The sequence below is a fragment of the Oryctolagus cuniculus genome, chromosome 15 (assembly GCF_964237555.1).
Source record: "Oryctolagus cuniculus chromosome 15, mOryCun1.1, whole genome shotgun sequence".
Taxonomy (NCBI): domain Eukaryota; kingdom Metazoa; phylum Chordata; class Mammalia; order Lagomorpha; family Leporidae; genus Oryctolagus; species Oryctolagus cuniculus.
Genome location: NC_091446.1, coordinates 80485607 through 80744788, shown reverse-complemented (window position 1 = coordinate 80744788; position 259182 = coordinate 80485607). Strand labels below are relative to the sequence as shown.

Here is a 259182-nt window from a genome sequence, read left to right as displayed (position 1 = left end):
CTGTCATCTGGAATAATAGAGTATTTTGATGACACGTTCCTAGCCCAGTTTTGTTGCTTTTGTTGTCAAATTTGTTCTCCAAATGCTGTCAGTGCTGTCTGAAATGTAAATCTACCACTCCCTGGCTAAGTCTGTGCCCCATCGTTATAGCCCTCTGTGCTGTGTGGCCCTTGCCTGGTTCACAAACCTACTTGTGCCTCACTCGTCACCAGCCTTTGTGTGACCACATCACTGCTTCTATTTCCCCAGATGTGCTCTGCTTGTCTTCCCCTCTGTATTTTTGTAGAGCATTCAGAATCCCTTCCTGCTGCGTCCTCAGAACCTTCTGCTCATTCCTTTAAGACCCCACTGGAGTCACGCATTTCCTGACATGTCCTCCCCTGCCCATCTTTATGTATAGTCTTACAGCAGTGCCTGCATGTAGTAAGTGCTGCGTAAATTTTGTCTATTAATATTCTTACCACATTGTATTTTGATCTCATTTTTTGAGTCCATTTCTGTAACATGGGTAGAATCCACAACTATAGAAATGTTGGCTGTGTAGTGTTCCATCAGTTTGCTCTATTGGGTTTCACTTGTTCCCTTATGGGACAGTTGTAAACTTGTAAACTTTCAGGTAGTATCTTGTTGATCTTTTCACACTTGGAATCATTTCTTCAGCATATATTCCTAGACGTGGAATAACTGAATCAGAATTGCAGATATTTTTGTGATTTTATACATATAGGCATATGTTTGTCTAGAAAGGTTGGTTGCTTTGTCTATTGAGTTGCTACATTTTTTCTCTAATCTTCTTAATCACAATGAAAACCCCCCTCCAATTTAATATCTGTAAAATAAGTGCTTCCAGTATTTTGTTTTTCTAAAACAAGTCAAATAGAGCATTTTTCAGATTACATGTGTGTTTGTGAGAACTATTTGTTGGAATCTTGACAGTGACCTTAGGTGTTTGAGCTAGCTTCTGGTAGAATTGCGATATAAAGCTTTTGTCATGTTTGCATAGGTTTTACAAGGCTTTAACTTTAATCAGAAAATTAATTGTATAGATGATGAAAATTTTATATAACAAATACATTTATGATTTCTTAGTAAGTTTGTTTGCTACAGAATTTAAACATATTCTAGATAAATCCTTGAAAATGGGTCTTTTGTGATCTGTAATCCATCTTTTGTCTAATTTATGAATTTTTAGAATTCTTAAACTCTTTCAGGTCTTTTTTTTAGTGATATAAAAACTGTCTTTCCCAATTATACTGTCCATAACATTTTAAAATATTTTCTGACATGTTAACACTTTTGTAGGATGTCTGTTTATGAACTTTTGTTTAGAGACTGCATTTTTTTAGGTTACTCCAAGTGTGTCTGGAGAAGATGACATAACTTTGCTTAGTAACTACACCATTGCCATTATTTGCTTGCATGTTTCTCTGCCTGGAAAGATGTGGTGTATCATCTATATATAAAAAATCTAATCCCTTGCTTAAACTACTTCCTATTCTGAATAAGTGAAGAGAAGTTCTGGATAAGTGAAGAGAAGTACTCAAAATGGGCTGCCTGTAGGGTAATGATACTTCACACTTGTAAAGGTGACCAGATTCCTGTTTAGCTTGACATAGGTTTCCATTTCACAGTATTGGGCATTTCTCGTTGATGAACTTGACAGACTATTTTTTTCTCTTTGACTCAGGCAGCGCTGTTCAGGAAAGTGGTTCATGGTCAACTCATCTCATTTATTACTCTTCAGGCATATTTATCTCTTTGCTGATTGCTGAACCAGCCATGAAATTCCACTGTGTCTTTAATTATACTATTTTCTCTGTCTGTTGTGCCCTTCATTTTCTCTGAGAGGCATCCTTTGAAATGTTAGCTAAAGTTACAGTTCTGTATGTGACAGATTGATTCTATGACCAGGATCCCAGTTTCCTCATGTGTAAAAGGAGATAATGGTGTATACCTCAAGTGACACAGTTAAGATCAAGTGCCTAAATACTTTCAAGTGCATAGTTTCTAACACCCAATAATTACTGAGTGAATGTTAGCCTTTACTTCTGTTGCTGTTCATCGTTTACATGTCAGACTCCATTAGACCATTAAATGATGATTTTGTTTTATTCTTTCTTTAGATTTATTTATTTGAAAGGCAGAGTTACAGAGAGAGAGAGAGGGAGAGACAGAGATAGAGAACTTCATCACATGGCTCACTCTCCAGATGGCTGCAATGGCTGGAACTGGGCCAGACTGAACTCAGAAGCCTGGAACTCCATCCAGGTCTTCTGTATGGTGCAAGGGCCCAAGCACTTGGTCCTTCCTCTGCTGTTTTCCTGGGCACATCATCGGGGAGCTGGATTGGAAGTGAAGCAGCGGAACTTGAACCAGCACCCATGTGGGATGCTGGCATTGCAGGGAGTGGCTTAAAACACTATACCACAACACCGGCCTCCTATGACATTCTTTTTAATAAAAGATTTTTCCCCTTAAATGAACAAATAGATCATTTTCTAGTCTTTGTCATTTATGTAGTGCTCTTTAATAAGGTATTTTAAATGCCTTATCTTAAATTTTTTTAATATTTCAGAATGAAGATTAATTAAATGAAATTAAACAACTTAAAGAAGAAAGAAAGAAAAAAGATGAAAAAATCCAACTATTAGAACATCAGCTTGTAAGTATGATAGTGTAATATATAAAATGGAGACTTTTCAAACTGGGAAATACATCCTTTTCATAAGACTGTGATCCAGAATTCAAGTTTGACTTTATTTTTGGCTCTCATACTTTCACTATTGCATTATTTGTAGATTATATGCATTCTAACAAAAGTATGTGCTGTAACCTTCATTCTAAATATTAAGTGTTCAGTGTTAAAAATTCTTTGTTGTTCTATTTTCAGTGGCATCTGTTTTGGGGATTTATAAATTTACCAAATATGTTCATTTACTAATACAGGGTAGACGACTTTGCTTTAGAGATAAGGTTAAAGAAACAAATCCTGGGAAGTTGAGAACAGGACATTTCCTTTCTCTGTGAGCAAAATGAGACTGAGTATTCAGGCTTAGGCATCGGGATAGCTATCAAATATTTATTCCCTGTGGGTGATGTTGAATGATCCCTTAGAGATTGTCTGAATCTTTGTACAATATTCAATGTTAATCCCATGTAAAAACAGTATATATACTGTCTTGAATTTAATTTAGTTTAGCTTGCAATAATTTAAAAAGCTAGGATAAAAAGAACGTAAATCAGAAAAATCATAACCATCAAGAAGATCTTTATTAGTCATCAAAAAATATCTTGGAACAATGAAACAATTCAGCCATATGAGGGGTTAATCTCACTTAGAACATAAAGTATATATGATACTCCCCTCTGAGCTGCTGAGGCCATGTAGTTATTTCAGCTATTATGATTAAGAATACAAAGAAAATGTGTGAGTCCAAGTGAAGAACATCTAATATTTCAGATTGAAGTCCTACTGATACAGAATTAAAAAGGGGAATAATAAGACCTAATGTTTATGTCTCAGTGGTAAAGACAAGGGAGCAGGTGTTTAGCCTAGCAGTTAAGACTCCTGCATCTTACACTAGAACACCATGATTCAGTTCTGGACTTAGTTTCCTGTCGGTATTTACCCTGGGAGGCAGCAGAGATGGGCTCAGTTAGGTTCCTGCCTCCTGTGTGGAAGACCCTCATTGTGTTCCCAGCTCCCGGATGTGGGTCCAGCCCATCCCCAGCCATTGCACACATTTGGGGAGTGAACCAGTAGATGGAAGCTTCCTCTATGTGTCCATTTTTCTATGTCTCTCTGCATCTCAAAAACAAAACAAAAAGCTATAAACTAAGAAATAATCCAGTTTTTAGGGAGAAAGTAAATATGTAAATTAGGAAATTAAGTTAGCTTCAACTTTGTCGCTCCCCCTCTTCGTGGAGGAATGACACAGGACCCTGCGTTGTTCTTTTGTCTGCTCGGCCCTCCCCGAGTTTGCTGCTGGTTCTTCCCGGGTTGGCTGCCGTCCCTTCCACCTCCGTGGAAGGGCGGTTCCCCCAGCCACTTTCCCCACTTCCGCAGGGGAGCGGCACACCACCGGCCGGCCCTCTCAGGGGCTGCACAGGTGTTCCCCTTAGATGTTCCTGGTGCATGTTGTCTCTCTCCTCCTTTATAGTCCTCTTCCGCCAATCCCAAGTCGGCTGCCCACACGCTGAGTACGCTGCTCTCCTCCAATCAGGAGCAGGATCAGCTCCTGGAGGTCATCACTCAAGTTGGCAAGAGGCAGCTGCGTAGAAGCTGTTTTCTCCTCTCCCAGCACCATATTGTGGGAGAGCAGATGCATAGAATAAGTCTTAATTACAGTAACTTAGTCTAGTCCGAGTTGCTCCCCACAAACTTTTGCAAAAAATGTATTACAGAGCACAAGAAATTGTTAGGTCTAGTACACTTCAAAAACAGGTCATAATCCTCGTAATTAATTTCCGGATAGTTCTATCTATATACAAAAGTACATTTTCAGTCCTTTAACATCTTAAAAAGTATGCCACATAGTTATCTGTCTAAAAATTACTTAATGCATTGCAAATACTTGAGAAAGAAATTGGAAAATAACACAAGAATAGGTAGCAAAGATTTAAATGAATAAGTGGTGTAATGAAATCATCTTTAGAGAAACTAAGTGGGCTAAACCTCTGAACCATTGATTGGAGAAAATTTACTGCTCATTATTTTATCTGATGCAATTATATATCATTTGAATATTGGAATTTAGAAATCTTTTAAGTTCTGAAATTAAAATAATTTTTACTTAAAAAATTTGAGTTGCTATTTTTGAGAATATATTTAGACTAAATTGTAAAAGTTTAAGGTAGCAGAAAAGGAGTAAACTGAAGGAAGTCAGAAGTATTGAATGTTTTATCATCTACAAAGGAACCCTTAGACATTCTTTTTAAAATTATAGTTAGATTAATTGTAATAAACCTTGTGACATAGTTTTTTCTTTTAAAGATTTATTAATTTATTTGAATGGCAGAGTTACAGAAAAGGGAGCAGGGAAAGAGAGAAAGAGAGAGAGAGAGAATCTTCCATCCACTTATTCACTCCCTAAATGGCTGCAACAGCCAGTGCTGCTCTATGCTGAAGCCAAGCCAGTTGCCAGGAACTTCATCTAGTTCTCCCATGTGGGTGCATGGGCCCAAGCACTTGGACCATCTTTCCAGGCATATTCCCAGGCATATCCCAGGGAGCTGGATAGGAAGTAGAGCAGTCAGGACAAGAACTGGTATCTACATGGGATGCCAGCATTGCAGGCGGAAGCTTTACCCCCTACACCACAACACTGGACCCTGTGGCATGCTTTAGAGTAACTACTAGTAGGTTGAAAGACTCTGTCTTGGAGGATACATGAAAAATTAGAGAAAACAGAAAAATGAGCTCATTTAAATAAACTGAAGGGGAATTGTGGCCTCACATGCACAGCAAACTTTGTGAAACTTGGCAGTTCCTGTTCTTGATTCTAGAGACTAATGTTGGTACAGTTTGTCTCCATAGATTTACAGGGCTGGAGAGGATTTACTGCTAGTCATTAACAGCAGTGACGCGCTGAAGCAGACATCTTATTAAATGAGTTTGAAGGAGAAACATGTCCTTTTTGCAGTAGGGCATTGGAAGTCATTCAGGAAGATTATAAAGGTATAATGTTTACCTCTGAAACTCTAGAAAATCACTTGTTCAAATCAGAAGAATTTAAAAGTTATAAACCATTGAAAGTAGAGATTTGTAATAGCATTTTTTTTTTATTTTTTGACAGGCAGAGTGGACAGTGAGAGACAGAGAGACAGAGAGAAAGGTCTACCTTCGCCATTGGTTCACCCTCCAATGGCTGCCGCAGCCAGCACTGCAGCCGGTGCACTGCGCTGATCTGATGGCAGGAGCCAGGTACTTATCCTGGTCTCCCATGGGGTGCAGGGCCCAAACACTTGGGCCATCCTCCACTGCACTCCCTGGCCACAGCAGGGAGCTGGCATAGAAGAGGGGCAACTGGGACAGAATCCGGCGCCCCGACTGGGACTAGAACCCGGTGTGCCGGCGCTGCAAGGTGGAGGATTAGCCTAGTGAGCCACAGCGTCGGCCGAAATGTAATAGCATTTTCACATGATCAAAAATAAAATTGCCCTTCTATTTAAGATTTCTTTCTTTACATCTTTAGGTTACTTTTTGTAAATGGGGGAAAAGGCACAAGAAAAGCCATTAACAGGAGTCAGATGACATTTCTTATCTCTAATAATTTTTTTAATGACTTTGGCAAATTCTGTTACCTCTTTAGTGCTTTATCCAGAATGCAAAGGTTTTCTTGATGATTTCAAAGTTTTCTCCTTCCAGTTCTATACTTCTATGCTTTCTTGTCATTTATAAGGTATACATTCTTTTTTTAAACTTTTATTTAATAAATATAAATTTCAAAAGTACAACCTTTGAATTTTTCCCCCCATAACCTCCCTCCCTCCCACAACCATCCTATCTCCCACTCCCTCTCCCTCTCCCACCCCATTCTTCATCAAGATCAACTTGGTACATACTAAGTAAACATTTCAACAGTTTGCACCCACACAGATACACAAAGTATAAAGTACTGTTTGACTAGTAATTTTACCATTAATTTGTTTAGTACAACACATTAAGGACAGAGATCCTACATGGGGACCAAATGTACAGTGACTCCCATTGTTGATTTAACAGCTGACACTCTTATTTACAATGTCTGTAATCACCGGAAGCTCTTGTCATGAGCTGCCAAAGCTATGGAAGCCTCTTGAGTTCACAAACTCCGACCTTATTTAGACAAGGCCATAATCAATGTGGAAGTTCTTTCCTCCCTTCAGAGAAAGGTACCTCCTTCTTTGATGGCCCATTGAGTAGTCTTGGTGGGAAAGGTATACATTCAACTGTAACCTATGTTTGCATGCAAACTTTTGGAAAAATAAAAAGTATAAAGTGTTGAATTCATGTTTATGTGATGCAAGCTGATATAAAATTATATTACAATGCTCTGAGAATTTAACTGAAAGGTAGAGAGGTTTGACTATTCAAATCTTATTCCAAAATGCTAAGGATTCTTATTTTCTCCTCAGAACACTAATTAAATAATAATTTAGATGTATTTGTACATTGAAACCAGCATAATTTTGTGAAATTACTAGTGTATAATTTTAATTATGGAGTCATAGAAAGTGAAACTCAGGTTAAATAGGCTAGAAGTATCTTTGAAAACCCATGCTAGACTTTGGTTCAAATCTTGCTTTTGAAACATAGCTGTGTTCTCTTAAGGAAGGTATATAATCTCTCTTGAGCCTTTTCTGTAAATGGAAATAATAAAAATACTGATGCTAGAGGGTTGTGGGAGTTAAATGAACCATGGCCTAATGCCTGGCCCAGGGGTGTGGGATAATTAGTAACTCTTACTTAATGGCTTGCTCCAAATGACCCAGCATAAATCAATGCATGTCTTAGAATGTTTTAAATCCCTAACTAAAAGTGACTTAAAATACAAGAACATTTGTAAACTAAAATAACAAAGTGTATAGGTCTCATCCACTTCCATGGTTACTTATTGGTCATTTGGTTAATGGTTGAAGTTCTAGGTTGGCTTTTCTAGAATCCTTGTGGCTTTCTCTTCCTTTGTAGAAAGTCTTTTTAGCTGTAGGTGTCACATTCTCACAGGGTAATACCCAAAGGTGGGTGCAGAACCCATTTTCCCTAGTAGATCCATTTAATACTTGTGTTTAAAATGGACATGCTATTTCTCAGAAATACCTCAGACTTTCCTCCTGTTTTATTAGCTACATTTGAGTTCCTTATCCCTTCCTAAGCATACATTGGTTCAGAGTAATCAAGATCTATTTCCTTGGAACAAGAGGAAAGACGTACTTCCTCAAAGAATACCATGTGAATACAATCTGTCAGCTATTACAGAAAGCAGGTGGAGAGGGAGTGATTTGGGCAGTTGGTTTACATCTATTGAAATGTTACTAAAAACTAGGCTTTTCCAATTATGGAAGATTCAAATGTCTAGTATAACTCAAATATTACTCTCCACATGTTAGCAAAAAGGATATTATCTCTGGAATTGTCATAATCAGGATGCAATAAGTCGTGAACCTGCATTCTGATCCGTGTTTTATACTTCTTCTCCTCTTTACATACCTCCCCTATATGTTACAAATTAAGTCCTAATACAATGAATTCCAAGAGACTTAGTTGACTTGCATTTGTAGTAGTGAGTTTGGTTTCAGCTTAAAGATGGAAACTGTGTAATGTAGAGATTTTTGTTTATAATTGGATTTTATTTTCCATAGGAGATTGGAATAATATGAGTACAATTATGAAAATTTTTAATATTGGTAAATATTTTTAAAATAGGAATGTGTAATTTCAACTTGATGTAGTAATCAAGGATTTCTTAGGTTTTTCTATGAGAAAGTGTATTTACCTTCAATGGGGTTGCTTAACAAATAATTTGGTTACATTTCAGCTTTACATAACAGTGAATTCTCATTTTCCATCTTTTCATTGTATTTGATGATTTGAAAGCACCAAAGTTTACACAGTATGTACACTGTGTGTTGTATAACTGAGTATACTTTGAGAGGCATCACATGTAGAGAATTCATTTGAGAATTGAGAGGGACAGATGGTCTTGTGGTCTTGTCAAAGGGTAGAGACGCTTCAAAAAATTATTGTCCAGTAAAGAGAACACATCATTTTTTTTTGACAGGCAGACTGGACAGTGAGATAGAGACAGAGAGAAAGGTCTTCCTTTTCCATTGGTTCATCCCTCAATGGCCGCTGCAGCTGGTGTGCTGCGCTGATCCGAAGCGAGGAGCCAGGTGCTTATCCTGGTCTCCCATGCGGGTGCAGGGCCTTCCCAGGCTACAGCAGAGAGCTGGACAGGAAGAGAAGCAACTGGGACAGAACCAGCACCCCCACTGAGACTAGAACCCAGTGTGCCAGCACCACAGGCTGAGGATTAACCTATTGAGCCGCAGCGCTGGCCAAGAGAACACATCATTAAAGAGACTTGGCAACATTGCACATATGAATAGGTAGTCTGACTTATGGATTGGTGGTATTTAGTAGCAAGTAGATTACCATCAAAAATGCATTCAAGGAGAGTGTACAATAATGACTACATAGCAACATAATCATTTAGAAAACTATAAAATTTGCATTTGTATTCTTTATATACTGTGTATCACTATATATATATACACATAATACTGTATATATTTTTAGCACATAAGTACACACTGTGTGAATTTTATGTAATATGCTTTTGAACAATTTAAGAGATTGCCGAGGGTAGTTGGACTGTTTGAAATTCTGCTCTCACTGGTTGACTCAAACCCAGTCCCTGAATAAGATGAGAGACTACTGAGTAAAGACTGATATTTGCTATAAAAGTTTAGAACCATTTTGTAATGTGTAACTTTTTTCTTGGTTTGTTTTTTTTTTTTACCCCCTAAGAGAGCCCCTAATGACTTTGTGTGTGTATGCAGAATGAAACCAATGTAAAAATGTGTGTTTTTGTTCAGGCAACTTGGTGTAACTGCCACCAAAAATCTAAAGAGGAAAAATGCACTTACACTGACAAATACACCCAGACTCCCTGGAGAAGAATTCCTGTGAGTAACAAATGCTCTCACCCTCCTCTCCTGTCATTTGCTATTGATGTTTTGTTCGCTCTTCTTACTCTTAATCACTAATAATTTTGAATCTGCTTATGGCTTTTAGTTTTGTTCTTAGGCAAGTTGTTGTTTTTCTAGTCTCTTAGATGTGAATGTGCTGCTTTCTAAAGCTTCACTTGTATGTCCTGCACAAGTGAATGTGCCTTTAATAATTTCCATTCTGCACACTGTAGCTCATTTTATTTGAATGTCTTCTCTCCTGTCATTGCATGTATCTATGAGAGTAATATTTGCAGAAGCCCTACAATAAACAGAAGTCCCATATGCAGCTGTTGCACCTCAACAACATACCACATTTTAAAAATATATTATGTTAAACTTGTTGAAGTGAAATGGACACTATGAGAAACAGTGACTTGATCAGCTCTTGTCCTGACGGTTGATGTACAATGTAATACTTTATCCATTTTAGTATTTTTTTTTGTTCTAGTACCATTGGTTGAACTCTGTAATTAACACACAATTATTCTTAGGTGTTTAAATTTTAACTGAAAAGTGATCCCTGTTAGGAATTTGGAAAACATTATGCTGAGTGAAATAAGCCAATACCAAAGGGACAAATACCACTTGTTCTCCCTGATAGGTGACAACTAACTGAGCACCAAAAAGGAAACCTGTTAAAGTGAAATGAACACTATGAGAAAGGGTGACTTGATCAGCCCTCACCCTGACTGTTGATGAGCAATTTAATGTTATCCCTCTTAGTATTTTTTGTTTGTTTGTTCTACTTAATACTTTTGGTTGAATACTGTAATCAATACACAATTCTTCTTAAGTGCTGAAACTTAACTGAAAAGTGATCGCTGTTAAATATAAGAGCAGGAATGAGAGGGAAGAGATGTGCAATTCGGGACATGCTCAAGCTGACTTACCTCAAACGGTAGATTAGAAACATACCATGGGATTCCAATTCAATCCCATCAAGGTGGCATGTACCAATGCCATCTCACTAATCCCAGTGATCAATTTCTGTTCACAATTGATCATAATGATAGGACTAAGAACCAAAGGGATCACAGAAACAAGAATAGTGTCTGCAAATACTAGCTGATAGAATCAAAAAGGGAGAGAACGATCCAACATGGGAAGTGAGATACACAGCAGACCCATAGAATGGCAGATGTCCTAAACAGCACTCTGGCCTCAGAATAGGCCCTTAAGGCATGCGGATCCAGCTGAAATGCCCATGAGAGTATTTCAGGCATGGAAAGCCAAGACACTCTGGGGGGAAAAAAAAACCTAAATGAAAGATCTCCATGAGTGAGATCCCAGTGGAAAGAATGGGTCATCAAAGAAGGAGGTACCTTTTCTCTGAAGGGAGGAGAGAACTTCCACTTTGACCATGGCCTTGTCTAAAAATGATCAGAGTCAGTGAGCTCAGAGGGCTTCCATAGCCTTGGCAGCTCATGACAAGAGCCTAGGGTGATTACTGAGGCCATAAACAAGAGTGTCAATTGGTTAAGTCAACAACAGGAGTCACTGTGCACTTACTCCTCATGTAGGATCTTTGTCCTTAGTGTGCTGTACATTGAGATTTAATGCTATAACTAGTACTCAAACAGTATTTTTCACTTTATGTTTCTGTATGGGAGCAAACTGTTGAAATCTTTACTTAATGTATGCTAAACTGATCTTCTGTATATAAAGAGAATTGAAAATGAATCTTGATGTGAATGGAAGGGGAGAGGGAGTGGGAAAGGGGAGGGTAGCAGGTGGGAGGGGCATTATGGGGGGGGAAGCCATTGTAATCCATAAACTGTACTTTGGAAATTTATATTCATTAAATAAAAGTTAAAAAAAATATATTATGTCAGCAAAGTTCTTTTTTTGCTGAAACTCTCAAAGTATGTTTTAATATTTAGTCAAATGAATGTTGACGGTATCAGGAAATAATGAATAGGAAGATATAGGCAGTAAAGATTATGGTTTAGAAATAGTTGGCCGGTGCCATGGCTCACTAGGCTAATCCTCCGCCTGTGGCGCTGGCACCCCAGGTTCTGTTGGGGTGCCAGATTTTGTCTCAGTTGCCCCTCTTCCAGTCCAGCTCTCTGCTGTGGCCCAGGAGTGCAGCAGAGGATGGCCCAGATCCTTTGGCCCTGCACCCGCATGGGAGACCAGGAGAAGCACCTGGCTCCTGCCTTCAGATTGGCACAGTGTGCCGCCCACAACACGCTAGCCATAGCAGCCACTTGTGGGGTGAACCAAGGGAAAAAGGAAGACCTTTCTCTGTCTCTCTCTCACTGTCTAATTCTGCCTATCCAATGTGTGTATATATATGTGTGTGTGTGTGTGTGTGTATGTACATATATATATATTTTTTTTTAAAAGAAATAGGGAATGATTTCTCCTAAAACATAGAGAGTCTCGTATTCCATACTTTCTTGGTGTTTTTCAAAAATGTTCTATAAAAATGATTTAGGACTAATGAATAACCTGACTGTCATTTAATCTGAGTTCTTCAGAACTTAGTTCGAGATGTGCTTAAGCCAGAGAATCATTGTATAGTCAGTCATCTCATTTTATTATATGGAGCCAGGTAATAGACGTCTATTTCTTGTTAAGAAAATGCCTACCAAGCCAGCCTTTTTCCCCACTTATATTTAGCAATGCATCCTAGCATCATACATGAAAAGGGAAATATAATGTTTAATGCAATCAGCAAACCAGTTTATAAAACTCAGCTACTAGCTTTCAAAATCTATGAGTTATTTTGTTTCATATCTATTAAGTATTTATTTGTATGCTCGGTACAAGGTAGGAATGTAAGAAATTATTCAACAGAAGTTCAGTGATCCTGTCTCATCCCCAATTTTTAGGCTCTTGAAGTAGAACTGGGCAGGGAACTATGCAGACAAACCAGAGTTCCATTCACAAGTACATTTAAAATGAAGTGGTAATGCATTGATTCGAAGTGCTGCAACTTGCAGAAGCTTCAAAGGGTGTGGAAGTCTAGTTGAAACAAGGAGCTGGAGGAGAAGGTGAAGCCAGTGTTTGAATACGTAGAAAGCAAAAGATGCCCACAGAGATGATGTAATATCAGATGTGGAAATGGATCTACTTGGAGATAGTTGCAAAGTAAAAGATTGTGACTCTTGTTTCTGTATCAGGAGTGGGAAACGTTTTTCTGCCAAGGCCTATTTGGATATTGATAGCATCATTTGTGGGCCATACAATATGATCAACTTAAACTCAGGCTGCTACAGATTTGTGAATTTCAAGTTCTGCCTACAGCTGCCTTGGCAGGGCCAGACCAAATGATTCTGCTTGCTTTATGTGGCCCATGGGTCAGATGTTCCCCACTCCTGTTCCCAGATGGAGATTTGGGCTTTCTGTGTTTCTCTTTTTTCCCCACACAATAGTTTGCACCTTTGGCTGTGTTGCCAAGTATGTGGCTGAGAAGTTCCATTTTGCCATTCTCCGTGGAAGTCTTTATAACCCTCTGTGATTCCTTCAGCCTCATTATTCTGGAAACTGGGTATTAGTCTACCTCTTCCCTAGCCAAAAGTGACTGGTTTAAAACAACCCTAATACCTATGAAATATAATCATCGTGGGTGAAATATTTGATCATGGGTGAAATAAAGATAATTTCTCCAGCCCACCACCCATAAATTAAAAGAAGAAGGGAAGAAGCAGACAGAGTGAGAACAGAGGAAGAACACACAGCAGGCTCATGAACTACCACTCTGCTAACATCTGATAGGTCCAGGAGGACAAAATCGGTAGGAGTGTTCGGGGCCAGCGCTATGGCACAGTGGGTTAACACCCTGGCCTGAAGCACAGCATCCGATATGAGTGCTGGTTTGAGATCCAACTGCTCCACTTCTGATCCAGCACCCTGCTGATGGTGAAAAACAGCGTGCATGGAAGACGCCCATGGAACCAGAGGTGGCCATTCACCAAATTAGGATCACCCTGACCAGCCGCAACGTCAAGTCCCTGGAGAAGGTGTGTGCTGACTTGATCAGAGGAGCAAAGGAGAAGAAAAGCACCAGTTCAGATGCCTACCAAGACACTGCAGGCTGGTGCCGCGGCTCAATAGGCTAATCCTCCACCTAGCGGCACTGGCACACTGGGTTCTAGTCCCAGTCGGGGCGCCAGATTCTTTCCCGGTTGCCCCTCTTCCAGGCCAGCTCTCTGCTGTGGCCCGGGAAGGCAGTGGAGGATGGCCCAAGTGCTTGGGCCCTGCACCCCATGGGAGACCAGCACCTGGCTCCTGCTTTCGGATCAGTGCAGTGCACCAGCCGCAGCGTGCCAGCCATGGCGGCCATTGGAGGGTGAACCAACAGCAAAGGAAGACCTTTCTCTCTGTCTCTCTCTCTCACTATCCACTCTGCCTGTGGAAAAAAAAAAGACACTGCAAATCACTACAAGAAAAACCTCTTGTGGTCAAGGTTCTAAGATATGGGACTGGTTCCAATATGCTTGTGTCTTTCCAGAGAATGCGGGACAGCCCATTTGGGTACCAGCCAAAAACATCAAGCCTGCAACTGACAGCCAACCAGAACCAGCTGAACAAGACTGAGAGTCCGCCTTGTTAGTGGATGCACCTGCCCTATCATGCTACCCTGAGAAACTGCCCATAGCCACATCCATTACTGTTTTATACCCACTAGTTCTGGTCAGCCACTCAAACGGCCCACAGCTTGTGTGCAGTCATGCCATCCTGATTACCATTGTTCCTCATTCCTACCCCCATCTAAGCAAGTACTCCTGTGGTCTCCCATTTTGAGCACTGGTCAATGACGAGTAAGATCCCCTGGGGGACAACCTAAGACAGGAACAGCCGCTTATGGAGTCCACATGGAAATGGAGTCAATAATGGTATGGCCAAGAATCATGCCTCCCGTTGCTCAAAAATAAACAAAAAGGGGGAAATGTGGTGGAATGAGAAGGCCATGAAAAGATGGCCACTGACAACAGAAACTGCCTGGCAACAGACTGTGATTGGATGGCTTTGGAAACTGGCTGGCAATGGGGTGTGATTGGTTAGGGCGTAGACCACCCCTTGACCAGATTGGCTGCCTTGGCTATATAAGCTACTGTAGTATCTGAAATAAACGAGTCTGCAGGCTGCTTGCCTCAGGCCTGCTTTCACCCAACTCCCAGGGTCTGTGTGGTGACTCCGCACCTCTTGCCCCCACCATGCTCCTCCTCCCAGAAATGAATCCACAGCAACAATGGTGGGTGAAATATTTGATCATGGGTGAAATAAAGAATTTATCCAGCCTGCCACCCATAACAAACTCAGACTTCAGCTTTCCATGTTATCTGTTACTATAGGAACCACCTCGCTAAATGCTTTGAGGCAATAATATCCAGGGAAAGTAAATGGCATATTAAAATTTCTGTAATTAGTAGCTCAGCTAGCATTTTAAATTTAGGACTTCTGACAGCTAGTCCCAGATCCCCTTCTGCAAAAGCATCCTGAAAAGCTTCCAGGATGAGAGGTTTGCAGATTGAAACGGGAAGACTTTCCATGTAAAGGAACAGGACCAATAAAGAACAAGTAGGAATATACAGATGGGCAATAGTAATTATCTGATAGTGGCTGGAACACAGATGTGCATTTAGGGAGAGTGGAAGTTAGTGTTAAAGCTAGTTGTTGTTGTTGTTGTTTTTAAGATTTATTTATTTGAAAGGCGGAGTTACAGAAAGCCAGAGGCAGAAAGAGAGAGAGAGAGAAAGTGAAAGTCTTCCATTCCACTGGTTCACTCCCCAGTTGGCCACAACAGCTGGAGCTGAGCCAACCTGAAGCCAAGAGCCAGGAGCCAGGAGCTTCTTCCAGGTCTTCCATGCAGGTGCAAGGGCCCAAAGACTTGAACCATCTTCCACTGCTTTCCCAGGCCATAGCCGAGAGCTGGATCAGAAGTGGAGTAGCCGGGACTCAAACTGGTGCCCATATGGGATGCTGACATTGCAGTCAGTGGCTTTACCTGCTATGCCACAGTGTTAGCCCCTAAAGCTAGTTTTTAAAAACATTTATCTTATTTATTTGAAAAGTAGGGTTACAGAGAAAGAGACATAAATTTTCCATGTATGGTTCACTCTCCAAATGGCTGTAATGATTGGGACTGAGCCAGGCCAAAGCCAGGAGACAGGAGCTTCTTTTGGGTCTCCCACATGAGTGCAGATCCTCTGTTGCTTTCCCAGGTTCATTCACAGAGAGCTGGATCAGAAGTGGAGCAGCCAGGACTCAAATCAGTGCCCATGTGGAATGCTAGTGTCATAGATGGTAGCTTTACCAGCTGCCTTAGAGTGCTGGCCCCTAAAGCTAATTTTAAGGTAGAATTCAGATGTTTAATCCAGGATTTACTGGAAACTTTGTTTTGCTGAGTTGTATTGAGTTAAATAAATTGTTATATATTTAATTATTTAAATGGTAATTATTAAATATTGGGCATATTCTCTGATTTTTTCTTCTGTTCCTTGGGCTTTTGGGATCAGTGGGATTAATTTTAATAACATCATTTTCAAAATGACTTACTATATTTACAATGATTTTCTTTTCCCATTAAAAAGTTACTCTTTAAAAAATATTATTTTTAGCAGTATTCTTTGTTAGCAGAAACCCAACATACCTTAAATATGCTCACGATGAGGGGAATGTGGAGATGCAATGTCATTCTTTATTGCCAATATTTAGTAATTTATGGGATTAAAACATGTTACAGTGAAAGTCCTGAAGTATAGTTTGTGTAAAATGTTGAATTTTGAAACTCTAGCTTAAGCCATGGAGAAAGTTGAAAATTATTATCTCAGTCTTGGTTGTCACATTTCTTATACTATACTGAAAAATTTGAGAGGCTGAGTTACAGAGAAAGAGAGAACGACAGAGAGAGAGGTCTTCCATCTGCTGGTTCACTCCCCAGTGGCCACATCCAAAGCCAGGAGCCAGGAGCTTCTTGCAGGTCTCCCACATGGTGCAGGAGCCCAAGCACTTAGGCATCCTTCTGCTACTTTCCCAGGCCATCAGCAGGGAGCGGGATCAGAAGTGGAACAGCTGGGACAAACCAGCACCCATATGGGATGCCGACGCCACAGGGGGAAGCTTAACCTACTACTCCACAGCACTGGCCCTTAAATGTCTTTGTTGACACTGTCTCAGTCACATATTGTAGAATCTTCCTCAGAGATTTGTGGGGTGTATTTGAGCATTTCCTCTGAACAGCTTGTGGACACAAAAAATTCAGTTTGCGATGGAAGATAGTGAAAAATGGTGGAAAAGAGTTATTCCCTATAACATTTGTTGGCAGCCATTTAAGAGGTGGAGAGACATACTGAGAAAGAAAATAAGACTTGGCAGTCAGAGCCTGCCAGTGGAAGCAGAGTGGTCTACCAACAGCCAGAGGATGGTATACTGAGCCCAGTGTAGATTTGCATAGATTTGTCCTTCCTTCTGTCCTTTTAAACACAGATAACCAGGGTAGGCATTAGGCCTGGCATTTAAAACACTGGTTATGATGCCTGTATCTCATATCAAACTACCTAGGCTTGATATACATAGATCCAGACCCAGCTTCTGGTCATTTCCTGCTAACACAGACCCTGGGAAGACAGTGGTGGTAGTAGTTCAAGTAGTTGGGTTCCTACCATCCATATGGCAGACCTGGATTGAATTCCAGACTCTTAACCCTCCCCTTCCTTCCCATCATTGTGGGCATTTGGAGAGTGAACCAGTTCATAGGAGCTCTTTCTGTTTGTTTCTGACTCTGCCTCTTGAATAAATAATTTACCAAATTCTAAAATACATGAATAATCAGGTTAACTGCAAACTTACCAGATAAAATCGCCTCCGCCCTGTTATCAGATTGTTCATCAGTGTTGTTTTTAGACTGGTTACTGTTTAATGATTAATACTTTATCACTGATCTAATAGGAAAGCATCACTTTGATAATTTTATGGCTAAACAAGAAATTCTTAAATATGCAACAAATATTCATTCATTCATCTATCTAGCAAATATTTAATACCCACTATGTGCAGGATACCAGGCAAGACAAAAATGAATAAAACCTGGAACGTGCCTGTGAGAAGCTCATGGGCTCTGGTTGTCTCTGTAAGCAGCCCCAAATAGACGTTTAAGATTCTTATTAAAGATGACTACCAGGCCTTTGCACATCAGCTCATTTGACCTTGACACATAACCATGTACTCTGAGAGTTCTCAGGTGTGTTGAAGGTGTGTGTTCAACTAAAGTAAGACTTGAGGTTGTCGAGTCCAGCCAGAGGTACCTGGCTCTTTAAGTCTGGGGATGGAATCTGAAGTCTCAGTCACCAGCCCCTGCACAGGCTGCGAGGGTAGCGCACTGAGAGCTCTGTTCATTGGTGACTGCAGGGAGTTCACTGAAACCCTCCAGTGTGTGTGTGTGTGTGTGTGTGTGTGTGTGTGTGTGTTAGGGGGGCTTTCTTTTGCCTTCTGGTCTTGTGGGCTGCTGGGCAACTTCTCCAGAGGCATTTGTTTCATTTTGAATGAATGTAGGACAGTACTTCATCTTGTCTGTCCCACCTTCAAACCTCTTTCAGTCCTCTCCTGTTTTCTGTACCCAGTATCCTAATTTTAGAACCTTAAAGTTTATCTCTTGAGCTGTTAGCATTAGCTGCTACCTGGCTGTGCTGCTTCAGAAGCTCATCGTCTCTGGGCACATTCCTCACTGACTACCCCAGGGTGTTCATTCTAAAACACATTGTATGTTACAGTTTCTCCAGTAACGTAAAATTCACCAGTGTCAGCCATAAGTTAATGGCCATCAATCCCTCAATGAGCTGATCCTGTTTTCCTACCAACACTGGGTTCTCCAAATTCAGTCTGACAATTGAAGTGACTCGAATAAGCTGTTTATTATTACTATTATTATCATTAGCCTCTGTGCCTAGCATGTGCTGGCCTGCTACCCAGAAGGTCTTCATCTACTTGGCAAACTCCACCTCACCCTGCTAAAGTAATCTTTGATATTCCTTTCTATTAGCCTTATTGGTCTTGGGAATTTGAGATTTTTTCCTCTTTATATTTAGTATTCATTCTAAAGATGTGTAAGGACTTCTTTTTCTTTTTTATGGCCTTTGAAGCAGTAGTAGATGTCGACATGATGAATTGTTAGCATCTTCGCCTTTAAATTAGCACAGATGAGTGCTTGGAGTTTGGGGAAATTATAATTTAACAGCCATTAAAACACACATCTGTTCTGCTTGATATCGAGAGCTTAAGAAGCAGCTTGTCCAGCTTGCCAGCAGGTAGCGGCACTCCAGTCCTCAGTGGCTAACCACTTCCACATAGTCTTCCACGTATGCACAGCAAGTGATTTCCTTGGTTCTTGCATTACAGTCATTTTTTTATTCTTAAAAGAGATGTTTTGCTTCACGGTACAGGAATCGATTTTCTAAACCAAGTTCTCAAATAACAAACCAAGATATTTATTTGGGGATAGGAAAATTACACCATTAAAAAGATAAAAGTACAAAGCAACATTATTTATTTAGTAAATAAAAGCCACTGATTTATTTAATGTAATTAAGACAAAGTTTAGGCTTTTATTTGCCTGACTATTCAGTTGAACTCCTCTCTGTTAAAATACTCAACACTTTATTATTCTTGGTCATTTCTCTCACTCTTTAATATTTGAAATGAAGGCTTCTTACACTTATATGATCAGTGTGTCTTTCTGACTCTGCTGTGTTTCCAGTTATTTCTCAGATGAGCAGTGGTCAGCTGAGTAATGTGAGCACTCAGAAGAGTGCAGATGGGTCATTCAGCGCAGGTCACAGTGAGCCTTTCTGGTGGTTTGGTTAATCAATTCTTTACTATCTGAATTGGAAAATCATACCTTTTTATGCTTTAAGCTGCTAGCACATTTACACCTTTTTTTTTCCTTGATAGAGATAGACATTAGGGAAAAACACAATTTTAAAATTTTGCTGATATATTTATTTTTAAAGATTACTTATTTAAAAGGCAAGACTAAGAGGTGGGGGGGGAGAGAGAGAAAGAGAGAGAGAGAGAGATCTTCATCCGCTGGTTCACTCCCCAAATGACTGCAACAGCCAGGTCTGGGCCATACCAAAGCCAGGAGGCAGAAAGTCCATCTGGGTCTCCCAGCTCGGAGGCAGAAGCCCAGGCACTTGAACTACCATCCATTGCCTTCCCAGGCACATTCTCAGGGAGCTGGATCAGGCTCCAGCAGATGCTCTGATACAGGATGCTGGCATCAAGTGGCAGCTTAATCCTCTGCACCACAGTGCTCATCTCTGTCACTGGTATTTTTAGACTTTTAACTTGAGACAAGAATTTCTTACTCTCTTTGAAGGTGAAAAGGGGAAACAAATCCCCACTCAATCAGCTATTTGCTGCCACTCTTCTCCCTGATTACTTTTTCCCTCTGGTAGATTTTGGTTTCCTTGATATGGTCCTGCCCTATTTTCCCACTAATCCTCCTAAGGTTTGTGATCACTTTGGTGTGATCTTTTTCTGGGAACCCCAAGGAGCATCTGTTGAATCAATTATGTGATGATTTTAGTACTCTCTTCTTTTATTCATTGATTTATCATAAAATGCCCAGGGACTTTAGAAGTCTTGGACAATTAGCTTAAAAAGAACAACTAGATGATTTGTTTATTTTAAACATATCTTTGCATAATTTTCAGTTGTGATTGTCTTTAAAAAAAACATTTATTTGAAAAGTAGAGTAGGCAAAAAGAGAGAGAGAGGTCTTCCATCTGCTGCTTCACTCCCCCAAATGGCTGCAACAGCTGGAGCTGAGCTGATCCAAAGATAAGAGCCAGGAGCTTGTTCCAGGGCTCCCACATGGGTGCAGGAGCCCAAGCACTGTGCCATCTTCTGCTTTTCTCCTAGGCCATAGCAGAGAGCTGGATCGGAAGTGGAGGTACTAGGACTAGAACTGGCACCCATATAGGTTGCCAGCACTGCAGGTGGCATCTTTACTCGCTGCACCACAGTGCCGACTCCCTTGATTTTTTTTTTTTGTATCAATTCAGCTCATGCCATCATGACCAACCATCCTTTCATAAGTCAGCGAGTCTGCTCAGTCACTCCCAGCCCTTTCACGTTCTAACTCTTGACTAGGAAGACATCATCCAGTGCTGATCAAGGAGATGAAAGAAGTAAAAAAACACAAAGGATGCGGCATAAATCGAGCTGCTCTTTATGTTAAAGAAATTCAAGACACTGTAAAGATTTATTTGTAGATTAGCATAGTAAAAAAAGTTACTTATGAAAAATGGTTCTTTAACATTCACATTTCTTTGTTGTACTCTTTGACATTTTAGGCCACATTATTTAATAGACTCTCTCTCTCTCTCTCTCTCTCCCTCTCTCCCTCTCTCTCTCTCTATTTCTCTCTCACACACACACAAACACACACACAAATATTTGTGCCAACTAACCCCAGATGGAGTTGTATGTGCTACCCTGTTTGTTTTCATTGTTTGGCCCACTGAAAGATAACTTTTAAGATTCATATATACATTTTAAAGATTTTATTTATTTATTTGAGAGGTAGAGTTATAGACAATGAGAGGGAGAGAAAGGTTTTATATCTGCTGGTTCTCTCCCCAGATGGCTGCAATGACTGTAGCTGAGCTGATCCAAAGCCAGGAGTCAGGAACTTCTTCTAGGTTTTCCATGTGGGCGCAGGGGGCCCAACCACTTGGGCCATCTTCCACTGCTTTCCCAGGCCTCTAGCAGAGAGCTGGATTGGAAGGCAAGCAGCCAGGACATGAACCAGCACCATATGGGATGCTGGCACTGCAGGCAGAGGCTTAGCCTAGCATGCTACAGTGCTGGCCCCAAAATTCTTTTTTTTTTTTTTGACTGGATGTCCAGCAGTAATGGAAATCATGTATTTTTTTTTTTTTTTGACAGGCAGAGTGGACAGTGAGAGAGAGACAGAGAGAAAGGTCTTCCTTTGCCGTTGGTTCACCCTCCAATGTCTGCCATGGCCAGCGTGCTGCAGCAGGCGCACTGCGCTGATCCGATGGCAGGAGCCAGGTACTTATCCTGGTCTCCCATGGGGTGCAGGGCCCAAGTACCTGGGCCATCCTCCACTGCACTCCCTGGCCACAGCAGAGAGCTGGCCTGGAAGAGGGGCAACCGGGACAGAATCTGGCGCCCTGACCGGGACTAGAACCCGGTGTGCCGGTGCCGCAAGGTGGAGGATTAGCCTAGTGAGCCACGGCACCGGCGAAATCATGTATTTTTCCTGGTATTTGTGGAATGGACCCACACAGTGAACTTCATAGGAGTACATGTGAGGCACACTGGCCCCAAGGACTCTTCTGTCTTAGGTTTCTTTCTGTGCTTTTGTTCCTGCTAGAGGCAAGTTCACATTTGTTTGACTCTTGGTTGTCATTCAGAGCTGCTCATGTTCATTTTACTACATGGATCTTCCCTCTTGAGTGTGGTGCACACTGTGCACGTGTCAGCCGTGCTGGCGATGACACAGAGCAGATAAGCCTTGGAGTATTTGTCCTCCGACTTCTCCACGAGAATGGTAAAGGTAGGCTAGCGTGTGCCAAGTGTATTGGCCTCTTTCTGGAGCATCACATAAACCGAGAATATAAAGCATGTTTCTCTGCTGGAATTTTAATTTCTCACACACAGGAATTCTTCGCCACTGCCCCTTTGTGTGTGTTCACATTGCTACTGGGTAAATTTTGGAGAGTGAGCTATGTCTTGAAATTGTAACATATGTTAGTGCAGGAGTTTGATTCAGTGTTGAACTCCATAGGCTTATGGATTCATGTAGCTTTTTAAAGGTTCCACAGCATGTATCATGAATTAAGTCTTTATTATAATATTTATGTTTATTGACTTTCTGCCAATATCTGAAGACTGGAATAATGGACTTGAAATATTTGCCCAAAACTTGGATGGGGTGTAAATATCCCATACATAGGGATTTAAAACTTATTTTCTGTAGCAAAACAAGTGAAAATATTTTAAGAATAATTATAAATTTAAAAATTATGCATTTGAGAAAGCTAGACTTCATAATGGTTTAGTTCTTCTGGGTTTCCTAGGTTTCCCATTTTGGTTGGTGTACATTTAATTGAGAATTTCTTGAAGAGTAGAGTTGGGAAGGAGAACAGAATTCAAGATAGGAGTTGTGTTTTATTAAATGGTGTTTCAAAAGCACTATGCTTATTTATTCCATTGTGCTGCAGAAGGCAGCTGTGGGACCTCCAGGCAACCATGTGCACGAACTTAACCATCCTGCAGGCCGCTTGTCAGACAGTGTAGTGAGCGTGTCTTCCTGTCCTTCACATCATACCATGTTTAGGCTGTACCTCTGCAGCTGCTTCAATCAGCATGAATAGTTTTTAGACAGATCACTGTATATGACCAATTTTTGTTTTGCTCCGGGGACCAAAAATGTACTGGAAAGAATGAAGCCAAGAAAGTGACTCATTCAAATTTCTAGGGTTTCCTTTGTGATGCGTGTCTTTAAGATGGCAGACTTGGCTGTCCCTTTGTGAGAGAGGAATAGCAGCAAGTGCTTGAGTGGGAATTTCAAAGGAAGTGTGTGCTGCCATTGGACGCAGTCTTCCCTTACCTGTCTGAGCACCAGACATCCAGTGACTGTGCTGTTCGGTAGATAGAAATCATTGTTAGATTTGGTAAAAAGTGCTCAGCGCCGCAGTAGGCTCTCAGCCTTGCGCAGCAGCGCTTCCACAGGAGAGGCCCTGCAGTGCAGCGGGTCCCTCACATAGTGCAGATGAGTCCTCCCTCGGACATAGCAGCTAATACTTCCTTGTCCACGGAGGGGGCCACAATGGCTGCAGCTAAGAGTGGGCACATGGGTGGTCTTCCATTTCAATGGAGAAAGAAAGGTGACCCCATATTGCATATAGGATACTATCGTTCTTGATTTCACCAAAGTAAAACAGTCTAATGAATTAGTAGATTTTTGGTTGATTTAGAAGTTGATATGGACTCTTAATGAGTTTAAATTTCAAATTTGTTTTTAACTCCCTAGGCTGAGGGAAATGTCTTTATTGTCCATTACATAACCATCTGTTGACTCCAGTCATTGATTTATTCTGATGTCTTTCCTGCTCTTTTTTCCTTCCTGAAGAACTTACAGACATGTTAAGCCTGTCAGTTTAACTTCTCTGTACCTTTGTTGAGCCTTAATCTCAGCAGAAGATAGGCTCATCAATATTATTATGAAGCATAATGTATCTAAGAGAAAAATATCTGAATTGCTTGCACACAACATGAAGTATTGGCCTGCAGTTTCCTTTAAAAACTGAGTATCCTGCTGATCTGCTCCTTAGTCAGTGTTAAGTGAGAGGTGGAAGCGAGGCCCTGGCTCTGCTGAGGAGTCGGAGCTCACCGCAGATCTGCGTCTGCAAATCAGCGCTGCGCCAAATGCGTCTCCACAGGAACTTGGGTCACTTATTGTCTTAGCTTTGTGATCATGGTGAAGATGTTGACATGAGGGTTTTCAGTCTGGAGGGGGACGTTTTCTGGGGTTGGTTGAGTTTCCTGTTTGTGGAAGAGAAAGTTTAGTGATGTATGCAAAGTGATGTATTTGACTGTTCATGGTATGCATATCAAATTTTTTAAGGAAAGCTTGGCCTAAGGAGTTGATCGTTACAGTTGCACATGATTTAAGGCATTAACAAAGGATTACAGAGTTACATCATTCAGAATGTTCATAGTAATTGGGACCACCTAGCATTGTTTTTCTTTTGGAGTCGTGTTTTTATTTGTGCAATATTTTTAGACATATAGGCTACTGTTCATTGTATTTATATAGATATTAGGGAAATTTCTAGATATTTTAACAAGTAAAAATCTGAAAATGAAGGAAAATACCAAATCTGCACTTTAAATGAGCTTAATTGCTTACAGTTGTGCCTGAAATATCAAAATGCCTCCTACTGGGTGAGGCTTTATTGGAATGGATTTCCTGTAACTGTGCTATTTGAAGATATCAGTACAGCCTTTCACCGAATTATGTCCCCAGCACGGCACTTTTCCCATAAAAGCCCCACGTTTTCTTTGAATGTTCCAATGTCCCCTTTGTATTTGACTCGTTTTACTCAGTGCATCAGAGAACCTGGTCCCCCCACACAGTCACTTCCAAATACCCAGGTGCACTCTTGGTTTCTGGGCAGAGCCAGCCTGCTGGTTCCTGGTCCCCGGGGTCCCAGGGATGTCCTTGGGAGCCACCAGACAGGTTTGCAGTGCTGGTCAGTCAGGCTGCAGCACCGTGCCTCTTTCCTCTTCATCTCACACAGTAGTCACTGTGTTGCTAACTCTGTTACGGTTATATTACGTTTGCGTGCTTAGGCACACATTTGAAAATTAATCATAGCTAGATTCCAGATACCTGATGTCTCTCCTTGGGGATGATGGCCTTGCTGATGCTTGAACTGTGTTTTCTAATGATCTTTCCATATTGCCCTTTAAGTTTTCTGCTGCATCAACTCAGAAGGATACATTTGGATAAATGATTTTGATGGTGGGTGCCAATCTACAAGTATGTGACTAATTAGGTATATTTAATCTTGTTGGGGAAAAGCCACCCACTTTCTCCTTGGTGTAAAGCATTGCCATAACACTAATACTGACCCTAAGAATTTTCTCTGCTAATGGCCTGGGAAAGCAGCAGAAGATGGCCCAAGTGCTTGGGCCCCTGCACTCACATGCAAGACTTTGATGAAACTCCTTGCTCCTGGCTTTGGCCTGGCCCCGCCTTGGCTGTTGTGGCCAACTGGGGAATGAACTAGCTGATGAGTGATCTCTGTGTGTGTGTCTCTCCCTCTCTCTCTCTGCAGCTCTGACTTTCAAGTAAAATAAACAAATATTTTTCAAAAAAAGAAAAAAGTATTCATGGATTTCAGGATTTCTCACTCCAGAATAAACTTCTCTTCAATTCCCATTGTCCACAAACTTTGTGAAGCCCCTTTACATGAAACTCCACTGCTGCAGACATGCTCCGCCTTCACACTGTCAGGCAGCAGCCAGGGTGATCAGGGCCGCGTGGCGCAGCCTGGGCCGCTGCCCCCTTCCTTGCTCACTCGCTGGTTCAGCGGCATGCAGAGCGCTGCAGGTCCTCGGGGGTTGCTGTCAGGCGTCCCTGGCAAGTGTGGGCTGACCCCTTCTCCATGCACCCTCAGCCCCAAGCTTGCAGGTCCCCTTGGGAGGGATGCGGGAGGGTGTCACAGTGCATCCTTGTGGCGCTGTCCTTGGTTCTTCTGAAAGTAGAGCCGGACCCCCTTGCAGTGCAGTGACTCCATGTGTGTGAAGAGCGCAGTGCTGGGAGCTGGGCGAGGTGCCAGGAATCTCCTTTGTAGTGGTCACTAGGCTGTTTTGTCTTTGTTTATTGGTCAAGCAAACAGATCAAGTAAGGCTTTGGTAGTCTGCCAATCTCTTTCAGCTCTGGGGACCCCAAGAACATTTGACCACTGAGAACTATCCCCATGGGACAAATCATTGTGATGAAATTGCTTAGACTCGCTGCTCCCCACTGCAACTGCCCCTCCCTCATCTCTGAGGGTGAGAGCCCCTGCTTCATTTATTCCTTTCTGGTGTTGCTCTGTGTTCCTTTAATTGTGAACCCTGAGCCAACACAGCAGCATCACCAAGGAACTGGTGAGAAGTGTGAATTCTCAGACTCTGTGGGCACCTCCTGAGTCAGAGACTCTGGGTCAGGGAGAGCCCTCAAGGGGGTGCAGATGCACACTGAAGGCTGAGACACTGCTGTGCCTGTCAGCCTCCAGCATCAGGGAGCCCACTTCAGAGGTGGCAGTCACTTTTGTCACTCCAGTCAGCCCAGGGGAGCCACCACAGTGCGCGGATGAAGTTGCAGGCCAGGTGCAGCTAGTCCAGTGTGTTTCTCCAGTCCTCATCAGACAGCTGTCTGTGCCCCCGGGGAGGCAGATTCAGGGTATGGCTGAGCAAGTCACACCTGAGAAATCCACTCTTTCATTCCTGTCTCCCTGATGTTTGAGTCATTTTCTCCAAGGAAGTGATCACAAGGAAATCCTGGCACTTCCACTTGATTTCACATGGGCCAGGGCTGAGTGCAGGTTTCAAGTAAGCCACCCCAGAAGCTTGAGTGGAACCACTGACCCAGAGCATTGGTTAGAGCATCCATAGGATAAATTAATTTGGAATCACAATTATCTATGTTTCTTCCTCTCTGGGCTAATTTCCTTATAATCTCTTTCCATAACAGCAATCTCTAGGGTATTTACCGATAAAAATTGACAAACCAGGGAAACTACTCTAGCTCAGGGTGTTAGAGTCTTTTTAATGTCATGTTTATACTCAGACATTTGTGTTCTGCTGGGATCTGATGCTAGTTAGGGGTCTTCAAGCAAGAAGGAGTAGTGGGGGGGAGAGAGAGAGAGAGAGAGAGAGAGAGAAGAAATGCTTGTGTGTATTAGTTTTGCTGCAAATACAGTGTTTTGTCAGGGAAAGGAAAGCAGGACTTCTGTTAGAATAGGAGGGGGCTTTTCCAGCCCAGGGAAGAAGAACATTTATGTCTGAAGATGTGTTGACTCTCTGGGATGTGTCAAAGGGAGAAGATCTGTAGCAGCCCTGTGGTCTGCTCCATGAGTGGGGGCAGCCTCTTTTCCTGGCTCGCATGGAGTGGGTGGGAGATTGGTGCTGCAGCGAGCTTTTGCAGAGAGGAATGGGCTTCTCTGAGCGCCCACGCTCTGGGCTGCATACAGACACCCTGTTCAACCAGCACAGCTGGGATGCAAGTTTGGGTCAGACCTAGCAGAGTTCCGTCCTCCTGGGAAAGGCTACACCGCTTGTGCAGTCTGGCACCTGTTTCCAGAAGGTGCTGATGCTGAGCTGTGCCAGGGTGAGGCTTGGAGGAGCACCCTTCCTGTTCTCTTTACAGGGCCAACCAGTATACAGCTGCGCTGAAATCGGAAAATCTGGAACAGATCAAAAATCGGAACTAAGCTTTTTTTTTTTTTTTCAAATGCAGAACGAAGCGACTGAACTTGGCAGACATAGTGAGAATAGAGAGGTTTCTCATTGGAAGAGGAAATGGCTTCTGAGTGATGTGGGAGGAGCAAAGGGGGGAGCTGCACCTGTTTGGGAGTTTCTGCCATCTTTTTTCCGTCTCTGGCAGGGCTGCTGCTGGTGTTGACTTCAGCTTCCTGCCCACAGAGGTGGTGATGTGTCGGGATCCCCAGGCCTCGGAGGATCCCAGGTGGGGGCTCAGCAGTGCCAGTTACCCAACTACCCTCTTGGTTGGGGTAGGGGCCAAGGCAGTCACTCAGTGACCAGAGCTGTCCATCCCCTCCTCATGCAGAAGAGGCCCTGTTGGTGTTTGCTTTCCCCGGCTGCCCCAACATCTGCTTGGGGATGGTGGCATTCCCCTGGTGAAGCTCACAGATGCCTCGGGAGGGTATGTGAGGGGGCCTGGCTGTGAGTGATGGAGCCTGGCTAATTGGCAGAGCAGCCCGTGTCACCTGTTGATGTCATGATTTAAACAGTCTTCACATACACTCGGCTCTGTGCAGTCTCACTACACCAACTTAGTTCAGGCTGGAAGTTGAGCAAAAAGTTTAACATACCTTAGGATTTTTTGGGTGCAAGCAATGGAAACTTAACTGAGAGAGAGAGAGAGAGAGAGAGAGAGAGAGAGAGAGAATGAATCAATCAATCATGTTTTCCCTCCTCATGGAATGCAAACTTAAGGCTAGGGTTGGGCTTCAGGAGTGGAAGGGGAGCCTGGGGCACTGCAGAGCCCCATCCAGTCCTTGCTGGTGACCTCTCTGCTCTCTTTCTTCTGCACCATTTGCCTCATTTCCTGCAGAATAGCTCCTCTATGCTCTAGTTAGTCTGGCAAATCAGACCTGTAGCTAGCAGGTCACAGCCCAGTGCCCCCAGGAAGTGGAATTAACTTTCTCTGGTTCCTAGTGCCTGGCGCTGGGGCATGGGACCCACTGGTGGCTCAGGTCAGGTTCTCTGGCAGGGCTGGGTCAGCAGAGGGAGGGCCTGGGATATCCAGGTGATGTGAGAGTTTCCATTTCTGCACCTGGGCAGAATTAATAGGTAACTAATGTCTGGGACAATGCCCCAGGGGACTTTCTGCCCTCACTCTCTCTTGCTCCCTACACGACTCTCCAAGGGCTCCTCTGCTTCTTCACCCAACTGGCCTCATTTGCAGAAAAGAGGTTTCCTACCCCCTCAGTACTAGCAGCAGAGGAGGCTAAGCATCTTACCTCCTCTGGCCAGGGACCCCCACCGCTCTCCTTTTGTGTTTGCTCTTTGGCTCAGGCTTTGCACAAAATGCTCTTTTCTCCCACCTATTCTGTGCTCAATTTGCAGACACCCAGCTCAGACACACCTGCTCAGGCACAGCCCACCCCGAGGACAGGAGCTGCCTCCGCCCTCTGCCACCTGTTGTCCCACCTGACAAGGTCCAGATGGCTCCAGAGTGCCGCCTGGTGTCCAGGTGTCTCTCTCCTGCAGCGGAACTTGCTGAGCCCCCACAGGAGCTGATGGGCTGTGCCCCTTGGGAAATGACCACTGACTTTGTGGGAGGACAAATGTAGGAGCTATGGTGTCGCTGGTGGTCCTGGGTGACAACAGGGGATGAGGAGAGGAAGGGACAGTCCTGCTTTCCCACACTCTGGGTCCCATCCTCTGGGACCCCTGCACTCAGGCCAATAGGGGCTGTGGGGGGATTTTTGGTGCCTCCAGTGGGCTCCTTTCAGGCCACCTGGCCATTCGGAGGCTGTGCTGCTGAGTGCCGCAGACCGGCTGGGGCGGGGAGGCTCGGACTCAGGCTGCTGCGGTGCTGTGTCCTGGGGAATTCAGGTGAAAGGAGAGGGAAGAACTGCAGGGCAGGGGCAGCAGACCCAGCTGCCCACGCGGGTCATTGGGTTTTTCCTGGAGCTCGCTCCTCCCACCCCCAGGTGCCTGACAGGCTCTGTGGAATGGGAACATGGCCACCCTGGAGCCTCACGCCCTTTGAAGTGCACATGAAATGGGCAGCGGTGCGGGGTGCAAGCCAAAGCTGGGCTTTCAGTGTTTTTGCCCTTCTTTGCAAAGCGATGCATGGCTTTTATAGAAAATTGTGAGATACAGAAAAGTCAAAAGAAGAACAAAACAGGCAAGCAGTAGCCCATCATCCAGAAATAACCATGGCTAGCAGTTGGTGACTTTCCTTTCTGGCTTTTTCTCCACGGACTTCTTTTTTTCTCATTTCTGATCATGTGCTATGCATGTTAAAACTCTGCCTTTTATTATTTGTTTTACACACATACATTTAATTCTATGGCCATAAAATATGATTTTAAGGGCTCCATAATCTTTTATTTCAAAGGAGCTACTGTTGGCTGAATGTTAACTGATTGGGATTTTTCAGGGTGTCAGTGCCGCCACCACACTCAGGCCTTGAAGAATGGGGAGGTGACCAGGACCCACTGGGTCAGGCACGGTGTGCAGCAGGGATGTGGAGAGAATGGCTGAGGTCCTGCAGCCACAGGCCATGTCCTGGTGGTGACCCTGAATGAGACCAGCCAGGAGAGCTGACAGAGGAAAGAGCACAAGTCTGAGTTGCAGGCAGAGGTAGGTTTGCATTCTGTCTGTCACTGTTACTGGATGTTACCCACACCTTCTGGGCCTCAGTATTCTCATCTGAAATATGGGCTGATAAATAAGAGCCTCCAAGCACTGCACTGAAAACATCAAGTAAGGCACCATGGAACAGATAGCATAGACGGTGTAAAAAGTAAATATACGGGGCCGGCACTGTGGCACAGCCCATATGGGCACCGGTTCAAGTCCAGGCTATTCCACTTCCGATCCAGCTCTCTGCTATGGCCTGGGAAAGCAGTAGAAGATGGCCCAACTCCTTGGGCCCCTGCACCTGCATGGGAGACCCGGAAGAAGCTTCTGGTTCCTGGCTTCAGATCAGCACAGCTCTGGCCATTGTGGCCAACTGGGGAGTGAACCAGCGGATGGAAGACCTCTCTCTGTCTCTACCTCTCTCTGCCTCTCCTCTCTCTGTGTAACTCTGACTTTCAAATAAATAAATAAATCTTAAAAAAAAGAGTAAATATACATGAAATGTGTAATATGTGCTATAGGATATAATTTTATCCTATATTCTATAGAATATGGGAAACATGATATTAGGAAGTGGCAGAATATGAAGGCATCTTAGCAAGTTGGCAGAAAAATGAAATTAAAAGATAAGTATAGGGCTGGCATTTTGGCTGCTCCACTTCCAATCCAGCTCCCTGCTAATGGCTTGGGAAGGGCAGCGGAGGATGGCCCAGGGGCTTGGAACCCTGCTACCTACATGGGAGACCTGGAGGAAGTTCCTGGTTCCTGGCTTCATGACCTGGCTCAGCCTTGTCCTTTGTGGTCATCTGGGGAGTGAGCTAGTGGATGGAAGAGCTCTCTATGTAACTCTTTCAAAGAAGTAAATAAATATTTTTTTTAAAAAAAGTCAGTCTAGGGGCAACATTTGGCCCACACCCTGTATGGGAGTGCCTGAGTGCAATTCTCAGCTCCAGCTCCCAAGTCTGGCTTCCTGCCAATGCAGACCCTGGGAGGCAGCAGGTGTTGGCTCAACCAATTGGATTCCTGCCATCTACAAAGGAGATCCAGATTGAGTTTGCGGCTCCCAGCTTCAGCCCCAGCCCCAGCCCAGCCCTGAGCATTGCAGAGAACATTTTGGGAATGAACCAGAAGATGAATGATCCCTCCCACCCTCCCTTCCTTCCTTCCTTCATCTCTCAGGCTCTCAAATAAAATAAGGGAAAAATAATCAGTTCATTTTAGTGCAATACATTTTGAAATCCATGCATCATCTTTTATAACAGACATTTTCTGTGAACTTTTGGAAGATTTGTCGTATGCTTGGATTTCAATTTTTTTGTATTCAAATTATCTTTTTTAAAAAACTCTTATTTAGTAAATATAAATTTCCAAAGTACAGTTTATGGATTATAATGGCTTCCCCCATCCCATAACTTCCCTCCCACCTGTACCCCTCCCATCTCCTGCTCCCTCTCCCATTCCATTCACATCAAGATTCATTTTCAAATTGCCTTTTAACTCCACTTCCATGAGCAGTTTGGAGACCCCTCCCACTGAAGGCCTTGGAATAGCACCTGGCATGGGAAATACTTGCTACTCCTTGCTAGGCCATGGGGGGGCTCCTGCTGGACTTGGTGAATGGCTGCGGGCTGGGCTGGGCTGGCAGCAGCACTGTTCAGTGGAGCAGACACAGAGAGGAGAGTCAGAGGGCCCCAGCAGTGAGCGTGGCAGAGCCTCATGTGCAGAGCTCAGTCAAGCCCCCAGCAGCCTCCATGAGCAGGAAGGGGTCTGGGGGTTTCCCGGTGTCCTTACCCCTGCCTTCCAGTTCATCTCCTACTAGGCCCTCTACAGACTGGACCTGTGTTTTGCTATGGGCTCTCTGAAAGGCTGGGAAAGCACTGGCACACGTATTTTCTTCTGTCTAATGGCAGAGGGGCAGGGTTGCCCTGGTGCATGCTGGAGGGACTGTCCACACAAATAAACACTCACCAGTGTTCTCCCTATGGAATGAGGGCACTCGGGGTCAGCGAGGCTCCAGCACAGAGCTGGGTTTCCAGGCTCCTCATTTGCCCAGCACCAACTTCCTGCAGTGGGGACTGTGGAGAAGATTGGTCTGAACCAGGGCTGTGTCCGCCGTTCCTGGTGTGTCCCTGGCCAGTTCACTTACCTTTCTGTCAAATGGGTGCAACCCCACGTAGGTGGCAAGGTTTTTGTGTTGACCAAATAAAAATAAAATATCTTGGACAATCATTTTCTCTCCTGCTTCTTACTGTCTCTGTCCAAGAGATACATTGTTGCCCCATAACCCTTAGGCTGTCACATAAGCACACATGTGCACAAAATGCATCTGCAAGCATGTCCCACACATGGTCACACATATCAAAGCCCGTGTGCACACACACAGGCACGCAAGGTACTCAGTGCACGGATGCCCAGACATGCACACACACGGGTACTTCACAGAGTTGGTGGGAAAATGAAATCAAAAGACAAGTTTGCTTTGGTGTAAAAAGTTTTTGAAGTCCCTGCAGTGCTTTCTTAGTATGCACTTTTCATGAACCTTTTGAGGACTTCTTGTATGCATGGGTTTCAATTTTTTTTGCACGAAAACAAACTTATCTTTTAACTTATTTTCCATGAACTTTTTGAAGTCCCTTCAGCACATGTGTGCACATCCATAGCCATGTTCACAGACACACATGCAAAGACACAAGCTTGCACACACAGGCAAACACACATGCATGCATGTGCACACCCACATACAAACTCACACATGCATGCCCACACACACGCACACACGCACCTCCATTGGCCTACTCAGCTCCCTAATCACGCCATGTGTTTTCTCACTTGTGAGCTTTGGAAGCCTCTCTCTCCCCCCTTCTTCACCCCATAAACCCTTTCTCCTCCTGCAGGACCCAAGTCAAATGTCACATCGTCCGTGGGGCATTTCCTGATGTCCCAGGCAGACCTGCTGCTTCTCCATGTCCCCAGGAAACCATAAGTGGACTGGGGGATTTGTCTTACTCCACTTTGATCTCTCTTTTTTTATAAAAATATTTATTTTATTTATTTGAAGAGTAACAGAGAGAGGTAGAGACAGAGAGGTCAGTCTTCCATCCACTGTTTCACTCCCCAGAAAGCTGCAATGGCTGCAGCTGTGCCCATCCAGAGCCAGGAGCTTCCTCTGGGTCTCCCAAGTGTATGCAGGGGCCTAAGGACTTGGGCCATCTTCTACTGGTTTCCCAGGCCATAGCACAGAGCTGGATCGGAAGTGGAGCAGCCAGGACTAGAACCGGCACCCAAAGGGAATGCCAGTACCACATGCAGAGGCTTAACCTATTAGGCCACAGTTCTGGCCCCTCTCTTTACACTCTTAAAATTTACTGGCGCCCACCAAAAGTTTTGTTTATGTGAGTTCTAACTGTTAATATTTACCACGTTAGAAATTAGAGTAGAGGCATTTCCTGTGTATTTATTTATGAACTCATTAAAAATAAAATAAGCCCATTACTTCTCCCTACAAGCCTTTTTAATAACTATTTTCTCATGCAAAAATTTCATAAGCATGGCATTGCTTTAGGTTTTTGCTCCTTCCCCTAATGCCTGGCTGGCGGAGGACAGCAGGGCTCTCCCCTCTGCCTCTGTAATCATAGCAGCAGATTTGATAGGATAAAGCATTCACCTGCACTGTCAATGCTCAGCTCTATTCTGCACCAAGTCACTCCCGGAAAACCCACTGCATGCTCAAGTGCTAGCGAGCATGATGGAGCCAGGTTGTCCCTGAGTGATGTGATGAGAGAGTTGTGAGTTCACAGGTCCCCGTGTGAGAGGCGGTGGATGAAATCACGCAGGAGTCTTGGTGTTGGATTATTTCTCCCTCCATGGAGCCTGACAGCCACCTTAGCCTTGACCTTGACCCTCCAACACTGTGGGCTCATTGTTCTCTGAGGGGCTGATGAAGCTGCAGGCCCTTGCTGTGCTGTGAGGCCCCCAAGGACTGCAGGGTGAATGTCCTCCCAGCCTTGTCCTGCTCGCACTGTTCTGGTTACTTCCTCTTAAATACATCTGGATCACGTGATGCCCAGCAACTGAGCAAAGCTGGTATCCTTGGTCTGGCATTCGAGGCTCTCTGCCTTTCCAATAGCGTCCACTTCTCACCTTCTCTGGGCCCCCCCCCCACTCTGGGCTCTCCCCAAACCAACCATGCACACCCTTCTCTTGTGCTGGAGGTCCCAGGCTAAGCCCTCCTCTCTGTACTGAGTCTGCTGTACAAGGCCTGGGAATGTGGACTTGCGTGTTACCACCTTGCCTTTGGGACAACTCCCAAGCATTCTTTGGATTTTGGACCCCACAGCACTTCTCATCCTTGGGCTGCAGGACCCTGCCTCCTCTTTCCCACCACAGCCATTAAACACATCCAGAGTGGTGTTTTGCCCATCTTGCACAGTAATTATGCAATGCTTGTTAATGCCCCCAGTATCACACCTGAGTATTAGCTGACTGGTGTGAGCCTGTGCTGGGAGCCACTGCCCCCGGCAGAGCTGGTTCTGCACTGCCCTGTGATGCTCAGGGCAGGTGGAATTGCAGACCACAAGATGTCAGTGTTGTCTCAGCTACAGAGGAGTGGCCAGGGCCGTGGCTCCCATGCCTTGCCTTGCCTGGTCCTAGCAGAGCTGAGTGCTGCCGGGAGCTGATGGGGTTAGACAAACATTCTCCAGCTGCTGTCACTCAGGAGGGAAGAGAACCATAGGGTGAGGGTGGAACTGCATCAAGAGGGAGGCACCTGTAGGGGCTGAGCCGGTGCATGGTCTCAGGCTGCACTCCATGTGACAGATGGACTAACCAAGTTGGAACAGGTACAGAAAGGCCACTTATCCTGCCAGACGTCCAGCTGAAAGCACCGTGGGGTCAGCAAGGGCCATTCAGTGGATTTGGCAGAGCCAAATTTAGACAAAATGTATGTGTCCACGCATAGTCTTTTGTCCAAGCTGTAAGCTAGCATCCAGCAGAGTAGGAGACACTGAATACTTTCCTCTGTTGTCTCAGGTGCCCATGGGAAACCGCAGGGGCTTGGTCTGTCCCGGCTCTGCACCTCCGTGGTGGCCGGAAAGCTGAGGGGTGTCCCAGGCTTGTCCCAGCCTCCAAGCCTCATACTCCACATTTCCCCTGGCTGAGCTGCCTCAAGGAACACTGAGCCACCTGCTTCCCAGGTGCAGCTTCTGCCCTGTGATCTGTGTCTGCTGCAAGGCTGCCTACAGGTGTTTCTTCTCACCCTACACGGGAGACCCAGATGGAGCTCCTGGCTCCTGGCTTCTGCCTGCTCCAGCCTCGGAATTGTGGGCATCTGGGGAGTGAATCAGCAGATGGAAGATCTCTCTGTCTCCACCTCTCTCTGTAACTCTGCCTTTGAAATAAATGAATCTTTTTTAAAAAGTTAAAATTGCTTTGAAAGAGGTTTTAAATTTTGAATGGCAAAAATCAATGCCCAATAAATCTAATTTTCCTCAAAATTTTTTTTAGGCAAAACTTTTGCTGGCCTGGATGCCGTCCGTGGACCTCTTCCCTTCTATTCCAGATCCTAACGTGATATTTCCCAGAAGGCCCCTCACCTCAAGGTCTCACAGGTGCTGTGATTTTGTGTGGATCCTGTTGAAAACACCATTTCTGCAATAAAGTCTGGGGTGATTGTGTTATTTAAGATCTTCTAAAGGCATCACAGATGACTTATCAATTTTTTTTAAATTAAAATTAAGAAGAGAAAGAAATCTCTGCAATTATTTGTAATTCACCAGATGTGAGGACGCGGGGGCTGCTGAAGCAAGAGCCTCAGTGGGAGATGCTGGGGAAGGTTTTCAGTGCAGAATCGATGAGGCATAGGACAGTCGTGAAAAGGTGAATCAGGATCTGAAGCAGCCCTTTCCTCTGAGTCAGTTACACAGAAGCAGGGGAAGCATCCGAGATTTCACTGAACCGTGCGGCTAAGGCTGGGACTGGCAGTGAGGAGGGTGGGGACAGCAGAGGCAGAGGGACAGGGGTCCAGTGCCCATTGTCCCGGGGACTGGGCCAGGCACGCCAGAGTCACGGCTGTTCCCCTGTGCTTGAAATGTGAACACACGGACTTACCTCTGTGGCTGCGGCCCTAAGCTCTTCCCACCTAGCTGGGTAGACCCCCAGAGATGAGCCCAGGAGGCTCGCGTGGTGTTGGAGTACAGCCCACAGCACCACAGTGGTACTCACGTGTCACCCCCTCACCTGCCAGGGCTTTCTCAGAACCGGAGCAGTTGTCATGTGTCTATAAAGGTCCACAGGGACAGGGACGGGACAACCAGTGATGTCACACTGGGCAGAGCATGGCCACTCAGAGAGCTTAAGTCCCACAGGGTCACATGGCTGGTAGGTGTAGCAGCAGAGCCGGGAGTTGAACCCGCAGGGTATGGCTCTGGAGACTGTGCCCCTGACTCTGTGCTATACTGAGTGGTGACGGCACCATCGTCTCTGTGGGTGTGCACCTGGATCCTGAGGAGTGAAGATTTTCCAAGGAGGAAATATCAGGGTTTTTCTTTCTGCCGGGCATGCAGTGCCCAGGAGGAGCTGGGTTACACCCTTCACAGGGGAAGGGCCAGGTGTTTGCCTGAGCCTCTGTACATGCCCATGGGGCCCACCCTCATCCATCCTTTATGGCTCTATTTCTGGTTGGGCCCACAAAACCTAGAGAGGACACTGTGTGTTACAGAGATGTGTGGGCGTGTGGGTGCGTGCATGCGTGTGTGCGTGTGCATCTGTGACTGGGGGTTGTTGGCAGAGGCTCCCTGATAGCTGACATTTAGCTTAGCAGACAGAGATGAGCAGGAGACAACCTCCAGCATAAATTTGGGTCCAGGTGGTGAGGCCAGAGGGTGGGACTGGGAAAGGACATGTCGTGCCATCAAATGGAGCAAATCTTTCAGAATTGCTAGACAGTGAAATAGTCGCGTGTGAAGAGTTCAGGGTCACAGCCTCACATTCAGAGTCAAAGACTGGCGAAAAGCATGCAAGGAGGCAGCAGTGGAACCAGAGAGCCAGGGCGGAGGAGGGTCTGCCAGCCTAAGCATGCCGGCAGTGATGCGCTGCTGGAGTGAGTGTGCAGATCCACACAGCCGAACCCTCCATCCTCTTTTCATCTGGGATAAATTCTTCCTACCAGATAAAAGTCGTTTACAACGTGTCAGTATGCTAAAGGTAACATCTACCTTGACAAAGCCCCACTCTTCCTCGGTCGTCAGCCGTGAGTCCAGTGAAATAGCTTTTCCCTTGAAGGGAAAAAGGTCTTGAGGCAGGCTTGCTAGACAGTGAGCTAGCGTGATACTGAGAGACACTAGAAGCTTTAGTTGACTGTATAATAGATTCAAGTTTACAAATCATCTCATTTATATTTCCAGTTATTTTATGGGGTTTCTTTGTTTTGTGCTCCTTTCTCGGCTTTGTAACTGACAAATTTTTTAAAAAAGATTTATTTGAAAGGCAGAATTGCAGACACACACACACACACAGAGAGAGAGAGAGAGAGAGAGAGAGAGAGAGAGATCTTCCATCCACTGGTTCACTCCTCAAATGGCTGCAGCATCCAAGGCTGGGCCAGGCCACAGATAGGAAACAGGAGCTTCATCTAGGTCTCCCATATGGGTGCGAGGGGCCCAATCACTCGGGGCATCTCCTGCTGCCTTCCCCGGGCACATTAGCAGGAAGCTGGATCACAAGTGGAGCAGCCAGGATATAAACTAGAGCCCATAAGGATGCTGGTATCACAGGCAGTGGCCTAATCCTCTATGCCACAACACCAGCCCAGTAGAATTTTTCTTAAGAGATTTGAAGGCAGGGTTTAGCCTGATGCAGCAGATTAAATGATGTTTCAGAGACCTGCATCCCACATTCTAGCACTGTTTCAAGCTCTGGCTACTCCTCTTTTATCCAGCTCCCTGCTAATACATCTGAAAAAGCAACAGAAGATGGCCCAAGTACTTGGGACTCTGTACCCATGTGGGAGACCCTGATGGAGTTCCTGTCTCCTGGCTTTGGCCTGGCCCAGCCCTAGCTGTTATGGCCATTTGGAGAATAAGCCAGTGGATGGAAGATATTCTCAATATCTCTCTCTCTCTCTCTCTCTCTCTTTCACTGTCTTTCTGTGTGTATGTCTCTCTGCCCTTCAAAATACAATAAGTGTTTAAAAAGAAGAGACTTACTGAGAAAATGGTCTATATCCAAGATCTTAAGTGGACTTAAATTTTTAGCAATATTTTCATTTTTTTCCCTGTATGTTAATGTTGTCAAATTTTCTCACTTAATCTTAGATCAGTGTTGTTCATTTATGCCTTTATATTTCTAAGTATGTATACATGGATTTTTAAAAAATGTAATTCTCTATTAAAAAACCCTCTGCCTCTCATTCTCTGTCTTCTCTATTTTTAACGTTGTGCAGGTGTGCTCGCTTTCTCTGCTTGTATTTCCTATCTTACATTTTGACTTCTGCGTGGAATTTTCCAGGCAGGAGGGTTGACACTTCTCCACCCTGCCTTTATCAGCTTCTAGCCTGTTGTGATGCATCACAGTTTACCTGCTCCCGGCTACGTCGATGTGAAGATAATGTTCTGGCTTTAACAAAACTCATTCCTCCCAACCCTAACCCTGCTGTTTCATGGGGTGCAAGGCAGGAAACTGCATCAATGCAGCCACAGAGAGAACAGGGGCTGCTGGGGGAGTAAAAGGGAGCAGGAGTAGTCAGGGGTTACACCAGGTGTGAAAGCCTTCCATTATCTCTGTTCAGGTAAGGACACACCGCAAGTAAGGTGTGTCCAGAAGGGCCATTGGCAGCAGATAGAAAGCCGGTGGGCTCTTCTGCCCCTGGTAGAGAGCAGAGGGTTGCCCTTCCTGGAAGACAGCTGGGTGTCTCCAGCAAGGGTTTCAAAGATTCCTCAGCTTCAGAGAGACACATTGTTTTCCCATACAGAAGGAAGGTCCAGGGTCAGCGAAATGGTGCAGTGGCTAAGCCTCAGCCTGTGACACAGAGGCACAGGGTTGAGTCCTGCCGGCTCCACTTCTGATTCACCTTCCAGCTAACGCACCTGGGAAAGCGGCAAAAATGTCCCAAGTGCTTGGGCCCCTATACCCATGTGGGAGGCCTGGATGGAGCTCCAGGCTCCTGACTTCAGCCTGGCCCAGCCCTGGCTGTTGTGCCATTTGTGTAGTGACCCAATGGCTGGAAGATCTCTTTCTGTCTCTCCCTGTCTGTAACGCTGCATTTCAAATAAATAAATAAAATAAATAAGTAAATAAATAAATCTTTTTCTTTAAAAGTAAGATATCCCAAAATCGATGACTTCCTTTCATCCAAGCAGGTATTTTTAAAGAAAGAAACACATTTAATCTGTCTGTTTAAGGCAAAGGTAATCATTTAACAAGTGAGAAACTGCTTTCTGACAAAAAGCTGTGCTAAGGAAGAGTGCATTTTGGAAACAGATGTCTGAAATGTTTCATTGTTACATGATTTTTCATTTTAAAAACTGTTCCAAAGAACACTGTTATTTTTGAGCTTCTTTAGCTTAAAAAAAATCAAAACACATTATCTTCCAATTACTTATCAATCACTGATTGACAACTGGGATATGGAAATTTGCTAACAGAATTTCAGCACAAAAGCCTTTGCATGGTGAGCTCAGAATGTGCACCCAGCCACACGTCTCTCCCCTGCGTGCGGGCTGCAGGGGTTTCTGGGGTCTTGCTGGATACAAAGAGGCACTAAAGCTACATTCTGACCTCTCCTGGGGTTGGACCTGGCTTTCAGAGTGGTGTCATGAGGTTTGTAAAATGCAGCACAGAACTGGGCCCCACTGCTGTCTCATGGCTGTTCTCACCAAAAGGCAAGGTCAGGGACAAGTGACCCGGGCAGGGAGGGGTCTGAGCTTGGCCTTCTGTTGTCTTTCCTTGGCCCTCCCCCTGGCTGCTCCTTGGACAGTTTGAAGACTAAGACTTGAGAGCTTCATTTCTTTAACTCTTCTATTTTGTCTTTTACAGATGTTAAGTGGTGCAGAATGTAACAGAATGTAATGTCACATTTTTGAAAGTCTCTTTTATTCCCAACAGATTTTGCTTCATTCTATTTGAGGCTATGTTATTTGGTGTATAAACTTTCTTCCTGACTATCAGCACATCCTTATAGAATGTACTGCCACCAAAGGCAGGATAATTGTCTTCATTCAGGTTTCCCATTTGTGTTGCCTCGGAATGTACATTGGTGGCAATCGAGCAGGTTGGGAATTTATGTCTGGATTCATGCTGGTGTAGAAATAGAAGCATCACACCTCTGATCCTGCTGGCTGGGGGACCCCGGGGCCAGTCCTAGCCTTTCTGTGTCACTTTGTTGTACAGTTTTGAAAACAGCTTGAAACTACACTTTCGAGGCAGAGAGCAAGTGGTCTTCTTGGTTTAGGATGGTAATTTAGTGATTTATACTTGTCAGGTTCATTCAACCTAATTTTTTTCATTTTGTTTTTGCTTTGCCAAAAGTCTTCCCACTATTTCTTTGCTACATGTACTGTCTTATTTCATTCTGTCTTTCCCTTGTCATGATTTACAGATTCAAAATGCCTTTTGAATTCTACAACTGAAAGGATTTAAGTGAAAATGCCTCATTGGGAGGTAGGCCTTGTAGTGCGGCTGGTTTGGCTGCTCCCTGGGAAGCCTGCATCTCATATGGTAGTGCCTGGGATCCAGTCTGACCTCTGCTTTCCTTTTGGCTTCCTGCTAATATGAGTAGGGGGGCCACAGAGGATGGTCCAAATACTTGAGTCCTGGCTCCTGACTTCGTCCTGGCCCAGCTCTGACTGTTACAGGCATTTAGGGAGTGAGCCAATAAATGGAAATCAATCTCTCTCTCCCTCTCTCTCACTCTTCCTCTCTCTCTGTCACTTTAATTAAATAAATAAAAACTTAAAAAAAAAAACCCTTACTATAGTTTCCTTTAATCATCAGCATGAAAAATTAAATATAAGAACACACATTTTCTTTCCCTTAAGTTTCATATTCTTCAAAAAAATTTTATGATATCATGTTTTATTCATTTTTACCTCCTGGTTTTTTTCTCAAGATTTATTTATTTATTTGAAAGAGTAAAAGAGAAGCAGAGGCAGAGAGAATGAGAGAGAGGTCTTCTATTCACTGGTTCACTCCTGAAATGGCTGGAGCTTAGCTATCTGAAGCCAGGAGCCAGGAGCTTCTTCTGGGTCTCCCACACAGGTGCAGGAGCCCAAGCACTTGGGACATTTTCTGCTGCTTTCCCAGGTCACAGCAGAGAGCTAGATTGGAAGAGGGGCAGCCAAGTCTTGAACCTGCACCCATATGGGATGCTGGCACTGCAGGCAGCAGCTTTACCCTCTACACCATAGCACCATCCCCCATCCTGTTTAATAATAGATTTTGGTATTTCTTAGAACCATATTTACAACAAGTTTTTGAAGATTTATTTATTTGAAAGGGAGAGAGAGAGAGAGAGAGCAAGCAAGCTCCCTTCTGCTGGGTCATTCCCCAAATGGCTGCACAGTCAGGAATGAGCCCGGCTGAAGCCAGGAGCCTGGAGCACCGTTGGATCTCCCATGTGGTCTGCAGGGACCCAAACATTTAAGCCATCTTCTGCTGTCTTCTTAGGTGCCCTGGCAGGGTGCTGGATCAGAAGCGGAGCAGCCAGGACTCAAAGCAACACTCTGATATGGGATGCTGACGTCACAAGTGGTGACTTGTCCCACAGCGCCACAACTCTGAGCTCTACAACAAATATTTAGACCAATCTGTACTTACAGAATCTCATTATTCACTACCACATTTCCTGGTTTCCTTTGTCTCTGGATCAGCTCCAGTGCATTTAAGTCTGGTGTTCTGCCAGGGAGACACTGGTCATCCAGGGAAAGTCTGCATTTCCCCTCCTCCCACCCCCACTTCCACTCCCACCCCATGCTGTTTGTCCCCTGATTCATGCATACAGGATTCTCTTTATTCTTGTTAATGTTTAGACTTGCCAGAAGAGTTCCTTGTTGCTCCTTTTCATGAATATTGTTTGCCTGTTGGAGAGCACTCTGTCTCTCTGATGACTGCTTATCTGCCCTGTGCCCCCACCCCTCAGGTGCAGTGCCCCCAACCCTGTGCCCTTCATTCCACAGCCATCAGCAGTTGCTGTGTGTTTATAGCTTTGTTCTTCTCAGCATTGAGAGACAAGCTCTTGAGCTTTTCTTCCTCCTCACTGATTTTCTCCTCTGCAATTTGTTAACACTTTTCTTCTCTTAACCAGGTCCCTGTCCCTGTGTCTCTTGGTTTGCAGACCCTGTGTTTCTCTTAATTTAAGTGAGAAGCTGAAGCCTGCAGTTTATGAATATATTTTTCCTGCTACCCTTGAAGTAACACCTTGACAGTAGAGACTCTGTTTTTGAGCACCCGAGACTCCATCTTGAGAAAGCACCCCCTCCACTGTGATATTCTGGTCTGAAACTATTATCTAAAACTAGACAATGACAGTACTCAGGCAATAACAGTTCACTGCATCCCACTTGGCAGAGCATAGAAACTCCCTAGTATGATTGCTTAAGCTTAAAACAAATAGGATGCACCTGGATTAATGTTAACATTGTAATTTGTCTGTTGTCAAGGTTGTAATTGATACTTCCCAAAGGCCTTAGGTCAGCTTGACCCTAGTAACCATGCATTCCCCCTCCCCCAACCTTGTGGTTTTTGCCTTTATAAACCCTGTTTCTTTGAGCTTTGGGGTCAAGAGTTCTTTGGGGCATGATCTCGGGCAATAAAGGACTCCAAAGTTGATCAGTGTGTGATGCTCCTGTGTTTGCAATCACTCAGGTGGGACAACCTGCACACCGATGCTTCCTTCTCTCTTTGGGTGGCCGTGTTTCTTGCTTGCCTCTCTTCAGAAGCTGAGGCTCCAGGTGCTCCTTCCTTCCGCACCCCAGAAGCCATGCTCATCATCTGCTGGATCCTTTAAGCCCATCCCATGTCTATTGCTGCCGTCTTGTAGCACAGGTGGACAGTTGAACACCAGACCCACTGAGACCTCTGGCTTACATGGCTGGGAATCAGCATCGCTGGATTCAGTTGCATGGGGAAAGGAAGCCTGCTGCTCCTTGTCTCAGTGTGACTGCCCCTCCAGCCTGCACAGCCAGCACAGCCAACACAGGGTGCAGTGAGGGTGCGTGGGAGAGGGCATGGCCCTTCCTCTTCCTCTGGCTGGTGGACAGTCTCTGCCCATCAGATGCCCTGAGTTATCATGTCACTCCCTGCATCTTTAGGAACGGCTAGTAAACAGGTGGAGAGCCTCAGACGTCTGGAGCTGCCTGTTGGCATAATCTGTTCGGCATTGCAGAGAGGAATGGTAAGCATTGCAAGAGCCTAATACGGCTGCCTCAGGGGAGAGCTTGCAAAGAGCCTCCTAGTGCCATGTGGAAGCTGTAGTTACTTAGGCACTGACTCAGGTAATAACCTGGAAAAAAATGAAGTTGAATTTCTACCTCTCTCTTTAAACCAAAAAAAAAAAAATTCTCGATATATTGAATACTAAAATCTTTTACAAATGAAAAAATCAAAGAACCAAAAGTAAACATGAAGACACCTTTTCAATCTTAAAGTAGAAAAGGCATTTGAAAGGATTTCACAGAATCCAGCAGTCATAAAGAGAAAAGATGGATAAATGTGACTGATGATTTTTTCATGGATAAAGGTACCATTAACAAAGTGTCTCAGTCTGTTTGTTGTTGCTATTAAAAAATTCCTGAAGCTGAGAAATGTATAATGAGAAGTTTTTTGGCTCGTCGTGTTGGAAGCTGAAAGGGCAGGATCAGGTGGCCCCATCTGTTCAGCCTCTGGTGTGGGGCTCACGGCAGATGGCATCAGAGTGGTGGCAGCAGGTGCAGAAGAGAGACCCAGCCAGCTGGGAAGACTGAGGGATTCAAGGCCCTGGCTTGCTCTCTTGATAACAAGCCCTCTCTGGGGAACTAACCAGGTGCCACCAGAACTACATTCCTCACTTCTGAGGGTGAGGCTCCCAGTGATGTGATGACCTTGCACTGGGACCCCCATAGATAAAAGTTCCACTGCCTGGCAGTGTGATCCCATTGGAGAGGAACTTCCGGCTTGTGAATGCTTTTTGTAAAAAAAAAAAAAATTGTTTATTTGAAAGGCAGAATGACAGAGAGAGGGAGAGATAGAGATGTTCTAACTGCTGTTTCATGCTCCAAACAGCTGTAAACAGCAGGGGCCCAGAACTCCATTTTGGTTTCCTATGTGGGTGGAAAGAGCCCAAGGATTTGGGCTACCTTCCATTGCTTTCTCAGGCACATTAACAGGGAGTTGGACCTGAAGTAGAGCAGCCAGGACTTGAACCAGGCACTTTGCTAGGGGATGTGTGTTTCCCAAGTGGTGACATAAGTACTGTGCCCAAAGCCTGCTCCATTCACTCTGCCTTAGAAGTTTCAATTATGGGAATTTGTCCTAGGCATATCCCCATGAAAAGCATAACATCATTTACTACAGCCCTGGTTACTCTAGTAAAAGAATTCAAGCTATGTAAAAGTTCGTCCATTGGGATCTTATCAAGTAAAATACAGTAAAGAAAATAATACACAGAAATACCAAGGAGTCACTTCTTTTATTTTTTAAAGATTTACTTACTTATTTGAGAGGCAGAGTTATAGAGAGGGAGAGACAAAGAGAGAGAGGTCTCCCATCTGTTCATTCACTGCATGGTCGAAACAGCTGGAGCTGCGCTGATCCAATGCCAGGAGCCAGGAGCTTCTTCCCAGTCTCCTCTGTGGGTGCAGGGGCCCAAGGACTTGGGCCATCTTCTACTGCTTTCCCAGGCCATAGCAGAGAGCTGGATCAGAAGTGGAGTAGCCAGGACTCGCACCATATGAGGCGCCAGCTCCTCAGGCAGAAGCTTAGCCTACTGTGCCACAGTGCCAGCCCCCATGGAATCATTTCAAAATGAGAGGCAGTCTACCCACACAGAGAGAAAACACTCTCATGCTGTATTCAGGGGAAGAGCAAGGAGTGGCACAGTCTATACAGAAGGAGGGCTACATAACCAGGTCACTGTGCATCTACGGCCACCTCTGGAGGGAGCAGCAAGAGACTGGGGAATGTGGCTTCAATTTTTTTTTTACTTATTTTTTAAAGATATATTTATTTGAAAGGCAGAGTTAGAGAGAAAAGGATAGAAAGAGATCTATCTGCTAGCTCACAGGTGGTGGCTTAATCTGCTATGCCATGTAGCTCCCGAATTTTTATTTTAAATTTTATTGAAATGCAGAGAGGCAGAGAGGCAGAGAGAGAGAGAGAGAGAGAGAGGTCCTATCTATTAGTTTACTCCTCAAATGCCCACAGCAGCCAGGGATGGGTCAGGCTGAAAACCAGGATCCCATAACTCAATCCAGGTCTCCCAACTAGTGGAGCAATTGCCGGCTGCCTTCCAAGAAGCTAGAATTGAGAATGGAGCTGGGACTCGGACCCAGATGTTCTGATCTGGGATGCGGGTATCCCAAGTGGCATCCTAGCCATGGTGCTGGACGCCAACCCCAGTATCAGTGCTTTAAATGCAGAGTGGGGGAGGGGAAGAGTCACTTTTTACCACCCACCCCTCTGTGCTCTGTTTTCTAAGACAGTCATATATATGTATCAGCTATTCAAAAAGAGAAAAACACGATACATATATGCACTGAAGGGTGTCACTCATTTAAGTTATTGTGGCTGGTAAGGAAAAAAAATCACATTTTTCTTTGAAAGAAATAAAATATTTAGCTTGTTTTTAAAAATAGAGGAGTCATAAACCTGTTGTCAAGAGATGGAATCATTTTATTTCCATCAGCTGAATTATCATGGCAATATTGGACACGGCATCTCATGGTGGAGACAAATGCAGAGTCAGCACTGATCTTTCCAGTTCCGTCTAGGTTTTCCTGCAGAGACAGTGCTGTCTGGTCAGAGCTCCCGAATCACCATCCTCAGTCTGCACTGCCGACGTCACCTCCGTTGATCCACCAGCCCCCTTTTCTCAGGGAGCATGGTTGAAAATGAGGTTTTCCTTAAAACGCTCTAATCTCTTTCCTTGTTAATTCTCCACCCCCTGCCTGACTCTGTTCCCTCTTCCCTGTACCCCAGGCAGCTGTCCCAGCCAGCCCTGCTGACCTTGTCGCCCATGTCCCTGGCCACACCTGCTTCTGTTCAGCTCCTGCAATGCCACATGTATGGGTGGTTGGCTCAGCAACACCCACTGACGCCTTGGTGGGGGGAGTGGCTGAGCTCTGGGTGGCATTTGAGAGCTTCACACTCTTGACCTCAGCTTTGTTTCACCCCTGCCCCCCTGCCCTATGCACCCACATCCTCTGGGTTTTGAGGGAAGAACCTGGCTGGAGCCTGCTTATGCAAAACAGGGCTGTATTGGAAGGATCCCTGGGGAGGCTTGGCTGTAGTGGCCTCAGGAACCCTCGGGAGAGGCTGGGCGCCCACCTCTGGTTCCTGTTCTTCCCTGGGCACCAGCTCCCTGCGTTCCTTTCTTTGGCTCTGTTCTCCACGATGGACATGGACAGTGCCTGAGCTTTCTGCCTGCGATCTCAGCCACTAAAAATGAATGGGCTTCTAAGACCCCAGTTCCAGGGAAGAGTCTCAATGGCCCAGAGTGGTCTAGGTAGGAGGGATCAGGCAAGAACACGGCAGCTCCCCCTACAGATGCCTGGATACAGGTGTGGACGTGCAGTTCCCAGCAGCTCCATGGACGCTGTCCCCTGCAGTCCCTGTGTGCTGGGGACAATGTGCACTCCTGGTGGAGGGGATTTGGGGGAAGGAGGTGGATTGGGAGACATGAACAGAGAGGAATGAGGTTCTCGCAGGAAGAATCCAGTGCACCAGGGCCCTGGGGGCTTCTCCAGCATGTCCTCCACACGAGGTCGTGGTTTCTGCTGGAGTTGCCCCTGGCTCCCGGAAGTTGGGCCGCTGAGGGAAGGAGTTCCTTCTCTGCCTTCATGGGAGAGACTGCATGCTGGAAATGCTGCCTGCTGCCAGTTTAGCCTTTGCCAGCCCCCCTTCAGCCTCGGTGAAGTGCCTGCCCAGGAGAGCGTTGCCTGTCCCTGCTGAGAAGCTGCTGGGTGAGTAAAGTGACTACACTTTTGAGGGTAGAAGCATTGCAGGAGCAGGACGCTGCCATACCCGGTTCTGCTCCAAAGCAGAGGTGGGGGGGGGTTGGTGCTGAGGGACAGCTGGCATCGGCTTCAGAAGGGCTCTTCTGATTCCTGACAGGGCTGGTTCTGAAGGGAGGTCCAGGGTTGTGTGGTGAGACCATTGCAATTCACGGTAGTCCTGACAGCTGGGGTCTGCAGAACTGGGGTAGGGCAGGAACAGCTGAGGCCACCCTCAGGGAGTCTCAGCTCCTCTGGCCTCCAGGGGGCTCCCTGCTCTTCTGGCCTCTGGCCTCTCTGTTTTCCTATGAAGGCCAGATGCCTGGGAAGGGGCTTTGAGAGCCCGCTGGGGTTCAGGCCATGGGCTGCAGCCCCCCTGTCTTGGCTGGAGACTGTGTGTCCCCAGGAACTAGTGCTCAGGGTAATTTGAGTCCCCAGTTTGCATAACCAATAGGGCCATTCTGGCACCCTGCACCCCCTTCCCTATTGCAACCACTCCCAGTGAGTGATGCCCGAGGCCCCAGACACAGTCCCAAGTGCCACCCAGCTCACTTCCCTTCTGGATGCTTTGAAGCAGCCACTGAGCCATTAGTTCCATCTGACCTATAACGTACGCCCAGAACCCACCCTGTTGCAGGTGCGCCTCTGATTCTCTCTTCTAGGGCAGTGCCAGATCCTCTGCTCACCCACCTTCAGCGTCCATTTCTCCCCATCGACCACTCTGCTGAGGGCCACAGAGTTCATCATTGGGCCACACGGGACTTCCCTCCTAGGAATCCTCGCACTGCCTCTGCACCGGGGTGGGGAGGGGTGGAGGCAACAGAGCACATCTCCCGGTGGCTGCAGGGGCTGCAGGCCTCTCGGGGCTTCCATGTGCCTGTGGAAGTCTGGGCATCACGTGACCTGGGTCTGGACCTGACCATCTTTGGGTCTGAGGCTGGGGGTGGGGTGGCCTACTGCCCGACTGACCAGATGTTGGTAGATAGGCAGGAGGCACATTTGATAGAATCCAATGGATTCGCGACGGAGGTGAGTGGGACTTGCTCTCTGCATGAGCTGTGACATGGGGAAGGTCACGCCAGGTGGGTGGCACTGGTCTCCCACGCCAGGTTCCATGAGTGATGTGGCTGAGCTCTCAGTGGGCCCCTGTGTGCAGAGCATGTATACAGTCGTCTCATTCCTCCCGCTCTGCTGGGCATCAGTGTCGAATGGGCCTTGGTGTGAGTCTGTGTCTGGACACGAGTTCAAGACTAGGTGTCAGATCAGCTGGTATCAGGTGGGGCAGGGAGGCGGGCTCTGAGAGCCCAAGAGATGCGGGGGCTGGGAGCAGGCCAGGGAGACCTTTAGACTTGGGCTCCCTGGAGGACACATGGATGCCAGGCTGGGGGAGGAGCATCCTTTCTGAAGGCAGGGGAGGCAAGGTGGGGGCTGTCCTTCCCCAACCGTCCCTAGTCCCTGTGCTCTGCACAAGTCATCCTCCTGGGACCCGACCACCAGGTGCCCGCCCACCTGTCTGTGTGGCTGTCCCCCCTCTGACCACGGGGACAGCCCTCAGGGCAGCAGTTCCCGTGGGCTCCCCTGTGCTGGCTCACATGTGTGTGTGTGTCTTACAGATTGGATATGGATGCCCTGAGGTCCGGCAGGGCCCAGGAGCGAGCAGCGATCATCATGCAGTATGAGAAGGTATAGGCCAGGGTGCTGGGAGAGGAGGTAGGACCCTGCCTCAAGTACTGTGCTTGTGAGAGCCAGACCCCACCTCCCTGGGGACACAGCGGGAGGGTGGCTCAGCTTCCCCCAGTGACTGAGACCCGGACTTCTCACCTGGGTCCCCTCTCCCCTGCAGGGTCCCAGTTTCAGCTGGGAGAAGAGGACGACGAGAATGGAGTCCACATCCCAGACAAACTTGGATTCCTGTGGTGAGTCCTCTGCACCCCGATCCACCCAGGGGAGGGACCAGGGTCAGAAACCCCACCATTAGGTAGCACACCTGCCCCCAGGCCCCCTCCTTGATCCAAGCTGTTGTCACAGTGCAGGCACTGGGCAGCGTGTGGCCAGAGCTGATGACCCAGTGAGTGAATCCAAACTGCAGGCAGAGACAGAGCTGGACATGGGGCAAGCACAGGGCACTCTGCCTCTGAGGCCTCTGTTCATGCTAAGTAGAGGGGGTGGCTTGAGGGTCCTGCCCTGCTCCTAGGGGACACAACCGGGTCATCAGCATTCCAGAGCTGTGTCCACAGGGATGGGGCACCAGCCTAGCATCTGGCGGTTGTCCAGGAGGTACCTGGGTCTCAGGGGCCAAGCTAAAGGCTTTTTAAGGCCTGGCCTGAGGGACGGCCAAGGGTGTGACCTCAAGGCTCTGAACCTGCCTGCAGGCTTCCCCAGTACAGACCAGGGCAGAGGGGTTTGCAGCTGAGGGCCCAGCCCCCGGGTCTATGCTGGGAGGAGTGGGCCTGGGGCAGGAGGGAGACTTGGAGACTGTTCCCACAGATATCAGAGAGAGAGGCCCCGTGGCTGGAGGGTGGGTTCTGGTGACCTAGAGGGCTGGAGCCGTCTCGGGCCATCTCTGACGCAACTCAGAAGCCCACTTTAGCTCGGGGATAGGGGTTTCTGCCTCCATGTTGTGCCCGAACCTGGAGAAAAAGCAGGAGCTGAGTGGTGGAGAGATGGCCACAGTCCGGGTTGACAGAGGAGGGTGAGGTGGGAAGCAGGCACCTCAGGCAGCCAGTAATGTGGGGGAGGGTGGATGGGGGGACCCTGGGGGTGTGGTGGTCCCAGGTGCCTTAAGCCCCAGCTGCACACTCACAGCACTGGCAGCAAGGGCTCCTCCCTGGCCCTGGGCTCCCTGTGCTCACGGTCACAGCCCCTGCTGGGTGTCTGCCTGTAGCATGGCTGCCCCCACCATGCCCTTCTCTGTGCCCTAGGCTGGACCTCAGCAGGGTGAGGAGGACACGGGTCCTGTCCCAGCCTTGCTGGGGAAGTGGACCATGCATGGTTCAGTGCCCATTCTCATGGTGTTGTCTCTCTTGCCTTTCAGTAAGCAGAAGCCGCCCAGGCATGGATGCCTGGCAGTGCAATGGGTAAGCTGACCTTGGCCATGGACTCTTCATCTAGGAGGCAGAACTAGCAGGCCTGTGGGTATGGGCAGTGGTCAGTGGAGTGCCATATGGTCCTCCAGGGACAGCAGTTCCCAGGAGATCTGTTGAGGCCCACATGTCCCAATGCAGGCCTGCAGCTCTGGGTCCCTGCCTGTGGGCCACTGTGATGCTTGTCCTGTGGGCAGAGCCCAAGCCCCTGAGGCTCCCCTAGTTGGAAGGTCTGGGTGCTGTGGTCTGCCCCTTTGCTGGCTCCTCCCAGCTGAGTTGTCCACAGGCTCCTGAGCTGCACCTGTGTCCTCTCTCAGAGGACACTGCTGGGCTCACACCATCCTGTCTCCATTCCCAGCGTAAACATCAGGAGGGCCGCCGACTGCAAAAATGGAACAAGATGCTGCGAAATTTCACCAAGTACTGCAGCAGCAAGAAGGTGCCTGGACCTGAGGGCCCCTGGGGACCACTGGGGGTGGAGTTGGGATGCACGGTACCCATCACTGTGCCTCTCAGACACAACTGTCCTGCCCTGAAAGGACACAGGTCATCTCAGCACCACGCCCATGCACCCAGGACACTGTCACAGTAGAAGATCCAAAGTCTCCCCTGGGGCCACTCCCAGATGCAGGGCAGGCACAGTTCCTGGTGCCCTGTAGGGGCAGTTAGTGCACGACAGAGCCTGCACTGAGGCCTTGGCCCTCCTCTCACTGTTGGGTCAGGAGGCCCAGGTCCAGGCAGATCTGGGGACACAGCACAGAGCCCAGGGCTCCCCTTCCTGCTGTCTCACCCTGCGCTCCCCTCCGACAGAGGGCCTGGGGCGGGTCTCACCAGAGCCTCCTCTCTCCTGTAGTTCCATCGGAGAATTGAGAAAGGCATCCCCGCCCAGGTGCGCGGCAAGGTGTGGGCCATGATGCTCTCCGTGGATACCAGGAAGGCCCAGAACCCTGGCAAATTCGAGGTATGGCTCTGCGTGCAACTGACGCAGCCCGACCTGCTCGGGCCTGGTCAGGAGCCCGAGGCTCCCACGTGGTTAACAAGTAATGCCAAGGAAGAGTGGTCATTTGGTTGGGGCCCCCACCCGGCCCTCCCCTCTGCCTCATCCACATCTCCCCAGAGGCCTCCTCCATGTCTCCCAACACACAAATGGGCCTGGACACAAGGATCCGGTCAGGGCCACAGCCCTTATCCCTGTGGTCCTGCCTTGCCTCTAGGCCCAGGACTGCCCAGTGCCATTGTGCTGGGTCCTGAATGGATAGAGAATGCCTGGAATGAGGTGGAAGTCCTGTGTGCTAGGGCCCTCAGCTGGCTCTGTCCCAAACAGCCCTCCCCACACCTGACACTGCTTGTGCGTTTGTTATGCTCGCCAGGCCCTGCCTTCACCTGGGCCTTCTCATGCCTGGCCTGGCCTCAGCTCACCCAGCCCCCACCAGGCCTGCTGGTTCCATCGGTCAGAGTCAGCTCTCAACTGCTTCTGGGAATGAGGGCTAATCCATCAGAGGGCTGGCCCCAGGCTGTCACCTCCCTGGCTGACATCAGGGAGCAAGGAGCAACTGAGCCGCCAGCCCCGCCCTCGCCCAAGTCTTCAAGTGGGGGCTGCCCCTGGGGCCAGCTCCAAATCCAAGAAGGGTGTCCACTCTCTTGATGGAGCTGGGGCTCTCCTGCAGGGGGCAGCCCTGAAGGCTGGTCAGGGTGAGGCTGACTCCTGTCCTGTGGGGCCTGAGAGCCCAGTGAGGAGGCTCGGAGGCCTGATTCAGTCTCTTCTGCTCTGGGAAGGCAGAGGTAGCACAGAAGGACATTGGCAGAGTCCCTGGCCTCAGGCTGACTGTAGCAGGTCCTCAGTGGCCCCTCTGCTGGGCACAGGGGTGGCGTGGACACTAAGGCGAGTGGGGAACCCATGACCCTCCCTGGATCAGGGGAATGAGCTGCTCCCAGGGGGAACTCTCCCTGCCAACCAGAAGGGCTGATGTGGCTTTGGGGTGCTTGTGTGGCAGTGGGGGTTGGCTCGTCCTGAGGCCGGCCCCTCCCCCTCAGCCATGCCCTGCAGGAGATGAAGGAACGGGCCAGGTTGTGCTCAGATCAAGTCCAACAGATCAATGAAGAGGTGGCATGCACATTCAGAAGTCACGTGATGGTCTGAGAGAGATACAGAGCCAAGTGAGGCCTCTGGGCTTGCAGGGGCCCCGGGGGAGGGAGGTGCAAGGTTCATGGGACACATGGGGGCCTGGGAGAGACGTGGACCCAAACCTAAAGCATAATTGCTCTAGAACAGAAAAAAATGGATCCATGGCCTTCTATTTATACTGAACAGTTTGCTTTCCTAAAGACACTTTGGTGGGAATGAAATCAAATGGAACACAAGGGGAGACAGTATTTACAAAATACAGAAAATGAAGTTTGTAAATCTCAATAATAAGAAAGCAAATGAGGGTTCCCTGCCCTGACATGGGCCAAGGCTCAGGAGGGCCCCTGCATGACGGCACACACAATTCTCCTGCTCAACAATGAACACAAGCTTAGCACCTAAACCACAACGGGGCACCAGCGCACAGCTGTGAGAATGGGGGAACTAAGACCACTGAGGATGCCGGGTGCTGGGGACAATGTGAGGTGAGTGCCACTCTGGTTCATTGCAGGAACAGAGCACAGTGGCCCAGGCCCTCGGAGGCACCCAGGGCCATTTCTTACAATGAGAAACACACACCTTCCACACGAACCCCCAGCACACAGGCACATGTACACAACCACCAGAACAGCTGAGCACACAGAAAACCCTCACGCAAGATTCAGGGTTGTGTTCACAGTCACTGGACACAGGACTAGCCTGCATGATGCTCAGTGGGGACACAGATAAGCAACCCGTGTCACAGCTGAATCCTAGAATGGGATTCAGTGAGAGGCAGGACGAGGCTCAGCCCTGGGCTCACCTGGATGCATCTCAGGTGCATCCTGCTAAGAGAGGAAACGTCCCTATAAGATTACACGTGCTGTGATCCACTCACAGGACGTCTGCAAGAGGCCAAATCCGGGACACACAACAGGGCAGTGGTGGCCACGGGCTGGGGGAGGTGGGGAGTTTGGCCACTGAGGCTCATGGGGAACACATAGGTGACAGGAGCTGCTCGCTACCAGGCTGAACGTGCATGGGAGGCTGACTCTCCACGGCTTAGACCCACGGGACTGCACCTCCCACAGTGGGACGCTCACCTCTGCAATGAACACCCACCTGGGGAAACGAAACTGCATGTGACTGCACCCTGTGAAGTGTGTGTGTCCCTGTAGGCAGCGCTCACCCACACGGTGGACCACACGCAGGTGCCCTGACAACGTCACTGCTCATGAGCAGAGTATCACGGGCCCTGCGTGTGGCTGTCAGGCTCTGTTAGGCAGAGCCACACTGAGAGCCTCGGCAGCACAGGACGCACAGCCTCTGTCCTCTCTCTTCCAGACAACGCTCCTTATTTGAGGTGCTCCTCGCATACTCGATGTACAACCCCGTGAGTATTCTGCGATAACATTCCAAGGTCATATCCAGAGCTGTCCATGCAGGGCACCCTTGGTCACAGAGATCCTAGCTGGGTTGAGGGGGCCTCTCTAATCCACAAGGCAGAGACTGAGGGGTAGAGTTCAAGCTCATGGCCTCCTTGGCCCCAACCTCAAGTTCTGGGGGCAGAACGGAAGCCTTCTCCTGGGCTGGGCTCTGTTCTGGCCCAGGCAGGCCTTACTATGGTGCTTCTTCCTCACATCTGCAGTGGGGCCCAGCAGGGCACCTGTGCAGCAGAGAGCTCCAGAGGCCATCACGGGTGTGCAGTCTGCACTCCCCCACAACATTCTTCCCCTTTCTGACATCTGGGGTGGGGCTCATACCTCTTCTTAACCCTGCACAGCCTGCGCTCAGACCCTGCAGGATTCTCTCCAGGAACTTTGAGAGCTGGCGTGTGCTCCAGTCCCTGAGATCCTCATACTCAAGGGGCAGCAGTGGGGCCTGGTAGTAACGCTCAGCCCTCCCAGGAGAGGTCACCCTTACCACTTGAGATCATCCCAGCCAGGGAGGTCCCTCTGATGTGTTTTGTGTTCTTCCAGGAATTGGGCTACAGCCAGGGCCTAAGCCACGTGGCAGCCCTGCTGCTGATGTGGCTGAGTGAAGAGGATGCTTTCTGGGCCCTAGTCCAGCTCATGGGGGACAGCCAGCACGCGATGCATGGTGGGTGATGGGTGTGGTGGGTGTGGTCCGTGCAAGTGCAGGGATGGGCATGCAGACAAGTGACTGGGACATTGTCCCTCACTGGCTGCTGCGTGCATAGGGCGGTCTCCCTCAGAATACTTCCTTAGAAGCCATGGCCGGCAGAGGGCCCAATACCAAGCCATACCCCTCACTTCCCATCACACAAAGGTCCTGTGCCTTGTCTTTGACAAATGACCTTTAGGTCTCTACTGGCCTTACTGCTTCAATCTCTACTCAGACTCCCACCCACTGAGCCACACCCTTGCAGAAGAAGCATCCATTCTAGGGTGACCCCTCCTCACCCTGAGTGTCCAGATGGCCCTGAGGCACCCAGTTTCACTGCAGTCTGCCCAGAGGTCACCTTAGCCTGCCCTGGGCTGTCAGCTGTACCCCCCTTCCCCTGATACTCCCCTGCCTGTTAGAGCCTCCCCTGACCCTCTGTGTTCAGAAAGACCCCACCCCAAGCCTTTGGCTTTCCAACCTTCCTGAGAAGACACTCTGAATGAGGGCTGGTGGGTTGCTATTACACAGATTTCTACACACCAGACTCCCCAAAACTGGAGCGATTCCAGCAACACCTCGGAGATATCATGCATCGCGTGCTCCTCTCCCTGGAGAAACACCTGGTAAGTAAACATCTCCTTTCTCCCCTCGGGGGCTCTGTGCTCAGGGAGGGGAGGACAGAGAGGGGTCCTGACTGCTTCCTGGGCCAGGGGAGGCTATGTCCTCACCAAGGCTTTCCTTGGTTACTGGGGTCCACGGAAGCTTGGGTGCTGGTTTGATTTCCAGCACTTGGTCCCCCAGAGTTTGTGTAGATTGAAGGGAGACGCTGTCCCCAGGGCAGAGTGGACTGAGGGACCTGTGTTTCCTCAAGAACCTGCATGGCTATGAGAGGGGATGCACCTGCTGCTGGGCTTCCTGTACCCAAGGGCTCTGCCACAGGGCGCAGATTAGAGCGAGTTAGGCCTGGGCCCTGGGCCCTGAGCCTCCTCTGCCTTTGCCTCTTCTCAGGAGAAGGAGGGGGTGTGCCTCGAGGACTACACCACCCACTGGTACATCCAGTGCTTCCTGGATGGGGTAAGTGCCCCAGGGACCCCTTGACCAGGGAAGCTCCTTCCCCAGTACCTGGCTCTCTTGACCTGGTGGCCTCTGACTCTGAGCTCCCCCAGCCCCAACAGACACAGGAGGGAGCCTGCTGTGCAGACCAGGCAGGCCCTGTCCTGCTGAGGGTGGTCCAAGTTGAGGCTGAGCCTCAGGGACAGCAAGGAGGGGACAGGTCCCACCAGGACCCATCCTGAGAGCCTGGCAAAGGCCAGAGCCCTACAGTGAGAGGCAAGAGATCCATAGACCTTGGGTGGCACAGGCTAGTTTCTGCACAGCCCAAGGGCTGAACCATCTACCAGGTTCATGGGAGTCTGGGATCCCAGTGTGGCTTCCAAAGTGTGCAGAGCAGTCTGGGTGGCACCAGGGTCCTGGATAGGCCTTGGTGCTCTTTCTCTCTGGGCTTCTAGGACACAGCTAGGATGCCCTGTGACACCACACACCCACCCACTGTGGGCCCTGCTGAGGCCCTGATGTGCGGGGTCCTCCAATGCCTCTGTCCCCCAGGTGCCGTTCCCCCTGGCACTTCGGATGTGGGACATCTACATCCTTGAGGGCGCACACATACTCACCATCATGGCATACACCATCCTCAAGGTCCATCGAAGTAAGTCCTCAGGGCCATCAGAGGCCATGGTGCTGGGGATGGAGGACTTGGGGGGTTCTCATGCTTGGCCTGGGTGAGCAGAACCTGGGGGAGGGACGAGTTTTCTGAGTTCTTGGCCGACTTAGGGGGCTCTGAGAATCCCGTTTCATCCCCAACAGCAAAAACTCAAAGTCCACAGGGAGAAGTGGCCAAGGTCATTGCCCAGGAAAAGTGTCCCCTGGTCAGTCCCCTCTAGTGCTTGATACTCATGGGTGTCCAAGGGGGTCTGCAGACCATGTCTGGTGCAGGCACAGGGATGGAGCAGCCACCATGGCTGCACCATCCCTATGGCGCCTCCCAGCCTGACACCCACCCCCATGTCTAGAGCCCATGGTGAAGATGTCCCAGGACCATATCCAGGAGTTCCTGCATGTGCTCCTTCCCCAGTGCCTGGCTCTCTTAACCTGGTGGCCTGTGACTCTGAGCAGGGCTGAGCTCCCCCAGCCCCAGCAGACACAGGAAGGAGCCTGCTGTGCAGACCAGGCAGGCCCTGTCCTGCTGAGGGTGGTCCAAGCTGAGGCTGAGCCTCAGGGCCAGCAAGTGGGGGACAGGGCCAGGGTCAGGGGTTGCAGCAGGAACAAGGATTGGAGCAGCCATGGTGGCTACACCATCCCTAGGGCTCCTCCTAGCCTGATGCCCACCCCCATGTCTAGAGTGCCTGATGAAGATGTCCAGGGACCACAACCAGGAGTTCCTGCAGGTGACCCTGAAGCAGGCCTGGTCACTGAGCGAGGATGCAGTCATCAGGCAGCTGCGGGCCTCCATGCGTGAGCTGGGGAAGCTCCAGTGCCTCCTGCCTCCCGAAGGTGAGTCCAGCACACAGCCCTGTCCCATTCTCCATTGGGGGAGTCAGTAGTGGGAGTGCCAGGCCTTGGCAGCCCCACCCAGGGACTCACCTCTTCCTAGTCCTCCTTGTCCTCCCCGGGCTCAGCAGTTCTGCTTTCAGGAGCTTCTGACAGCATGGCCTGGCGGGGCCTCGGGCAGCTTCCCTGGATCCTCCTGCAGGGTGTTCCAGCAGGCACTGGATCCTCTTCAGCCATCTGAGGACCCCTGGAAGGCCCAGGTGTCCTTAGCCCAGTTGTGGGGGCCGAGTCCACTCCTGTGAGCAGGGTGGGCGTAGAGGCAGGCGCTGCAGGCCCCCATGGCAGAACCCAAGTGCAGCTGAGTGTATGCTCTGCAGTCCTAGCCTCAGGCCAACAGAAGTCAGCAGAACCCGGAGCAGCGCTGGCCTCTGGGCTCTGGTGGGGAGGGGTCTCCGTGCTCGTCCCCTGCTGCTACTGCCACCAAGGACCTGAGATCATGGGTCCCCATGCAGAGCAGAGATGGGTTTGTCCCAGCTCTAGGGGCTGGCAGTGGGGGCCCAGGGGCAGGTTGTTCAGGCACTGGGGAGGCCCCACTGTGCTTCCAGGTGCTGCTTCCCCTGGGTGCTAGTGGGACAGAAGCGTTGACAGCCCAATCTCACCGGGAAAGGGACAGTGGCCCAGGGGCAGAGGACACAGGGCACCACTGCCACCTCTTTAGAAACTGCATTCCCTGTCCCCGAGGGCCTGAACCAGACTCCATGTCTGCCCCACAACCCCAGCTCTCACCCCCATCATCTTAGGCTCAGTTCCCTTCCTACAATTCAGGAGGGACTCAGATGCGGGTAACTCAGCCAATGCACTGTTAGGGCCCAGGATTTCAGGTGGGGTAGGTGATGGGGTCCTGCATTGGTGCCTGCAGTCCGCAGAGATGAGAGAGTGAGGAGGGGGGCTCAAGGCCTGTCCAGTCTGTGCGCTTTGGGGGAAGAACCAGAGGTGTCCCTGTCATTCCCATGGCCCAGGCTGCATGCACCATTCCTTCTGTGGCCAGCAGGCTGGAGGTATCCTGAGCATCACACCGAGCGATGGGGACCCCAAGGGTCAGGGCAGGGCAGGCACCCTGCAGGCCAGATGGTGGCTGTACAGAAGCAAAACCCATCTGTTCTTCCAGCAAAACCAACCGAAGATGGCAGCCCGGCCCTGCAGGTGCCGCCTGGCTCTCAGGAGCGCACTCCCCCACCAGTGTCCCTCAAGACCATCGTTGAGGAGAGCAAAGGCTGCCACCCTGCTGCTGCAGCTCCCCAGGAGCCAGTGGGGGCTTCAGTTTCTGTCCCCGGGGAGACCGGTCCTCTCGCATCTCCCGTCCAGCCCGAAACCAAGCAACACGCCAAGAAGGAGGGCAGTCGTGGCGAGAGCACCACCCAGCCCCATGGCCAGGGCTCCTCCACGGGGGCCTCAGGGTCAGGGGGCACCACCCACCTCTCGGGCCCACAGTGCTCCTGGCTGGATGAGCAGGCCCCCTCCGGCGCTGGACTTCCCTGACCAAACTCAACATGACCTTCCAAGATGACGACTCCGACTCTGACAACGAGGAGTACTACAACGGCCTGGAGGAGCAGGAAGAGGAGGAAGAGGAGGAGGAAGAGGAGGAGGAAGAGGAGGAAGACCGGGCTGCCGAGTGCCCTGTGTCGCCCTGGCCAAAGCTGCTGCGGGACCTGGGATTCATCTTGCCTGAAACGATTTTTGAAGAGGACAAGGAGGGAGGCTGTGAAGAGGGCGCCTCCCCGGAGCCCTCGTCCCCAGCCCTGTCTGTGAAGTCCTCAGAGTGTCTGCATGGCCTGGGCCTCTTGGCCCCACAGAGCTTGCAGAGCAGGGGAGACCTGTCCCAATGGGGGGGCCTCCCAAATCTCAGCCCGCCTGTCAAAGGTGCTGATTCCTGGCCCCTGGAGCTGGGTGGCCAGCAGGGTCTCAGGGCCCCTCCTTCACCTGCCTCAGAGCCCCTGGATCCCGGGCCCATGCAGGCTGTACCAGCCCTGGAAGCAGGGCTGAAGATGCCCTCCCTTCATGGGAGCCCATGCACTCTGGGGATAGTCATGGGTGGGAGCCTGCAGGAGCCAGCCCTGCGCTGGGAGACCAGGCCTGTGTGCCCTCCCTGGCTCAAGGCCTCCTTGCTGCCCACTCCATGGAGGAGCTGGATGTGTGTGGGCACCTGGAGGGGAAGAACAGCCCACCAGGTGTCCAGCTCAGACGGGCCAGAAGCCTAAATTGTCTAAGCACAGCGGCCTCCCCGATGGACAAGGCTCCTCTCTGGAGCTCCTCTCCCCCTACCTGAGGCCTCACCCTAGCTGAACTCAGCCAGAAGCCTAGCTTCTCTATGCCCATTGACCTCCCTGATTGACAAGGCTCCTCTCTGGAGCTCCTCTCCCCCTCCCTGAGCGGCCTCACCCTAGTTCATCTCAGCCAAGGAGCCAGTCCACTGCCACAGTTGCTATGGGCACCCTCAGAGCAGATGCGGTAGGACACAGACCCAGGCACCTGTGGGCTGCCACATACCCCTCCCTCCTTCGTGAGGGAACCCGGGAATTTCTGCCCCTTGTTGATTGTATATTAAATTGTTTATTTCAGAATGTATTTGATTTTGTGACCCCTGGAGCCGAGCTGCCACACAGGGTCCCTGAGTCCCTTGCAAGGGGCTGGAGGTGCCACAGCCTCCAGATGCAATGAGAGACCCTGCTCAGGGTGTTCCATCTGTTCCTGAGATTGACCTGTGCCCAGCGTGGACCAGGGAAGGACCAGAGGAGCAGGAATGGCTGGGTATATGTGGCCTTTGGGACAGTTCAGGAGTGTGGGTCCAGCCAAGGGACCAGGCCCATGATCACCTCTGTGCACTGTCCTGGGTGTGTGGGCACCAGGTTCCCACTCTTCTTCCTTCTCTGCCTTCCATCCTCCCTGCCCCATCTCACAATCCAGCATCTCATGGCCTGAGCCTGCGAGAGGACCCCAGGGCACTTCTGACCACAGACCAGGATGCCAGTGGGTGGAGGCAGCCCCAGAATGTCCAGCTAGTCCTGGTGGCACACCTGGCTGGCCAGATGCCCACATGCCCTCTGGCAGCTCAGGCCTCCTGGGCTGCTGTCACAGTGGGTTCAGCTTCTCCAGGTCATGCTGTCACTAGGGGTCATTAGCATGGAGAATATGTCCCCTGATGTTGGGAGAAGAGACTCCTGGCTCAGAGGCTCCTGGTCTGGAGGCTCCACAGGGAAGGAGTCTGCAACCCTGCCTTGGGCAGAGAGAGCATCCCAGTTCTCCAAGGGTCCCAGACACTTGTAGCCTCTTCCTCAACCCACACGACCTCCAAAAGGCGACTAGGCCCTGTTCATCAGAAGCCACCTGGGTCATCCCAATGGGGCAGGTTAGGCCATAGCCATTTTCCCCTGGGTCTGGAAGGCCTAGGATTCTCTAGCTGTTGAGTCTGGTTTGGAGTTGACCACTCTGTACTCCATTCTTGAATGAGCCATGGCTGTGTCAGTGGCAGGACCCCAAGGGCTCAGAATCGCTGGTCCCCACAGGGTGCTTTTTGCAGAATCACACTGAGGCCAGAATCTGACGAGATAGAGGGTGACAAGTGGCTACTGTGCTGATGACTCATCTCTCCAGGGTGGGGAGCCACAGCCATGGGCCAGTCCTGAGCCTGCTTCCTGTTCTCCAGTGCTCAAGGCTGGTCCTCTTGTTCCTGGGAACCATAAGGCCATATTTTGGAGTCTTCACCTTCTTCTTCTGCTCCTTATCTGGGGGAAGATGTGAGCCCGATGATGAGCTTGCAGGCAAGGTTGCTACAGGGCAGGCAAAGTGGATGGGAAGGCCTCTGTCCAGGTCAAGCCTGTGCTGTGCTCCCTGCTCTGCCCTGGCTTCCTGGGTGGACCGCAGTGTACTCAGCGATGTGCAGGCAGTCCACCTGTCCAGGCACATGCCCTAAACATTGTTACTAATGGGAACGCACACCTAGAGACTTTCCTGGTGCCTATGGCCTCGAACCATCCTCCCCTGGCCATCCATGTGCAGGGTGACCTGCAGGCATGCATCTCCATTGAAAGCCACCTGCCTTTGGTGACAGTCCTTTGCCCTCTCCTGGAATGGAGATTTCACTAACCTGGTGCTCTTTCTTAAGAAGACTTTCTCCATTGTATCACTTTGCTTTCTTGTCAAAGATCTGATAACTGTATTCGTGAAGGTCTCTTCCGGGGTTACCATTCTGACTCTCACCAGTCCCACATTGCCATGATTGGCTGTCTCATAAGTTAGTGAAGCTGTGACACGTCAGTCCTCCAGTGTGTTCATCTTCAATTATGGGCAGTGGGATCTTCGGGGTATCTTCTTCCCCACATACATTTTAAAATCAGTTTGCTAATTGTAAAACATCTTGATAGGATTTTTTTTGAAGATTTATTTATTTTAAAGAGTTACACAGAGAAGGTGAGGAAGAGAGAGAGAGATAGAAAGAGAGAGAGAGGTCTTCCATCTGCTGACTCACTCTCCAATTGCCCACAACAGCTGGAACTGTGCTGATCTGAAGCCAGGAGCCCCAACCTTCATCCGATTCTCTCATACAGACGGTAGGGGCCCAAGCACTTGGGCCACCATCTACTGCTTTCCCAGGCCGTAGTAGAGAGATAGATTGGAAGAGGAGTAGCCGGGACTCAAGGCAGGATCTATATGGAATGTCAGCACCCGCTACGCCACAGCGCTGGAAACGTTGATAGGATTTGGATTAAGACTGTGTTGGTCTATCAAGTGAAGAAATACAGATATCTTGGCTAGATTAAGTCTTCCAATTCATAACCATAGAATTTGTCTCCAAATGTTTAGTTCTTCCTTGAGATATTTTTTAGGAGCTTTGTGGTGATCCTCATAGAGATTTTACATATTTTGTTGGAAGTATACCCAGATGTTTCATTTGTTTTGCTACAGAACATTTTTTTTTAATTTCCATGCATAGTTTTCTCATTAGATTCATTTTCCAAGAGCCCTCATATGTTAGTGTAGTACTTTTCGTATGTGCTGCTCTACACATCTCTAGTTCTGACTTGGTCTTGCTCATGCACTTGCTGCTCTTTTTCTCCACACACACACCCACACACACACACACACACACACACACACCCTCTTTCCTTCCTCTAGATTCACCATGGTGCCTCCCTGCATTGTAAGTAAAACAAAACAAAACAAAAGTGTCCTAGAAGGCTCTGGTATGCTTCCTAGGACACTACCCCAGTACAAAGGAGGAGAGGTGTCTCATTACTGCAATGAGTGGCTAGCTTTGGGGTGAACACACAAGAGTTCCATATGGCCTCCACTGACAACAAGCCAGGTCTCTCTAAAGACAAGTGAAGATGAAAAATCTAAGTTCCCTATTGGGCCTTGACACCATCCCAAGGAGGGTGCTGCTGTTCGTTTCTGAATTAAGAAGCTCGAAGTGTAGGCTCCACACTTGGCCTTGTCTGGTGTGATAGGACTAACTGGGGTCTTTATGTGCAATCCAATGATTGCTGATTAAGTGATTTCTGTCTTGCTCGGCTGTGCTTTTCTTGATTCTTTGACAAGAGAAAGCAGGCTTTGGTTATGGCTTATTTTGTCTACACTCGTTGGGACTTCTGAAATGCTGGCTTCTTGAGGTCTCAGTCTGAAATATGTAAGAACAAAGGAAACCCAGGAAATTCACCACTGTGTTATTTCTTGGGTGCTAAAGTCCCTAGTTGGTCTGCCTTCATTTCTATACCTTTCAGTATTCTTATCCTTGTTTTCTAAATAATAGCCAATTTTTTCAGTAATCATTAGTGGGAGTAATAAAGAAAGAAATACCTATTCCACATTCCAGAATCAGGAGCTCTAAAAAGATATTTTTTAAAAAAACATATACTACTTGATTACTTACTGAGGAGCTGACTCTACTTTTGCTTGGGTAGGAGAAAATATGCATGATATAGCTTCAGATACAAGTTATGGTATCTCCCCAGCATGCAGTCCATCAGAGGAACTGGCCTTTAAGAGACTGCTCACTCTAGTGACAAAGTTAGATGGTTCCTTTTCAGTGTTAGCAAAGCTGACTTTAAAAAAATCTTATATCACTCAGCATATGACATTTGTCCCTTTGGGACTGGCTTAATTCACTCAGCATAATGTTTTCCAGATTCCTCCATCTTGTTGCAAATGACTGGGTTTCGTTGTTTTTGACTGCTGTACAGTATTCTATAGAGTACATGTCCCATAATTTCTTTATCCAGTCTACTGTTGATGGGCATTTGGGTTGGTTCCAGGTCTTAGCTATTGTGAATTGAGCTGCAATAAACATTAATGTGCAGACAGCTTGTTTGTTTGCCAATTTCATTTCCTTTGAGTAAATTCCAAGGAGTGGGATGGCTGGGTTGAATGGTAGGGTTATATTCAGGTTTCTGAGGAATCTCCAGACTGACTTCCGTAGTGGCTTAACCAATGTACATTCCTACCAACATTGGGTTAGTGTCCCTTTTTCCCCACATCCTCTCCAGCATCTATTGTTGGTAGATTTCTGAATGTGAGCCATTCTAACCGGGGTAGGTGAAACCTCATTGTGGTTTTGATTTGCATTTCCCTGATTGCTAGTGATCTTGAACATTTTTTCATGTGTCTGTTGGCCATTTGGATTTCCTCTTTTGAAAAATGTCTATTGAGGTCCTTGGCCCATCTCTTAAGTGGGTTGTTTGTTTTGATGTTGTGGAGTTTCTTGATTTCTTTGTAGATTCTGGTTATCAACCCTTTATCTGTTGCATAGTTTGCGAATATTTTTTCCCATTCTGTCGGTTGCCTCTTCACTTTCCTGACTGTTTCTTTTGAAGTACAGAAACTTCTCAATTTGATGCAATCTCAAATGTTAATTTTGGCTTTGACTGTCTGTGCTTCTGGGGTATTTTCTAGGAAGTCTTTGCCAGTACCTATATCTTGCAGAGTTTCTCCAATGCTCTCTAATAACATTACACTGAGTGAATTAAGCCAGTCCCAAAGGGACAAATATCATATGTTCTCCCTGATCGGCGACAACTAACTGAGCACCAAAGGGGAAACCTGTTGAAGTGAAATGGACACTGAGAAACAGTGACTTGATCAGCTCTTGTCCTGACTGTTGATGTACAATGTAATACTTTATCCTTTTCAGTATTTTCTCTTTGTTTTGTTCTAGTACTATTGGTTGAACTCTGTATTAACACACAATTATTCTTAGGTGTTTAAATTTTAACTGAAAAGTGATCCTTGCTAAACATAAGAGTGGGAATAAGAGAGGGAGGAGATGTACAATTTGGGACATGCTTAATCGGACTTGCCCCAAATGGTGGAGTTAGAATCATGCCAGGGTATCCCCATACAATCCCATCAAGGTGGCATGTACCAATGCCATCTCACTAGTCCAAGTAATCAATTTCAGTTCACAATTGATCATAATGATAGGCCTAAGAGTCAAAGGGATCACACCAACAAGACTAGTGTCTGCTAATACTAGCTGATAGAATCAAAAAGGGAGAGAACGATCCATCATGGGAAGCGGGATACACAGTAGACTCATAGAATGGCAGATGTCCTAAATAGCACTCTGGCTTCAGAATCAGCCCTTAAGGCATTTGGATATGGCTGAAGAGCCCATGAGAGTATTTTAGGCATGGAAAGCCAAGACACCCTGGGGGGGGGGGAGAAGAAGAAGAAGAAGAAGGCCTAAATGGAAGATCTCTGTGAGTGAGATCCCAGTGGAAAGAATGGGGTCATCAAAGAAGGAGGAGGTACCTTTCTCTGAAGGGAGGAGAGAACTTCCACTTTGACTATCACCCTGTCCGAATAAGATCAAAGTCGGCAAACTCAAAAGGCTTCCATAGCCTTGGCAACTCATGATTAGAGCCTAGGGAGATTACTGACGCCATAAACAAGAGTGTCAAATTGTTAAGTCAACAACAGGAGTCACTGTGTACTTACTTCTCATGTGGGATCTGTCCTTAATGTGTTGTCCAATGTGAAGTAATGCGCTAACTAGTACTGAAACAGTATTTTACACTTTGTGTTTCTGTGTGGGTGCAAACTGATGAAATCTTTACTTAATATATACTAAATTGATCTTCTGTATGTAAAGATAATTGAAAATGAATCTTGTTGTGAATGGAATGGGAGAGGGAGCGGGAGATGGGAGGGATGTGAGTGGGAGGGAAATTATGGGGGGGAAGCCATTGTAATCCATTAACTGTACTTTTAAAATTTATATTTACTAAATAAAAAAATATAAAAAAAAACTTTTATCAGTGATTCATGAACCTTCATTTTAACTTTCCAACCTCCCCACAAATGCTCCCAGGGTTGACTTGAGATGAGTTGGCTTAGTGGCTCTTGTCCCTACAGTAAATACCTAGGCTGTGACAGTCTCCTGCATCAACCTACCTGCCCCACCACCACCACACACACACCTCTGAACAACCCTTCCTCTCTGAGGACTGCACACATCTCTCCTATAATGTTCTCATTTTCTAAAAGAACACATTGGAGCATTTTGATCTTAGTTCCTTCATGAACTCGCTTCCATGATACCTGACATTTTCACAGGAAACTGGTCCCAGTCCCCAGGGAAAAGAAAGCTTGTTTGGTAGGAGACTGCAATGACCTTGCTGTCTCCTTCTCCATTCCCTTAACTCATTGCTTCTGATGTTTCAAACTCCAGTGAATGATGAGTCAGCCACAGTTACATACATATTAACTTGGGTAACCCTACAGCAGAAATAGCACCAAAATGAGTTACTAATTCTGGTGAGTCGATAAGTAGAAAGAAAGGTAGGGAGTGGAGTGGGTGGATGTGAGGGCAGATGCTTTAAAGGGAAGACTGTGACTGCAGGTGACTCTCAGAGAATTCTAGAAAGGTGACCTGATGAACAGAGAAATTGCTTCAATTTATGTTAGAGGACATTTCATTTCTAAACCAACATGCTTGCACAAAGTGACTTTCCATCTTGACATGAGCACAGACAATAGTTGGAAAGGCAGATTTCAGGGGAATGTGATTTAATTGTTCATCCGATTAGGCCAGCCTCCAAAATGTCATTTGCTGCTCTCTTCTGCCAACTGGACCTAGTTTCACACTAATAGGACTTTAATATCAGGGCCCAGGAAGATTGGCACCTTCCGAGATCCAAAGTGGCTCAAAGGGGATTTTCTCCTTGACACTTGAACTTCATCAGTTAACCTGCCTCTCTGTAGTTCTGCAACACAGGCATCACATGATGTATTTATTTTCCTGCTTCTTGCACCCTCAGCCTCAGAGAAAATCAACCAAATAAACAAAGAGTTGAGCTGCATTTTAACAGCATTTCCAGAGAGATCTTTCAAAGTTTATTTGATACTGGCTATGTTTATAATGTCACCTGTTATTTTCTTTCTCCTGTTTAGTTCCCTGGTAGCCTTAGATTTAAATATCAGGTGAGGGACTTAACATCCACCTCTGCTCCTCATGCATAAATCACAGCCACAAAACCCTTCATCCTTCTGTTCACCCCACCTTGTAATGAGCTAAGAATGGGAAGGAGATGCAGCCTTCAGAGCCTGTCATGCTGTGACACATGAGCAGAAAATGCCATGTAGAGAGAGGCTGGGTTCTGTTCACAATAAACATTAATACAAAAGGAATACAAAGCCACAGTCTCGTGTCCTGTCTGCAAAGCATGCCTTTGTTTAATGTGTCTTTTTCATTAGGCTTCCTGAGCAAAGCAAGCTAGGACATTTAAAGTCAAGTTCATGCAAATGTTTAAGCAATGTGGCTAGGGGTCCCTGTCATGGAGACATTGACCAAGCTGTTGTTACCAAGTATTCCCCGTTCACTGGGGCAGCAGATATGACTTCGGGCTTCTGCAAAGAGCAATTCAGATGCGTCTTCCTCCATTGGAAAGCACAGAATCCAAGACTAAGTCATAGTGCTGGCATTAAAAGAAAATAAAATAAAATTCAAACACATTATACATAAACAGAAGACTGAACTTAGGTAGAAAATGTCCAAGCCCCAAACATGCTTTGAGTAGAGTCAATAAAAATCTCACAGAGCATGCAAAATAAGGGGTCTTCATAAAAATTAAGTAGAAGGAGCTTGAGCAGAATTTGTAGACATAAAAATCAGGTTAGGTTTTCATGCTTGTCTTGATCAGTTCAAGGAAAATTCATGGAGGGGTTATTATTTCTGGATTTGCTTTTAAGCATTTTAATAACATGAAAGGCATGTTTAGGATAAGTTGCCATTTCAGATAAGCATTAAGTAAATTCACTGATGTAACTAACCTGGGGTGGATTGTAGTTTTAGAGACATGGGGGGTTAGGTAAAGATCCGACTGTGGATTGTAAACATGCTGGACTCAATAGAGACCCAGAAAACTCAGCAAAAGTATTGGCAAAAGAAAAGAACCTGCTTACATGGTTCTCACGAGAGGTTTCAGAGAGACAGCTCACCTTGCACATGCCATTCAAAACCACCAAGTTTGACCAGAACCTATCCTAAATGGAAGGGACAGACAGGAAGCAAGTCCCTGGTGGATTGAGTTATTCCTGTTTTAACAGTCAAACCAGACTGGCTTAGAAGGCCAACAACAAGTTCTTGGACCCTGAAAATTTAGGGAGAAAGTGTTTGGACAACACTGAAATCATTCACAATCAGTCATCCTCTGGAACAACATGGTAAAGTAAGAAAACCTGGAGTCTGGGGACCAGAGTGTAACCTCAGCTCTGTGGACTACCAGCTATGTATCCTTGGGAAAACCAATCAATGCCCATGAATCTCAGTATCAAAACCCAGAAAATGTGGGGCTTATTCTATATTAGCATTTCCTAAACTGTGTTCTGTGTGTAGTAGTAGATTGTACTCCAAGATGGCCATGGCACTTCCTTGTACCACTCTCAGTGACCCTCTGCAATGCAACTTCGGCCTCCCACCAAGAGGAACAGCAGTGTTCACATCCCTGGAGTCCAGCCTGGCCTTGTGACTTGTTTTACCTGATATTATGCAGAAGTGCTGTTGTCCAACTTTCAGGAGTTAGGCCTTTGGCTGCCTAATGGTTCTGTTGTTGGCCCTACTGAAACACTGTCTTGAGCACACCTTTGTAAGAAAGCCATCTGGAAACAAGAAATCACATGAGAGAAGTGGCACCCCAGACAGCACCAACTGGGACAGCATCTTCCACCTTCCAGCACAGGAAATACATGGCATTTTGAAATACACATCTTCACTGTTATCTGAAACCACTAAATGTGGAGGCAATCTCTTGTGCAGCATTAGAGAACTCAAAGGGTGCTCAGTAAAGTATGTGGTTTTATTGTCAAGTAACGTTGGGTGAAGACTGGCTAAACAATTGTAAATAAGTTTCTCAAACTATGGAGTTGCATAGCTTTTAACATTCTAATGTGGACTTAAAACTCCAAAGCATGGGAAGGATTTGAATGTCATGTCTGCCAGACTTCTTTTGATCATAGGATATTATTTTCCCTAGAAAACTGCTTAATCATTGTGGATCACAATGTGGGAAATACTGATGTGTTAGAATTCCAAAGGCCCTGCCAGTCCTAGCATTCCAGAAGTCTGCAAATGGAGCAGAGTATTTTGGTCACTATTTCTTCTTGATTATCTTGATGACAAGCAAATTCACTCCATGGTTGGTTGCTATGAATTTCATTATTCACTTCCACTGAAAGTGTTTTTTACTCAAGTATAAGTAGTTTGCAGCACTTATTGTGTAGTATCAAATCTATACTTCCATTTCACACACATGTTCTTCTTTAATCTGCAGAGTTATGTGGACTGAATACTATTATGACCACTGCAATATTATGTCCACAGGCAAGTGGATGAGGGAGAAGCTTGGCATCTGGACCCTGGATATACATCTGTGCAGATTCAGAAACACAGCTATGGAGAACCGACTCCAGAACCCATGTCCTCAATAAACACACTGCACTTGACACTGTTCTTCTCTTGCTCACAGAAAGTGATGAGGTAATAAATTTAGTGTTGGCCAAGCCTGAATCCCAAGTCTTCCCTCCTAGGAAATGTTTCAGGTAGTCAAATGGGGAAAGGATCATGTTGGGTTAACCTTCAAGAGAGAATTAAAAATGTACCAACATGTACCAAAGACCTATTTTAAACCAATTACTGTGATAAGATTTTTAAACTATTATTTATTCAAAAGGCACAGTGAAAGGGGGGGGGAGAGGGAGGGGCAGAGAGGGAGGGGGAGAGAGGGAGGGAGAAAGGGAAGGAGAGGGAGAGAGAGAATTGAGATTTTCTATTCATTGGTTCACTCTCCAAAGGTCCACAAGAGCTGAGCCTGGGACAGGCCAAATCAAGGAGCTAGGAATCCATCCAGGTCTCCCACATAGCTGGGAAGGACTCAAGTCCTTGAATCATCAATTATCTCCCAGGCACATTAGCAGGAAGCTGGATTGGGTGCTGAAACAGGATTCCATCCCAGGTACTCTAATGTAGGAGGCAGCTTAACCCATTGAGCCAAACACTGGCTCTGTGGCAGGATCTGAACACACCCCATGGCATCTGATGTTCAAGCAGCCATCTGGGGTAGGTAAGATCATCTCTATCTTATGACTGATGCTCAGAGGAAAATGGCTCCCAGGTAGAAGGAAAAGTCTGATACCAACATCAGTATATAATGTTTCCATTCTGTTTCTGCCTAATTCAGACCATGCTGTTGTTATTCAAATAATGGGTTTACAAAGATGGAATCCCCCCCAAATAGCTGCATGCATAATATTTCACCAGCATGGAGGAACTCTGAAGTGTGTGGAAGATAAAAGGGCACACTCAGGAAGATGGAATTAGTGAAATAGGCTGGTCCAGCAGGAAAGGAAACCTGGTGGAGCAACTGAACAGTGCATTAACAAAACCAGACTCAGAAAAGCCTCCTTTTGTGGGGAATAGAGGGGTCTTGTTCCCTGAATCTAGTAAGCAAGGTAGAACCTGTGACAATCTCCCACCTTGTCTTGGTAAGACCAGGGAGAGTCAAGAGACTTTGAAGAAAAAAAACCCTTTGCAATAAGCCTCTAAAGGCTGCCTCTAACTTGATTTTGGACAGAGGACAGCTCCCCTGCTCAGTCCATATGTAGGACCCACAGGGGCACCTGGAAGTGTAACCTCTGCAAGAAGCCCACAGGGGCCGGCATAGCAGGTAAAGCTGCCACCTGCAGTGCTGACATCCCATATGGGTGCCGTTTCGAGTCCCAGCTGCTCCACTTCTGATCAAGCTCTCTGCTACGGCCTGGGAAAGCAGTAGAAGACGGTCCCAGTGCTTGGGCCATCTTAATTAGTAATGAGCTGAATAAATCCAGATATAATCACACAGCAGAATACTACATAGATGGCTAAAGTATTGAGGTTAGTTAGCATCAGGGCAAAGCACACAAATGAGGCTCAATATAAACAGAGTGGAGGGACCAGCAGAATTCCTTGTTGATCAGCAAGCTCTGGAAATTCTGTGTTCCTGGGGCCAGCACTGTGGCATAGCGAGTGTTGCAGTGCCAGCATCCCATATGGGTGCCAGTTTGAGTCCCAGCTGCTCCACTTCTGATCCAGCTCTCTGCTATGGCCTGGGAAAGCAGTAGAAGACACCCCAAGCCCTTGGGCCCCTGCACCCATGAGGGAGACCCAGAGGAGGCTCCTGGCTCCTGGCTTTGGATTGGCCCAACTCTGGCCTTTGTGGCCATTTGGTGAGTGAACCAGTGGAGGGAAGACCTCTCTGTCTCTTTGCCTCTCTCGCCTCTGCCTCTCTGTAACTCTTTCCAATAAATAAATAAATCTTAAAAAAAAAAAAACAACAACAACAAAAAAAAACAAAAAACGAAGTGCACACTGTATCCTGGGTTTTCCCCTGTGGTACATAGGTCCTTCCTATGCTCTTTTGTCCAAGTGGGGAGTATATGGGGACTGGGATCAAGTAGGTGGACATCTAGATTCTGCCATTATCTGTCATCAAGTAATTATAATCCTACCTTCCACGTGAGGAAATAGAAGGTTTTGAGAGATCACTAGCATGAAACCAGTGAGAGATCACACCAAGCGTGTGTGACCTTGCCCCATGCCCTGGCTGCAGCCTGGGAAGCTGCTTGAGAAGAACAGACTGTAGGTTATCATTGCGGTCTTGAGATACCTACTGGGTCCTTCTGTGTGGGGACACCACCATGAGTGCCCTGGGCAGGACGCAGAATAAATCAGTGTTGCCCCTGCCCTCCAGGAGCTCCTGATCTAAGGAGAGAGACTCCAAGAGGGAAAAAAAGCCAACTCTCAGAAGGGGCATAATAAAAGCTTATTGCAGAGATTTATGAGCAGGAAAGACAATAAGTTCCTGGTCTCCTGGGAGGCATAGAAGAAAGTTTTATTGTGAAGGCTGCTCTCTGAAGGAAGGGCAATTTCAAGAAATAGCAATGTGTAGGCCTTCCAAGCCCAGGACAATGTGAGCAATGGCAGCGGGGGGCCTGGAGGACACACACAGGGTAAGTGAGTATTTGGGACTCACTGCCACAGAGGAGAGGAGCGTGGAGAGAAGCTGCGACTAGAGAGAGGAATTTCATCTGAAGACAATGTAAGCCAATGACAGAAGGGCCAGTTCTCCAAGGAAGTCTTGGAGCACATTCTCTGCTTGGCACAGGGACCTCCCTGCACCACCGGGAGGCCCAGCATGTCCCTGGACTAGGGTCTGTGGGGTCCTCCCTGGTGTCCACACATAGGAGGGGCAGAGCAGGCAGAGAACTAGAGCCTTGGGGTTCAGGCAGGCACACAGCCCCTGTTTCTCATTGTATCTCGGTGTCTTTCCCTGATTTTTAGGTCTATGTGGCTACACCTGAGTGACAGACTCCAAGTCCTGGAGTGAGCCTTTCACAGCCCATGGTCCACCACAGCTGGGAAGTGGTGCTGCAGCTCAGCCTATTGATTAGAGATGTAGAGCAGACTTGTTGGGGAGCTCGACAGGGTATAAAACAACGTGAGGAACCCAGAGGGGCTCTGAGGCCATGGCTCTGGTAAAGCAGAGGGTCTGAGAGAGGGAGAGCCCCTGCCATGGGAGACTGTGCCACAAGGGATCCCAACCATCAAGCAGTGGCCAGCCAAGGTCATTGCCTGCAAGGGGATGCTGAGCTCTGCCTCACAACAGTTCAGGGCCCGGCACCTGTAATCTGCCCCAGCCTGCTTCCACGTCAGAATGGAAAGTTCAAGTTGTGTTTCACATCTAAAAGATTAAAATGAATTTCTGGGCAGGCATGGCTGTCTGTTTAGAGACTCCTCACTGTGAACAGGTGAGCTAGATTCATTCCTAGTGGGCCTGTGGCAGACAGAAGGACCAGACACCCCAAGTTTGTGCCCTGGTATTGACTCCCTGCTCTGAATATTTGGCCAAGCCCCCTTGTCCTGTTGAGTTTCACTGCACTCCCCATCCTGCTGACCCAGTAGAAGGGCAAGCCTGAGTCTGCATCTCTCTGATAGAAGCAGACTTTGTGGGATCAAGTCTCCACCTCTTCTTGCCACCTTTCCCCACACTCTAGGGATCCTGCTATTATGCTCATAACAACTGCATCATACTCTGCTCAACAACTACAACCCATGGCAGCACAGTGCCTTCTTGGTGTTTGTAGGCAATACAGTTTAAGCTGCAGTCAATTTCAGTGGGCTCTGGCTTGTCTTAGGTTTCACCCTGCTCTTGGCCCCATGAGATCCTGCACATTCTTCCACCCCTCAGTCGAGACGTTGGTAAGCAGTGTGACCTTGAGTAAGTCAACAAATTGCTGTCTCAGGTTCTTTGTCTGCAATGTGGAAACACATTACAACCCAATCAGAGCTGAGATGCCTGACATAACACTGCACCTAAAAACAATGTTGTCCTTGAGGTTGGCATTCTGGCACAGTGGGTTAACCCAGGGTTAAACTGCTACTTGCGATGCCCATTTCACATATTAGAGGGCCTAAGATCAAGCCCCACTCTGATCCAGCTTCCTGCTAATGTACACCCTAGAAAGCGGCAGGTGATAGCTTAAGTAATTGAACACCTGCAACCCAAGTAGGAAACCTGGATGGAGTGCCTGGTTCCTGGCTTTGGCTTGGCCCATCCCAGCCCTGGAGGTTGCATGTATTTGAGAAGTGAACCAGAGAATGGATAATCTTTCCACTACCCCACCCTTCCCCTTTTATTTTTATCCCCATTACTCTGCTTTTGAAAAAAAAATAAACATTATTTTAAATGCTGTCTTCAGATAATGAAAAATAAAATGGAGAACCGCCCCTCTGATCAAAAGTTGTAGGTTACAGTGAAACCATAAGGACCACTTGTTTCTTCTCATGATTGATCTCCCTACAAAACGCTTCACTTGACGGCTCTCAGCTGTGACCCACTTTCGAGACTGTGCTATTCTAAATGAGGAGCCACCTGAGGCAGCTTGCCCAATCCCAGCTAGAGAAAGAAGGTTTGTTTCCCACCAGGCTTTCCCCCTTCCTAGGGCAGTTTGTCCCTGGAGTGGAAAACTGCTAGAGGTAAGGATGACAGCTGTGCTCCCAAACATAGCTGTCTGAATAATTTAGGCCACCAGGTGCCCCTCCCATGGATCCCCAGAACACTGGGCACTGGCCTCATCAGAGGACTTCCCCTACTGCCGAAGATTCTTTTGGAGCACATCCCCACAAAATTGCGGCCTCGAAGAAGGCAGGAAGCAAGTTATTCTCACCCAAGAGAGCATCTGGCACAGGGGAAGGACTCAAAGAGCGCTCACAGACACGGATGCCTGGCTGACTCAAAGAATCCAAGGGAGTTCATAGGCAAGAGACTCAAAAATATCTGGAGGGCAGAGTATCCAGAAATGCAGAAACAGTTTCTGCTCTCTTTGGGAAGTGCTGCTTGGAGTTCAGAGCAGGCAAGTTTTCTCACTATGTTATACACAAGAAACACAGACACCTTCTTCTTGCCCTATTACAGTGCTTCAGGGGCAACATGGGTCTGGCCCAAACATCTCCAGCTCCAGCTCTGACTCCACTTCCTTCCCTGGTGTGACCCTAAGATATTTTAACCTCAGTCTCATTCCTGTATTCCTGCAACCTTGTAGGGTTAGAATATTGAGTTGAGACCTCATGTGCCAGATGAGAACAGGGACAGACCACAAGTAGGACTGAGACAAGCACACACATAGTCTTTCTCCATCTGCCTGCGTTAATTTTTAATAAGGCAAACAATGAATGTTTGTGCTTCCTTCCTAAAATATTTTGACTAGCGATTTCTTGAGTGGGAAGGATTTAACCAGGCTGTCTTCAAAACAGTGAGCAAAGAAAACAAAGTGAAACATGCTAATTTCAAGAAGATTATAAATTACAGCATGGTTGACATCAAGCAATTTGGGAAAATATTAAAAGTGTGGGAGAGGATGGGGAAAGAGCTTCCCACATGTGCCCCATTGAGCACACACCCTCCCACCTAGGATGTGGCTATTTGACAATCAGGGGTGCTGTTGTATCTTGCAGTATAAGCAGTGTTTCAACAACAGCTTTACACAAGTAGACCATGCAGGCCCCAAGTCACAGAGCCCTGGACACATCAGGTCTCAATCGCACCTCTTTCTTCACCTGCTAGACCAAACAGAATTCCATCTTCCACAACTGTCTTCACACCCAATGAGTCCTCTTTCTTCTTCCCAGTTCATTTCAGTCTTTTCTTTTTACTTCACTGCACAAGGTGAAGCCTGAGAGAATCTGGAGGCCCCATTGGGTCCTAATGGCTGAAGGGAACATTCTGCTTTTGCTGCTCCTGTCCTCCATCCTTGAGCTGCAAGGGCCTTGCTTAGCCCTGCAGAGCATTGTCAGGGCCTAAACACAGTCCAGGCTCTCCATAAGCAAGGGAGGCTGCTGCATCGTGAAGTTCACTTGCTCTATGTTTGAAGGTTCCAGCTAGCATATCTGTATGCAAAGATTCTGATCTCACCATAACCAATGTTCCCAACCACTCTGAGAACTGAACTATTGAACTACAAATTCCTGGCACTGCCCAGCTGTGAGCTCCCCACATCCCTAAGAAAACTAATGTGAAAGTTTCCACGCACTTTCTGGGAAACTCTGACTTCCCCACTTGCCTGTGAAAGCAGCCTGCTCACCAACGAATCCTACATCAACTCCCTCCTGTCCCTGCACACTCCTCACTCACGTACTGCAGCATCCTGGGGCCATACCTTGTATTTAAGTCCTCACCACTGAGTCTGCTGCGGCCCAGCTCCAGGTGGCCAGAGCAGGACTATTATTAGGATGAAGACCACTGCCATCTGCAAGCCCCTCTGCTAGGCATGGATTCTTACCCATGGGGGACTTTGTGACAAGCAGGGCTGATTTCTGCCCTTTCCAAGCCTGGTTTTATTGACAAATGCACTAAACTTGGCTTGAAACAAAATGTTTTTTAGCTCTGTCCTAAACAGGCTGATCCACAGACAAAGCACTGCCTCTCCCTTTGCTTTCTCTCCACCACTCCAGGCATGATTTGTTCATGATCCTTGGTTGACCTTTTTATTTCAGTGGAGGACGGAGACAAAAATACTTTTTAAAAATTAAAATACAAAGACAAATCTCCCCACTGCATTCATGCAAACAAATGGTTACAGCTGAGGATGAAGTCTGTGACCAACGGACAGGCACAGCCTCTGCTCCCCCCAGCATGATTTTAGGGGATTCCTCCAGCCAGGCTAACTGGGGGCTATAGGCACTTCTTTGTTCTGCTGAAGAGGGAGAAGGAAATAGAAGAAAGAACAGTTGAGACTGGCACAGACCAAGGTTAGACCCTTGTCCTGAATTCTGGGTTTGTTTTGTAGTATTTGTGTGTTTGAAAGGCAGAATACTAGAAAGAGAGGGTGGGGGTGGAGAGAGAGAGAGAGAGAGATCTTCCATCTGCTGGTTCACTCTTTAAATGGCTACAACAGCCAGTGCTAAGCCAGGCTGAAGCCAGGAGCCAGGAATTCCATCCAGATCTCCCACTTGGGTGGCAGAGACCCATGTTACTTGGGCTATAATCTACTGCTTCCCAAGGATCAGTAGGGAACTAGATTAGAGGTGTAGTAGCCTGGACTTCCACTGGCACTCTGATATAGGATGTGGGCATCCCCAGTGGTGGCTTAACCCACTGGGATGCAAAACCTACCCCTAATTTCTGGGGTTTAGGGAGTCCCTTCACCTAAAAGATTCTGTTTCCCCTTTAGTCCCACCTTTCCTTTTTAGTTTTTTTCTGGGTAATTTAAATGTTGGTTTTTGCCTCAGTATTGTAGCAGGCACAGTCAAAATTGAGCTAGATCATAAATATTTTTAGTGCAAAGAACATGGTTCTCTGTGTGTCCTCAGTGCCTAACCCAGGGTCTGGTACACAGCAGGTGTGTTCAATCAACAAATAATGAACTAATCAATCAACCAATCATCCTACTGACACAAAGAGGTTCAATATAAAAAACATAAACAGCAAAACAAACTTGTTATAATACTAATCATGAATAGATTCAAACACACACACACACACACACACACACACACACACACTCAGAGTTCTAGGTGTGGGAAACATGTAACAGTGTTTCAGGTCCTGAAGCAACTTCTAGGGAGCCTGCAGGCTTCTTTCTCAGCATATTCTAAACATATTCTAAACCAGTTCCCAGCATTTAAAGCCAAGTGAACATCATTTTCCTATTTGCCAAGTTGTTAAAACATGTTTGCTTCTGATGTGCTGGCTCAGTGATTACTCGAACCTTCCACTCTATTTCTCACCATAAAAGGTTCTTCTGTGGATTAAATGAATTATTGCAGGAAAAAATGCATAGAATAGGATCTGCACACAGTAAACTCTTAGAGAATGGTTAGCTATTATGATTTTCTGACTTCTGAGCAGTGGTAGAATTAGCAAGATGATGTGACTATTTCTCCGTTCTAAATTCCCATCAAATTAGTCTTGAAACTTGGTAGCTTTGGGATCCGCATGGAAGGAAGTCCTATACTTCCAGGAATGGAAAGTTCCTACCTGTACTTGCTGGGAAGAAAGTCCTTGTCAAGGTCACTGCTGGTGCCTAAAGGTCCACCAATGAGGATCAGACCTGCCTCAACCTTTAACCCCCATGCCCTGAATCTATAAAAGGAGCTCTCCCAATCTCTGACACGTGACTTCCCCAGCCCCCAGCTCTGTTGCTCTGTTGGGGCTGGGGAACCTCGCCTGGGAGCAGAACCCCAATAAAAGCCTGTGAATTAATTGATTCGTCTGTCTGGGAAGATTTGTTACGTGCTGGACACCTTACAAAACTCTACCCAAATGTCACTTCTCAGCAATAGGTGTGACTAAAACTGGTGCCAATAACTTTACAATATTCTGATCTACAAATTCTCCAAGTCAGAGAAACCAAATTAAGACGCACCTCTCCTTCACACGCTAGCTCAGCTCCACTGCATCCATGATCATCTCACCAGCTCCCATGTCAGAAATAAACTCTCCAAGCCTAGGACTAAAGGAAAGCCAGCCCTTGCAGGTAGCCTTGCCCTGACTGGTGGTCCTGGGACCCGACTCCATTCAACACTGCACAGGGAGGAAACAGATCTGAGCACTGTGCTTTCACACCCACTCTCTTGCCCTGCCCAGTTCCCTAGAAGGTAGGTGTCTGATGAGAAAAGGGCATGTGAACAGACTCAAGATGCATAACCCAGAGAGAAGTCCCTATCAGGAACCCTGCATCCCTTCAGCTACTATGCAAGCAGCTCTATTCAAGACCTCCAAGGAGTGAAATCTTTGGTTTGCATTGTTATGCTTAAGCACAGAAAGAGCATTAACCCTCAAGGAGCCCTCAGCCACTTAAAGTGGAAAAGCACACTTTGGTTCTGGACTCTGGACTCATTTACAGATGAATGGGAACTGGGGGTAGGGGTGAAGAACTTTCCCACTCCCTACCCAGTCTTTCCTGATCTCCAGATTATCTGCAGAACTCTGCTCTCCTTGGGTCCTGGAAACTCAAGACCATCCCAATCCATTTAGCAATCCTGTCCATGCCATGTTCCATGAAATGTGGGCTTTATGATTGTAGCTGAGAAAGAATAAAAGATAGAAGCATAGCAAGGGACAGAGAGTTATTCAGATTTGTTAGTAAGGCAGCTTGCCAATGTAAACATAGAATTAGCTACCTAGAAATTCATTCATTTAAAATTTAAATGTAAACTCAAAAAAATAAAACAAAACCTGATTTAAACAACTCCTAGTGGGAAGGCTTGACTGTAGCCTACAGGAGTAATGAATGAGAGGGCATGAGAATGCAGTAGCACATGGGACAGTTTTGTTTAAAAAAAAAAAAAAAAGCAGCAATGCCCAAAACCTTGGTGATAGCTGTGTACTCATTTCCTAGGGTTCCCCAAACAAAGTCCCACAGACCACGGGCTGGAGCATCAGGGGTGTAATGTGCACTATCCCAGCTCTGGAGGCTCAGAGGTGGAGAGCAAGGTGTCTGCAGGGCTGGTTCCTGGAGAGCTGTGAGGGGAACTTGTTCTTTGCCCCTCTCCTAGCTCGGGCAGCCTCAGGTGCTCCCCATCTGCAGACCGTGTCGTCCTGTGTCTTTGTCTCATCCTCCCCTGTATGTGTCTGCCTCCATATCCAAAAATCCCCCTTTTCTAAAGATGCCAGTCCAGTTGGATTAGAGCCCACTCTGGCATTATCTTAATTATATCATCTAACCAGACCCCACCACAAAGAAGGTTGCATTCACAGCCACTCCAGGTTAAAACATCAACAACCTCGAGGCGGCCACAGTTCAATCCTTAAAAAACTGAAATGTTTCATTCCTAGTCTTCATTCCAAATAATTTCCACAAATGAATAGTGCCTAGGGCACATTTAGGTCTACAGAAACTCACTGGGGGTGGGTGTTTGGCTAGGGGTAAGCATACCTGGGGTTCCAATTACATACCCGTGGTGGATTCCCAGGCCCCAGCGCCTGACTCCAGCTTCCTATAAATAGAGACCCTGGGAAGCAGTAGTGATGGCTTAAATAATTGTGTATCCTGCCACCCATGGGGAACCAGGATTGAGTTCTTGGCTCCTGACTTTAACTCTTGCCCAGCACCTTGTGGACATTTAGGGAGTCAACCAGCTGATGGAAGATTTCTCTTTTTCTATGTGCCTCTCAAAAAAATAAATAAATAAATAAAAATCTAATAAACCAAATGTTGCACATTGAACAAAATTTTGTGGATTTTTTTTTTTCAGAGCAGAGTCTTCCAATATGTAGGGCAATTCAGAAACTACAACAATTTTTCCAGGTACTATCAGTATTAGCTTCCTAAGGCTGCTGTAAGAAATCAGCATATATTTGGTAGCTTAATGCAGCAGCAATGTATTATCTTACAATTCTAGAGACCAGAAGTCTGAACTGAGTCTCACTGGATTGAAGTCAAGGTGCTGGTGAGGCTACACGCTCCCTAATGCCTTTTGCTGCTCCTCCTAAGGGTCACATATATTTCTTGGTTTGGGCCCTAACTTCCACCTTCAAAATGCACCACTCCAATCTCTGCTTCTAGCATGGCATTGTTTTCTCCTCATCTATTGTAGAGTTTCCTTCCACCTTTCTCTTCCAAAGACCCACCAGGAACATTCAGGACAATCTGCCCAACACCAGACCCTTAATTCAATCACATGTGTGAATTTCCCTCTTCCATGTAAGACTGCCTTCACAGGTTCCAACTATTAGGGCCTGATCATCTTTGGAGACCATTCCTCAGATTTCAATATCATATATCCTACATCAAATCAAAGTTCAATTTATTTTCAGAAAGGAAAACCTTGCCCTTAACAGAGCATTAGTTGAGGGCTGGCATTATGGTATAATGGGATAAGCCACCACTTGCGACATGGGCATCCCATATCAGAGTGCCAGTTCATGACCCAGCTGCTCCACTTCCAATCCAGCATCCGACTAATGCCCCTGGGAAGGCAGTAGAAGATGGCCCAAGTGTTTGGGTACCTGCTGTGATGTCAGACCCAGATGAAGCTCTGTTTCTGGGTTCCTGGCTCTGGCCTGGTATAGCCCCTGCCATTGTAGCCATTTAGGGAGTGAATCGGTGGATGGAAGATCTCTTTCTCTGGCTCTCCCGATCTCCATTGCACTCTTTCAAATAAAGAAAATAAATCTTACAAAGTAAAATAAAACCAGAGCATTAGCTTGCTAGATATTTCCCCAAATTTCTTCCCAGTTTTCTTCTCATAGATTCTTCTATTTAACATCTTATCAAGGAGGAGTCTGATTTCAAGCACAGCGATGTCCAACTGAGACATGTAAACAGTAGGAAGGTGTTGCTATGGATTCCTTCTGAGAGGAGGAGTGTGGTGGGGGCAAGAGATATGGAGTCACCACACAGACCCCCGGAGTTGGGTGAAAGCAGGCCAGAGGTGAGCAGCCCGCAGACTCATTTATTTCAGTTGGTACAGCAGCTTAAATAGCCAAGCCAGCCAATCCAGTCAAGGGGTGGTTTATGCCCTAACCAATCACAACCTGTTGCCAGGCAGTATCTGAAACCATCCAATCACAGCTTGTTGCCAGGCAGGCTCTGTTGCCATGTGGTTTCCAAAGCCATCCAATCACAGCCTGTTACCAGGCAGGCTCCCTTGCCAGGTGGATTTCAAAGCCATTCCTGAGTAACTGACACTCACTTGCCAGCGGCCATCTTGGCATGACCTTCTCACCTTCTCATTGCACTACATTTCCCCCTTTTCGTTTATTTTTGAGCAACGGGAGGCATGATTCTTGGCCATGCCATTGTTGACCCCGTTTCCATGTGGTCTCCATACGCAGCTGTGCCTGTCTTAGGTTGTCCCCCAGGGGATCTTACCCGTCATTGACTAACCAGCGCTCAAAATGGGAGACCACAGGAGTGCTTGCTCAGAAGGGGTAGGAATGAGGAACAGTGGTAATCAGGAATGGCATGACCACATGCAGGCTGTGGGCCATTTGAGTGGCTGACCAGAGCTAGTGGGGTACAAAGCAGTAATGGATGTGGCTATGGGCAGTTCCTCAGGGTAGGATGATTGGGGAGGTGCGTCCGCTAACAAGGCGGGCTCTCAGTCTTGTTCAGCTGGTTCTGGTTGACTGTCAGTTGCAGGCTTGATGTTTCTGGCTGGGACCCAAATGGGCTGTCCCGCATTTTCTGGAAAGACACAAGCATATCCTCGGCCCTTGGTTAGCAGAAGACTTTCTACAGGTGTTGGAATCCAGGGTCTGAATTCTGCATCTGCTCCTAAATTAACAGCAAACATGCAGGTGGGATGGGGTCTAGTGGCTGCCCTGAGAGCCTGGGGTGCCTGAGGACTGCCGCAAACATGGGGATTCTCACTGAGTGCGGATGGGATGACCTCATGTGGGTTATTACCTCGAGGTCATCTGTGTTCATCCTACAGGTATTTGGGGGATGGCTGACCAGGCATTGCTGTGTTGTCTGCAATTTCACTGTCATTTCACTGTTGCAGCTCTCTCTCCCCAAATCATCAACTGTTGCCTGTGAGGCAGAGGCCTGGAGTGATAGGCTCTGATCACTCACAGATTTCTGATCACTCAAGCATTTAGGCTGTCTTCCACTGCTTTCCCAGGCTATCAGCAGAGAGCTGTATCAGAAGAGGAACAGCTGGGACATGAATGGGCACCCATATGGAATGCTGGCACAGCAGGCAGAGGCTTAGCCCAATACACCACAGTGCGGGCCCCTGCATGAAGTTTTTGAAGTGCCCTCATATGTTTGCTACTTAGGAGAAAATGTGTTTTTATCTTAAAACTCAAGTGCTCTTTTTTTCCTTATCAACTGAGAGATGATGGTGTATGATGCATTGTCTTTTTTTTAAGATTTATTTATTTACTTGAAGGGCAGAGTTAGACAGAGAGACAGAGAGAGGGGGGTCTTCCATCCACTTGTTCATTCCCCAAATGGCCGCAAAGGCCGGAGCTGGGGCAGTTGGAAGCCAGGACCCAGGAGCTTCATCCAGGTCTCCCACGTGGGTGGCAGGGGTCCAAGCACTTGGGGCATCTTTTGCTGCTTTCCCAGGCATGTTAACAGGGAAATCAATTGGAAGTGGAGCAGCCAGGACTCAAACTGGTACCCATGTGGGATGCTGGCACTGCAGGAGGTGCTGCTACACCACAGCACAGATCATGCTACACTTTGAAATAAGAGAAACAAGAACTCCAGTATGCCTTGGATTTTACTTTTAAATAACTAGTTTTTAAATATGTATTACAACAGATCTACAGAAAGCAAAAGAACTGATTTCTCAACCACAGTTCACTGGATGAGCTTTCCCTTTTCCAGCCTAGGCAGCAGGGAGTGAAGAAGAGCCTGCCTGTTTCATCCGGTGACGTGGCTCAATAGGCTAATCCTCTGCCTTGCGGCACTGACACACCAGGTTCTAGTCCAAGTCGGGGCACTGGATTCTGTCCCAGTTGCCCCTCTTCCAGGCCAGCTCTCTGCTGTGGCCCGAGAGTGCAGTGGAGGATGGCCCAAGTGTTTGGGCCCTGCATCCCATGGGAAACCAGAAGCAGCTGGCTCCTGGCTTTCAGATCAGCAGTGGTGCACTGGACGCAGCGTGCCAGTTGCGCCGGCCATTGAAGGGTGAACCAACAGCAAAGGGAAGACCTTTCTCTCTGTCTCTCTCTCTCTCTCTCACTGTCTAACTCTGCCTGTCAAAAAAAAAAAAAAAAAAAAAGAGAGAGAGAACCTGCTTGTTTCTCTGGAGAAAGTGAAGGCTCTGAAGCTATCTTCCCGTACCCCTTCCAACTCAGAAAACCAAGGATAAAACAGCTTCGTCTGCTTGCAATGGTCTAACAAAATGCCTGAGGGTAGGTGATTCACAAAAGATAGAAATTCACTCCTCCCAGTGCTGGAGCGTGGGGAGCACCTGTGAGGGCAGCACAGGTTTGGTGTGTCCAGTGAGGGCTGCCGCGGGCTTGCAGGATGATGCCTCACTGCTGTGCCCTCAGCGGAGGGAAAGGCAGCACCCACTCCCTCCACCCCGGCAGTCCATCATCTGTGAGGGCCTCACTGTCAGGACTTAACCACACCCTAAGGGCCCACCTCTTCACACTACAACATCGGCAATTAACTTCCAACATGGGAACCATGAGGGGAACTTGTGTGTAGGGGGTGTGCACATTCAGGACAGAGCAGGGGCCTTTGGTTTTCTGCCAGGAACAAGGGACCAATAAGACAGAAAGAAGATGAATTATCATGAAAAATAGTCATTTTCCTTTAGATGCTTCAAAAAGAACTAACTTGGTATCACTCATTGTTCTACACACTTGAGGATCAGAGGTAATCAGGAAAAATGTCCTGGAATTGAAAGAAGAAATCTGCAAAGTTGCATTGAATAAAAAATAAGGGAACAATAGTGACACATTTCACAACAGAAATATTTACTGTTCTATAGAATGTAATCATTCCCTGATCGACTCATGCCCTTCTTGTGCTTCCAATTTAATCACAAAATGCTTTTGAACTCCTTCCCCATGTGTTCTGGATTCTTATCCCACCTGTCTTTCAAGTTTTATCTTTAAAATTCATATTCACTCATTCTTATGCTTCCCCCCCGAATTTGGGATAATTACTCAAGCTTGTGGAATCAGCCAGCTGACTACCAAACATTGTGATAACAAACAATCCTGACATTTCAGTGCTTCTAATAAGAAAGGATTCTATTTCCCTTGTGCTATGTGGGCATCAGCTGCCCCAGGTTACTTGTAGATAGGCCCTGGGCTGAATGAGCAGCCCCATATGGTTTTCCATGGCTGTCTTCAGAGAGAAGCGAAGAGAAGAGAGTGGGGCCCAACAGGTGGTCAAAGTCCCGGTTCAGCATCATACTCATTAAGTCCACTCACTCACTTTTTGCTGACCAAAGTACATCAAGTGCCTGTCTGTGACAGAGAGGCATTCGTCAGACAGGCAAAGTATTATCAAGTTACATAAGTAATCTGCAGAGGGCCTGTGGGGAGAGGAATGAGGATATTTGGCATAGGAGTAACAAAACATTAGGCTAGATATGTAGTTCTATCCTTTGTGTGTTGTTTCTTGTTTGGTTTGGTTATGTAATACCCACTACTTCTGCTGAAATTTTAATTTAGTTTAGTGATCATTGTTTTATCAGTGGGATTTTTGTTGTTGTTCTCAAATATTTTTAATCTTTAAAATTTACTAATGTATTTTTTTCAATTTCTGTTTTCTTGAGTTCACTTTTCTCATTGTTTATACTGTTCGCTGGACAAATGAATTGTCAAAGATCTTGTGGTACTAAGAGACACACGTGAGAACATTTATGTCATGGTTTAATGGATTTGCTCTGTAGTCCATGTTCATGTGTGTGAGGTAGGGTAGAATCCTTCCCCTAAACTCCTAGAGGGCTTTCCTTCCTACTCACCAACCCTTCCCTACTGTCACATGCTCCCTTGATCACTGAATTTCTTACATATTTTGTGCTTTATTGACTGTGTGCATTTATCCCTATTACAAGAGTAGGGTCTTTTCAGTAGGACATTGGAAGAAGGATAAAAACACGAGCTTTGTTTGGTCTCATGATCATTTTAGAGAGTTAATGAAATGGGTATTTAATCCAAGAAGCTAAGACATAATTCTTAAACCAAATCAAACTGAGAAAAACATCATAACTGATATATAGAGTACTTTTTCTTTTACAAAGTCAGTAAAATCAAGCAAGTTTGATACAGGAAAAATGAAAATACACTCTTCTGGAACAATAAACATATTTTCAGATAGAGGGGAAATTTTTAATTTAATATTTAAAATATTTAATAACATTTCAAAAGACTGAAAGCATTTCAACTTGTTTTACTAGATGAGCCCAACCCCTGAAAATAAAATTTGACAAAGAGAACTCTCAGAAATAATCTATGTACCGATCTTTCCACTAAAAATAAAGGATACATGAAATGATTAAAATCAGAGGCTTAGAAATTAATTGGAACTACATTAAAATTCTTGCTCTATTGCAAAGAAATATTTTATGACTCGGACACTTAACTGTTCTAAATCATTTTCCTGAAGTAAAGTAATGACACATACCTTAAGAATAATGTTAAAGGTAAAAATTATGTAAGTACATTTTAAGATATTTTATGCATTCAGCTTATGTCTGATCATGCTTATTCATGCATGAGGAGGAGGAGAAAGAAGAGGAGGAGTAAAATGTTGAAATGGCTGTAAATTGTAACATCATAAACCAAGTCTGATAAAATTGAATCCTGTGGCATAATATAAAACAGAGTCAAAAAATAATAAAGACTTTATCTGGAAATTCAACAATAATTTAATAGAAATATACATTATTTAACTCATCACATAAGAGGAAGAAAAATGCATGAATCTCTTAGTAGATTCTGGGAAAGTAAAAGGTAAATGTCATTGAAGAAAATCAGAATCCATAGAAAATATTGTTCATATTTTGAAGCATGCTAATAAATCAAGAAGGAAAAAGGAACCCTAACATCACCAGAATGTTTTTTTGTCCTAGAACCTCTAGCTATGCCTCAAAGGGGAAAAATGTATAATTAGAAGCTAAAATGACCCAAATTATCATGATTTGCAAGTATGAATGCTTACTAGGAATTAATCGAGATGTCTATCAACTGATGACTGGATAAAGAAACTGTTGTACATATACACTAGGAAATACTACTCAGCCATAAAAAGGATGATATCCTGCCTTTTGTAACAAAGTGGATGCAACTGGAAACCATTATACTTAGTGAAATAAGCCAGTCCCAAAAGGACAAATATCGTATTTTACCAGATCTGTGTACATTTGTGTACCAAAAATGTAATGTGTAGCAGTGAAACTGACATTTTAAGATTCGATAATTGTTTACATCCCTTGTCTCTACTGTTGAGGAACAGCGTTTGTGTAATTCGTATTTTCGTTGAACTATTCACTTATCAAAAATATATCATTATAAAAATTAAGAGAGGAAATAAGAAAAGAAGGAGGAAGAAGGGTGGGAGCATGCGTGGGAAGTACCACTGTGTTCCTAAATCTGTATCCATGAAATACATGAAATGTGTTTACCTTAACATTTTTTTAATTTAAAAAAGAGATAAAAATTAAAAATAGCATGTTAAAATGTATGACGACAATTAAGGATCATTTTAGGTTACAAAAGTAATCTTTACAAAAGAAAAAGCTTTTATATCAATACTCACAAACTGGTGCTATTAAGAATAAAGTTATTTTGATATTATGCAACAAATAGCATGGCCTAATATAAATTTAACAAGACTTACCTGAAAGAAATGACACATGTCTAACGAATGTAATATTAGGACCTCACATGTTCCTGAAGGAAAGACACAATTGCAAAAATGTCATTTTCTCCTACATTAATCTATAAATTCATCAACAACATTGAAATGGGGATATTGATTTGTACTGGAATCACATTTATTTGTATGAAAATAGAAGAAATGTTCACAAAGAGTAATGAAAGAACACATATTTCAGGCCACATTAAAAGCCTCAATGATTTAACCCAAGTAATCAGGGTGCACACACTGAAAATGGGGCAAAGAACATGAGCTCAGATTTCTAAAGCAGACAAAATGAAACATAGTCTACGATACAGGCAAATCTCATATGTATAAACAATGTATTATTTATTATAATTGGTGACAGGAAAACTGGCTAAATTTGGACAAAATGAAACTGGATTCTGATTAACCATTCAACACAATGGGGTGGGGGCGGGGCCACAGAGAGGCTCTGATGGTGCCTTTCATCTGGACGCTGTATTTTTGTGTTCCTGAATGATATCTTCACTGTAGTGAAGGGACCGAAGGAGCTAGGGAATTACGGAGTGCTTCTGCACGATGCTGCCCTGCTGATCGCCCTCATTTTCAGCATGTCTCCACTGCAGACCTAGATTCATCCAATGGAAGAATGTTCCATTTATCACACAGTTTCTTCCTTCCCTGTTTTGGGGGGTTTGTACTGATGCACCCCACAGTTGTGTGCAGCTATTATAGTTTGGCCCTGATGATGACTGCCAGTCAGTGCTGTCAGTCATATCCCTATTGCCTGCACTGGGATGTGAGCTGGTGGAGATGATACCTTCTCCGTGGTAAACTATCTCAGGGCAGGGCACCTGAGATACTCCTTTTTAACACTAAAGAGTCAGTCAGAACCTCAATAACTGTTGAATGAAGAAACTGTCCCTCCAGATTTGAAGAGCTAGGGGTAGAGTTGGCATTCCCAGGAGGATCGAGAAGCCAGAGCACAAGTGGGAGCTTCTGTGAAGCACAGAGGACTCCCCATCTGCCATCCTCATGGCCTGTGCTGAGAAGGAGGCTGGCACTGTGATCTGCCTGTTTGAGTAGCAGCACCACGGCCTTAATTTCAAAGGTGCTGTCCCCAGCAAAGTGCCAATGAGAACATTTTTTTTTTCAGTGTAAACAGACACACCTTTATTTCAATAAAATTAATCAATTAAATGCCCCCCAAAATTAGGTTCTGATCTCTAGCTTCCATCTAAATGATTCCAGAGAAATTCAAGATTCAAATAATGGAAATACAATTTTAAGATAACTTGAAAAACTGTAATCTAGGGATAAGAACATTCTGAGCTTGGCATGTAAAGGACAGGTAAGAGTCACATGAAAAACTCGTGAAATTAAAATACATATGAAAAATAATCTAATACATAGCAATAACTAATATGTGCTATTAAATTGCTTATATATAATTATTAATGCAATATTAATAGTATACACAGCAAACCAAACAGAATCTCAGTTAAAAAAGAAGAAAAAAATATAGGAAATCCCCTAGGAGACCAATGTCAATGGCTTATAAACAAAACACATCAAAGTTATCAGCAAATTAAGAAATACAATTTAGAAAAAATAGCAATATAAATAGTTAAATGTTGTTAAACATTGTACCTTTTGATCCAAAAAAAAGCAAAGCTAAAAATAACAATAATCAATGTCATCAATGTCATTCAGAATCGGTTACTCCTAGCCAGAGGCAAAGTTAGCATAACCTTTTTAGGAGTGATCTGATAATGAGTAGATTTTAAACAGAAAGTTCTAAGACTGCCTATCCTTTATTTTTATTATTTTTGTTTGTTTTGACAGGCAGTTAGAGAGAGAGACAGAGAGAAATGTCTTCCTTCCGTTGGTTCACCCCCCAAATGGCTGCTACGGCCGGCACACTGCACCAATCCAAAGCCAGAAGCCCATGTGGGTGCAGGGCGCAAGGACTTGGGCCATCCTCCACTGCACTCCCGGGGCCACAGCAGAGAGCTGGACTGGAAGAGGAGCAACCGAGACAGAATCCAGCGCCTCAACTGGGACTAGAACACGGGGTATCAGCACCACAGGCAGAGGATTAGCCTAGTGAGCTGCGGTACCGACCTATTTTTATTCTTTAAAGATTATTTTTTTTAAAAATTATTTGAAAGGCAGAGAGAGAGAGAGAGAGAGACATCTTGTATCCACTGGTTCACTCCTCAAATGGCCACAGAAGCGAAGTGTGTGCCAGGCTATATCAGGAGACAGGAACTCTATGCAGATCTCTCACATGGCTGGTGGGGGGCCCAAACACCCAGGCCATCTTCGCCTTCTTCTGATGCCTCCCTTGGCACATTAGCAGGAAGCTGGATGAGGCAGAGTAGCCAGGACTCAATCCAACATTCCAGTGTGTGATGCCAGTAGTGGCTTACCCCACTGCATCACAACACCAGCCCCTTGACTATCCTTTAACTCTGCAAGTTCATTTCTAAAATTTATACTGAAAGTATAATTGAAAAAATTTATGAAGATATATTTTCAAGACTCACTGTAAAATTTAGCAAATAACAAAATAATAGATCTAAACTAATTAATAAATACCTGACTACATCAAACACTATGATACCATGGAATGCTAGCTTGCATTAAAAATAATGATGCAGAGCTCATTTTGTAGAAAAATGCACTGGATTTTTTAAAAAATTGGGTGCTCTTTCAGTAAGCATGTATATATTAATTTTAGAATCATAATAGTGGAATTTAGCTATGTACTTTTTCCTAATTTTGGTAAAAACACATGAAAACAGAGTGTAACTTTCTGAAATCATTCTGAGGGCAAAATAGTGTATATTTATTAAAAGCCTTAAAGCTGCCCAAACTTAAAAGGGTAATTATACTTGTAAGAAATTATCTTAAAGGAACTCTGCTCCGCGTGAGAACAGGGCTGTTTCTGTAAAGCCCCCTCCTTTACAGGGGACAGCTTGTCCTTCATGTCACCACCAGCCTCTAAGGGACAGGGGCCTAGGGATCAAACGTGTTCTAGGCTGCCCTACATGGTATTGTTAATATAAAGGATGGGTCATTTGGAGGCTGAGCAGCTAGGGACACAAGAGTCCCTAATACAAGGATCCGTGGGTGCTCTGGGTCCCCTCATCTACTGCATGTCCTCTCCACAGAGAAATGCAAAGGGCATATGGCCCCTGGCTGACTTCACAGGGTTGTCTGGTGCTGGGGATACCCAAACACCTGGTTAACTCATGCTGTATTGTACCCAGCTTGGGGACAAGAGCAATCACCTCACAAGAATGAACATATATATACCTTTTATAAGTATATATACAGGCTTATACATATGTGTGTGTATGTATGTGTACATATCTTTTACTCAAATCAGAAATACTACGATCTAATTGCCAAGTGTTTGCAGCCTTCCTTTTCCGGTTCCACAGAGAGAGTTGGAGGGTCCTCTGTGGAAAGTGAAGCTGCTAATGAAGGCAGAAGACAGGGTGGGGAACAAGCATGGGATGCATGATTGGGACACTGACCTGTGTCATAACCAGTATTATTTCATCTTCACAAGAAACCTTCCATAGATAGTAGATGCTGTGTTTCCACTTGAGTCTTAAAGGTGTCAGGACCTCTGGCCAGTCACACACTCTGTAAGGAATCCTAGATCCAGTATTTCAAACTCAGGCTGTTCAAACTCTTCATCCATTCCCCACACTGAAAACACATAAAGGTCAAAAATGGATTACCTGTATTGCAATCCATGAAGAAAATTTTTTAAATTATTAAATCTCATTTAATAATTTTATTATTAAATTATTAAAATGTTAGTAGTTATTAGTTTAGTAATTATTAAAATATTAGTTTAGTAATTATTAAAAATAATAGATTAGAAGATAATTGTACAGGAAATGTCACAACTTATAAAGCAGAAATAAAAATGAGGTCAGTTCAGGGGAGGGCATTGTGGCACAGCAGGTTCAGCCACCACTTGAGAGATCAGCAACTGATTATTAGAGTGCTTATTAGAGTCCTGGCTACCCACTTCTGATCCATCCCCCTGCAAACACACCTTGGAAGCAGCAGATGATTGTTCAAATTCCTGCCGCTAATACGGGAGACCAGGATAGGTTACTGGTTTCTGGCTTCAGCCTGGCCCATGCCCAGAAGTTGCAAGCACTTAAGGAGTGAACCAGTGGATTTATTTCTCTCTCATTTTCTGCCTTTCAAATAAATAAATAGTTGTTCAAGATAGTTCTGGTACACATGCAATGGAAAAATACTGGAAATGTATTATAAAAGCTAACAGTGGGCCGGCGCTGTGGCTCACTAGGCTAATCCTCCGCCTGTAGCACCAGTTCTCCATGTTCTTGTCCCTGTTGGGGTGCCGGATTCTGTCCCAGTTGTTCCTCTTCCAGTCCAGCTCTCTGCTATGGCCCGGGAGTGCAGTGGAGGATGGCCCAAGTGCTTGCGCCCTGCACCCGCATGGGAGACCAGGAGGAAGCACCTGGCTCCTGGCTTCGTATCAGCACAGCACGCCAGCTGTGGTGGCCATTTGGGAAGTGAACCAATGGAAGGCAGACTGTTCTCTGTCTCTCACTGTCTAACTCTGCCTGTCCAAAAAAAAAAAAAAAAGAAAGAAAAAAAGTTAACGGTGGTGGAATTATAAGTAAATTTTTTCTCTGTATTTTTATTTTTTAAAGGTAGATGGAGGCTAAGCCCTTATTTTTTTATATATTTCATTTTTATTTGAAAGGTAGAGAGACAGACGGAGAGAACTTTCATCACTGGTTCAGTCCTCATAAGCATGCAACAGCAGGGGCCGGGTCAAGCTAAAGCTAGGAGCCTAGAACTCAATTCAGGACTCCCACATGGGTAGCAGGGACCCAAGCACTTCAGCCATCACCGATTCCTCCCATTAATGCCTACTGTGCACTAGTGGGAAGACAGAATCAGAAGCGGAATGGGCACTCCACCCAGGCCTTCGTATAGGGGACGAGGGCTCTGGAACAGCGAGCGTCTCAAGTGCCACATCAAACGCCCATCCTCTTTGTGTTTTTAAATTTCCACAATACCTATTAATATTTGTGCAACTGGGAAACAATAATAAAAGAAGCTCCCACATGTGCTTCTGTGTGAGCTACCATAAAGACGTCAGCACAAGGCCAGGGAGGGAATTAGAACTCTTCCTTTGGGGTGCGTCTTTTAACGTGTTAGATCTGGAGATAACCGAGCTGCTAGAGGAACAGTGGAATTACTGGAAGTGACATCTGCAAGGGACCTCACCGATCACTGCACTCAGCCTTGGCATTTTGCAGATGGGGACAGGGAGAGCAGAGGAATCCGAGAAGACAGTGAGCATCCTTGACCCAGGCACTCATCGCCTTCTTAACAGGATGGAGCATGGACATTCATTCCTCCAAAAGTTTCCTGTCACTAGGCCCTGAATAAAAGTCAACGTCTTATAAACAGCAGCTCTTTAGCCTCTGCCCTGACCACAGAATTGAACAAGCTTAGAAAACAAGGCGGGTTTTGCAGCATTCACTTTTCCTTTGCAAACCACTGGGATGAAAAACCAAAGTCCCAGCCCTCATCCGCTCCATCGAGGCTGTCTTGTTCTTGCTTCCCTCAGCTGAGAAGGACAAGGCTTCTCAGAAGGCATTTTCTCTGTCATGTGTGTTCTGATTATGAAAACATGACGCCGGCGCCGTGGCTCAATAGGCTAATCCTCCACCTTGCGGCGCCGGCACACCGGGTTCTAGTCCCGGTCGGGGCGCCGGATTCTGTCCCGGTTGCCCCTCTTCCAGGCCAGCTCTCTGCTATGGCCAGGGAGTGCAGTGGAGGATGGCCCAGGTGCTTGGGCCCTGCACCCCATGGGAGACCAGGAAAAGCACCTGGATCCTGGCTCCTGCCATCGGATCAGCACGGTGCGCCGGCTGCAGCGGTGGCCATTGGAGGGTGAACCAACGGCAAAGGAAGACCTTTCTCTCTCTGTCTCTCTCTCTCACTGTCCACTCTGCCTGTCAAAAAAAAAAAAAAAAAAAAAAAAAAAAAGAAAACATGACATCATAAGTGTATGAAATGTGGAAAATAACATAGAAAATCCGAACCATGTGTTATGCTACTGCTCCATGACAAGGATGGCTAACACTTTACAGGCAGATCCAGACTTCTCCCTTTTATGCCAGACACACCCAGGTAAGATTCTGCAGGCACAGAATTTCGATTATTTTAAGATTTATTTATTTGAAAGGCAGAATTAGAGGTGGAGGGGGGGACAAAAAGAGATCTTCCATCTGTTGGTTCACTCCCCAAATGGCTGCAACAGCAGAGGCTGGGCCAGGCTGACACAGGAGCCTGGAACTCCATCTGGGTCTCCCATGTGGGTGGCAGGAGCCCCAGTGCTTTGGCCACTCAACACTGCTTTTCCAGGCACATTAGCAGGGAGCTAGATCAGAAGAACAGCCAAATTTGAACCAGTGCTCATATAGGATGCCACAGGTAGCAGTTGAACCCAATACAGCTCAGGCTTCTAATGTTATTCAAAACATCCATGGCCAACCTTCTTGGGAATGGGAATACCCAGTGCCCTGAAGGTGCTCAGCTCTTGGCCAATGAATTGTTAGCAGACGCCCTGCAAACAACAGCTTGAGATGTGCTGGCCTGGGTGGGGTCCCCCTCTCCCATGTGTGCTATTTCCCTAAGAAAACTTTCCCTCCAGTGGCTGCTCCCTGGGCCACAGTGGAATACACCTGAGGTGCCCCAGGTCACATACACACCTGAGGTAAGAGGCAGGTTCATTCACTCCAGCAGACTGGTATCTGGGAGAGAATAAATGGTGCTGCTCTAAGCCAATCTGGGTTGATAAACAGGACTCTCACCTGTGCACCCCCACCATGTCAAGAGGTTTTCCTCTCAGAATCCCCTTGACTTGCTTTGGGTGGTCGGTGCAAGGCTCAGCAGGTGTTGCTCTTCCTGCTACCAGGGAGGAACAGGGATAAAGATCTGCATCCAGTAGTCAGTCCCTCTGTGTTCCCCAGGGCCTGTGGCAGTCCAAGGAAAGTTGAATTCTTTCTGTCTGGCATTTTTTTTTTTTTTGGACAGGCAGAGTGGACAGTGAGAGAGAGAGACAGAGAGAAAGTTCTTCCTTTTTACGTTGGTTCATCACCCAATGGTCGCTGCGGCTGGCGCACCGTGCTGATCCCAGAAAGCTGTACCTCCCAGCATGCCTGCCCTTCTGTGACCCTTTCCTCTGAAAACTAATGGGTTCATCTGACTCTGTCATAAGTGACAGAATGCTAGCTTAAAATCCAGGCCTTTTGAATGCTTGGGATATGCCCTCTTTTTTTTTTTTTTTAAAGATTTATTTATTTGAAAGAGTTACCCAGAGAGAGAAGGAAAGGCAGAGAGAGAGAGAGGTCTTCCATCTGTTGGTTCACTCCCTAATTGGCCACAACCGCCAGAGCTGTGCCAATCCAAAGCCAGGAGCCAGAAGCCAGGAGCATCTTCCAGGTGTCTCACATGGGTGCAGGGGCCCAGGCACTTGGGCCATCTTCTACTACTTTCTCAGACCATAGCAGAGAGCTGGATTGGAAGTGGAGCAGCCGGGACTTGAACTGGCATCCATATGGGCCCAGGACACACCCTCTTAAAACAGAGCTTAGGGCCCAGGGTTGTGGCTCATGGGTTCAGCCTGCAACACCAGAATCTCATGTCAAACTTCTGTTTTGAGTCCCAGTTGCTCCACTTCCAATCCAGTTCACTCCGTTGTACCTGGAAAAGCAGTGGTATATAGCTCAAGTGCTTAGGCCCATCCCACCCATATGGGAGACACAGATGGAGTTCTGGGCTCCTGGCTTTAGCATGGACTAGCCCCAGCCTGTTGTAGACATTTGGGGAATGAACCAGTGAATGAATGAATGATCTCTCTCTTTCTCTCTCTCTCTCTCTCTCTCTCTCTCTGTCACTCTGTCTATAAAATAAATAAATCTTAACCCAAAATAATCAGCTTCCATGATTACAGATGCCACCTGAAGGCACTCAGGTTAATAGCTTAACTGAGCTCCCAGAAAACCACCCACATCAACTCCCTGCCCTGTGAGAGCACAAGGCTGCACGTCCAACCCAGCTGAGTTTTCTTAGTCCATCAGTGGACTGCAACATGACGGACTCCAGGCACTGACCACTGAGTGAGCCCAGGCACCCCACATACTGTGAATGCTCATAATAAATGTGTGTTTTAAGCTGCTGCGTTTCAGAGCGGCTTGGTACATATCATTAGATAACTGGAGCAGGCCTTCCTGGAGGCTGTAACAAGTGGCCAACTTCAACATCCTAATTTTCTCCAAGACCCCTAATGCTACAGCTTGAAAGATAAGTGGTCTGAATATCAAAAACCAACAGGGGGCAATTGAGCAGTTAACGCACTGCAGCATAACCAGTAGTGTTAATCCTGCTGCTGGCAGTGGAGGCTTTCCTCTCATTACCCCTCTCCACACATAAGCTCAGTCAATAACACATCAGTGTCCAGCACTGTCAACCTCTGCTCCCTGGAACCAGCTTCTGCATGTGGTTTCGTTCAGTTGGAAGGCAAAGAAACCTGTCTCACAAGGGTTGAAGTCATACAGAAAAATCCACTGATTCATGTAACTTACAAGAGCAGAATTAGGTATTTCTGGCTGCAGGAAGAACTTGATACTGGACATGCAAGACAGCACCTTTGGTTCCTCTCCATCTGTGCACACCTCAGTGCCACATGGTGGCCTCCCACTACCTTCAGACTTCCACTTAGGTCTTCAGCAGTTACAAGTTTCACAAAGCAGAACATGTGTCCCTTGTTTTAAATCTGAACCACAGCACTTCACCTCTGTGACCTTGGGCAAGTACTTAACTTCTCTGGTTCAAATTTTTTTCTTTAAAATGAGAACAGTAATGACCTCTACCCTACAGGGTTGTTTTCCTAAGTGAGGCAATATATATAAAGAACATGTGTACATATATATTTATTTATATATAGCATAATTCTACAAGAGTCACTGTTGTTTTTTGTAATCACAGTAATAGTAGTACCAGCAATGGATGCAATAGTGGATTTAACAATAGCAATGTTCTCTACTACTATTCAAGCACAGCAAAGAGAGTCCATGCCCCAGCTTTCTCTGGGATTCCTGAGCTCCCTACACAGTCCATGAACACAGAACAGGGACCTGAGGTAGGGAGTACTGATTGGCTCCAGGTGTTCGGAGCCCACAGCTGAAGCTGGTGTAGGGTGATTCCTGCAAGGCTGGGAAATGAGGGGCTCTCTCTCTCCGAAAGGGGATGGACTCCAGGAAGGCAACTGAGATTCCCTAAGAAGTGAAATTCTCAGTGCTCAGAAGTCCCCGGTGTCCTGCTGTGCTGAGCTGGGGACACCTCCCCAGCTGTCTCTGAACTCCACTCAGGTGAAAAAGCTACAAAGGTCTGACTAGGAACAAGAGATTTTCTCATGATGAGTATGTGTGACAGCTGTCAAAGTTCCAGGTTGAGTCTGTCAGTCCTCTCAGAGTTGAGAGATCCTGGGAGGGAGTTTACCCCAACCTTGAAGCTAGCAGGATCCAATCCTTGAACTCCAGCTATATTTAAGTGGCTGAACCTAGCACAATCTAGCACATGGCATTTCAGAACCAATCAGTACTGGCTCAAGAATGTGGGTGGAAGAACTGAAAGGGAGAGGAAGAACCCCTATTAATTGTAAAATTTGATTTATTTATTTGAGAGAGAATCAGAGAGTGAGGGAGGGAGAGAAAGAAAGTTTCCATTGGCTAGTTCACTCCCCAAAGGCCCACAAAAGCCAGGGCTGAGCCAGACTGGAGCCAGAACTCAGAAGCCTGGGACTCAGCCCAGATCTCCCACAAAGGTGCAGGGAACCAACTAGTTGAGCCATCATCTGCTGTCTCTCCACCCACCTCAACCCACAAGGTCTGCAGTGAGCTGGAACTGCTTGTTAAGAGTCAGAAATCAAACCCAAGTACTTTGACATGGGATGCAGGCATCTTTACTGGTATCTTAACCAGAGTCTTAACTGCTAAAGCCAAATACCCACCTCTCCCCCTGCCCCCATTATTTTCGTGGCTATGAAGTTATTATACAAATCTACTGAGAGTCTTGTTACCATATAAGAGATCCTGCCTAAGAATGGAAAAGCAAACAAGAAAGAAAATGGAGTGAGAAAGTAGACATGGAGAGAAACTAAGCGCTGAAGACCTCACTTAATCCTGTATATCTAGCTTTTTTTTTTTTTTTGAGTATTCAGCTTTAGGTGTCAAAATTTGCTTTTGCTTAAGTTGTCTTGCATTCAGATTATATACTTTTTAAAGATTTATGTATTTGAAAAGTGGAGTGACAGAGAGGGAGAGACATACAGAGAAAGACATCATCCACCTGTTGGGTTCATTCCCCAAATGGTCCCAATAGCCAGGGCTGGGCCAGGCCAAAGTCATGAGCCAGGAACTCCCATGTGGGTGGCCTGGCCCCAAGTCCCAGAGCAGCTGGGACTCAAACTGGGGCTCCTACATGGGATGCTGGTGTTGCAGACAGTGGTTTAATCCATTGTGCCACAACATTGGCCCAGGATTATATTTTTCTTAGCAAAAAGAGTTCTAATTTATTGTGATTTGTCAACAATATTTTGAAAGATTTTCTTGAAGTTTTCAAGAATTAAGATTCCCAAATGTGTCAGTCATTTGCCTACTGTTTCTCAGCCCTGGAACCACTCCCCACCCACCTCCCTGTGCTGTGTGATTCTAGAACAGGTAGTTCAAAAACTACATTGCCCAGAATCCCTTGTCACTCCTTCCTGTTAGTTTTGGGCCAACACTGAGTCATGGGAAGGACACTAGAAATAGGTAAAGGAAAGAAAGGACTCTTCCTGCTTCCAGTTCTGGCACCTGGAGCAGAGCTGTGGCTGTTACTCCAGCATCTTTTAGCACTCTCAGCTCACCATCAGAGGCGCCATCAGCAGCGGCAGGTTCCCCCTTAGTGGCCGAAGCACTGACATGGGGATGCCCCGGCAGCAGGCAACCCCCTGCACAGCTCAAGTGGTGATGCTGCGGGTAACAGCAAAGTCCTCGTGACTTCTCCTTCAGATCTCTGTGTCTAGACTCATGAGATAAATCAATGCTTTTTCATTAAACCACTGGGGGGAGGACAGGCATGTTCTACAGCACTATTGTGGTAGTAATTCCTTGTTAACAACCTACTACACCAAAACCATTCCTGTCCACAGGGTCCCAGTGGGAACTGGACAGCTTAATGATCTCCAATGAGGTCATGAATGCTGACACATACATGGTTCACCTGAAACCAACCAGGCAGTTATGCCTGGGTGACCAGTCCCCAACCTGCAAATTCTCTGAGGTACTTCCCCAAGGAGACACATGGTTGTCTTCAAACAAAGATACACTTATCTTGATATCACTATTACTCCATCCCCACCCCAGCTAACTAGAAATACTTTGGCTTGACCTATTTTGCCATATGTAGAACAAGAATAGTACCATATGTAGCTATTGTTACTATGTTAATTCCAGTCTTACCTACTGTTCTACTTATTTACTGCTACACAACAACCCCCTCAAAGTTCAGTGGCACAGAACATCATTTTATTATTCTCTCAGATTCAGTGGGTCAGAAATCTGGGTTGGGCAGATCAAGGATGGTTCATACCCACTCCACAAGGTTTAGGTGCCCAGCCAGTAAGACTTGAATGCATGGACTTGTTACAAATGGCTTGGCTAGATTTATCTCAAAGGTGTAGAAGGTGGGCTCAGGGTACCTAAATGTGACCTCTCCATTACAACACCGTAAGGTAGTCAGACTTAGCACACAGAGGCTCAGGGTTCCAGGGGTGAGAATTCCAGAAAACCAGGCAGAAGCTGCTTGGCTCCCTTGATCTAGCCTCAGAAGTCACACAGCATCCCTTGTGCCCTGCTCTCTTGGTGAAGTAGTCACAAACCCATCCACATTCAACAGGATGGGACATAGTGTTGGAAAACTGTCAAAGAATATGCAGCCCTATTGTGAAACCCAACATCCACAACATCCAGTACTCACTCGGAAAACGGTGTACAACTGAAGTTCTTCCTCCTTTCTTAAAAGGCATGTGTCTCCTGTATCATCAATACCGCAAAACTCCTGCACTAGCTGTGGCCCCAGGAGTCATGAGCATAACCTACGGAAGACAAAGAACTCTTTGATTCCCCCATTCGTGGGTAGTTTATCACCCTCTGAAAATGCAGTCGTAGGCAATGTAACTGTCAAGCCTGTATGTGAACTCACAAATGTTTAAGATAGCTAAGATGATTCTCCACATGGTATGTATCATCTTTTAAAATCTGTTTTGGGCTTAGTTCCTTACATGCCCCACATGAAACCCATCTCACAGTATGGAGCAAGGTCATCCAGATGAGATGGATGGAATGAGGCCTCTGAAAATAATCAACCATTAACACTAATTGAGAGACACTGGTCCTCAGGGTGTGTGTGTGTGTGTGTGTGTGTGAGTGTGCAGCTATTATGACCAACAATGAGGCCTTCGGGCCTTTTGTCACCTACAGAAATCACCCATCAGTTTTAGAAAAAGGTCCACAGATGAACCTCTGAAGCAGCTGGGTATTCCTGCTAAAGAGACTGCTTGGGTCCAGACAGATATGTCTTTCATCATGTCCACAGTCACACTGGAGAATGAAATGAACATCAAACTCCCCTAAACTCACACACTGAATGTGCAAATAAGAAGAATCCCAGCACCAGCTATCTAGCTCTGCTTCCATCACAAATGGAAGCCATAAATGGGTTCTGCAATAAGAGAGGCTGTGGGTTGTCACCAAGTGGCCCCATCCACAGATAAAGGAATGTGGGCTAGTGAAGGCTGTCCCCAGGCACAAAGGGCTTGCACATAAAGGCTGAGGCATGCTGGAATACCTGCTGACTATAGCCCTGTTCCTATTAACCTGAGCTCATAATACTATTGACCATCTCAATTCTCACAGGCTTCAAGCCCTCTGACATGGTCATTGTAAAATCTGCAGTATCTTTTGATACTGACTTTTCCTCTAAAATTCAGTTACTTTCACACCACATGACCATTGCTGTGGATGCCCTTCCAGAACACTGTGCTCTGCAGCTTCCCATGACAGCCACCTTGGTCCAAACTCCTTGCTTCCTACCCTTCCTTAGCATCCATTGTCAACCATGATCTTCTGCATGTCCCTCTGCCCAGGACAGCTGAGCTCCAGGGGTCCAGTCCCCAGATATGGCAACATTACTACTCCCCACCCTAAACAGGTACAACCACCTGTTTCTGGATTAACCCCGCACGGACCCTGAATATACACTCACTCCACTGCCCGCAAATAGAGGACAAGTTACAGCCCAAGCTGGGTCATCTTCCTTCCTCACCTCTCTGCAGGTACTGTCACTCCTGCCCTTGTCTAGACTAATCCTGCACATCCTGCCTCAAAGACAAGTCCCTTATGTTTACAGTCTGTCGAGGACCTGCCAATACAGTGAAGAGGTGTCAGAGTTCACCTACAATGAGAATCAATCTCTCAAAGAGAAGCAAAGCAGAGGGAGCATCAAAGGGTGAGGCTCAGTTCGAAAGCTCTTCAGAGCTAAAGGAAGATCAAACGATGGAGTTGACGCTGCTGGCAGAGGTGGCATGGGATGACTGGTGCAAAGAGATTTTGCAACAAAAACTGAATGCCAGCCTCCTTCTTTACTGTGAAATCCTCAATACAACAAAATGAGCTTCTTTTGGGGCCAAAAACAGTGGATCTCAAACCTTAAAGTGCCTCAGAATTTCACTGGGATCCACTCCCAGGGTTTCTGATTCAACAGGTCTGGGGTACAGACTGAGATCTCCATCTCTTGCAAGTTCCCATGTGACGCTGATGTTGTTGGTCCTGGGAACACGTTTTGAGAATATTGTATAGAGGCTTGACCTCTGAAGAAAGGGGACTTGGTCTCTAGAGAAAGGGGAGACTGTGGGTTAAGAGGAGGAAACTGCATAGAATTCTCCTGAGAAGAGGTCACGGTGCCCTGAAACACTGTTGGATGCAAAAGAGAAACCCATCTTCCATGGCACCTGCTTGTGGGAAAAGGACTGGAGGTGGGGTAATTTCCCCTCAAGCCATCTAGCCAAGGGAGACACCTGAAGACCCTGAGAACTCAGATACTGGTGCAAAGTGCTTGGCCATCTTCAGTTTCCAAAGCAGGAATAGTGGCTCAGCAGCTTTGCTCAGAAGGCATAGGACAAAGGGCTTTGCATTTTTCCCAGGCCCAGTGAAACGGCATTGAGTTCACATTAGTACCATTTGCCCTGGAGTCAAGGTCAGATGCTGCATTCTGTGTGGCTCCCCTGTGTATTTTCACAGCAATACGAAGCACTTCTTTAAGGCTGGTATTCCAGCAGGCTGCTCCTTTTCTTCCTCTAAGATAAGGGAGGGATGCCTTGTGGATGATCGTGGATACTAAAGCACACAGCTAGTTCCTTCCCAACAGTGACTCTTTAGTGTAACAAAATGAGCTTTCCTACAACCAGCCACAGCCTTGCCCCCAGCCTCCTGTGCCTTAATGGACACAAAGCCCAGCGGGAGAGGCGCAGTTACAAAGACAATGGAAGTTGATGCTCAGAGAAATATTAGTTACAGTGAAAACAAGCCTGGCAATTTTCCCTGAAAGCAAGCAAGCCTGGCCATCTGAAGTATATGTGTAAGGGGCTGGTGGTTGGAATTATATAAAGTATACAGTGCAGGATGATATTGGGAGGTTCAATGAAGAAAAAGTTCCTTGATAAAAATGGAGGCACCAACCTCTCTTTCCTAGTGTCTTAGAATCTCAGATTGCTTTCTGTGCTTGATTATTTAAAAGATAACAGTTGGGGCCGGCACTGTGGTATACCTGGTAAAGCCGCTGCCTGCGGTGTTGGCATCCCATATGGATGCAAGTTCGAGTCCCAGCTGCTCCATTTCCAATCCAGCTCTCTGCTACGGCCTGAGAAAACAGTAGAAGATGGCCCAATTCCTTGGGCCCCTGTACCTGCCTGGGAAACTGGAAAGAAGCACCTGGCTCCTGGCTTCAAATCAGTGCAGCTCTGGCTGCTGTGGCCAACTGGGGAGAAAATCAGCAGAGAGAAGACCTCTATCTCTGCCTCTCCTTCTCTAACTCTGACTTTCAAATAAATAAATAAATAAATAAACAAATAAAAGATAACTGCTGAATAGCCCATTTCAGGCAATTAGCTTTTAAAAAGGTTTACATATTTGAAAGGCAGAGTGACAGCATGAGAAAGAGTTAACAGCGTCAGCAAGAGTGAGAGCAAGATCTTCCATCTGCTGTCTCACTCCTCAAATGGCCAGGCTGAAGCTGGGAGCATGGAACTCCATCCAAGTCTCCAACATGGATGGCGGAGGACTCGAGTACTTGAGTCATCATTCTCTGACTTCCCAGGCGTGAAAGCAGGGAGCTGAATTGGAAGCAGAGTAGCTGGAATGCAAATGAATATTCCAATATGAGATGTCCACATTACAATCATTAAACCACTGGCCACAATGCTGGCCCAGTTCTATTTTTACCACACATCTTCAAAGTTCTGTAACGGATGCTCCTAATACAGAAATGAAAGCAAGTGGTTCCTGCCCTCGAGTGTCACTTGTCCATCACTCAGATATGGACTGTCCTGCAGTCCAGCTTTCATGGTTGAGAGGACAGTGTTACATCCAAGAGCACAGGCTGAGATGTCACAAACACCAGGTGTAAACCCATAACTCTGCAGATCCCTTGGCTATGAACGATGTGATTGGTGTCACCAGATCACATTTACCCCTCCTTTGAAATAGGAGTAATAATTCCTCCCTACAGGCTGTTAAAGAATCGATGACAAAACGCTTGCGCAGCACTGAACTCCAGGAAGAAAACAAAGGGCCTTTTCTTTCTTGGCTCCTGTCCCTCAGGTGCCTGCCTGAGATGACAACTGAAACAGGGAGACAAGCAGCTGCAGGCCCTAGCTCCCACCTAGCTGCTTCCAAACAACCAACCTGAGTGCAATATTAAAGGGCTTAAGGGTTTCACTGACAAGGAAGCATGGATGCTGCACCAGTCTGAATTCTGAGTCTAGATCTGCTTTGAGAGCAGCAACCTGAGTGCAATATTAAAGGGCTTAAGGGTTTCACTGACAAGGAAGCATGGATGCTGCACCAGTCTGAATTCTGAGTCTAGATTGCTTTGAGAATTGTGTCCCCATTTCTCCCTTCTGGCCAGGACTCTGTTTTATCCCTCTCCCCTATGTCCACGATCCCCCATCCATTTTCCACTTGGTCACATGTGCTCTATGGACCTACTGGCCTACTCTTTCTCTTTTCCTTTCTTTTCAGATGAACCCTGCTCCTGTGGCCCCAGTAATGACTTGTGATTCACTCATTCACCTGTGACTTCTTGTTTGCCTCTTAATCTAATTAAACATATCCCAAGACACTTGAACAACTTGTTTGATCTCAGCCACAGAATAAAACAAGACCGGAGAGTGCTCTTGACTCTGATCAAATGAAACAGGGACATTCAGGTGATGGGGTGCACGGGTGAGCTCAAGGTAACACAGACCTCTGTGACTCCTTTCGTGTCTTGGTCCCAATCCCCATTCTAGAAAACAATGCCATCAATATAAACCTAGCTTACAAGGCATGGCTGCTCTATCTTTCCAAGGACACCTTCAAGTTTAAAATAGGCATTAGGGTGCACTTGCCAAGAAAAGCCCCAGGACTATGGCAGCCCGTGCAGACTGAGAGGCCATGCACCAGGTATGGGGCCTAGGAGGGATGTAGGAGCTTGAGTTGGGGCTAAAGCCGGGGGTGTGGGCTGGAACCACTAGGGTGAGTGTGCTGTGTGGCAAGGAAGGGGAAGGTGGGATCCACGTGGCTGGCCAAGGGAGGAAGCAGAGGTGCAGGGCTCCTTCGGTAAGTAAAGGGAGTAGAAGTGGACCCTCAGGTGATGTGGCAGGATTGGGGAGCAGAGATGCCTGGATGTGGATGGGGCTTACAGAAGGGAGGGGACCAGAGAAGCCATTTGGGAAGCAGACCCAAAAATAGGTACAAGGGCCTACTGCGAATGGGGGCAGGGAAGGGGGCTGAGGAGGTAGAAAAGAAGGGAAACAGAGATGCCAGTCATATATTGAAAGGGGGATGCCGAGGTACAATTTGGCAAAGGTAGCCCAGGTGTCCTGGTATGTGTAACGTGGACTAGGAGAGGACAGAGAGAAGTAAAGATCAGTGCCTCATAACAGAGCAGGCAGCAGGACACAGGGGCCCTGGTGTGCTGAGAGGGAAGGTGTCTGAGGCATCCCAAAGATCTGCAAGAGGGGTTCCATAGTGTAGGAGGATGGAGAGGCCTACAGGTGTGGAGGGAATTGGGTTAGTGGGGTTCTGGGGAAATCCCAGGGGTGAAGTTGACAGGCAGAGATGTCTGCAGAAAAGGGATGCTTTCCAGGTGGTGTCTGGAGAATCCCCCAGGCTCAGGCATGGCCCAAGGGGAGGAGCCAGGCAGTCCCCAGTGTGGGACAGGGAGGCTGAGAAGATAAAAGAAGGAAACTGACTTGGAAACTGATTGCTGTTGGTGCACAGAGGATAGGGAAGTGAAGAGGGAGGACATCACTCAGGCTCTGAGCAGGCCAGGTGGAGGACTCAGGGGCAAGGGCAGGTTGCCCCCAGTCTTGCTGAGTTCTGTGGGAGGTGGCCCAGGAGCATCTTTACGGAATCTGCAGACCTGGTCTGGAGTCAGTTTTCATTTTGGAGGTAAGATCAGTCGAAGGCCTAGAAAGGGGGCCGGCACTGTGGTGCAGTAGATTAACACCCTGGCCTGGGGTGCCAGCATCCCATATGGGCACCAGTTCTAGTCTTGGCTGCTCCTCTTCTGATCCGGCTCTCTGCTGTGGCCTGGGAAAGCAGTGGAGGATGGCCCAAGTCCTTGAGCCCCTGCACCTGCCTGGGAGAGCTGGAGGAGCTTCCTGGCTTTGGATCAGCACAGCTCCAGCCATTGCAGCCAATTGGGGAGTGGACCGTCAGATGGAGGACCTCTCTCTCTCTCTCTGCCTCTCCTCTCTCTGTGTAACTCTTTCAAATAAATAAATAAATAAATCTTAAAAAAATAAAGCCTAGAAAGGGGTAACAAGCAGTGAGAAAAAGGGAAGGAAGTGGTGATTTTAACTTCTTTCCCTCCACAGTTGTCACTTAAGATGCCACCATGGTCCCCCTACCTTGGCCCTCCTCTCCAAAGGTCATGCCTACTGCCCCCCCAAGGCCTCTACTTACACTCCTCCCTCCACCACAAGCTTCGTCAGTGCCAGCCGAGTCCTCTACATGTGCACTGTGCAGCTGAGGGATTCCCAGCCTCACTAGAGCTACAGCTACCTGAGTGCACCAGTGTCTTTGCCAGTCCTCTGCAGCTGCAGAGCCGCCATGCATTACACTAAGCCCTTCATATGCAGCACCTGCAACAAGGCCTTGCGGTGCTCTAGCCACCTGTAGCAGCACCAGGCTACACCTGTGCCCAGTTGCTGCTCACCTGCCAGCTCCACCTGCCCTGCCTGCACAGCTTCTGGGTCATCAGGGGAACTGCCACAGCTTGCACCACCTCCACTGAGACAGGGCTATGCTGCCCTGCCCCTCTCTGGGCCACCTCTACATACACTCCCTGGCTCCCCGGAGGGCTCAGTTTCCCTGTCTATTCCAAAGGAAAAGCATCATCCTCATCCCTACCTCACCCCTTTCCAGCTATTGACATAGACTGGAGGCACTGCCCCTCTCTGGCCCTGGGGGCCAGACCAGTCCAGCTGTGCTCTGTGAGCCTCTGCATCTGATGGGACCTCTTGAGTCTAATTTTTCTCCTCTGAGGTGAATTGTGGCTGTCCATGTGGAAGAGATGACAGGGCAGGGGTACTGTCCAATTCATTTCTGTATGTCTCTGTTCTGCTCACGACCACCTATTCTTTGTCCAATAAACCTTCTGTACTCTGAGCACTAGTTTGTATAGTGTGAATTTTACATTCTGATACAACAGGTATCTGGACAGCTCCAAGATGTGCACCACTCCTAAAATACGCCTTGAATTAGAAAGACTTGATCCGGTTGACACCAGCTTCCAAGCTACTCAGACCAAGGGCTGAGTGAAAATCTCTTCCACACAGAGCCTGCAGGTCTGGGTACCTCAAAAGAGAGTGGAAGTGGTCCTGGAAAAGTTCTGGGGACCATGGACCTCTGAAAATGGGATTTCTTTTTTCAGAAGATTCTACTGAGAGATGTCAGTATCATAGAAATTTGAATGTCTGGAAACAAGAGCCAAGGAACAAAGCTGGGAAATCTACCAGTAGGACGTTGCAAAACTCCAGGCAAAAGATGATGGTGGTTAAGTCAAAGGTGGCATTAGCGAAGAGAAGGAAAATCTATGGAAAATGCTGCTGTTTTGATGACAGAACCAAAGGAACTTGTTGATGAGCTAGAAATGTTAGCAAAGAGCTAAATAAATGAAGAAGCCATGTCCTGAGTATCTGGCATAATGCAATTGTTTTTCATTGAGATTAGGAAGTTTGGAGAGACAGGGAAGAATTTAGGAGTTCCATTTTAGAAGTATTACTTTTGAATGACACATTAAGTACCCAAACAGAGAGTTGCAGTGGACAGCTGGATAACAACATTCAAGTGTGGAGTTCAGAAGGGGGTCTGAATTGGAGATAAAAATGCCTGGGGTACCCGAGTATAGATAGTATTTTAAGCCATGGCTTTAGGTGTGCTGATGAAGGCCCGAGTTCTGCCAGAAGAGTGAACACAGCCTGTTATGTCATTTCATCTGCCTGGAATTCTCAACACTGAGACCCAGCTCATGCACAGGAGCCAGCTCTTCCAGGTGTGGCAGGACATCCAAACCTTTCTCTTCCTGGCACACAGGCAAATATCTACTTATCCTTTTGTATCCAGGAGGGGTTTATGATCAGCTCTGGCCATTGGAATTAGGTAGAAAATGATGTGTGCCCCTTCTAGGCCCAGCCTCCAGAATACTGTGTTTTACCTTTAAAAACTGTGTTTCTTTATCTGGTCTCCATCAGATGTCAGAACTAGCAAAATGAATGCAACATCAATCCGCAAATAAAGTTCACTGTCAAAACATCCAGATTGGTGATGTGTATTTTAGTTACCTAAACACAATAGGTTTCAGCCCTTGCCATTGACCAAATTCCCTCATTGTTTTCTAGGAGTGAGATTGTGAGATAGGAAACCCTCTTAGTCCTCAGCTGTTATTACAGTCTCCACTGTCTCCAGCCTCCTTGGAGCTGTTCAGAGTCAATAATGGGCCCAGGGAAGCGACAGAAGGCTCTGTTCCTCCAGGTTTAGGATGATAATTGGGGTGAAAGGCCTTAGCCCACACTGTACAGAACACTCATCCTAGTTCACAGAGCCACAGGAGACAAACACAGCTCACATCAGACCTTGAAGGCTATGCTAAGAACTTGAAGTTTGACTGTAAGCAATATGGGAAGTCATTCATGACTTTCAGCACTAAAATTGCACCGTACAACTTTTGACTTCTAAAAACACACCCTAGAGGCTGTGTTGAGAACAGACCAGTTGTGATGGAGGATTAGATATTAATGGTGATTTGGTCCAGAGAGTTGGCAGTGAAGACTGGGAGAAGTGTCTGGATTCTAGGTATATTTATGTAAGGCAAAAAAAATTTCCTGTTATGTTTCATGTAGATCTCAGATCTCACTTTCTCCTTGCAGTTAGCCCATTGACCAAATGTAACTTCCTTGAAGTGTTCCCCACTCTATCTGAAGTGGCCCTCTTACACTTGTCACTCTCCATCCTCTCCTGCTTTATTTTTCTTTTTAGTCTCAGGCACATGAAATGATATGTGTCCTTGCTAATCTATTCATTGCCATCTGTACAGAGTGAACAGTCTTCCTGAGGCATGGATTAGTCGTTGCCCTCGGCATATCCCCAGAGCCTAGAATAGTGCCTGACCCACAGTTGACCTCAAATATTACTTAACAAAATGAATGAGCCAATACAATCAGTCTTGTGGGGCCCATGAGTCTTGTTCTTAACACATCAAGCAGTAAACACAAGGCCCACCACTGCAGTGTATTTGCTATGATGCACAGACATCACCTTAGTGGCAAAGCAAAGAAGTGATCTGGCCTCAAGTCACACCTTACTGCCTAGAGTCCGAGTATCTCTGGAAGGCCAGAATCTAAATATCATAGCAGTACAGGACCATTACCATCCAAGGCACCAGCATTTGGACAAGGATCCCAGATTATCTTCCCCTTTAATACTCTTATAAACTAGTCCTCCTTTTCTAGTCTCATTCTGGTACAGGCTCATCCCTGCAAGGGCAAGAGCTGGCCAAATTCCCAGCAACTCAATCATCTCACTGCTCAATTCTTCCTCAGGAAGTGCTGTTCAAATGTTTGCCCTGGACCATCTAACAGCAGCATATGCTGAGGCCCTTAGCATCTTCTCAGATAAAACCAAGTCCCCCTCAAGTAGCTACATGTGCGTTAACTCCAGGCACTATGACATACAGCAGCTCTCTAGGACTTATTCCTCTTGCAAAATTGAAACCATTATGCCTGTTAAACAACAATGCCCCATTTCTGTCTCTTGTCCTTACCACAATAAAACAAATAAAAGGGGGCAGTGGTGCAGGAGGAAACTTTCAGAAGTGATGGACAAGGTTATCACCTTGATGAAGTAGTAGTAGCAGTCATGGGCGTCTTTCTAAACTCAGCAGCTTGTGCACATTCAGTATGGGCAGATTTTTGTGGGCTAATTACACCTAATAGTGTATATTATGTATAATGTAAATCAATGTATTTTTTCAAAAAAGTAATCATAATCTTTAATAAAAAAAGAAAACAACAGAAAAAATGGACCAAAGAATCTCACTTACAGAGATGATCTGACTGGACAGGATCACCTGCCTCCACAGCAGGGCCAGAGCCATGCAGAGTGGGCTGGAGCCACTTACTGAATGGACTGGGGCTTGGAGGCCATGCCAATGTGCACTCCCTGCTACTGCTGCCGAGTCTGGCATCTGCACCCCTGAGGTTCCACAAATGACCTTATCCCAAGTCCTCAAGTTAGCACACCCAAGCAGCCCAAACCAAAGGCAGTGTTTAGAAGGAATTGGTAGCCGGCACCATGGCTCACTTGGCTTATCCTCCACCTGTGGCACAGACACCCAGGGTTCTAGTCCCGGTTGGGGCACCAGATTCTGTCCCGGTTGCTCCTCTTCAGTCCAGCTCTCTGCTGTGGCCCGGGAAGGCAGTGGAGGATGGCCCAAGTGCTTGGGCCCTGCACCCACATGGGAGACCAGGAAGAAGCAAGTGGCTTCGGGCTTCAGATTGGGGCAGTGCGCCTGCTGAAGTGGCCATTTAGGGGGTGACCCAACAGAAGGAATATCTTTCTGACTCTCTCTCTCTCACTAACTCTTCCTGTCAAAAAAAAAAAAAAAAAAAAAAAGAAGAAGGAATTGGTTTCATTATGGTATAGCTTACTTTTTTAAAATTGAAAAAGGTGACACAAGGATAAAGGAACTGCTCTGCAAACTACCCAGATCCAACTACCCTACACTAACAGATGCTTTTCCTCTTCCCACCTTCATACATATTGTCCATGGTTGTAACCTTAGGAACCTCTGAAATTTTTGCCTTCCATTATGCTCAATATTCTACCATAACCTTGTTTTTCTGTCTTAAAGTCATTAAAATACCATATTAATGGTTTTATGAAGTGGCATCATGTCAGAGTAATATAATGTTTAAACAATTCTCCTACTGTTGAGTAGTTAAGTTGATCTCTTAAAAACATTCTTGTTGTAATCATTGTTATAGAGAGTGCTTACAATGTTCCACACATTTTTAAGTTACTCTCTATTTGTTAACTCATTTGATCCTCACCACAATTCTCAATTTAGGCCCCATCATGATTATCCACATGAAGAAACTGGGACACAGTTTAGTCACATCATTTGCCCAAGGTCACCAGGTAGTTGAGAGACTTGTCAATGAGCAAGTCCAAGAGCAGACCTGTCAGTGCACACACTAACTAACCACACCCTTCTTTTGCTGCAACAAAATTATCTGTGCAAATGTGGAGTTTTTATCCTGGAAAACACTGCCATAAATTCATAAAGTTTGAAACTGTTGGGTCAAGAAAAATGTGAAGACCTTTATGTCTCTCACTAAATATTTCCACAACGTTGTTGAAAGGAGTTCTTCCCATTTCAAGTCTTACCAGTCATGAATAATCATGTCAATAGGACCATATACCAGCCAACTTCAAGTTCCATTATCATAATATTTCACTTTGCTTAGCATCTACAAAATGACTTCTACAGGTAGTGCACATTAGCGATTCTTTGAATACTAAAAATGATGGACACCTTCCAATCAATCCTTGGCTAATTGTAGATGCTCTTTTTTGTTCACATCCCTTACACAGTAAAACACTGCATTCTTGAGAGTGCATGTGCATTTGAATAAGCTCTTCATCTTTTCTCCTTGTTAGACTTGACACAAACAAGTCATTTTCCTCTTGATTTTGTTATGTTCTACTATACAGAAGTTTGCTCTTTGTTTGCTTTTAAAGTCTAGATATCTATTAGATTCTGCTGTGTTCACTGCATGATGGTGGTTGCATGGAAATTTAGTCAAGATTCTTTTAGGTCTTTGATAGTCAAGATTTTTTTTAGGAAAATAAGGATGACAATATTATGTATGCCATATGATAGATGACAGGAAAAATGAGGGCCCAAAACCCTCAGTTAGAGACAGTAGATCATCATGTTATCTGTTACCATGGACAGATTTTTTTTTTTTTTGTATTTTACATCTTATTGATCATGGTTGGAGTGAAAAAAAAAAAAAAACATTGATTTTAAGAATTCTATTGAAAAAAACCTATCAACTATGAAGATAGTATTTAGAACACCCTACAACAGAGAAACAAGTTTATGACAGGATATTCTGTAAAATGGAAGACTAAAAATTTTGAGGTCACTACAATCACAACCATGCATACTGATTTTTAAATACACAGATATATTATTTTTATCATGCAACTGTTCTACATTTTGAACTACAATAATAGTGCTTGAATTGATTGCTTTAGATTTTCTAAGTACCCATGTAACCAGAAAATCATCAATTGTTTTATTTTACTATTTACATCTCATTTCTTTTTTCATGTCTTATTACAAGAAATTTAAAAACACTGTTAGCAGCTTGGGGGAATCCAAGCAGATAGAAGCTTAATTTCTGTCCAATAAGTGCCATGGATGGTATTTGGAGAAATTTTCTCCCCAGGCATTTGCACTCCTTACACTTTCCATGGCCTTCAATCAGCAGCATCATTGCTTCATTGAGAAAAATGGTACCAAATTAAAGCCTCTAAACAGAGGCTTATGGATTTCAAAAGCCCAAGTTTTGAAGATCCCAGACTCTAATATTTGTGCTATAAACAAAAGATTTGTGCTATTCATGAAAAAACCCTCACCCCAGACTATATTAAGATTCTCCAGTCGTAGTGATGGACAGGTAGCCTGGTGGTTGAGGCATCAGTCAAGATGCCCACATCCCACCCTGCAGTACCAGGGTTTGAGTCTGAGCTCTGCTCCTGATTTCAGCTTCCTGCTAATGAGCATCCTAGAAAGCCTCAAGGTGGCACAAGTAGTTGGGTCCCTGTTACTCAGGTGAGAGACCCAGATGGAGTTCCAGCTCCCAGCTTCCACCCAGTAATGCGTGTTTTAGGCATTTGGGGAGTGAATCAGCAGACAGGACTGATGTATTTCTCCATCTCTCCTTGCCTCTCAAAAAAAAAAAAACAAAACAAAAAAAAACTAAACTTCATTTTAGAGGAATGGCTCTCCAGACAGGACAAAGCAAAGAATCAATTAAGTCACTTTATGGGGCTGACCCTTGGAGAGGGAAATGACAACAACTCAAGATTGGGTAGTGAGATCTAAGAGCACATTACCAAGCAGAGATGAGGGACTCACCAAAGCCTTCAATTTCTCTGACTTGGCCCTACCATTCCTTCTCCCAGATGCTGCAGGGGCAGGCTCCTGTTCAGTGATGCTCTGTGTGCTCCCAGGTACCCATCTGCAGCCTCAGGCGCTGTGCAGGGAAACCTCTCCTCAGTATTGCCTTAGCCTGGGTCAACTTCCCAGGGGCGAAGTGTTAAGCCCTCCAGTGCTGGAGTCCTGGTGACTGAGGGCTAGTGGAAGCTGCTGGTCACCTCTAGCTCTGCGCTCCTTCTCCCAGGTCCTCAATCTACCACCAGCATCTGGGGGCGGGGGACACTATTTCCCCAAAGACATTGCCAAAAGAGGATTTGTCTAGTATTTTTAGATCCTATGCATTTGCAAGCTCTCCTCCAGCAATTCTGTAAAAACAATACTCACTAGAATCAAAGTCTTTGGTGTTTCTTTACAAAAACTTCCAATCCCACGTTTGAGGAGGGTTGGGTTCCAGGAGAGGGTGAAGAGGAAGAGGCTCTCTAGTGGCCATCATAGTCAGATGGTGTCTGGCTGGGCCCCTCTGTCAGCTGGTAGATCATTAGATCCACATACTCTGTGCTCTGGGTGCACAGAGACAGTGACAGCAATGGGGACAGATCTGGGCACAGGGCTTCATTGGAATTCCTCCCACGCCAGCCCCAAACAAGCTGCCCTTTACTGCCTGAGGTTTTCAGACGATGCAGGTGGTGAAGGATTAAACAGTGAATAACTATTTATTATTCCAAACTATTTATTATTCCATAACTATTATTCCAGGGACCTCTGAGGGCTGGAATGGCTCCCTGGCTCCCCAGGCCTCAGCGATGCCTGTGGGTCCAGGCAGTGGGTATGCCTGTGGTTTGGGGTTTGTTCTGCCTTCATTGTGAACTGAACCTCCAACAATCACTGTGCCCCGGGTGGTTGCTATTGATTTATGCTGGCTGTGAAACAACTGACTGAGGCAGCAGAGTGAATGTAAACTCAGTGGCATGTATTTCTGCCATGAGGAACAGAACTCCACGTGTGGACTTGGCAGGCACCCAATTAAGTACTTGATGACGATGAGCTGATTCGCTTTTCAGATTTTTGAGGCTTATGGGCTCTCTGAACCCCTGGATTTGCCTTTGTTCCTGCCCAGTGCTAATTACAGAGCTCTGTTAAGAGGCCTCAAAGGGCAGTCCCTCCCTCAGCCCACCTTCTCTTCTGATCTCCAGGGCTTTCTTACATTTTGCCTCTGCCAGAATTATGTGTTTTCTTCACTAATTTCCCCACCCTACCCAAAAATGCACCAAAGAAGAGAAGGAAAATCTGTGTCCTTGTATTTTCCCACACCACCACCTCTGGTTGCTGTGTGTATCACACAGTTCTCTCATTGTCAGTTTGCCTTCCACATCTCATCCACCAAGCAATCCTCCATGGCCTTCAAGTCTCAGGATAGGGGCCACTTGCCTGCCCGTGAGGTCACCACATGTTCTCCCCAGATGCCCTACACCATGCTCCACCCAAATCCCTTTATCATGCCCATAGTAATACAGAGTGCCATTATTTCATACCTAAGAAACACCTTCCCCACTAGGAGCCACCCAAAGGGCAAATCAAGGACTATTTATCCTTTAATCCACACACACGGAAAGCAGAAAAGGCATCAGTTCCATCACACCATGGTTAAATGCAAAAAAATGAATTTCAGAATCAGAAAGACTTGCCCAACAATGGCCAGTTCCCAATTCTCTGTTGAAATTGCCTCACTGATACTCCAATTCTGAAATTAATATATTCTGAAATAATTATCCTAATTGCCCAGCATGTAAAACATTTGGAGCGGAAAACACTGTTACAGTGAAACCTGATATCTAAATAACACTTGGTGAGGCATGTGACATGATGCAGGGGTTTGTGGCCAGGAAGTGACTTCCCCCCTTCCCGAGGGTTCATGCCTTTTAAATAACAAAGAGTCCTATTTTTGATTCTTTTCCAAATGGCAAAGACGTGCCCTCATTCTAAATCTACTCAGACACTGGGGAAGTTTATTACAATTGATAAAGGTCCAGCACAATATTTTTTGAGCTTTTTGGGCACAGACCTGACATTTTGTATCCTAACCCAGCAAGAGTGAAAAAAAGCTTTCATAAAACATACCTAATACCCATATTACTCATAAAGTCTTCTTTTCACAATTTTTATTAATTGATTTATTTTCATTTTATTTGAAAGGCAAAGAAACAGACAGAGCTCCTATCCATTGGTTCACTCTCCAAATGCCCTCCAAAATTGGAGCTGGGCCAGACAGAAGCCGGAATTCTATCTCCCCTGGGTGGCAAGGACTCAAAACACTTAAGCCATCACTTGCTGCCTCTCAGTGTGCAAATCAGTACAAAACTGGAATCAAGGGCAGAGCCAGGACTTGACCCCAGCCTAATATGGGATGCAGCCATCTCAAGTAGTTCTAAACTGTTGTGATAAGCATAGCATGCCAAATACCCCTCATGATGCCTCCTGATATGCTCCTTCCAGTTCACTCTATTCTCTAGCTATTTATTTATGAGAGAGAGAGAGAGAGAGAGAGAGAGAGAGAGAGAGCACTCCAATCTTTGAGTTCACTCCTCAATTGTTTCCAATGACCAGACCCTGGGAGGCAGCATTGGTAGGAAGCTGAAGTCAGGAATCGGAGTTGGCTATTGAACCCAGGAATTCAGGATATAACTTCTATGCCAAACATCCATCTATATTTCTTTTTTTTTTTTTTAAAGAAAGGCAGAGTGATTGGGTGAATGAATGACAGAAAGTGGGAGGGGGAGACCTTCCATCTGTTGGTTCACTCCCAAATGGCCACAATGCCCAGGGCCGAGCCAGAACAAAGCCAATAGCCAGAAACTCTATCTGAGTCTCCCACATGGGTAGCAGGGCAGCAGGGGTCCAAGCACTTGGGCCATCTTCCCTTGCTTTCCCAGGTGCAACAGCAGGGAGCTAGATCAGAAGTGAAGTAGCTGGGACTCAAACTAATGCTCACATTGGATGCTGGCATCATAGGCTGCAGCTTAACCTGCTGTGCCACAGCAGTGGGCCCCATATTTCATTTTTTAAAGGAATACTGATTGTGAATCCCAAAAGGGCATCTACTTCAGTTGCACCAATATGAATTGCATAGGACATACTGTGGCTGTGTGAGATGTTATCCCTGGAGAAGGTGAAAGTACACAAGAGCTATCCATTATGATTCTACAGTGCATTGTTGTCCTAAATTGAAAATAAGAACATCTAAAACAAAAAAGAATGCTGCGAATGCTGAATTTATGGTACACTAATGAGTTCCCTAATGATGTTCTAAGCATTGTTCCCTCAAAGTGAGTTCATGTAAATCTACTTACTTATCCATGAATAATCAGTTTCTAAAAATTACATAAGTAATATATAAGGAATAAAATTATAAATACCCTAGGAAGACAAACACAAAAAATTATATGAAAAAATAACTCTAAGACATTGCTCAAATTTAAAAAACATTCTTGAAATAGAGAAGCTTAATACATACTGTCTTAAGTATTTGAATAAGGCATGGGCTTAATTTTATTCTTATAAAACTGACTGGTTTTGAGGGGAACTTGCTGACATGATTCCAAAGTTCACCAGGGCAAATAGAGTGGAGATGATTCTTAACGAAGGTCTCTGAGCAGAGACATGAAGGAGAAACAAGGATGTGCCAGAGCCATGCACACAGCTTGTGACAGCATGTGGTTAAAATGTCAGGGATTCTGTAATCTGGTTGAGGTCACATTGGTAGCTCATAGCAAAGGGAAATGAAATCCTCCTAGGTGACTCTATAGACAGGAAATTATAGAAAAGTACCTCAGAAAATTCAGAGGAACAAATAAATAATTGTCAAAACTTTAAAAATATATGATAAAAATATTACCAATTTTAATTTAATATTTGGTTTTAGAGTATGTATTAAACTTCAAATTAATAAACATAGATAAAAAACATAGATAACATACTTAAAAATGTGCATATTTGGGGCCTATACTGTGATGCAGTGGGTTAGGTCACTGCCTGTAATGCTGCCATACCATATAGATACAGATTCAAGTCCCAATTGCCCCACTTCCAATGTGGGAGACCCCAATGAAATTCTAGGCTCCTAGCTTCAGCCTGGCTCAGCCTCAGCCATTGCAGCCATTTGGTGAGTTAATCAGTAGATGGAAAATCTTTCTCTCTTGCTCACCCTCGCTCTGGCTCTCTGTCTCTGTAATTCTGCCTTTCAAATAAACAAATCTAAAAAAATGTACAGATTCTATATATGGTCCTACTTTCTGTGTTACTATACCCCCTTAAACTATCTTTAGAAATTTAGAAAAATATTTGCAACAGATAGAAGAAAATGATATTATAATCATATATAGAGTCCACAGCCCACTAGTAGCTCACAGAACCAATAGTGTTCCTCCCCTTCCTTCCTTTCACCAAGTCACCTGGCAGAACTGCAATCACAGATGAACCTAGCACTTTCTCCATGCCTGTACGTAGCCAAGCAAAATGAATGAAATCCACACTGCAGGCAAGTTAACATCCCTATGAATACATGATCACCAACCACAGTTTAGCGATGGCAGCACAGTAGAGCTTTTTATACAGGGAATTTCCACAAAAAGCCAATTTCAGAGGCAGCTTGCTGGCTCAGCAGAAATCCTAAATCACAAACCCATGCTGATTGGTTAGTGTGTTAGGGCATTGCCAGTTGCAAGATATTAAAGGCTGATGAATACCAATGTTAGCTGCTTGTCCATGTCTATTACAACTTCTTATGGATTTAACTTTAGCATAGGAGCACAATCCTCTCTCAGTCTCCTGACCCTGCTTTAGAAAGCTTTAGCCTTGGGTATGTCATTTTCTTTCACACTTCCCCATTTTGATCAAGATTTCTCCCCAGAAAGCATCACTGTTCAACCAGCACATCTGAGTTGTCATCACAGGGGTGGACTTGGCTCAGAGAGGATCTCATGGTTTTAAGAAGTGTAGAGCTAGACAGGGCCACAGTCAAGTAACAGGGAGGTTTTGAGAAGAGAGCTCTCAAGTCTGCTTAGGTCCCAACAAAAGTTGCCTTCTCTGAATCGTCAGCTTGATTGACCATTATATGACCTTGGTGAAACTGTTATTTCTAAGCGGATTTGAGTAAGGAGTGACAGGAGTAGCTTAAGTATTCCAATAAACACAGTGAGTAACAAAAGTAGAAGACCAGATGTTAGCTACATTCTGACTTTAGAAGGCAGTTAGCTGAAGAGCTCAGAAAGTCAAACATCTTGGGGCCTGTGCTGTGGTGCAGTGGGTTAATGCCATGGCCTGAAGCACCAGCATCCCATATGGGTGCTGGTTCTAGTCCCAGCTGCTCCTCTTCCGATCCAGCTCCCTGCTGTGGTCTGGGAAAGCAGTAGAAGATGGCCCAAGTCTTTGGGCCCCTGCACCTGCATGGGAGACCTGGAAGAAGCTCCTGGCTGCTGGCTTAAGATTGCAGCCATCTCGGGAGTGAACCATCGAATGGAAAACCTTTCTCTCTCTCTCTCTTTCTCTCGGCCTCTCCTCTTTGTGTACCTCTGACTTTCAAATAAGTAAATAAAATCTTTAAAAAAAAATTAAAAAAAGAAAGTCAAACATCTTAATAGTGGTTCTACTTAGCTAATCAGCACATGCACAGACTCTTTCCAACTCTGTGTCTACTTTGTCAGAAATATTTATCCAAATTTAACAGGAGATATTGGCTTCAGTGCAAACATTTGCTCACTCTGCCAAGATATAATTCAGCATAACTATAGTGTGAGGGACTAGAAGGCAAAAACCAAGACTGTAGTGAAGGCAACACACAAAAGGCCAACTCCATCAGGAGATCAATCAGACACTGGTCTGGAGGTCTGAGGTGAGCAGTCACCACTTTGCAGTCATCTGCTTCACTTCTCGGTCAGTTTGGCTTCAAGTTTCTGGGTTCCAGCAGGGACTAGGAGCTTTCTACACATGAGCAACATTCATTCAAGAATCAAAACCTTTTAGTTTGGCAGCACAGGGGTTGGTGAGGAGGACCTGATATGTACTTTCTATCACAATGGGTGGAAATCTTAGAAATGCTTATTCTAATAGACACAATCACCAAATGGAAGGGCAGGATGTTTGGTTTCTTTATCTCCCATGAGCTCACTGTGAAAAGACTGTTTTACCAAGGAGTGGTTCCCTGGAACCACTTACCAAGGAGTTATTCCCTGGAAATACTAGAGAATGTCTCTTTTAATCAAGTGGCTATCAAAAGCAAAGCAGGTTAATGCATCCGCCATCCAGTTATAATGTCAAAAAGTGACAACTTATATTTTACAAAAGGTACAGTCCTTAGATTCAATAGAATCAGAAGCAGTGCTTTTGGTGGGCAATTTTAATGAATCCATAAATTTTGCCACTTGAATTTCGACGATGCTATTTATTCTGCCAATCTGGAAGAACAGGGATTATCGTTGCAATGTAAGTGTTGTAATATGTACCAAACACTGCACATTTGTTGTATCACCTGGCCAGTGAAGTGAGTTCTTCAGCGACTGTGTAACTCAGAAGGAATGCTCCATGTAGAAGTAATCTGTTCTAATGACAGTTTTGCTGAGGCAATGGCACACCAGGAAGGGAATGCTTCTACCCAATGGGAAACATATAACTCATAAAAAGAACATTTTACAACCTTGAGAGGGAGGCAGCTGGACAGAAATCCTTTGCCAAACCTAAAAGGGCCCATTAGGCAGGTCAAAATGACCTGAACTGTATTGATTGTCTTGTCTAGTTCAATTATGGACAAATAGTCCAAGAAAGCTATGCCTTTCTGACAGCCTCTGAAATGTTTCCCTTCCAATACTGTTTCATAAAACTTACTAGTCCATTATTTGCCCAATGAGTCATCTGATGTGTCATTTTTGGTAGGGCTTTATTCACAGATTCTGGTAATATTGGTTTATTATAGGAACTACACCATAAATTTGTGGTCGGGCAAATGCAAACATTAACCACATAAATCCATACATTTTCAAAAATATTTATCTACTTATTTGAAAGAGTTATAGAGAGGGAGGGAGAAACACAGAGAGAGAGATCATCCATTTGCTGGTTCACTCGTTAGGTGGCCTCAATGGCCAGGCAGGGCCAGGCTGAAGCCAGGAGCTTCACCTGGGTCTCCCACATGGAGAGACACTACAGCCATCTTCCACTGCTTTTTTCAGGCACATTAGCAGGGAGTTGGATCAGAAGTGGAGCAGCCAGGACATGTATTGGCACCCACATGGGATACTGATGTCACACGCTGCAGCTTTATCCACTATTCCACAATGCTGGCCCATAAAATTTTTATGTGGTGATCAAGACTGGGCATGTTTAACATCATTTAAACATTGGGGAAGGGATGATCAATAATACCTACAAGATTTCAACCATACTGGAACTCAAGGCAGATGTTTTTGCTGTATCAGCCAATTTGTATCTGTAGCTTCATCAGATTCCAGTTTTTAGTGCCCAGAAATTTGATTATGGCTAAAGCAGAGAGCAGCTGAATGGGATTTAATAAATTATCAACAAATGTACCATTTTTAATTTACTTTCCACTAGAGAGCACAAATTCTGTTTCCAAAGCATGTCAACACCATGAACATGCCCAAAGGCATAACTGCTATGTTGTCAATATTTAGTTTACCTTTCAAGTTCTAGTTAGGCATAGAGTTCTGCTTTTTGGGCTCAAGTAGACATTGGCAGCAGGGTTGCTTCAACTACTCCAAAAAGGTAGGTGCTAATAGCACATTCAGGGTAATATTTCCTTCATTATCTGCCATTTATGATCCACCAATAAACCACAAAAATTATGTGTTTGATATAGGAGGTTCATGTAAATAAACTCTAGGCTTTTGTAGCCAGTTAGACAGTCATAAGGCACCTTATCAGGTACAGAAAAGATGGTTGTTGGAATAAGCTTACCACAGCAGGAAAGAATAATAGGTCTTCTAATAGTTCCATTAAAATGAATATTAAAAAAGTCACAGATTCCAAAATTGTTTTACCAAAAAAAAATTATCATTTAATTCCATCTTCCATGAGCATTTCAAAGTATGCTCACATGAGAAGGTGAACAAGATCTCATAGGAAGTGAATTTGCTTGCAGAAAGCTGTTGCATTTGACAAGAGTTGAATAAAGCTCCTACAGCTTCAGAAAGTGCATAGTTAGTGAGAGCCCATGACTACCTTTCTGTGGACGTAGTTAAAGCCACTGTGGCTGATGCAGCTCTTAGGCAGGTAAAGGAGTCCCTCAGCTACTGAATCTGATGGCTGACTGTAATACTTAAGGGAGCCTGCGTTGATCTCCATGTTTCTGAGTAAGGAGCCCCAGTGCATTTCTTTCTCTTTGATGCACAAAAAGGAAGAAAAGGAAATGATACTAGGAGTGTCCAACAGCAGGAGAACATGAAAGTCCTTTTAACTAACAGAAGACTATACAGGCATTCTCTCCACAGTCCAGGGGACATGGTTTGTTTGCTTTCAGAGAGGTGTTTAAGGGATAAACTTTCAAAGAAAACATGGGTATCCCATTTCCACAGTATCATGCAGGGCCCAAAAACCCTTGTAATCATCTCTTGGTCTGAGATTGAGAATAGTTTACTATGCCTTTAAGTGTATGAGGATCCAAATGAAGTTCTTGGTTTGATATCCAGTGTCCTAAATATTCCGGGGTATATAGGAGTTTTTTGCTGAAAACTTTGTGGTTTTTGTCTGGGAGAAGTTTAAGGGAAGGAATGCTATCATGTTCACAGACTTCTTCAGAAGAGGAATAAAGAGCTCACCAATGTACTACAGGAGAGAGTCAGTCCCAAGGGAAAGAAGCATCTGTCCAACCTGCCTTCAGCATCTGTGAGGGGCTTTCAGTATATCCTCAAGGCACTACCATCCAGGTGTACTCACAGTGTTGCTCTTCCCACGTAGAGGTAAATAAAAATTGCCTCTTGGACTTCACAGCACACACTACATGGTCTATCACTGAAAAATGCATTCAATGGGATACAAAGCATGGGATTTGGAATGATGAGGTGTCATGGAATGCCAATAGTATTGATGACTTTGAGGTATGTACAAATCTCCACCCTCATCCATTTGGTTTCACTACAGGAAGGCCAGAAGAGCTAGAGGGGTTGGTGCAAGATCCTTGGATTTTTCTTATTCTTCTATAATTTCTTATTCTTCTTATAATTCCTGTAAGAATTTCAGGGTTTAGTGGAAATTCTCTAAGAAAGGAGCTCATTTGGTCAATTTGAATCTTTGTCAATGCAGTCAAATGGACTTGTTCAGTGTCCATTGTGGACTGAACCCAGAGTTCCTCAAGAACCTCTCTGAAAAAATAGCCAAACCCTCAGCATTTTCATTCTTTAGGTTAAGGATAAAAATGGCCAACGGTGCAGAAAAAATGTTCAGCGTTGTCAGTTAAAAGTGGAGGGTAAGTCAATTCCAAGAATTATCTCTCCTTCAAGGAAAATGAAATGATAGCCTGCTATCTTTCCAAGTCTCTTCTAAGTAAGTGAACTGGTGCTGAGGAAAGAACTAAAAAGGAATGACTGGCTGGCGCTGTGGCTCAATAGGCTAATCCTCCAGCTGTGGCGCCGGCACACCGGGTTCTAGTCCCAGTCAGGGCACCGGATTCTGTCCCAGTTGCCTCTCTTCCAGGCCAGCTCTCTGCTGTGGCCCGGGAGGGCAGTGGAGGATGGCCCAAGTCCTTGGGTCCTGCACCCGCATGGGAGACCAGGAGAAGCACCTGGCTCCTGGCTTCGGATCAGCATGGTGCACCGGCCACAGTGCGCCAGCTGCAGCAGCCATTAGAGAGTGAACCAATGGTAAAGGAAGACCGTTCTCTCTTCTCTCTCTGTCACTGCCCATTCTGCCTGTCAAAAAATAAAAAAAAAAAAATTAAAAAAATTTAAAAAAAGGAATGACTGTCCTCCCGGAGAGGATCTAATTGAAAAAGCAAAAGTAAGGATTTAAACACTGCTGAAGGTGTATTAGAAACTCCCCCTAGCCCTCCAAGAAAAGGGCTGCTTGAGATGTGTGCGGTTCAGCACAGAGAATGCTGCTCTGGTGTCAGAGAGCACACCAAGAATCTCCTCTCTGATCATTGGGGAGGTTCACACAAAAGATGAAGGGGAAAGATCAGAATTCTGATCCTCTGTTTCCAAGGTCAGACGAGATTCGGAGCATTCAGGGTGGTATGGCCATACACAATCCTCTGTTTCCTTAGAGACCCTTGGTCCATAGAGGACATGAAAAATTGTTTCTCATGGGGTTGTTTGGCACATTTTAATTGTACACAAATTCTCTCCCCTCTCCATGCTTTCTGTAGTAGTAGAAGACCCCTAGAAGACTGGTTTTATGATGTCAGATTGCCATGTTCTGTTAAGAGGGGTAGAAAGTGGTGGAAGCTCTATTTTCCTTGCTTTAAGGTTACTTAGTTCATAAGGTTAATTAAAAGGGAGGTGAGCACTGTTTCCCTATTAAGTAGAGGCTGTCTAAGTATAATGGCAAGATCTTCAACTAAGCCACTTACAAACATAAAACTCAAAGACATTTTGGTAGCTATCACATTTGAAGGAGGCATTCAGAGTTTTCCTTATAAACTATTCCACCTTTCTTTAGGGTGCAGGCTTGGATCTTTTCTAGCCTGCTGGTTTAGTGAATGCTTAAGAATGATTTTTGGTAACTTCTTGTTTTTTTTTTTTTTTTTTTTTTTTTTTTTTTTTTTATTTTCCTGGTGGGTAACATATTGCACTGGAGGTTCCTTAGAGGAATGTTCCAACCTACTTTGCCATCCAGTGTTGTGCCTGACCTTAGTCAGTGAGGATATGTATTAATTGAGAAAGGTCACACAAACAAGTTCCTAAGTTTGTATAACAATTTGAAATTCTTCAATCAATTTACAAAGATCTTCATTAAGCTTGGAGAACTCACAGCTATAGCCCTAGCTCAGACTTTGTTCAGGGTATACAGGAAATATTTGAGAGAATACCCTGGTTATTCAAATGGAGCTTGAAAGGGTGAGTCTGAACATGTTTTGTAGGAACAGGGAAATCAGTATGAGCTTCAGGGTCCTAAGAGTAGAAGGGAAGCCCAGCAAGTGTGGGATTGGGAGGCAGAGGAGGAGAAGGAGTGGGGGAGCAAGAGTTGGGGGAAGAAGCCTGAGCCTTGATGACTCTTCTTTCTCTTTTAATTTTTTATTAGCCACAGTGAGTTCAGAGACTATGTTTTTGGAGAGAAGCAATCTTCAAGACCTGAATTTATTTGGACATCTCTAAATGTCAACTAAACTCTGCACCCCATTCAGGTCATTTTGTGTTAGAACTAGTATTCTAATTTAGTTGGGAGAAAACCAAGTTTTGGTATCTCAAAAGAATTTCAATTCTGTCCATTGTAATTGTAAAATATCTTTTGGATAGATTGTCCACTGTTCCACATAAGTAAAGGTAGTGAGAGCCATGCTTTTTGAACATATAGCCAGATGGAGTCTCAGAAGGGGGGCAATGTTTACAAAGTTTAGAATGATACTTACAGTAATCATGCTGTCCAAGAGGCAAACTCCTAACAAACTGGAAAACCCTGTAACAAACTATGAAAACTTCCATAGTTTAAAAGTCATGTTCAACAGAAGGCTTCCTTCTTCCTTCACCTTCCAGAAACAATCAACTGCCCATCCTACTTCCTGAAGATAACATTCCATTCTTCCTCTCTGTGAGTCTGCAACTACCTATCCCTCCATGGATACAGCTCAAGAGCCAACCCTGTCAGTTCTCTCCAAGCCATTCACCACAAATCCTAGCCACAACTGTCTCTGAAACAGTCATCTGTTAATGCTAATCCCAGACCCAAAACCCTGAAGCTGCTTCCTCCTATTCTTAGGATAAGGCTCACATTCTCCCTACCCCTCAGCCAAGTCTTGTCAGATTCCCTCTGTATCTCCCACAATGGCTATCTCATAGCTCCTCCAGAAAGTCATGCTCTTGTCCTCTCTAAACATTCACACATCTCACTCCCACTGCCTGGGACTCCCTTCCTGGTACCTGCCCTTTGCTCAGGTACTCCTGCTATCCTCTATAAACAACAGATGAAACTTTACCCTCTTAAGAGAAGCCTTCCTGATAGCTCCAGACTATGTCAGTTTTCCTCCTTAATCTCTCATGACAGCACTTACTTCTCCCTGACAGCATGCATCATACTTAGAATGCAGTGAAGGAGTTGTGTTTCTTTCCTGTGTGTATCAGCCCAGGAGGTAAGAGTTCCACAGGAGCAGAGACTGATTCTATCATGTCTCCCCTTTATCTCAGAGCCCAGCATAATGTCTAGCACACAGCACGCTCAATTAAATGTGTTGTGTAAATTAATACCCTTCAACTTATAAAATGCAGGAGGAATCTTTTTTGTGTGTTTGTTTTTTGTTTTCTTTCTTTCTTTCTTTCTTTCTTTTTTTTTTTTTTGACAGGCAGAGTTAGACGGTGAAAGAGAGAGAGACAGAGAGACAGAGAGAAAGGTCTTCCTTTTGCCATTGGTTCACCCTCCAATGGCCGCCGGCACACCGCACTGATCTGAAGGCAGGAGCCAGGTGCCTATCCTGTTCTCCCATGGGGTGCAGGGCCCAGTGACTTGGGCCATCCTCCACTGCACTCCCTGGCCACAGCAGAGAGCTGGCCTGGAAGAGGGGCAGCCGGGACAGAATCCGGTGCCCCGACCAGGACTAGAATCCTGTGTGCCGGCGCTGCTAGGCGGAGGATTAGCCTAGTGAGCCACGGCGCCGGTGCCTACAGTGATTTTTAACTTTAGAACACCATTTCCTAGATCTGTTTACTGCAAAAGCCTAGAAATAAAGATAGACTCAGCAGCCATGAGCACCTTCTCTTCCAGGTTGTACTCTCTAAACACTGTGTCCCTCTGAAAAGAACCATGCAGAGCAGGAATCACGCAATATGTGCTAAACAGCTCTTTCTACCTGAACGCAAAGAATGCATCAACCCCCTGAGGGACTCCCTGAAGATGGCGGTGACACATTGAGTAAGTTCCCCACACACACAAACAGCACAGGCAATACAACGCGCTGACTCACCGGTTGACTCTGGAGGATACTGGGTAACTGATTCACTATTTTGAAGCTGGCAAGTAATGAGAAATAATCAAACACTGTTCCTGCCTCTCCTATAGAAAACACATACCCGGGTAAGAGACAGCTGATGAGGGAAAATTTCTTTTCTAGGAAGGTCCATGCTAGTAAAGGAGAAGGGAGAACATAATTACAAACACCATCCTAATGGACTAACAGATCTAGGCAATGGTCATCACCAGCATCATAAAAGGACAGTCAACTTCACCGTATGCACTGGGTGACAGAAGAGCAAACAACCGGCTTCTTGTTAAAACATCATAACTGAGTCTGATGGTGCCTGTAGATCCACAAAAACTTACAGCAAATGCAGAGCACAGAGGGTCCTGCGATCAGTAGGATCCAGGCTGTGGAAAACTCCATGCAATAAATGACACAATGTCTTCAACAAGCAACTGCACAGGGGAAATAGAAGAAATAGAGCATGTATAGATTAAAACAGGGGTCAACAAACCATGGTCAATGAGCCACATCCAGCCACCATACCATTTCTGTAAATGAGGCTTCACTGGCGCACAGCCATGTCAATTCATGTATCTATTATCTATAGCTGCTTTCATGGTAAAATGTCAGACTTGAGTAGTTGTGACAGAGTATCTGGCCTTCAAAGACAGAAATATTAATTATCCAGCCATTTACAGAAAATACCTTCCAATCTATTGATTAAGAGAGATTTAAGAGACATATGAAATAACTGTAATAGATGGACTTCATTTGGATCATGACTCAAAGAATATGAAAACTAGAAATAAAGCAGTCAAATAAAAAGGGATGAGAAAGAAATTGTTAGAAGGTTATTTAAGATGGGTGAGCATTTGATTTGACACAGCGGTTAAGACAACACTTGGGACACCCACATCCAGTACTAGAGTGCCTGGGGTCACATCCTGGCTCCACTCCCAATTCCAGTTTCCTGCTAATACACACCCTGGAAGACAGCAGGTAGTGGCTCTAGTATTTGGGTCCCTGCTATTCACATGGGAGACCCAGGTTGAGTTCCCAGCTCCTGCTTTGGCCTGGCTCAGTCCTGGCTGTTGCAGGCATCTGGTGTGTGAACTAGTAGAGAGCAGATCTATCTCTCTCTCTGAATCAATCAATCTCTTTCTCTCTCTCTCTCTCTCAGCTCTGGCTGTTGTGGGCATTTGGGGTATGAACTAGTAAAGAAAAGCTACATGTCTCTCTTCCTCCTTTCCTCCCTCCCTTTCTTCCTTTAAATAAAATTTAAAACAATTCTTTTAAAAAGGGCTACTTGAGAGAGTTTGAATAGTAGGGAAGTCCAGGATGTGTTAGGCAATAAAATTGAAAGATAACTCAGGGAGTCCGTGGTCACAGTGTAGCTGCTGCTGGGAAGCTAAAAGGAAGACAGAACTACACTATCCCAGCAGCTATGGTGAACAGACACCGTGAGTCACCATGGTGAGAGCACTGTCAGGGGAGCAACAGAAATAGAGCCCTAGGTGTGCAAGCACCACGTGGCCAAGCACTACACCACCCCTGTCAGATTCTCAGTGGCTGCAAGGAGATGGAGGATCCTGCAGCTGGATATAGAAGCTGACCTATAAACACCAAGGAATCTTGAAGCCAATGCAGCTGGTACCTAGCATGGAACCTTGCATGTAACAGATTGTTGAACTCAACTGGAAAGCTCAAGAAACTTGGGACTTCTGTCCAGATCAGAGGACAGACATCTTATTGGACACCATCTGGACAAAGGCTTCATACAATGACATCTCTCAAACCTTGTGGCCTTCCAGCTCACATAGAGGGGCCATCTTCACATCAGCCTCTTTCTCTCTAGAGGAGTCCTGTCTGCTCTTTAAATGCTACTGGGGTCACCCCAACCTCCACCCTGAGCCACCAGGGCAGAACTTCAGCCCAGTAGGATCCCATAACTTCTGTGCACAGCAATCTGCCTCCACGTGGCTCTGCTGTGATGCTGGGATCACCTGCCAATGCCTATAGTGGGCTTCCTTCTGCCAGTAGCTACTGTGTCACTTTGTCTGATTTCCATGATTCCTTTGAGCTCTCTCCTAAGAGAAACCATGTTTAATTCAGAAGGGCTATCATCACCTTGATGAATGGAAAAGAGTACTAATGAAGGAATAAGATGAATGGAATGAAGTAATAAAATCAAAATGACTGAATCCCCTTAGCATGGTCTTACTCCAGAGCCCTTAGGTAAGCTCCTGGATCGGGGTAGGAGCACTGGGCCAGCACTGGACAGGAGGAAACGGAAAGGTTACTGAAGGTAGAGTCTTCTGGACTAGGTTTGCCCTTGGAGCAGTGGGGCCTGGAGAGCAAAACCATTGGTTTCCCTCTACGGCCTACACCTCTGGGGCAAAGCAGTGGCTAAGACCAGGGTTCAAACCCACATTTGAGCCACATAACTACACACATTTCTATGCCTCTGTGGATTGCTTTGAGAAAACACTGATAAAGGAAAGCACTTGGTGTCTCATAGGGACACAAGAAATATTTTCACACTGCTCTCTTGGGTTTCTCTTCCTAAACAAAAGCTGCTGAATCTACCTCAGCAAATACACACACGCCAATTCATTCAAGTGGTACACCCAATGTGAACCACATTCAAATCTCATTCATAGATATCCCCATTCTGACCATGCAAAGAGGGCTTAGGAGAAAGGACAACTCCAGAATCAGATCACCAAGAATTATCTGCATGTGCCTTAAAAGCTGAATGGGGGGTATTTTTTTTCTTGTCCCAGAAATTCTTGATTCATGTCTTTTGTAAATGTATATATATAAAATACATATAAATTATATAATAGTTATTTGAGAAGTAAAGAGAGTGAGAAAGACAAATAGAACTCCCATCTATTGGTTCACTCCCCAAATACCCACAATGGCCTATGGCTGAGGTCAGGAACCTGGAACTGAATCCAGGTTTTCTCCATGGGTGGCAGGAATATAATCACTCAGGCCATCACTGTGGCCTCTTAGGGTCTGCATTAGCAGGAAGCTGGAGACAGGGGCAGGGCTGGGCATTAAACCCAGGTATTCCAATAGGGAATGTGATGTGAGAATCTTAACCATTAGGCCAAATGTGTACTCCTTGACTCAATTTTCAAATATGAATCATCATCTCCTATAGTAATCTGAATGGGCCAACCTTCCAGGGGAGTAGTCAGAGATGACCCAAGGAATGAACGTTTAATCAACACACTACGAAACCAGAAATGTCTTCACCTTGCAGTGTGTTGGAGTGTGAGGTCTGGGTATCAAAATCAAATTGTGTTCTTTAATTTGCCAGGGGGAAAAATGCCAAAGAAGTTCTGATAGTCACGGAGACATGACGAGATTCTCTATATCAGTTTCATGCCAGCATTCTCCTGGGCCTGGGACACACCCAAACCCCAGATCCGTGTGAAGCGTTTGGTAAACACATCCAGAGATATGGAGCGTGTTCAGACCACTGTGGGGAAGGTACTTTTGAACTTCACAATGTCACAGAAATTTATGATCATATACAAATTTAAAAATAAAACTTCCTCTTTAATATTCCTTCTTTAAAATCAAAACCACAAGTGCCAAGAGTGGATATTTAGCCTTGCAGTTAAGACTCGGGGACCACATCGGAGAACATGGGCTCAATCACTGGCCCCAGCTCCAGACTCCAGCCATCTGCTAATGTAGACCTTGGAAGGTAACTTTTTTTTTAACTTTTACTTAATAAATATAAATTTCCAAAGTACAGTTTTTGGATTACAATGGCATCCCCCCCTCATAACTTCCCTCCCACCTGCAACCCTCCCATCTCCCACTCCCTCTCCAATTCCATTCACATCAAGATTCATTTTCAATTATCTTTATATACAGAAGATCAATTTAGTATATATTAAGTAAAGATTTCAACAGTTTGCACCCACACAGAAACACAAAGTGTAAAATACTGTTTCAGTACTACTTATAGCATTAATTCACATTGAACAACACATTAAGGACAGAGATTCTACATGAGGAGTAAGTGCACAGTGACTCCTGTTGTTCACTTAGCAAATTGAGACTCTTGTTTATGGCAAAAGTAATCACCCTAGGCTCTTGTCATGAGTTGCCAAGGCTATGGAAGCCTTTTGAGTTTGCCGACTCCGATCTTATTTAAAGGAGGTCATAGTCAAAGTGGAAGTTCTCTCCTCCCTTCAGAGAAAGGTACCTCCTTCTTTGATGGCCCATTCTTCCCACTGGGATCTCACTCACAGAGATCTTTCATTTAGGTTTTTTTTTTTTTTTTTTTTTTTTTTTTTTTTTTTTTTTGGAAAGGCAACTTTGATGGCTCAAGTGATTGGGTTCCTGCCACCCACATGGAGACCTGAACTGTGTTCCCAGCTCCCGACTTCAGCCCCAGCCCAGCACCAGTCATGTCACTGTGGACATTTGGGGAAGTCAGCCAGCAGATGGGAGCATATCCTCACCCCCGCCTCTCGATAAATGAGTTAAAAAATTAAAAACACTCCTTCTTGTAACGGCCCACCTATTGCCCAATCTCTGCATCTTCTCTATTCTTTTTTTTTTTTGTTTTGACAGATAGAGTTGGACAGTGAGAGAGAGAAAGAGAGAGAGTTATAGACAGTGAGAGAGAAAGAGAAAGGTCTTCCTCCGTTGGTTCACTCCCCTAATAATTACCGCTATGGCCGGCGCTGCACTGATCTGAAGCCAGGAGCCAGGTGCTTCCTCGCGGTCTCCCATGTGGGTACAGGGGCCCAAGCACTTGGACCATCCTCCACTGCCCTCCTGGGCCACAGCAGAGAGCTGGACTGGAAGAGCAGCAACTGGGTCTAGAAACCAGAGCCCTGACCGGGACTAGAACCCAGGATGCTGGCGCCGCAGGCTGAGGATTAGCCAAGTGAGCCATGGCGCTGGTCTATCTATTCTTAATATTAGAAATTACTTCACTCTCCTTCACCGGAAGATGAGGCCACACAGCAGATTCCAAACTTCCCTGGTACAAGGGAGGTGTGTGGTGTTGATGTCAGTCCAACTTTAATCCTGACGCTGTGTCCAGATTCTGTGTCCAGAATCCTGGGTTCAGATGGAATTTCACCAGGTCAGAAAAAAAGACTAGACCATGTCCTCTCTGTTTCTTTTTTTTTTTAAGATTTATTTTATTTATTTGAAAGACAGAGTTACAGAGAGAGGGTAGAGACAGAGAGAGAGGTCTTCCATCTGCTGGTTCACTCCCCAGATGGCCGCAACAGCCAGAGCTGTGCCAATCCAAAGCCAGGAGCCAGGAGCTTCCTCCGGGTCTCCCATGTGGATGCAGAGTCCCAAGGACTTGGGCTATCTTCTATTGCTATCCCAGGCCATAGCAGAAAGCTGGATCAGAGTGGAGCAGCCAGGACTTGAACCGGCACCCATATAGGATGCCGGCGCTCAGGCCGGGGCTTTAACCCACTGCACCACAGGGCTGGCCCGTCCTCTCTGTTTCTATATCCTTTATTTCTATCTTGCTACTTGGGATCCAATCAGTTCTTAAGCAACCCTTTCAAATTTTCAAATAAAGAGCTGCGATCAGCCTTGGGTTACTCCCTAGGACAAGCTGACAAGTCTGTTCTCTTACATCCTGTACTTGAACAACTGCCCAGTGTTCATGATTTATTAAAAATGTTTACATAATGTTTTCAGTTCAACTAACATTTGACCTCCTTTAGTACATTATGCAAGAGGCACTTGACCAGGCACTATCGTTTTCCGTATTTTTTTCACCAAAATTACTTTGAAATATTAGCCTTGTGGCACAAATAAGAAATTCCAGATGCAATTCTGGCCGTCTTTCGCCATCTCATTCTCTGCTGCAGCCTGCAGTCATGTCACATGGACCCAGGTTTCTCAGAAAAGCTCTGTGTGAGGCAGCGTCTCTCTGTTTCACTGGAGAACACCGGAGCACTCCACAGAAGACACCGAGCCCATTTTTTCTCAATGGCCCCTCTGGTTGTGTGATGATTCCTGTTGACGCCAGCTGGTTTTGCTCCAAGTCAGATATTCCTCTGATACTTCCATACTATGATCTCTTCACTTTTTGGAGAAACTCATTTTTATTCATCTTTAAGGACACTGGAGTTTGTCTTCAAATAATTGTTCATGAAATTAGACACAGAAAGTCAGCCCTCCATTTCTGTGAGTTCCACACCCATGGACTTAAACAATCACAGACTCAAAATATTCAAGAAAGCAACCACACCTGGGGGCAGTCGTTTGGCACAGCAGTTAAGACACCCACACTCCCCATCAGAGCGAATGGGTTCCATGCTTGACTCCAGCTCCTGACTCCAGCAGCCCATCAACGCAGACCCTGAGTGGCAGCAGTGATGGCTCATGTGCTTGGGTTTCCACCACCCAAGTGGAGACCAGGATTGAATTCAGGGCTCCTGGCCTCTGCCTAATCCTGGCCATTGTCAGCAGTTGGAGAGTGCGGCAATGGATGGGATCTCTCTGTGTCTCTCAGCCTTTCAATAATTAAGCTTTAAAAATAGTCACGACTGTACCGAACATGTACAAAATTTTCACCTTCTTATTAGTCCCTAAATAATACAGTATACAACTATTTACATAGAATTTACACAGTGCTGAGGGTTATAAGTAATCTAGCAAGATTTAAAGTATAAGATCATGTGCATGATTTATATGAGTATCTGCCAATTTGGCTATCTTCCAAGGATCTTGGGACCAATCCCCTATGGCTATCAAGAGACAACTGTGTATACAGAAGTTTTCTGAAATCTTTCACATCTGAAAATGTCTGCTGTTTGCTACCAATACACAACTGTACTTAGTTTGAAGTTATTAGATAAAGAAACATTCTTTAATCAATCATCTTTAGACACTACTTTATGGTATTTCAGATTTTTAATGATGTAGATAGAATCAGGGTAGACTGAGACTTGTTTCTTGGTTGGAATCTACTGTTATTTTCTGTCGAGATACTAAAAGCGGTGTGTGTATGTGTGTGTGTCTCACTTAGAAGTGGACCTACTGGGGCCAGTGCTGTGGTGTAACAGGTAAAGCCTCTGCCTGCAGTGCTGGTATCCCATATGGCTACCAGTTCGAGTCCCAGCTGCTCCACTTCCAATCCAGATCTATGCTAATGCATCTGGGAAAGTGGAAAATGGCCCAAGTCCTTGGACCCCCTGCACCCATGTGGGAAACCAGGAATAAGCTCCTGGTTCCAGATCAGAGCAGCTCCAGCAGTTGTAGCCTTTTGGGAAGTGAACCAGGGGATTGAAAACCTCTCTCTCTGCCTCTGCCTCTCTGTAACTTTGTCTTTCAAATAAATGACTAAATCTTGAAAAAAAAAAAAAACTTAATGGTACAAATATAAAGCCAGACATATAGACCAATGTAATAGGAAATACACTGACTAGAAATTGAAATAAATGAATAGAAATAGAAAGTCCATAAATAAATCCTTATATAAATATATGGTTGAATGTTAAGACCATTCAGTGGGAAAAATAGCATTCTTTCAACAAATGGCATCGGGGATACTGCAGTCTACATGCAAAAGAATTTAACTGGATCTTCACAGCCACAAATTGACTGCATGTAGGATTCATGCTGAATGAATAAGATTTTAGCTACATGTGCCACAAAACCAAAAAGAAATAGGAAACATTTTGGCAATTCCTTAAGAAACTAGAAATAAACCTGCCAAATGATCCAGCAGTCCTACTACTGAGTAAATATCCCAAAGACATGACATCACTGTATCAGAGAGAGCAAACCTGCACCACCACATTCACTGCAGTGTTATTTACAACAGCCAAGATATGGAATCAACCAGTATTCTTTACCCATAAGAAAGTATGAAATCCTGTCATTCACAGAAAAAAAAATGAATGGAGCTGGAGGATATTATGTTAAGTAAAATAAGCCACATACATAAAGACAAATATTACATGTTCTTCCTCATAGCCGCAAGCTGAAAAACTCAATTTGAGCCTAGAGTTAGAGCCTGGGGTGGGGAAACAGAGGGGACTAGATCAGTTCTAAGTCAGAGTTAGACAAAAAGAGTAAGCTCCTGGTGCTGCACAGCACGATGGGGTAGCTGCAGGTCACAACAACCTATCATACAGTTTCTAAGCAAATAAAGGAGAGAGGCTTCAAGACGCTAATCATGAATTAATGACAAAGAGAGGGAAATGCCAATCACCCTGATCTGATCAATACATACTGTATACATGTGCTGAAATGCCATATTGTGCCTCATAAATACGTACAATTATTGCTAATAAAATATTTTGATGTTTACATTTAAATAAGTGAAAATACACTGTTGCCGAAAACATACAAAGGTTTAAAAGGTAGCTCTATGAGATGATGGTGTTAATGTTTCACTATGGCAGCTCTTTTTCTATCTATATGTGTTCCAACACATCATATTGTATGCCAATAATATACACACTAAAAATTATTTTTAGAAAATTCATCAAAGATCTAAATATAAGAGCTAACTTTATTTTTTTTTAAATGTTTAGAAAAAAACACAAGGAGAAAGCTTCATTACTTAGGATTTGGCAATTATTTCTTAGGTATGATACCCACCAAAAGCACATGCAAATAAAATAAAAATAAACTAGTTGGATTTCATCAAAACTAAAAGCTTTTAGGAATCATACATTATCAACAATGTGAAAGACAACACAGAATGATTGAAATAGCTGAAAATCTTATGCTCTGTAAGTGATTGATATCCAGAATGTACAAAGAACTATGCCTCAATAGTTTAAAAACGAAAAACCCAGTTTAAAAATTGACAAAATATTTGAACAGATGGTTCTTCAAAGAAGATATACAGGCAGTATAAACACATAACTAAACTAACCAACACCCTACTCATTACAGAAAACTAAACAAACCATAATAAGATACCACTTCAACCCATTTGGATGGCTATTATAAAAGCATGCGAACAAACAAAACAGAAAGTAACAAGTGGTTGGTGAGGATGTGGAGATATTGGAAACCTGTATATTCCCAGTGGGAATGTAAAATGTTGATAAAACAATACATCCTCAAAAAAATTAAACACAGAATTGTCAGACAACCCATTAATTCCAGTTCTGGACAAACATGGGGCTGAAACAAGCATGTACCCCTTGATGTTAGTCACAGCATTACCCACAGCAACCAAAAGGTGGCAGCATCCTAAGGGCCTACAACAGATGGAGACCCATGCGGTATATACATGGAAATCTGGTCTAGCCTTAAAAAGTGTCTCTCCCTCTTGGTAATTCTGTCTTAAAGAAAAAAAAAAAATGTACAACCATGTGAATACACACTTAGCACGACTGAACTATAATTTTAAAAACTGTTAAGATGGGAATCAGTGCTGCAGCACAGTGGGTTAAGCTGCTGTCTGCTGCACCAGCATCCCATATGAGTGCTGGTTCAAGTCCTGGCTGCTCCACTTCCAACTCAGCTCCCCGCTGTGGCCTGGGAAAGCAGTGGAACATGGCCTGAGTGCTTGGGCCCCTACATTCATGGGGGAAACCCGGAAGCAGCTCCTGGCTTCGGATCAGCCCAGCTCCAGCCGTTCACTGTGGAGCGAACCAGTGGATAGAAGATGGATTCTCTTTCTAACTCCACCTTTCAAATAATTACAAATAAATCTTAAAATTGTTAGGATGGTAAATTTTATGTTTACCATAATAAAAAAACAAAATACTTCTTAAAAAGAGTGAAAATCTGACATATGTGCCAATAGCGCTGAATCCTGAAAACATTATGCTAAGTGAGTAAGCCAGACACAAAAGAACAACTATTGTAATGATTCCACTTAGATGAGGTACCTGGATTACTCAAATTCATAAAGACAAACTAGAATGCACTTTGCCAGGGGCTGAAAGGGAGTGGGGCACGGGGAGTTATTATTAACAGGGACAGGTCTTCTGTTGGAGAATATGAAAACACTTCGGAGATGGATGGTGGCAATGGTTGCTTAACACTGTGAACGTAGTTAATGCCACTGCACTATGTGCTTGAAAATGGTTACAACGGTAAACTTTATGCTGCACATGGTATACCACAAAAAAAGAAAAAATAAAAATCAATGCCAACGTTAACTAACTCAGAGATTTAACAGAAGCTGAAAGCAGAGGCCAGAGGATGACAGAACGCTCCCATCAAAGTTGGCAGCAGCTGGAACTGAGCGAGGCTGCCAGATGTGGGTGTACATCAGGACTCCCTTAGCATCCTGGGCTCGCTACAGTCCCACCTCTCCCCCCCCCCCCACTCTTCATTCAACTGACTTCCCGCCTAGACCCTGGAGCTATTCCAGTGAGGGGCCCCTGATAGAAAAATGCAAGGTTGAGGCAGTCCTGTCAGGCTCTCGGACCACCTGGCGTCAGCCTCCTTGCAGGGACTGCCGGTCAATGCTGCTATGTTTTAAACTGTGGCCAAACCCAGGATAAGAGTGAGGAGGCAGATGGCAGAGGCAGGATACATGGTATTCCCAGCTGTTTTCACGTGGTCACATCCTGAGGCTGAGCTTGGGTAGGAGCTTTTCAAATAGTTTGCTTTGCTTTGTGTTTGGTGGAAATTCCCGTCAGATAGTGCCTGCTATTAGAAGCTGCTGTCTTGGCCGGCTCACTTGGCTAATCCTCCACCTGCGGTGCCAGCACCCCGGGTTCTAGTCCCATTTGGGGCACCAGATTCTGTCCCGGTTGCTCCTCTTCCAGTCTAGCTGTCTGCTGTGGCCTGGAAGGCAGTGGAGGATGGCCCAGGTGCCTGGGCCCTGCATCCGCATGGGAGACCAGGAGGAAGCACCTAAGTCTGCGTGTCAAAAAAACAAAAAAAAAAAAAAAAAAGAAGAAAAAGAAGCTGCTGTCTTTGCATGTGTGTGTGTGTCTGTGTAGCTCTGAGTTTTTCTGATTTTTCCTTGCAAATTTTAGCCCATTTTTCCCAACAACTGAGAGCATCTGAATCCTAATTTTGCCACCCAAATGCCTTCTATATGGCCTAGTTTTATGACATAAGTAATATCAATAAGTAGTCTTTTTAGATCTTTACTGAATTTTGTGAGAGGGTCTTGAGCAGGACAGGAAGGAGTATTACATAGGAGCAGCTTCCCAGAAGCCTCTCTCCGCATGGACATGTTATTAATAAACAGCCTTTGCTAGCATAGGTCACCAGTTACGATGCCACTAATTTCAGTCTGAGCCCACTCCTATTTCTCCACATTGTCAAGAAGGACCATCTCAAATGGTCCCATTTGTCTATTATGTTTCTCTTCTTCACCAGTCTTTCAAAGACAGAGCTTTAAAGATAAAAGTAGGGACTGGCTTTGTGGTATAGCAGGTTAAGTCACCACCTGCAACACCAGCATCCTCTATCAGAGCACTGGTTGGAGCCCTGCATTGCTTCTCATCCAGCTCTCTGCTAATGGGCCTGGGAAGGCAGTGGGAGATGGCCCAAGTAGCTGGGCCCCAGCCACCCAGGTGGAGAAAAGGATACAGGTCCAGGTTCCTGTATGTGCCTGGCCCAGCCCCAGCTCTTTCAGTCATTTGTGGAGTGAATCAACGGATGGAAGATCTCTTTCTCCACCTCTCCTTGTCAATCTGCCTTTCAAATAAGTAAAATAAATCTTAAAATATGTAATAACTCACAGCACTCCTTCTGTGCCCAGGGCATCATGGGTAAGCCTGGAGAGGGTCAGCAGTTGTGTGTGGCTTTGGCTGACAGACTTTAGGGCAGTGTATAAAGTTCAGACTCCAGAGTTAAGGGAAGCAAGATAGTGAGTCACACCAGGAAAGGCACATTTTATCCTTTCACCCTGTGTTTTAGAGGCTAGAAGGATGCCGTGGTAGTAACAATGAAAATCTTTTGTAAGTTTAACATCTTTTTCAAACATCATAACAATCAACAACTTGAGATCTGCAAGGAAGTATGAAGGATGCATGGAGTCACATCATCAGAGCTGTCTCCAGCTGGATTCTTGATTTGTAAAACAATAGCATCCCAGGGCCCTTACCAAAAAACTGGCCTAAATGTAGTCCAGAGAGCTGGACCACAGTTCCACCATGCTGGCCTCTTTGCCACTCACTCCGTTGCCTGGCAGCCCTGATGCTTCCACAGACCTGGCGGCTGTGCAAGTGACCAGGACATGAGGAAACACTTTGCTCCCCATCCTGGCAGAGGTGAACAGAGAAAGGGAGCAGATCTTGTGGGAATGTTTCAGCTGAGACAACAGCTGACAGCCACTTCTACAAGTGTCAGAGACCCACAGTGCTGGCGCTGTTCCCAGACCAGGGAAGCTGAGAGCGCCTACTCAGATTAGGACACTGATGGGATGGCCAACTGGAGCAATCACTAGAGAGCAGTCACAGTCCTGCAGGGAGTGTATTGGCAGAGAGATGCCTGGGCCCATCGGGATGGCTGATGGCTGCCACAGGCCAGACAGGTTCATCTAGAGTGAAGCAGTAGCCAGGCAGTGCTCCCTGGTCCCCACAAGGGGAAATGGTAGAAGCAAGCACATGACTCACATCTGTCTGTGTGCATCTGTGTGTGTGTGTGTGTGTGTGTGTATTCAAGCTGGACAAAGTGTGGATCAGAACTGAGAGTACACTACTGGCTACTTAGATCAGGCCAATTCAGGCAGAAATAGATGACACACCCAAATTAGAACAGTTCAAAGACAGCTTAACAAAGGGACCACTGAAAGGGGGTGAGTAGGATACCAGGGGCCCACAGCAGGAAGCCCATTACCTTGAGTAAAGCAGAGAGTCATCACCTGCCTCAAAGGAGTGAGAGCAAAGATCAGTTACTGCAGCCCAGAGGCAGAGAGGATGCCCTTCACAGGGTCTCTGTCAGAGCTCAGACCACCGGCTGAGGAACACAGGCCCTCCTGGCAGCCCTGCAGGGAGGCAGCCAGGAATACAGGCTCCTGCTAACTCCACCAGTGCTTCTCATGGGCCCCAATCAGAGGTGGACCTTCTGGCCAAGAGCAAAATGGACAAGAGCAGAGAAAGGATCCTGGGAAGGAAAGGAAAGGCAGCCCAGAGCTGGAGGATGACTCCTATCCAGCAAATACAGATACAGAGGGAAGCAGAGGAAATGAGCTTGTGCTGACAGCTTTCTCCTAAATTCTGAACACCACAAGGTCAGCTTCACAGAATTCCTGGAAATTTGTACCACACACTTTAAGATACTGTACACATTTTATTTATGTTAATCCTCACAGACATCCTATGATACAAATATTACTTGTAGCACATTACAATGAGGAACTAAAAGTCAGAGATGCCAACAAAGTGAGTAGTGTGAAAACAGATCTAAGTTGAATCTCTTGGATTCCAAGGTCTCTCCTCTGCACCATGTTCTAAGCTGCCGGCTGGAAAAGAAGACAAAAATTCATGTCATGGCAGGTATGGTATTTTTTAGCATAGCGGGTTAACCTGCTGCTTGGGACGCTCTCGTCCCATATCAAGAAAAAGACTCCCCGGCTTGAGTCCTGGCTACTCTGTGCTTCCAATCCAGCTCCCTGCTAGTGTATCTGGGAGGCAGTGGATGAAGCCCCAAATACACAGAGAGATCCAAGGAAAGTCCTGGCTCATGGTTTCGACCTGGCCTAACCCTGACTGTTGTGGGCATTTGGGATGGAAGTATCCCTGTATCTCTCCCTCTCTTTTACTTTGTCAAGTAAATAAATAAATATTTAAAAATAATGTCAAAATTGGCCATCGGGGTAAGATGTGTGGCCCCTTTTAATCAAATGGACACTAAGCACTCTGCTCAGATGCAGGGAGGTGACCTGGGCCAGCGAACTGGTCGTCAACAATTCTGGCTGCAGAAGGGCCCAGCAGGAACTTGAAACTGTAAATGGTTGGGTAGGTGGAGACTGCTGGTGTCACTCTTGGATGCACTACCTTTAAAACAAACATTTCTAGGCTACTTTCTAGACATAAGAGAACTTACTCTTGCATGCTGGTTTGCTTTTTATTTGAATTCACCCAGATTAATACACATGGAAATAACTGGAATTTAGATGCTCTCACAGCCCTCAATAATTCAACACACATTTGCTGAAAGCCTCTGTGTGGCAGACACTGTGGTAGCTCCTGGAGACACAGTGGTTTAAAGATAAGGTCTTAAAACACAAATGTTAGAGCTCACCTATTAAACAAGTGAAAAAAACCAATGCAAGTATTAATATGAAAATAAACAGTAAGAAATTACAGAGTGCAGCAGCAAAACAAGCAGGCTACTGTACACAGGCAACAAGGAAAGACCACTGCAAAGAAGTCACATTCAATCTCAGATGTGAAAGATGACAGGAGCCGGCCATGCCTGCTGCCCTGGCCAGAGAGCAGTGCGCAGGAAGAACGGTGTCAGGTGTGGGGAACCGGCACAGTCCAGGTCAGGCAGTCACAGAGGTCTTTTTTGTCCTGTGAATGGAAATTTTTGAAGGATGGAAGATTAACATGATAATTTATATTTTTTAAAGATCACTTAGGCTATTATGCCAGGAATCAAGGAAATGAGTAACAAAAGGAAGAGATGTTGAAAGGTGATTACTGTGGCCCATGTGAGAAGCAATCATGCCATGGCTATGGCCAAGGCCATGGGTAAAAAGGAGAGATCTGAGTGCAAACCTCAAAAATGTTGATGGGTTGGATAAACAGTGGGGTGAATATAAAGGAGGAAACCAAGAAGTATGTCCATGTGTTTTGCTTGCACAACTACATGACTGGTGATGAGGTTCACTGAGAAGAGAAAGGGAAACAAGTTCTGAATTGCAAGAACTCCATTTTGCAAGGAGTGAGTCTGCAATTGCTTTGGGGGCATCCAAGTTACTTTGATGGATATACAAGTGTGGAGCTCAAGGGAAAGCCAGGGAAACACATTTGGGAGTTTTATGATATACTCACAAAAAGCTTGAGAGTGGATGTAATGCCAGAGAGTACAGACAGGAAAAAGAATAGACTAAGGAAGAAGCCCTGAGGCACTCCAATACTTGAAGCCCGAAGACAGGTACAGAGTGATAGTTATTAAGCTACAGCCTCACACCCACCCTCTGCTATTTGGCTTTGTGATGCTGAAGTTAGAATCCTGGAAACAAAATGGTCTCTTTCTTGGCCAGCTGTTTCCTTTCAGTTTCCATCAATGGGGGCTCTGGAAGGAAACTGGAAAGCTGAAGGCAAGAAAGGAGCACTCTCCTTGTACTTCCCACTGGCAGGTGCAGCCTCAGAAGCACCAGGAGGCGCCTCGCCTTGATAACCAACAGTACTTCCTAGAAATGGGCCCTGCTCTGTCAGGGGTCTCCTTGAGCTGCCAAACAGCATCCATGTTTCTCAAGACTGAGCCTGGACTGCACGAATCCTCTCCAAGATTCCACTTCTGCACACCGTCATCTTCCATGCATTTCCCATCGTTAGCTGGTATCAGGTTCTGTTGTTGTGTTCCCATTTTGCTTTCTTAAATGCCTGTGTAACAGCTTCCATTAAGTCCTCTCTACTGAAAAACCTGGTGTGTTTCTGTTGTCCATGTCTCATAAAGGAAGCCAAAAAAACATTCTGAGATGGTAAACAAACAGAAAACCCATGTGAGTGTTTTTGAGAAGAGCCAAACTGATGTTTTCCTTAATATGCTCCACCACAGTAACTGTTTTATCATCTATACGTATCTCAAAATTACATTGGATATTACATTAAATATACCTAAGAAAACTTATCAAGAAACAAACAAACAAAAAAAAGAAAATGTCCCAGGAAATCAAATTAAAATTAAATTAAAAAGCAAGAAAACTGGATTTAACTAAATGTGGACTGCTGAAAGCCTGGACTCTAAGTATTTCATGGATTTATTTTCTAGGTAAAGGCAAGGACATTACCCTCTGACTCATTCTAGCTGCCTTAGGAATTGCAATCACACAAAGTTTTACATTAGCTTTGTAGCAGTTTTTTTGTGTTTCTGATACAGAAAAACAGATTTGACTGAATCATCCATTTTAAGTATGCTACCTTCAAATATTTAAATAACTTAGCATATGTAAGATATAAAACACAGCATTTAAATACCCAGGATCTCACTATGCCAATTAAGAAATAGATATTTCCCATTATTATCTCTAATCACATCCTTCTGCCCCCCCACCAACAAATAACCACATCCTCACATTCTGGTATTTTTTTATTTATCATTCCTTTGCTTTTCTCTATAGCTTTAATGCATAAGCACTGGTTGAATATTTTCTTATTTTTTAATTTATAAAGCCCTGTTCAACATGATTTCTTCTGAACCTTTTGTCCCTTCTTCCTTTGGGATTCATTGGGGCAATACACTCATTTCTCAGTGTTGTATTATAGTATTTCTTCGTCGGGTCATCACACTATTTTCCATCTTCCTCTCAGTTGAATTTCTTGGCAGTTTTCTGAAACTGCACACAATGCAGCTGTGCAGTAATTCAATATGTATTTTGTGGTATTAACATGTTTGGGTGTATGTTCACGTTATTGGCCATGTGTGTTTCCTTTTGGTGATATGGCTATTTATGTCTTTGGTTCATTGTTTTACTCTACAGACTTCTTTTACCAATTCTCTTGAATTGGGGGTTCTTTGTATGTTCTGCACACTAACATCTTTCTAGTTGTTCCCAGCTTCTCTTCAAGCTTGTCATCTAGGGCTCGTTAGGGTCTCCTGAGGTTCAGGTCTCTAAATTTTACTGCAGGCAAGTTAATCAGGTTCACAGTCTGTTTTTTTTATATCTTGATTAATAAATACTTCCCTAATTCAAAGTCACAGAAATATTTTACCATTTTTTACGAGAATTTTAAAATGATTTCTTTTCTAGTTAAAGTGTGTAATCCACCTAGAATTAATTTTAGTGAACTGAAAAATATAATAGTCTAACTTCATTTTCCACATAAAAGCAACCATCCCAACACAACAGTTTTAAGTACCTATCTGAAAGTCTGTACTGCTGGCTCCCTCATAGTTCAAGTTCTTCTGTTTTGGACTCTAAGTTCTATTCTATTGGTTTAGTTGTCTCTCTCATAAATAATAATATAGTTTATTATTAGTTTATTAAGGTATGATATCTAGTTGTGCATTTTCTATCCATTTTTTTCCTTCTTCTTGGCTCTATCCGACATTGTCCTCAACAAATTTTAGCTTCCCCTTGTCAGATTCCAAGAAAAACTGCTAGCATTCCTCAAATCAAAAAGTCTGTGAGTCCTGGGCTGGCGCCGCAGCTCACTAGACTAATCCTCCGCCTAACGGTGCCAGCACACCAGGTTCTAGTCCCAATCGGGGCGCCGGGTTCTGTCCCGGTTGCCCCTCTTCCAGGCCAGCTCTCTCCTGTGGCCAGGGAGTGCAGTGGAGGATGGCCCAGGTGCTTGGGCCCTGCACCCCATGGGAGACCAGGAAAAGCACCTGGCTCCTGGCTCCTGCCATCGGATCAGCGCGGTGCGCCGGCCGCGGCGGCCATTGGAGGGTGAACCAACGGCAAAGGAAGACCTTTCTCTCTGTCTCTCTCTCTCACTGTCCACTCTGCCTGTCAAAAAATAAAAAAAATAAAAATAAAAAAAAATTTTTTAAAAAAAGTCTGTGAGTCCTATGGGGAAGAACTAACATTTTAAAAGTATTGTAGCTCTCTATGAACATTTGTTATATTTCTCCATTAATTCAAATGACCTTTAATATTATTCCATAAAATTTCATATTTTTAAAAGACTTAATCATGTATTTGAAAGGCAAAGTGGTGGGAGATATCTTTCATCTACTGGTTCACTCCCTAAATGGCCACACTGGCTGGAGCTAGGCTAATCTGAAGTCAGGAGCTTCCTCTGGGTCTCCCATGTAGGTGCAGGGCCATCTTCTGCTACTTTCCCAGCTGCAACGGCAGGAAACTGGACTAGAACTGGAGCAACCCGGACTGGAACCAGCACCCACATGGGATGCTGCAGCCACAGGTGGTAGCTTCACTTGCTACACCACAGCACCAGCCCCAGAATTTTATATTTTTTCAATAGGGACATTAAGTTTATTACAGGTATTCCTTAGTTCATTACATTTTTGTTAGCACTTCGTTAAATCCATTTTTAAAAATAATGACATTTTTCTATTTCTTGCTGCTAGCATACAGAGGTACCATTAGGGTCTAAGGCCCACATTAGCCTAATGGTTAAGACACCAGTTAAGACACCTGCATCCCTTATCAGAGTCTCTGGGATTATGTCTGGTTCCACTCCTGCTTCCAGCTTCCTGCTAATGTGACCATGAGAAGCAGCAAGTAATGGCTCAAGTAGCTGGGTCCCTGACAGCCACGTGGTTTCTGGCTCCTAGCTTCAGTCTGGCCCAGTCCCACCTGTTGGGGACATTTGGGGAACTCTCTCACTTTCTCTCTTTTTTTATTATTAATTATTTGACAGAGTTGAGAGACGGAGAGAGAGGTCTTCCCTTCATTGGTTCACCCCCCAAATGGCCTCTATGGCCGGAGCTACGCCGATTCGAAGCCAGGAGCCAGGTGCCTCCTCCTGGTCTCCCATGTGGGTGCAGGGCCCAAGCACCTGGGCCATCCTCCACTGCTTTCCCAGGCCACAGCAGAGAGCTAGACTGGAAGAGGAGCAACCTGGACTAGAACCCTGCACCCATTGGGATGCCGGCGCTGCAGGTGGAACATTAACCAAGTGAGCCAAGGTGCCGGACCCTCTCTGCCTCTTACATACTAAAAGTAAAGTACAATTTATTTTCAGATTTAGAATTTGTGTAGCAGAATTTGAATTCATTCTTGTTTATAAGTATCTGCTTATGGAATATTAGGGTAGGCTATCCAGGGGTCTCCAAAGATTTCATGGAAACATGAAAAAAAAAAAAAAACTACATGGATTTCGAAAATTTTTTGCACCAAAATAAACTTATCTTTTAACTCCATTTTTCCATGAACTTTTTGCAGTTTCCACATATTTGTGTTTATACCACATGTGAATAACGACAGTTTTCTTCTGCCTCCATAAATTCTACTTGTCTTGCCTGGCTACACTGCACAGGACCTCCCCGTGAAGAACACTGCTCCTTACCTGGTGTCCGAGCCTAAAGAGACTGGTTCTAGGTTTCCACCACTGAACAGGTCACACAAGGTTACTTGCTGACTAGTGCCCTCTATCAGATTCAGGATGTTTCCTGCCAGTACCAATCTTCTCAGTTTTACTACTGACCACCTGCAAGTACTCTGGACAGAGCCTCTGCATCTGTGGACATGCTTTCATCCAAGTCCTCTAAACACGGTGAAGACAAACAAGAGGCATTCTAACACGAACATACCCATGTGTTCCTGGGATAACTCCTATCAGACGTGACACACGGCCATTTTCATAGAGTACGAACCCATTTGACAGATACCTTAAGATTTCTGCATGTATGTTCATGAGTCAGACTGGCTTGTAATTTTATTGCTCTTACAGTTTTCATGTAGATTTTTTTTTTTTTTTGACAGAGTGAGAGAGAGAGAGACAGAGAGAAAGGTCTTCCCTTCGTTTCGTTGGTTCTCCCAAAATGGCAGCCATGGCCGAGCTATGCTGATCTGAAGCCAGGAGTCAGGTGCTTCCTCCTGGTCTCCCATGAGGGTACAGGGGCCCAAGCACTTGGGCCATCCTCCACTGCCCTCCCGGGCCACAGCAGAGAGCTGGACTGGAAGAGGAGCAGCCGGGACTAGAACCCAGCACCCATATGGGACGCCAGTGCTGCAGGCGGGAGATTAACCAAGTGAGCCAAGGTGCCAGCCCCGATTTATTATTATTCTTACAAAATAAAGTTTTGTTTTCTGGTAGGATTTGTACACGCTTATCCTATGAGAATTGTCTATTACTTTAACTTTTGATAGAATTCGAATGCAAAATTATCTTGACTTTTTTGATGATGTTGGTTGTTTTAATTTTTATGTAATTGGGAGATTTTGGTTTAACTTTGTGGATTTTTGTTTCTTTTTGGCTCAGTTTTGATGAACCATATTTTTTGATAATCTTGAATTTCAAATTTACAGGCAAGTACCATTTATATATTATTGTATTAGTTTTTAATTTCTGTTGTATATTTATGTATGTCCTCTTTATTCTTAATACCTTTCTCTAATTATTATTCAATCTTTCTGAATAGTTTTCAAATGATCTTTTCAAAAAACCAACTCTGCATTTTATTTCTTTTCAGTTCTTTTTGTCTTTAGTTTGACATTCACTTTCAAATTTCCTAAATTAGATTCTCAGTTTACAGATTTTCCCATTTTCTTTATCCTTTCCACTTAAACTTCCCTTGAATTACCACTTCTCTGCATCACACAAATTTCAGGAGTGGTTTTATTATGTTTCCCTAAACATTTTCTAATATTCATTATGGCTTCATCTTTGACATACAAATTATTTAGTAATGTGTTTTTAGATTTCTGAACATGTGGGGCATTTTAAGTAAAAAGTGTTCTGTTGGATCCTAACATTGTTAGAAAATATAATCTGTGTATATGTATAACCATTCTGTTATATTTTGGAAGCTTACTTAAATCCTACTACATGGACAATTTTGATAATTACTACTTATGTGTTCTAAAAAATGTGTATTTTCCAATTACTGAGGGTCCCATTAGACTAAGATGGTTAATTGAATTGTCAGAAACTTTTGTATTCTTATTATCTTTGCCCATTTTTTGCCTGACCTCCTATCACCAGGTTACACAACTCCAGGGGAATTATTTGTCAGCTGCAGGAATACACAGAGCAGTATATCACCCATAAATTGTGTGTAAAAAAAAAATGCAGATTCCTGTCCCACCTCCATTCTGATTCAGCATCTCTGGGGTAAGGCCCATGAATCTTGTTTCTTTAAAAGGCCCATGTGATTATGATCAATCAAAATCAAATAACACAGGTTTACTGTGTGTTGGATTTCATCCTACTGATGTGTTACACAGTACATTTGCCAATACATTAAGGGGCAGCCTTCTGTGCAACGGACAAGAGATCATGAAAAAGTTCAAGACAATTGTGCACAAGTGGGATTCATGAGCCCTTGTGCAGCTTCCTAATAACGTCAGCCAAAGGAAATCCAGCCAAGAACAACCACAGCGGACAACACCGAGGCCTGGGTCCTCCAAAGAGGAGCAGATTCTCTCCATCTAGGATGCCATATTGCTCTCATTAGATATCTACAGGGAAACACGGGACACTTGTGTTTATAGGGAAAATGGGGCTATCAGAAAGATTTCCTCCACAAGTATTTAGGAGACGAGCTGAGCCTAAGTGACCTGGGCGAGGCATGAGGCCCAGCAGCACTGAAATCACCGGAGAGCTTGCAAGATATGCAAAATCTCTGGTTCAGAAGCCTAGGGTGGGGCCTAAGTCTAGGTTTTTAATAAGATTCCCACACAATGGGTGTGTTTATTCAAATTTGAGATGCACTTTAGAAACACATACAAGTTTGTATTTCTAACAAGCTGCATGATGATGCAGCTGCTGCTAGTACAAGACCACACCTTGTATAGTCAGGGAAAGTAAACAGAGGAAGGAAACCTTTAAAAAAACTTTAGGATGCCCACTGCCTGCTACTGGAACCAAGGCTTAGGAGTGTTTGGAACAAAGAGAACACCCCTCCCTCTCCACATGCACATTTAACATGAAATGGAAGGGGACTGAACAGTCTTTGTCACCCGACACAAGGATTCAAATACCAAAGGGAAGGCCACTGGAGACAATCAGAACTTCCACCTTCCTTGTTTCCTCTGTGCAAGACAGTCTGCCCCTGCCAGTATGACTCAAACTCCAATTCTCTACACATTTCCACGGGCAGGCTGTGGCCTCCAGCCCCCTGCTGCTTCGCAGTGCTGTCGCTGGATTGTCTCTGACCTTAGGCAACCACAGCTGGGGAAGGAACACATGGAGAACGTATTACCTATTGAAATAAATGGTCTATTTTCCATTTCTTTATCAAGACTGAGAAGTGGGGCCAGCACTGTGGTGTAGTAGGTTAAGTATCCACTTGCCCTATTTCTGATCCAGCTCCCTGTTGATGGTCTGGGAAAGCAGTGGAAGATGGCCCATGTGCTTGGGCCCCTCCACCTGACTGGGAAACCCAGAAGAAACTCCTGTCTTCGGGTCAGCTCAGCTCAGCTCCAGCCATTGTGGCCATTTGGGGAATGAACCAGTGGATGGAAGACCTCTCTGTCTGTAACTCTGCCTCTGAAGTAAATAAATCTTAAAAATAAAATGAAATAAAATAAAATAAAGTAAAAAAGGATTGAGATGTTCACCCGCAGCCAAGAATGACCTAGAAAACATTTCTGCCTGGCTGATCCTAGGTCAGCCCACTGAGGCCATGTTTCCGGAAGTGAGGCTGGGATGGAGGCCAGGCAGCACTCGGCTTGGCCCTTCCTGGGACAGGGGAAGAGCACACATGATTCATGGTGATCATCTTGCCCAGCCTTTGCCAAAGCTGCTTTGCCACTCCTGATGCACGCAAAGCTCTTCTCTCATGGATTCTTCTGGGAAAGATCTGAAGACAGCAGCCCTGAGCTTCTGAATGTTTAAAATTGTTTTGCTGTGCTGACACTTTGAGGACAGCGTGTCTGGACACAGTTTTCGGCCACTACTTTTGTTTCTTGAAATTGTTTTTCCTTTTGTTTCTTGAAAATGTTGTTCCTCCTTGTTCTTGTTTTGCAGACTGCTGGTAAGCAATCAGACACCAACCTGACTCTCTCTTTTCTTTGCTGCCTGGATGGTCTTCTAGGCCTGCACACCCAGATGACACTATCTTTCTCTACTATTAACATTTAAAAGTTTCACCAGGAGATATCTCAAAGTTTGAATCAAGATATTCTTTAGTATCTGCAAGTGCTTATTTAGTAGTACTTGACTCCTGCTGGAATGTTTGTGTTATGGCTCTTGGTTTTCAATGTAGAGAAATATTATTAGCCTGACATTGATTCCTACTTTCTATTTACCATTTGTACTTGTTTTGGGTGAATTCTACATTTCATTGTATTTTATTTTAAAAATGTCTCCTACTGGGCCAGCTCTGTGGCCCAGTAAGCCTCCGCCTGTGGTACAGGCATCCCATGTGAGCACTGGTTTGTGTCCTGGCTGCTGCTCTTCTGATCCAGCCCTGTGCTGTGTCCTGGGAAAGCAGTAGACAGCCCATGTGCTTGGGCCCCAGTACCCATGTGGGAGACCCAGAAAAAGACCCTGGCTCCTGGCTTCACATTGGCCCAGCTTTAGCCACTGCAGCCATTTGGGGAGGGAACCAGCTGGTGGAAGATCTTTCTGTCTGTCTCTCCGTCTGTCTGTATCTCTACCTCTCAAATAAATAAATAAAATCTTTTAAAAAATTAAGATTTAAAAAAAAGTCTTCTACTTTTCCAGATCAGCCACTGGTCCCCTTCTACATCTGGACAGTCCATGAGTTTCCACAATTCCAGAGCATCCTTGTCTCTTAATACACAGTAAGATTTCTCTCTTCTAATTCAGACATCCTGGAGTCTGTGTAGCACTGTTAACTTCCTCCACCTGCCGCCTTCTCACCACTAACCCACCCAGAACCGCCGTACCCTTCCACCCCCTTCCCTTCCACAGAAACAGGGCCTTCTCACAACAGCCTCTCCGGTCCTGACACTTTCAAATGTGTCCATTTAAATTCTTCAGTAAGCAATGCTCCAGCATATGAGGACTCCAGACCCAATTCTGTATTTTTCCTGCAGGGTGAAACCTTGTCTCTAGAGGTCATCTTACCAGCATCCACCACTCCTGGGCCCTCAGTACCCTGCTCTCTCTCACCAGTTTCTACCCAATTGTCCAGATTGATATGGACTCCCAGAGCAAGCTCCATTCTGGGTATTTATTTGCTCATTTTCATTTAATTCTCTCTCTGAATTGTGCTTTTTAAATGACTCATGAATCAAACAAGAAATCAAAATGGGAAATTATCATTTTGAACTGAACAACAATGAAAACAAAGTATTTCGAATTATAACTATTACAGGAAACAGTATGGTGGTATCTAAAGACATTAAAAATAAATCTGCCAAAAAAAACCAAAACACCATGTTCTAGTTCCAGTTGCTCCTCTTCCAGTCCAGCTCTCTGCTGTGGCCTGGGAAGGCAGTGGAGGATGGCCCAAGTGCTTGGACCCTGCACCCGCAAGGACTGGTGCAGCGCTGGCCGCAGAGGCCATATGGGGAGTGAACAAATGGAAGGAAGACCTTTCTCTCTGTCTCTCTCTCTCTTACTGTCTATAACTCTACCTGTCAAATAAATAAATAAAAATAAATGCCCTATGACCGGCAATCCCTGCTCTTGGTATAGACTCAAAGGAACAGAAGTCACTTCATAAAGTTATCTATATGCCCATGTTCAGTACTGCACTGTTCACAATAGCCAAGGTGCAAAGACAACCTATGTGTCATCAGCAGACAAAAGGACAAAGAAACACACATACACACACACACAAATACCATTCAGCCACAGAAAAGAAGATACAAAATAGGTGAGTTTAAAGGACATCATGCTAAGTGAAATGAGCTAGACACACTAAGGACCACAGGATCTCAGTTAAAGACACGTGCAATATAAATAACTATCCAAATTCAAGTATGCAAAAATAGGAAGCAAAACAATGGTCACCAAGGGGAAGAGTTACCAAGGGGTGGGGGTGGGGGTGGGGGGTAGAGAGATGAAGGTCAGAAGACACAAAGCAGCCAACCCAGGATGGACAATTCTAGAGAGCTAATGCACAGCATGAGGACATACCAGTCACCTTCACATTATGACAAGGAAATACCTGACACAGGCCACATGATAAAGAGGTGATGGAGGTGCAGGGTCGAAGGGTCCCATTTGGTGATGCCTTCCTGCAGTCAGTCCCAAGGCCACCAGGGGAAGCACGGGGCAAGGGACAGGGAGCACGTAGCTCTGTGTCTGACCTCCTCTCCAGGTAAAGCCACCGGGACCACAGACCGGGTGCCCTGCCCCAGTGAGCTCCGCTGATCCAACAATCTCTTCGAGGCCTCACCACCAGACACCACAGTCAGGCTGAGTTTCCACCCTTCTAATACTGTACAGTGGGACTGAATTTCAATACGTGAAGCCTTGGAGACACTCAAACTACATTCAAATCCTAGCCAGGACTACAGGTAACAAAACTGTCCTGTATTGGGGATTCATGTTAAATGAATGGATTTTAATGCTCTTGCCAGTAAAACAAAAAACACAGGTAACCACAAGACAGAATGGATATTTTAATCTGCTTCACCAGAGCAACCTTTTCATTATCAACTGCATCCCATATCATGTTGTATACCTTAAAAATACACAATAACAATCATTTTTATAAAAATTTGTGGGTTCAGTTAAAGCAGTATTGAGGGGTAGTGTATCATTAAATGCTGACTTTTTTCAGAAAAAGAAAGTTCTTAATTCAATGACAAATTCTATGTTAAAAAAAACTAGAAAAATAAAAATAAATCAAAAGCAAAGAAATAAAATGATGAAACTTAAGGTGAAAATCAATGAATAGTGAAGAACAATAGAGGAAAAACCTACAAACATCCCTAAGAAAGTCAATAAAATGGATAATCCTCTGGTGATACTGGCCTGGGAATACATAGGGGAAGGAGACACAAATCACCAATTTCAATATAGGGAACGGTGACATCACTCAAACCCTGCACACTCCTACATTAAAGGGATAATAACAGAATATTTTAACATGCTAACATCTAGGAAACCTAGTCAGATGAGAGAAAGTCCTTGAAAGACACAACTACCAAAGCTCACAAAAGAAATATGTATTTTGCAAAACCATATATTTATTAAAGAAACTCAATGTATAGGAAAATTAAAAATCCTTCACACACAAAAAAATTCCAAGAACTGATGAGTCATGAATTTTATCAAAAACTCAAAGAAGAAATTATAACAGTTTTACATAACCTATTCCAGAAAATTAAAGGAAATACTGCCTAGCACTTTCTACAAGGTCAGCATTACTTTGACATCAAAACCACATAGAGATATTAAAAGGAAAACAAAAGCTGAAGACCAATCACCTTAATAAATGCATATTCAAAATTATTAACAAAAATTTAAGCAAAGTACATACAATGATAGGCAAAAAGGGGCTGGTGCTGTGGCACAGTGGGTTAAAGCCACTGCTTGAAGTGCCAGCATTTCAATTCTATTTTGAGTCCAAGCTGCTCCATTTCCAATCCATCCTACTACTGATGCACCTTGGAAGACATCAAAAGATGATCCAAGAACTTGGAATCCTGCCACTCATATGTGAGACACAGAGTTCCTAGCTCCTGGCTTCAGCGTGACACAGTCCTGGCTATTGTGGACACTGGGGGAGTAAAGCAGTGGATGGAAGATCTCTCTCTCTTTCTGGTTCACTCCTTGCCTTCCACATTAATTTTTTAAAATGTCATACAAGAAAACATGTTATCACAAAATGAAGTTTATCCCAAGAATACAAGATATATACACACACACACACACACATATATATATATATATATATGATCACTGTTATTCATGACATAACAGACTTTAAAAAATCACTCAATACATACAGAAAAAGCATTTGAGAAGAATCAGCATTTAGGGGCCAGCACTGTGGCATAGTAGGTTAAACTTCTGTCTGCAGCACCAGCATCCTATGGATGCTGGTTCATGTCCTGGCTGCTCCTCTTCTGATTCAGCTCCCTGCTAGTGGTCTGGGAAAGCACTAGAGGATGGCCCAAGTGCTTGGGCCCCTGCCACCCATGTGGGAGACCCAGAAGAAGCTCTTGGCTCCTGGCTTTGGATCAGCCCAGCTTCAGCCCATGCGACCATTTGGGGAGTGAACTAGCAGATGGAAGACCTTTCTTTCTCTCACTCTCTCTGTAACTCTACATCTCAAATAAATTTAAATAAAATTAAAAATAAAAAAAAATCAGCATTCAACCCTAATAAAACTCTCAGCAAAGTAGAAGAGAAATGTTTTCAATATGAGCAGGAAATATACTAAAAACCTGAAGGTACTATCATTCTTGTCGTTGAAAATAAAGAACTGTGTCTAAAATCAGGAGAAAAGTAAGGATGTCCACTTTCCCCATAGTGCTAAGATTTCTAGCTGATGCTATAGGCAATTAAGGAAATGAAAAGCAACCAAAGCAGAAGAGAACAACTATTTTCAGATCACTTCCCGGTATACAGGAGGCTCTAGGTAGTTCAGTAGATCAAGAAAACGACATTAACAACATCTTGAGGTAGATTCTGTCTTTATTAGCCAGAGATGTTATGGTTCATGTAGGAAATTCTATGGAATCTACACAGAAGCACCTGTAACTAATAAGTAAGTTAAATAGCACTGCAGGATAAAAAGTTAGTTTACAAAAATCAAGAGCATTATTATGTCTTAGCAACAATCAACTGGAAACTGAAATTAAGACACAATATACAATATCATAAAAATGAGATTTTTGGAGAAATTCAGCAAGATCTCTATAAAATCCATGCACTGCAAACTAAAAAAAAATTAAAATCTAAGTATCTCAGAGATAATACTATGCCTTGGAATGGAATATTCCATATTCTTCAAATGTCAATTAGTGCTAAGTGAATTTATAGATTCAATGTACTTCCAATCAAAATCTCAGCAAGCTATTTAAAAATAGAAATTGACAAACTGTTCTAAAATTCATATGGAAATAGAAAGGACACAGATTACTCTCCCAAAAAACTAAACTATAAGAGAACAAAATTAGACAAATAAGTCAGCTGAACATAATAATGAGTCTAGAAATAGACCTATACATATATAATTAACTGATTTTTGACAAAGATGAAGAACAATTGGAATATTTGAACGTGTGTGTGGAAAATGAGGGCAAAAGAGATTAAACCCAAACCTCCCACCTTATACTAAAATTAACTCAAAATTTATCAAACCAAAATGTAGAACCAAAACTGCAAAAATTCTAAACAAAAATATGCAGAAAACGTTTGTGACCTTGAGTTAGGCAAAGATTTCTTTGCCTACAAACAAAAACTACAACCTAAAATATAAATAAAAGTGATAAATTAGGTTTCTTTAAAATTAGGAACTTCTATTTTCCAAAGACATTATGATAATTAAAAGACAAACCAGATAGGGAAAAAATAGTTGAAAATATATATCTGATAAACAACTTATAAACAAAACACATAAAGAACTCTAAAATAACTAAGAGAAGATAATACAGACAATGTAAACAGGCCAGATAGTTGAAGGAGTATTTTACCAAATAGATTCATGGATCGAAAGTAAGTGCATATCCATTAGAGATCACCCATTAACCCAACATCAATAGTCATCAGGGAATGGAAAATCAAAACCCCAGTAAGATTCCACTGTATAACCTATTAGAAGTTCTAAAAGTAAAAGATTGTTGGCAAGGAGGCAGGACAGCCAGAAATATCAATGGCACAAATATTTTGTAAAATAAGTGGCCAGTTTCATAAAAAATTAATCACACACCTACCATTCCACTTTAAGGCATTCACCCAAGAGAAATAAAAGCTTATGACCACACAAGGACTTGTGTGTTAATATGAATAGTAGCTTTGTTTGAGGTAGGCAACAACTGAAGTAACACAAATGTGCAATCGGATAAAGAAATCGCTATATGTCCACATGATGTGATGGTACTCAAGAATAAAAATGGAGAAAATCATACTGATTAGAGTAGATGAAAGAAACCATACCAGGGGCCGGTGCTGTGGTGCAGTAGGTTAATGCCCCGCCTGCAGTGTCAGCATCCCATATAGGCACCCGTTCAAGTCTCGGCTGCTCCACTTCTGACCCAGCTCTCTGTTGTGGCCTGGGAAGGCAATGGAGGATGGCCCAATTCCTTGGGCCCCTGCACCCATGTGGGAGACCTGAGGAAGCTCCTGGCTTCTGGCTTCGGATCAGCACAGCTCTGGCCATTGCGGCCATTTGGGGAGTGAACTAGTGGACAGAAGACCTTTCTCTCTGTCTTACCTTCTCACTGTCTGTAACTCTTTCAAATAAATAAATAAAAAATCTTTTAGAAAAAAAAAAGAAACGAAACCATACCAAAAATAGTTCATACTTCCTGATTCCGCTGACGTTAAATTCCAAAAGATGAAAATAAATTTACAACAACAGAAAGCAGATCCTTAGAGGGTCAGAGATGTGGTAGGCGGAGTTACAAGCAAGCACCTCTGGGACTGATGGACATGATTTTTTTTGACTGTGAAATGCTTCCTGGGTGACACCTATATGCCACATATTAACTTGTCCACTTCACAGGTGTGCAATTGATTGAACATCAAGAATGCCTCAGTAAAGTTGATAAGCTTAAAGATGTAATATGCCTCAGTATGATGGAGTGAACATGAATAAGACGTAACAGGATATAGCGCTATAGGCAAATCTGTACCCATAATGAGTTAGTAGGAGCATAAAAAAATATGACTGGATAACACAAGGATAGACATTGGAAATTTGGCCTTATTGAACTAAGCACTCCATCCACTCCCAGTCCTTGAAGTAAGACTGTATCTTAGGAAACGGCACTGTGAACAGCCACCACATATTCACACCCCCACTCACCTATAAAAAGTCCTAATTTTGTTGGCAAAGGATACAGACTTCAAAAGCAGCATGGCAGTGCCCCCAGACAGAACAGTCAGAGCCTTTCCCCATGGGCTCTTCCCTTGTTCTTGGGGCCCAACCTTCCTACTCAGCCAAAGCATAAGGAAGCCAATTCTGGCTATCACCACTTTATGGCTGACATATTGATATTGCCAATCTGTGCAAACACACACTGAGAAAATGTTCCTTGCACCTGAACCCAATTACGCAAGGCTTTGGATGTCCAAGGCTCAACCTCATAACAGGCAGCGAGAGGAGGGAGAGGCCCCCAGCACTGGCCTTCCTCTCCAGCCCTCACCCCACTTCCAGGATTCTCAGGAACCCAGAGTAGCCATCCTGGGCTGTAAGGAAGCCTCATGGCTTAGCAGCACAGTCATCAGTGCTATGGGGTCGGGTTCTTTTTCAGAGAAGTCATAACGTCTTCTCTGGAAAAACAATAATCATTCTAGTCTTCCAAAATAAATCCATAACCTGTAAAAAACAAAGAGAAGCAATAGTGTGTGCAATATAAGGGAAAAGATGATTCACTAACATACTTCAAAAGGCTAGTAAAAATTAGGAAAAAAAGATCTTGGTGCAAAAAGAATTTTTAAATCCTTGTGTTTTTTCACAATATGAACTTTCCATAAACTTTTTGAAGACCCCTTATATTCATGGGTTTCACAATTTTTTTCACCAAAATAAACTTACCTTTTGTGTTCCACAAACGTTTTAAAGTACCCTCATATAAACAATATTGTTTATTGATACTACTCTTGAAATTAACACAGAATTCAATGATAAATATGCCTAGAGATAATCAGAACAGGCTTTTGGCAAATTTTGCACAGCAAATAACTCCCCACAATATCCCTGGCTTGTGGGACAGCAGCAATGCCTCTCACTCTGTTGGAAGAACCTGCTGACTCACAGAGGATGAACTGGTTCTTGGCACAGCTGTGCACTATTTCTAATGGAAAAATGCTTGACAAATATTTGTGTTCTATTAGAAGAGACAGTTGTTTTAGCAAATGACTCTTTCATTAGACACAATATGGATTGAAAAGGTGTCTAGGGTTTAGCACTGTGGAGCTCAAAAGTACACGGCTTTTTCTTCCTTAAGAAAATTACAATATATAATAATAAAATTGCCTCTCTTTGATCAAGAAATATATGAGGAAAAAATAGTCAACTTCCCTTTCAAGCAGAGAATTAGCTTCTCTAATAGAAGAAATATAAAGAGTCTGAAGTACTTTGCTCAGGCCCTATGGAGTAAATTGTTTTTTCTTTGCTGATAAGAAAAGCTGAGAATTCAGAATATTCATGATCCAGGAAGCTACACAAAAACCTGTCCATAAACTCATCAGGTTGAGAAAACATGATACAACAAAATCACTTTTTAGTCTTGCATAAATGACAAATTCCCTAAGTTGTGTTTTGCTGTCATTCAGTATGAAGAGATAAGTATTTTCTTGTCAATTTCACTAATTAAGACTGTTCCATCTACAATACAATCTTTGTCTCCCTGTCTTGAGAGGATTGCTAGGAACCACAAAAATGTTTTTATGGGAAAACCAGAGTGAGGGAACAGGAAGGGCTTGTTCTTTTATTCTCCTCTTTTTATTTACATTGCAAAGCCATCAGCAATGCATTTTTCTGTCTTTCATTACTCCCAGAAGATACAAAGAGCTAAAGCTTAGAGGATAGCTATCAAAACCAATTGTCCTCCTGTTGCCAAAGAGTTCAAAATAATTAAAGGCATCTGAACAGTGCCAAAACATGAATGAATTGGAAAGCACTTCCTGTTTTAAAGTACCCCCCCCATGGAGTGCCCCCTAAGTATGCTGCAACATGCAAGAATTTATTCACTTTGTTTTAGGCTCAGAGAGAAGAAGGGTGGGGTTCATGTTATCTCTTGATCTTGACTCACTGTTGAAGAAAACAGAGATCTGATCATTTTGGCCTCCCCCAACTCACCCATGCCCAGTGCACATCTTTTTATTACTCCCCAGGAAGAAATGGACAAGATGCACGATTTTGCGTTCCCAGGAGAAGGATGCTCACACAAGTCTCCAACAGGAAAGCAGCTTTCTTGTGGCACTGATAATGTCAGGGAGATGACTGCTGTGGCATCAGGTGGCACTCAGCTGACATAGCTCAGTGACAGAGTCAGCTATCTCAAACAGACTGAACCGGCACGTCAGGCTGCCACTGCTTCTGTTTCATGTGGAGAATGAGACACCCAGGAATTCCTGGGTGCCTGTAACTGCAAGGCTAAATGCTCTTTCCACAAACTTTCTGAAGTCCCCTTATATAAAGGAATTGTACTGGAGCAGCTTTTGTGCAGTAAGTCACCTGCTTAGAGAGGAAAATCCCCCAGCTGGTCATTTCCCCAGTCTCAGCCCTGACTCCCTCCCCCGCGACCCTGTCACTATGTCACAGCATGTCCCTCACCAAATCCACTCAACTAAGCCACCACATGCACAGGAACTGTCTCACTTCTATTCCTCTCACCATTCCTAGTGCTACAAACTGTCAGTGAGTGCTTTGTCAAATTAAACAGAACGGGGCCTTTGATTATATGAGTGCATTGGGGGAGGGAATCTGCATTACTTAAATAACCATGAATGCATAAAGTACACTTTGCTAGGCTGGATATCATTACTGAGGGGCCCCATAGAAGAAATCAGTGTAGGGCAGCAATGCTCCTGAAGCAGCCACTTCTCCAAAAGTTCCTTCAGCATCACCCGCTCCACGGTAGCATGCAGTGTTGGTTTCACCTGATAATCTAATGACATTTGCAGCCCCAAACCTGGGAATGATGACATCCACACGCCTGAACCAAGCTTCTGCTGAGTCAACATGCAGGAGTCATGACAGGGCCATGCTGCTTCAGGCTTAAAGCCTGACTCATTCTCCACTCCATCCAAAGTCTCACTTTAACTTTGATAAACACAGCCCAAAACACCAGGAGTACCGCATGGACAGTTCCCTGATAACCAAGCTACCAGCCTCAATAACCAAAGAGGAGCACCACTGGTCTCCGAAGAGACAGAGAGACAGGTTGTAAATATCATTTATATGGAACAGAAGGAGCTGTCTTTACTCCAACCCTAGTGAAATCCACTGAAAATTGTTTAAGCAAATGGCTGAATTCTGATTTAGTGACAGGTATATAATCCCTGAGTTCTAACAAAGGCAAAGAGGAGACGAGGCCACAGTAAAGAAAAATATCACTTGGGTTTCCCCCAACTAATAGGATCATTTAAAAATGAAATGGAGAATAAAAACACTGTGATATTGGTGGATTATGATGAGAAATGAGTTGAAGAAAATAAGTGCTTTAAGTCCTCCAATTCTCTAAATAACACTAGAAGCCAGGGAGTCGCACGTGCTCAAGCTTATCTGCAACAGATCTGGGAAATGCTGGTGAGATTACTAACAGCAATTTCACAATGACATGATGGGGCCCCAAAAGCAATTCTGAAGACAGTCTCCCTGCAGAGATAGCAGACTCAGAAGCAATCCAGGATCCTTTGAGGGTCCACTCGAGGTTAGAGCTACATTTGTTTTTAAGGAATGGGGATTTTAAAACTTTACAGAACAGTATGTTTGCGTGAATCCATGATCAAGTGAACTACTAGTCCCCTGCAGTGAGAGTTTCTGATGCTATGGCCCAGCAAAGGGCTATTGATCACCATGGAAGACTGCGGTGTACCTCCCCTTGTGATTCACACATGATAGTGACAAGGTTCAAGACAAAGGGGTCACAGACACACAGGTCAGTCTCCAGTGCTTTGAAATATGACAGTTCAAACAGAGCACAGAAGAAGCAAGAAAAGAAGTCAGAAGATTATTTCCAACTCCCTTGTGGGAAAATGGGCATTTTCTAGGCATTCTTTCAATCTCCTATCTCCTTTTCATGTACCACCAACTGCTACATCAGCTAGTCAGGAATATACAAAGGTACCTCAAAACGTGCATAGGGGGGTGAGTGTTTGGGCTAAGGATTAAGACGCCCACGTCCCATATCATAACACTCAGGTTCTATACTTATCTCTGGCTCTCAACTTCCAGCTTCCTGATAACGCAAACCCTGGGAGACAGTAGCTAACAGCCTAAATAATCAGGACCCTGCCATTAACATGAGAGACCTGGATTAAAGTCTTAGGTTCCTGGGGCAGGCGCCATGGTGCACAGGTTAATCCTCCACCTGAGGTGCCAGCATCCCATATGGGCACAGGTTCTAGTCCTGGCTGCTCCTCTTGAAATCCAGCTCTTTGCTGTGGCCTGGGAAAGCAGTGGAGGATGGCCCAAGTCTTTGGGCCCCTGCACCCATGTGGGAGACCAGGAGGAAGCACCTGGCTCCTGGCTTCAGATCAGTGCAGCTCCAGCCATTGTGGCCACCTGGGGAGTGAACCAGCAGCCAGAAGACTTTTCTCTCTGTCTCTCCATTTCACTGTCTGTAACTCTATCTCTCAAATAAATAAAATCTTTTTAAAAATATTCTTAGGTCCCAGTTTCTGCCCAAGCCCAGCCCCAACTGTTGCAGGCATTTGAAGAATAAAGCAGTAGGTAGGACCCTCCTAACCCTGTGTACTTGAGGGGGGAGGGAAAGAGAGAGGCTGTCTCTCTGCTTCTCAAATAATTTTTAAAGTTCACTGAAAATGGAATTAAAAGGCAGGTTTATTTTTTTGTCCAAAAATAAAAAAAGAAATCCTTGCATGGTTTTAATTTTTTTCATACCAAAACAAATTCATCTTTAAATTCCATGTTTCTGGCCAGCGCCACTGCTCACTAGGCTAATCCTCTGCCTGTGGCACCAGTACCCTGGGTTCTAGTCCCGGCTAGGGCGCTGGATTCTGTCCTGGTTGCTCCTCTTCCAGTCCAGCTCTCTGCTCTTGCCCAGGAAGGCAGTGGAGGATGGCCCAAGTCCTTGGGCCCTGCACCCACATGGGAGACCAGGAGGAAGCACCTGGCTCCTGGCTTCGGATCGATGCAGCACCGGCAGTAGCGGCCATTTAGGGGGTGAACCAACAGAAGGAAGACCTTTCTCTCTCTCTCTCTCTTTCTCACTGTATAACTCTGCCTGTCAAAAAAAAAATCCATTTTTCTAGAACTTCCTTTTTTCCATTGGTTTACCCCTCCAATGGCCAATGGCTGCTGCAGCCGGCACGCTGTGGCCGGCACACCACACTGATCCAAAGCCAGGAGCCAGGTGCTTCTCCTGGTCTCCCATACGGGTGCAGGGCCCAAGCACTTGGGCCACAGCAGAGAGCTGGCCTGGAAGAGGAGCAACTGGGACAGAATCCGGCACCCCAACTGGGATTAGAATCCAGGGTGCCGGCACTGCAGGCAGAGCCTATTGAGCCACAGCGCCGGCCGAAAAGCTGTATATTTTTAAAGATATACACCAAAAAAAAATAGGTATAAAGTGACAGGATACCTGGCATTTACTTAAAGACATCAGCCAGAAAACTCTTAACCAGGAGGGAGGACACAGTAAGCAGAGGTGCCCAAATCTTGTAATTGTTGGACTTCAGTAATGGTTATGCAGGAGTTCATTTACTTTTCACTTTTTAAATATACAAGTTTTCTTTCAACGACTGCCTATGTATGCAACAAGGCTCGGGAAGTTTCATCTCTCCTTTAGAAGCGAAGGGAGGCCGGTGCCGCGACTCACTTGGCTAATCCTCTGCCTGCAGCACCAGCACCCCGGGTTGCCAGATTCTGTCCCGGTTGCTCCTCTTCCAGTCCAGCTCTCTGCTGTGGCCCAGGAGTGCAGTGGAGGATGGCCCATGTGGTTGGGCCCTGCACTCACAGGGGAGACCAGGAGGAAGCTCCTGGCTCCTGGCTTCAGACTGGCACAGCACGCCGGCCATAGCAGCCATTTGGGGGGGGGGGGTGAACCAATGGAAAGCAAGACCTTTCTCTCTTTCTCTCTCTCTCTCTCTCACTGTCTAACTCTGCCTGTCAAAAAAAATAAAAATAAAAAAGAAGTGAAGGGATCAGAAATGCACGTAGGCAGTATACCCTTGTGAAATGCTTGTGCAAAGTTTAACAGCCTGAATGCATGGAAGTTTTCAAGACAGATTTCATCCCAGGCAGTTAGCATGTGCTGAAGGAGCCCATGCACAAACGTGAGGTTTCCATGGAGCATGTATGCCCAACACTGGGCTAGTGACACAGGCCAGGCAAGAGACTGTGGTCAGGGACACGAGGAAACCACTGCAGACACAGCTCCCGCTAGGCGCATCATCACCTACACTGGCATTTCAAAGGCTCTTCTGAATCCATGGGGCTCAAAATGAGAAACACCTTTTTGTGATCTAGTGTGGGAGACTAGGACGTGCTCCAGGGTGGAGCAAGGAGAGCACACTTCTGTGCCCCAAGAGCAGAGAGCTCTGTGTACCTCCCGAGCACCGTGCCCAGCGACCTTCCTGACATCCAGGGAAGAGGCTCACACTGTGCACTCTCACGGTGCTCCGCAGGCCCCATCTGTGATATGTACATGGCCACCCTTCCTGTCACATGGTGAGCTCTCAGCTGGCACAGTCCTTATCATCACTTGTCCATCACTGATACCCACCACTGGCACCCTTTCCCTTCAACCTGACTCTTGCCGAGTTGTGGAGGATGAAGGAGTACTTGCTCAGTAACTAGCTGTGCCATCTCATGTCATCCTCACGACAGCCATAGCTTTCACTCTTCCAGTTTTACAAAGAAAGGCATGAGGCAGGCTTAAGCCAGGAATTCCATCCTGGTCAACCATGCAGCAGAAAGACAGAGAGATGGATTGAGAGGGGAGCATCTAGAATTCCAAACAGCACTCCAAAATGGAATACAGGTGTCCCAAGCAGTGGCGTACCCTGCTTTGCCAGAATGCCCACCCTCATTCTGTAGGTTTTTGAAGTGTATTTTGCAGTTCTGAATTTAGGTGTATACACAAATTTGCTAGGTTTTAAAGCAATGGCTGCCTAATCATTAAGTAATCTTCCTGTTTGTCTCTGATAATTTTCCTTGTTCTGAATTCCATTTATCTGAAATTAGTGTAGTACCTCCAGCTTTCTTTCAATTAGTTTTAACATATCTTTTGCTATCGCTTTATTTGAACTTGTCTGAATCAGTATATTTAGTGAATGTCCAAAAGACAAGATGTAGCCGAACATTGTTATTATACTCACTTTGTCAATCTTTATCTTTTAATGAATATATTTAAACGATTCACATTTAAGCCTTTAAATAAGAAGATGGTTTTCATCCTATTTCACAATGGTTACTGTTCCTCTTCCCTGTCATAGCTAATAAATGATGTTTCTAAGCCCTCTACTGTGAAAAGTTGGTGGGATTCCTCAAGATAAAGCAAAGTATTGGATCCCTAAGTCCATGTTGCCTGGGAGTTTCCCATTCATGGTAGGAATGGCCTCCAGCCACTGGGTAAAATTGCCTTCACACAAAGTTACCCTCTAAGTGCTTCAGCCAGGGCTCTGTTCCAGATAAGCAGGTCCCAGCTGTGATTCCAGCTTTACAACCTTTGATGATTCCTGGGTGCTCATTGCATTGTAACTGCAACTCCTTAGTGTGCCCAGAGAAGCTGTTGATATTTGTTTTGTTTAGCTTATTATTGTTGTAATGAGGAGAGTAATGACTTTCAAGTCTTTTCATTTCGGAAATGATACTTTGACTATGACATTGTCTAAATAAGATCGGCGTTGGAGCCTCGGGTGATTACTGATGCCATAAATAAGAGTGTCAATTGTTAAATCGACAACAGGAGTCACTGTGCATCTACTCCCCATGTAGGATCTCTGTCCTTAATGTGTTGTACTATGTGAATTAGCGGTTTAACTAATACTCAAACAGTACTTTACACTTTGTGTTTCTGTGTGGGTGCAAACTGTTGAAAACCTTACTTAGCATATACTAAATTGATCTTCTGTATATAAAGATAATTAAAAATGAATTTTGATGTAAATGGGAAGGGAGAGGGAGCGGGAGATGGGATGGTTGCGGGTGGGAGGGAGGTTATGGGGAGAAAAAGCTGCTATAATCCAAAAGCTGCACTTTGGAAATTTATATTTATTAAATAAAAGTTAAAAAAATAAAAAAAATAAAAAAAATACAAAGAGTGGGAATAAGAGAGGTAAGAGATGTGCAATTCGGGACATGCTCAAGCTGACTTACCTCAAACGGTAGACTTAGAAACATATCAGGGGGTTCCAATTCAATCCCATCAAGGGGGCATGTACCAATGCCATCTCACTAGTCCCAGTGATCAATTTCTGTTCACAATTGATCATAATGATAGGACTAAGAACCAAAGGGATCACATAAACAAGAATAGTGTCTGCAAATACTAGCTGATAGAATCAAAAAGGGAGAGAACGATCCTACATGGGAAGTGAGATACACAACAGACTCATAGAATGGCAGATGCCCTAAACAGCACTCTGGCCTCAGAATCAGCCCTTAAGGCATGCGGATCCAGCTGAAAAGCCCATGAGAGTATTTCAGGCATGGAAAGCCAAGACACTCTGGCAAAAAAAAAAAAAAAAAAAAAAACCTAAATGAAAGATCTCCACGAGTGAGATCCCAGTGGAAAGAACAGGTCATCAAAGAAGGAGGTACCTTTCTCTGAAGGGAGGAGAGAACTTCCACTTTGACCATGGCCTTGTCTAAAAATGATCAGAGTCAGTGAACTCAGAGGGCTTCCATAGCCTTGGCAACTCATGACAAGAGCCTAGGGTGATTACTGAGGCCATAAAAAAGAGTGTCAATTTGTTAAGTCAACAACAGGAGTCACTGTGCACTTACTCCTCATGTAGGATCTCTGTCCTTAGCGTGCTGTACATTGAGATTTAATGCTATAACTAGTACTCAAACAGTATTTTTCACTTTATCTTTCTGTGTGGGAGCAAACTGTTGAAATCTTTGCTTAATGTATGTTAAACTGATCTTCTGTATATAAAGAGAATCGAAAATGAATCTTGATGTGAATGGAAGGGAAGAGGGAGTGGGAAAGGGGAGGGTTGTGGGTAGGAGGGACGTTATGGGGGGGAAGCCATTGTAATCCATAAGCTGTACTTTGGAAATTTATATTCATTAAATAAAAGTTTAAAAAAAAAAGAAATAGTACAAATAAATAAAAAAAAAAAGAAAGGCATGAGGCTCGTGCACATGAGATTGATTTTCCAACTTTGTAAAACTGGGAAGTGGCACATCTGGCATTCACACCCAATTCGGGTGACTCTGAAAGATCTCGTATACCTCTACCAATAGAGACTGTGAAATAAAACTGCAGCAACTTTATAGAGGGAAGTCTGGAAATGGAGAACAGGAACTTCACAGTGGAGAAATGCACTATCACTCTCTCAGCCACTGTCACCACTGATAATAGAATGTATTGATATCACATGACAGCCTCTGGTGTGATATGATGAGAAGAGCACATCACTTCTGTGGTTTTCTCATCCAAACCCACACTTCACTCTAATCATGAGGAAAATAAACCTAAATTGATTTATATGCCACAAGTATCGGACCAGGACTCTTCAAAAGTTCCAAGCTCATAAAACCAAAAGATGGAGAAACTGTCACAGTTTAGACCAGACTAATGAAAGTAAATGGAAGCTAAATGCAATCCTGGATTGGATGAGGGGACCAGGTAAAGAACACCAGTGGAAAACCTGGGGGAAACCTGAAGTTTAGTTAACAAGATCATTCCAATATTAATTTCCTAGTTTTAATACACAGGGCATGTTGTTTACAAAAGATTTAACACTAAGGAAAACTAAGTGAAGGGAACTGGCCTGGTTTGTTATTGATGCTATAACAAAGGACCACAACTTTCTGACCTAACAGCACAAGCACATTATCATTCTACAGGGCAGATGCATCACTAGGCTAAAATCAAGATCTCCCGTCTGGAGGCTCTAGGGCAGAATCTGTTCCCCCACCCATTTTTTAAAAGGCTTATTAATTTACTTGAAAGGCAGAGTTACAGAAAGGCAGAGGCACAAAGACACACACACACACACACACACAGAGAGAGAGAGAGAGAGAGAGAGAGAGAGTGTCAATCTCCCATCAGCTGGCTCACTCCCCAAATGGCCAAAACAGAAAAAACTGGGCTGATCCGAAGCCAGGAGCCAGAACTTCTTCCTGGTTTCCCACGTGGGTGCAGGAGCCCAAGGACTTGGGCCTTCTTCCACTGCTTTCCCAGGCCACAACAGAGAGCTGGATTGGAAGTGGAGCAGCCAGGACTTGAACCGGCACCCATATGCGATGCTGGCACTGCAGGCAGTGGCTTTCCTCACTACACCACAGTGCCGGACCCTTCCTTTCCTTTTTAGAGAACTGGTGAAATGTGCATAACATAAAATTTACCAGTGGCATTCAGCACGTGTACATTACTGTGCAATGATCACCACCCGCCATCTGTCTCCAGAACACTCTCCTGTTCCCAGAGTAAAACTCTCGGCCTATTCAGCAAGTTGTTTCCTTGCCTCTCCACCTTCCAGCTTGGCTCATATCCCTGTCCCCTCTTCAAAGACAGCAGCACAGCATCTCCAAATCCCTCCTGCACTCCCCAGCCTCCCCTTTCCCTTATCAGGACCCCTGTGCTTACTGTGGGTCATCAAGATCAACCAGAGTAGCATCCCCTTCTCTACAACCGTAAGTCAATCACAGCTACAAAGTCCTTTTTGCCTTTCAAGGTGACACAGTGACAGGTTCTAGAGGTTAGGATATGGACATATGGATATGGACATATTGGATGAGGTCCTTCTTCTTTCACAGCTAAACAGGAATTCTGTTATCTTTGCAACTTTTCCAGAAATATGAAATTATTTCAAAGTAAAATAGTAAAAAAGATAAATATGTATGTGACAACTTTAAAAACAGATTGCATTACAATCACAGATTTGTGGGATGAGTGTTGTGATAGAGGGTAGGCTGCTGCCTAGGACACACATCCTGCATCAGAGTGCCTGAGGTCAAGTCTTGCCTCTACCTCCAATCCATCTTCCTGCTCAAGAACACTCCAGAGGCAACAGATGATGATTCACATACTTGTGCCTGTAACATCCACATGGGAAACCCAGATGGAGCTCCTAGTTCACAGCCCCAGCCAGGCCTACCCCTGGCTGTTGCAGGCAGTTTGGAGAGAAAATTAGCAGATGAAATAAATCAATCAACCAAACTTTTCTCTCTCTCTCTCTCTCCAACTCTCTGTCATTCTGCCTTTCAAATAAATAAACTTAAAAAATCCCACAGATTCATAGACTCTCAAGATTAAATGGGAAATTAAAGATACTCTTTTTATTGACCAAATTTTAGACATCTTAATGAATTATAATCTGTGGAAAATTGGGTGGGGTCATCGGAAAAATGATCCCTAGATACTTCTCTGGAAAGTGCTTTGCACTGTGGTTGAGACCAAGACCAAGGACTACTCCAACACCCAGTGGTAGGTGACTGGCCTGAGCCCAGTCATCCATGGGGAGCTCTGCCCCCGTCCTAGCAGTAGAAGATCTACAGTTTCTCAGAGCCTCCCAGCATCTCCTGATACATATTCCAACACCTCCCTAAACAAACTGCATCTGACCTCTTCTGTCACCACCAAGGCAGCATAGATTAAAAGGGTTAGCAAGGGAGGTGGTCACTCTACTGAAGCCCCTCCTGCAGAGCACAGACAAAACAAATCCCAATGGCTGTGGTGCAGGGGTATCCCGGAAGGATGCCTGGAGATCAGGAACCCAGAACTCTGCCTTGCTGATCTTCACTTTATAACCCTCCCTAGTAATATGTTTAACGAAACCCCATGACCTGTAGAATTGACCCTCTTCCAATTCATCCCATAAACAGCATGAGAAAGAGACAACTCAGGAGCAAAATTACATGTTGCTCATTACTTACATCATTTATTCATTTGTCAATAGTACAGAAAAATGATTTAGTAGTTATATTTCCATTTCCTGTAGACTCAAGAGCTACCATTTGAAGACCACCACTCCTGGAATACTTTGAAAAGGCACTTGGTGGCCTCTGGCAGCACAGGATGAATAAAACGCCAATGAAAGTGACTGATTCAGGAAATTCAATGTGCAACCTTTCTTGGCAAGGGGTGTTCTTTTTATAACCTGTACCTGGTCAGAAGTGAATTGAAAGTTTTCTTGGCAAAATACTGTGCCTGGATAAATGGCTCTGCAGTGAAGAATGAGTAAATAGAAAAAGGAAAAAACTAGGAGGCAGGGAGGGATACAGAGGCCCCTGCAGACTTTGTGAATCATTAAGAGAAAAAGAGATAAAGCAACTCTCTAAAATCATACTCTATGGGGGAAAACAGAATTAAACTATCTCTTTTATGTTATCAGTAGAATCAAAAAATACAATCTGATAAGAAAGAAATAGACTGATATCAAAGAAATTCCAAGCATCCATAAAGAGAAACATAAATTTACCTTTTTCCCAAGAGATTCATTAGTGTAATGAAACCAGAAGCAGCCTTGGAAATAAGAAATTGTTTTCAATGGCCCAAAAATTATTTTTGAATTGTCAAGAATATGGAAATGAGATAAAATTGGATTGAAACAGAAGTCAGAATAGTAAGAGTGATAATAAACTGCCCAAAACAACAGGGATAAATAAAATTTGTTCTAAGATAACCCAGGGGAAGCTCTAAGCTGAAGATTAAACAAACAAAAAAACACATAAGCCTGAGTAGGCCAGGGCATCTTGATAGTAACTGATTTAAAACCTGGGTCTCACACAGCTACAGAGATAATAATTCTCTCCCAACACCCCACCAAAATGAACCACAGCTTCTAAAAGCAGAGGCCTTTGACCTCAGTCCAACACCAACGAAGTAAAGCATGTTCTAAAAATCGATGTGCAAGTGGACATGTCCCAGACAAGTGTGCTGACCTTGGAAAGAGAAGATGAGTAGAACAGAGCAACTCAGAGCTCCCTAATAGGCAACTAGAAGGGCAATAGTGAAACAAAATGCATTGGAACAGCCACATGGAAGAAACTCTGTGTCCCAAGCAAAGCTCTTTAGATTGTTTTGGTGGTGATGGGGGTCCCCAATCTGCCAGCCTGCTCCATCCCCATAAACCAACAGTGTAGCTGACATATAATGCTTCTCCCATCTGCACCCAAGCCACCATGAGTGCCTCCTTGAGAAGCTTGTTGGAAACACAGACCCCTGTGTTTTTTATTATGTGCATATATTATGTGCAATAATTTGGGTGTCTGGTGATACAATTTATGGAGGTAAGGAAGAAGAGGTGAATGTTAATTAGAGGGAGACGGTGGAGACTTGGGGAGATGGATGAAGGAAATCCGAAACTTCAAGATAGACCTGCTAGTGTGGGAATGAGAAATACCAAACATCAACTCTGATAACACACAATCACTTTAAACTCTTCTGTCAAACTCAAGATTTCCGGGACTGCATTGAAAACAAATACAAATATATACTGCTTTTATCAGAAACAAACAAAACCAAATGACACTGAAACCTTGCCATTAAAAAGTTACTCAAGGGTATAGTGGCTGTTCACAGATAATAGCTTAGGAGTACCCATTTTAGTATCAAGATAGAATCCACAGCAAAATGCATTAAGTAGAGAAATGGTTTACTTTGCATAGCTAGAAAGTGTAGCCCATGATGAAGACCTAACAATCATGAACCACTGGAAATGAATCACACAGCATCGTAGCGTAAGGCAAAACCATTAGGAATGCAGGAGAAAACTGACAAGCAACTATTACAGTAGAAGGCTCTTAATGCAATGAAAAGTCAGAGACAGAGTAAGTAGGCCAGAAATAAATAAATAAGGAAGTAAATAAACAAACACGCACATAAATAAGGACATGGAGGCTTTAAACAACGTAATGAGTAGATGCAAGCGATGTTTATGGTGCGCACTTTGGATGTCAATCTCAACCCAACTCCTTCTTCTCGCTCCTTTCCCATTTGCTCCCCTCCCTCTTCCTCTGCCACTTCCCTCCCCACCCCCCCTTTTTTTTTTGGAAAGTGAGTTCACTGGAGCACATACATACCTATTCAAGTTACTTCCAATCCCTTTAGGATGACAGAGGATGTAAATAAGTAATCACGTAAAGGAGGGAAAATGTTCTGAGGCCATGGAAGAAGTAGCTGTCACCCGAGGTGTGAGCTGCACACCCTAAGGTGCACGTTCACCCTTGATGGAGGCTGAGCCCCAAGCCCTGGGGCCTGGTTTCAGAACTTGTCCCTGCCCTGCTATTGCTGTTCTCAGGGCACAGGCTGCCTTGGCCACTGCTGGAGCAATGATTCCAGCATGAAGCTGGGGCATTCTCCTATTATGCAGACTGGTTTCAGTTTTTCTCAATCTAATGTATCCCCAAAATAGACCTGGGAAGTGTACTGCATGAAGTTTGAAGTTTGGTGCAAAGTTTGAGGGAACATTCCACAAGATGGCCCTCCATTCTGACCCCTACTGCAAGCTCAAGTGTTCCCTCAAACCACTCAGTTTTGATAATGAATCAAAAGGACTCACAGAAAGACTCACAGTTAGGGTTTAATGCAGGGAAAGGACAGAGACTGGCTCAGCCAATGGGTGAAGCACCCAGGACACAGCTTCCTGCTGTCCGCCCCCTGTGGAGCCAGGACACTGTCACTCTCCTGGCGATCGTGTGTGACGACGCAGAGTACTGCCAACCAGGGAAGCTCACTCGAGCTCTGGTGTTCAGGGATTTCACTGGGGCTCCACCCACAGGCATGACTGACTGTCTACATGCTCGATCTCAGTCTTCAGTGCCTCTGGGGTCACCGGACACTATGTGATAGACAGCCGCCATTCACATCACTGTTCCTTCTAGCATGGCCAGTGCCCACTGAGACTGACTCACATGGCTAGCCCCATCCCCAAATTGTATTGTAGACTCTGCGGCAGGACCCAGTGCTCCTAGGTGGACAAAGACCATCCTGTCATGGGTCACACTCCAAAGACGCAGAGATAACCTCCCAGAAGCCAAGGACACAGGCCAGACTTTCTTCTGGGTAAAGTTATATCCTTGAGCACACAAAGGCACTGGACCTTCTGCTCGGGACATGTGTATGAGAGCTGAAAGAGGTCAGGGCCACGCGAGAACAAAGTGAATGTGAGCCACACGGGCTGGCACTCACCAGGCCCTTCTGTGTGTTCACCATTGCTCATCTCCACGCTGAGGTGCCAGTCCCCTGTGAAGCAGGTGCAGTGGTCAGCAGCCATGTGGTCAGGGTGTGGTGCTGAAAAAGGAAAGCAGATTGGAAGTGACTAATGACGTGAGCCAGCTTCACAACTCCCCTCTGGTAACTTCGGGCAGTTGCTACTAGGATGGAAATCCATACAGGCACGTTTTGTTCAGTACTGCACCTTCACTGAGAAGGCTGCCTAGCACAAAGTAAACACTCAGGAAGTCACCACTGGATAAATGAAACCTCTAAACTAGGGCTCATTCCCTAGCGTTGGAAGTGTGGAAAACGTATCTACCTTGTAGGAAGCTGTAAAGATTAATAAGCTAATGCAGCAAGGCCACGAGCATGGAGTAAGTGCTCAGGAAACACAGCAATTACTGTTAGGACTGCTACCAAGCTCAACAGATAGCAGGATCAGACACTGGCAGAAGCCCATGTCCCAGCCCATGTTCTGCTGCTGTAACAGACCACCACAGATGGCAGTTTATCAACAACAGGCACTCATATGGGTTCTGTAGGCTGGAATTCCCAGTGAAGAGCCATCTCTGGCGGGGTGTTACACAGGGTGGAGGGCCTGTGAGGAAGAGTCAGGCAAAGTCACTCTTTTGTCAAGAATGTACTCTTTCAAGGACTGAGCCACTCCTGTGATACTGGGATCAGCCCCTTCAGGACGACAGAGCCCTTCTGACCCAGTCACGGCTTAAAGCCCCACCACCATCACAGAGTACTGTTACCACAGCAACCAAACTCTGACCAGAGCAAATCCTTTGTGCCCCTCAGGGCCTGCACCTGAGCTTTTAGCAGAGCTGGAGCACCAGTAGCCCGATAATGCAAGGGCAAAACCCCAGTGCAACACAGACTCCATCACTCCACAGGCTGTGCTGTGAACAGTTCCTCTTTATTTTCTATCACCTTCATTTCCTCTGACATCTATTGCTCCCCCCATTTGATTCATTCTACTCTTCTCTGAATTTTTAAGATGCATAAGTTATTTTCAGCTTCCCATTTAAAAAAAAATGTTTTAAATTTATTTAAGAGGTAAAGTTAGAGTGGGAGAGACAGAGAAAAGATCTTCCATCTGCTGGTTCACTCCCCAAATGGCAGCAATGGCTGGAGCTGAGCTGATTGGAAGCCAGGAGCTTCTTCAGGGTCTTCCACGTGGGTGTAGGGGCTCATGCCCCTGGGCCATTTCCATTGCTTTCCCAGGCCATCAGCAGAGAGTTGGACTGAAAGAGGAGCAGCCAGGACAAAAACTGGCACCCATATGGGATGCCAGCACCACAGGTGGAGGCTAAGCCTACTACGCCACAGCACCAGGTCCCTCAGCTTACTTTTATACAAAATGTAGGTGCCTGAGGCTAGAGAATGTCCTCAACATGCAGCCTTAGCAGTGTTACAGGTCTGCCATCACGTGACATGACTGTCATTACGTTCTGGCTTATAACTGTATATATTTTACCTTCCCTTTTACTCTGTAATTGACTTTCGCTTAGGATTTGAACAAAACATCCACATTGCTCAACAAGAATGCATTGGAAAGTATTGGCTTACCAGGCAAAAAATGTCAGCCTTATGAAATCTAAAGCCTCAAAATTCAGTTTTAAAAAATAAGCTGGCCGGCGCCGTGGCTCACTAGGCTAATCCTCCACCTTGCGGCACCAGGACACTGAGTTCTAGTCCCAGTCGGGGCACCGGATTCTGTCCCGGTTGCCCCTCTTCCAGGCCAGCTCTCTGCTGTGGCCAGGGAGTTCAGTGGAGGATGGCCCAAGTACTTGGGCCCTGCAACCCATGGGAGACCAGGAGAAGCACCTGGCTCCTGCCATCGGATCAGCGTGGTGCGCTGGCCGCAGCGCACTGGCCGCGGCGGCCATTGGAGGGTGAACCAATGGCAAAGGAAGACCTTTCTCTCTGTCTCTCTCTCTCACTAACTCTGCCTGTCAAAAAAAAAAAAAAAAGCTGTGCCAGAGTCACTGTGCACTTGTTCCCCATGTAGGACCTCTGTCCTTAATAAGTTGTACTATGAGAATTAATGGTAAAACTAGTCTTCAAACAGTACTTTATACTTTGTGTGTCTGTGTGGGTGCAAGCTGTTGAAATCTTTACTTGGAGTTGATCTTCTGTATATAAAGATAAATAAAAATGAATCTTAGTGAAGAATGGGATGGGAGAGGGAGTAGGAGGTGGTACACCAGTGGGAGTGGGAGGGCAGGTAAGTGGGGGAGAACCACTATAATCCAAAAAGCTGCACCTACGAAATTTATATTTATTAAATAAAAGATTTATTTAAAAAATGAGCTGTGCAACATTTGAAAGAACAGGCTCTGGGTCTGTGTCCTGGAATGCCAGGGGTATGGCTGGCCAATCAAGGTGGCAGCCTCTTCTTCAGCCACACAGAAACCAGGCTCAGAGCTTCTGTCCAGAGCTTCCCTGCACTGGGTGTGACTCCCAACTCTGGTGCTCACTGTGGTGCATCTGTTAGTATTTGCAGAGAACACAACTGGCCACTAGCTATGACAGTCCACTCTCACTACAACTAAAGAGCATCCTAAACTTACAGTTTTCCTACTCTATTTTTCACTTTTAAAATACAAGAATGTGGGGCCGATGCCGTGGCACACTAGGTTAATCCTCCACCTGCAGTGCCAGCATCCCATATGGGCGCCGGGTTCTAGTCCTGGTTGCTCCTCTTCCAGTCCAGCTCTCTGCTGTGGCCCAGGAAGGCAATGGCGGATGGCCCAAGTGCTTGGGCCCCTGCACCTGCATGGGAGACCAGGAAGAAGCACCTGGCTCCTGGCATTGGATCAGCATACCACTGGCTGTAGCGGCCATTTGGGGAGTGAACCAAGGGATGGAACACCTTTCTCTCTGTATGTCTCCTCACTGTCTATAACTCTACCTGTCAAATAAATAAATAAATAAATCTTAAAAAAATATAAGAACTTCACACATGGGTACTTCAAAAGTTCATGGAAACGGAAGCTGAAGATCTATTCACTGGAGCACAGAAATGTTTTGAAATCCACGCAAATGAGTATTTTGTTTCTAGGCTTAATGTGAAACAAGTGATTCCTTTCTGCATGCCTCAGCCTTGGGCCACACCCACCCCTGAGCACTGACTATTAGATGAATGAGCTTGGGTAAGTCATTTAAGCCCTCAAGATCTCAGTCAGTCTGCCTATCAAATGGGTACGACACCAAACCCTGGAGTTGCTGTGCTGATAAAATCGGAGAATCCATGGAGATGCTCAGCACAGCTGCTGGCACAGCCTAAGCAAGACATTCAGCTGTCATTGTTCTTGTTACTGTAGAAGCCATGATTAGGCTCAGTGAGGTACCTAGACCCTCTTTAGTGCACTCTCAGCTACCAAGCATTTGTAACAGTCCCGAGACACAAGCAGAATGCAATAGAAAATGGAAAGCCGTAAGTGAGCCTGGAGGGAAAGGAAAGGACAGGTCTCTCATGAGCTCAATGAGCGTGCATGCATGTGTGCTCTCTCCTCATATATGTGTGTAAATGGCGTGTTTATAAAATGTAAAAATATAACTTTAATTACAACATAATTAATGAATAATTTATAATATATAAAAGGTTTCTAACATGAGTTTATATACATTTCAAAGTATGTTAGCAAAGTGCTAATGAGATATAAATGCCATATAAATAAATACAGCACTTATTTGTCTTTTCTAGCACAGCCTCCCTAAGTTCTAGTGTCCTGGAATTTAAGGTTGCCAAAATTGCTACTTTGGCATCTTATTTATAAGCTTTAGATTCATGTAATTATCTGAGGATGGAACGAGGGGTAATTTCTGTTTTCTTTAAACTGACGTTTCATGTAAACTTCTGTGAGGCTGAGAACTCACGTGAATGGGGTCTGTTCACCCCACCTGGTGTCCCATCTGAAGCCATGCCCTGTCTCTGATCATCAGGTCCCAGACATCTGTGGGCAACAGGGCTGTTTCTGTAAGCAGGGACTCCCACATTCAGCTCCCATGTGGCTTTTACTTTTTAGTTTAGAGACAGAGGTGGAGAGAATTCCCACCTCTGATTCACTCCCTAAATGTTCACAATGGCTGGGGCTGGGGCAGGGCCATGCCAGGAGCAGGAACTCAATACACATTTCCTATGTGGTTGATAAAAACCTGATTCCTTGAGCCATCAGCACAGCCTCCCAAGGTCTACACTGGTGGGAAGCTGGAATCCGGAGTTGGGCCCAGGAATTGAACTCAGAAACTCTGAAGTGGGATACAGGCATCTTAAGTGTTAAGCTAAATGCCCACTCCCTTCCAGGTATATTTTGATCTCAAATGCACTTGAAAAATATTGCAGTTATCTTCCAACATAACAATCAGATTTCTTATAATTAGTAAGCCTTGCTATTGTGGTTACAGTGGTGAGGATCATTTAATGGAACACAAAATTTAGGAAAATGGGACTGGGTTTGTCAATTTGTATGATTTTCAGGAAGCTAACTTGGTTACACATACACACACCCATACATACCCCATGCATTATACTAAGAACATTAGGTGACAGTGTACAAAATTGCAGCTATGTAGGATCAGTAAGTTTAGAGACCTAACCTATAGCATGATGAAAGGGGGAGAGGAAGAGGGAGGGAGGTGGAGGGAGGGGGGGGAAGAAAACACATAAAAGAGTATTGGGTATACTTACCTACTTTAACATAGTAATTGTGCTTCTAGCACTCCATCCTCAGGAAATATTTTTAAATTCAGAGAAAGAGTTATTTGCAGAGATATTTAGTGTACTCTCACTTATAAAAAAGAGCACTGAAAAAAAATTGAACATTCAACAACTGCTAAGTAATTTATACTATTCCCATCTGTTAGAATATTATATAGCCATTAAAGCAGTTTGTAAAGAATCAGTACTAACACATAAAGTGAAATAAAATGTGAGTAAAAAAATCAAAATTAGGTAAAAGTAACCAGGCAGAGTGAAAGACAGAAAGAAAACAGGCTTAAATGTGTGTTATTGCTCATCTTTGGGTGGTGAGGCTACGAATAACACTTCTGCTCTCCCCTTTCTGTTTGCACTCCAAATTTTATAAAATAAAGACTTCTCTGAAACAGTAGCCTGTGCTTTAAAAAGGAAAGAGATGAAAGCCCAGGCAGTCGAGGAGAAAAGAGAAAGGGCAGAGTATGTACTTTCTCTTCTCCGTCTTGACCCTTCAAAGTTCCCCGCCAAAACTTCCCCTGGGAAGGCGAGTGTGTGCTGCTGCCCCCGAAGCCCAGTGCTCCACATCTAGCTCACTACACTCTTGCATCTGAACACTTGGGAAAGGGCTCTATTCTTTTCCAGCCCCAGCTCTCCAAACACTCAAGGAACCCTGGACTAAACAGAGTAAAAGCAATGATTCTGGCCCAATTCCACTCCATTCCTTCAGTCACCACTGTATAACCCTGATGCAAAACAGGATGAAAATTTCTCACTCATCAGTCTTTTTCATACAAGAACTCAAACAGTCTCACATATGGCCTAGGATTCCAAAGCAGTAAACCTGTCCAGTCCAATGGAGCATACTGTTGAAAATACCAACTATGATTTGAGGAGGCTGAGGACAAACTCTTGGGAACACTCAAAGAACAGCACAACTCACTATCACAATTGACCCAATAGCTGTCCTCAAAGCTAACTTCAAGTTCCCTTCCTACACACCTGATACTTGTAACACATTTGCCTCTGCTCCCCAAGCCAAAGGCATCCCTTGGACAGCTAACATTTCTGCAAACTGATGTCTATTTGTAGCAATTTGGTTTATTATCAGTGGTTCAGGGACAATTTAGAGCAGACTTTGGCAGCCTCTTATGATAACAATCTGCCCCCATTGTGTTCCTTATGGAAGACACCTGCTTTGCCAGGAAGATATATTAGCTGTGGATGACTGAGTAAGAACATGATTAAGATGTCAAACTTTCCACTGGATCCTGCTGGGCCTACACATACTAAATCTCAGGATTGTCTGTTTCCTGTGTGGGCCACAGTGCCTGTCCAAAGGGGCCTAGTCCTTCTTAAATTTAGTGTTGGAAAATGTCAATAATGTCACAGGTCACTAGGAAAAAAAAAAAAACAGGCTCTGAGCTGATGACTTCATCCTTCATCCTCTCCAGAAAAATTTTTTCCTTTTTTTTTAAGATTTATTTATTTATTTGAAAGGCAGAGTTACAGGGAGGCAGAGGCAGAGAGACAGAGAGAGAGGTCTTCCATCCGTGGGTTCACTCCCTAAATGGCCACAATGGCCCGAGCTGCGTTGATCCAAAGCCAGGAGCTTCTTCTGGGTCTCCCACGTGGGTACAGGGGCCCAAGGACTTGGGTCATCGTCTGCTCTTTCCCAGGCCACAGCAGAGAGCTGGATCAGAAGAGGAGCAGCCGGGACTTGAACCAGCATCCATATGGGATGCCGGCACTGCAGGCGGTGGCTTTACTTGCTACACCACAGTGCAGGCCCCATCCAGAATAGTTCTAACCCAACACAGCCTGGAGTCAGGCTGTAGCTAAAACAGCTCCCAGAAGACTCAACACAGTTAGACTGACGAGGGCTTCCTAAGGGCCCACACTTGTTTCCATTTGGGTTCATCTGGGACAGAGGCTTTTGTCTATTGACAGCCAAGATGATAAACATAGAACAACTCACTTGAAAAAAAAAAAAAAACTAAAGTTAAAATAAAAAGAATTTTAAAAATGATAAAAAGAAATGTGTCACTCACTTTTGGTATCTCCTCAGTAGAGGCTGGCTTTCCTGGAGGTAGAGGAGGGTATATGTGAGATATTCTGAGGCAACAGGTTTTTTCTCTCTATCCACTATGCTAGCCTTGCCCACCAAATTCTACTTTACTTGTGAGTATTTAAACTTATATAACTTCACATGGTGTTAAATACAATATCATTATAATAGCAAGTGGACACACTATTGAAAAAGGTATTTAGACTCCAAACCTGTGCTTTTTCTTTAAAGCTAAAATACAAACAGAAAGTGACAACTTAAAAATTGTATTTGCTAACTAGAATTACACAGTTCAAGCATATTCACTTTTTGGTACCCACAAATTAAAAATAGAAACAAGCATGAACTTTAACTCCAAGTTCCCTTATCAAATCTCCAGGGCAGATTAAAAGTCATGTCCTCTATTTGCTTCTTCCTTTGCACCGTCAATACAATAGAGAGGATTAAAGCTGAAGGTTAGTTCATTGCAAAAATCTAACAAATGTGATAAACCTCTGATGAGATTGATCAAAAAGTCACAAACTAAATTCAGGAATAAAGTAAGGAATATCATAGTAGATAACATACACCTAAAAATATATGGTTAATAAATACATTTATGGCAAATTTAAAAATTTAGATGCAATGGACAAATTTCTAGATAATTGAATTCCAGTTCAAAAAGAAGGGAAAGTGTTTGGCATAGCTGTTAAAATGCTCACCTCCCACCTCAGAGTGCCCGATGTAGCACCAGCTCTGGCTCCGGATTTCAGCCTACTTCCAATGTAGACCCAGGGGGCAAGTGATGGCTCAAGTGACATGATCCCTGAGACCCACATGGGAGACCTGGATGGGTTCCTGGGTCCTAGCTGGCCTTGTCCAGCTCTGTTTGTTGTGAACATTTGGGAAGAGAACAAGCAAATAGGAGCTCTCTGTCTCACTGGGCCTGTCAAATTTTTAAAAAATTTAAAACATTTTTCAAAAAATAGGAAATATGCGGCCAGCACTGTGGCACAGTGGGTCAAACTGCTGCCTGTGGTGCCGGCATCACATATGGGCTCCAGTCTGAGGCCTGGCTTCCCTGCCTCTGATCCAGCTCCCTGCTAATGCTCCTGGGAAAGTCCTTGAGCCTGTGTACCCACATAAGAGACCCAGATGAAGCCCTGGCTCCTGCCTGGCCCAGACCAAGCTGTTGTGGCTATTTGGGGAGTGAACCAGCAGACAGACAACCCCTCTCTCTTGCTCCTCCTCTCTGCAATTGCCTTTCAAATAAAATAGATAAATCTTAAAAAAAAAAAAAAAAAAAACAGAAAATAGGAATAGTCCAATGATCATTGCAGAAATCTAATCAACCATAGAAAACTTTCCCACAAAGAAAATTCAGCCCTAAAGGACTTAAAAGTCCTACCAAACATTCAAGAAAGGGACACAAAACTACTATAAGACAAGAAAAGAATTATTCACCAAGTTATTTTATGAATTTTAAGAAATACATTATAGACAAAATTTTAGAAGTTTTGTCCTGGAGATCAGGAGGTAAAAAATGATGCTAGCTCTCCCTACTTTTTTTCAACAATGTATGGAAGGCCCAATTGGTGAAAAAAGACAAAGACATCAAAAATGAAGAAAAGACAAAACAAAAATGTCATAATTCAGATTATAATGGTAGACATTCCCAAACAATTAAGATATAAATTAAAATTAGTAAGTCTAGTAAAACTACTGGAAGTAAGATCAAAGGCTTCTTGCATTCCTAGGACGCCAGTAAGAGAAAAAATGACTAGAAAATTCAGATGAAAATACACAGAGCTAAGAACATATGAGGGTATCTCAAAAAGTACATGGAAATGGAACTAAAATAAAAATTCATGTTGGTGCCCAAAATTTTTGAAATTCATGCATGTAAGGGCTCTTCAAAAAGTAACAGCAGTACATATTATGAAGAAATACATACATGGATTATACTTTTTTGAACTAACATAAAGCTTTATCTTTTAATTCCATTTTTCCAAACTACCCTCATATAAGACCTACTTGAAGAACAAGAAAGGATGACCTGGGTAATAAAAGAGTATCTTTATGATCTCTGGATAGGAAAGTTCCTTAAGTACAACATAAAAGCACAAAAACTCCCTTCAACTTTAATAACTTCAACTACGTTAAAATGAAGAAAACTATATCCAAACATCATAAAGAAAAAACACAGTGCTAGAGCTGGAAACGATATTTTTGTTTTATACAACTGAAATGGTCTAGTCTCCATAAATGGAACTTCTAAAACCTAGTAAGACAGACTACTCAGTTAAAAACAAAAAAGCACACTAAAGTTTGAAATCAGATGCTCAGAAAAGATATTCAAATTGCAATAACTATAGGAAAAGGTTCTCAACTCCATTCATAGTGAAGGAAATGCAAATCAAAGCCATCTGATAAGCAGAAATTAAGTCTGACAAAAGTTAGAGTGAATGGGACTCCAGAACCATGGAACTCTAATGCTATATACCTTTACCATGGTTATTTCACTGTGAGTATTTACCCATTCTTTCTAATAAGGCAAAAAGATTTCTAGTTATGGAAAAAAATCCCACCCACAAGTCACACTTTTTGTTTCAGCTCTTATGTTCCTAACACTTCTAGTAAAATCGTAAATGATAAAAAGCATTTTATAAAACAGTGTGTTTTACTATTTGGATAGCCGTCACATTGTTTTATCAAATCAGTATTTGTCTATCCATAATTTTCACTAAATCATAGTTCTAGTCCTTAAAGTCAGGGTGCCCCACTTTGAGAATCATTTGGGGAACTTCTTTTTTTATAGAAAACATTTTTAGTTCAGTACTTTTAAGTATACTGTGTTACCCTCCTATTGGGCATGCATACTTTTTTATACTTCCAACACTCAAATGCATTGCAAGGTTCCCTGCTCAACAGTTTATTTAGGTTGCTTTCTCTTTTTCTTGGTCATGAAATGTCAAGTTGTTTAGAATTCAGAATTAGACTCACACTTGTCTGTATAGAAAGTTCTGAAATTTGTTTTCTAAAATACAAGTTTCATTCAGTAGCTCACATTCTCTTTCCTTATTTCAGGTATCAGCAAAACTTTTCCATTAGGGTCAGACAGTGATTAGTATAAAAAGTCATAACTATTTAACAATGCTGTTGAGCACAAAAAGCCATAGATGACTAATGGCAGTAAGGAACTGTAGTGTTTAAAAAAAAATTTACAAACACAGGTGGCTAGCAGAATGTGGTTTACCTACTTTGCTTTATATTTTTAACCATAAGCAGATGCTTACTCCCAGATGTGTCACCTTGTATCACTAATCCATTTAACCAGAACTTGACAAAGATCTAAGTTTCTCATATGTAAAAGAGGACACTCAAGGTCAATGCTCAAACCTAAGAAATAATTATAAAGAAATAGTATGCATAAAATGCATACATCACGATCATTACTTAAGTATTATTTATAGTAAAGAACTGGAAACAATTTTACAGGAATTTTCATTTTTAAAAAGTAAACTAGTGATAATTCTGCAAATAAACTCGATTCAGAAAAGGCAGATGGGGTATTTTCCTAAGTGTAAGAAGGTAACTGAAACAATGCCCAGGACTTTGTATCATGGGGAAAACATCTCAAAGAAGTAATAATGGAAATAGCAAGATCTAATAGTCCATGGGACTTTTTGCATTTGAAATTCTATTAAGTTTGTTGAAGAAAATTACTATGAAGGAAAATTGCAGCTAGTCTTAGAAGTCCAGCAGATAGCTGTTAGGTTGTCATCCATTTATAGTACATCAACACTGATCTTCAACAGTAATTATGGCTATTAAAATGCTCTTATGTAGGGGTCAGTGCTGTGGTATAGCAGGTTACACCATGGCCTGCAGTGCCAACATCCCATGTGAGCACTGTTTTTAGTCCCAGCTGCTCCACTTCTGATCCAGCTCCCTGCGATGCACCCGGGAAAGCTGCAGAAGATGTCCAGGGGGCCCTGGGCCTGTGCACCTATGTGGGAGATCTGGAGGAGACTCCCGGCTCCCAGCTCCCGGCTTCAGCCTGGCACAGCCCTGAACGCTGCAGCCATTGGGGAGTGAACCAGCGGATGCAGGAACTCTGTCTTTTCTTCTCTCTCTTTGCAAACTATCTTTCAAACAAATAATAATTTAAAAAATGCTCTTATGTAATGTTTCATTTGATCTATAAGAATTTTATAAGTAATGATTTCTCCAATAAAATACTCAGCCATTTCCAAGATTGTTTCAAATAACTCCAAACTTGAAAAGAGATGAAGAATTAAGCCATTCTCACTTTAAAAAATTCTCAAGAATGTATAAAAATATTCCCCTACAGAGGCTGGTGCTGTGGTGTAGTGGGTAAAGCCACTGCCTGCTATATGGGTGCTGGTTTGAGTCCCGGCTGCTCCACTTCCGATCCAGCTCTTTGCTATGGCTTGGGAAAGCAGCGGAAGATGGCCCAAGTCCCTGGGCCATTGCACCCACCTGGGAGACCTGGAAGAAGCTCCTGGCTTCAGCCACCTGGCCATCTGGGGAGTGAACCAGCGGACAGAAGACCCTCCCCCCCGCCCACCGCTTGTCTGCAACTCTACCTTTCAAATACATACATAAATAAATAAATAAATAAATAAATCTTTAAAAAATACTCTCTCCTAAAATATGAAATTTCCACCTTTCATAAGAGCTATCTTTTTTTTTTTTTTAACAAAGGGATATGTGCTCAACACCTAAAACTCATCTTCCCTGATTAATTCATTAATTAAATGGCATCAGTGAGGAGAGTCTTACCCCAAGAAAATTTTCACACGAAGTTCTTTTTGGTCCTTGAGATTGTCTTCAATGTTGTAATTTCCACATCAAACCAAAAACCTCTTTTTCCTAGATTTTCTACATTATAATTAACCATTACCACATCACCAACATTTAGTTCATTCCGTTTTAAAATGGTTCTAGCTCGTGGTCGAAGATCCTTTACATCCATTTCTAGAGTACCACTTTCTGGATATTCATCATACTGGATATGATAAATAACGTCTTCATCAGCAGCAACAGAGTAAACATACAGGTACACTGTCCAATTTGTTTATGTTCTCTTTGGAATTATGATTTCTATTTCCATTAGTCCTTGTATAAGAACTGCCATTCTTCAGTGGAGTTTTGCCACGTGAATGTCCATCAGAAGCTCTAGTAACACTGTATATGTGCTTCAAACCAAGCACCAAGGCCGACATCTCTGGCATCCACCAATTCATTTACCTTATATAGTCCAACGCCAGGATCAATAAGATAGACACCAGTTGATGTGGATGGTTGACTGGAAGATCCCACTCTTGAAGTTTTCTTGACTTTAGGTGGACTATTAGAACATGGGTTAACCTGTGTATCAGTCTGTTTAGATGTGCTAGGAAGATCAGAGTCTGGGCAAACTAGTAGCTGAATAATATTCAGTCCAGCATCATAGTCAAATAAAGTATATCCATTCTCCAACTGCTTGCGCTGGTAGAAAAGGTGCTGGCACTCAGACCGCACATCAAATAGCGCCCAAACCCGCTGGCGCAGCTCCTCAATCGTAGCTTCATGAGAAACGTCCTCGATGGTGCGTGTCTGGGAGCCGTCCACGGTTCGAACCTGGATCCACATCTTGGCACGGGAGAGAGGGGTGGGGGGGGCGGCCCCCTTTGTCACCCCTTCTGCTCGGGATGCTGCACCTTGCCTGGCCCGAAGGCGCACAAGGGAGAGCAAGAGCGACTACAGCCAGGCCTGACAGGTAGCGGCGACTCCCAGACCTAGCACCCACCCTGCAGAGCTGAGGAGGGAAAACCCGCACCAGCGCAAGGCCCTACCGCAGCCTCTGCCTTACAAATAGGAAGAAGCCATTGGCAGAATGTTGATATCATGTTGTTCCTTGCTGGAATATTTGGTGGTTATACATTCAGTTTGCTGAGGAACATCTATGCTGTTTTTGTTTTTCTGAGATTTAATTATTTAATTGAAAGAGTCAGAGAGGGAGAAACAGAGAGAAAAAGATCTTCCATCCACTGGTCCACTCCCCAGGTATCTGCGACAGCCAGGGCAGAGCCAGGCCAATGCAACGAGCTTCTGGGTCCCCCACATGGGTGACAGGCCCAAGTACTCAGGCCATGTTCTGCTGCCATTACCAGGACTAGATCAGCAGTGGGACAGCTGGGACACGAACCAGCACCCGTATTGGATGCTGGCATCTCAGGCAGTGGCTCTACCTGCTATATCACAATGCCAACCCCATATCTCTACTGTTTGCCACAGGAAATTTTATAGCTGTAAATGTTTATATTAAAGCATTAAAAATATCATATCAATAAAACTAAACTTTCACCTTAAAAAACTAAACAGCAAATTAAATCTAAAGCAAACAGGAGGAAAAATAAAGACTAAAATTGAAATAAACAGAATAGAAAAAATCAGATATCCAAGGAAGCCAAAAGATTATTTAAAAAAAAATCAGTGAAACATATAAACATAATTAGAAAAAGAAAACGGAAAAAATCTTAAATTAGTAAAGATCAGAAATGAAAGGGACATTGCCACCCTTACAAACATTCAAAACATTACAGAACACTATGGAAATATCACATGCCAATAAGTTAGACAACTTAGATAAAGTGGATAAATTCATAGAAATACACGACTACTAAAAACTTACTCAAATAGAAACATAAAATCTTAATATACCTATAACAAAAAAACTATATTAATAATTAAATTTAAAAGTCCCATGAAGAAAAGTCCAGGACTAGATGTCTTTATTGGTAAATGCCCCCAAACATTTATAGGATAATTAATTCACTAACCCCTGCAAAATGTAGATGAAGGGAAAATATTCCATCTTATTCCAGGATACCAGTATTTAACTGATGCCAAAATAATATATATCACAAATAAAACTACAAATAAATATCACCCATAAATATAGATGTAAAAGGGGCTGGCACTTTGGTATAGTGGGTAGAGCCACTGCCTATGGTGTCAGCGTCCCATGTGGGTGCCAGTTCAAGTCCCAGCTGCTCCTCTTCTAACCCAGCTCTCTTCTATGGTCTGGGAAGGCAGTGGAAGATGGTCCAGGTGCTTGTGCTCCTGAACCCACATGGGAGGCTTAGAAGAAGCCCCTGACTCCTGGCTTTGGATTGGCTCAGCTCCAAATGTTGTGGCCATTTGGGGAGTGAACCAGCAGGTGGAAGACCATTCCCTCTGTCTCTCCCTCTCTGTCTATAACCCTACCTCTTAAATAAATTAAGTCTTTAAAAATATAGAGAGACCCTCTTTGCAGATGATATGATTCTTTATTTAGGGTATCCAAAGAACTCTTCTAAGAGACTATTGGAACTCATAGAAGAGTTTGGCAAAGTAGCAGGGTATAAAATCAATGCACAAAAATCAACAGCCTTTGTATACACAGACAATGCCATGGCTGAGGAAGAACTTCTAAGATCAATCCCATTCACAATAGCTATAAAAACAATCAAATACCTTGGAATAAACTTAACCAAGGACGTTAAAGATCTCTATGATGAAAATTACAAAACCTTAAAGAAAGAAATAGAAGAGGATACCAAAAAATGGAAAAATCTTCCATGCTCATGGATTGGAAGAATCAATATCATCAAAATGTCCATTCTCCCAAAAGCAATTTATACATTCAATGCAATACCAATCAAGATACCGAAGACCTTCTTCTCAGATCTAGAAAAAATGATGCTGAAATTTATATGGAGACACAGGAGACCTCGAATAGCTAAAGCAATCTTGTACAACAAAAACAAAGCCAGAGGCATCACAATACCAGATTTCAGGACATACTACAGGGCAGTTGTAATCAAAACAGCATGGTACTGGTACAGAAACAGATGGATAGACTAATGGAACAGAATTGAAACACCAGAAATCAATCCAAACATCTACAGCCAACTCATATTTGATCAAGGGTCCAAAACCAATCCCTGGAGCAAGGACAGTCTATTCAATAAATGGTGCTGGGAAAATTGGATTTCCACATACAGAATGATGAAGCAAGACCCCTACCTTTCACCTTACACAAAAATCCACTCAACATGGATTAAAGACTTAAATCTACGACCTGACACCATCAAATTATTAGAGAGCATTGGAAAAACACTGCAAGATATAGGTACCGGCAATGACTTCTTGGAAAACACCCCAGAAGCACAGGCAGTCAAAGCCAAAATTAACATTTGGGATTGCATCAAATTGAGAAGTTTCTGTACTGCAAAAGAAACAATCAGGAAAGTGAAGAGACAACCGACAGAATGGGAAAATATATTTGCAAACTATGCAACTGATAAAGGGTTGATAACCAGAATCTACAAAGAAATCAAGAAACTCCACAACATCAAAACAAACAACCCACTTAAGAGATGGGCCAAGGACCTCAATAGACATTTTTCAAAAGAGGAAATCCAAATGGCCAACAGACACATGAAAAAATGTTCAAGATCACTAGCAATCAGGGAAATGCAAATCAAAACCACAATGAGGTTCCACCTCACCCCAGTTAGACTGGCTCACATTCAGAAATCTACCAACAATAGATGCTGGAGAGGATGTGGGGAAAAAGGGACACTAACCCACTGTTGGTGGGAATGCAAACTGGTTAAGCCACTATGGAAGTCAGTCTGGAGATTCCTCAGAAACCTGAAGATAACCCTACCATTCAACCCAGCCATCCCACTCCTTGGAATTTACACAATGGAAATTAAATTGGCAAACAAACAAGCTGTCTGCACATTAATGTTTATTGCAGCTCAATTCACAATAGCTAAGACCTGGAACCAACCCAAATGCCCATCAACAGTAGACTGGATAAAGAAATTATGGGACATGTACTCTATAGAATACTATACAGCAGTCAAAAACAACGAAACCCGGTCATTTGCAACAAGATGGAGGAATTTGGAAAACATCATGCTGAGTGAATTGAGCCAGTCCCAAAGGGTCAAATATCATATGTTCTTCCTGATTGGCGACAACTAACTGAGCACCAAAGGGGAAACTTGTTGAAGTGAAATGGACATTGTGAGAAACAGTGACTTGATCAGCTCTTGTCCTGACGGTTGATGTACAATGTAATACTTTATCCATTTTAGTATTTTTTTTTGTTCTAGTACCATTGGTTGAACTCTGTAATTAACACACAATTGTTCTTAGGTGTTTAAATTTTATCTGAAAAGTGATCCCTGTTAGGAATTTGGAAAACATTATGTTGAGTGAAATAAGCCAATCCCAAAGGGACAAATACCACTTGTTCTCCTTGATAGGTGACAACCAACTGAGCACCAAAAAGGAAACCTGTTAAAGTGAAATGAACACTATGAGAAACGGTGACTTGATCAGCCCTCACCCTGACTGTTGATGAGCAGCTTAATATGTTATCCCTCTTAGTATTTTTTTTTGTTTGTTCTACTTAATACTTTTGGTTGAATACTGTAATCAATACACAATTCTTCTTAAGTGCTGAAACTTAACTGAAAAGTGATCGCTGTTAAATATAAGAGTGGGAATAAGAGAGGGAAGAGATGTGCAATTTGGGACATGCTCAAGCTGACTTACCTCAAACGGTAGACTTAGAAACATACCAGGGGATTCCAATTCAATCCCATCAAGGTGGCATGTACCAATGCCATCTCACTAGTCCCAGTGATCAATTTCTGTTCACAATTGATCGTAATGATAGGACTAAGAACCAAAGGGATCACATAAACAAGAATAGTGTCTGCAAATACTAGCTGATAGAATCAAAAAGGGAGAGAATGATCCAACATGGGAAGTGAGATACACAGCAGACCCATAGAATGGCAAATGTCCTAATAGCACTCTGGCCTCAAAATCAGCCCTTAAGGCATGCGGATCCAGCTGAAATGCCCATGAGAGTATTTCAGGCATGGAAAGCCAAGATACTCTGGGGGAAAAAAAAACCTAAATGAAAGATCTCCATGAGTGAGATCCCAGTGTAAAGAACGGGTCATCAAAGAAGGAGGTACCTTTCTCTGAAGGGAGGAGAGAACTTCCACTTTGACCATGGCCTTGTCTAAAAATGATCAGAGTCAGTGAACTCAGAGGGCTTCCATAGCCTTGGCAACTCATGACAAGAGCCTAGGGTGATTACTGATGCCATAAACAAGAGTGTCAATTTGTTAAGTCAACAACAGGAGTCACTGTGCACTTACTCATGTAGGATCTTTGTCCTTAGTGTGCTGTACATTGAGATTTAATGCTATAACTAGTACTCAAACAGTATTTTTCACTTTATGTTTCTGTGTGGGAGCAAACTGTTGAAATCTTTGCTTAATGTATGTTAAACTGATCTTCTGTATATAAAGAGAATCGAAAATGAATCTTGATGTGAATGGAAGGGGAGAGGGAGTGGGAAAGGGGAGGGTTGTGGGTAGGAGGGACGTTATGGGGGGGAAGCCATTGTAATCCAAAAGCTGTACTTTGGAAATTTATATTCATTAAATAAAAGTTAAAAAAAATCAACTCCTTAAATTAAGGAAGACACGCATAGGTCAGACTGGCCCCAAAGACCAAATCACAATATGCAGAATTCAATTATCACCTCCACAGTTAATGTCTTAATGCTAGGCTCCATTTTGAGATGCTTCTCAGCAACACTAGACCTTGATCAAACTAAGCAATAACAACTAACCATTATAGTAAACATTTACCAGGAAAAAAATAAAATTCTTGGGGAGAATATAAAGCAACTAAAACACCCACAAACCCAAAATGCAACAGTGACTTTATGTTTTTTTTTTTATCTTTTATTTAATGAATATAAATTTCCAAAGTACGACTCATGTGTTACAATGGCTTCCCCCCCCATACCGTCCCTCCCACCCACAACCCTCCCCTTTCCCACTCCCTCTCCCCTTCCATTCACATCAAGATTCATTTTCGATTATCTTAATATACAGGAGATCAGCTTAGTATACCTTAAGTAAGTATTTCAACAGTTTGCTCCCACACAGAAACATAAAGTGAAATATAATAGATGATTTTTTTTTAAATGATGATGAAATCAGATCAGACCTATTGTCATGTTTAATCCCAGTGAGAATCAAGTTGGGAATTGATAATTTCTTTTTTTTTTTTTTTACAGAAGATCAGTTTAGTGTACATTAAGTAAAGATTTCAATTGTTTGCACCCCCATAGAAACACAAAGTGGAATATACTGTTTGAGTACTCGTTATAGCATTAAGCCTCAGTGTACAGCACGTTAAGGACAGAGATCCTACATGAGGAGTAAGTGCACAGTGACTCCTGGTGTTGACTTTACAAATTGACACTCCTGTTTATGGCATCAGTAATCTCCCTATGCACCAGTTATGAGTTTCCAAGGCTATGGAAGCCCCTTGAGTTCTCCGACTCTTATCTTGTTTAGACACGGTCATAGTCAAAGTGGAGGTTCTCTCCTCCCTTCAGAGAAAGGCACCTCCCTCTTTGAAGACCTGTTCTTTCCACTGGGATCTCACTCACAGAGATCTTTTTGCCAGAGTGTCTTGGCTTTCCATGCCTGAAATACTCTCATGGGCTTTTCAGCCAGATCCGAGTGCCTTATTTATTTATTTGAAAGAGAAAGAAACAGACCTCCTATTTGCTGGTTCATTACCTAACAGCGGATGCAGGGCCAGGTTGAAGCCTAAAACTGGGAACTAAAGCTGAATCTCCCACCCAGGTGACAGAAATTCAACTACCTGAGCCATTAGCCTGCTGCCTCTAAAGCTGTGCATTAGCAGCAAGTTGGAATTAGAAGTGGAGCTGGGACTCAATCCCAGGTACTCTGATTAGGGACATGGGTATCCCACGTAGTTTTTTACCTACTAAGCCAACTGCACACTCCAAGCAGCCATTCTAGGAAAGTGGTTTAACCATTTCTTTTCAAGTGAAACATACATTTAGTATACAATCTAGAAATCCATCCCTAGATATTTACTCAAGAGAAATGAAAATATATATTTGCAAAAAAGCTAGTGATAAGTGTTTACAGTGGCTATATTCATATTCATCCAAGCCAGGAAATGCCCAAAGTAGCAGGAAGTATGCATTTCCCCCAGAACAATGAAAATGCACATCCACAGGCAGACTGGGACAAGATCACATACTTCAGTAGGAAAATAGTGAATATTAGAAGCTAGGAAGGGTACAGAGGAGGAGGGCAGGGACAGGTTGAGTAACAGGTATCAGAATACAGTTAGAATAAGTTCCAGTGTTCAACACCACAAGAGAGCAGGTGCAGTTCAGAGTAACCCACTGTTCTGAAAAGAACCAGAAGACAGGAACTCTAAGGCTCTAAACAAAATATATAAGGATGTAGAAATGCTCATTACCCTGATTTGGTCATTACATACTGTATACAAGTATTGAATTAGAATACTGTATTCCACAAATAAAGATAAATATTGTATGTCCATTAAAATCAACATTTTAAAAATAAAATATGAGCAGAAGTCTTGGACACTTCATGATGGAATGCTGTGAATGGACAAGAAGCCCCTCCTTGCAGGCCACAATAAAAGTGCTGGGCATCATTAGTCATTAGAGAAATGCAGATTAAGACCCCATGGAGGGGCCTGAAAGTGTGACACAGTGGGTTAAGGCCCTGGCCTGAAACACCAGCATCCAATACGGGAGCCGGTTTGAGACCCGGCTGTTCCACTTCCAATCCAGCTCTCTGCTATAGCCTGGGAAAGCAGTGGAGGATGGCCCAAGTCCTTGGGCCCCTGCACCCGCATGGGAGACCTGGAAGAAGCTCCTGGCTTCTGCCTTTGGATCTGTGCAGCTCCAGCCATTGCAGCCAATTGGGGAGTGAACCATCAGATGGAAGACATTTCCCTCTCCCCTCTCCCCTCTCTGTATAACTCTGTCTTTCAAATAAATAAATAAATCTTTTAAAAAAAAGACCACATGGGGTACTCTCACACAATACAATGGCTAGTGTAAAACAACTGATGGCCCTGAATGTGGGCAAGGTTGGGGAGAAAACAGAATTCCCAAACATCACCTTAGAGAGTATAAAATGGTACAACCACATTGTAAACCAGTTTAGCAAGTTCTTCAAAAACCTTACACCTACTCTAGAACCCAGCTAGCTTACTGGTAGGTGCATTTCCCCCAGAACAATGAAAATGTGCATTCACAGGCAGACTGGGACAAGATCACATATAACAGCACCTTTGCTCATCACAGCCAAACACGGGAAACCATGCAAATGGCCATCAGAGTAAGAAGGGGTTGCCAGCTGCCAACACGGGTCTACTCACGTCCTGCAGGGTGCTCAGCCATCACAGGGAACACACAAGGGTTCTGTGCAGCAGCAAGCATGGCTGAGCCACAGGCTCTGGAAGCAACATGACGTCTCGTTCCATTAACAGGACGCTCCAGAACAGACAAAACCCACGGCTGGTGAAAGACATCAGGAGTGGAGAGCAAGTCTGAGGGGGCTGCAAAAATTGGCGGGAAACTGGGATAAAAGCTCAGTTTATGTTGGTGCAAAACTTTTTGAAAGCCATGTGTACAAGGAAGCTTATAAAAGATCAGGTAAAGCATTTAGAAGGAAGAAATGATGCATGGATTTCAAAACTGTTTTGCATCAAAGTAAGCTTACATTTTAATTCCAGTTTTTCTAGAAACTTTTTTTTTTTTTTTGACAGATAGATTTAGACAGTGAAAGAGAGAGAGACAAAAGGTCTTCCTTCTGTTGGTTCACCCCCCAAATGGCCGCTATGGCCGGTGCGCTGCGCTGATCCGAAGCCAGGAGCCAGGTGCTTCCTCCTGGTCTCCCAAGCGGGTGCAGGGCCCAAGGACTTGGGCCATCCTCCACTGCCCTCCCAGGCCACAGCAGAGAGCTGGCCTGGAAGAGGGGCAACCGGGACAGAATCCGGCGCCCCAACTGGGACTAGAACCCAGGGTGCCGGCACCGCAGGCAGAGGATTACCCTAGTGAGCCGCGGTGCCGGCCGACACTACAAGATTTGAAAAAGACACACACACACACACACACACACACACCCCACAACCACAGGGCCCTATCGTGGTAACTCTCTGGAAGGACTGAAAAGGGCAAAGACGTGCCTAATGCTAGGTGTTGTGGACAGGAAGCAATCAGGACTCACACACTGCTGGCAGGAAGGTGCATCCACACCTGAGACAGCAGGCTCAAGGCTGAACACGTGCACTCAGTGACACAGCCCCTCCAGTTCCTACAGGAACGCGTGTGCCTGCGCGGACACACGGTGCTGCCATCAGCGATCTGCTGCAGACATTCACAGAGGGTCTGCATAGAACGCGGACAGAACTACTCCAATGGCCATGGACGCAGGAACGCTAGAGCCGCAGGAATAGCCTTCCATGACCCACCGGAAGAATGCAGACGACCCTCACAAAGATAACGCTGCCCCACAAAAGCAAGACACACATATCCAGAGCGATGGTGGAACACAGCCCAAGAGGGAGTCCTGGGTTTCAGTATTTACTTTCTTTTCTTTCCTTTTTTTACAGGCAGAGTGGACAGTGAGAGAGACAGAGAGAAAGGTCTTCCTTTGCCGTTGGTTCACCCTCCAATGGCCGCCACGGCCGGCGCGCTGCGGCCAGAGCACCGCGCTGATCCGATGGCAGGAGCCAGGTGCTTCTCCTGGTCTCCCATGGGGTGCAGGGCCCAAGCACCTGGGCCATCCTCCACTGCACTCCCTGGCCACAGCAGAGAGCTGGCCTGGAAGAGGAGCAACCAGGACAGACTCCAGCACCCCGACCGGGACTAGAACCCGGTGTGCCAGCGCCACAAGGCGGAGGATTAGCCTAGTGAGCCACGGCGCCGGCTCTGTTTTTACTTTCATCGTAACGCTAGTGCCACGAGTGCTGGGTCTGTGTGTCCCTCAGCTGTACACGTGTGAATTCCGCAGGCACACTGCAGCACACGTCACACTTCAGTAGGATTCAGAAAAGAGAGGCGGCGATGGCCTCTTCTCACTGAGGCGCCACGGGTACTTCTGGCCACAAGATGTTCTCAGGGCCGGCGGGAAAAGTTCTTGCTCACTCTCCCTCCCTCCCTCCTTCCTCTCTCTTCTCCCGTCTCCTACTCTCTCTCCCCCTCTCCCCCTCTCGTCCACACCTTCCTTCCTCCATCAACCTTCCCTGTAGGAGGGGAAAATACCCGTTTCTCAGGAACAAAACTGAAAGTCCTGAGGTGAAAACTTACGGAAGCCGCCGAGGAGAACCGCTAGGGTCCCCGCAGAAAATCACGAAGAGTTCCAGCACGTCCCCGAAAACGGCGTGGCCGCCACGGGCCTGACCCTTGGCTGGGCGGGGTCTTTCCCAGCCTCGGACACCAGCTCCTGGCGGCTCCTGGCCGTTTCTTCAACGCTCAGGCTGGAACCCAGGCGCGCGGGAGCAGCAGGTCACGCGCCAGCAGCACTTCCGGGTCACAGCGTCCCGCCGGGGAGCGCTGCCCACGGGGTGGGCGTCCAGGCGCAGCCGTTGTCCCGCGGGACGCTGCCCGCCTCCCACATCTGTGTGCAGGTGCGCTTCCGGCTGCTCGGCCCTTGGCATCCAGGGAGGCTGCAGGTGCCGGATCAAGTACTTGCGACTTGAATGCTGCAACCGACACAGCTGCCCCAGAGTTCTCGTGTGGTTGTCGTCCCTGGACCCAGAAGCCCTGTCCATGGCTGGGGGAAGAAATGATGAAGAAAAAAAGTCTTCAGCCCTAAGGAGAAGCAAAATGGAGCCCCCAGACTGCCGGCCTCAGCAGCTGCCCGGGCCTTGGCCAAGGTGGGCAAATGGTGGGTTGCAGAATTTGACACAGTGGAGTGCAGGTGCCGAGAGACCAGAGTCCTGCAGAGAATGGCCAGGTCAGGGTGAGGCATGAGCAAGCAGCAGCACGAAAGGGACAGTCACCAGGCCCAGGCACAAAGGCAGTGGCTGCCCTGCCCATCCCAAGGCCTCCAGGACTCCCGGTGGACGTGGAAGGCCGCTCTCAGGGAAAACCTGCTCTCCCCCAGGCTGAGACTGGGCGGGAACCAGGGACCGCTGGGCTGACTGGCCGAGGTGTGCCCGCCTGCCTGTCAGGAAGCCTGACCTCTTGGCTCCCACTCCCACCCCCGGGGCTGCCCTCAGTGAAATTCCAGCTCAGGACTGCCTTTCAGTGTGAGTTGTTAAAGGAAGCTCTTCCGGTCCTTGCAGAGTGCTCAGAGTGCAGTGGGGAGGGAAAGAAACTTTCCTTCCGGTTAGACAATGGCAAAGACTGACTGAGCCGCCTCAGCTCCCGCCTCTGGCAGACCCAACTGCTGCAGACAGAAACGGATGCCTTGGTCACCCTTGGGGAGACCCCCACCGGCACCTCAGATCTTTCCCAAGGCAAGCAGAGGTGCTACCAAAGGCTGGAGTCCACTCTTCTCAGCCAGAAAAACGGTCTGGTGACCTCCGAGAGGCTGTTGAATCAGGCCTGTTTATTACTTATGAATGCATTTTAACTGGCAAAAATTACATGTACTTATCACATACAGCACAACATTTTGAAATGCATGCACATTTTGGAATGGCTAAATGAGTTCATTGACATGGATTATCTCAACGCTCTTACCTTTTCTGTGATGAGAACACTTAAAATTTATTCCTAGTAAATCCTCAAGAATACAATTTGTTCCCATGGTCTTCATGTTATACAATAGATGATTTTAATTCCTCCTATTTACCTGAAATTTTGTATCATTTTATCAACATCCTGCCAACAGGCAGACCCTGCTTGACCCTGGTACCCACCATTCCACCCTCTACTTCTTTGAGTTTGGTTTTCTTACATTCCACATGTAAGTGACAGCATGTGGAGTTTGTCTTTCTGCGCCTGGCATATTTTAGTTACCATAATCACCTCCAGGTTTATCCATGTTTTACAAATCACAGGCTGTAATTCCTTTTTTAAAAAAACTGAAAGGCAGAGTTGCAGAGAGAGAGAGAGAGAGAGAAAGAGAGAGAATATTCTATCTGCTGATTCACTCCCCAAATAGCCACAACAACCAGGGCTGGGCCAAGCCGAAGCCAGGGGTCAGGAGCTTCTTCTGGTTCTCCCATGTGAGTTCAGGGATCTAAGGACTTGGGCCATCCTCCATTGCTTTCCCAGGTGCACTTGCAGGGAGCTAGAGCAGAAGTGGAGGAGCCGGGTCTTGAACTGGCACCTATATGGGATGTTGGCATTGCAGGCTGTGGCTTAGCCTACTGCGCTACACCACTGTCCCCTGTTATTCCTTTTAAAGTAATATTCTATTTTGTGTGTATACCACATTGTCTGTATCCATTCATCCATTGATAGACACCTGGATAGAGTCTATATCTTGGCTACTACAAATTGTACCACAACGAACATGGGCATGCAGATGCCTCTTTAACATACTGATTTCCTTTTCTCTGGTTGTATACCCAGTGGTGGGATTGCTAGGTACATACTGTAGCTCTATTTTAATTTTTTGAGGAACAACCATACTATTTTCCATAGTGGTTGTACTAATTTAATTTACATTCCCACCAACAGAGTATGAGTGTTTCCCTTTCTCCACATCTCCTCCTCCTTTCTCATTTTTATGGCAGCCACTCTAACAGGTGTGACATGACATCTCATGGTGGTTTTAATCTGCATTTCTCTGATGAATAGAGATGCTGAATTTGTTTTCATACACGTTCGCTATTTGTACATCTTATTTTGACAAATTTCTAGTCAGATCTTTTGCCCATTTTTCAGCTGAGTTATTGATTTGGTTACTATTTAATATGAGCACCTTATCTGTTTGATATTGACCCCTTACTAGATGTATGGTTTCAACTGTTTTCCCCTTACTCTGTTGATTGTTTTCTTGTGTGAGGTAATCCCACTTGTCTCTTTCACGCTTGTTACCTGTGCTTTGAGGTTCATATCCCAAATAATCACTGCCCAGACTAGCTTTTTCCTATGTTTCCTTCTATTAGATTTCAGTTTCAAGTCTTACATTTATGTCCTGTGAGATAAAAGCCTGACTTCATATTTCTGCGTGTGGTTATCCAGTAGTCCCAACATCCCATATCAAAGAGACTGTCCTTTCTCAATTATGTGTTCTCGGCAATTTTTCACAAATAAATTGATCATATAATTGAAAATGAATCTTGATGTGAATGGAAGGGGAGAGGGAGCGGGAGATGGGAGGGGTGCGGGTGGGAGGGAAGTTATGGGGGGGGGAAGCCATTGTAATCCATTAACCGTACTTTGGAAATTATTTTTGCTTAATAAAAGTTTAAACAAAATAAATTGATCATAAACATTCTGACTTGTTTCTGGGATCTCTATTATGTTCTATTGTGTCTATTTTTATACCAGTACAATGTTTTGATTACTATATCATTCTGTATATTTTGAAACTAAGTAGTGTGATGCCTCCAGCTTTATTCTGTTTGCTCAAGATGGCTTGGGGATTTAAGGTTCCTGTGGTTTCCTATGAATTTCAGGATTGTTTCTTCCATTTCTATGAAAAGTGTTACTGGAATTTTGATAAGAATTTCATTGAATCTATAGATTGTTTGGGTAGGATGGACATTTAAAAAGTATTACTGGCCGGCACCGCGGCTCAATAGGCCAATCCTCCGCCTTGTGGCGCCGGCACACCGGGTTCTAGTCCTGGTCGGGGCGCCAGATTCTGACCCGGTTGCCCCTCTTCCAGGCCAGCTCTCTGCTGTTGCCAGGGAGTGCAGTGGAGGATGGCCCAAGTGCTTGGGCCCTGCACCCCATGGGAAACCAGGAAAAGCACTGGCTCCTGCCATTGGATCAGCGCGGTGCACCAGCTGCAGTGCACCAGCCGCGGAGGCCATTGGAGGGTGAACCAACGGCAAAAGGAAGACCTTTCTCTCTGTCTCTCTCTCTCACTGTCCACTCTGCCTGTTAAAAAAAAAAAAAGTATTACTAATTCTTCCAATCCAAAGTTATAAAATATCTTTCCATTTATTTGTGTCTTCCTCCGTTTCCATTATACAAGTTTTTCACCCCCTTGATTAATTTTTTCATATTTTTGGTAGCTATTGTGCATGCAGTCTTCTTCATGCCTCTTTTAGACAGTTTGTTATCAGTGTGTAGAAACTTGTCTAGTCTTTGTTGCTGATTCTTCATCCTGCAACTTTACTGAATTTATTTTTGGTGCTAACAATTGGAGGAGGAGTATTCAGTGTTTTCTACGTGTAAGATTATGTCACATGCAAATAAGGACAATTTAACTTCTTTCTTTCTGATTTATTGCCGTTTTATTTCTCTCTTGCCTAATTGCTCTGGCTGGGACTTCTACTACTATGTCAAATAATGATACAATTAGGCATCCTTGTCTCATTCCTCATCTTAGAGGGAAACTTTCAATGTTTCCCCATTAAGTATGACGTTACCTGTGGATTGGTCATATATGGTTTTCATCGTGAAGTGGTACAGTCCTTCTTCCACTTTCACTAGCTTGTTGACAGCTTTTATCCTAAAACAATGCTGAATTCTGTCCAATGCTTTTTCTGCATCTTTCAAGGTGATAATACAGTTTTTGTCCTTAATTCTGTTAATGTGATATATCATATTTACAGACTTCCCTGTGTTGAACCATCCTTGCATCTCTGAGATAAGTCCCACTCTGTGATGACCCATGATCCTTTTCATGCACTATTGAATCCCATTTGCTAGTATTTCATTGAGGATTTTTGCAATCACATTCGTTAGGAATATTGGCCTGTAATTTTCTTTCACTGCAGTATCCTTGTCTGGTTTTGGTTTTACAGTAATGCTGGCCTCATAAAGTAAGTTTGGCAGTATAGCTTCTTTTGCAATATTTTTGAAAAGTTTGAAAAGGACCGGTATGATTTCTATTATAAATTATTAGTAGAATTCAGCAATGAAGGCATCAGGTCCTGGGCTTTCCTGTCGCTCCCCCTCTTCGTGGAGGAACGACACAGGACCCTGCGCTGTTCTTTCGTCTGCTCGGCCCTCCCCGGGTTTGCTGCTGGTTCTTCCCGGGTTGGCTACTATCCCTTCCACCTCCGTGGAAGGGCAGTTCCCCCTGGCCGCATTCCCCACTTCCGCAGGGGAGCGGCACACCGCCGGCCGGCTCTCTCGGGGGCTGCACAGGTGTTCCCTTAGATGTTCCCCTTAGATGTTCCCCGTAGATGTTCCTGGTGCATGCCGTCTCTCTCCTCCTTTATGGTCCTCCTCCGCCAATCCCAACTCGGCTGCCCACACGCCGAGTACGCTGCTCTCCAATCAGGAGCAAGTCCTACAGTTTATTAGTTGAACTGGAGGCAGCTGTGCGGAAGCTGTTTACTTCTCTCCCAACGCCATGTTGTGGGAGAGCAGATGCATAGAATAAGTCTTAATTCGAGTAACTTAGTCTAGTCCGGATTGCTCCCCACACTTTCCTTTGGTGAGAGAATTTTTATTAATGATTTAATTTCTTTACCCATTATTTATCTACTCAACTTTTCTATTCCTTCATGATTCAGTTTGGTGGGTTATATGTGTCTAGGAATCTATCCGTTTTTCTGTATGGCTGTGTAATTGATAAAGTGACCTCCTATAATCCTTTGTGTATTTGTGGTATCAGTTTTAATGTTCCCTCTTTCATTTCTGAATTTATTTGAGCCCCCTTTTTTCCCTGGCCTAGCTAAGGATTTGTTAAATTGTTTTGTCTTCTCAAAGAGCCAACTCTTGGTTTTATTGATCTCTCCTATTCTCTTCCTGATCCCTATGGCTTCTCTGATATTTATTATCTCCCCTCTGCTAACTTTAGGCTTAGCTGTTCTTTTCCTATTTCTAGTTATTAGAGCTATGACAATAGATTGCTTATTTGAAAACTTCTTTCTTCTTGTAGGTATTTCTTGCTCTAAACTTCTCTCTTACAATTGCTTTGGCTGGGGCTAGTGTTGTGGCACCCTGGCCTGGGGCGCTGGCATCCCACATGGTTGCCGGTTCGGGGCCCAGCTGCTCGGCTTCCGATCTGGCTCTCTGCTGTGGCCTGGTCCTTGAACCCCTGTACCAGCGTGGGAGATCTGGAGGAAGTTCCTGTTTCCTGGCTTTGGATCAGCGCAGCTCCAGCCATTGCAGCCAGCTGGGGAGTGGGCCATCGGATGGAGACCTCTCTCTCTTTTTAAAAATTTATTTATTTATTTGACAGATAGAGTTAGACAGTGAGAGACAGACATAGAGAAAGGTCTTCCTTCCATTGGTTCATCCCCAAAATGGCCACTACAGCCAGAGCTATGCTGATCTGAAGCCAGGAGCCAGGTGCTTCCTCCTGGTCTCCCATGCAGGTGCAGGGGCCCAAGCACCTGGGCCATCCTCCACTGCCCTCCCGGGCCACAGCAGAGAGTTGGACTGGAAGAGGAGTCACTGGGACCAGAACCTGGCGCCATATGGGATGCTGGTACCGCAGGCAGAGGATTAACTAAGTGAGTCACAGCGCCAGCCCCTGTATCTATCTCTATGTCTCTCTCTCTCTCTCTCTCTGCCTCTTCTCTCTCTGTGTAACTCTTCAGATAAATAAATAAATCCTTAAAAAAAAGAATTGTTTTGGCTGCTGCCACAAATTTTGATATGTCAGTTTCCACTTCATTTGTCTCAAGATACGCTTTAATTTCTTCATTGACCCAGTGATTATTCAGGAGCATGTTGCTTCATTTCCATGTTTCTGTAAGTTTTCCTAAATGCATTCTGTTATTAATTTCTAGTGCCATACCACTGGAAAAGATAGGTGATCAAAAATACAGCTGGTATGATTTCAATCATCTTTTATGATCTAATGTATGATTTACCCTGGAGAATGGGCTGTGTGCACTTGAGAAGAATGTGCATTCTGCTGCATTTGGATGGAATGTCCTATAGATATCTGTTAAGTCAATCCACTCTGAAGTATAGTGTAAGTCTGGTGTTTCCTTTCTTTTTCTACCTGAATGATCTGTTCATTGCTGAAACTGGAGTGTTGAATTCCTCTACTATCACTGTAGTACAGCCTATTTCTCCCCTCAGGTCTACTAGTAATTACTTCATAAATTCAGACATCGATTGTTGGGTGCATATATATTTACAACTGTTAGATCCCCTTGATGAACTGACCTCTTAGTCATTATTGAATGACCCTCTCTGTCCTATCTTCCAGTTTTTACTTAGTCTGTTTTATAGAAATATAGCTACTCCTGTCCTTTTCTGGTTCCCATCTGCATGGAATACCTTTTCAATCCCTTTCTCCTCAGTAAATCTTTACAAGTATAGTGAGTCTCTTGTAGCCAGAATATAGTTGAGTCCTATGTTTTTATCCATTCAGCCACTTTATGTCACTTTACTGGAGAATTAATCTATTTTCTCCAATAGATGTCATGAGGAACAGCTACTTAGGCCCCTCTTCCATCTGGCCCTGTGGCTCTCCACAAGGTGCACCCCATGGCAAATAGCATGCTTGCAGTGGCAGAGCCATGAGATCAGTCCCAGAAATGGGCAGAAAGGATAAGATGTCATTAACACACACCACCCGTCGTCTGTCTCCCTCCCTCCCCCAATGTCACAAGGCAGAGAAGGACTCTGGAAATGCTGTGCTTTTATGTGAAAGGTCAAGGAAGCCAACGGGTTGAACACCTGTTCAACCTTAACTGCACAAAAATACTGTAGGTAAAGCAAGAAGTTATGTTCCATGCTTGCCATGCGAACAAGACTGAGGAATTCAGAAGACACAAGAAGCATAAGAGATACTTAGCAGCAAGAAGAGAATGTCAACCTCCTTGTCTTTTTCCCTCATTCCATTTATGTTGCTTCTGCCTGATCCTCCACCAATGTCCTCCATTCACAAGTGTGTTTCTCTTAGCAGGTGTCAACAAACTATAGCCCAAAGGCCAAATCCAGTCCACTACTTGTTGTCATAAATAGCGCTTTATTGAGACATAGCCATGCTCATTTGTGTCTGCACTTTCTGTGCTACAATGCCAAAGTTAAGTACAGGTGACAGAGGCCTTATTGCCTGCAAAGCCTAAAATATTTGCCATGTGGCTTTTTATAGGAAAATGTTGGCTGGCCCTGCCCTTGAAAATACACTATGCCTGACCTATGGTCCATAGAATGCTATAATCTTGGAGTTGAATTAGTGTCACCTTATTTTTTTAAAAGATTTATTTTATTTATTTGAAAGAGTTACAGAGAGAGGTAGAGACAGAGAGAGAGGTCTTCCATCCACTGGTTTCATTCCCCAGATGGCTGCAATGGCCAGAGCTGTGCCAAGCTGAAGGATCCAGGAGCTTCCTCCGAATCTCCCACATAGGTGCAGGGGCCAAAGGACCCGGCCTGTCTTCCATTGCTTTCCCAGGCCATAGCAGAGAGCTGGACCAGAAAAGGAGCAGCCGGACTAGAATCAGCGCCCATATGGGATGCTGGCAATTCAGGCCAGGGCTTCAACCTGCTGCGCCACAGCACTGGCCCCAGTGTCACATTATTTTGAAGAGTCCTTAATAAAATTGATACTTTGAACTATGCAGAGAAGTTTCTGCAAGAATTCTCAGAAACCATATTATGTTTATACACATTTTAAGTCTCCAAGGAAGAGATGTTATGGTCTTGGTGTCTTAACCTTATTTTCAAAAGGAAATGAGGGCACAGGGTATTGTGGCAAGAGGCATCTTGGGATGCCACTGGCATCCTCTATCACAGTTCAAGTCCTGTCTACTCTGTTTCTGACCCAGATCCCTGCTAATACATTCTGGAAGGTAGTAAGTGATGGACCAAGTACTTGGGTTCCTGCTGCCCACATGGGAGACCTGGGTGGAGTTCCTGGCTCCTGGCTTAAGTCTGGCGTAGTCCTGGTTGTTGCAGGCACTTGTGGAGTAAACCAGTGGGAGGGGGTTTCTCTCGCTCACTCATTCTCTTTCAAGCAGATAAAAATAAACATTTAGTAAAAATAAACAAAGAGCCTTAGGCAGAGGCCTTAAGTACTATCACTGTGTTAAGTATAATCCCAAGCAGTAGGCCAAAGGAAAGGAGCAGGGGAGCAGAGAAAGAGAAGAGGGGGAAATGACTCTGCATTCCAGGCTGGCTGCCACCAGCCAGGGCTGCTGCTGGCCTGTAAACCCTGGATTCCTTATTGGTTTTCTACCTGGATGATCTGCTCATTGCTGAAAGTGGAGTGCTGAAGGCTTTTGGCCATTGTGACAGAAAAAGAAGAAAATGTGTCCATGATTTTGTAGGGGCTCAGAGTAGGTGCCCATGGTGACAGCAGGCAAAGTCAGACACCTGTGCACCTGCCTGCAGGTGTAGCCCATGCAGAGGTGTCACCAGAGGTGCAGCCCAGAACAAGAGAAGGGCGATGACACAGAAAAGATCTGAAGTGGTGCACACAGTTCTGATGCCAGTGAACACAGAATGTTGAGCTTCCTAAAGCTACTTGTGATACAGATGAGGCAGGGAGCCAGTGAGGAACAAAGGAGCTAAGAAGTTTCCAGCAGTCTCTGTCTCATTGCCTGGATCCTAACTCCCCCCTCCCTGCAGGCCAATTTAATTGATGCACCTGAGCCTCCTGTATCATAAAGATGCCATTATGAGTGTGTGTACACTGGGCTCCACGTGGAGATGCCAAGAAAGCCTTCCCAGGAATCATCACATGCACTGAACCCTGCCCAAGCTCCACCCTATTTGTATATTCAGTTAGGTCACTGCCCCTATCCAATAAAAGAGACCACTGAACTGGGCTACAAATGCTGCTCCTTGTAGTGTGTGCCTCTCCTCATGGGGCTACCCACCTTAACTTTCAAATGTTCTCTCTCTAAATAAATCCTTCTGTTCTTGCACTCAATATATGACTCCACTTTGAATTTTATCTCACATGGAGATAAGAACCTGGAGTAAATACAGCTGGGGACCTTCCCCCCCCCCCCACCACAGCAGTTGGAGTCATTTTTCTTTCTTTTTTTTAAGATGTATTTATTTATTTATTTGAAAGACAGTGACAGAGTGAGATGGAGAGACAGAAGGATTTCCACACTCGTGTACTCCCCAAATGCTTGCAACCACTGAAGCTAGGCCTGGCGGGCCTCAAGTCAGGAGCCTGGAACTCCATCCGGGTCTCCCATGTGAGTGCAAGGGCCCTAGTGCTTGAACCATCTTCTGCTGCTTTCCCAGGTGTGTTAGCAGGAAGCTGTATGAGAAGCAGAGCATCTGGGACTCAAACCAGCACTGGGTCACAGGATGCTGGCATCACAGTGGGCAGCTTTGCCTGCTGCACCACAACACCGAGCCCTGGAGTCTTCTTTTCCATGAGTACCCAACAGATACATCAAAGAGCACCAATGTCCTTCACGCTAGTCTACACTGGCCAGGGCACACTTCTATAGCTCCCAACTACCCACATCAGAAAACCTCCCTTCTGACGCCCACAGCCTCACTGATGCTTCCTAAGCCTCTTCCAAGCCAGGTCTCTTCTCAGCAGCAACCCCTACCGAGAGGCAGCTGAGCCTAGCGAAAACAGCACACCTGGGTTAAGGGAGCCCAGTTTGAATGCAGCTCTCCTCAGCAGCTGCGGGATCCTCCGTCAGGTTATCCAACTTCCACAAGTCTCTGTTTCCTGAACTCTAAAGCAAGCTGACCACACACAGTGCCACGAGGAATCAGAGGTCACCCAGGTAAAGAGCTGCCCACAATACCTACACAGTGCACTGGAACTGTCCGTTTTATTATGACCGCATTGTCTCACTGTGTTGACCTCGCATTTCCATGAACTCCTCTCTTCCCTCAGCTTTCTGTTGCCCCCAAGTTACCCCTCACCCCTGTCTCCATATTTCCAAGTCATCTTCTCCTATGGAATGAATTGTGCCCCTCACTCACAAACTCTTACATTGGAATGTCAACCTCCAGTATAACTGCATTTGAAGATAGGGTCTTTATAGAGGCACTGGTGGCTAATAAGGTCATAGATATGGGGCCCTGCTCATATAGAATTAGTGTCCTTAAAAGAAAAGATATCAGAGAGCTTATATTCTGTTTCTCTCTCCTTTGCTCACACACATGAAGGAAAAGATATCTGAAGAAAAATGATTCATATAGAAATCTAGATTTACACAAAGGACCAAAAAGCACTGAAAATAGTAACTATATGGGGAAATTCAAAAAACAAAACAAGTGTCAACAAATTTTCAAGTATTTAAGTCATACAGAATGAATTCTGTGATTACCATACCATTAGATTAGCAATCAACAATAGAAAGTTATCTGGAACATCACCAAATTTTTGGAATCTAAATAACACACTTCTGAGTAACCCATTGGTAAAAGAATACATCAAAAGGGAAATTAGAAGGTATTTTAATGAATTAAAACAATTTAATAAAAAAAAACCACCAAAATTTGTGGAATTCAATGAAAGCTACAAGATGAGGCAGCTATTCCATTCTTCAATATTTACCCCCAAAATATTAAAAGTTTCTGTTGGGGCTGGCACTGTGGCACAGCAAGTTAACGCCTGTGGGGAGCAACTCGGACCAGACTAAGTTACTGGAATTAAGACTTATTCTATGCATCTGCTCTCCCACAATATGGCGCTGAGAAGGGAGAAACAGCTTCTACACAGCTGCCTCCAGTTCAACCAATAAACAGCAGGACCTGCTCCTGATTGGAGGAGAGCAGCGTACTCAGCGTGTGGGTAGCAGAGTTGGGATTGGCGGAAGAGGACTATAAAGGAGGAGAGAGACAACATGCACCAGGAACATCTATCTGAAGGAACACCTGTGCAGCCCCCGAGAGAGCCGGCCGGCGGTATGCCGCTCCCCCACGGAAGTGGGGAAAGTGGCTAGGGGGAACCACCCTTCCACGGAGGTGGAAGGGTCGGTAGCCAACCCGGGAAGAACCAGCAGCAAACCCGGGGAGGGCCGAGCAGACGAAAGAACAGCGCAGGGTCCTGTGTCGTTCCTCCACGAAGACGGGGAGCGACAAACACCCTGACCTCAAGCACCAGCATCCCAAATGGGTGCCGGTTCTAGTCCCGGCTGCTTCACTTCTGATCCAGCTCTCTGCTATGGCCTGGGATAGCAGTAGAGGATGGCCCAAGTCCATGGGCCCCTGCACCCATGTGGGAGACCAGGAAGAAGCTCCTGGCTCCTGGCTTCAGATTGGCACAGCTCCGGCCGTTGTGGCCATCTGGGGAGTGAACCAACAGATGGAAGATTCTCTCTCTCTCTCTCTCTCTACCTCTCTCTGTAACTCTTTCAAATAAATAAATCTTTTAAAAAAAGCTTGCATCTATTTAAGTATTTGGACATACTGAATGATTCTATTAGTAGAAAATTCTAGAAATTCAAATTAATGTATAATGATAGAAAGTAGACTAGTGGCTGCCCAAGGAGAGTGAGTAGTGGGACAGAGCAAAGAAAGTTTGCCAAAGGGCACAAGGAAACTTCTGGGAGACATGGAGATGTTCACTCTCAGGATTCTGGTGACTGCTGGGTGTATTTGTATATATGGATATTGATATAATTGCTTTCTGTCCAATGAGCATACCATCTCTTCATGTCCTTTGTTGTCCAGTATACCATTTCTACATCCCCTCTAATAAGTAAAAGGTATCAGCACTGTTATCATTCAGGAGCCATGGCTATTGACCTTGGAAACTGATTTAGTGAAATAACATAGATATTTTGCCCCTCAAGTTATTTGATATTAGTGACATCATTACTCATGTGTGACCATTACATCATCTATCATACACGCCATCCATGAACTCTGGCTTCCAGTGGCATTCTTAGAGGTCATTATTTTGTTTCATTGATGATGTCCACACAATGCAATTCTTAATCATAGTGCACAGGAAAACGTGGGAGATAGCTCATTTTCTGTTGGTGTTAAATTTAGCATTTGGTGTTTTATAGCATCGAAGGAGAACAGCACATGTCCCTACCATGTCCTCTATTGAACTCTAGGCTATAATTGCTGCATTCCTAAAATGGTACCTCTACCATTACGGATAACACACCTGCCTTCCATACGCCAGCAGGGAGGTGGGGTAGAGGTAAAAGATCCATCCCATTCTCACAAGGAATTTCTGTCCCCTATCCTGCATGACTTAAGACCAGTCCATGGGGCCAGCACTGTGGCATAGCAGGCTAAGCCTCCACCTGCCATGCCATCATCCCATATGGGCACCATTTCATGTTCCCACTGCTTCTCTTCCAATCCAGCTCTCTGCTATGGCCTGAGAAAGCAATAAAAGATGACCCCAGGACTTGGACCCCTGCACCTTCATGGGAGACCCAGAGAAATCATCTCCTGGCTCCTGGCTTCAGACCTATTCTGCTCTGGCCATTGTGGCCATATGAGGAGTGAACCAGCAGATGGAAGACCTTTCTCTCTGTCTATCCTTCTCTCTCTCTCTGTAACTCTCCCTCTCAAAAAATTAATAAAATCTTTTTAAAAAAGAAAAAGAAAAAGACCAGCACATGAGAGCACTACATCACCACTGAATCAACAGCAAGAAACGCCCTCTGTCAGAGCTCATTGCACTGTAGAGCAATAGTCTTGAAAGTCCTCTGGGAATACAGGTGCAGCCAGGGACCACCATATACTTGGCACAGAGTCTGCAGAGGGGCTGGGGTGACCACCTGGTAACCAGAGATAGGGGGGTGGGGGAGGCACAGGATAAAGGAACCTGGTCACCACCTTTGCTACCTTTTGGTGCTGTGGACCAGAGACAGCACTGCAGTTGGGGAGTGTGTGATGACACACAGATCTACCCACACACAGGGTAAACACCAGAGTCAGCAGCAAGCTGTCAGTATCTGGAATTCTGAATATATTTTATATCTAACATGTGGGAGAATCACCTCAAATCAACATGTTTGCACCATTTTGGTGTCCCAAGGTCACACAAACAAGCACCATGCTAGCGACCCAGAGTGACCCATTTGCCTCTGGAATTCAGTGCTGGTCAGTGGGTCCAGGATGATGCCATACATGCCACGTAGAAGTAAGAGTCCCCAGGGCATCTGGTTGAGCCCACATACTTGATAGAATCTTGGCAAGTACCCCAAAAGGAGAAACGGGAACAGAGGCCACCACATATGCCACTGGTGTACTGCACTTCCCACCAAAATGGCTGCCACCCATCACCCTGCTGGTCTCAGACTCTGGACAGAGACAGAGGAAATCTCCAGAGATGCTTTTCCAGCAACTGGAACCCACCTGGAACCAGATGTGGATGCAGGCTGCCCTGATACCCCTGACTGGTCACAGCCCACAGGGTGGGACACAGATGATTTTCCAGGAAGGCCCTCCTGACCACTGGGGCCTCTGAAGCAGAAAGGCCAGGACAGGAGCCCTGTTTCTCAGGGAAGCAGAGAGGGGGAGGCTGCTCCCTGCCTGAGTGAGGGAGAGCCTCCAAGCTGAGAGAGAAATGGATGTGCTTGTTTACACCACTGAGATTCCAGGGTATTGTTGCTGTAGCAACCGAGCTCACCCTGAGTGAGGCAGAGGATGATGGCCGGGCACTGGCACCAAACCAGCAGTACAGGTGGCAGTGGGGTGATGCAACGGGAGGATGTGTGGGGAGGGGTCAGCACCAACATGCCTCCTGCTGTTGGCAACGATTAAGAATCTCATCATAGAGAGTGTTTGGGTTAGCCCAGCCCAGATTCCTATTTGGGTTCCTCTTATTTGACAGGACCACAAGGGGATGGAGCTGTTTCATAGACAGGAATTGTACCCTCCACTGAAGTCATCCCCTGGAGGATGGACATCAGGTGTGGAAACTGAGAAGCAGGAAGCTGCCCCTCCGTCTGAGCACACTGCTGCCCATGTCAGCTTCTCCCTCACGCTGCAGCCCTGCCCTCTGCCCCAGCAGCCTCCTGAGCCTCCCCTGCTGACTCCCCAAGAGGTCCTTCCATGACAGCCCCAGGACACAGAGGCTGACCGATGACCCACAGCTTATTCCCTCTAGGAGGCCTCCACTTGTGGGAGGAGCCTTGCCCTTCCTCACCCAGCTCGCTGCTGTGGATGACAGGTCTTCAAACAGTTCATGGAAAATGTACGTATGATTAACAAACTATGCACGGATTTCAAAAAGCTTTGCACCCAAATAGACAGCTTTTAATTACATTCTCCCATGATCCTTTGCATTTCAAATCCTTGAATTTTATTCCAATGGAACTACATTGAATTGGCCTTCATGGCCATTTAAATGTAGTGCCATTGATATAATAAAATATTGGCAGAAAAAAAAGGAATTGAATCTCCTTTGTGAGACCAGCATCATGGCACAGCAGGTTATGCCACTGCTTGCAACCCTGGTACTCCATATTGGAGTCTGGTCTCAGTCCCACCTGCTATACTTCTGATCCAGCTCCCTACTAATGCGCTTGGGAAGGCAGTGGAAGATGGCCCAAGTGCTTGTGCCCCCGCCACTCATGTGAGAAACCCAGGTGGAGTTCCTGGCTCCTGGCTTCTGTCTGTCCCAGTCTTGGCTGTTTCGACAATTTGGGGAGTGAATCAGCAGAGAGAAGATATTCTCTCTCTCTCTCTCTCTCTCTCTCCCTCCCTCCCTCCCTCCCTCCCTCTCTCTCTCTCTCTCTCTTTCTCTCTCATACTCTGTGACTCTGCCTTGCAAATAAATAAAACTTTTTTAAAACAAAATCTCATTCATCACTGGGGCCACCTTCTCTTTCAGGTTCACCCATAGACAGAGTCCGTAAACCACAGGGAGGCCTCCAGCCACAACAGGGTTGCTGCTGACAACTCCATGGCTTAAGGCCAAAGGAGGCTCAGGGGACCCAGCAGTACCCCCTTGCAGTGCACATTACAAGGTGCAGGAGTTTTGTAAAGGCTGAGAATTGCAAGCCATTCTCCCCTGGCCCACACTGGGAACTATTTCCCCTGACGCCTTGCTCCCTCTAAAAGATGTCATTAAGTAGTATGAGCACCCTTCTTCCCATCACCTCTCTCAGACTATGGAAAATCTACTCCCTCTCCCTCCTCTTGTTGCCCTGAAAGGCCTTTAACAAAAGGTCTTGAGTGTCTGGGCTTCAGGAAATTCAAAGGCAGGAGGGGCGATACCTTGGAAGCCACTGCACCCTGGACGCTGTGATGCACTGTCTCCCACCCCTCACCCTGGCCAGCAAGTCTGGCCTGTGATGCTCTCTACCTTCATGAACTGCAAGCAAGGGAGGAGGACTGCAGGGAGAACTCCAGAACAAATGCCAGCCCCGAGCAGAGCAGAGTCAGAGTCTCAGATGAGCATACGCAAAACACCCACACATACTCTCACCTTGGGCACCCGACATCCAGCAGCACGAGAGCCTAAAGAATGAATCACATGCACCTGTGATCTCGAAGTGAACCCAGTCCCAAGCAGAGTACCTGGGCTGCTGCTTCTGAATTTGCATAAGGAATCTAAGGGCTCAGCATTGTTTGGGTGCAGTCAGAGCATTTGTCAGGCACTCTGATGAGTGGTTCTTGGAGCCACCATCCCTCCTGTCCAATGACAATAATCAGTGACTTCCGGGTTAGAATCCTATTGTGGGGCTCTGAAGTGCAGAGATAGCTAGGTAAAATGCACTTGCAAAGTGAAATAAGGTTTATTCAGTACCTTCTGAGCCTAGTTGTCTGGGGTGCAAGCTCCCGTTTCTGCCTCTCGCTGGCCTCAGCTCTGCCTCTGAACATCACCGCCAAGGTTGTGCACTGGCTCCGCACTTGGCACTATCGTCAGGTACAGCCATTTTTCACCTCGAGTTCTGCATTCATGGGCTTCTTGCATCTTCCAGCGAACAGCTTAAAGAAAGAACATTTGGCAAATTACTGCTCTATAGGTCACTATTGTCAATTTCTCCTTAAAAACAACTGCAGCACCCCATTTTGAAAATGACTGTTGTTATGTGGGACTGGAAGGAAAAGACCAACATTATTGAATAGAGTCATCAAGAGCAATTTAGGCCCATTTCCTACCTGCCATATTTATCCCTGCTCCTTGGTGGAGCTGAGGTACCTGAGTATTTAACACCCTTTTCAGCCAGGAGTGCCAGGCTGCCCACGCATTCTTAGTGGCCTGCCTCCTGAGCCTGGAAGTGAATGGGGAAGCTCACTTCAAGAGCAAGTGCCATCTTTGATGTGCACAGAAGATGATCTGCCACAAAGCTGGGCAGGACCTGGGGTGTGCACATGTAAAACGCAGGCACAGGCATACAACTGTTCTGTGGGAGGGAGCAGGGGTGACTGGGCAGCTGTGACTTCTGCATGCAAACAGAGGCAGCTGAGGTCATGTGGGGTTACCCTGCTGACATACTCCAAGAGTAGCAGGTTCTACACAGCAAACTGAGGCATAGGCGTGGCCAGTACCCAAACCACCATCCACCACGTGCAGAGAGAGCATTCATGGCAGAGACGCTGCCCCCCCCCCAAAAAAAAAAAAACACTGCAGACCAGAAGCATCCCTCTCCTTAGGAGGTGAGTAGTGAGGAAGCACCCTGACAGCCAGGCCCTCCAGCACACGTGGAGGCAACCCCAGCACAGCTCCACTGCCAGGGCAGAAAGTGCCCTGCACCTGTGGTCATGGGAGGTCAACTGGGGATTGGTGCGCACCTTGATGGCCTCACTTGAGTGTCTGGTGATCATGGCTGGACAGTTGGGTGCTTCAGTGGCTCCTCCATGTGGTCTTGGCCGGCCTCACACTGTAATGCGTGCATACCCGTCCAGCCTCTACCCACATCACATTGATTGGTGTGCCCTTGGCCAAAGCAAAATCATGGGCCTGGCCCAAAGTCGACATGGGCAGATGTGACTCATTGGAGACCATGCATGTAATAACCTTCTGCATCTGGAACAGGCCTGTGGCTAATCCCTCCTGACTCCCCAACACCTGGCTGTGGTCCAGCTGGCTGAGCACAGGCAGAAGCCAATGGAGGAAGCCAGAGATTCTCACGAGGGGCCATACAGAAAAGGCTGTCAGCAATACTGCTTTTCTGAGCTATCCATCACAGCCGTGGGACAATGATTATGAGGGAGAGGCATTTCTGTGGCATTTGCTTGGGACTGGGTCCCAAGGCCACAGGCCCTGTGCTTCCCCAGTGAGAGCAGTTTTCAGCTACGGGGCATTCACAACAGACTTATCCAGGCTCTACACTCAGTATTTGTTATTTCCCAAGCAATGCCAGAGAGAAGCAATCATTACACCCATTTTATAGATGGGTGAAGTGAGACCCACAGCCACAAGGCTGACGGTTTCAAAGCATGTCTATGTCACTCCACCTCTCAGCCTTTGAGAGGCTGCTCTGGATCAGAGTCTCCATGCAAGCTCCAGGAGAGAGAGAGCAGCACTGATGTGCAAGGTGATAAGGCACTTAGAAGTCCTGGCCTTGGAGTAAGACAGCCAGGGTTTGAATCCTTCGCCTTTCAAAACTCAGCTTAATGGCCTTGAGCCATTCTCTCCTCTGCAAAAGGGGATCATCACAGGCATGATGCTTAAATCAGTTCCATAGCAGGCAGTGCCTCTAACGAGCACAGGGCACGCAGCAGGCCCTGATAATGACTGTGATGCTCATAGACAGGGTTCCAGCCTGTTCCTCAGGGGCAGGTGGATAGCATCTTATCACAGGACACAGCTGAACACAGCAACAGCAGCAACAAATGAATCACTGTGGAGCCACAGTGTGCATGTGAGTGATACCAAAAACACGAGGGTAATTCAAGTTCACGAAAAACAGAATTCAATGACAAGTTCATTTTGGTTAAGAAAAAAAAAAAACCTGAAGTCCATGCACTTTTTTTCATAATATACATTTCCAAGAATGTTCTGTAGACCCCTTGTATGCACTGATTACAAAGATTTTTCCCCCCACACAAAAGCAACCCATCTTTCAATTCCACTTTCCAGGAACTTTCCAAGTGCCGCTGTGGCTCCCGCCTGCAGCCTGGGCAGTACTGGTTCTGAACAAACCACACTGCTAACAGTTAGCAGGTCAGAACCAACCTGACCCCCAGCTGTGTGGGCCTGGCCTGGGAGTTGGAGACAACAGCTGGAGGGCAGCTCCGGCCCGAGGGGTTGGGAAAGCAGCTTCCCAACAGCTCCTGTGGACAGTGAGGGGAGCATGGGACCAGGGCCCCAGGCTTGCAGGGAAGCTGTCCTGGCAGAGACCCTTCCAGTGGAAGCATGGGCGTCTCCCAAAATGGTGGGATCCACGGACCTGACCCAACTCCTGAGTGGGTCAGTCTGGGACTGGGAATGTTATGGGCTGGGTCTCGGCCTAAATTAATTTTCCAGACTCTTGCCTTTAACTTAGAGAAGAATTCTAAATACAGGCCCAAACACAGCCTGCAGTGTGGTAAACTTTAGTTACAAAGTGAGAAAAATACACAGGCCCATTAGGGCTTTATTAATGGAGAAAGGGCTAAGGGAAGGGAATCATCATACCCTGCTCTGCTTGTCCTGAGTCTATGAGGAGAGAGCGCTTCCGTCCTTCCTCACTTTTTATGAGCTTTCGAAAAAACGGAAGTGTTTACATGGTACCACCCCAATGTCCTGGATAAGAGGCAGTACTTCCTGGGGAGAGGACCCCTGATTGACAGGTGAACAGGGCAATACAGCCTTGGTCTTGGCCTTGACTCAACACCCTTCTGATAGACAGCTGTGTGTACAAGGGCAGAGAAGGGAGCTGGCGAAAGAAAGACACAGCATGGGCCCTGGCATCTCTCCCCTCAAGCAAATGTTTAGGAAAGACTGCAGGCTGAGCTCCTGCCAGGGTAGGTGCTGATGACAAACAGCTGGCTAGGGCAGGAGCTCAGGTCACAGGGCCACTATCTCCAAAGGGACACTCAGAACAGCCTCTCCTACAGGCACACCCTGGGCAAACACACAGGGCCACCCTCGCATCCCCTGCTGGCAGTGCTGGGTGTGGAGCCCCAGACACCTGGGCTCCAGGCCCAAGCAATGACCCTCAGTGCATTACCTGGCCCTGGGCCTGATTCTTGGTCGGCAGATCAAAGATAAAATGCCACCCCCAGGGACCCGAGGAGGAGTAAATAGGATAGCCCAGACAGGGTCCATGCTACACGCGGTACCCTTCCCTCTGTCCTCTCCCACCCCGACAGCAGAGACCACACCCCTTTCTCTTCCCTCCTGAAGGTACCATGGAGCCAGATTTGCAGGTAGCATCTGGGCCCATGCACCTTGTCAACCTCACCCCTCCTACATCACAACCTGGAAAAGAGCAGTCTCCTTTTTCCCTCTCTCTGGCCACCTCTGCATGTACAAAGCAGTTAGCACCAGGAGAAATTGTGATTTTTCTCCTGTTCTGTCGAGGTGACCCACTTTGGGCCATTAAAAAGATACTTACTTTTAAAATATATTTGACAGCACAGAAGACGTATTTGAGAAATCAGAAAGCCGAGAACAGTAGGAGACATTTAGAATATACAGTGTGGTGATATATTTCTGAAATGTGCGATAATACCTTATAAATTTATATCACATACATGGCATCACATACTTGGCACTGAGAGATTTGTATTATCTTCCCTCTGTGCATTCCAAGTTTCTAGATGATTTCCCTACTGGAACTTCTCCTTTACTATGGGGCCCTGGCCACTTCAGGAAAAAATGAAAAAAATCAGGACTGCAGAGTTCAACCCTTAAGTTGTCCCACCAAACAGCCCCACAGGAACCCAGAGGGAGCCTGACACAAAGGGGCAGGTGCTCTGGATTGCACCACTGGTTCCATGGCACCCTTGCCAGAGCCCTGCCCTCTTCGCTTGGGCCCTGGGGAAAACACAGGCCCCACTTGTGGTGACTTTTGATAAAGCCAGGACTGAGGACCCTGACCCCCTGCCACAGCAGAGCCACTTGGGGTTGGCTGGCAGGCTTCTGTGACATCACAGTCACTGAGGATGCACACTCTGGGCTGTGAGGTGACAAGTGGCCAGTAGTGCATCTACTGCCCAACTGACCAGGTGTTGGTAGCATAGGCAGGAGGCACATTTGGCAGAATCCAATGGATTCACGATGGAGGTGAGTGGGATTTGCTCTTGGGGAAGGTCCTGCCCAGGTGGGTGACACTGGTCTCCCACACTGGGTCCCATGGGCGATGTGGCTGTGCCTGTGTGTGAACACCACGGGAGCAGAGCCCTTGGCCCTGGGACTCAGAGCAATTCTCAAGGAAGGGCTGGAGCAGCACGCTGGAGGGGTCTGGTCTGTGTGCTGAGGTCACGTGCTGTGGGTGGGAAGGGCCCTAGCACGCAGGCTCACCTTGCACTCCCTAAGCACCACTGTCAGAGGTGATCTCTGCGGCCAAGTAGCTACAGCTCTCAGCCGTGCACGCGGGCCCATGGCTCACTTGAAACGCAGGAGCGGCTCCAGAGCGCCCTGTAAGAAGTGGCGGCTAATTCGCAGACTCAGTGTTTCCCTGCACCTGCCAATCTCCTGTCTCTCAGGACACAAATGAGTCCCGTGCCCTCTCTTGAGGTTGACTGGAGGGACTCAAAGTCCTGCCGGACTCCCAGATGCCCTGAGCAGTGCTGCTGAGCTGGCCTCTGCCTTTACTCCCAGCCACCCCTAAAAGATAACTCAGTGCCTGGGTGTTTAGGTGGCACAGGAAGCCAGAGTGGGCTTTCAGGAGACCTCTGCTGAAATCCGGAATGAGGAGCACCTGATACTCTGGGAAGAGGCTTTCTCAGAAACCCTTCAAGCACATTGGAGGGCACTTTGCTGAAGTTGGAGGGAAGTCCTGGCCCACTCTGTGTGGCAATAGCAAAATACCTGAAGCTGCGTTGCTTAGAAAATGAAAGTTCACTTTAGCTTGTGGCTTGACCAGCCCGAGAGTGTGGCACGGGCACCAGCTTCTGGTGAGGGCCTCATGGCAGACGGCATTACCCAGCAGGAGCCCAAGTGAGATGGGGCTGGAGGAGGACCAGACCTGTCCCTGATAGCAACCCCAGGGCAGGCATAGTGGGGAAGATACCACTGGGACACCTTCATCCCATACTGTACCACCCGGGATCCACCCCCAGCCTCGGCTCCTGAGTCTGACTCGAGAGCAAAACATCACCCCGAGTGGAGAAAAATGCAATCTGGAGACCACTAACCCTAGGGAATCTGGAGAATGAACCCAGGCAGAGAAAGGAAACCCATAGGCATCTTCCATAAAATTTAGAATATTTGACTGCTGAAGCTGGGTGATCCCTAATCATCATTCATTGTGTTATTTTACAGTACTTTGTGAATCTCCAAAAGAATGTACAATGATATTTAAAAGAGGAGAAGCTGAGTGGGGAGGGGAATAACAGAATCAGTTAAAACCCAAGTCTTGCTGGACAGCATCTCTGCACATGACACAGCTGTGTACTCGTTCCCACCCGCAGAGGAGGCCAGCAGGTGTATTGGTGACCAGGGCCCTGGACACTGTGGTCCCCATGCCAGGGCAAGGGAAGTGGGCAGAAAGGCAGAACAACAGGCCCTTGAGGGAAAAGAACCGACTGTGGCCCCAAGGTGGCAGCCTAGGGGCAGTGTGGGGCCCAGGACCAAGGAGGTGCTGGGGGAGGGCTGAGTCGCTTTCCCTGCAGGGAGCAACCTGGTGATCAGCACCCTGGGGAGCTGCGGGCCTGTGGCTGCTCCTGCCCGACATGTGCTGTCCCTGTCCTTATGGTGAGCAGCAGCCCGGTGTTACCAGCATGCGGCTCAGGAGCTGGTGCCCAGGAGTTCTCAGCACTCTGTGCCTGAAGCCCTGGTCAGTGTTAGGACAGGGCCCTGGTTCCCGCTCTGGACAGTCTGGGCCATGCCAGCTTGAGGTCCTATGCAGGTGGTGCTCGGCGGGCTGCTCCCCTGCCCTCCATCCCAGGAGGACCCCCTGTGTCCACCTCCTACAACTCCTGGGAAGAGGGGCTGGAACAGAGCAGGAGGGGTCAGCAGGGGTTGGGAGTGCTGGGGTCAGGCCTGTGGTAGGACAGCAGGCTGCAACCCTGGGAGTCTCCGTTCAGGTCATTCAGGGGCAGCCCCGAGTGTGGGAACCTCAGGAAGAAGGACTGGCCATGATGGGGCACCCTGTTCCACCTTGTGTTCAAATAAAGAGGACTTCACAGTTGGGCTGTAATAAAATGGCAGAGGAAGAAATGAGGGGCAGGAGGTGCAGGTTGCCTGAGACTTGGGACCGTTATGGCAGGTGGCAGAGGGCCCTGGCACCCACCCCTGGTTCTGGGGCAGTTCTGCCAGAGCCCTGCCCTCTTCACCTGGGCCCTGGGGAGAACACAGGCCCCACTTCTGGTGACCTTTAATTAAGCCAGGGCTGAGAACCCTGACCCCTGCCACAGCAGAGCCACTTGGGATTGGCTGGCAGGATTCTGTGACATCACAGTCACTGAGAATTGTGCACTCTTGGTTGTCGGCAACCAGTGGCCAGTCGTGCATCTACTGCCCAACTGACCAGATGTTGGTAGCGTAGGCAGGAAGCACATTTCATAGAATCTAATGGATACTCAAAGGAGGTGAGTGAGACTTGCTCTCTGCGTGACCTGTGACGCAGGGAAGGTCACGCCAGGTGGGTGGCACTGGTCTCCCACGCCAGGTTCCATGAGTGTTGTGGCTGAGCTCTCAGCGGCCCCTGTGTGCAGAGTGTGTATATAGTCGTCTCATTCCTCCCACTCTGCTGGGCATCAGTGTCGAATGGGCCTTGGTGTGAGTCTGTGTCTGGACACGGGTTCAAGACTAGGTGTTGGATCAGCTGGTGTCAGGTGGGGCAGTGAGTCCACCTCTGAGAGCTCCAGAGATTCGGGGGCTGGGAGCGGGCCAGGGAGACTTGGGCTCCCTGGAGGACGCGTGGATGCCAGGCTGGGGGAGGAGCATCCTTTCTGAGGGCAGGGGAGGCAAGGTGGGGGCTGTCCTTCCCCAACCATCCCTAGTCCCTGTGCTCTGAACAAGTCATCCTCCTGGGACCCGACCACCAGGTGCCCGCCCACCTGGCTTTGTGGCTGTCCCCCCTCTGACCAGGGGGACAGACCTCGGGGCAACAGTTCCCGTGGGCTCCCCTGTACTGGCTCACAAGTGCGTGTGTGTCTTACAGATTGGATATGGACGCCCTGAGGTCCAGCAGGGCCCAGGAGCGAGCAGCAATCATCTTGAAATATGAGCAGGTACGGGCCAGGGTGCTGGGGGAGGAGGTAGGACCCTGCCTCAAGTACTGTGCTTGTGAGAGCCAGACCCCACCTCCCTGGGGACACAGCAGGAGGGTGGCTCAGCTCCCCCAGTGGCTGAGACCCGGGATTCTCACCTGGGTCCCCTCTCCCCTGCAGGGTCCCCGTAAATGGCCCCAGTTTCACCTGGGAGAAGAGGACGACGAGAGTGGAGCCCTCGTCCCAGACAAACTTGGCTTCCTGTGGTGAGTCCTCTGCACCCCGATCCACCCAGGGGAGGGACCAGGGTCATAAACCCCGCCATTAGGTAGCACACCTGTCCCCAGGCCCCCTCCTTGATCCAAGCTGTTGTCACAGTGCAGGCACAGGTCAGTATACGGGCAGAGCCGAGTGACCCTGTGACTCAAGAATGCAGGATGGGAAAGGGCTGGCTGTAGGGTAGACACTGGCACTCTTACTCTGAGGCATCTGTTCATGTTAAGTAGAGGTGGTGGCTTGAGGGTCCTGCCCTGCTCCCAAGGGACACAGCCTGGCCATCGCCACCCCATAGCTGTGTCCACAGGGTTGGGGCACCAGCCTAGCAGGTGGGCAGTTGTCCAACAGGGGCCTCAGCCTCAGGGCTAGGCTAAAGGCTTATTAAGACCTAGTCTGAGAGATGGCCAGCGGTGTGGCCTCTGCAGCTCTCAGCCTGCCTGCAGGCTCCCACAGTACAGACCACAGGGAGGGTGCAGCTGAGGGCCCAGCCCCGGGTCTGTGCTGGGAGGAGTGGGGCCTGCGGGCAGGAGTCAGATTGGAGGCTGTTCCAACAGATGTCAGGGAGAGCAGCCCCATGTCTGGAGGGTAGGCTCCGGTGATCTAGAGGGATGAGCCATCTCGGGCCGTCTTTGGCATGACTGAGCAGCCCACCTTAGCATGGGATAGGGGGTTCTGGCTCCATGTTGTGCCCAGAACCTGGAGAAAAAGCAGGAGCCAAGGGTAGAGAGATGGCCACGGTCTGGGCTAACAGAGGAGGGTGAGGTGGGGAGCAGGCACCTCAGGTGGCCAGTGCATAGTGGGGAAGGTGGGTGGGGGATAACCTTGGGGGTGTGGTGGTCCCAGGTGCCTCAAGCCCCAGCCCCTGCTGGGTGTCTGCCTGCAGCATGGCTGCCCCATCCCTGCCCTTCTCTGTGCACTGGGCTGTGCCTCAGCAGGGTGAGGAGGACACAGGTCTTCTACCAGCCTTGCTGGGGAAGTGGACCATGCTTGGTTCAGTGCCCATTCTCATGGTGTTGTCACTCTTGCTTTTCAGTAAGCAGAAGCCGCCCAGGCATGGATGCCTGGCAGTGCAATGGGTAAGCTGACCTTGGCCATGGACTCTTCATCTAGGAGGCAGAACTAGCAGGCCTGTGGGTATGGGCAGTGGTTAGAGGAGTGCCATATGGTCCTCCAGGGACAGCAGTCCCCAGGAGATCTGTTGAGGCCCACATACCCCAGTGCAGGCCTGCAGCTCTGGGTCCCTGCCTGTGGGCCACTGTGACCGACTTTCCTGGATGACATGGGACTAGCTTGAGGATGCTTGTCCTTTTATTTATACTCAAGCCCCTGAGGCTCCCCTAGTTGGAAGGTCTGGGTGCTGTGGTCTGCCCCTTTGCTGGCTCCTCCCAGCTGAGTTGTCCACAGCCTCCTGAGCTGCACCCGTGGCCTCCCTCCTCCAGAGGACACTGCTGAGCTCACACCATCCTGTATCCATTCCCAGCGTAAACATCAGGAGGGCCGCCGACTGCAAAAATGGAACAAGATGCTGCGAAATTTCACCAAGTACCGCAGCAGTGAGAAGGTACCTGGACCTGAGGGCCCCTGGGGACCACTGGGGGTGGAGTTGGGATGGACAGTGCCCATCGCTGTGCCTCTCAGACACAACTGTCCTGCCCTGAAAGGACACAGGTCATCTCAGCCCAATGCCCTTGCACCCAGGACACTGTCGCAGTAGAAGATCCAGTCTCCCCTGGGGCCACTCCCAGATGCAGGGCAGGCACAGTTCCTGGTGCCCTGTGTGGGCAGTGAGTGCACCACAGAGCCTGCACTGAGCCCTCGGCCCTCCTCTCACTGTTGGGTCAGGAGGCCCAGGTCCAGGCAGATCTGCGGACACAGCACAGAGCCCAGGGCTCCCCTTCCTGCTGTCTCACCCTACGCTCCCCCCAACAGAGGGCCTGGGGCGGGTCTCACCAGAGCCTCCTCTCTCCTGTAGTTCCACCGGAGAATTGAGAAAGGCATCCCTGCCCAGGTGCGTGGCAAGGTGTGGGCCATGATGCTCTCCGTGGATACCAGGAAGGCCCAGAACCCTGGCAAATTCGAGGTATGGCTCTGCGTGCAATCTGAGGCAGGCCGACCCACTCGGGCCTGCTCAGGAGCGCAAGGCTCCCGTGTGGTGGACAAGTAATGCCAAGGAGGAGTGGTCATTTGGTTGGGGCCCCCACCCGGCCCTCCCCTCTGCCTCATCCACGTCTCCCCAGAAGCCTCCTCCATGTCTCCCCACACACAAATGGGCCTGGACACAAGGATCCGGTCAGGGCCACAGCCCTCATCCCTGTGGTTCCGCCTTGCCTCTAGGCCCAGGACTGCCCAGTGCCATTGTGCTGGGTCCTGAATGGATAGAGACGGCCTGGAATGAGGTGGAAGTCCTGTGTGCTAGGGCCCTCAGCTGGCTCTGTCCCTAACGGCCCTCCCCACACCTGACACTGCTTGTGCATTTGTTATGCTCGCCGGGCCCTGCCTTCACCTGGGCCTTCTCATGCCTGGCCTGGCCTCAGCTCACCCAGCCCCCACCTGGCCTGCTGGTTCCATCCGTCAGAGTCAGCTCTCAACTGCTTCTGGGAATGAGGGCTGATCCATCAGAGGGCTGGCCCCGGGCTGTCACCTCCCTGGCTGACATCAGGGAGCAAGGAGCAACTGAGCCGCCAGCCCCGCCCTCGCCCAAGTCTTCAAGTGGGGGCTGCCCCTGGGGCCAGCTCCAAGTCCAAGAAGGGTGTCCACTCTCTTGATGGAGCTGGGGCTCTCCTGCAGGGGGCAGCCCTGAAGGCTGGTCAGGGTGAGGCTGACTCCTGTCCTGTGGGGCCTGAGAGCCCAGTGAGGAGGCTCGGAGGCCTGATTCAGTCTCTCCTGCTCTGGGAAGGCAGAGGTAGCACAGAAGGACATTGGCAGAGCCCTTGGCCTCAGGCTGACTGTAGCGGGTCCGCAGTGGCCCCTCTGCTGGGCACTGGGGGTGGCGTGGGCCCTAAGGTGAGTGGGGAACCCCTGACCTTCCCTGGATCAGGGGAATGAGCTGCCCCCAGAAAAACTCTCCCTGCCAACCAGAAGAGCTGATGTGGCTTTGGGGTGCTTGTGTGACAGTGGGGGTTGGCTCGTCCTGAGGCTGCCCCCCCCCGCCTCGGCCCTGCCCTGCAGGAGATGAAGGAACGGGCCAGGTTGTGCTCAGATCAAGTCCAACAGATCGATGAAGATGTAGCACGCACGTTCAGAAGTCACATCATGTTTCGAGAGCGATACGGAGCCAAGTGAGGCCTCTGGGCTGGAGGGGCCCTGGGGGAGGGAGATGCAAGGGTCCTGGGACACATGGGGTCCTAGGAGAGACGTGGGCTCACACCTAAAGCATAATTCCTCTTGGACAGAAAAAAATGGATCCATGGCCTTCTATTTATACTGAACAGTTTGCTTTCCCAAAGACACTTTGGTGGGAATGAAATGAAAAGGAACACAAGGGGAGACAGTATTTACAAAATACAGAAAATGAAGTTTGTAAATCTCAATTATAAGAAAGCAAATGAGGGTTCCCTGCCCTGACATGGGCCAAGGCTCAGGAGGGCCCCTGCATGATGGCACACACAACTCTCCTACTCAACGCGTGAAAACATGCTTAGCACCTAAACCACAACGGGGCACCAGCGCACAGCTGTGAGAATGGGGGAACTAAGACCACTGAACGCCGGGTGCTGGGGAAAACGTGAGGTGAGCGCAATTCCGGTTCGTTGCAGGAACAGAGCACAGTGCCCAGGCCCCCAGCAGCACCCAGGGCCATTTCTCACAATGAGAGACACACACCTTCCACATGAACCCCCAGCACACACGCACATTTACACAACCACCAGAACAGCTGAGTGCATAAAACCCTCACGCAAGATTCAGGGTTGTGTTCACAGTCACTGGACACAGGACTAGCCTGCACAATGCTCAGTGGGGAAACGGATAAGCAACCCATGTCCCAGCTGAATCCTAGAATGGGATTCAGTGAGAGGCAGGACGAGGCTCGGCCCTGGGCTCACCTGGATGCATCTCAGGTGCATCCTGCTAAGAGAGGAAGCGTCCCTCAAAGGCTACACGTGCTGTGATCCACTCACAGGACGTCTGCAAGAGGCCAAATCCGGGACACACAACAGGGCAGTGGTGGCCACGGGCTGGGGGAGGTGGGGAGTTTGGCCACAGAGGCTCATGGGGAACAGATAGGCCACAGGAGCTGCTCCCTATCAGAATGAACGTGCATGGGAGGCTGACTCTCCATGGCTTAGACCCACGGGACTGCACTTCCCACAGTGGGACGCTCACCTCTGCAATGAACACCCACCTGGGGAAACGAAACTGCACATGACTGCACCCTGGGAGATGTGCATGTCCCTGCAGGCAGCACTCATCCACACGGTGGACTGCTCATGAGCAGAGTATCAAGGGCCCTGCGTGTGGCTGTCAGGCTCTGTTAGGCAGAGCCACACTGAGAGCCTCGGCAGCACTGGACGCACAGCCTCTGTCCTCTCTCTTCCAGACAACGCTCCTTATTTGAGGTGCTCCTCGCATACTCAATGTACAACCCCGTGAGTATTCTGCGATAACGTTCCAAGGTCATATCCAGAGCTGTCCATGCAGGGTGCCCCTGGTCACAGAAATCCTAGCCTGGGTTGAGGGGGCCTCTCTAATCCACAAGGCAGAGACTGAGGGGTAGAGTTCAAGCTCATGGCCTCCTTGGCCCCAACCTCAAGTTCTGGGGCAGAACGGAAGCCTTCTCCTGGGCTGGGCTCTGTTCTGGCCCAGGCAGGCCTTACTATGGTGCTTCTTCCTCACGTCTGCAGTGGGGCCCAGCAGGGCACCTGTGCAGCAGAGAGCTCCAGAGGCCATCACGGGTGTGCAGTCTGCACTCCCACAACAGTCTTCCCCTTCCTGACATCTGGGGTGGGGCTCATACCTCTTCTTAACCCTGCACAGCCTGCGCTCAGACCCTGCAGGATTCTCTCCAGGAACTTTGAGAGATCCTGACACCCAAGGGGCAGCAGTGGGGCCTGGTGGTAATGCTCAGCTCTCCCAGGAGAGGTCACCCTTGCCACGTGAGATCATCCCAGCCAGGGAGGTCCTTCTGATGTGTTTTGTGTTCTTCCAGGAATTGGGCTACAGCCAGGGCCTAAGCCACGTGGCAGCCCTGCTGCTGATGTGGCTGAGTGAAGAGGATGCTTTCTGGGCCCTAGTCCAGCTCATGGGGGACAGCCAGCACGCGATGCATGGTGGGTGATGGGTGTGGTGGGCGTGGTCCTGCAAGTGCAGGGATGGGCATGCAGACAAGTGACTGGGACATTGTCCCTCACTGGCTGCTGCGTGCATAGGGCGGTCTCCCTCAGAATGCTTTCTTAGAAGCCAGGGCCGGCAGAGGACCCAATACCAAGCCATACCCCTCACTTCCCATCACACAAAGGTCCTGTGCCTTGTCTTTGACAAATGACCCTTAGGTCTCTACTGGCCTTACTGCTTCACATCTCTACTCAGACTCCCACCCACTGAGCCACACCCTTGCAGAAGGAGCATCCATTCTAGGGTGACCCCTCCTCACCCTGAGTGTCCAGATGGCCCTGAGGCACCCAGTGTGACTGCAGTCAGCCCAGAGGTCACCTTAGGCAGCCTGCCCTGGGCTGTCAGCTGTACCCCCCCTTCCCCTGAGGCTCCCCTGCCTGTTAGAGCTTCCCCTGACCCTCCATGTTCAGAAAGAACCCGCCCCAAGCCTTTGACTTTCCAGCCTTCCCGGGAAGACACTCTGAAGTGAGGGCCGGGGGGTTGCTATTACTCAGATTTCTACACACCGGACTCCCCAAAACTGGAGCGATTCCAGCACCACCTGGGAGCTATCATGCGTCGCGTGCTCCCCTCCCTGGAGAAACACCTGGTAAGTAAACATCTCCTTTCTCCCCTCGGGGGCTCTGTGCTGAGGGAGGGGAGGACAGAGAGGGGTCCTGACTGCTTCCTGGGCCAGGGGAGGCTACGTCCTCACCAAGACTTTCCTTGTTACTGGGGTCTGTGGCAGCTTGGGTGTTGGTGTGTTTTCCACCACTTGTTCCCCCAGAGTTTGTGTAGATTGAAGGGAGATGCTGTCCCCAGGGTAGAGTGGACTGAGGGACCTGTGTCCTTTCAGGAATCTGCATCGCTGGGAGGGGGGATGCACCTGCTGCTGGGCTTCCTGCACCCAGGGGCTCTGCCACAGGGCTCAGATTAGAGGGAGTCAGGCCTGGGCCCTGGGCCCTGGGCCCTGAGCCCCCTCTGCCTCTTCTCAGGAGAAGGAGGGTGTGTGCCTTGAGGACTACACCGCCCACTGGTACATCCAGTGCTTCCTGGATGGGGTAAGTGCCCCAGGGACCCCTTGCCCAGGGAAGCTCCTGCCCCAGTACCTGGCTCTCTTGACCTGGTGGTCTCTGACTCTGAGCTCCCCCAGCCCCAACAGACACAGGAGGGAGCCTGCTGTGCAGACCAGGCAGGCCCTGCTCTGCTGAGGGTGGTCCAAGCTGAGGCTGAGCCTCAGGGACAGCAAGGAGGGGACAGGTCCCACCAGGACCCATCCTGAGAGCCTGGCAAAGGCCAGAGCCCTACAGTGAGAGGCAGCAGATCCATAGACCCTGGGTGCCACAGGCTGGTTTCAGCACAGCCCAAGGGCTGACCCCTCCCCCAGGTCCCTGGGCTGTCTGGCATCTCCAGGGTGGCTTCCAAAGTGTGCAGAGCAGTCCGCGTGGCCCCAGGGTCCTGGATAGGCCTTGGTACTCTTTCTCTCTGGGCTTCTAGGGCACAGCTAGGATGCCCTATGACACTGCACACCCACCCACTGTGGGTCCTACTAAGGCCCTGATGCGTGGGGTCCTCCAATGCCTCTGTTCCCCAGGTGCCGTTCCCCCTGGCACTTCGGATGTTCGACATTTACATCCTTGAGGGCGCGCACGTACTCACCGGCATGGTGTACACCGTCCTCAAGGTCCACCGAAGTAAGTCCTCAGGGCCCACAGAGGCCTGGGTGCTGGGGATGGAGGAGTTGGGGGGGTCCCATGCTTGGCCCGGGTGAGCAGAACCTAGGGGAGGGACGAGTTTTCTGAGTTCTTGGCCAGCTTAGGGGGCATTGCGAATCCCGTTTCATCCCCAACCCCCAAAAATGGCGCCTCCCAGCCTGACACCCACCCCCATGTCCAGAGCCCATGTTGAAGATGCCCCGGGACCACATCCAGGAGTTCCTGCATGCGCTCCTTCCCCACTGCCTGGCTCTCTTGACCTGGTGGCCTGTGACTCTGAGCAGAGCTGAGCTTCCCCAGGCCCAGCAGACACAGGAAGGAGCCTGCTGTGCAGACCAGGCAGGCCCTGTCCTGCTGAGGGTGGTCCAAGCTGAGGCTGAGCCTCAGGGCCAGCAAGTGGGGGACAGGGCCAGGGTCAGGGGTTGCAGCAGAAACAAGGGTTGGAGCAGCCATGGTGGCTACGCCATGCCTAGGGCTCCTCCTAGCCTGACACCCACCCCCATGTCTAGAGCGCCTGATGAAGATGTCCAGGGACCACATCCGGGAGTTCCTGCAGGTGACCCTGAAGCAGGCCTGGTCACTGAGCGAGGATGCAGTCATCAGGCAGCTGCGGGCCTCCATGCGTGAGCTGGGGAAGCTGCAGTGCCTCCTGCCTCCCGAAGGTGAGTCCAGCACACGGCCCCGTCCCATGCTCCCTTGGGGGAGTCAGTAGTGGGAGTGCCAGGCCCTGGCAGCCCCACCCAGGGACTCACCTCTTCCTAGTCCTCCTTGTCCTCCCTGGGCTCAGCAGTTCTGCTTTCAGGAGCTTCTGACAGCATGGCCTGGCGGGGCCTCGGGCAGCTTCCCTGGATCCTCCTGCAGGGTGGTCCAGCCGGCACTGGATCCCCTTCAGCCATCTGAGGACCCCTGGAAGGCCCACGTGCCCTGAACCCAGTAGTGGGGGCCGAGTCCACTCCTGTGAGCAGGGTGGGCGCAGAGGCAGGCGCTGGGGGCCCCCACGGCAGAACCCAAGTTCAGCTGAGTGTGGGCTCTGCAGTCCTAGCCTTGGGCCAACAGAAGTCAGCAGGACCCGGAGCAGCAGTGGCCTCTGGGCTCTGGTGCAGAGGGGTCCCCGTTCTTGTCCCCTGCTGACAAGGACCTGAGCACCTGGGTCCCCATGCAGAGCAGAGATGGCTTTGTCCCAGCTCTAGAGGCTGGCAGTGGGGGCCCAGGGGCAGCCTGTTCAGACACTGGGAAGTCCCCACTGTGCTTCCAGGTGCTGCCTCCCCTGGGTGCTCGTGAGACAGAAGCAATGACAGCCCAGTTTCACCGGGAAAGGGACTGTGGCCCAGGGGCAGAGGACACAGGGAACCCCTGCCACCTCTTTGGAAACCACATTCCCTGTCCCCGAGGGCCTGGCCAGACCCCATGTCTGCCCCACAGCCCCAGCTCTCACCCCCATCATCTTAGGCTCAGTTCCCTTCCTACAATTGAGGAGGGACTCAGATGCGGGTAACTCAGCCAATGCACTGTTAGGGCCCAGGATTTCAGGTGGGGTAGGTAATGGGGTCCTGAGTTGGTGCCAGCAGTCTCCAGAGATGAGAGAGTGAGGTGGGGGGCTCAAGGCCTGTCCAGTCTGTGGGCTTTGAGGGGAGAACCAGAGGTGTCCCTGTCATTCCCATGGCCCAGGCTGCATGCACCATTCCTTCTGCGGCCAGCAGGCTGGAGGTGTCCTGAGCATCACACCGAGTAATGGGGACCCCAAGGGTCAGGTCAGGGCAGGCACCCTGCAGGCCAGATGGTGGCCGTGGAGAAATTAAACCCATCTGTTCTTTTTCCAGATAAGCCAACCGAAGATGGCAGCCCGGCCCTGCAGGTGCCGCCTGGCTCTCAGGAGCGCGCTCCCCCACCAGTGTCCATCAAGACCATCGTTGAGCGCAAAGGCTGTCACCCTGCTGCTGCAGCTCTCCAGGAGCCAGCGGGGGCTTCAGCTTCTGTCCCCGGGGAGACCGGTCCTCTCGGATCTGCCGTCCAGCCCGACTCCAAGCAACACACCAAGGAGGAGAAGGGCAGTCGTGGCGAGAGCAGCACCCAGCCCCGCGGCCAGGGCTCCTCCACGGGGGCCTCAGGGTCAGGGGGCGCCGCCCACCTCTCGGGCCCACAGTGCTCCTGGCTGGACGAGCCAGGCCCCCTCCGGCGCTGGACTTCCCTGACCAAACTCAACGTGACCTTCCAAGATGACTCCGACTCTGAGGACGAGGAGTACTACAGCGGCCTGGAGAAGCAGGAAGAGGACGAAGAGGAGGAGGAAGGGGAGGAAGACCAGGCTGCTGAGTGTCCTGCGTCTCCCTGGCCAAAGCTGCTTCGGGACCTGAGATTCGTCCTGCCCGAGACAATTTTTGAAGAGGACGAGGAGGGAGGCTGTGAAGAGGGTGCCTCCCCAGAGCCCTCGTCCCCAGCCCTGTCTGTGAAGTCCTCAGAGTCTCTGCGTGGCCCAGGCCTCTTGGCCCCACAGAGCTTGCAGAGCAGGGGAGACCTGTCCCGATGGGGGGGCCTCCCAAATCTCAGCCCGCCTGTCAAAGGCGCTGATTTCTGGCCCCTGGAGCTGGGTGGCCAGCAGGGTCTCAGGGCCCCTCCCCCACCTGCCTCAGAGCCCCTGGATCCCGGGCCCATGCAGGCTGTGCCAGCCCTGGGAGCAGGGCTGAAGACGCCCTCCCTGCATGGGAGCCCCATGCACTCTGGGGACAGTCACGGGCTGGAGCCTGCAGGAGCCAGCTCTGCACTGGGAGACCAGGCCTGTGTGCCCTCCCTGGCTCGAGGCCTCCTTGCTGCCCATTCCATGGAGGAGCTGGATGTGTGTGGGCACCTGGAGGGGAAGAAGAGCCCACCAGGTGTCCAGCTCAGACGGGCCAGAAGCTTAGGCTGTCTGAGCACAGCGGCCTCCCCGATGGACAAGGCTCCTCTCTGGAGCTCCTCTCCCCCATCCTGAGGCTTCACCCATGCTCATCTCGGCCAAGGAGGCTAGCTTGTCTATGCCCGCCGGCTTCCCTGATGGTCAAGGCTCCTCTCTGGAGCTCCTCTCTCCCTCCCTGAGCTGCCTCACCCTAGCTCAACTCGGCCAGCATCTAGCTTCTCTTTGCCAGGCATCCTCCCTGATTGACAAGGCTCCTCTCTGGAGCTCCTCTCCCCCACCTGAGCTGCCTCACCCTAGCTCAACTCGGCCAGCATCTAGCTTCTCTATGCCCGCCGGCCTCCCTGATGGACAAGGCTCCTCTCTGGAGCTCCTCTCCCCCTCCCTGAGCTTCCTCACCCTAGCTCAACTCGGCCAGCATCTAGCTTCTCTTTGCCTGGCATCCTCCCTGATTGACAAGGCTCCTCTCTGGAGCTCCACTCCCTCACCATGAGGCCTTATCCTAGCTCAACTCGGCCAGAAGCCTAGCTTCTCTATGCCCAGCACCTCCCGCCTGACAAGGCTCCTCTCTGCAGCTCCTCTCCCCTCCCTGAGCTTTCTCACCCTAGCTCAACTCGGCCAGCATCTAGCTTCTCTATGCCTGGTGGCCTCCCCAATTGACAAGGCTCCTCTCTGGAGCTCCTCTCCCCCTCCCTGAGTGGCCTCACGCTGGCTCATCTCGGCCAAGGAGCCAGTCCACTGCCACAGTTGCTATGGGCACCCTCAGAGCAGGAGATGAGATAGGACATGAACCCAGGCACCTGTGGGCTGCCACATACCCCTCCCGCCTTTGTGAAGGAACCCTCGGGAACTTCTGCCCCTTGTTGATTGTGTATTAAATGGTTTCAGAATGCCTTTGATTTTGTGACCCCTGGAGCCGAGCTGCCACACAGGGTCCCTGAGTCCCTTGCAAGTGGCTGGAGGTGCCACAGCCTCCAGATGCAGTCAGAGACCCAGCTTGGGGTGCTCCATCACTTCCTGAGATTGACCTGTGCCCAGCGTGGACCAGAGGAAAACTGGAGGAGCAGCAATGGCTGGGTACATGTGGTCTTTGGGACAGTTCAGGAGTGTGGGCCCAGCCAAGGGACCAGGCCCATGATCACCTCTGTGCACTGTCCTGGGTGTGTGGGCACCAGGTTCCCACTCTTCTTTCCTCCCTGCCCCATCTCACAATCCAGCATCTCATGGCCTGAGCCTGCAAGAGGACCCCAGGGCATTTCTGACCACAGACCAGGATGCCAGTGGGTGGAGGCAGCCCCAGAATGTCCAGGTGGTCCTGGTGGCACACCTGGCTGGCCAGATGCCCACATGCCCTCTAGCAGCTCAGGCCTCCTGGGCTGCTGTCACAGTGGGTTCAGCTTCTCCAGGTCATGCTGTCACTAGGGGTCATTAGCATGGAGAATGTGTCCCCTGACGTTGGGAGAAGAGACTCCTGGCTCAGAGGCTCCTGGCCTGGAGGATCCACAGGGAAGGAGTCTGGAACCCTACCTTGGGCAGAGAGAGCATCCCAGTTCTCCAAGGGTCCCTGACACTTGTAGCCTCTTCCTCAACCCACACGACCTCCAAAAGGCGACTAGGCCCTGTTCATCAGAAGCTACCTGGGTCATCCCAATGGGGCAGGTTAGGCCATAGCCATTTTCCCCTGGGTCTGGAAGGCCCAGGATTCTCTAGCTGTTGAGTCTGGTTTGGAGTTGACCACTCTGTACTCCGTTCTTGAATGAGCCATGGCTGTGTCAGTGGCAGGACCCCAAGGGCTCAGAATCGCTGGTCCCCACAGGGTGCTTTTTGCAGAATCACACTGAGGCCAGAAGCTGACGAGATAGAGGGTGACAAGTGGCTACTGTGCTGATGACTCATCTCTCCAGGGTGGGGAGCCACAGCCATGGGCCAGTCCTGAGCCTGCTCCTGTTCTCCAGTGCTCGAGGCTGGTCCTCTTGTTCCTGGGAACCATAAGGCCATATTTTGGACTCTTCACCTGCTTCTTCTGCTCCTTATCTGGGGGAAGATGTGAGCCTGATGATGAGCTTGCAGGCAAGGTTGCTACAGGGCAGGCAAAGTGGATGGGAAGGCCCCTGTCCAGGTCAAGCCTGTCCTGTGCTCCCTGCTCTGCCCTGGCTTCCTGGGTGGACCGCAGTGTACTCAGAGATGTGCAGGCATCCACCTGTCCAGGCGCATGCCCTAAACAGTGTTACTAATGGGAACGCACACCTAGAGACTTTCCTGCTGCCTATGGCCTCGAACCATCCTCCCCTGGTCAGCCATGTGCAGGGTGACCTGCAGACATCCGTCTCCATTGAAAGCCACCTGCCTTTGGTGACAGTCCTTTGCCCTCTCCTGGAATGGAGATTTCACAAACCTGGTGCTCTTTCTTAAGATTTTCTCCTTTGTATCACTTTGCTTTCTTGTCAAAGATCTGATAACTGTATTCGTGAAGGTCTTTTCCGGGGTTACCATTCTGACTCTCACCAGTCCCACATTGCCATGACTGGCTGTCTCTTAAGTTAGTGAAGCTGTGACACGTCAATCCTCCAATATGTTCATCTTCAATTATGGGAGGTGGGATCTTCGGGGTATCTTCATCCCCACATACATTTTAAAATCAGTTTGGTAATTGTAAAACATGTTGATAGGATTTTTTTTAAAGATTTATTTCAAAGAGTTACACAGAGAAGGAGAGGCAGAGAGAGAGAGAGAGAGAGAGAGAAAGAGGTCTTCCATCTGCTGGTTCACTCCCCAATTGGCCACAACAGCTGGAACTGTGCTGATCTGAAGCCAGGAGCCCCAACCTTCATCTGATTCTCCCATACAGATGGTAGGGGCCCAAGCACTTGGGCCATCTTCTACTGCTTTCCCAGGCCATAGTAGAGAGCTAGATTGGAAGAGGAGCAGCCAGGACTTGAAGCAGCGCCTATATGGAATGCTAGCACCCGCTACGCCACAGCACTGGCCCTGTTGATAGGATTTTGATTAAGACTGCGTTGGTCTATCAAGTGAAGAAATACAGCTATCTGAGCTAGAATGAGTCTTCCAATCCATGACCATAGAATGTGTCTCCAAATGTTTAATTCTTCCTTGAGACTTTTTTAGGAGCTTTGTGGTGATCCTCATAGAGATTTTGCATATTTTGTTGCAAGTATACCTAGATGTTTCTTTTGTTTTGCTACAGAACCTTTTATTATTTCCATGCATAGTTTTCTCATTAGATTCATTTTCCAAGAGCCCTCATATGTAGTGCAGTTCTTTTCTTGCGTGCTGCTCTACACATCTCTAGTTCTGACTTGGTCCTGCTCATGCACTTGCTCATCTTTTTCTCGACACACACACACACACACACACACACCCTCTTTCCTTCCTCTAGATTCACCATGGTGCCTCCCTGCATCGTAAGTAAAACAAAACAAAATAACCACAAAATTCAAAAACACACCCTCCTGTCTCCTGAGCAGACTAAAACATCTGTTTCAATACACATGATGCCAAGCAAGATTACAGAAGGAGTTTTCCAGGTGTGCTGAAGAATGAATCTTCTGTCTCTGACAGATGCTCAACAAGCAAGAAGTGGGGTAATGTTTTTAAGAGAAGGAAAGAGACTGAGAGACACCTTTCATCCACTGGTTCACTCCTCCAGTGGCTACAACGGCCAGAGCTGGGCCAATCCGAAGCCAAGAGCCTGGAGCTTCTTCTAGTCTCCCATGTGGGCGCAGGGGTCCAGGGACTTGGGTCATCTGCTGCTGCCTTCCCTGGTGCATTAACAGGGAGCTGGATCAGAAGTGGAGCAGCTGGTATACAAACCGGCTCCCACATGGGATGCTGGCACCACAGGTTGCAACTTAACTCTGTGCACCACAGTTTCAGCCTGGGTAATTAGTTGTTTTAAGCTATGACCACAAAAGGAGACTGCTGGCCATCCCACTTAGATGAACAGGAAATAGGAAATGTTCACCAAGTGTCCCTAGTGGCTACTACACTAGGTGTGTGACCCTGGGAAACTGAATGTTACCTGCCTGGGTATATAAAATGGGATGATAAACCGATTAATTGTAGGACCTTTATGAGAGTGAAATGGAAAAAGGCACCCATCCCCCCCTATTTTTTTTAAGATGTATCTATATTTGAGAGGCAGAGGCAGAGGCAGACAGAGACAGACAGAGAGAGCTCTTCCATCTGCTGGTTCACTCCCCAGATGGCTTCAATGGCCGGAGCTGTGCCAATCCAAAGCCAGGATCCAGGAGCAGCTTCCTGGTCTCCCACACGGGTACAGGGGCCCAAGGACTTGGGCCATCTTTCTACTGCTTTCCCAGGCCCTAGCAGAGAGCTGGATCAGAAATGAAGCATCCAGGATATGAACTGGTACCTATATGGGATGCCCACACTGCAGGCAGCACTGGCCCCAGCACCCATCCCGTGTACAGGTAGTGCTAGATGTCACGATTTTTGTTTCTGAGCTTAAAAGAATGCTGAGTTTACTGTTACAGGAAAAACGGAATCAACATATGTTTCACAATTTACATTGCAGATCTGCTGCTCTTTTGACAATGTGGTAATATTTCCAAGTGTAGGAATGTTGGCCCCTCTGGGTTTGTATGGGCATTCGCTTGAGGTGGTGAGGAGGGTTTTCCATTTCCCTAAGACAGCACAAGGGAGCCATGGGCCGCGTTCAACCTAATGCGTCGAGCAATCTGTCCTGTGGTTTTACTCTTACAAAATGAAATGTGAATGCTTGAAAGATCATTTACATGTGGCCTACTAGTTATTTAAGAAAACAACCATTAAACATGTTGAGTTAATTAACAGTGCGCACACAATTAACAATGGTTTTTCAACACTAGACGTTAATGGAGTAGATGCCAAATAAATGTAATCCTGTACTTGAGTTAGAATTTCTTTGTTAATTATATTCATTTACAAATTTAAAACAATAATTGCATTCGTTTGAATAAAACAAGGAATTTTAAAAGCGGAAATAACCAAGGGGGTCTTGGCCCTAGGGACAGACTGTAATGGATTAACCTTATTTTCCATCCCCAACAGAGGCCAGAGTAATTACAGACAAGAAATGACCCGCTACACTCAGGGCTGTCCACAACGGACTCATCCAACCCTTCCATAAGCATAACTTGTTTTCAGGCTAACTCGCCTGCTAGCATCCAACAGAATGGAGTCATTCTGCAGCTGTGACTCATGTGCCCTTCCCTGGATCCGAGTCCTGCGTTGATCCCATGATACAACACACACTCTAAATGAGACACATGGACACATCACATGAACCCTCTCCGGGCAGCCCTAGACTATCTGGTCTCAGGTCACAGAACCCATACCCAAGGCAACATTTCCCCATCTCAGGACTGTTCCAAGATCATCGGAGTCTTTTTCCACGGGTGGTGACCCAGACACCACGGCAACTGGGGCATCTGAGGTCATATAGACGTCTCTGCAGTGTCTACTGAGCCACAGGCATAAGAAACAGCCCCACTAAAAGCAGCCCAGTCCAGGGTAAACTTGGACAGATCAGTTCCAACACTTGGGAGCTGAGTGGTCTTGGGCAAGATTACATGCCTCAGTGTTTCTAAACTTGTAAAATGGGAATAGCATGCTATTACCTACTTCATAGAGCTATGTTGAGGGTTGAAAGGAGATAATCCCTTGAATGTTAATTCCTTGCATTCGTTCTGAATGTGTTTCAGCCCTCAGAATGCAGACAGCTGCAATGCGTTCATTTAATGTGGAAGGGAGCAAGGAAGGAAAGGAAGGAAGAGAGGGGGACATTTCAATGCTTTTGTTGACTGTCCCATGGATCTTCACCCAACAGTAAGAGAGGCTCTCACTAAAGACAAGAAGTCAAAGAGAAGCAAACAGTGCTAGTTACCACTGAAATCTGGGTTTGGCTCCCAGAGCGTTAGCACGGAAAGGGAGCTGTGGCCAGGAGGGGAATTGGCGTTGATCACCTATATCAAACTTGGCCTTGTGTTTGGTGTTTTACTCAGACTTTTTCTCTTTCTCATGGTTGCTGGGTTTCAAGGCTCTGATATGAACCCATGTCTCTGACTCCATCTCTGATACAGAGCTCCAGAGACTGACATCTAGAGTGAGTCTAGTCCCTGTAAGGTCTCCTTTTGCCTTTTGGGTCTGTTTGCTTCCTGAGACATAGACTCTCCATCCTGTTGGCTATCAGCCTCCTCCATGTGTATCCCTATGTCACAAGGCTCCAGGGGCAGGTTGTTTGACTGCTTGTCCTGGGTGAAAAAATCAGAAGTGACCTTGAGTAGACCTCCATGTGCCAGGAGTCCCCAGACTCAAAACAGTGCATTCATTTGCTTTTTGCTTTGTGCTTTTCTGTTCAGACTGTAGCAGCCTTTAGGGTCTCTGTCCACACTGGAAATATTTTGGGCTTCAAGCCCAAAATTAAGCATAAATCACCCTCCTGACTCTCCACAAAAGAAAACAATTTGAGCTTCTAGGTCCAAAAAAAAATTTTTTTTTTACAAACCCTGAATATAAAAAAAGAGAAGCAAGATTTCCAGAAATTTCATGCCTCCTGACTTTGCTCTCTCTCTTCCCCCTGTCTGCTTAATGCCCCCTTGCCCTTTCTCATCCTCACAGCCTGGGGAGTTAACAGGAATGACTTGACATGATCCTGACAATCACCTTCTCTGACTGTGAACCTCCTCCGAATGTGGTTCTGGGGCTTTCCTTCTGGGGTTTCCACCACTCTCCTCACACTGGGCATTAAGTGTCTCTCAGAGCCTCTGACCCCCTAGTCCATCAAGTTTCTCCAAGGAGGCCCTCTTCATCTCTATACCCTAATGCCTTCTTAACCATGCCCGCAATAAGATCGGCTCACACAAATAAACGGCTACACACAACTGGATTAATGAATCTGGTTTATATGCTGCGGTGCCATGGACTCCACACAGCTTCAGCCATGCACGCAAGACACTGCTGGAGAAATCCCAGCGTGGCCACGTTAGGATGGGCACAGATGAGGCTCATTAGTATGTCCCATCCACACTCCAGGAAGGGAATGAGAACTGTTTTGAGCAGCCAGTTAACCCGGCTCCCATCACTGAGTTCATCTGTAGCCATGGGCACAGGGAGGAAGGTCGGCAATTAGCCCATGATTTGATCAATGCGGGAGCTCATCTTGACAATGCAGACAAAAGGAACCACCTGTTCATCAGCAGCCTTGTCTTTGGCTCTCGTTACAGTTGCTGTCTAAACCTGAAAATTTTCCTTTTGTTCTTGTTTTCTGCTCCTCAGCATTAAACCCTGCTGGAGAGCAGTACTTCTCAAACCCCCATGTGTCTAAGAATCAACCAGGGATGTTGTGAAAATGCACTTCTCATGCAGGAAGCCCGAGGTAGGGCCTGGGATTTGGAGACTGTAGCAGTTCCTAGGTCATGTGCTGTTGCTGCTGGCCCAAAGAAGACACTTAGAATAACAAGGATTAGAGATGTAGCTCTCAGCCTCAGCTCTGCCCTTGAATTATCTGGAGAGTTCTAATAAGTGTCCATTCCCAGTCCCCACCTTAGTCAATTTACATCAAAATCTGGACGAAACCAAGTGTATTTTAGTGAAGATTTATTTATTTATTCCAAAGGGTTACACAGAGAGAGGAGAGGCAGAGAGAGGTCTTCCATCCGATGGTTCACTCCCCATTTGGACACAATGGCCGAAGCTGAGCCGATCTGAAGCCAGGAGCCAGGAGCTTCTTCTGAACTCCCACGTGGATGCAGGGGCCCAAGGACTTGTGCCATCTTCCATTGCTTTCCTAAGCCATGGCAAAGAGCCGGATGGGAAGTAGAGCAGCCGGGTCACGAACCAGTGCCCAGCTGGGATGCTGGTGCACAGGCAGAGGCTTAACCTACTATGCCACAGCACAGGCCGGCAATGACCTTTTCAGATTAACTTTTTCCACTAGCCATAGTGCCCTTGAGATCTATGCACAGCCTGTCCCCTTTTCATTACTGCATAGTATTGCATGGTGTGAGTGTAGCATGGTTTAGCTATTCACCCGCCAAAGGGCATTTGGGCCCTTTCCAATATTTGGTTATCACAAATAAACTGCTTTGAACATTCCTTAGCTAGCAAGAGTGACCCTGTACATGTGATTTCAAGGTTAAAGACCTTGGGGCCTACGTAGTGGCAGCACAGTGGGTTAAGCTGCCACCTGTGATGTCAGCATCCCATATTGGAGTGTTGGTGCCAGTGTCCGGTTGTCCTGCTTCTGATCCAGCTCCCCCTTTCCCCCATGTGGGAGACCTGGATGAAGCTACAGGCTCCTGTCCTCAGCCTAGCCCCTCCTAGCCCAAGCAGTTGTGGCCATGTGGGGAGTAAACCAATGGATGGAAGATCTCTCTCTCTCTCTCACTGCCACTTTGCTTATCAAACAAATCAATAAAATTCGTTTCAAAAATAATTAAAAACCTTGGTAAGCATATTATTTCTTAATGCTTGAGTCCTCAGAAGCAAAGAATCTTTTCTGAGTATGGTGGGTGGGTGGGTGGGTGTGTGTGTGTGTGAGAGAGAGAGAGAGAGAGAGAGAGAGAGATTAGGGAGAAAACACGGGTTGGAGAGAGATGACATTATTGGCATTGAAGATGGCTGAATGGAGTCATAATCCAAGGAAGACAGGTACTTCCTGTTGGAAAAGTCAAGGAAATAATTCTTACCTAGAGTCTCCAGAAAGAGCCCTACTGCCATTTCTTGTAGTCTGTGTGACCATTCACTGTGTTGGCCTGTGTGACCACTCTGGACCCATGAATACTAAGATGTCAAGAGAGTAAGTCTGCGGCATTTGAGTTTCTTAAGTTTGTTTTGGCAGGAATAGAAAACTAATGGAGCATATTTATAAACTAAGTATAGACCCAGTAATCACGCCCCCATGTTGTGTTTTCCCATCCCATCATGTCTATAAAATGTCCATCTGTGTTTGTTACATGAGATACTCAACACTGTATGATAAAACAGGACTTGTGGTTTTTTTTTTTTTTTTTTTTTTTTTTTTTGGACAGGCAGAGTGGACAGTGAGAGAGACAGAGAGAAAGGTCCTCCCTTTGCCGTTGGTTCACCCTCCAATGGCCGCCGCGGTCAGTGCAATGCAGCCAGCGCATCGCGCTGACCTGAAGCCAGGAGCCAGGCGCCCTTCCTGGTCTCCCATGCAGGTGCAGGGCCCAAGGACCTGGGCCATCCTCCCCTGCACTCCAGGGCCATAGCAGAGAGCTGGCCTGGAAGAGGGGCAACTGGGACAGAATCCAGCACCCTGACCAGGACTAGAACCCGGTGTGCCCACACCGCAGGTGGAGGATTAGCCTATTGAGCCGCGGCGCCGGCCAGGACTTGTGTTTTTGTTCAACTGACAGCTCACATAGGTGTTTGGAGCATGTTTAAGACAGGCAAGGATGAGCTAGGCTGTTCTGTAGGGTAAATAGATTAAATGCATTTTCAACATGGTATTTTCAACTTATGATGTATGGGTTTATCCAGAGGTAACATCATAACCCAAACAGCATCTGTAGTCTAAGCATGAGTCCTTTGTGAGATCTCAGCTTTGCAGATTATTTCTCGGAGTATGTAGTCTGTCTTTCTAATCTTTTAACAGGGCCAATTGCAGACAAATGTTTCATTCTAATGAAGCCCATTTTAACACCATTTCCCTTTACAGTCATGCTTTTGGGGTGTATAGGATGTTTTTTTCTTGCCATGTGTCCTGAAGAGTTTCTCCTATGTTTTCCTTTAGAAGACTTTTTATGTTTTCTATTTAAATTTGTGATCCACTTGATTTAATTTGTAGATAGGATGTGAGTTTAGGTTAAGATTTTTTTCTTTTTTTTTCTTTTTTTTTTTTTGCCTATGTCTGTCCAATTGTTCCAGCACCATTTGTTAAAAGGATGTCCTTCTGCCCTGAATTATTGTTTCTCCTTTGTCAAAAATCAGTTAGCCGTATTTGTGAGGAGCTATTTCTTGGATCTCTACTCTGTTCCCTTCATCTGTGTGCCTCCCTTTGCCAATACTATTCCATGCTGTCTTGATTTCCATGGCTATATAACAAATTCTAAAACCAAGCAGACTGATGCTTCCCATTTTATTCTTCTTCCGAAGGAATCATGTGGGACAGGCATTTGGCCCAGCTGGTAAGTCACTGCATGCCCTCATCCCACATACGCGTGTCTGTGATGCAGTCACAGCTCCACTCTTGATGCACACCATGGAAGGCAGCAGGTAACGGCTCAAGAGTTTGGTTCACTGCCACCTACGTGAGAGCCTTGAACTGAATTCCTGCCTACTGGCTTTGGCTGGGTCACTTCCTGATATCTGGGACATTTCAGGAGTGAACCAGCAAAATGGGAGATTCTCTCTCTCTCTCTCTCTTTCTTCCTCTTTTTCTCCTCTCTCTTTCCCTCTCCCTCTCTCCAAATTTATAAACATGGAAAAAGGAGCAATGAGTGAATTCCAGCCTAATCAGACAGTAAAACGTGTCCTAAAACTTCTATGATTAAAACAGTGAGGTACTGGCAGGCCAGTGAAACAATAGGAAATATGTAAGTAGAAACAATTGCACATGGAAATCGAGTATATGATACAGGAATAATTTCCAAAATACAGAGAAAAGATTAAAATTTAAATTAGCAGCTTTGGTCCAGCTGGAGAATGATAACATTGGATCGTTCTTTGTAATTATCAGGTTTTCAAATGTATCTCAAATTTTAAATGAAATCATGCACCTACCAGAAGAATACATGGATAAATCCATCATAATCTGCGAGTTGGGAAATCTTACTATGTTACTCAAAATCCAGAAGCAGCAAATAAGGAATAAAGATAGATACATTTTTATATTTTTAAAAGATGTGTGATAAGAAACAAATACTACATGTAAGTTAAAGGGCACATTCCATATGGAAAATAAAGAGTCATACTAATAAGGCAAACAAATCTGAATTTTCTTAAAATAGAGATTCAAATATAGAAAAGAAAAAAGCCATCAACTTTGCAGAAACAGAGGCTAAAGAAATAAACAGAATTCACAGAAAAAGAAATGAAAATGACTTGTAATCATATGAAAAGATGCTCAAGCTTGTTTATACAGTGAGGGAAATGTAAATTAAAATTATAATGAGATATTATTTTCAACCACCAAAATGGCAAAAAAAAAAAAAAAAATCCTCCTAGTTGCCCAATATAGCCTGGTACGAATCTGTGTGGTGTAGGCACTCTCCTACAGCACCAGCAGAAAGCAAAGGGCTCATTCTCTTTGGAGGGGGACTTTGGCGATACCTAGAAAATTACATAGGCCCATTTACGCTCGGACCCAGCAATTCTACTTCTAAACTCTCTCCTGAAGGTACACACACTACAGTAATTACAATTTTATAGCTTAAAGACTTGATCTTGTTATTGAATGGCCAAATAAAAAAGCAATCTACCATAATCTCACAAATTAGCTTTTTACAAATATTTTAATACCATCTTTCCTCATTATTTCAAATTCAGAATAAAACAAGTATCACTCCTAAGGGTGTATGTAGCTAGTGTACTTCTTAATATCTCTGTCCCACATCAACCCACAAATACAGACATTTTGAGAATTCTTAGACTGCACGTGGGAATCTATCATCATAGGGCAAGAGAAGGAATGATCTGGGTTATGCACCACAGAAAAGTACTGTAACCAGTGAGCTGAGGACCATGGGTAGAACTGAGGTTACAGGGTGGCTGGAGAACATTCATATAGCCTTTCTGAAGTGGAGGGAAAAGGAAGTATGCCCTTCTGTTAAAAGAAAAATGTATTTTTGGTCTCCATTATCAAGCATGGCTCTTATCCAAAATCAACTGAATACATTTAAATCTTATTTTGGTTGTGTGTTGTCCTAAGCATTAGTTTGGGTCATAAAAAGTTAATGCTAGGATTATGGAACCTACCTCCTTACTATATAGATGACTACAACCTGAACTTGGGCAAGTGAAGCCCTGGGGGGCAGCACTTAAGGAACCGGTGCTCACAGTATTATGAAGGTGCAGGGCCAGCCCCAAGGTGAGTGCCTTCTGTACTTCTGCACCTTGAGCACTTTATTCATCTTGCCTTAGGGTGAGCTCTAAAACGGATGCCCACAGAGACAAAAGGCTTGCTCAGCTCATAGCTCATATGGTTAACTGGTGACAGCAGAATTAACACAAGTTCTCTAAAGAAGTCTGGAGTCTGCCACCTCCACCCTTGCCCCTGTTCCAAGGAAAAGCCTGTAAGACAGAGTGGTCAGCCCCTCCGTCTGCATCAGACCACAGGCTCCTACTTGGTATTGGCAGAGTGACCAACAAGAGCACACCAAGACTTCATCTGCAGCAAGACTGTCACTCCATTCCCGTAGTAGGACAATGTCCATCAGGTGAGTCAAGTAAGCCAAAAGAATATGTGTCATCTACATTGACAGCCAAGACACTTTTTAAAGTGCTAACGAAATTATTATGAACAGTGACTTTGCTAGTGAACAAACCATTCCTCTCACTGATCGAAACACATGGAAAAATCTCCTGGGAAGAAAGTACTTTCACCTTTGAATATGGCCTTTGTTATGAATTTAAAAGAAATAGTTGTGCATTTTCAAGTATATGCTAAAACTTGGAGTTTTCAAGCAAATAGATGCAGCAATCCTTATTTACCCAAGAGAAATGAAAACTCGTGTTCACACACACAAAAATCTGTATATGAATACTTATAGGGTCTTTATTCTTAATCACCAAAAAGCCTGGAAGTAACGGAACTGCCCTTCAGGGAATGAACGGACAAGCAGATTCTGGCACACTGATATACTGGAATACCACACAGAAACAAAAAGGATTGAACTACTGATGCTATATGAGACAACTTGGATGAACCTTAAGTGCAACACACAGAGTAGAAGAAAACTGACCAAAAAGATGATATTGTAGAACAGAAAAAAATTCATAGGAGAAAAGATAGACCAATGATCACCACGATTGGAAGTTGAGGGAAGGATTGACCACAAAGAGACTGGGGAAGTTCTTGCATTGATAGAACCATTTCTTACATCTTGTCTATAGTGTTAGTCGATGGGCTGAATGTATTTGTCAAACATCACAGAATAACAAGGATACCTTTCATTGTAGGGCACATTTTGATAACTTCTTTAGTATAACTGCTTTCTTTTGTAGTTCTGTATATTTCATTTCAGACATCTAAAACAAAATACGGTGAGGGGCAGGTGTTTGGCACACTGTTTAAGAAGGTACTTGGAATGCCTACATTCCATCTTGAAGTGTGCGGGTTTGGCTCCTGGCTCCATGTGCAATTCCAGCTTCCTGCCATTTCAGACCCTGGGAGGCAGTAGTGGTAGCTCAAGGACTTGGGTCCCTGACACCCATGTGGGAGATCTGGGTTGGGTTCCTAGCTCCTGGCTTCAGTCTAGCCCAGCACTGGTTTTGTGGATATTTGTTCAGTGAAACAATAGGTTCTCTGTTTTTTGAACAAATAAATTTTTTTAAAAAAATAAAAATTTACTGTGAGAAGAGCTCCATGAAATTCACCAGACTTTCAGAAGGGTCCATGAGGGGAAAAAAAAAAAAAACCACCAGAAAGAATCTCTATAAAATGAGGCATTGTCCTTGGCTGCTACCTTTGGTGGTGCTGAGCTCCACCTTCCACTCCTGTCAACTTTGCTCAAGCTGAGCCATTTCTTAAGAGATGCACAGAGGAGGAACATGACGTGTACATGGGTGTGTGCATGCATGTTGAGGTGGATTCATTCTGAGAGGAGAAGTGTGGTGGGGGCAAGAGGCACGGAGTCACCACATAGACCCTGGGAGTCGGGTGAAAGCAGGCCAGAGGAGAGCAGCTTGCACACTCGTTTACTTCAGTTGGTGCAGCAGCTTATATAGCCAACGCAGCCAATCAATCCAGTCAAGGGGTGGTTTATGCCCTAACCAATCACTGCCTGTTGCCAGGCAGGCTCCTTTGCCAGGTGGGTTTCAAAGCCATTCCTGCGTAACTGATGCTCGCTCGCCAGTGGCCATCTTGGCATGGCCTTATTCCACCACATTTCCCCCGTTTTGTTTATTTTTGAGCAATGGGAGGCATGATTCTTGGCCATACCATTGTTGACCCCGTTTCCATGTGGTCTCCGTATGCAGCTGTGCCTGTCTTAGGTTGTCCCCCAGGGGATCTTACCCGTCATTGACTAACCAGCGCTCAAAACAGGAGACCACAGGAGTGCTTGCTCAAAAGGGGGTAAGAATAAGGAACAATGGTAATCAGGAATAGCATGACTGCACACAGGCTATTGGCTGTTTGAATGACTGACCAGAGCTAAGTGGGATATAAAGCAGTAGTGGATGTGGCTATGGGCAGTCCCTCAGGGTAGGATGATAGGGCAGCAGCTTGACAATTGGTACAGGTGTGTCCACTAATAAAGCGGACTCTCAGTCTTGTTCAGCTGGTTCTGGTTGACTGTCAGTTGCAGGCTTGATGTTTCTGGCTGCTACCCAAATGGGCTGTCCCGCATTCTCTGGAAAGACACAAGCATATCCTCAGCCCTTGGTTAGCAGAAGCCTTTCTACAGGCACTGGAATCCAGGGCCTGAATTCTGCACCCGCTCCTACATTAACGGCAAACATGCGGGTGGGATGCGGTTTAGTGGCTGCCCTGAGGGCCTGGGGTGCCTGGGGACTGCCACAAACGTGGGAATCCTCACTGGGTACGGATGGGATGAACTCATGTGGGTTATCATCTTGAGGTCGTCTAAGTTCATCCCACAGGTATTTGGGGGGTGGCTGACTAGGCATTGCTGCATTGTCTGCTGTCATGTCATTTTCACTGTCAGGGCTCTCTCCCTAAGTCAACTGTTGCCTGTGAGGCAGAGGCCTAGAGTGACAGGCTCTTATCAGTCTCCGATTCATTATGTTTGGTAATCTGTGTGGGCTTCTGAGAGGGGGGTATCTTTCCCATGTTTGAGCACTTAAGACTGGCGTGCCACGCCAATTCTAGCCAAAGGAAAGACACTCACAGCACTTCTGCCATAACTAAACAAATTCCTAGCACCTCAGATGCTGATGGCACTATGCAGGGGGTTCCCTACGTTAGACGAACAGACAGTGGTGTATCAGATCGTTGGTATGTCCTCTGCTTATGGGGGACCTCCTTGATTCATTAGGTCAAGGCCGTATGCCCACACGGTGTCTCTGGAGAGTCACCTCTCTCAAGTGAGGAAAGATGACTTGGTTCTGAATTCTGGGATGATCAGTCCCTTATGTGAATTTGTCAGGTGAACCAAAAGTAAAACAAGGAACCGAGAAGCGGTGTTACGCTTCTGGGCGGTGTGTGCCTAACCTGGGGTCACTTCGACTGAGGATATATGGGATGCCGGCACTGCAGGTGGCAGTTTCACCCACTATGCCACAGCACTGGGCCCTCCAGTCTTTTGAGTTATTGTAAGAGAAAATTAATTTAAAACATGCAATCTGCCCTTGCATAACCATGTGTTAATGGTGTGTGAGACAATGCCACAGCTGAGAAAGATCTTCTAGGATCAGTCCCATTCATAATAGCTACAAAAAAAAAATCAAATATCTTCAAATAAATTTAACCAAGGATGTCAAAGATCTCTATGATGAGAATTACAAAACATTAAAGAAAGAAATAGAAGAAGATCCAAAAAAAAAAAAGGGAAAAATCTTCCATGTTCATGGATTGGCAGAATCAATATCATCAAAATGTCCATTCTTCCAAAAACAATTTACAGATTCCATGCAAAACCAATCAAAATACCAAATATATTCTTCTCAGATCTAGAAAAAATGGTGCTGAGGGGCCAGCCCTATGGCTCACTTGATTAATCCTCCACCTGCAGCGCCGGCATCCCATTTGGGCGCCGGGTTCTAGTCCTGGTTGCTCCTCTTCCAGTCCAGCTCTCTGTTGTGGCCCAGGAAGGCAGTGAAAGATGGCCCAAGTGCTTGGCCCCCTGCACCAATATCGGAGACCAGGAGGAAGCACTTGGCTCCTGGCTTCGGATTGGCGTAGCTCCGGCTGTAGCGACCATCTGGGGAGTGAACCGACAGAAGGAAGACCTTTCTCTCTGTCTCTCTCTCTCACTGTCTAACTCTATCTGTCGAATAAAAAAAAGATGCTGAAATTCATATGGCAGCACAGGAGACCTCAAATAGATAAAGCTGGGGTATCACAATACCAGATTTCAAGACATACTGGAGTAGTTATAATCAAAACAGCCTGATACAAAGTACAAAGACAGATACACAGACCAATGGAACAAAACAGAAACACCAGAAATCAATCCAAACATCTATAACCAACTTACATTTGATCAAGAAGCTAAATCAATCCCTGGAACAAGGACAGTCTCTTCAACAAATGGTGCTGGGAAAACTGGATTTCCGAAATGCTGCTCTCTGTTCCTCCCATCAGTGGTCTCAAATGGCTTACAGACACTTGCTCGATAAAAGACGTGCCATGCTTATGGAAGTACCACCACTCAAATATAAATATTACTCCTGATATCAAAGAAGATGTCCCTGTAAGTGCCACATAGAATTTGGGTGTCAATGAATTTAAAAATACTGTCACCGCTGCCAAGTTCTCGCACAGCCTCAGCGGGACCCTCAGAGCATAAAGCAGCCCAAACCCCGCCACAAACCACAGCGAGGCCCCAGTCCCCGCCAGCCCAGCCCGCAGCCGCTCCTTCCAGCCCAGCGGCGGGCTCAGGCCGGGAGCGGCAGCAGGAGCAGTCGCCGCCGCAGCCCCGGCTTCACACGAGCCGTAACCGTCCCAACTCAAGGGGCTTCCATAGCCTTGGAAACTCATGACTGGTGCATAGGGAGATTACTGATGCCATAAACGGGAGTGTCAATTGGTAAAGTCAACAACAGGAGTCACTGTGCACTTACTCCTCATGTAGGATCTCTGTCCTTAATGTGCTGTACATTGAGACTTAATGCTATAACGAGTATTCAAACAGGATATTTCACTCTGTGTTTCTATGGGGGTGCAAACTGTTGAAATCTTTACTTAATGTATACTAAACTGATCTTCTGTTAAAAAAAAAAAAAAGAAGAAATTAGCAATTCCCAACTTGACTCTCACTGGGATTAAACATGACAATAGGTCTGATCTGATTTCATCATCATTTAAAAAATCATCTATTATTTTTCACTTTATGTTTCTGTGTAGGAGCAAACTGTTGAAATCTTTACTTAATATATGCTAAACTGATCTTCTGTATATAAAGAGAATCGAAAATGAATCCTCATGTGAATGGAAGGGGAGAGGGAGTGGGAAAGGGGAGGGTTGCGGGTGGGAGGGACGTTATGGGGGGGAAGCCATTGTAATCCATAAGCCGTACTTTGGAAATTTATATTCATTAAATAAAAAAAAATTAAAAAAAAAACTGGATTTCCACATGCAGAGGTATGAAGCAAATCCCCTACCTTACACAAAAATCCACTCAACATGGATTAAAGATCTAAATCTATGACCTGACACCATCAAATTATTAGAGAACACTGGAGAAACCCTGCAAAACATTGGCATAGGCAAAGAGTTCTTGGAAAAGACCCCAGAGGTACAGGCAGTCAAAGCCAAAATTAACAAATGGGATTACTTCAAATCGAGAAGTTTCTGTACGGCAAAAGAAACAGCCAGGAAAATGAAGAGGCGATTGACAGAGTGGGAAAAATTATTTGCAAACTATACAACTGATAAAGGATTGATAACCAGAATCTACAAAGAGATCAAGAAACTCCACAACAACTAAACAACCCAGTTAAAGAGACAGGCCAAGGACTTAAACAGACGTTTTTCAAAAGAGGATATCCAAATGGCCAACAGACACATGAAAAAACGTTCAGGATCACTAGCCGTCAGGGAAATGCAAATCAAAACCACAATGAGGTTTCACCTCACCCCAGTTAAAATGGCTTTCATAGAGAAATCAACAAACAACAAATGCTGGAGAGGATGTGGGGAAAAAGGTACCCTAATACACTGTTGGTGGGAATGCAAACTGATAAAGCCACTATGGAAGACAGTCTGGAGGTACCTCAGAACCCTGAACGTAGTCCTACCATACGACCCAGCCATGCTACTCCTTGGAATTGATCCAAGGGAAATGAAATCAGCAAATAAAAGAGCTATCTGCATATCCATGTATTTTGCAGCTCAATTCACAATAGCTAAGACACGGAATCAACCTAAATGCCCATCAATGAATACTGGTTAAAGAAATCATGGGATATGGACTCTATGAAATACTACACATCAATAAAAAAAGATAAAATCCAGTCATTTGCAACAAAATGGATTAATCTAGAAAACATCATACTTAGTGAAATAAGCCAGTACCTAAGGGACAAAAATCACATGTTCCCCCTGATCTGTGACAACAGACCACCTAAAAGAAAACCTGTAGAAGTTACATTTATACTATGAGAAGCAGTGACTTGAACAGCCCTTGTCTTGACTGTTGAGAAACCGTTTATTATTTTTTTTACTAGTTTCTTTTTCTACTTAATACTATTGGTTGAACTATTATTTAACACAGAGGAGGAGGCCGGTGCCACGGCTCACTTGGCTAATCCTCTGCCTACGGTGCCGGCACACCGGGTTCTAGTCCTGGTCGGGGCGCATTGCCCCTCTTCTAGTCCAGCTCTCTGCTGTGGCCCAGGAGTGCAGTCGAGGATGGCCCAGGTCTTTGGGCCCTGCATCCTCATGGGAGACCAGGAGAAGCAACTGGCTCCTGGCTTCGGATCAGCGTGGTGCGCCGGCTGCAGCGGCCATTGGAGGGTGAGCCAACGGCAAAGGAAGACCTTTCTCTGTGTCTCTCTCTCTCTCTCACTGTCCACTCTACTTGTCCAAAACAACAACAACAACAACAACAACAAAAAGGCAGAGTTATACAGAGAGAAGGAGAGGCAGAGAGAAGAGAGAAAAAGAGAGGTCTTCCATCTGTTGTTTCACCCCCCAATTACCACAATGGCCAGAGCCATGACAATCCAGAAATGACTGCATCCCACTGGAACACGGGTCTTCACCTGATATCAGGGCAAGCCAACAGACTCCATCCATAGGCACCGGCCTGGCTTTCCAAGCTCTTTGGAGGGGCCTGGGTACATGAATAGCTGTCCAAATTGCTGTCTCTGCAAGGAGATTCTTGCTCAAGCATCTTATTCAGCCACCACCTTACTCCACCCTCCTAGAATTCCAAATTAACTGGTTTTTATTTTCTCTCTACACTTTCAACTGATGATTCTGCATTATCCTCTTTTCCATTATTTATGCTGGGACATTATCTGTTAGCCTTACTGTTGCTCCATTAATGAAAAGACTGCTATTGTAAAGATCAGTCTTTCCCATGGTTTCAGGGTGGGGTGAGGGGGCTCCACAGGGCATGGCTAAGGCAGTGAGATGCTGTGTGCTATAGCAGCAGTGCTTATCATACGTTATGTATTTGTCATAACTCAAAACTATACAAAGGGAAAACTCTAATTTAAACTATGAGCTTTCGGTCATAAAAATGTGTTGACATCTACCCACTGTTGTAACACACGTTCTACACAAATGCAAAATGTTAATCACAGGGGAACTGGAGGGAAGGAAGGGCAGTAAATGGGAACCTTGTACCTTCCGTATGATATTTCTGTAAACATAAATTTGCTCTGAAAAATATTTTTAGAGTGCAAAAAAGACTTGACCAGACACTCCAATAAAGATGATATAAAGATGCTAAATAAATACACAAAACATGTTCACTGATATTAGCCATTAGGTAAATGCAAAATAAAACAATATAGACGTATAAAAATGTCTTTAAAAAAGATGTCTACTGTTCTATCTTGAAATAAGAAAAAGAAGAATCTGGAAACACTCAGGATAATGTGATCCCATCTTTTTAAAAATCTGCATAATTTATATTAATGTTATATAAGAATATACTTATAAGAATACACAATAAATTCAGCATTATCTCTGAATAGCAAATTTAAAAATGTCTTTAGGAAAAAAAATTACTGGCGATGGCAAGAGCTAACAAGGATGTGGAGCAACTGCCAGTATCACACATTGCTGATGAGCAGGTGAATGCAAAATGTTACCGGCCCTTTGAAAAGAGTTGGACAGTATTTACAAGGATAAACACACACAGTTTGTTCCCACAGCTCCCCTTCTAGGTACCAACTCTATGATAGTTTCTAAACATTTTTTAAAAACAACATTCATGTGTCTCTTTACAGAGCTTTGGTGATTATTCCCCCATGAAATTTAATACTACAGATGGACTGTGCATCAGTTTATGTACCTATACAAGGCACTTTATATATAGGAGGAGTATGATATTTTTTGCCTCCTAAAACCAATTTTCCACCTTGGGGTTATCCCTTTCTTTGAGAACATGTGTTCTAGAAAAACACAAACCCATGTTTGTACAAAAAAAATCAGTTCATGGAGAGTTGTAGTAGTTCTATTTATAATTCCTAAATAATGCAAATGCTCTTCCATGGATTAAAAAGAAGTTAGGGTACATCTGATACAACAGAAGGCTATTCAACAAGTAAAAGGAACAAGCCACTGATATCCAACATGTATTAATCTCAAGATACTATGCTGAGTGGACTAAATCAGACACAAGACTGAATCACGTATGAGTCTCTCTAGTGATCTCAGAAAGATAGAGTCACTGAGACAGAGGATGGAACACTAAGTGCCTGGGATTAGAAGTGGGGTTAAATGGACGTCCACCAAGGACACAGACACTTTGGGGTCAAGATTACCCTGCTTCCTCACCATGTTGGTGGCTTCTGTACACCACAAACCTTAGCATAGAGAAACTAAGAAAACATTTTCAACTGACGAAAACAAAAAGGATTCCACACAAATAAACCCAAGACAAAGCATTGTTAACAGGTCTAATCAACAAAAGATATTCACAGAAGTTTTTGAGACAAAAGGAAATATCACTGGGAAATTCAGGGATAGAAAAAATGAAAAATCATTGGACATGGAATGAATATCTGTAAAATATTTTCTACTTATTTTCAATTTAAAACTTTAATTCACTTAACTTTAATTGCTTTACTTTTACTTACTGTCATCTTAATTTATGTATATTTTTACTTAACTTTTATTTAATCATTCTAATTAATTTTAAAACATCAAAGATATCTGACATTCAAAGGTAGAAGCAGTATTAATGTAAATGTGTTTTTTTTTTTTTTTGACAGGCAGAGTGGACAGTGAGAGAGACAGAGAGAAAGGTCTTCCTTTTCCGTTGGTTTACCTCCCCCCCACAATGGCCCAAGCACTTGGGCCATCCTCCTCTGCACTCCTGGGCCACAGCAGAGAGCTGGACAGGAAGAGGAGCGACGGGGACAGAATCCGGCGCCCCGACTGGGACTAGAACCCAGTGTGCTGGCGCCGCAGGCGGAGGATTAGCCTAGCGAGCCATGATGCTGGCCATAAATGTGTTTGTAGTATGTAAAAAAGTAAAATATATGAAAACAATACCACAACGGGTGGTGGGGTATTGGGAATACCTAAGACCCCTGCTCTAGAGTGCAGTGGATATGTTATTTTAAGGTAGACTTAGATGCATTAAAAATATACATTTTAAATATTTGAGTAACTCTCAATATACCTTAAGTGGTATAAGTAGTAAGTCAACAGAGGACATGAAATCCTCAAACAACCCAAGAGAAGTTCAAAAAAGAGGAAAAAGGAAAAAGAACAAATGGCTAAAACAGCAGCAGGAGAATAGATATGAAGCCAACCACACCGGTAATCACATTGACGGTGATTAGGATATGTGAGTTACTTAAAAGAAGAGATTGTGAAGTTGAATATAAGGAAAAACCCAAGTACTGCTATCTGTACAAAGTCTAGTTTAAGTTGCCACACAAAAAAAGTTAGAAGTAAAAGGATGAAAAAATATGCACCATGGCAACAGGAACCAAAAGCAAGCTAGAGTATCTACGGGGATTCAAGGAAAGCTTATTTAAAATCAAGGGATATTATCAAGGACAGAGATGAACATTAGTTAAAGGTATAAAAAAACCTTAATTCTCTAAGAAGATGTATGAACCCTAAAGGTATGTGCACCTAACAGAGGTCCAAACCGCACACAAACAAAAACTGGGAGAACCAACATGAGAGAGAGAGAAAAAGCAGCAGGACCTCAGTGGGAACACTGCTGGGACCCGAGTGAAGGCTGTGGCTGAGTTACGAATACTGGGCCCACACTGACTTAATGGTTTGGATCAGGGCACCACAGGTGGATGAAATAGCAGCATTAGGAGAAGGGAAGTGAAAGTTATGCAGAGAGAACATTTGCAGCTCTTGTGTTAAGTCTGAAATGATTTCAAAATGAATTAAAGAAAAAAACCAATACAGAATCTAATAGTATTCTATCCTGGAAAAAAAAAGGCCCCTAGGTGGATGGCCTGTTTTGTCTTCCTGTGTTGCATTATCTCCAACCATTCGTCAAACCTCCTGGCTTCAGTATTTGAAGATTACAGAAATCCTTCCCTCACTCTGAGTTCCTTTCTAGTAACTTCCCAGTTGGGCTAAATTCCATTTGTCAAAACTTTTACCCAGCTGCATCTAGTTGGGCTGCTGCAAACATGAATCCTAAGTCTCACCAATTTAAAAATAAAAAGTCAGCCTTGCAATGGTTTGTTACATCTGTCATGGCATTTGGGTGTCGCGCAAAACAGAGTGACTCTTTTTCCTCCTAAATCTTCCAATAGCCATTCCCTTTGTAATCCATCACACATGCCACACATGAGACACGAGTCTCATTAAAACAATTTTGTTTTGTACTACTGTGGGACGTCGTGTGACTTACGGCTTAAATGGTGTACATGTATTTACATACTGTCTTGTATACTTTATTGCATGTGTATGCTTTTTGCTTGACTTGTGATTAATCCTACAGTTAACATTTCCAAAACGCATGCAGACAAATTCAGTGGCCTTTCTCTGTCTCTGCTTTTGAGTCCATCCAGGTCCTAAACCCCATCTTTGTATGGTTGTAGAAAAGTTCTTCCAGCAAGGAACCTTATTCTCTGAAGAAGGTACCAGATTGAAGAAACCCATGATCAAAAGGCTGAGGAAAACTAGTGCACTTTTATATTCGTTTCCTAGAGATTTTAAAGCACATTGAAGACCACAAAAAATCAACAGAAAATATGATTATTTAACAGAGATGCTCAACTTATTTTCCTCTTAACTGGGGAAGCCACTTTGGAGAATACACAATAAGGGCCAGACTGCAAAGGTACTATTTTAGGCTGGCTTGTGTGTACATAGTGACAGAAGAAGAGAAGAAGGGGCAGGCATTTGGTGCAGCACTTACAAGCCTGGCTGCTTCTGATTCTAGCAGTTGGCTAACGTGCATGCCTGTGGTGCCGGCATACCCTATGGGCACCAGGTTCTAGTCCTGGTTGCTCCTCTTCCAGTCCAGCTCTCTGCTGTGGCCAAGGAGGGCAGTGGAGGATGGCCCAAGTGCTTGGGCTCCTGCACCCGCATGGGAGACCAGGAAGAAGCACCTGGCTCCTGGCTTCGGATCGGCATAGCTCTGGCCGTAGCGGCCATTTGAGGGGTAAACCAACGGAAGGAAGACCTTTCCCTCTGTCTCTCTCTCTCACTGCCTAACTCTATCAAATAAATAAATAATAATAATAAATGTGCCTTTTATCCAAAACAAGGAGAAAGAGGAAACAGAGTAGGGGAAAAATCAGATGGGACATTTGAAAATGAATGGTATGGCAAATTTACACTGAAACATATCAATAAACACATTTGATATTAATGGTCTAAACCTGCAGCTTTCCCACACAAACAGAAAGCAGCACATACAAGATTGGAAAAAGCAAGATCAACATATAAGCTGACTACAAAAGAACTTTAAAAATACTGACCCAAATAGGTCAAAAGTAAAGGGTCAAAAAAATATGCCATGCTAAATAGAAGAAATAAAAGGAAGCCAGCTATATTAATATTGGGTAGATTTCACAGAAAAGAATTTTATCAGAGATAAATAAACTTCAATATGTTTCAGGGGTCAATTCATCAAGTATATATAAGTATATATATATGTATATATATGAGTATATATATATATATGTGTGTGTGTGTGTATATATATATATATAAAGCTAAATACTTACACACCTAATAAAAGTGATCCAAAAGATGTGAAGCACAAAAGCCAATGTAAATGTAAAGACAGACAAATCCACAAGTGTAGTCAGAGCCTCCGTACCCTTCTGTTGACAATGGATGAAACAGCTGGAAGAAACTGAGTGTGGAAGACCAGGGCAGCCACACCAAGAGTCTGTCCTAGGTGCATCTGTCTGACACTCCAGCCCGCAACAGCAATGCGTGATTTGTTTCCAGGCACATGGAACCTTTACCAAGATGGGACACAATCTTGGCCACAAAACTAGTCTTAAGACAATTAAAATGACCAAAGTCATGCAAAATGTGTTCTCTGAACACAACAAAATTATATTTGAAAACAATAATAAAAAATAAAATCCCCACATAGCTGAAAATGAAGGTCTAATTTCCCTCTAAGTAGTGAATGGGTGGAATGGAAATTCAAAGGGAAATTAGAGATCACTCCAAACTTAATGAGATGAGAATTTGATAAGTCAGAATGTATGGGGCATTGCAGGAGCTACTGTCATGGTATAGTGGGTCAGGCCTCTGCCTGCAGTGCCAGCATCCCATATAGGTGCCAGTTAAAGTTCAAGCTAAGCCCCTGCAACCTGTGGGAGACCCAGATGAAGCTTCTGGCTCCTGGCTTCAGCTTGACCTAGCCCTGGCTGTTGCAGCCATCTGGGGAGTGAACCAGTGGATGGAAGATCTCTTTCTTTCTCTCTCTCTCTCTCTTTCTGTAACTCTTCCAGATAAATCTTTAAAAAAAAAAAAAAAAGAAAGAAAGGATAGGATATTGCCAATGCTTACAGTGCTTACAGGGAAAATTGTAGCACTAAACATTTACATTAGAAATGAAGAAAGAGGGGCTGGCATTGTGGCGTAGCAGGTAAAGCTGCCGCCTGCAGTGCCAGCATCCCATATGAGCACCGGTTCGAGTCCCGGCTGTTCCAATTCCAATCCAGCTCTCTGCTAATGGCCTGGGAAAGCAGTGGAAGACAGCCCAAGGCCTTGGGTCCCTACACCCACATGGGAGACCTGTAGAAGCTCCTGGCTCCTGACTTCAGATCAGCACAGCCATAGCCATTGCAGCCAATTGGGGAGTGAACCAGCAGATGGAAGACCTCTCTCTCTCTCTGTCTCTCCTTCTCTCTCTGTGTAACTCTTTCAAAAATAAATAAATAAATAAATAAATCTTTGAAAGAGCTCAAACCAATGACTTCAATTTCTACTTTTGGAAACTAGAATAAGAAGGGGCTGGGGTTGTGGTAGAGTGAGTAAAGCCACCACTGGCAATGCCAGCATCCTATATGAGCATATATGACCTAGCTGATCCACTTCCAATCCAGCTCCCTGTTTATGGCCTGGGAAAAGCAGTGGAAGATGGACCAAGTGTTTGGGCTCTTGCCACCCATATGAGAGATCCAGATGAGGCTCCTGGCTCCTGGCTTCTGCCTGGCCCAATGTGGGCCATTGTAGCCATCTGGGGAGTGAACCAGCAAATGGAAGATCTCTCTCTCTCTGTCTCTACCTCTCTCTCTGTAACTGATTTCAAAATAAATAAAAATAAACAAATAAATACATGCTTTTAAAAAAGAAGAGAAACTAAAGTCCAAAATAAGTGGAAGAAACATTGGCAGTTTCTTAAAAAGTTACATATTCATATACATTTGCCACATGATCTAGCATTACATGAGCCACAACTTGCTCCCACCCAGAGTGTGCGTTAGTAGGAAACTGGATTCAGGACCCAGTCATTCTGACATGGCATATAGGTATCTGATCCACTAGGCCAAATCTTCCCCTAACAGTATTGGAAACATATGCTTTATTAATGAAAGCATTCATAGAAGCTTGGCTTGAAATAGCCAGAAAATAGGAACAATCCAAATGTCCACTCATAAGCTAAAAGATAAGAAGTATATAGATATCCATGTAATGGAATACCATGTAAGAAAATACATGCAATAAAATGAATTACCGAAACAGTTATAAAGCTTAGATAAATCCAAAATAATTATGCTGCAGGGATGGAGCCCAAAACATCCCTACCCTCCAGAAAATCTCCACCTACTGTATTATTCCATTTACAGGACATGTAACAAATGCTAAATGCATAAGCTAACAGTGACAGAAAATAGATCAGTGCTAGAGATAAATGGTGACAGACGGTGTAAGTAGTTGAGTGTGTCTGGGAAGGTTAACGAGGAACTCAGGAAGCCCCCGGAGGTGCTGACATGTTCAAGACCGTGACTGGGGTAGTTGGTTTCACAGGTGCACACATGTCGAACCTGGTCAAATGCTGCCCTATCAACAGGGACATTTTCTCATATGCCAACTAAGCCTCAAAAGGCCTGTTATTAATATAACAACTAGAAAACAGGGAAACATCTTCAAGACATGAAAGAAGCAAAAGTATTTTTAAGACACAACATAGATCAATAAGCTTTGGACAGAGTAAAGAGTAATAGGTAGAAGCCTCAGAGTGTAAGGAAATATCACACAACAAACACAGTAACCACAAAAAGTTTATAGAAAATGGAATTAAAAGATAAATGTATTTCGGTTTTGAAATGTATTTTGGAATTAAAAGATAAATTTATTTTGAAATCCATGCCTCGTTTTTTATATAATTCATTTTCCATAAACCATTTGTGTGAAAATAACTTGCCTTTTTAAAAAAAAAAAATCATTTGCGTGGCAAAGAGAGAGAGAGAGAGAGAGAGAAGAGAGACGCACACATAGTGAGCTCCCATCATGCCCAAGTTGGGAGCCAGGAATTCAACCCAGATCTCACGTGTGTGCGGCAGGGACCCAACTGCTTCAACTGTCGCCTGCTGCCTCCTAGGATCTGCCTCAGCGGGAAGCTGGAATCAGGAGCCAGGACTCAAGCCCAGGCACTCTGACACGGGATGTGGCTCTCTTAGGTGCTAGAAATACCCACCCCTATATTTAATTTTTAACGCCATTTTCCATGAACTTTTCAAAGCACCCTCCTCTAGTGAACAAACAGACATATCCAAAATACATGAAGAATTCCTTAAAATCTTTGAGAAAAACACTGACCATATAACAAAAATGGTGGCAAGAGGTAATTTTACTGATTCTGTGATGGCCATATAAGCTACTGCTGGAGTCACGCAGCCTGCAGATAACAAGTCTGCCTTCCTTGAAGCTTAATGGGAAAAACACAGAAACAAAATCACACAAAGGCACCGGAGAATGAAGAGAAATGCGCCGTATCTGGAAGGGACTTCAAAATTTGGGAAACAAAATAATACAACCAGAGGGAAGGGCAAAGTTGTGTGGGCAGCTAAAACTCTTAACAGTTAAGAGGATGTTTCTGTCCTACAAAGCCCAGGACAGACTGGAGTAACCACAGCCACTACGACTTGATTAGGAAAACCTACCCTCTCCCTCCACCAGAAAGAAAGCCAGAAGAGGGAGCACTTTTTCAAACAAAAAGCTAAAAAGAAGCAGTTTAAATGTTGCATGAACCAAACTCTCAACCCCAGAGGTAGAGAACAGACCCAAAGCCATACCGATAGAAAGTTTTAGAAACTGAACTGTTGGGGCTGGCACCGTGGCTCACTTGGTTAATCCTCGGCCTGCAGTGCCAGCATCCCATATGCCGGGGGTGCCGGGTTCTAGTCCCGGTTGCTCTTCTTTCAGTCCAGCTCTCTGCTGTGGCCCGGGAGGTCAGTGGAGGATGGTCCAAGTGCTTGAGTCCTTGCACCCACATGGGAGACCAGGAAAAAGCACCTGGATCCTGGCTTCGGATTGGCGCAGCACTGGCCGTTGCGGCCATTTTGGGGGTGAAACAACGGAAGGAAGACCTTTCTCTCTGTCTCTCTCACTGTCTGTAACTCTACCTCTCAAACAAAAAAAGAAGAAAGAAAGGAACTGAACTCTTATTGGAGTCAACAAACAAAGAAACACAGTTATCAACTGAGGTACAACCTAGTTAATATTCCTCAGGGGAAAATCTAAAATCCAGCATCTCCATATTAGTACAGGATACCGTGAAAACAAAATGCAACAAAGACCAGTGAACAGTGACCTATTCTCAAGAGACAAAACAATCAGCTGAAACTTTCAGATCCCAAGATGATTTCGATACTGAAATTAGTAAACAAAGGTACCCAATTAGCTATGATAGTTATATTTCATAGATAAAGGAAAATGTGCTCATACAAGTAAAAGTTATGAAATGTAATCAGAAAATGGAAACTACACAAAGAATCTGAGAGGGCATTCTACAATAAAAATGCAGTATCTACCATTAGGGACACACTGTGTGTTTACATCAGAATAGAGATGAGGAGGACTAAGTGACCCTGAAGACAGGGTAATTGCAGCTATCAAATATCAGGGATGGGGGGAGATTTACAGGAGGGAGAGGTGGAGGCAGAAGTGTACACACACACACACACACACACACAGGAGAGAGAGAAGAGAGACAACAGGGAGGGGAAGTTCAAATAAAAAAAAATGTTGGAGATGAAGTTTTCTAAATGTTTCAAGTTTTACTGACATCTAATGAATTGTTTAATTCCGTCTGTGATGTGTGATTGATACCTATTTTTAAGTCATATTCCTTCTGTGTCCTACATCTGGACGAGCAAACAGGAAAGTCCACGTGTGCTCTCTTTTTGCACCAGGGAGTGTTCAATCCATGCAGGATCATTCATCATGGCCTTAATCCCTCCACACAGTAAAATACCCAAGCCAATCCCTTGCCTTGCTCTTTCACGTCATTTCATATCTGCTTGGGAAACCTGCCCTACTCTCTCCAGAGAGTTGCATTAGATGAGTAATAAATTCAAACTCCACTGGTGTGTGTTTGGCATTATCAGACTTCATACATGCACTAGTTTTGTTTTTGTTTTCAGATGGAGACTTCATTCCACTTCTGTGGGGAATGACATCATGCATTTACAGAATTAATAAGCACATTTAAACCAATACAATTTAAACTCTCCCCCTCTCTCTCCCTTCTCTCTCTCTCTCTCTCTCACACACACACACACACACACACACTCCTAGGAATACCAGCTAACATGCTGAAACAAAAAAAAGGGAAAATTTTAAAGACATTCAGAGAAAAATAACACAGTACATATGGAGAATACTGATTTGATGACCATGATGGAGTTCAGAAGACAGTGTCAACACATTTTTAAATTTATGAGAGAAAAATAATATCAACACAGAATCCTACCACTTTAAGAGTAACTATAAAATACGCACATTTTCAGAGGAAAAGGTAACTAAGAAAATCCACTGGCACTGGATCCCAGCTAGAACAACTACCACAACTTTAATAGGTGTGCACCATCAACATTTAGTCTTTAGAATACCAGGGTGGTGCTAAACTCCCTACAAAGCACAGGACAGTCACTAACAAAGAATACCCATCCAAAATGCCAGTGGCAGAAACACTGGGTATCACTAAGTTGAAACCTTTGTGATGGTAGAGTGGTGGTATGAGCAATGACAGATCAATTATGTTAGATATTAGGCTTAGTATCCCACTAATCTCTATGTATGCTTTCACTGTCATGCAGTTAAAAATAGTTTCCAATGTCTTCAACATGACAAGTGGCTTCTATGGAAACCCTACTCCCCATATCATACTCAAGGATGGGAGACTGAATGTGGTCTCCCTAGGATCCACAGCAATGCATAGATTTCAGCTCTTGCCACTCTCATTCTACATTGTTCTAGAAATTATATCCAGTACTATCACACTGAAATAAGCTCTATTCACAGTGGAAAACAGATGTAAGGCTGTCTTTATTTGCATGTACAATCTCATATATGGAATGTTTTAAGAAACACAAAGTGACCAGAACTAAAAATAGAGATCAGCAAGGTCTCTGAGTTCCAAATCAGTATATAAAAATCAAGGTTAACTACATATGTGAACAATGAATAATCCAAGTGTGAAATTAAGAAAACGATTCTGTTCACGACAGCACTGAAAAAAATATATGAGAAAAATAAATACATTCCTATACAGACATCCTTTAGTAACTGTGGGGCATTGTTTCCAGGACTTCCCGAGAATACTAAAACCGTGGCTGCTGAAGTCCTTCAGTACAAGGGCATAGTCTTTGCATACAACGTATGCACGTCCTCTTGTATACTTTGTCACTTCTAGATCTTATATTACCCAATACGATGTAAATGCTATGTAAACAGTTCTTGGACCATGCTGTTTAGGGAATAATATAAAGGAAAAACACTGGACATGTTCAATACAGTGCAATTTTGTTTTGGCAAATATTTTCAGGCCTTAATTGATTCAAGTCACAACTGCAGAATCCACAGAAGTTGGAGGGCTGACATGGAAAACTAAAAACATGACCAAAGGAACCTAAGAAAGACATGAATAAACTAAGAGCCACTCCATGTTTATGGATTGGGAGACTCAATATTGTCCAGATGCCATTTTACCAAAAATGATCAAAGGATTCAAACAATCCCTAACCAAATCTAGCAGAACTTTTTTTCTTTTTTCTGGAAAACATGGCCAGTTTGTTGTAAAATCATACAGAAATGCAAAGAACCTAAATAGGCAAAATAGGCAAAGCAGCTTTGGAAAAAAGGAACAGTTCTATGCATATAATAGATCCTACTAAAATGTGTTCTAAATTGATAATGAATTTGGATGCATGCATACGAGTAGTCTTTCATAACAAAGAAACTAAAAATAAAACAAATTCACATTAAAATTCTCCAATTCCATATATGTCTTCTGGGAATCTGCTACATGCCAGTTCATCCAGGTGCTGGAGTTACAGCTGTGAACCACACAGACTAGGGCATGGTTAATAAGCAAATAAATACCCACCACGTCAGAATGTAGGAACAACAGGAAAAATAAAGCAGTGCAAGAGAGACTGGACATTATTTTAAAGTAATCACCTGGGAAAGGTTCTCTCACAGAGAAGTATTTGAGCAGAGAGTTGATGACAATGGGAAAAGGAGCCATTCAAGTGCAAGTACAAGGAATATTCAACAATTTCAGAGCAAGTGCCTATTTATGGTAAAATTATGCATGGGCTCCAAAAACTCTATGCACCAACATTAACTTTTCTTGCACTCCACTGCTCCAAGAACATTTTGAAGGACTCTGTCTGTATGGGGAGAAGAAGCATCCCAGGCAATAGAACAGCAAACAGCCAAACGCCAGAGGTGAGCCTGCCCCTGGGGAAGGACTGCCCTGACTCTGGAAGGAAGCAGGGAACAATGGTAGGACGCAGCAGAGGAGCACATCACGAGCCTTCTGAGCTAGAGCTGAATCAGTCTCTGAGAACAGGTTATAGGTGAAATAAAATGCAATCTAGAAACTCCGATGTGTCTGTCATCTAGAAGCCAAAACCCAAGAACTTCCACTATGCTTGGTTTTATGGAAAACATATTCATTGATGTAGGATCCTCAACTTGGATCTTATTCATTGGAAAGTCAGTAGTTTATTTATTCTAAAGACAGAGTTACAGAGAGAGAAGGAGAGGGAGCGGAAACAGGAGAGGGAGGGAGAGAGAGAGTGACTTTTCACCTGCTAGCTCACTCCCCAAATGACCACAACAGCTGGTGCTGGGCCAGGTCGAAGCCAGGAGCCTGTAACCCCATCCAGATCTTCCACGTGGGGGACAGCAGCCCAAGCACTTGGGCCATCCTCTGTTGCTTTTCTAGGTGTGTTAGCAGGGAGCTGGATCAGAAGTGGAGCATGTGGAACTCAGACCAACACGCATCTGGGATGCCAGCACTACAGGCAGAGGCTTAACCAGCTCTGCCACATACTGCCCTCCTCCCTTTCTCAACAGTCCACTCCCACCACTGCTTAGGGGAATAGGCCTAATTAATAATGCATCACACATCTGCCCCTTGCATGGTCACTGGGGCTCTGTACAGAAACACAGGACAAAGGCAATCTCCATCAGAATATAGTACAATCATGTGTTGCTTAATGATGGGGATATACGCTGAGCAATGCATTATCAGGCATTTCTTCATTTTGCTGTCATCACAGAGGGTAATCACATGAATGTGGATGGGATAGGCCAACCACATAAAGTGATCTTTTGATGCAGTAAAGAGACGTGGTAACCACAAGATGTATGAAGCTGCAACAAGCCCAACACAGCATGCTATTTTAAAGATTCCTTTGTAAGTCAAAGGAGTACACTCTAAAACAGTGTATGACATAGTACATAAATCAGTAACATGGTCGCAAATTTTCATTATCAGTATTATGCACTGTAGGGACAGGTGGTTAGCACAGCCTATCAGATGTCACTTGAAACTGCGTTTCATTTCTTATAATTGTACCTAGGAAACACATGAAATCTATTCTCTGTGTATTAAAAAACTTAAAAATCAGAAAAAAAAAGAATAAATAACTAAGTAAAAATGTAAGCCAAGGAAGGAAAAGATGGAGGGAGGGGGAATAAGCAGTGCCTGTATAATGCAATGAATCATTTGAAAAATGCTCTTGGAGAATAAAAGCAAGTCTTTAAAAGAGGATGTCCCTGGGAATGCCCACATCCCATATCACAGTGTCTGGGTTCAAGTCCCATCTCTACTCCTGATTCCAGCTTCTTTTAAATGTGCACCCTTAGAAGCAACGGGTGATGGCTCAACTGGTTGGGTCCCTGCCACCTACATGGGAGAGCCAGACTGAGTTCCCAGCTCTTTCCTTTGACTCGGCCCAGCCTTGATGTTGCACACATTTGAGGAATGAAAGAAAGGAGGAGATAGCTCCCCCTCTCTCAAATAGAATGTTAAAAATTGTATATAATGTACACAATTGTGCTGTACAACTGGCAGTGCAGTAGGTTTAGCTATACTGGCATCATCACACACACACACACACGAGTAATGTGTTGCATTCCTATGCTACAATGGCTAAGACACCAACAGGTGATCAGAATTGTCGAGCTCCATTATAATCTTGTGAAATCCTGGTACATAATGTGGGACTAGAATTGCTTCAGACATGAGCAAGAAACTCAAGTCAGTACAACACGACACAGGGAACACACCTTACTTGTGTGTGTGTGTGTGTGTGTGTGAGAGAGAGAGAGAGAGAGAGAGAGGGAGAGGGAGAGAGAGAGAGAGAGA

At 45.7% G+C, this 259182-nt stretch overlaps 1 protein-coding gene and 2 long non-coding RNA genes across 5 annotated transcripts; 2 read left to right on the top strand and 1 right to left on the bottom strand.

Annotated features, from left to right (window-relative positions):
• Positions 1-53806: 53806 nt before the first annotated feature.
• Positions 53807-55406, top strand: LOC138845418 (uncharacterized). The gene is made up of 3 exons (XR_011382562.1): positions 53807-54051; positions 54638-54758; positions 55311-55406. It is a non-coding gene; the product is annotated as an uncharacterized lncRNA (long non-coding RNA).
• Positions 55407-68373: 12967 nt separating this feature from the next.
• LOC127486125 (uncharacterized) lies at positions 68374-208335 on the bottom strand. 2 transcript variants are annotated; one of them, XR_011382561.1, is made up of 8 exons: positions 208152-208335; positions 191771-192236; positions 176510-176541; positions 169730-169831; positions 98772-98889; positions 90221-90398; positions 86673-86725; positions 68374-68483 (listed from the first exon to the last, which is right to left on the bottom strand). It is a non-coding gene; the product is annotated as an uncharacterized lncRNA (long non-coding RNA). The 2 variants fall into 2 exon arrangements; XR_011382560.1 differs by lacking the exon at positions 68374-68483 and having other exon boundaries at positions 82386-86725.
• Positions 208336-212471: 4136 nt separating this feature from the next.
• LOC138845417 (TBC1 domain family member 3D-like) lies at positions 212472-226237 on the top strand. 2 transcript variants are annotated; one of them, XM_070058091.1, is made up of 14 exons: positions 212472-212561; positions 215605-215674; positions 215834-215919; positions 216963-217005; positions 217410-217490; positions 217902-218009; positions 219098-219207; positions 220467-220515; positions 221076-221196; positions 221755-221849; positions 222235-222300; positions 222834-222933; positions 223464-223616; positions 224775-226237. In XM_070058091.1, exons 1-14 carry the CDS (start codon positions 212545-212547, stop codon positions 225920-225922), a joined length of 2247 nt encoding a protein of 748 aa, XP_069914192.1. In that variant the 5' UTR covers positions 212472-212544; the 3' UTR covers positions 225923-226237. The 2 variants fall into 2 exon arrangements, with proteins under 2 accessions (XP_069914192.1, XP_069914193.1); XM_070058092.1 differs by lacking the exon at positions 212472-212561 and adding an exon at positions 214771-215029.
• The last annotated feature ends 32945 nt before the right edge of the window (positions 226238-259182 follow it).

Bases quoted from the DNA above. Each gene is read 5' to 3' on its own strand.
- LOC138845417 (XM_070058091.1), top strand. The intron at 215,675-215,833 runs GTACGGGCCAGG...TCTCCCCTGCAG, and splicing joins TCATCTTGAAATATGAGCAG to GGTCCCCGTAAATGGCCCCA. The intron at 220,516-221,075 runs GTGAGTATTCTG...GTGTTCTTCCAG, and splicing joins CATACTCAATGTACAACCCC to GAATTGGGCTACAGCCAGGG.